Raw genomic sequence first — 288,358 nt, forward strand, 5'->3', positions numbered from 1 at the left:
GCCAATAGTTAGCTAATTCACTTGAGCCATAGGAGATACAGGTTCAAGTTCCTGGTGTAATGAAAAGGTACTGCACTAAACGCACAGAGAGACTGCCTTGTACCTCCAGAGATCCTCAAGATGGCTGTACTGACCTGCCTTCAGCCCTCTTGACCCAAAGAGTCATGCCTGAGGCGTGCTGGAGATGATACATTTATCATCAGGCCCCAGCAGGGAGATGTGTTTCCACATCCTCTCATGTCTACTTTGAGAATTCAGATTTCAGGGCATCCAGCTGCTGCTGTAACAAGGATTCCTACTGACTCACCAGTGTCTTATATTAATTAAATGGTAATTTTAATTAAATGTGTACCAACCAACATAATATTTTGGAGTTGAGGGAAAACAGTCATCTCTAGGGGCTGAGATAAAAGCAGCTATGAGAAAGAACAGCAGGGAGTCCAAAGTAGTGTGTTTACACATAGTGTGGCAAACAAGTGACCTCCAGGCGTCAGATACTGTGAAGCTGAAGATTGTAAACACACACTTTGGAGGTGATGGTAGCAACTCTGTCCTTGTCTCCTTGTCTGATTGATGTTGTGACCAGAGCTAGTCTCACTCTATTTCACGATGTGGTTGCTGGACTTAGATCACCACGCATAGGAGTCATCTGGCCAAGTGTAGACATCTGCAGTGTAAATGTCAACATTTGAATTAGTCACCCTTGATTGTCTTCAACAACAAAACCCAGAAAAGATTGGTAGGGCATGACTATCATCTCACCCAAACCCAGTCATCTAAAATCATTCAGATTATGCTGCATCCTACAAGTTCTTAGATAGTTACATGGAAATGTTTACAGTTAGTGAGTGTCACCCCAAGTATCATCAGACGTTCTCAGAATGCCATTGAATTTTTTATAGACTTTCCAGCATTTATTTCTTAATCTTTGTGATGGACCTTTGTCCTGGTTTTGGCTGGGATAGTGTTAATTTTCTTCCTAGTAGCTGGTATAGTGCTGTGTTTTGGATTTAATATGAAAATAATGTTGATAACACACTGATGTTTCAGTTGGTGCTAAGCAATGTTTACAATTAAGTGAAGGACCCTTCAGCTTCCCAGGCCCTGCCAGTGAGGAGACATGAGCCTTCCACAGGAGGTGCACAAGGAGAAGGGAGGAGACACAGCCAGGACAGCTGACCCAAACTGGCCAAAGGGATATTTTATACCATATGACATCATGCTCAGTATATAAGCTGGGGGGAGTTGGCTGCAGAGTGCCGTGGCTTGGGAACTAGCTGGGCATCAGTCAGCAGGTGGTGAGCAATTGTGCTGTGCATAATTTGTTTTGTATATTCTATTATTGTTATCATCATTATCATCATCATTTTATCTTCCTTTTCTGTCTCATTAAACTGTTTTTATCTCAACCCACAAGTTTTACTTTTTTCCAATCGTCTCCCCCATCCCAATTGTGTGTGTGTGGGAGTGAGGGAATGAACGGCTGTGTGGTTGTTTTAGCTGCCTGCCAGCTTAAACCACAACAGATGAATGTTTTAAAGAATATTGATTCTGCCCTTTAGCAAAGAAAGCATTTTTTTTTTCCTTATGGCTGTTTTAGAATCAAGTGTTTGGGAAATTCTAGCAATTGACAGTACTACAGGTAATCAGAATATAACGGTGTTCCTTTTACAATACAGGGAAAAACTAATTTGTGCAGTCTTGCAGCCTGCTCACCAAAGCATGGAAAGTCTCTCACATACCTTGGCATGGCAGAAGAAGGGGAGACACCACCTCTCTTACATTGTTATGGACTTGATGACTACTGTAATGTGTAAAAAGACTCTTTTAATTGAGTTACTGGATTTAAACTGCTACGGTCTTGTGCCTTCCAAATCCTATGAAACTTCCACACAATTAGACCAAAATAGGTTTAAAAATCTCACCAGATCAGATCTTCTTGTCTACACTAGTGATTGCATTTTTACATCAATTTTGCATCAGTTTAAACAATTAGTATCAGGTATAAGGCTGGGTAGAATCAGAGCCTTTGTACTGGAAACCTTACAGGAATAGCTAAAATATATAATTACTTGCAAAGTCATATAATTTTTTCAAAGTCTTAGGAAAATATATAATTCATCGTAAAGCACTTTAAAGTCCACTTCAACAGTTTAGCATTGTTAAAGGTTTTTAGACCTATTAGAGATATATCACTTTAAAAAGACGTTCAGGGTATGGCCTTTATAACTTTTTAATGTTTGGTGCTAATGGAAGATGATGGATTGGTGAGCTAGGTGGGTGAAACCTCTTTTTAGCCATGAGAAAAGGCTGACAGCAGTGCACACTCCTCTGAAGTGTGATGACAGTATGCCTTAGTCCAATCTAACAGATCCGTCCAGATTCTCAGTTACATAAATAATAATACAAATTTGCATTTAAGTAAGCAGCTTGGACTCTGTATTGCTACATTTGAATCCACTTTCAATGCAGAGCAAAAAAAATTTATGAAAATTTTGAACTTAAGAAGATATTGAGAGTGGTCAGAACTTGGAAGGGGTTGCCCAGAGGGATTATGCAATCTCAACATTGAAGATACTAAAATTTTGATAGGACTAAGCCTGAGAAGCCTCTCAAACTTTGAAGTTGGATCTAACTTCAAAGCTGAACCTGCTTTAAATAGAGGTTTGAAGCAGATGACCTCCAGAGGTCTCTTCCAATCTAAGTTTTTCTATGAATCTTATTTGTTAGTTTCAGCATACCTGACCTTACATTCAATGCAATTGTTATGAAATCAGTAAGTTATTTGGAATCTGTGACACTCCTCTCATTTAGAAAAGGAAGTGACTGTAAATTTCTATTTGTAATTCCACTAGTGACTTCTTACCCTTAGACTTTCCAGCTGAAGTTTAAGTGGCTGTCGCATCCCAATTACATGTTTTGTTGTAACAGTGTTAATTAATCCATGTCTACCACAAATGTCTGCAGCTCCTTGCAGGCTGCCCTTCTTCTTCCTGCTTTTACCATTAGTGTAGTAGGCACATTCTGCCAGCTGAGAGCTTTAGGAGCTCCCTTCTGCTACAATTGCCTAGTCATGAAGGCATGAAGTATGAAGGTCTGTTTATAGTTTGAAATGGCAGAAAAACACTGGAGTTTCTACACCAAGTTAAAGAATATTTGCTCCTCATTCTTACATCTTATCAGGGCAGAAGCCACTACAGAATTACTAAGGAACAGAGGTAAACAGGTACCACTCTCCTCCTTCACCACACACAATGATTATGAGCAGTTGTGTAAAGCTGTACTCCTTTCCCCAGGCTCTGTTCTCAATTGCACTGAGGCAAATTTAACTCAGAACACGTGTATTCAGCTCCCAGGATAGTCTCTAGGTGAAATTCAGCAATAACAAGCGGTTGTGTAAGACTAATTTAGCATGTGAGGTCCTCAGACAACCCAACAAGTCTGCACTGATTTTGAATTTAATAGGTGTTTAATAGAATACACCACCAGTGTGGGAGGTTTGAATGTGTAGAATGCAAACCCACTAATATACATTGAACATCAAAGCAGGCTTGTCCTACAGTATGATTCACACCAGCTCAGAGGACACTTATTTTGCAGACAGGTCTTACATTGTTGTAAGTATTAATTTTAATAGTTGCATTTGATGACATCAAAATTGAAATTATTTTAGAGGCAGGTAAACATATATAGCATTCAGTTCAAGATTAAGATAGCTAAATGTAGATATCTATAGGAGAACTAAGTGTCTAAGGTCTTTGCATACTCCATGGCGATCTAGTCAATGGAGACTTGAAAACAACTCAGCTGAACGGACTACAGGACACAATTCAGTTACTCTCCCACAGGTACCTGGTACCATTTGACATACCTTAGGCCATCTAAGACATGCAGATGTCTCTTAGATCTGACCCAGGATGTACAGGAGACTCATGCTTTCCTGGACTTGCACTAGGAGGCCAGGTTGGATACTTAAAGGCATCTCGAGTTACCCTAAATGCCTAGGTTTACGCAGCAGAAATGAGCCTTCAGTTGACAGAATAATTCTTTTGATTAGAGTCAACCCATCTGCTCACATTTGGCTATCCATCCTGCCTGCTTTCTGATTGTCCGTGGTGACTGAGATACCTTTGGAACTGGCAGATAGGACCTCAGGTTGATAGGACACTTTCTGAACCTGTAGCTGGAGGCCAGGCAGCATGGCCTAGGGCATCCCAAGTGGCACCAGATCCTATGTGAAGGAAAATGGGTCAGGTTCTGTTATCTGTATTCTTTTTGAGGGCAAAATCTTGGAAAAATGTGGATGATATTTAATGCCTCAATATTAATAGTCCCCTTTAATCAGTAGCCTCCTTTGTTTATTTTTTCTCCCTTTGAGCCAGTGATTGCCATGAAGCTGCCGATGGAGGAGGATGAAGAAAGAGCAAGGCAGGGGGATGGAGGAGAGCTGAGACTGCTGTGCCGGGAGGGCGGGATGCAGCCCAGCAGCTCTCCGGGGCTGCACTGCTGTTCTCAGCACCGTGGAGCAGCCCTGATCTAACAACAGAGCCTCAGACCCTCTGGAGGACCGGAGACCGTGGCCTTCCTGAACCTGACCTGAGGAAGGTTTCTCCTCCTTCGGGTCATATTTCCTGCACAAGGATGGGGGGTGACTTCTGGCACTGATCTTCAAAAGGATGGGGGGAAGATACAGAGAGGAGTGAGAAATGAGTGTTTCAGGGGAAAGGGGAAAAGCAAAGGAAAAAGTGTCTGAGGGACAGCTAAGAGACATATGTGGAGATGGTCATAGCAGTCATGCAGCGGTTACCCCCTTGGAATAAACAACAGAGCAAGCTACTGCAGAGAGAAGACCGATACCCTGAGATTGCTTTCTCAACCGTCTGAATTCTAGTACTGAATGTTTGTTTGTTTTTTTTTTATTTTATATCTGTGGTATTTTATGACAGGCATCGGGCAAAGTCACAGTCTCGTCTTCACCTCATCTGACCAAGATATCTCTGAGCAAAGTGTTCACTTGCCAAGGACAAGGCTTGGAAGTGGTGAGAGGATGAGACGATTCCCGCCATGGGTGCTGGCTGCGTGCCCTCGGTGGGTCGTGCCACTCCATGGCCGTGCTGCTCAGCGACTGCATTGCTCATGCTGCTCGATTGTGACTCCTCTCCGTGGGGATCCTCGGGAGCTGCTGACACTGGACAAGACATCTCAAAGGACTTGGGGGTCTTGTTGCCAAGTGGAAACCCAGCTTAGGCACCTAAGAATGGGCTCCATGGAGTGACATTCCTAACTGCAGCGATGGGCTGTTTACTGAAGGCGAAAAAGAAATGTAATACATTAAAGAGATGGGGGAGCATGTAAGGGAAGTAACACTGAAAGATGGTAAAATATCCTGGGGCAGCACTGGCACTGCTCACAGTCCTGAATGAAGGAAGGATGAAGACGAGCTCCTGGGAAAACAGACATACACAGTAGAACAAAATAGATGCCATCCTTCACACTCAGTGTCCCAATCTGTTCAGCCTCTAATACATTACTTTACAAAAAACAACAGGCTTTTTGTTTTGTTTTGTTTTCTTCTTTTAAAAAAAACCACAAAACCAACATCCAACAACAAAACAGAAGTTTCTTTTTAAATTCAGCTGTAAAAAGAAGTTTGAGAGGGAGCTCACAGCTTCACTCAAAGAGGAGAAAAACCAGACAGCTCACCATTCCAGCCACAGAAACACAGACAGTTCACAGTAACTCATGAATGAGCTAAACATGCCAGCAAAACAAGGATATAAAGTAAATTTGGTCACAGTGACCCCAGCACACTTGGTAGTCATTGTGCCTTAGGGGTCAGTGTCATCTTATTTTTGCCATTGCCTGCGCTGCCAGGCTCTGTATAAGAACTGGTCTCCCTCAGCCTAGATTATAGTCGGGTGGAAAGATACAGGCTCTTGCTGCTGTGATTCAGTGGTTTGATGTTTTAATGTCTACTTTAAGATGAAGTCTCATTATTTCCCTCCAGTAACTATAAAGAGTGTCTAGAGTATTTGAGGTAAGAAATTAATACCTATATTGTCAATACCTCAACTGAAGCTAACACCTGCTTTGCTACATCGTAGATGTCTATATGATATAGGATGAGTATTACCTCGGTAGTGCTTTTTGTTTGTCCTTTGCTGCAGTTTTTGAGGGTTGGTCATTGCTTGGCAGCGTTAGGCTCCACTCTGTGCCCACACTCCTCTTTGTGATGGCCTGGACCCCTTGGGGCTGAGAGAAGCACCAGCCACGGAGTCCTTGATGAAATTTAAGCCATCTGAACATGACTGCTCATGGGCATGGCAAAATCACGAGGGCATCAGAAGCTATGATTAATCCAAGTTTGATATGATTTGCAGTCTAGGCTCTGGCATGGAGCTGTTACACTGGTGGCCATGCTTTGGACTTGGAGACCACTGTAGTGTCCAGCGTGGCCAAGGAGAATGACCGTTGCAGAAGAAAAGACTTGCTACAACTTCACACCCACAGACATGCCTTCTCCTGCAGACATTTGGTTTTTATTCAAACCGTGCCTGCTGCCTTTCCCTGGCGTGCCACTGAAAGGCTGTCTGAGCAAAACCTAGGTACCAACACACCGTATCTATCATGTTGGTCCGAAAGATGGTCATTCGTAGTTTCCTGCTCCCTAGTATCTCATCCCTTGAACTACCTGGAGAACAAACCCTATCACTAAATGGTTCCCTAACCTCTCAGAAAGGGTTTTGCTGACTAGCTCTATAATACCCAGTGAATAATGATGACAATACTTTGACAGCTTCGAGCCCTTCCTATCGAAGGACTTAAAAGCACTTCACGAACGTGCAGGGACTCCGTCTGTCTCTGATAAAGTCCTGCATCCTGCGGTAAGAAATGAACCACCTTATTCTATTTTGTAGGTGACGTCCCTAATGATCAGAAAACAACTCAAGCTCTGTCAATATTATAAGAACGTTTGTTGTTTTATTCTTTTTGGTGGGTACAAAAACCACAGTTTCTTACACAGAACAAGATTATAAATAATATCTGCAACATGAGTGACCCGTAGTCTCTTTTGATTCTACACTGCAGACTGATGACATACTCTAAACATTTTATCATTTTGTTTCTTGTATTAGACAGATGCAAATCTGTGGAACACGGAATGATGGAACAGAATGAAGGTAACAGCAAACAAGAGGATGACCAACAACTTTTATAAAAAAAAGTCTCTGAATTTTATTACAGTGATGGCATTTTATATCAATTATTGCAATGAATTGTTCCCTAAGATGGTTAGAAAAAAGAATTGTGTTGTCCTCTACCGAATTTACATCAGTTAAAAAGCAAGCATGTTTCAATATTCCTCTTTTTTCAAAGAAAATGTAAATAATTTCTTTATTTTTCACAGGATTTACATATTTATTATTTTCTTATCACAGTTTAGTGATTCATTTCTACAGCTGAACAGCTGAGTATTCTTCCATTGTATATATTGATGTTCTGGAGACACAGGTTAGCATGTTCATTGACTTCTATAGCTATTTTTCTCTCTTTGTCAAGACAAAGACCAAAATGTTGTCCTTTCTGAGCATGTTCTTCACAGTTTAATGCGCTAAATTGGCAAGTCTTATTAGTTTTAAGTCCACTCAAGTGAAATTTGTTGCTGTTAATACACCCTTCCCAGCCCCCTCCCCCCCAACAAAACTAAATTATGAATTTTCCTGATATAAAATCTGAGTTTGGGTTTCCGAGCTGAGCTCATGCACACATTGTTGCTGATGATGTCTGGCGCATTTGGACGTACTTCCCTTTCTCAGCCAAATTATTAGTTCATCAATGACACTCCCATGTCGTTACAGTCTGTGCTGTGTTCCCATCAGTCACCAACACAGTTTTATTAAGGCACTCAATTATTTTTTTGGTTTTTATGGTAGGTCCGATGCAATTACAGCCAATCCTGAACTTTGTCTAATTGCAGTTCCAGTATGCATGGCCTTCGGGCAATCGGGAGTCAATACGCGTCCGTTTTCTCCCACGCTCCCTGTGATGGATAATCTGGCTTTGTTTCTTATGGCTTCAGAAAAGGTAAGCTAGGTTGGGGGAAAAAAAAAAAAGAGAAAACAGGAAAGTGTTACAATGTTTCTGTCCTTCAACAAAGCAGGACACAGCAAACACCAAAATATTAATTTTAGACATCTGCATTTTTTCATGTTAACATTAAATATAATAATAGTAATCATCATGAATAAAATACATAGCATTTAAGTCTAATAGGGGAAAAAATACTAGTAATTCTGAGGGTAAATTTAATTACAATAAATTATTATTATTGATTTAAATGTAAAATCCAAATTTGATCAAGAAATTAACAGAATAGGCAATACCTTCATCTAAACTGCTTCAAACTACATTTATATACAGTGAAATGAGAATCAAGACCTTTTATGAACCTGAAATTATTAGCATCTGTGAATAAAGTCATGCACAGGTGGTTATAGGCTTAGACTTTCAACTAGGAACATAAAGATAAAATATAACTACTGAAAATTGTTTCTAAATTGCAATAGCTGTATCTTTGTGATAATTCCATGGATCACATCTAAAGAAATTATTACTCCTTTTCACAATGAACATATGTTGTATCAGTAAATCTGAGAACTGTCCTCAAATCTCTTTTCATATATATATTTTTCTACAATTAGAGAAGGTGGGAACTTTCAAAGGAAATGTAGTTTAGTGAGAGAAAATACAATTTTCTATAGTTTTCTACATTAGGAGTAAATTTTCCACCAGAAGGTTTAAATTTTTGTTACCTCAAAATCTTTGCTTTCAGGTAAATCAGAACAAAATGTCTTGTTTAGAGACTAATTGACTCAAGCAAAAAATTGGATTTGTTAAAAACCCTCCACATTTGTAGTTATGCCATCTAACTTTAGCCATCCAAAAATCAGTAACCTAGTCCAAAAGAGCTCTCTCATGTGATGATAGAAAAAGCCAAGATGTCTAGTTTAGACTAAATGATTTCCAGATGACTAAAATTAGGGGAGGTGTCTAAGGTCAACCAATGAAGCAGGGACAACTGGAACAACAGGCACCCAAACTACGCTACGTTGAAACAAATTTCAAAGATACCGTATTAAGATATTAATTAGTGGGGAAATCTGATTTCTAGTCGGCAGAAGCTATAGTCTGTGCAACTAACTCATGTAATTGGTGTGCAGGGATGCAATCTGAAATACCAATTGGAAAGACAGGAGCGTGCATTCACATAGGAGCAAAGGGATGACAAACGTCATAAAATCATTTTATTTGCCTTATTACTGATCTCTGTATTTAAAACTTTGTCCCTCTGAGCCCGGTTTCTCCTTCTGAGGTAGCAGTGAAATCCTGAGCTGCTGTTTAATACGCTGAAGTTGATTTTACATATATGAGTGTGTGTGTATAGGGATGAGGGAGATTCCTTAAAACTCCCAAACGTTTCCACTGCTTCTGGGTGCACTTCTATGAAAACGCACCAGCCTAACATTGCATTCCTATCAGTAGCTCCTTCAAAAAAGAGTTCTCCAAAGTACACCTGCTGCTGTGAGGCAGCTGGAGCTCGGATATAAAAGCAACTTTCCAAATCAATTACCCTAAACCCCTCAGCCCTCTCATGAAGCCAAATTCAGGAAAAGGTCTCAGCTTACAGAGGGCATTACGGCATTCCCCTTATGCTGAAAAACCTTGGCTTTGACAATCATCAATTGCAATGTCTGAAGTCACCCTCTGAAAAGTTTCCCAGCTGCCACTGTAGTCTGTGACAGGGATTGTTACCAAACATATCTTGGACTAATTCAACAGCTAGATATAAAAAGAGAGACACAGGTAATGATGGAGTGGGGACCTGGGCCTGTACAGTACCAAAAACCTCAACTACTCCCCAGCAGCAAATAAAAATCTATGCATTCACAAAGCGCAGACACAATGCAATGTGGTGGAGCTCGACGCAGTGCGTGTTCAGAGTCCCATTGCAAATGGATGTCGAGGACTGACAACTGCCTGCAGAAATGCACAGAACATGTTTTGGTCAATGGCAAGAAAAAACAAAGGTGCTTTAGCCAGGAGTTTTGGGGAGGGATGAGCGTCCAAACCAGATTCAAATGCAAACTTGGGTGGAAAAGGGTCAGCTTACTCCAGATATGCTAAATTTCCCAGAAAGTTGTCATGATGCACCAGCATCTCTCCATCACTTTGATCAGCTCTCTGTTCATGGCCATTCAGGGTTTGCCACTGGGAAATCTGAGAGAGAACTCAGATTTATACAGGATATATGAGTTACGCATAACTGGTTTTGCAGCTCAGTCTATATAACTTTCTGGCCATTGACAACACACTCAGGACAGAAAGACAGTAAAAAGGGATCCATCAAAAATAAAATCAAATGAGAATAACGAACAATTTCTCAGCAGCCTTCCACAGAATAACAGAAAAAGCTGCAATAAAACGACTCCTCTCTTCTCATGGCAGAGATTAACAACAACTCAGCAACACAGCACGGAAACAACCCAGACAGTTAACAAAGCCACGAGGAGCAGGTCAAGCTCGGGAAGGTGCCATAAAGCCCAGTAACCAGGTAAGCTTCTGTGTTGTATTTTAAACTGCGCTATAGGTAATCAGCCAGGCTAATACTCTGCTTAACTGCGCTGTTACAATTTCAGATTTATGGCCTGGCTGCAAAAAGTTTCTGGAGAGGCTGGGATGAGAGGGAAAAGTCTTAGTATTTACTGTGAATAATACCCAAATTGTTGAAGTCTCTGTGTGTTAAATATATGCAGTTAATAGCAAAAATGAATTTTCAAATTTGTCATTAGTTTTGATTAAATTAGTTGTGGGATTAATCATGTGAAAACACTGATTGCCCTGTTCCTATTGGGAAATGGGAATTGAAGAAACTGATGTCTTCAGTCTGTATCACACAAATACCCTAGCCTGTGTGGGTTCTTTTGTTGTTCAGGCTCCTCTAGTACCTGGGTCACACGAAGGTGTCCTTGGCAAAAATACTGAAGATGAACTTTCAATGAATTTTCCTATCTTGAATATGAAATTGGAACTATACGAGTCAAAATAAATGCATTACACATTTACTGAGCCATCCCGTAGCACTTCACCTTTTTCGTAATTATTTTCATATTTTTTTCATTACTTTTTGTAATTTTTTAATTAATTTCATAAACAACAGCATAGGATGGGAGAGCAAGAGAAGGCAGCTGAACTGGGAGCTGGCTCATGAGCTCCATGGCCCACTGAGAGTGGCCGTGGAGAGGCGGCGGTGGTGGCTGGCTGGATATGGGGACCGTCCCTTCAAAAGCCTCTGGGCTCGGGGTGAGGAACTCAGCTGGGCTTTTCCCTAGAGCAGCTGGAGAGGAGGCTGCTAGGCTCCGCACTGTGCTCAGGGCATCAGCTCAACTACTGTACTAAAGGGTTACTACTGATACACAAAAATGGGAAACTGTCACCCAGGGGAAGAGGAAGGGACTGTCCCCTCCTTACAGCACACTTCCTTCCCTGCCTTCGGCAGATGCAATAGCCTGTCATCCCTTCCCAATGTCTTTATCCCACACATACAGACCAGTCCTTTATCATACAGACTAGTCCACGCATACAGACTAGTCCTACATTTTCATCTGCTGCTGCCTCACAGGCAGGTGAATTTCCCTGAGGCAACTCATTTTTGACTGGATTAAACTAAAAGAAAAAACATGGTAATGAATATTATTGTCAAGTGGGTTATTTAAGCTATTTTATATTAGTTTAAAACATATAGTATTAAAACTATTGGATGTTAGCTTAAAAAGTCAGCGTGTTGGTTACTGATGTGGGTTAGAACTGCCAAGCATCTTTCCATATTAGCAAGTTTTAGTCCCAACACGATCCCTTTACTCCCTGGATAACGAAACCTGTCAAAGGTTTCCAAATGCGTAAGACAGACATATTTCTGCAGAAATACGTGTAACCAGCGTTGTGGGCTGCGTACTGCTGCCAGCTAGCAGGGGTTTATGACCAGCACGTGTGGGTCACCCTGTACAGAGCACGGCCCAGAGGTAACCCCTTGCTGCCTGCGGGGCCAGGGGTGCCCAAGTGTTGCCAGGAGAGCATGACTCGACCTTGGCAGTCTTCCACATATAAGCATAAGTGTTTTTATAAGAAGTTCACATGCTGAAATTTCTCAGAGAAGCATTATGACAAATAAGTAGAATGAAGAATTTCAGACAGCTACAAATATTTGCTCAAAATCCTAGGTATTTCTTTTTTTTGTTTTTGTTAATTTTTAACTGTCTGCACCCTAAAATGTTTTTAAGAGATTATCAGAAGTTTTGCCTGACCCAAACATGAATTTTCAATAAAATAAAATGCAATGTGGGCATTTTTAATACATTTTTTACTCTAAGAATTCATCTCTGTGTTGCAACAAGTCCTACAAGAATCCGAACTTTAGACAAAGGTACTTACCATCTTTCCTTAAAAATAAAAAATCAGTTAGCACTGATTTTTATTTCAAGAAAACAGTAAGGCTAAAATCAATTCTGCAAGTACCATGATAGTGTTTGTTGCACTGGAATCACAGAGCTGGGTGGGAACTCAGGGGATGGTCAAGTCATGCCATGGTTAGCATGCTAAGCCAGTTTGGGTCAGGTCAGATTTTGAATTAAAGCTCTGGGGTTTTGTTTGCTTTCTTTAAGACTATGTTTTGGGTGCATTGCACCCTGCAAATTTGGTAAGGAATATGTTTTCTGGGACTCTTACTTTTATACCGGCTTGGGGACACCCTCAGTTGTGGGCACGTCACTGAAGAATTGAAAGGAAAAAGATCTTTTCATCTGCATTTTGCACAATTACTTGCACAGGATTATTTCTTTATAAGAACCTTATTACTGACCGTAGGCAGTGAACTTGGGAGATTAATATTAGTACCTGGAAGTCCTGATTCCTGGTTCACAGTAATGAACACTGGCCTAAACTTTTGGAGTCCCCCTGACACCTACTGTGCCTCACATTTTCACTAGTGAACAAAGTGCACAGCTAAGACTTTTTTTTTTTTTTTTTTCCACATGGGGAAATTGGGCAGCTCTGTTACAATTCAAATATACCCAGGGTCATGACTTCTTCTACAACAGGGAACAAAAGAAAAGCACACAGTGACAATACGTTTGGGATAGTTTCCCAGCCAGCGTACGCCAAGCCCCCTCCCTCGCCCCCCGAGAACCCACCTATTCCTCGCAGCGCTCCAGCTATCATGCTCAAACACCATTCTCTGCTCACTCTGTGTTTGCTCTGTACTGTATGGTTCGGTATTGTACCGGCTGTGCCTTTAGACTGTAAGCTCCTCGGGACAGGGACCTGTTATGTGTTTGGCACACTTCACCTATTGTACAGCGCCGTGTACTCCAGCGCTATATAAATAATAAATAAAAAATAATAATTGTATCTCCAGTTGTTTCCTCCAAAATTTTTTCTAGGTGGCAACATAAAAATTATATTCTTCATCTACTTTCCCTAAATTTTTGTTTCTTACTTCCACTAAAGGGATGGCTCAGTGATTTCAGGAAAGCTCAAGCTTTTAGTTAACAGAGGAGATGTGTGGCTTGCTATTTGCAAGGGCAAGGGAGCTCTAGGTAGCACAAAAGGGCAGGGTCCTAGCTGCACCTTCACTTACAAAGCAGCTAGTAGAGCTTGGGAGCTATGTAAAAGTTATATTTAGAAGCACAATTTGCTGCTACGTGCCATTTCCAAAGGTCACAGTATTGATTTGACTAATGATTAGTTGGCAAGATACTGCACGGATGAGAACAAGTGCATTACTAAACCATCCCCGCACGCCTACTCAGGGGAGCTACGCAGGATGCAGCTCAGCAACATCAGCGGTTCAGGCTCCGACATCACTGCATGAACATCTAGAAGACACTACTCCCGAGCTACATAAGGGGGTGCGTTACTGAAAGCTGAGGACAATAATCAAGGTCTGTTCACTGGTTAGTGACTTTTTGTGGTTATTATAGTGGGCAAAGGTTGACCTGATGTGGGATATTGTGAAAAAAATGCCACACAATTAGCATAAAACACGTATCAAAGGGAGGGTGAAGGAATAGGTGAGGAGGAAGGACAGAAGGGAAAACAACATTTAGACTTCTTGTAACAGTGCCTTGTCTTCCGTCAGGTTAACTATGGTTCAGTGATGTTGCCTATCCTAAATCTTGATTATAACAAAGTCCCAGTTAGGGCCAACATCAAATAATAAAGGCTTACAGCAATTTATCACTAGTAGAGTGCAAACCTTTAGGAAAGTAGACTGGCCAATCAAGTAATTAAACACTGGCCCTCTGAATATATATTTTACGATTTCAAATAGTTTTCATCTCCCAAATGATTCAACAACATTGAGTTGTTAAAAATGTATTTTTTATGTTAAAAATTCCTTGCAATGCAGATGTCTATTAGCAACATAGAATAGTATACTGTACATCTGCAGCCAAAAAAACTGAACCACTTTGCACTGAAGTTTTTCAAAATATAAAGCTCTGTTCAGAAGCAAGCACCACTAGACAGACATGTCACAACACTGCGTTACAAGATGCATCACCCACTCACTGTAGTAGGCCCTAAGTCCTACCCCTAAATTTTAATACTTTCGGTTCCATATACGTTGTAACCTTCTCTATAAGTTGCTAAATTCTGGGTATTCTGCGAGGAAGTTGGGTTAAAAGTCTGTGCACTCTTTGCCACCTTCATTCGTTTCGCCTCTGCCCTGGACTTGTAACAGAACTCTATCAAAGCCACCAGCATTGCCAAGCCCAAGCCTCCAACCAGAATGTAGAAGACTCCAGCAACGTTGCTGAGACTCAAGGCACTCGTCTTGTCCTGGGGAAACAGAAGCAACACAGTTAACCCCGGAAACCAGACCCCAGGAGCACAAGCTACATGTTAAAACATTGGAAATATAGAAATAAATAACGTTTAGCTGAAACTAAATGACAGTCACTTACATACTTCTCACAACATTTGACCTATCTGGATCTATACAATATATTTTAAGTGCCTAATTTTCCTGGTTGGCATAAAAAATATAAGCATATTGCCAACATATCAGGATATCATTGCTTGCTTATGGCAAACCATTATTTCCACTAAGTGGAGAATTAAACAGTGACGTGTCTAGCTCTCTTTAGGGGCCAGTTTAGCGCTGATACAAAACTGCATGTATGTAAAGCTCTTTTTAAAAGCTTTGAAATCCAGAAATCCATTTACATCAGACAAGACTCTGCTTGATCTTTACAAAAACAGGAATTGTACTTGTGGTAGGCATTGCCATTAATTTAAAAGATCCAGACTGAGTTTCTGATACTTAAATGACAGGTGAAAATAACATGTGAGGCTTAAGTTATTTCTTTGAACAAACACTTCCTTTGAAAGTGCACACTATACCATACATATTGTGATAGATTGCCTCTTACCAATTATTGTATTTTGTTTCTATTTTATTATAGATACAGCTCTGGAACATGCCCATGGACTACTAAGGCTCAGTGATAGTATAATTTTAAATAGCAGTTTATGAAATCTTACACATTATTCATAATTTACACAACAGTGAGAACTTTAGCAAATTATTAAATATACATCATTTTATAAACAATCACCTTCTTGGACGTACTGTAGTAAATAACTATTCTACAATTCTCTATACTTCACTGCTTAGTTACGTATCATATTTTTTCATTTGAAATCCACGTGCATTTCTGCACAGTTCTCAAGGAACTCTCTCAGGATTGACTTCCATATACTACACCATGCGCCTTAAGATACTTAATAAAGCTTTATTCTTATGCAGACTATACAATTTTTACCTAAAGTAAGGAGAGTACTTAACTTCCGATTGTAATCTCTATGAAATTTTAACTTACGAAGAATGCAAAACATTTAGATGTTTAATTTAAAGAGGCACTATTTGTTGTGTAATCGGTAGATTAGCACAGTAACAATTCCCATGGAGGTACTGAGATGTTTGGGGCTTACAGCTGGGATCTGTCTCTTTTTAGCTGGCTAAGAGGACCGAGTACCTTGGGGGTGGCTGTGTTCCCTGGGTGGCAACGGCTAACACGGTGCTGGCAAACGAGGAGGAGGCAGGGCTGAGCAAGACCTGACCAAACGTACGTGGCGGGTTGAGGCTTCCTCAGCTGTCATTTACAGGTCCTTTGCCATCCTCTTAACTGCTTTTCACTCCTTTCTCCAAAGCACTTGCCAGAAAAAGCGAACGTGTTGGAAGTCTGTTTGGCAGGTTAACTTTACCAGCAGTAAAGCAGGGCAGCTCTGGGGGCACGCAGGCAGCGAGCGGTCGCTGCGCGTCACGCGTTCCCTCCGGCCCCGACAGCGCAGGTTGGCGCAGAGACACCGTGAAGAAGCTTCAGGGTCCCCGGACAGAGGGCTGGCGCTGGCTGCGGTGCTTCCCAGCCATGAGGAAACACCCGCTCTGTGGTCCCCAAACAGAGGGAAGTAGAGAAGGCTCCACTCCCTGGGGCTGTCAGGATTACTGTTTGGGAATGGACTACGGGAAACACTGGAAGCTGTAAAAAGCTATTAATCATCGAAGATTTCCACTTCAAAGCTCAAGTTAAGTCTTGGCTCCTCAGGGAGTCAGGGACCTTCCCAGAGGGAGCCAGGCACAGCCACGCTGGGCAGTGATGAAAGGCAACCCTTCCCACTAGCATTGTCCCTTTTCAGAAAACCGCCGAGGGAGGCCGGCTCCGAAAGGAGAAGGCACGAATGGACATTTCCTAAGTAGTTGGCAAGGAAAGCCCACCCCTCCTAGGCAGGAAGGAAACATCTAACCCAACCTGCAGCCCCCAAACCCCAAAAAACTGCCTTGTAACTTTTCAACAGATGCCCTGAATAGGTAGGACAATGTTTGGTGATTTGTATCACTGAAGACATCAAAAAAGCAATAGTGCTTCCTTAAATTAAAGTGGGAGCCCCGTCAAGATGGGGGAAAGCTGATTCGTTCTGTGTCTACAGCTGCTTATTTTACTTCTAAGTCATTTTGCTTATTACTTCCTTTACTGCTTTGTGAACACGATAGTAGGTCCCGAACTGCAGCGACTGACCTTACTTCCAGAGTCCTTGGGTCCACATTCACCTTTATCGTACCACCATTTGTTTTTCAGCTTGTCTAAGACGCCTGCCTCACTGAGTTTCAAAACGGCAAGGTTTACAGGAGTTCTTCACGTGGAAAATAACATAAATAACATTATATATGTTATTTTATGTTATTCAAGTAAAACTACATAGAATCGCATTGCAAAGTGACAGAGCAGAGGCCACAGTGGGTGCTATGTCATGTACTGTTGGCCCAGGTTTAGAGACAGACATACGACCGGGACCTGCTCCATCGCTTTAGGTAACAGGCACATACTGCTGGGGAAGATTTGTAAATAAATAGTATGCAATTACTGTGAACCCAAAACTATTGGCTTAGACATATTAACAGCATACTCTTCAGAGACATATATAATACAACTGGATATACGACTTACGAAACATACTCATTTGTGTTCCTTGCTTTCAATCTATTTTTAGTTTGTAAGCATACAAACCAAAATATAACTTGGCTATAGCTATTTCATTTACTGCCCTCAAAATTGTCGTGGCAAGAGAAAGGAGCTGCTTCGTGCAGTTTGCTGCCCACAACCCCCTGGCACAGACCCGTGCACCCGGTGCAGAGCGCCGCGGGCGTCAGGAGATCTGTGTGCAGAGAGCTTGGGGGGAGAGCTGCGATGCCTTTGTCCTCAGCTACGAAGAACAGGACAGTCAATCTTTTCATTTTCCTTTCCTGTTTCAGCATTATTCTCAAATTCAAAGTTTTTCCTTAAATCTCACTTATTTGAATAAGTCTTTCAGGGGTCCCAGGCTGATGATAAATTACCGCTCGGAATATCTTACTTGTGGGATTTGCTGTGGGTGATGCAATGGAGTTTAATATTGAGATGAAACCTAATCTGACGTCTCAAAGTCATGAACCACTACGGTTTTACACTGAAGTGACTTAAACTCAGTGAATAATCTCAGAGTATTATGGTAATGCCCCACTTCATGCAGTTGTACCAGTTTATTTTCTGAAAACCAATGAAATTATTAACAGACTTACTTTATGTCCGCTTTGAGTCATTGACTGTCCAATTCTTAATGTGGCAGGCATATAGATATCTATTTATGTGCAGGTGTGGATGAAAATACAATATATTTCAGAGAAGGAGGTAGATAAACAGAAATGGCATGTGACAGATTGCATTCTGGTGATGTTCTACAACATAGGAACTGATCCTGTGTGTGCCAGTGGATTTCTATGGGAATTAATCTCTCATAATACACCATAATCCATACATTGCTAAAATGTTAACTCATTAATTAAAGGCTTAAAAAATAAGTAAATAAGCCAGTGCAAACATCAGTTAGTATAGTGTTAACTGAACCTGTTAAAATAGCTTCTATGAAAGAGAAAAGGGGTTTGTAGTTACACTCTGTAACTGGTTTAAGTGGAAGTCCCAAAATGCTTATGTATGAATATATTTGTACATGTCTGTGTATATATATTTAATACACAAATAACAGCTCCTGAGCCTCGTATGCTACTCTTTGCTTTAGGGATCCTGTCTTTTCATACATCCTGATTAGTCTCCATACATATATACATAAAGGGGGATATTCACCTCAATTTTTCCACCCGTAAGTTATGCCCCAAGCTTTGGCTGCCTGTCTAGGCGTCCCTGCAGTTAAGGGAAAAAGATCGGTACCACCACAAGGTGGGCTTAGACACCAGTTTTAACTAAGGATGGAGCATGCTGTCAAGATGCCCGTCGCCCGTCTCTCCTCCTTTACTACTGAGGAAGCCTTGGTGCCTCTGTGAAATGACAGTTTCTGACAGCCACAGCTGGGTGAGAGGATTCCCAGGTACTCTCAATTGATCCCTTTCAGCAGAGGAAACGCTTCATCCACTTTCCAAATCCCACACATTTAATTCATATGCTTCTAAACCAGAAAGTGCCCATTTCTTGATCTTTTTCAGTATTCAAACTTACATTTTGTCTTCGGGCTTCCTGGCAGCAGGTTGTGCAGGTTGATAGTGAAATATGAGAGTCCCACAGCTGTGAAATGAGTGGGTAGCAGTTTGGGATGCTGGCAAGTTGCCTGTCAATATGATCCTCTGTTTGCTTCTAGTACAAGTGCAAAATAATTAATATTATTTGGATAGCCATCATCTGTAACATGTCATGCATTGGCATTGAGCCACATTTCGGTGCTCCCAAATCCCAGCAGTGTAACAAGGCTGGCTATAACACAGACAAGGGACATCCAGGTACGGTTCTCACATGGAAAATCAGAAGCCTGTGGAGTTGATGCAGATTACACTGATTAAAGTGATAATTAGGACTCTATATGAACTATGAAGACCAGCAGCAAGCTGGGACAAGTCAGAAAACAGATGTGTCCCAGTTCTTTTCTTGTTTTTCAGCACTAACAGTTTAGATATATCAAGGCTGATACAGGCAGGGGTTTTTTTCTTACTTGCAGCTGTACTTCTTTTAATGTTTTCCTTCCTGCATTGTCTCTGTGAGGAAGCTCTCCGGTTTTCCTATGGGAAAAGCCATCAATTTCACGTTTAAAATTGCCATGCTGTCCTCAACGTATAACTGAACGCAATGGCAACGGCCAGCAGAGATGAAACAATTCTCCCTTTTCACTGAAATACAGCCAGGGATGTGTCCGAGGCCAGGCCCCTGTTTCTCCTCCCCGCTATTGTCCGTTACATCTCCTCCCCTCAGACGGTCCTAGCACCCTGAACGAAATTTAAACATATTTGACGCTTTCAGACCAGGGCTTTTGTCCCGCTTTAAATCGGCCAGCTGTGATGGGAAATGTACACAGTCCCACAGGAGAAGCCCAGAGTGAGGGGCTGCAGAGTGGAAAAGGAACACTTTTGCTTATGCTTATCAGAATAGCAACATATATACCTGTTTGCAGTCACAGGAAGTGGTTGCAAGTGTAGTGACTTTTTGTGTATTTTAGACTTTGTTTTGTTTGTTGTTTCACTTCAGCAGGAGATTTTCAACACCTCCCATGGGAGATGAATGCCCAAATCCCCTTGGCTTTCAGGGCAAGTTGCATATCTAGGGCTCTTTCCTTTTTTTGAAAATATCCTCTCCAAATAAGCATTGTTTTGACTGTGCCAGTCACAGAGACTACAACTTGTTACTACACTGCCTACACAATCGGTCCGTGAATAGTCCCACTGACATTAAAGGGGGCATGAATTAGAAGTCAGTATTATCTGCTGTACACGAGCAAGAGCAATGTAGTTAAGTCATATATAGAGGATAAATCCAGCATTTAGAATTAATTATCCCATCAAGTTCAGTCTTGTATACTCAATATTACAATGGAAAATTACTACAGATTTTTTTTTTCAAGTTGTTTAGTGATTCCTGAATTACTAACTTTAGACTAAATCTTCAACTAGAGTAAACTGGCAGAGTTTGTGAAAATCAGTGTAGTTTTTCCAATGTACAGCTGCTGAGAATCTCCCTTGTTATATACAAACAGGATCCATCTGCCTTTAATACATGAAAAATAATAACTACAATTTACCTTTATATATGGATGTGTCCCATGTAGCCACAGTGCAAAACTACTGTGTGTCAGCACAGCAGACCCTGCTCTTCACCATGTGCTGAAGTCAGCGGTGGTGCAGCCCGACCTGGGCACAGGGACTCTGGTTTCCCACCTTTTCATCACGTTCTCGTCCCTTCTACCTCCCTTCTCAGCTTCTCACTCATTTCCTCCTCTCCTGTTATCAATCACTTGCTGTTGGAAGGGCTGGTTTTTAAGAGTCTCAGGCTGGATCTTGTGCCAGCAACATCAGCAAAATCACAGTGCCTTAAAACAGCATTAATGAAGTTCTGAGTTGGTTGTGTTCAGGACAACAAATGCGCAATTATAGCACTTAAATTACAATACCGAGCAATTCTGAAAACAATACAGAATTTTGGTAGACAGGGATTTTAAAAATGCAATCACGAGTACATTTTAGGAACATTTTCATTACCCACTCATAGCTGGCCATTAATTAAGTGTAAGGTCAGTCTCATCTGCTGAATGAAAACCAAGGGCCACTGTGTTCTCCTGAGGGCTGCCAGCAGAGACCAGAGGAGAGCTCCATCAGCACAGCTTCCTTCCACTCACACTTTTGTAAAAACAACGGAGCAGAGTGGCAGAAACTGTGTTTTAGTACCTTCCCATGCACCACATGAACTGATGATGGCATACAATTAAGATCTGAGGTAATACCTTCAAAAGCACTCAAATGACTTGGGAACCTCACTTTTATCTTAAAACACGACTTGGTTACTGAGGCCACCAAACCACTGGTGGTTCACACAGGGCAACTCTCTGAACCATCTTTCTGAATTTTGTAAGATTATTCCTTAAAGGGAACAATAAATGGGGAGGCCAGAGATGACCTTTTATGAGCACAGAATGGAGGTAGGAGAAATCTTGTTTTATAGAGCAACACAAACCTATGGAGAACTGCTGAGCTCTCATGAAACTCCTCAATGTCTATGGTCCTCTGTACTATCATGAAGGGTTATTCTGGGTCTAGGCTCTCATATTCTGACTAGTGAATCTCAAGTAGTAACAGCATTGTTATCAGTTAAGTCTCACGTGCTATATTTCTTTCAGGAGAAGAGAGATGTTCTTATTCTCATGACAGTAGGAAGTCCTGTAATTTGGACTGGAGCTGCTAACAAATCTCAGGGTTTGTTGTTTTTAAATTCATACAATGGAAAGGAGTATTAGCTAGAGAAGCTTAAGAGCTTAGTTCAGGACTTGTTGGTAGCTGTCAGGTTTACAACAACAGTGCATGGTGTCCTGGTTATTCCACTAATGATCATTTGCTAGCATATAAAATTTAAATATTTAGAGCTCCATTAATTCAATAGAAAGGGTCTTATAGAGTTTAATTGATCAGATCCTACAAGACATTTCCTGAACAAGGAAATGGATTTTGTAGATGATAAATGGCTAACTAACACCTTGGGGACTCAGAGTAGCTGTAGTTTAAAAAACAAGACCAGATGTTGCTGCAATGCAGAATTTGAGAAATATGGTAATGCCCGCTCATCTCCACAATGCGCCTGGTCCTACTGAACGTGGGCAGTGTGGGCGTATGATAGACCTGGGGCTTCCCAGGAGCACTGGGCTTGCTCTCTCCATGTACGGTGCTTATGCACAGGTACTGCCTACTCACTCCGCTGTGCCCGGGAAAGCGTGTGGCATGAAACAGGCCTGAGGTAAGATGAATGCTCCTGGCAGGCTGTATATACACATAGGACCACAGGTTGAGCTCCATCATGCTCCCCATCCTTTGCTAACGCTGCCTGACCCATCATATTTTCTACTGCATCCTGAACTGCCTGCGTCTCCTATTTTTCATTTCCATTGGCAATGTGTTCCTACCTCCCTCCTGCATTCACAGATCCTCCCTGTTCCTCCACGGACTGCACTCCTTGCCTTTCTTTTCTATTTTCATCCCCTCCTCCTTTTTCTGTCACTTGCCATCACACCGAGCTTCCTCCTTCAGCACTTCCAGACATCTCCCTGGGGAAGCCCTTCCTCTACCATGACCTGCTCCCCTCTCCCTGCTTTGCGACTCAAAGCACCAGTGGCTGGTAACTGGGGACGTAAGTTAAAAGCATCCTTAGTCTGCTATCTAGCTTTTATCTCACCTTTCAACCACAGCAGGTTTCTGAGGAGTGTATTTTAAGAAAATGGAGGTATTTTAATAATGTGACTCCCTGCCTGTGACATTTTAAAACATTAAATAAACACCCCTCCCCCAATAATGGAGAAGTTCAGGCTTGGGTGGAGCGTATAATAGTAGCGACATGGAGATTTACGGTTCACTTTCTTACAAGAAAGTTGGTGTCTGCTCCACTTGCAGGTAAGTTCTGTTAGGTCAAATATGCCTGAGTGCTTGGGAAGAGAAAATAGAGACCATTTCTGAAACTGTGACTGCTGGCGAGCAGAGCGGTGGGGGAAAAACAGGTAGAGCAGCAGGATCGAAGGCAAAGTGAAGAGGATTAGGACATCCGTTCTGGGTGAGTGCAGAACAGGATGGTCCCTGAGGCCAGGACACAGCATGAAAGAGCAGGAAGACTAAAGAAGGAGAGAAAATAGTAAGAAAATATATATGTAGGCAACTGTAAAGAAAGCTACTGTGTATGACAAATCAATCAAATTTAATCATCTATATGTGACTAGCTCTGTGCCTGCACAGTTACCTGTGCAGCATTCTCTTATATATTGTTCACACACAAGCACATAAATAAATATTATTACATACTGCCTGGCAGTGAAGGGGTATTTTTAATATCTTCAATTGTCCTCCACTTCTACATTTTTCACTTCCACATTTTCACTTCTTTTCAGTACAAGGCAGTTTCCCAAAAGAAAACTGTGAGGAGGCAAGGAAGTGGTGGCACAGGCCATGTGCAGGATATGGAAATGCAGGAACAGTAAGAAGCTGTCAACACAGCCTAAAATTCAGCCTAAAATTCCTGCCTAATAAATTCTGATAAATTCTGCCTAGGGAACCACCATGGATTTCAGTTTACTGGTAAGATATCGTAAAATGTCAGCATAAAGACATTTTACCTGAAATTTGCCCTCCTGTTTTGGATACTCATGTGAAAATTGTAATTTGTACCAATATTGTTCGTGTCAATAGTGGGTTCCTGAGCCTGGACCATGCATTAGATTACTGCTAGGAGGCAGTCACACTGATTTGCGCCCTCTTCCTTTACTGTCACTGAAAAATTATTTTGGGTAGTACACTATAGCAGAAAATAAATCTGAAGGTTTCAAACTGCTTGTTCATGAGAACGAGCTTGGAAAAGGCTCATCATGATTTCAGAAGATGCAAGCTTCTGAAAACCGGTTGTAGATCTCCCACCAGAGACTGTTTAAGAGTTCCCCTTGGGATGCTTAAACAAATGCAAATATTTTTGCTTTGACAGTAATTGCATACACCTAGATTTCAGCTGCAGGTACCAGCAGTGCTGTGCTACTGGCAAAGCTGTTTCGTCGCAGGTAAAACCCCAGCAGATGCACCAATTACTTTACATACTGTTTACCCGCTTTTGGTGACATTGAGGCTAACCTTGGAGTCACCTCCCCCGCTGCCACATTCTCCTTTGTCGTACCACCATTTGTTTTTCAATTTGTCCAAGAGGCCTTGTTCATTCAGTTTTAAAACTGCGAGGTTAACAGCATTTCTTGAAACGATAAAACATATTTTGTAAGAAACTGCACAGCTGTTAAGATGTTAGAAGGAATGAGGACTTAAGCTGTTTATAAGCTCGATCCACACACTAAATAAACCTCTCATTTCCATATTTCAAAGCCCTTGGCAGCACAAATAATTATAGTTACTTTCAAATGTGAAAAATATGTTTCCAGTGTAGAAATGATTTTCAGAATGGCTTGGATTTTAACAAGAAAATTCTATCAACCAACCAAAACAATTTTTGCAAAATGATGATAAAACTCTGCCTGGAATTATAAATGATTTACACAGATTTATTTGAATGTCTATTTAGAATATCTGTTTAGTGTGGGCCCAGGCTGATTTTTCAAGTAGATGGGAAAATGTATTCCCATATTCTAAAGAGATAAGATCCAGACAGCGTATGCTAGACGCTGCCAGTCACTGTGTCATACAGTTTTGACGTATAGCACATCAGAGTGATCCCTCACAAGCTGTGGACTCGGGCTCCAGGAAGAGGCAGTGTGAGGCACAGCTGAAGAGGAGCACTAACAGCTTGCACGCTGGCTATGATGCTGTCTAGAGCCAGTCCATAGGAAATGATGCACCAAGAGGTGCCAGGAGTCCTGCCTGTCTGAAGCTCCATCACCTGCTGTAGGCACATCCGTACATTTGGGATGCAGGCTCTAAAAGAGTCCACCTCCCTCTGCACAGTAAAGGCTTAGCTGAAATGCAAGACCCAGGGTTTAGCTTAGTCCCGTGGCTCCAGGGACTGCCCTGCTATGCTGGGAGAGCACCCTGTCTCCCAGTCCGGAGGGCCCCACCAGTGTCGGGGAGGAAGGTGGTGGTGAGGGCGTCCTCTCTGGGGAAACCTGGGGATAGTGCAGCCAAGCAGAAGCTCAAGTGCTGGGAAGACCAAACCCAGCCCATTTGCTGGGTGCTGAGACACCAGCAGGTAGTTGGGACGTCCTGAGGACTTCTCCCTGAAGGGTTTATACATGTTATGCTACCACTGGATGAAAGACGAATCCTGCATCACTAGCAGCACAGTGGCATAGACACAACAGACTGAAAGGGACTCCACGACACCCAGTGTCCTCTAGCTCATGTTCAGTGCTCTTTTTTCAGGTGAGAGAAGTACCTGAGAGACACTTTGGATCTGTGCAGGCAGAGGTGGGTTGCCAACATGAAGGCTAAAGCAGAGAATCGCCGCTCCTGTATGAACTCAAGGCTGCCGGGACTGCACTGAACCTCAGGTAAGAAAGGGACGCAGCTGGTCCTAGGATGGGGTTGCTTCTGTGCATGCTCAGAGGTCTTCCTTTAGGTGTTCAGTGAGCGTTAAGACTGGATGGCAGAGGGTAGATGGTATAGATTACCATACAAACCCAAATGTAAGGCACCTGGATTTATGATAAGAACTACAGTCACTATATGACATTTTAAAAATCAGTTGATATCTAATCTGCCAATGCATTTATGCAGCCTTCATCACCTCCTGAGGAACCTCTGCACTTGTTTAAGTGTATGACTTCCTATCTTTGTTACTAAGAGCCTGAACAGTCACATATCCTAATGGTACACAACTACATCAATATTTATTCATAATTCATAATAATAAACTTTTCTCCTCCTCTTTTCACATTCAGAGGTCCCTAGTGTGTCCATGCCTATCAGACATCCACGCTCTTTCTGGCGGGTGTCTGCCCAGGCTTGCTTGCTGATCTGCAGAGGTATGTGGAGCAGTGCCATCACATCCTTGAAGCACTATTCATCCCCGAAGGGAGAGAAGTATCTGTGAACAGCCAGTGGCCTAACTACTGCTCTTCAGGGACAATATGTGGTTGAGAAAGATGGAGTTTCTCTCTCTCTGAATTTGTATAACGCTGTCAAGATCTGTCTGTCAGGGCTGAGTGGGATTTGGGAAGAGCTATGTCTGTCAATGGCATCTTCCCCTCATCAATTATGAGAGGACACAACACCTCCAAAGCACTTGGAGAAGGGTTGGGAAAGTGAGATCCTCTTGTGGCAGGGCTCCATCAGGTCTTATGGCACCAGAAGCCACTGGGGCTTGTGATTCACCCTCTCTAGAGATGGCTGGTCTCTGGGGGTCCCTTCTGGTCTTAGAAGAAATTTTTCTCTCACTCATTAGGAGTGAAATGTTCCTGGCAGACAGGTACAGACAGGTATGGAGCGTTTACAGTTTACAGGTATTTCACAGTTTATAGAGTGTTCCTTACAACATTGGTCCATTCGTGGGACAAATGTCAGCTTCAGGACATACCTTCATTGTCTTCTGGTACCAGCTTTTCATATAGCTCCTGCAGGAACCGAGACAGGTCTTTGCTGGCTGGTCATGAAGTTTGGGAACTGCCTGTGGGTAGATCTGACTTTACCTAGCTTCACTGTAGTTACATTTATACAAGATTTTCAATACAGATAAAGTAATTGCTTATCTGTCTCTGAAAGTGAAAATGAGAACTGTAGGCTGCAGTGGGAGGGATAACAGACTGTTCTTTGTGGAAAAAGCTTTAAGGGGAACTTAGCAGCCAGGCTGACAAATGGGATTTTGTATAAGTGCTCTAATTATGGTTCGCACTCCAGAGGGAGAGGAGCGATTGCAAAATTGGAATGAAATTGTTCATTTGTCCCTTTTGTTCTTGGAAGCAATTGCTTTTGAACCAGTCACATTTACTACAGATTTCTCCTACTCAGCTTTTAGTTACAAAGCCTACACTTTTGGCCTGTTTGCCCCATTCAGAACGGTAACTGTGTGGCCAGCCTTGCCACCTTACGGACAAATTTCCAGTACACTAAATGTACATTTTACCTTTGTAAGGACATTGGGACTGAGCCATAGATGAAAGACGATCCTAGAAACACTATTTCTTTGATGTTGAGTAGCATTACTTATTCTGAAAATGGCTTAGATATATAGCTTGAGACTGCTGTCTACAAAGTCAAAGTCAAAACTCCTTCTCCCTTCAACAGGAACCAAACCAAGGTCTAATTTAATGCTGCTATGTCTAATTGTCATACTGGGTAGCAACAACATAAACAGCTGCTTTGACAGTGCCACAGATGCAGGCAGGAGTGATTGCTCCCATGAAAAATGAAATGTATCTCAAGGAGTATCACTAACTTTCAATTCAATGAGCCACTTAAGTAGTGTCTTATTTTAAAGCAGATGGGAAGCTCTATCAATCAGTCTATCTGTAAAAGTGTCTTCATGCTATTTCCTCTAAGCTGTAGTCTCTCAAGTATGAACACTAAAGCTCATTGAATTAGACAAAGTCCTTATGCTAAAATCCTTAGAAAGTCTGGGGTTTTTTTCAATCTCTATCTTATCTTGGGTGAAGATGTTACCTGATAAATTACAACTTTGTTTTCAAGCTCGTCAAGTTCATGTCTACTTAGACCTTTTATCTGGATATTCTAAGATGAATAAAAAACAACTAGGAGATTTTTTTTTGACAACTAATATAAGTTTTCATGTTTGATTTCCATGTTGACAGGAAAGAGCTTTCTCACTTGCCAACTGTTTGAATTTATCTTTCAAAGCATTAAAGATTATCAAGGAGAATTTTCCCACAGTCATTTAGAGAAGCTGCAGCTGGTTGATAGTAATCCTAGAGTAATAAATAAATAAATGAAACCCATTCATGAGAGGGTTATTTAGCTGGGTTATTAGCCATATCCATACACAGTTTCACAGCACAAAAGAGAAATGGAAATAAAAAGGATGAAGAAGTAAATGTGGATTTAAGCTGCAATCATTGCTCTGAAATTAAACTGTATTGTTTATAAATGTAACACATTATTGTCCTCATCATGTCTAGTAGGCCATGTAAAACCAGGTTAGTTTCACACTGCTTTCTCTGTTGCTTTGTTATCCAGGTCCACCTCAACATATGGAAATAAGTAATTTCCTTCTGGACAGCAAAACACAGAGAACCTTTGCTCAGCACTGCTGTATCTCCCACAGAAATGTTGTCACTGAGATCTCGATAGGTACAACGGTGACTACATTGAAAATTATATACCAGAGACCTCAGAGCCAGGCTAGATCACTCATACTCATTCTAGACAGTGCTTCATTCTGCCACAGAGGAAGGCATTTTGAAACTTGAGCATCTGTGGCAGAAACTGTTCTTTCATCATTAAAAAACAGGACTGTATCCTCAATGCCACACTTAGTCAAAACTCCCACCGAAGAACAATGTGTTCCTCAAGAAAGGAATTGAAATCTTTGCAAGAGTAAGGGTTTAATTGTAGAAACCAGGCAAATGCTTTAATATTTGACTATTGATCCTTGCTGTCACTGCACCGTCCTGCCTTTTCCATTACTCAGAAGAAAATGGAGTCCTTGTATGCAAGAGTCAAGCCAGTTCAGCCAAAACTGCAGCCCTTGTGTTACAGTGATTCCTCACTTCATGATTACTTGAGTGCATGGACAGTGATTTCAATGTATGGATCACAGCTTTTTTTAAGCTGCCTATAGAATTACAGTATGAAAAACTTGATAATTAAATCGTTCTCACTCATTTGAAATCACTTTCAATCTCCCCATAAATAAATAGTAATAAGCAGAGTAAAATGTTAATTGATGTCACTTCTTTTTTTAAAGAGGCTACTTGTGCCAACTGCAGATATGCCTTTCACAGTTAGCAAAAGATAAAACTGCGCAGACAGATGACGGTGCAACTACCCAGTCCTTTGCAAAATGACATCTATGACTCCAGACAGGGATACCTCAGCTGCTACCCAAAAGAACTGCAGTAGACTACTTGCCCAAAGCCCAGAGAAGCTGGCAGAGAGGTCTGCTTTGACTTCCAGTGAGCTTGGGTCCCAGCAATAGTTAACAGACAACTCATGTGTTACACTGTGTGGTACCTAGCAATTACATGCTCAACCACAGGAGGGGCATTTCCAAGGGTGACAGAGACACACAAAGGTCCCTGCACCACGAGGGAATGAGACAGAGGCCCAGGCTAGGGACCACAGCAGCCAACATCACGAGCACTGCTGGAAATCTGAGACAGCCATGGGGGAACAGCACAGGTGGGGGCATCGAATTCTGCCTAATGCAACACTTTAAGCATCTATTTCAGCACAGCAACTCAGCCTCTCTAAGAAACCAGAAACTAAACCATGAAACGCATCCTGCACAGTAAGATCAAGCCTTTTCTCAACAGCCTAGTGCCCAGAGCTTGAATACATGCAACATGTAGAAAAGGCTCTCTCCAGCCTGATTAGACTTGAATAAGTATCCACAGTCCCAGCCACAGCTGCTTTTTGTCTAAAAGTCTTTCAGCTCCCCAAAATCTCTGGATACACAGTGGTCCACGGTCAGCACTGCTCAGCACCATGCGATTCAGAGGACTCAGCCTTGTCCTGAGCACACGTAGCAAAGGAGACCTCCTCCATGAGGTCAGGTCTCAGAATACCTGGTTTTGAATACTAAATAGCATAAAGGCACAGACAGGCCCCTAAGTACTCATTACAACAAAGGCAGGATCTCTGCCGAAAGCATTAAATAAGAATCTTTCAGGCAATCGGTAGAGTTTTGCCAGGAAAACTTAAATCATAGAATTGTAGAATGGTTTGGGTTGGAAGGGACCTCAAAGATCATCTAGTTCCAACCCCCCTGCCATGGGCAGGGACACCCTCCACTAGACCAGGTTGCTCAAAGCCCCATCCAACCTGGCCTAATGCCTCAGCTACTGAAAGAGCTTTGACATCTTCCTGAATCCCTTTCCCGAACTTAGTCTCATAAATTCTGTGTAACTGGAACGTTAGATAGCAGAATACTTCCCTGAATCCTGGGCCGATTCTTGCTGAAATTCTGCCGTTATCTTTACAGACGGCGGCACTGTTGTTTCACTGCTTAGCTCTGGGGACATTGTTCACTTGAAATAATGAACAGGCAGGATGTGCAGAAATAACATGATTCACTAATGAGACTCTATGTACACAGAGACAGCTTTGTTTAAACTGCAGCTGTATTGCACAGTGTATCGTCCTAGAACCGCTGGTGCCACCTCCACAGTTACCGAGGCAGAAGCAGAGACCCCGAACCTCTAAAAGGCTTTTCACAAATCCTTCCCACAAGGATTTGAAAGCCTCCGAAATTGCTTGGTAACTTGGAAGTCACATCATGCAGAGGGATACCACCTCTGTTTATCCTTAGGTTCTCTGAATGTACAGCAAACTTCAGACAAGGCATACCTGAATGTTAAATAATCAAAGCACCATAGGTGGGCCATACGCGAGGTATGGACCTACTGGCAAAACACAGGGATTTGCTTTTTATTCCAGTGAAATCCATGACTACTGTGTCATTTAAGTTTGTCGTATATATAGTCATATATAAAGTAGTCCCTGGAAAGAAGCGGGGATCAGTAAACTACCGCACAATGGGAAGCGAAGCCACGGATGTGGTGGTGCACCCGCAGGAGGAGTTCACTGAAGGAACCAAGACCACGATGTCACAGCCAGCGACGTGTCACCAACTGATGACACGTCTCAAGCAACTCAAAACTCATTTTCTTCCTTGCACTTTGGACATCTCTCCCTGCAGCTATCTGCCTATGCAGCCATCTCCCAGACATGGCCCTTGGCCCTCCTGGCACAGGCTGGAGGGGCTCCTCCCTCGGGACAAGGCAGAGAGAGACCCTGGTGAAGCTGAGTCCAGTGACCTTTTTTCAGTGGTGTGAATCGGTTATTCTCTCATGATCTAATCTGTATCCAGCCCAGGTGGCTTGGGAAGAGGAGGCCACAGCTGCCCGAGAGCCTCCCCTTGCCGCACAACCTAGTGCTTCCCGGATGCAGCTGAGGATCCGCCTCAGGCATATTCAGTAAAACACAAGCGGGTGCATTCTTACAGCTTGTTCATATCATCTGTTCAAATGATTTTAAATGGGAAAAATTAAAATGCAGCCTTACCACGCAAAAAATTAAAACCTGTCCAGCTTCTGAGCTGTTTATTTTAACCATTTTTTGAAAAGTGCTGACGGCAGATTGTAACAGGACACAAATGCAGCGCAGTTTAAGGGTGTTTGACAATTCATCAAGAGAAATTAAGTGTAAAGCTGCATGCACTGGATGAATATGTTTAATAAATTAGGAATGACACAAGCACTCCCTTAACGAGGAAGATGCAGCCAAAGCTTACATCATTGTATACTCAGAAGGCTTGAAGGATCAATAATGAAAATATTAAAAAAGAGAGCTAATGCAAGAGCATTTTTACAAGAAAAACAACCTAAATTTTAACGACAAAGTGTCCACTTTGAAATCATGGTTTTTTAAACACATTCAAAAATTTATAGGAATAATTTTTGTACTGGGATTTAGAAAGGTTTGCATACTGTAATGCTATTTGTATGAAAAAGTTGTATTCAAATATTGAAACACAGCATATACCAAGACATTTTCACATGTAGCTGATAGTTCAAACAAAACAGAGTCCTCGGCACTTGCTCTGATAGCTTGCCCAGCATGTATATTAAATAAAGAACTACTAGTATTCAAGTTGTGAGCCCTCACAAAAATACTACCTCTTCTGCAGTGGGTCTGTCAGGTTTTCCTGCTAAACTCTTCCATTGCTATAGACATGCTTATCGGAGAAAGGACGTGATCGGCCATCTCAGTTGAGTGCCCAGACCTAGCTGAGGATCCACCAGGACAGTGAGTGCCTCTTGAGCTCCATCTTGCAAAATCCACACACCCCTGAGGAACTGGCTGGCCTGTAGAAAGCCAGAAGTCTTGCAAAAAAGCTATGGGCAGGTTGTATGCTGTGTTAGAAACTAATACCATTTATAAATGTTATTTAAAAGTCCCCTCTCCAATGTTCCATGCATTTAAAACACCTCTTCCAGAACAATATATCAAAATGTTCTAGAAACACGAAGAATAAAGTATCTTTACAGAGTGTATATGTGTTGTTATTCTTTGTTTAGATATGGGAAATTTAAAGCAGTGCTCAAGTACTTTTCAATTGTGGCTAATTAAAATAAGCATAACGCTCTTCATTTAGCCATCCGAATAAGATGGTTAATTTCCAGGGGCACTGAGTACTTACAGCTTCTATGGATTTCCCATGTATGCAGCTCAGTTACTTGAACTGAGCTTTGTAAACAAATATGAGCCAAACTGACACCTTGAGGATCAGCAGGAGTTCCAATTAATGGGAGACCCACTGCTGCTAAAAATTGCCACAGCTAGTCTGAATTCAAAGAAGTTCTGACAATTTACACCAGCTAGAGGTCTGATGACTGTAGTTTAAAATATTTATAGAAATTGAAAGCTGTTTTGCAGCAAGATATTCCAATTTCAGTATGCAAACACTTCTTGGCACCAGCAATTAAATATATATTTGGTTATGTAAAAACAACAGCAGTTGACCTGGGAAGACAACGCAGCTTGTTTCTCCGCTTTACAGAAAGCTTTGCTGTAAGTAAAAAACACATAAAATTGTCCCTAGAGTAACTGTTCATATGGGTTCAGTGTACAGTCTTTAGTAGAAACAGAAACACCAGTTTCTCTCAACTCTGAGATGTTTTAATTTTCAGTAATGACTACCTAATCCTGTTCTCACTGAGCAGTACCATTTTTCAAAGTACATTTTTTCTTGCTGGGTGCAGCATAAGCAGGATTATGTGAACAGGCTGCTGCAGTCCGACACCTGCAACTCAGAATACCTTGTTTTAAAGGCTTGGGCGGGATTTTTGCACAAGTGCCTGAGCACTGGTGTAACCCTGTCTCCACACTGCAGGAGCTGCTCTGAGGGTAGGCTTAGCCCACTGCCGACTGCCTCGAAACTCTCGCTCACCTCAGAAACATCAGGAATCCTGAGCCCTTTACTTTGTTTATGCATTTTATATTGCTGAAAGCATTTACAATGTGTAAAATGAGCATTTTTAAATACATGCCTCCAGAACACTTAATGCTTTCAGACGGGGTAACATTCACCTCCGGCATGGCTGGCAGGAAGCCTTCTGCCTTTTTACACCTTAGGCAAAGCAGATCTTGGCGCATGGTTTTGTCCCAGCAGGGTGTCTGGATGCTGTTTCACCTGCCTCTCTAGTAACTCCTGAATTTAGGGGCCCCCAACTGAGAGAAAAATGGTAGTCTTGGCATGACAGGTAGGGGTGCCATGGTGGGGCGCAGGACGTGGTTCAGTGCCAGGCAGAGGTCCCATCAGCGTTGGATTAGCTCTGCTGAAAGACAGGGAGGAATGGCTAGTGGTGGGGGCCACAGCAGTGAAGCTCCACCAGGTCACATGCTGTCCCTCTCCTCTCCTCCCCAGACTGACTTAGTGCAGGTCTCTTTAAGTGACATCATATTATGTTATCCAGACCTATGCTGTCCAGTCTCCTTATGCCACTCCATCCACAAGAAAAAGCCAAACACTGCAGTTTACTGTCTGGAAAAATGATCTTTTTTGGTTTTTTGTTTTTTGTTTTTTTTTTGAATGGATAACTTGGTTTTAACAGGATTGAAAACATTATTCATTGTTACTGATGTTGGCCAGTATATTTAAATTTTCTTTTAAACAATATCTTAGCTGTATTTGTAAGGTGTTTTAGGTTTGTGCTTCTGTATGCCACAGAGCGACTGTTTTCATCCAGAATTAGACTAGGAAAAACTTATTTCTTTCAGATAAAATTTGGTGCTTATCTGAATAGAAATAGGGTATGGTTCCTTATAACTTAGAAAGTTTTTCCTTATTTATATCCATCCCAATCCATCTCATATCACTGAGGGATTACTAGACAGCCTATTAAGATCAGAGACTCTGTCCACCCTAGACAGAGCAAGTATTTTACTACATCAAAATCTTCCAGCACAAAGCAGGTGGCAGCTATCTCAGCAACTTCTAATTTTTCACTCCATTCAACATGTCTCAAGTGGCAGAAATACTGTGCCTCAGACTGAGCACTTCACAGCTTTCACCCACAGGAAGACCCAGCCGTAGGCTGAATCACCTGTTTCCAGAAGAAATGTTACTTTGACCTCCAAAACCAGTCAGGATTCATTGCTGTCTCTCACTACAAATCCTGGAAAGTAAAATGTCTTGTTGGACTCACTGCAAAAATTAGGTATTCTGATTCCTAACCAGTCCCATGTCTCAATGTGCTATATAAATATATGTTCTACTCAGTGGGCAGCAGGGCAGCTAATATAAGAACCCCAAGATCTTTCTTAATGAACATGTCTGGCATTTTTGGAGACTGGTTGAAGTTTGGCAAAGCTTGAAGAGATTGCGCTATATCAGACTTCTCCAATTTTTCATTTATGCCAGGCAGAATCTTACCCTTTATGAACATAGAATGGTAAGATGGATAAAAGGAACTATATTTGACATGGTATTCTCCTGTTATTCTACTCCTTATGATATGTTGCTACATTTTCTTCCTTGCAAGCAGCAAGACCTCAAAACAGCAACAGATTAATTTAAGATGTCAGTTTAAGATTAAGAAATGGTAAAAAACCCCTCAGGAATGAGTGACTTCTACAAGTAAAGATGCTCAACTGAGCATCTGTACATGCCTTTTTCACAAACTACCTCAATGTCAGCTTAAGATGTTCCATAAAAGGCGGTAGAAGTCCTCTGACCTAGCTAATGTTTCTGAGATGAAAGAGAAGATTTGTACAAAATGAGTTGCATTTAACTACTCTCAGGGTGACAGAGACATAGGGATCTGTGGCAAGAGCCACACTGAGAGAAAAAACTCCTGCCATCTTCTCAGAAGCTGTAACTGGGGGAAAAAAACCCACAACTTACTGCTATTACTGTTCTCAGGAATTTGCGGAGTTGCTAGATTGAACTGAATTTCTGTATTTTTATTTTAGAAACCGAACCCACTATGTTAGGTGCTCTTTCCAATAAGCACCAATCCTTTGCCTGTCTGGTTGGAGTTTCAGCCAGCAGGTCCCACCAAGTCCCAGTCTCACCTTCATGAGAACAAAGCATGAAATGATTGCAAAGGCAAATACCATCAATATACTGTAGGGTACTGAAACTGCTTTAATACAAGCAGTCCACTCATCCATTATTTTTTCCTAGTGAGGAAGGTAACCCCATATGGGAAAGCTATAGGGCAAAAATGCAGTTTGCTTCTGAGGGGATTCATTCACAGACATCCATGTTCACAAAGGTGTAACGTAACATGGCCACTATGTCAAAAGCCACCGGTAACACTGAGAAATCAGGCTGGATGCTTGATTTTTACTGTTGCCAGAAACAGATCACTAATTCACGAGATCTGCGTAGCTGATACACCATTATCAAATTTAAAATTAGAGAAGAGGTATGGGAGATTTCTGTAACTCTACATCCTTCTTTGTGACTCCATACTGATGTTTTTCAGAAAGAAGGATTAGAAGGAAGGCAATAAATGCAAAAATCCCTGCTACAAGACAGTTTCTTAAGCTTTGGTCAAATTATAATGCAAGCACATTGAAGTTCACTATTTTAATTAGAAGCAGAGTCTGAGAGAAAAAACGGGGTTCATTCCCCAGGTGGGAACTCTAGCTGCAACTGCAATGCAAACAATAAATAATACTGCATAACTCGAGCCTTAGTGAAATGCTGGCTTGTGTTTTGCCTAATGGCAGATCAATACCATACAAATGAAGCAATTACAGTTGTGTCATATAAAGCCTTATTTGGTCAGCAGCCAAAATGGGGATTAGCTGGAAGAGTTCCTAGGACTTTCTGTCTGAATATTCGCAGAAGTTAATGAGGAAGATCTGATAGGCTGAGACAAACATAAACGATGCCAGCAATCAGATGAGATGGTTGGTCCAATAGCCAGTGTGCTGATAATTAAAATACCCTGAAGCCAGCAGAACATCAGACCAAGATCAGGTGAAATTATCAGACAAGGGCAATTCAACCCCTCTGGCAAGCAGCTATATAATGTTGCCACCATCAGTAGAGCCATGTACGCAGCAGCAAATGCAAATACACCGGCACTCAGACCAGTTAGACCAAGCACAGTCATGTTAATTCAGTAATACTCATGGTTATAATGTTTCAAACACAAGCAACCAGGCTACAGAGAAAACAAAGTGTGGAAATTACTAATAGATCTCTGCAGTGGACATGGAGATCCAACAGATGTAATTGCTGTTGTCCTGAACACATGCCCACATGCCACTTGTAATAAAAAAAGTTGGAAGGAGCAGGGTCCGCTGGTGATGGAGATTTCTGCTATTGCTTTCTAAAGGGAAGACAGAACAACATGTGGTCATAGACCACAGACTATTTAAGAAACTATTAGTTGAAGTTACATTTTCCCTACTGTTTTGTCTCCAAAACAATTTCTTTGATCAAAGACACTGAGAAATCTACTGTGGTGTTTGTTCCTCCATAGATTTGAAAAAAGTCATACAAACATCTGAAATAGGAATGGACTTTACATGTTCACAGCACAATAAACACTACACTATTAATCTTCACTATCCCTCTGAGGTTGATGGGCAATTGTCATTACCCTCAATTTGCATAGGGGAAACTGAGGCCAGGAGGTGAACTGATCTCCTCCAAGACTCCCAGGAGATCAGGGCAGGATCATATTTAAGCTCATCAGTACGACAGGACTTCCAGTCTCATGCTCAACCACACTTCATTGCTGCTCAGAAATCTTTGGACCTTTTCAGGTAAGTGTTCATAGAGAATTTATCCTTCTGGCCTCTCGGTGGAAATCACTTGCGCTCAATTCAGTCTTTAACCATGAGATACTCCCTAGTTTTTCTGCATACCCTGCCAGAAGTGAGAGACAGACAACCTGAGTGGTCTGATTCCTGTAACAAAAAAACTCTTCCACCTTTTGATCCTACTCTTAGGGGTTCCACAAAGGTCCATGCTGTCAGTCACTCATCAGCTATATAAGGCTGCTTGGAAAGTTAAAAGGGCTCCCTTTGCCCTGGCAAAGCAGAGATATGAAACATTGCCACTTATTTCACTGAATTAAGATACTCTCACTCTCTTTTGTTTTGCCAGCTTGAATATGGAATTTAGATGAGAACAATCTGAATGACTTCTGATTCACAGAAATCATAACTAAAGCCTAGTGGTCAGGAGCAGCTTTTGTGGAAGCTGGGGAGAAGATCTTCTACTACACAGAAAACTTAAACATTCCTCTCTGCAAGCTCCTACAACTTTTGAAATATTCCTGTAGTTCCAGGAGATTGAATGTGATGGCTGAAGACATCCTTTTCATATCCATAATTGTCAGAAAAGGATCATAGCGTAGCGCGGTCTGGAAGGCACCTCAGGAGGTGACTGCTGCAGCCTCCTGCTCACACAAGGGCCAGCTCTGAGGTCACACCAAGCTGCTCAGGGCTTCATCCAGTCATGGTTTGAAAACCTCTAAGGATGGAGACTGCACAACTTCTCTGGACCACCAGTGTCACTCTCAGACTGCCCTCAGGCAGTCAGGAAAAAGTTCCTCCTTACATCCAGTCTGAATTTCTCCTGTTTCAGTTTATGCCCGTTGTCTCTTACCATTCCACCCTGTACCGCTGTGAAGAGCCCAGCTCCATCTCCTTGAAGACCTTCCACAGGCACTGGGGGCTGCTGTTAGGTCCCCCCCCAAAGCCATGCCTGCTCCAGGTTCAACAAGCCCAGCTCCCCCAGCCTCTGCGCACAGGGCAGGTGCTACCGATCCAGCTCCAGCTTGATCACCTTCCACTGAAATTGCTTCAATTTATTCATGTTTTTCTTGAATTAGGAGGCCAAAAAAGGATGCAGTATTCTAGATGTGATCTGAATGTTTGCAATTATTTTATTTGATGCCTCAACATCTTCTCTTGTGGCCTACAAATTGAATGAACTAAAAGCACTCTAATTGGAAACTGCCTTGGATAACTGCCCACTGTCTAAAAGAGATGCCAAAAGTAGCAGCCTGCTTAGTTAAGTGTGATAGGAACAATTCCTAAATCTTCAAGAAACTGTGATGACTTTCTGTTCACTTTCAACCACACTTTCATGGCCTGAGTTTGCATTATTGAAACTCTGCACAATCAGAACTAATTGTCAAGCGTTCATGTGGATTTAAAAGAAAATAATCATTAGCAGATAAGGTTAGAATATAATTAAAATAATAACATATACTGATTAAAATCTGCGGCGATACATCTGAAAAAGTGCAAAGCATCTGAATGTAGGCTGGTCCCACAGCTTTGCACACAGGAGGACATAATCTTTTTAATTAAAACCAATAAAGAAATAAGCATCAGTCTAAATCCTGGCTCTTACTGTTTTGTGTTGCAACTAGTAAAAAGCTTTTGTGGGAACTTACTTTCACATTCAAAATTTTTGTTGAAAATGTAAAAATCTAAAAAATTGCTTAGTAATGTTTGCATTTAGGCACCTGAAATTTGGGTGATTTATCTAGAAAAACTGAAGATACTCTGTAGGAAATAACTCATGATTTCCAACCAGGTTCAATGAGTTTTTCTGTAGACTCAGAGTTTCACTATCCAAAATAAATCTGAACCACACAAATGACACAGCGTAAAATGCTATAAAAAGAATTTCCACACTGCTGTGTGCAAACCCAGGTGCCTACAGCCATACCAAGGAAGCCAAAGGTCTCATTCTAAACATAAAATCCTCTCTTAAGACACAGTTGCCATTTTTGGCTGCACTAAATGGAATCATATAAGCAATAGATTGGAATGAGTCTAATGTGTAATTACGTACAGAGGAAGCCTATTCTGGAGGTAACAGATGGGCTGCCAGATGTTGAGGCTGCTCTCACCTGCAGGCCGTGGAAGATGCAAGGGATCTGCATCGTCTTGTGCACAGATGCTATTCCTCCCATGTGGAGGGGTTGGGGAGAAGAAAAAGAATTAAAAAAAGCTCTGTCTTGTCTGAGTCCTGGAGGCATATTATTCTTTTTATGTGTTCTTTTAGAGTAGAAAGAACGAAATGAAGTGTAACAATAAAATAGGTCTCCATATCAGGTCAGGCTTGGACCACTTTCATCCAGTTGACTTTTGGCTTTAAAAAAATGCAGGGAAAATTGTAGTCAAACTTTGACTACAGAAAACTGCCAATCCTGCCAAAAGCTGTTAAAAGAGAGTCTCACTCAACAAAAGAGCACACAGTATTGTTCAGCATCATGTGATTTGCTAAAACATATGGCTAAATGGGAGCTAAATCCTTTTTCAGGTTTGATTTAGCTCTTACTCAGTGGCTTGATTGGAACGAGAAGCAAAGGAAGGAAAGCAGAAAATAGGAGTAAGCCTTCTAGCTATAAATATACAGAAAGACTTGAGCAAAGGATATCTACAGATAGTTGAGAAAAAGAGCAGAGTTTTAACTCTACTTCCTACCACACACAAGGTAGACCAGTTCAGAGAAATACTTACTGATTGACCATGAGTCAATTTTTAGTCATACAATCTTTTAAACGTGTATCGTTCAGTGAGATGCACGTACGGCCATTTTATCTGGAACCTGAGCACATTGGGAACATCTTGCTGATGTTGGGAAACAGCCATATTTTAGAGATGTTGTGCCAAGACACAGAGCAGCTTAAATTATCTATTAAAACTCCTGAATCTTGTTTTGTGCTTTTTTCATTGGCAACATCTTTTCACCTTTTGTTCTGGCATATTCGCTACCTCCATAATGCCTACTCTGTCACATGGTGTGCCAGTCTAAGATACTGTTCTCAGCTCAAAGAAACGACAAGAAAGAAAATAAACCTTTTTTTCTACTTTTAGTTTGGGATTTCTCACAAGAGTCAAGGCTGCATGAAGACTAAATGGTCATTTTGTGTCTCTTGGGAGCCCATCTAGTACTTACAGTCAATTGGAAGCGGGCAGTTTTGCAACTACCACACAGATTAATTGCAAACTGTTTTTCAGATGCTATTTGTTCCCCAAATGTCAGTTCCCCAGAGAGGTATTGTTACGAGCTGCTGAGATGCCTTTCAGTGGCCTGCTCCCTTGCTTTAGTCTACCTACAATTTACCTGGACAATTATCTTAGTGGGATAGGCCTTTTACTTGGTGGGAACTGTACCATCAACTTCAAAGGGTAGCTGGCTTGTGCCCTTAATGAACACATATTCTGAAGCCTGGCAGTTTCCTGGTAATTGACACCTAAACAGCCAGAGAGTTGTAATGAAAAGAAAAGAGAGAAATAATAATGAGCTGCATTGTTAAAATATAATGGGCTGCATCTTGCCCTCTGCTGAGCTGCTTTATGAGGGATTGGGAAAATGGCACAGAAAAGGGCAGGAGAAATTTATTTCTGAAGTGTCAAGAAGCAGAGTTTGTTCCTCAGAGGATCTATAGACTGGAAACAATGATAGCCCTTTTGTATTCTACTGGCACACTCTGAGGATTAATACTTATCAAACCTTGGTAAACGTCCAGAAAGTCAGTAAGACGTGTGCACAGCAATGGTGAGAGATTCTCTTCTTCACTGACGGTTTTAGGGAAGTTCATTGCTTATACTTAAATATATGCACCTTTCTACCTAGCAGAGAAGTGAACAGCCTAACAAATTTCATTTGGACAGATTTGATATCATGAAGCTCCTATTCTGTTTACATTCAACTATTTCTGAAACAAACAAACAAACAAAAAAGAACTGTGATTTTTTTTTTTTTGATGCCTTGATTTTTTTCTGATTGTAGAAAATGAGCCTGTTGTTACAAAACTTGTCCCAGTGCTGACTACCACGGACTGGCTCAAGCAATGCTTCTATATGACAGCACAGAAATTTCACCTTTAGTAATCACTAAATATCAGAAGGACAAAGCTCTTGTATAAATATCTTATAAAAAGGAAAACAAAGGGAAAAAAAAGCCTCATTGTGCTTTTAAGCCATTGCTAGAGCTGAAGAGACAGAATGGTAGTTTCACCTTTTATACTGATTATACTGCTAATTTAAAAATACCTATTGCCATGCAATGTTTAGATAAAAAAACTACCTTTCTAGGCAATAGCTTTACTCCTGTTTCCATGTTCTGTCCTTTCACTCCTGCTCAGAAGCAAGATGTTTTACAACTATTCTCTCTAAAATCCTGGGACCTTCCCTGCAGTAGGAAGCAGGATGATATTAGCAGAGAGGTACCAGAATGTGACTGTGTAACCAAAATGGGAGCTGGGCTTCTTGGAAGAGCTTTTCCTTCCATCAGTTCCTTTTAATGTCATTTGTAGTATAGAAAAAAAGAAATGTCAACAGAACAAATTCCTGTGACTTTCGCTCTATCCTCCAGACCACAAAGAGCTTTGTTCAATTATGAATCCCCCCCTGAAGTCTGAGGGTGAAAACTTCCTGCAAGTGGCAATGAAGAAATAGGCTCTGTGGGGCAAGGCAGATCAGAGATGGCTCACTGAAGTACTTGAAAGATATACCGATGTTTGGTTTTGGTTTTTTTTTGCCAGGACAGAGGAAAATCAGTGAGTGCAGCAGCATGGACACTAATGAGTTGTTTTCCTCTGAAGTTACAAACATCAGAAAGTCTCTCAATTACAATGCTCTTCACTGCAATTTGGTGTCTTAAATCAGGATTATTACAATTTTGTGCCTCTACATGTAAAAATTGCAAGAAAGGGCAAAACTCCTCCAAGTAGAAGATTTTGCTTAAATACATTTTCTCGTACATCATGCAATGGAGCTCATTAGCCATCATCAAATTTTCTTTTTTTTTTTAATTGTACTCTTTTTGTATGGGCAAGACCCTTATCTTGATTAAAAATGATAAAATTAATCCAACAGGCATCACTGGGGAACACAGCAAACTGGGATTCTAATCGCTGTTCTCAAGGATTTATTTTTACTTCTAAAACAGATATTCTGGTTTTAGACAGAAATAATCCAGGTAACCAAAACTAAGTATGCCTCCCAGGCTCAGGTGAAAGAACAACTTGCTAACATTCATTGCCAGGCTCTCTCTTCACTGATCTTCTTTTGACCCATGACCTTTACATTCCTTGTTCAGCAGTGGCCCACTCTCTGCCTTTTTACCTAGTAAATGTTATTTCTAGTTGACAGAAAACCCAACAAGCTCTGAAGGATCTGACCTGCTTGAGAAATATCCAGGCTACAAGCTCTGACACTGAATGGGTAATGGGGTGGTAATTCAAGCCTTGTTATGCCTACAGTGAAGGGAAGAATACTATGCAAAGTCATACAGTATGATTATATCATCAGTCAAACAGGATAATGTTTACAATATGCATAAAATGTTATAGATCACATTCTAGTTTTCAAATCATTTTGTATCACAGAAAGAAATGACCTTGTGAAATGTTGGTAAGTGAAACTCCTGACTAAGACCCTGTTCTTGTAGATATCAACAGACCACCCCATAACTATGCAGGGATTCTTGTTTTCTCTGCTGCACCTTGCTTTAAAAGAATAGAGGTCAAACTGAGTAATTTCACGTCACTCATTTTTATCCTCAAACATCCATTATTCACCAGTTGTCTCTATATCTTCTCTACGTTGAACATAAATAACACCAGTTTCTAGCTCCTACAGTGCTTTGCTGAAATGATTGCCTCAGTGGATAACACACAGATTATGAGCAAGATCAGCTATTCTGGCAGGAAAAGAGAAACATGAAAAAAAAATTGAACCTGCTTCCTCGGCATCTCTCCTCACTGTGAAGATTGCTCGTCTTCAGAATGATCTGGGGAGGTCTTTGGAGGCCAGTGTTGCCAGCTGGAGGACAGCTAGCCAGCAGACGAAACACCCATTCTTCTCTCTGAATTGCCAGAACAAGGCTCAAAAGCACATAGGGCACAGACCTCACCATGGTGACCCAAGCGCACGTTACCTTTGCCTATTTCTGCACCTTTCTAGAAACAGGAACACCCCATTGAGTAAGCAATGCACCTAGATACATAGAAATACTGCAAGCTAGAATAGCTACATCAAAGATGTCGGTAAAAAATAAATACATCTATGAAGTCCCTTGAAAACTGAACAATACAGAGTACAGAAGAGTGGTCCAGGGAAATGCTGTATGATACAACATAAATTGCACAAGGAAGCTTCACTCATCGTAAAAGTATATTTTTGCAAAGATTCATGGATTTCCACAGTACAAAATCTTTGAAAAACACTAGTGGAAGAAGTCCTCTGTAGTAAACAGATTTTGAGTCTGTAAGTAATTTTTTCCCTAGTTTTCCTCTTATTCAGAGAGAAACTGTGAATATTGTACCCACTTTTTGTGCACACAAATCCAATTTTATAGAAATCATAAGACACCAGAGAATGCAAGAAGTTTTGGTGGAAATATTTTGTTTGTCCTTATAGGTGAACTACTGTGCAATGACTTTGATTCTTTTCCTTTGGTATGAATTATCAGTTCACTGACCTACAAAACCAGGGTGAAAAGAGAACGGGGTATATATCAGAATAATATATTAAGTTCACAATAAACAGCTTTGACAGTGAATGATGATCTGGGAATTCCTTCCACAATAAGCTCCATATACTCTGGTCTCCGAAAACATCATGGACAGAACTTGATATAAAGCTTAATGGTCCCATCAGAAGAAATTATACTATCATCAGATTTACCCTTATTTTCCCAAGCTTGTTTCAGGTCAATGAAAAACATGTTAAAAAAAAAAAAGAATATCCCATCCTACGTTAAGGTTTGCCAAAATTTTGTATGAACAAGTATGCATTACTAAAAGAAGTTTTCCTTTAATACTGCATTTCTAACTAAGGGACCATACTGGATATATCTTTAAGAAGCAAAGGTAACATTGTCAGCTGTAGTACCACACTGAAATGAAGCAATGAAAGAACGGCAATTTTACAGATTTACCAAGTCCAAATAAGGACTAGTTAAGTCACTGAGATCAATATGGTAGTTTATAAAGTCCATGCACACAAAGACTCGCTTCACAACAGATCTTTACCTTATTCACATAAACTCACGTGTTTTGTCAAGAAGTTCCCTCCACCACAGATCCCTCACTTTTATTGTAAATCTCTTTCCAGTATTGCACAACTATATGAAACAGGAGAATCCATACAATGTTGACAGTGCATCGTTGGGATGCCTTTTGCACCCCAAGTGCTCTCCAGGGCACTCCTCCCTTGCAAGGAATGGAATCTAAAATCCATAGCTTCACTCACATTGTACTTTGCACTTCACACAAGTTGCTAGAATGAGCAGAAAACTACATCTGCATCACCTGCTTCACTGATGCACTTCCCACATTTCCCACCTCGTGTTAATGCAAACACAGTAAAGAACGGATATAGAACTGGCACCTTAGTTTATGTAAAGAGCCAGTTCATGTCACCAGCTGTCACACTGCAAAGAACCAGCAGGTATCACCACGTGGACCTTTTTGCCTCCCTCTCCAGAACATAAAGAATTCCTCCTAAAGTCAAACTGGAGTTATTTATTTACTACATAAAAAGAATAGAGACTTTAATAATGAAATATAGAATCCCAGATTCATATCTATAAACACTAACTGCAATTGAAATCACAGGAACTTAACATAGCTCTGGATTTCATCAGGATGGTGAACAACCATCACCAATCTCTAAAATACATCTAATCCTGCCATTCTCATCTGGCTGGACTCAAAGTATCTCACCAGATGCTCAGGACCTGAGCAGGTTTCACTCATCCACACTGCATACTGTCAGCTGCAGGACAGAACAGCCAAATGTCCTTAGTTAAAATAGTCACAGAAACAATGGCAACAACTCCTCATTTTTTAGCCCAACCTGTCATTCACGTTTGCATCAAACAGCTTCAAGGTACAAAAAGTAGAAAAAGCTTTTAGTGTACCTTTAAGACAATATTGCCTCTACTTCCTTTTTCATTACCTTTTAGAGTGGAGGACTCTCTCATGTTCACCACTATTCAAACTTGTTTATGATGCCTACATATCTAAAATAGAAAAGCAGAGGCATGCAAGGCATAGGATTTGCATAGTACAGGATCTCCAGGTGTTGCCCTCTAGAAACACAGATCACTGCAAGTGGCAAGGCAGACGAGCCAGGGGTGATCCACAATGGCCAGAAGTCTGGCCACGAGAATGCCTTCTAATGACAACACATTTACAAAGGCAGGTCTTGCTAAGCAGACAAGCAGCACTCTCTTAACCACCTTTGAAGAAAAAAACTCATTAATTCACACTGAATACTATGCAGTATTTTTGGAAGGATACCTACCGTGGTGGGAGGAGGAAACAATAAGGACAGCCGGGTAGTGCCATGAAAGAAACTCAATCTTTGTCGTGATAAGAGCCTTTGCCCTCAATCCCATGTTCCTTCTCAAATATGTCAGTCTTTTACAACATTATATAGAAATGAATATCACTGAAAAGGAAGGAAGGAAGGAGACACACATGATGTGTAACGTGGTACTGCGCAGTGGGCATAAAAGAAACACACATCAGGCGTTTCTCATTCTCCTCCATCCAGTGATATGCATGAATCCTAATACTGTACCAGCACTGAGAATAAATCATTCCAATTAGCCAATAGGTACTGGTTGAACACTGCAGGAGTGTAGCATGGAACCCAGTAAGGAAGAGTTTCAAATTAAAATCCACTACGCTGCTCATGTGTAGGGTCATGAGCAACAGAGAGACCAGTCCCTGGACGCTCTGACAGGTGGATTTCATCTGCATGAGCGAAGTGATGGGTATGTGCTCTGTAATGAACATGAGCCCGGTGATGTGATGGCAGGGAACCATCACTAGTCCTGTGCTACAGGAAGAAGTCTGCTTTAGATTACCTCGCTTTCTGCCTGTGACAGATGTCTGAAAATATATGGTCTGACTCCATACACTCACATCAATTTTATGCAGCTGTTACTACATTTTTAGTGAAAAACCTCCTGATTTATAATCATTGTAAGTAGGAGGAGGATTAATACTAAAATATCTCTAGTGAAATAGGTGTTCAAAGAGTTTAGTGAATAATTCATTTGAAAAAAATTGATATTTTTCCCTAGTCCTGAACAGCCCAAGAATAGAGTGTGAATGTTTAACATTTATATGCTACTTGTAATTATTTGTGAACTACATCAAGTAATTTGTGGTCTACACATAACTCAAATGGGAAATTATGATTATTAAATAAAATATAGAATTTACAACTCCCATAGAAAATTATGTCTTTTGACTAATTTATGTAATAAGCTTAACTAGTCTGCCCTTCATGGATTTCAAACTGCATGTTCAATATTTGCAATTATCTGTGCAGGCAGCAGTTACATAAGTCATCTGATCAGTAACAGAAACACTATCATGTGGGATGCAGTCAAAATAGCAAAACCAGAGTATTCTACAATTTCGAACAATTCAGAAAATACTGAAGCATGCAGTTAAAATTTACAGCTGAGTCTTTTCTGTTCAAAAGCAGAGAGGTAAGAAGCTTTTCCCCTCTTCAGTAAGCACTACTGTCTATAGACATACATGGAAGAGGTGGTACGAATGTGAGGTATTGCTTGTTCTTTATTTTTGTCCAGAACATTAAGTGTGTTGCTTAATGTTTTTAATAGGTAAGCAGCACCAGTGTGTTGCCTGAGGTTTGTCACTGGGGCTGGAGAGGGAATGGGGTGCAGCAGGAGAACAAGCAGCTTAGCACATGTGAAAGAAAGGCTCGGGAAAGGCATGGACACGGACAGCCAGTCGAGACAGCTTGAAAGAAGATTTGGTCCAATTTTCAGGTTGAATAGCATTTCTCCTATTCCCCTTTTTGAAACACGTTTGAAGGCAGGATGTGAAAAACTAAATGCATTTGATTACATCACCCTAATGACAGTTGCCGACCTCCAGTTAGACCAAACTGTGCCCTCACTAAAACATACGGGAGCTTGGTCTTAGCTGGGATGGAACCAGGATTTCACACTTGATCCTTACAATCATGGTTGTGCTCTTCCTTTCTGTTCTTATTAAACTGTCTTACTAGGCTGTCCTCCTTCTAAAACTGCTTTATGTCTCGTCCCCACTACTCCTAGGTATTTTTATCTAGCCAACTGAACAAACCTGAAATAAGCCCAAATTTGACAAAAACCAACTTTCACTGGTTACTAGCGCTCATTATAACAGGCTGCCTCTTGTTGTTGATGTTGGATACTCTGCAGAAAAAAGTGAGAGGGACTAAAGAGCATCATAAAGCATACTTACAGCAAACAGCCTCCTGCTAGGGTATATATGACAGCAGCTAAATTGATTCCTAAAAAGTTTGCCCTAGCTTTGGCACAGTAGAGCATAACTGTGTCAGCAATGGGCATTTCTTTACTGTGGAAAAGCAGCTCCACTAAACTGCAGTGCTGCCTGCCACTTCTAGGTTCTCTGAAACATTGAGAATAAGATAGCAATACATTAGAAATATAAAATAAATAATAAGTGCTTTGAAAATATACCCAGATAATAGATCAGCTTCTCCTATTATCTGCTGCCTTCTACCTTTAACAACCCCATGAGTTCTGGACATGTTCTTCTTTACAATTAGTATTTTTATTGTTGTCATTTTTCTCTCATCTCCTTATGTTCTCTTACTACTTTATTTACTGGTGAAGGTGGTAGTTTTTAAATCTGAGAGGTACTGAATGTTAGGGACCAAAAATTCATATTCAGTGAGTGAAATAACTGGCCTGATTTGCCCCTGCACATACAAATCTTCTTTTGCTGTGGATGGAAATGATGCTGATGATACCCCTATTCCCATCCACGTCATACAGTTAAGGCATTGAGATTTATGGTATTATGTGCAGGTTCAACTAGTGAGTTAAGAGTGAGTCTAGTTATCTGCATAGTGGTAATGATGTCTCCTCTGCGGTCATGGATGTAGACAGGTATCTCCTCAGTTATTTCCTGCACAGATCTATGGCTCTACCTGCATTTGCAACTCCTCCCTTCAACTCACTTTGTCCCCTTTGTGAATCCATTTCATCAGAGCCTGTTGTAGTCCCTTATCATGAGCACATGGGTGAAATTTGGGATGTGGGGTGCTGGTTGCTCCACGGGCCATTCCCTCTCCCCCATCCACATGCGCCCTATTGCTGTAAGACTCCACAGGCCACACTCCCTCAATCTGCCAGTTCCTCTTTTGCTTTGAAGAAAATTGGCAAGTCTACCAGAGGGAAAAGGCAAGTTTTGTTAACCTTAAACATTAAATAGAATGGTAAATACTGCCAATTTTAACACAGAATTAGCACCTTCACTTTTGCTTCCCTGACAATTTGAATGAAAAGCAAATGATGTTCTGCCTGTGAATCAAAAACTCTCCTACTTGACTGAATGCGTCTGATACCATGATAAAGAAAATACTGGTGAGTTTGAAGGCAGTACTGAAATGCATAATGCTAGAAACACAAACTTCTTTTTTTTTTTTTTTTCTAAATAAGAAGGTGCTTTAATAAAAAGTACTTTAGTTAAGTTGCTTTAATGAAGGACTAATTGCCTCCAAGTGATGACGTTTGAAAAAAGATGTTACAAGCAGCTTCTTAATCAGAAATTAGCAGCCAAGATCAGTAAACAAAACATAAAATGTAGGCATATTATTGATGCAGATACTGATGCAGATAATGTAGGCATAATACTACTATAAAGGGTTGAATTTGGTGAAAAAAGCTGATGAAATAGAATAGCTGATGTTAATTCTATTGAGGCTGACTTCAAGTAGCTAGTGTTCAACCAGTTTGGTTTTTATATGGCCTTGAAAGATATGCCAACTATAGCTGCTAAATCCATATTGAAATTAGAAATTATTACCTTTGTTGATCAAAAAAATATGAAATGGAAGAAAAGAAAAATAACATACCATGTTCACACACAAAACAAAAAGAGCTATATCAGGGACATCAGGGAAGGTGGAATACTATAACAACACATGTTATATTGTTATACTATTCCACCCACCTTAATGGAGAACCCTTCGGTGTGGCTACGCCATAGCCTTTCGAATCCAGATTTCCTCCCACTTTCATGGTGTCACATGGCTTTCGTTGCTCAATGTATTCATTCATGGTGGACTCCAGCAGGAAGGCAAACTTGCCCTTGGATTTGCGGACACGAGCTACTCCCTCTGCAGTAGTCCTAGTGAACACTGATGGCTCAGCTGATTTCATGTAGGTCCACATCTTTTCATACACTGCTATTTTTGATCTCTGGAGAAAATTAAAAAGAAGTTAGAAAAAAAAAATTGCAACATTTCAGAATGGCACTGTTCAAAATAAACTCAATCATACTTAATTTTTCAAGCAACTGGGGTTGGGAAAATCATACTTGGATAAGGATTTTCTTTTAATTCCATAATTATTTGAAAAGAAACATGAACTAGCAATATAAATACTATAAAATCAGATATTATTTCTATGTCCAGTTAGCCTCTAGCAGTCACAATAAAATAACTGCAAAGCTAAGACCTGAATTTACTGTTAGATAAAGGCAGTTCACACAGTCAAAGTCTTGTAAAGTGTGTTTTAGGGAATTACATATGAAATAGATATCCACAATAAACCTGTATGGGAAATAGAAATGATAAAATAATCTCCCCATAAAAACTGAGATGAATCTTGAAGCATTTCTCAGCTCTAACAGCTACATCTTAAACCACATCAAAACCACAATAGCTTAAGTAAGATTTCTGCTTTCATAATTCATATTCCAGAATTCATTCAAGTTACATTCAGAAAGGCCACAGAACATTTCAAGATATAGTTCACAATAAAAGACAGAAACAGTAAATTGGACCAAATATGGTATTAAAGGAAACAAAATGCCCTAAGCGTTTGTCTTAAAGAAGTATTAGGTATCCACAGTATCAGTGGATTTATTTTAAAGACGCTGATCCTGTCAGTAATTAAGAAATGTGCTTGCTCAAAGTATGTGCAAGAGTTTGTGGTTTATAGTGCATTATTTGGAATTTTTCCCATCTGGGAATGCATGGTGTAACCACAAGTAAAGACACAAGCGAAAATAACACAATAAAAAATAAAAGCAAATAAAAATTTCCATTGAAAGGAAGGAGAGAAATACTGCCAGGCTGAGAAGCTTCCCATGCTCGTTAGATTCACTCAACAACTCCTTTGCTTCCTCCAGCAACAGGGATAAGTACATGCAAACCAGCAGTGCATCAGCTGAACACTATACAGTGTTTTTACTTATTAACAGATGGCACTTGTTTTCTCCTGTGCATGCTGCAAAAAGGACTTTTTAACCCAATGTTCAAGTCAGCTTTTATTTGAGTCAACAGGAGTTTCTAGCTAAGCAAGATATGGTCTATGAGCCCATTCCTACCCTGTGCTGAGCACTCCAGGGGAAACAGGCATTATTATAAAGTCTCCAAACAAAAGATTTTAGAATTTTTAAACAACTATCAAATCCTATAATCTAGGTATTATTGAAGTTGACAATGGCTTTAAAAAGCCTGCAACTGAGCCTTTGTATAGGTAAGAGTAATTTCCCTGAAGCGTATCTTTTTACCAATTACAGAATGATTGCATTATTACTTAGAAAATAATTTGTTAGGGAGGTAGGTCTAATTTGAAAGTAAGCAGCACTTAACCAGAAATGTTCCATAAAAATACTATACAGCAGAATGTCATAAATTATCCTTGCTTTTTTAGCTTGTCTATATGCATAATTTTATCTTGCTGTCAAATGTAATTAACAACAGCTGTGTATGTCCATAATCACATCCTGCCTTGTCATCCTCTCTTTCCACTGTAGTCACAGCTACTTTTCATTTACATAATAGTGGCTGAGAGCAGACTGTAAACTAAGCCACCCATGTATTCTTTTTGCTTTACACTGATGTAATTTCATGGATTTAAATTTACAGAAAGAAAAATATGGAAAGGAATAGTAATGAATCATCATTTCAAGAATATTTACTTGCCTTTGTCTGCCTTCACTTCCAATCATTTCTTACATCTTAACAATCATATCATCAGATTTTTTATAAAGTAAACATATAATAGGTCACTTCCTTCAAACTAAAACCACATGACACATAAAATAGTTCTATTAGTAAGAGGAAACAATGCCCTAAATCAGCTGAAAAAGGTTGCAGTTAAATCTATTTTTTTAGGATCTAGTTTCTTTCGTCCAGCAAGAGATGAAAAAATATAAGAAGTCTAACAAGGCATCTGCTCTGTAAGAACATTTTCTTCTCCTAAACTTTCATTTGTTAACATTCCATTTCTACATGTCACATCAGAGTGAAAATTGAAGAGCGAACCAACAGGTATTCCTTATTGTCACATGAGGAAACATTGCAGCTTTCCCCTGCAGTCAGTCAGGCTAGGATAATTTTCATTTAGGGCTTTTATGAGTAGGACTGCTACAATGAAATTCTTTCCCTCTTGAGCAAGCTGCTTGGAAAATGCAACTCTCATTGTGTCCAGAACAGAAAATAAGAGTCAACAGCTAGTAGTACCAAAGTCTTCTTTTTTCTTTATGTTGGCTTTTAAATGACTTTTTCCTTTTCTGTTTTCAGTCCCCAGTCAAAGCAGACTGAATAGCTATCCAGAGTTTCTGCCATTTTGGTAGGAAATGATCAAATGATGAGAAAATGTCCTGAAGGCTCATCTTCAGCCAGATAGTAATCACTGACAGAAAAGTTACACATGACTCTAATCCCCACACTGATGATGTTTGCTTCCAACCACACAAAGTGTTAGACTTAGCAAACAAGTCTTCTCATCCTATTGTTTCAGGCTAGGTCTTAATTTATGTATTATACAAACAGTGTTTGAACACTTATGGTCTGTTAATGATATTTTATATTTGTTCATGTTTTGTGAAAAATATTTTTAGAAATAGCGCATACAATACTATTAACAATCACTATACTGTTGCAGAGATTAGAAATCATTTGATAATGGGCCCTCAATTGCACCATTTAAAAAAAAAAGTGATCAACAGTCTAAATCTTGATAAAGCTTCAAATTTTGCATATGCAACTATATTTAGTATTTGTAGTTACTTCTATTGCTTCCCTTTGTATTTTGAAATAAAGAAAAAAACATAAAGAAAACATTGGTTTTCCTTCTTTTTTCTCTTAATCCTTTAAGATTAAAGTGAAAGAATGGCAGCCATTATAGACAGACAAAGAATCTTCTCTTTAAGGACAGATCTCGCATGAAATATTGATTCAAACAAAAAAAGTATCTGTGTTTACAGGATGATTTAAAAGAATCATGAAATTTTTGTGACCAAGACTGTCTTTATGTCAAAAGACCTGACCTCATTACTTCGAAACAATGGCTTGTACAAGTGTTTTGAAATGCTTTAGAAAACACCACCATTCCTTCATTCTTTACTATTTCCTTGGGAATTGATTTTTCCATCATCACCTAAAAATATTGCAAGCACTAGATACCCTTGAAAATGCAACAAGTTAATAAATCCAAAATAAATAAATAAATAAATCTGCCTGATCCTCAGCATTATGCTTTTAACTATCATTACAGCTTCATTCTAGTTGAAAGAATTATTTGTTCACATATATTGTGGTTACCACCTCAGCCTGTGATGAACTGAAACTGGAATTCTCAGAATTAAATACCTAACTTTCCACAAATTGAGCTAAAGAAGAATCTACGGGTTAAACATAGATGAATACAAATAATGAGTACTGAGGAATTATACTCTTTTCAAGAAAATAGGAAATCTGGCCATCTCAGGATCAAAATATTTCAATTCTCAGACAAGCCTCCTATATCTTAATGTCACCATTTTTGTAGATATCTGACGTGAAATCAGGGCTTCTAGAGATCACAAGCTCAGTTTCTACCACTTGAGGTGAAAAATAAGGCTCCCAGAAAGCATCTGTAGCGTCATATTCAGGTATATGCCAACACCTTGGCTATAGAAGAAGATAGATGTAATTAGAAACCTGTCACTGAACTGTATCCATTAAAAAATGAGATACCAAGAACCCTAGCCATTTCAGATGGATCCCTCTAGAGTTGATGCAAAGAGGAAGACACTTTAGAGGATGGTTTATTTCAACATAACACACTTGTCCCGTACAGGATGCACAGGGGTGTTTTTCTTTCTCCAGTGTCTACAGAAGAAATCTAGAAAACTAGCTTAGACTAAACTCCTTGGACAGCTTTATTATGTGAAGGCTCAACCACTGTGTGTTGGTTGAGTGCCATTTATATCTTATAAGGCATCACATTTTTACAGCTAATACAAAATATTTGCAAGTTCTTCTGTGGGGATATCTCTTGCAATAAAAAGGTTATTTCACTACAGATCTTTTAGGGAACACTCAGCAGCTGCCCTTGAATTGATACTGCCTATAGTTCACAAATTCCATCCGTAATTTTTTTAATGATTTACTGAGTTCAGTTTGGCCAAACTGAAAACAGTCAAGGTGCGTGGGAGTACTTAACACAGAACAGTCCCCTTTCAATTAGACAATAAGAAGAAATTATCACTCTGTCTTCCTTTCTTCTAAAAATACCTTAAAATGCACCTTTCAGATAAATAATGCTCCTAAACTGCAGAATTTCCAAGGAAGGATTACTGGCTTACACCATTTATTCGGAGCCATGTTCACGCACTAAAACTCACACGTTCAGACAGCTAGGCTTAACTTTCATCTGCTAGAGACATGAAATAAAGCAGGAAGGACCGTTTATTATGTACTCCTTGTGATGTCCAGGCTCCCCGTTTTCCAGCTGGCAAATGATGAGGACTACATATCAACCACACTAACACAGGAAAGCAAATGAAAATGAAGTAATCAATACGGACAGCACAGACATATGAATGGCTATTTAGGCTATTTCCTAATGCTCCAACCACATACCCCCGAGACACATTTTCTCTTTATTATCCATCTGAAAGCCAGCAAATTAAAAAATGCATTTCCTGCCCACCACCCAAGACCCTAAAGCAAAATGTACGCAGCCAAATCCATAAGTAGAAACAAAACCTGCAAGACTCCATGTTATCATCATAGGCTTTCAATGCTGCACATCATTTCAGTACTGGAGCTTCAGACAAATCAATAGTGCAATGGTGCTTTAATTATCACCGGCTTCAGTATCCCTCGGGGTACCTCTTTTGCCCAGTGTGACAGGATCAATAAGCTTTCCACAAATTAAAGTAACTGAAAACTCCAACAAATGGTGTTGTGGGAGTAAAAATGTACCTAAAGTATTGCAGGAGTTACAAACTATATCACATATAATTGCAAAGTAACGTTATTTCGCCCTTTCAAGCATCTTACAAGAGCAGTCAGTAGGGAGAGCAGCTCTAACAGACATGCCAACTTACTCTGAAGAACTCTTTGGTTGACCCTGAGTCCAGTGTCCCATAAGCAATTTCGGTTTGTTTGGCAAGGTCTTCTGCACTTTCTATGGGTGAGACCATTCGCTCAACAGTCAAGAAAGCAGCGAGGTTAGCAGTGTAGGATGAAATAATGATGAGCGTGAAGAACCACCAGACACCTCCAACAATGCGACCTGAGAGGGATCTAAACATGAATAAGATAATGCACATTTTCCTGTCTCTTAAGCCACGAAGAGATAAAGAGAGAAGGCACCAATATTGCTGAACATGTAACAGTCAATGGGAGGGAGATCATTTGCATTTTAAATACTAATAAATGCTTTTTCTCTTGAATCTTAATGCCTATGGTACATTACTGTACTGTACCTACTGTATTAATACGTATCATGCACATACAGAAGTTTGAATTCTCTTGAACAGTAATCCCAGTGTTCTTATTATTTCAGGAAATGCCTAACATAGCAAAAATTTTGTCAAAAATACTGGAAAGGTAATCTCTTTTCAGAGACAAAAGTAAAGCATGGTAGTTGCAAATCAGTAGCTTTCTCTGTTTCCTCTTTAAAAAAAAAGACACAAAAGGCTTTGCACATGGATTATGTTGGCTCTAGGATTAAAATGTTCCTGTCATCCAAACTTATCAAACATTATACAAGTTACTGTAATAATTTGAACTTTCACATTTTTCTTATTTAAGAAGCAAGCATTTTGTGGTAACAGAGATATTTGTGTTAAGTAAAAACTTATATTTTCCATTTTTATACCTGCAATTTGATGAGCAGGCTGTTGAGGATTAATGTACAGTCTTAATCACTAGCAGTTTTATTGCTACTTTCAATAATGGCAGAGTTAGGCCAATAACGAACACTCTCAAAATCTTACTGTTAATGGCTAAAATGAAGCATTCAAGTTTGAATGATTGAGTCATAATGTTTAATTAAGAAGTTGTAGTTACTGCACACTAAAGTTCCAGAACATCTTAAAAGGTTGAGAAATTCAGGACTGGGATCATATATTACACCTGAGGCACCCACTCAGTAAGGCATAGCTTAGCCATACAGCGTGGCTTCTCAGAAACAGATGCTCATTCTCTCTCTCATAGACAGCGATATTCCGGAAGCAGCACTGTAGAACTTGACAGGGAACAGCAATGGGACATTCATTCATGCAAGGCAAATATTCAGCGCAATAGTGTGCATTTCATAATTCTAATACAATGGAACAAATTTAGCAACAATACATTTCCTCTGAAGTCAACTCGGTGGAATTGCCCCTGTGTATACCTGCTGCTTCTTAGACTGTTCGTGGCTTATGCACATTGACACACGTAAAATAATAGTAATGACTGAAATTCAAAGCAGATTCTCTGTTGCCCTTATCATAGCTATTAAAAAAGAAAAAAAAATAATGAAAAGGCTTCCTAAAGAATGAACTTCAAAACACTGCCAGGAAAATAAACGAAGGAAGATTTTATGCTTCAGTGTTGAAGATAAAATGCAAATGTAAAAAGATTTGACACAAACCTTGGGGAAATATCACATCCTTGTTGCATAAAGGCACCCAGGGAAAACCAGAGGCTGTTGAATATGCCAAACTCATTGGGAGGCTGGTCACTGGGTCCTTCTTTCCCATCCTCTGGTTCTTCTGTGTGCCACTCATATGGGCTAAACCTGCTAACTAGGAACAGGACCACACTGACACCAATGTAGGCAAAGACTATGCACATCCAGATCTCATACGCCAAAGGGTCCAAGAAGGAAAACACTCCTGGTTTAGATTTCTGGGGCTTTTTGATCATAATGGATATCCCCAAACTCATAAAAGGCTTAGAAAAATCAATGACCTCTTCTCGTACCAAAGTGATGGTCAGAGGCGCAACAGCAATCTCTGCTTTCTATAAAGAAAAAAGAAATATAGATGTATAGATTAATTGAAGTTGGCTTAAACACTCAGCTAAGCAGCTAATTCCAAAGGTATGTCATTAACATCAGGACGCTGTGGTTTACATGTTCTATACACCATTTTGCTGTTCCTTTCTATCACAGTCTGTATTTATTCAATATGCTTTTAGTAAAACATACATATTGCTGTTTTTTGGTTTTACAGAATTATAGAAATACTTAATTTTCCTGCTAAGAAGAAGACTCTTAAATCTTATAGGGGTGGGTAGCAGTGTAGGTAGATCATTTTAGGTATCAATTTAAAGTAAGGGAATTCAAGAAAGAATGAAAAATGAGAATGACTCTGTTGTCACTGAATGTATAGAGATTTTTTTATAAGATCACAGAAACAGTCATTTATTATCATATTTTCATAAGATACAATCATTCTCTGAGGGAAGTCATCTCATAGACTCAAGGAGGTTCGAAATAGCATGAAGCAGCAAAGGTGATTAACTAATGCTGTGATGCCACAAAACTGCACGCAGTTGTCTTGGGAGAAAGATAGTTCAACAGGAATGAATCAGATTTTGAACAGTGCAAAAAGGCAAGTTTACAGAAAACAGCTGTGCAAAATCACACAATAAAAGGATAAAAGCATGCTGAGTCCATTCCCATTAGAGACAGGAATAATTTTTAATATGTTTTTCTAATCTGTTTTTAGACTGAAGATGTGAGTCTTGAATGAATCGTTATTGATGATGATGATGGTGATTATGGCTGCTAACGATAATGTCTCCAAGAACTACAAGGTATTGCAGCTGTGCTAATGGGTCATTTCTGTCATTAGGCACTCAACATTACATTAAGGTTTGCTCCTTGCCTTGCCTTGTTTGCCTTGCCTTGCCTTGCCTTGCCTTGTTTGCCTTGCCTTGCCTTGCCCACCAAAGCTGTCATTACAGCAAGACTTAAGGTGGCAATGGTAAGAGGAACTGGGACAAAAGATGCACTGGTGGGAGGGGAACTGATGCAGAAGCTGCTGAAACCTTTCTCCTGTTCATCATCATAGTGCTCTATCTAGGTGGATTCACAGAGCATAGCCCATACTGTGTGACCAGCATGGACTTCTGTACAGCTTACAGGCTAAGGAGGGTAACGGAGCATATTTTGAGAACACCTGGCATTGGCTGCAAATAAGGTAGACTCTCAACCTGTCTTCTGCAGTGGCATTATTCTGCTTCAGGCCTCAATATATGAGATAATCTGCCTGTATTTACCCCACTCCAGGCCCAGCCATCTTCACAGGCACAGCTGAGAGCTTTTCATAAATCTCCATAATAGAACTGTTGTAGTTTTATCTTCTAAATACTTAGTTGGCCCAAATTCGTCTCATGGGGTAGCATCTTCAGATATAGCACATTGCCTGTAGTTTACCAAAGCATTTAAGCATGTTTGCTTTTCAGGATGTTCTTAAGGACATTCATGCTCAGTAAAATATACAAGGATATATTTAAATCCCATCAATTTCAATGAGATTAAAACATGCTGAAAATTAAGGATGTGCTTATATAGTTTAATCCAAGTGTTACGTAAATAGCTCGTGTGATAACAAAAAAAAGAAATTGAAATGTAGGCCTTTTTCCTCATCTCCTAACTTTGAAACAGATATATGCATTTAAAATAATATGCTTTTGTTATTTTATACACTATATATATTTTTTATGGAATTTAACACTCATTTAATGTGGTTAAATTTTAAACCTATTTTAGTAGCTCTATAATTTTGAATAATTCAAAAGAACTGACTCATTCCAGTGCAGTGGCCCAAAAATGCAAATTTGTATTAAATTTCTATATATTAATCATCAGATTATATCTGTCATTCTGAAATAGTTGTGATGCAAACATTTACCATCGTAATTTTATGTAAAGATATTATAGTTTAAGCAACAGAATTAAAATCATAATTTTGCAAGCATATCAGACATTATCTCTGGTGCTAATGTCTTGGGTAAACATTATGATCATATTGCTAATTCTCTGAATTTTAATGTAAATTTTGTAATACAAGGCATTTTAAAAAATTTGGCTTCTTGAAGTCTTGTGATTACATAAGTATGACTGAAATAAGATATTTTATGAAGGTAGGTACTATAGGAAGAAAAATAACATGTCTAAAATATATTTTTAAATATCCTGAAAATTGTAAAGAAAATTTGGTTTCTGTAGTCTAAGGATTGTAGGATGGTTTGGCCTACTGGCATTGCTGCTTATTTTTGTATTTCATCTCACTCATAAATTCCTTTTTTCTAGAAGGATGGTTTCCTTCCTGAGAATCAATATCTTTTAAATTCCTAAATTTCAGCTACTGTGATCGCCTAATGTCAAGTCCTTCAAACCAATTAACTGAAAGACTGGGGGAAACTGTGATCTATTATTGCTAATCTTCTCTGTATTTGTCACATAGTGGTATCTTCATTAACACAGTGTAAATTATAGACCTGGTCATTGATCCTCAAAAGTGTTGTCTAACACTTCATTTTTTGTGTCTTCAGATTGCCACTGGGATTAAAACAAGGATCCTTGAGGGTTGTTAGTTTTTACGATGTGAGGTGGAAAAGTGACAGCACCATTTTAGTGCCAACTGTGGAGAATTTAAAGACCTAATTAGCACACTGCATACTGTATGTGAAACACTGGGTAAGAGTCATCTTAGCAAATTTAAATGCTTACAGAGTACACGCAGAACTAGAACTACATCAGAACTAGCTGCCTACACTAAGGAGTTAAAGAGGAGAAACAGGAACTTATCCCATTCCATTGCGATAGTGATCTAATGTCAGTTTATTCATAAGGCAGATAAACCTGTTTCATGCCAATGACTGTAAAGGGACAGTGCACAGCTAGGTCACAATTAGATGCCAAATAATTGGAAAAAGTGCAGCCTCCCCAATCTGATCACATTATTTAGTATTTTTGTAATATGTGCCACATTAAGGCCTACATAAACTCTTCATTGTTGAAAGCTAAATAATGACAATAGCTGTGCATTATAATCATCAGCATTTGTGCTTTGCCCAGTTCATGTACACCATATAATTATGGATTTAAACGATTAACAGTATAACAATGGTGCGAACAATTCATGATTTTGTTGCCAGTGAAATCTGTTTTGACAAAGGATAATGATACTTCACACTCAAAGCAACTGCATCTGTAACAGCATTTCAATCAAGGCTGCATCACTACCAAGTACAGATGGATTCTAGGGCCTTTCAATATTAGACAATGGGGCAAGATTAAGTCTGATAGTAAGAGACTTTTACTTTTCCAGAATATATTATTATAACCTTGTGAATAAAATCTATCTTTGCTACAAGTTGTATGAAGGTGGTAAACCTATCTGAGAAAAATCAGGCAGGAAGTGATTTCAACTTCAGAAGCTTGTAGCTTCTCAGATTTTAAACAGAAATAAGTTGTGATCTTTTGTGTTAAGCAGTCAAAGAATACCATTCTGTGTCAGGAGAATGAATATTTAATTGGATCTGACTGCTAGTGCATTTGGAAACACCTGTTACACATGCTTAATGGCATTTCATCCCCAGCCAGCATTTCTTCTGTGAGGGCTATAGAGCCTCACATGGACTACCGCAGCAGGCATTCAGATAGATCAGGGACAAAGAACCAAGATTTCCTAGTAGGTTTTAATAGAACGTTAAAAACAAAACAGGAAAATAAACACACACCACCACGCTTCCCAACCTTCTCTACAGTCATAGCACAACTGTACACCACAGGACTTTATACACTGTTTCCCCTGGGACATGGTGGAAAAATCAGCTACAGAGTTTAGGTGACAACTGAGCTACTCTGTGCAGTATCTGAAGGTGTCCAGCTACCAGAACAACCAACGGTGCATATGGGTCTCAAGGGAACATGGGATAAAATCGGCACGTGTCCACTCTCAGGAACACGGATGGGGCTAAGTGGCATTGGGGTATGGTGTTAAAGAGCAGGAGAGGAGGGGAGCCTTTCTTGTGGCACAGTAAAGGATCAATCTCACTGGCCAGCACAAAACTGTCTGTTAATCCGTTAATGTGGTTGGGAATTAGAAGCTGTAAAATGTTTCCCAAATAGACTCTCGTTAACTTGCTAATTCAGTTGCAAACTCTGTCCCAATCCTGGCTGCATACAAAGGGCTCTGCTTGAAGTAGAGCCAACTACTCAGAGTACTTGTGTTTATGATTTGGGGATCTACCAGAGAAGATGAACATCCTCTTATAGCACAGCTTTGCAGGAAAGTCTCTGGCTGACTGATTTTTCTGTTTTCTCTATATGGAATAGGCCAGGGAACCTGATGTTCTGTAAATCATCTGGCAAGGACTCAAGGAAGCTGCAGGAAGGACGCTCTTCATGGATTTCCTGTGGAAATCTTAAGCACCAAACTTTTATAAGTTAACAGGAAGAGCGATTTCCTTTAAAGCTACACCTGTAAAGTACATTAAACATGCTTGCAGTAGCTCTTGGCCTTAAGGCCAAATGGCACAGGACAGTCTGTGTCATTACCATGAAAGTTATTTAACTTCTAAACCAGGATGGCTACATTCAAGCTGCTTATAGGGAATGGTCTCTCCCCCATGCTAGTGCCCATATGGGCTCTGAAATTGTTTTGGAGAATAATTATGGGCCAAAAATATAGCAGGGACTATTGCTGCAACTTAAGAGTTAGGCAAGTGCCAATGCCCAGGGACATTCCCTGGTGCCACTGATATACTGGAATAGGTAGAGCCTAAGGGACCATTCGGACAGTCCAGCAAATATACTGGGCAACAGCAGCCTTCTGTTAGTTCTTTCAAGAAAAAAGCTGCTCCAAGAGTCGTGCTGTGGCTTATTCCCAGAGCTCAATTCCAGAATCACAATCAGACTGCAGCCTTCCTAAATGGATAGTTATGCAGGAGCTTTTAAACTTGGCCATCAAACCTTGAAAAAGCCTTGACCTCATTCTTTCCCATTACAAAAAAGTGAAGTGTTGACCACGTCCCATTCTGGGACATCTTCTTCATGCAGGTGATTTGCAACAGGTTCCTTATGCCTGTGAGTTTTGTGGCTTTCAGCTATGTTAACAGTCGCAGGTCACATTCCTGTACTGGCACAAACCTCTGTGTGAGCTTCCTAATGGCAATTTGTATTTCAGTCTAGCACTAGGGTAGTTTGGGTTTGATGAGGTAAATTTTTCAAGATAAACAAAAAGAAAAAAACCCAGCAAACCCAAAATGAAAACTAAAGTCTAATTTCAAGTTTCCTCTATAATTTTCAACTAGATGATAGGCCACTGAAACTCTGTTATTAAAACTGTATCTAGGTAAAGGAATTTTCTTACAATATGTAAAATTTCTCAGATGTTTTAAAAAACCTATCGGTATAAAATAGTACCTAGCCATTGATATCCATGTGATGGCTGTTGCAATTAAAAGCCAGACAAGGATTGCCACCATTTTGATAAAGTAAGTCTGAAATAACCTTGACTTTTAAAATCCTGAGACTTGAGCTGCTTCCAAGCCACTAAACTGGATATATGTGCTTGGTGATCATTGAGCTTTTCCACTCTTTAAAGACACAAGTGAGGTCGGTTCCTCCAAGAACTTCTAAGAACACACAGGGTTTTGTCAGGCTGGTATAACCTCCCCATTCCCACGTGGGAGGGGAAATCAACCAGACTCCAGGGCACCTTTTCGCACACTCCTACAGCACGCAGTCCATTTCATGCTGAGGAATCCTTTGAACTGATGCTAACGGAGGAGACTTTGACAAAATTTATCAGCCATACTTAGCTGACAGAAGGGAACAGAAATGGATCTGCTAGAAAAGCCACCAGGCTTTTGCCACGCGTGGCCGTAACTGTCACTGAAATTGTGAAAACTGCAACTGTGGATGGACCAACCAGTATGCAGTAGTTTTTTTATAGGGAGGTTAAGGCATGTTATGATTTCACTGGTGGAAATGTTCTCATCTGAATAGTTTTAGAATTTTTTTTTTTATTCCCTCACTGAAATGAAGTTTCTCTAAGAATTCTGATCTGTTCTCAGTGCAGATACTAGCACCTGCAGTTGTCAGCAAGCACAGCTCTGAGTTTTGCTACTTTTGGTAACACCAGACACTGCAAATACTTTTTTGGGTTTGCTGGAACTATTTTCATTAAATATTACAACTTTATGTGTCAATAGAATTGTTGTTATGCTATTCTGAAGCATCATTCTCCAGATCATTGTATAACATAATGCTCTTAGTTGCTGAACTTACCAGGTTTGCTCTTAAATTTTATTACTGATGTTCATCTTACAAGTCTGTCTTATTTCTGAATCACCTAATTGTGTATTTGTCTGTAGTGGTTTGTTATATATGTTTAATATATGATGGTTGATTCTCCATTTCTCAAGACAGCCCTATCTTTTTTAAAAGATCTGTCCACCATTCCATGAAAATGAATAAATGAGTGATACTCTTCTCAACTAAGTTTTACAATGTATCAGGAATAGATGGTCTCTAACATTAGTTCTAACATTAATGAATTTTTAAGGGATGTGCAAACTACAGATGTTCTAATGTTACAAGGTACTAGTTGAATAAGTAGTAGAATTTGCATGAAACTATTTGATTTTCTCTTGAAAACAGATGAAAACACAGAGATCTGAAACAGAATTCTGTTTCTTTTCTGTGACCCCAAGGTTAAATAAAATGCACATATACTTCCTATTTTATGACTATGATAAATTAAATCCTGCTTCAAAAATTAGTATGCTTACCCCATAAACAAGTTCTCCCACCATCCCATTCCAGATTTTTGTCTCTGGATCCCTTGCTCCATATTTTCCATCAGGAACAATGGCAATTTTGTACTTGATACCAATATGTTTTGCAATTTCTGACGCCAGATCTACACAGTATCCTTCAAACTTGTCATTCCCTTCAAACGTATCATGGTTTTTCTTGAACATAACATATGGGGCTTCCTATAATGAAAGAAGCAGAACTGTAAAGGAGAAGTATACAGAAAATACTCTGAAAAGTAACATGTCATCTACTGACTGAAGAACACACCTTTTATCAAAAGTTTATGGATAGTATTAGCGCATTTAAATTGAAATGTATGAACAGAAATCCTTCTGGAAAGGTATACTATTTACATTGTAATTTGGCTTATACATTTCACAAGATTAATCAACCTTAAAAATTATAAACACAAAAGCTATCCAAGAACGCATACAAATTTTACTTCATTTTAAATGAAAGACCTTAGTGCAGTATATGCTAAATTTAAAGCGTGAATAGAGGTTGAATCTATACAATGCAAATGACTGTGGGATAATGCAAGATATGATTTACGCTTTTGACTTCACTAAGTAAGCATATCCATGTGGTTACTGTCTATGTAATTTCAGATGCATGGCCTGAATTATTTGCTCTCTTGGCGTTTAGAATGCGTAGTTACTAAGAGGTTACATACATTTTAGTAAGAACACAGAGATACATTCCCGAGGAAAAACATATCTTCCCCTTCGAATAACCGGTGCAGATTCTGCAAGGACTTTTAGGATTAATCTAAGCAATATGCAGGGACAAGAATGGTATTAAGCTGACAATGACGTTACATGCTGCATGAAAAAGAAGTATCAAAATATTTTTGGTTGGTGAGTGCCATTGGAAACAAGTAAACCTGTGGATCTTACATTTCCTGTGTACACCACACTACCACAACAGTGAACATTATGTGATTGGGAAATCAAGGTCACATTGGGAAAACAAGGTCACATTCTTTTTTGCTCTGTGTGGATTCAGACTTCAGCAATCATTATGTAAAATTATACTTTCTGGTGGTATTTTAAATTACTTCACATAATTCATATTCATAGCTAGTTCCACATAAAATACTTGTCACTAATGTCACCCTGTGTTTGAATTTACATCACAAAATACTGGCAACTTATGGTGAATGTTGTTTTCTTGACACCAGCCTTAGTAGTACTCTGCCCTATTCACATCTTTCCTACATAAATAATTAGTACAAAAATAAAAATAAAGGTAGATGTGCAGTTTGAGAATGTCTGCTTCATCGAAACTACATCAATATTACCTGTGATCAACAGCACTTTTGTAACCTCTATTAGGTGTTTAACACTGGAGGATACGTGGTATTACATGAGCAATAGGGGGACTGAATAAACCAATTCCAAAATTTTTCAGTGTGTCAGGTAAATTTTTCCTTTTGGATACCAATACGTAGCTCCTATTAGCAGGGTGTGAATCCACCCAAGAGAAGAACTTGATAGGCAAGCCTAAACAGCATCTCTAATTTACTATTATAAGGTGAAAAGGCAGAGAAATAGAAAAGGGAGAGATTATATGTGGGAGGCACTATTCCCTTTACCTATGTAAGTTTACTCCCTGTGGTAACTCAGCCCAGGACCTACCTCCATATAAGGATGGCAGAACAGAGCTTTGTGTAATGTGCGTGGATAAAGTTCAGTAAGAGAAAGGTCCCACATGATATTCAACACAGCTTGAGAATCGGGAAGTGCTAGTGTTTCCTTACAGAGAGAGTCAGGTTCCTAAGCATTGCAGTTTCACTCTCAGATGTATTCCCAGAACATGTCTCCTCCCATCATCTCCTTCTTACATTATTCTCTGCTATGGACATGCCTCTATGGGCCACAATCCTTCAGCAGTAATTCAGTGTTGGAGGCCACTGATGCATTATGGCCATTACACCAGCTAAGGAACCACACAGCAGAGACAGTGTCCACAATGATCACTTACAGAGTCAAACTCTGTCTGACTACCTCATTCCTTGACTTATATATAAATATAAATGCCCAGAGAAATCTGAGGGTGACAACAGCAGGTTGTTGCATTTCTTGAGCACAGTTATGACCACTGCATGGCTAAGGATCGCCAAGGACTTCTAAAACTGGAGCAATCACAAAACAAGCTGTTATCATCCTGATGCACGTGGCCTGGGCACTGAGAAGACCACTGAGCTACAGCATTAACTACGCACTGTAGTCACCGCAGTGATGCAGTGCAATGCCTCTGCCTATACAGAATTTGTATCTTCCAAGGAAAACTGCTGAGTATTACCAGCAGCCTGCACCATTTTTGGTATTCCCATCTCCAGTTAAATCAGCTTTATCTCAACCACCCGTCTTCCAGAGGGAGCAAGGAGAAGAGCAGGGAGAAGGTGTCCTGCCCTCTCTTTGAAGTAGATCTTGATTTCAGGAAGTATTTTGGGCACATGAATCAAATGTTCCTCCCTCATGCAGGCTTTTTTTGTTCCCATGAGAGGAAAAGCCAAAACTGGGTCTTTCTACGTATGTTATTTCACAAAAATGGTTGAAACTAAACCAAGGCAAAGAAGACTATGTCTCCTGACTGTGATTTAGCCAACTGCTAGCTAGAAATACAACCAAGTCTTATCCATTATCCTGCATTTGTGGTCTCTCCTTACAAGCTTCAGCTACATTTGCTTGCTGCGTCTCAAAAGCAATTTTGTTTTTCAAAGACCAGAGTTAGTGACTGCTAGTTCTTCTGATTCAGCCTTTCTTATAAATCCAAAGCCAAAAGCATACAATTAAAGTCACACCAGGAAATACTAATTCTGGAGAAGGACACAAGCCAGACAGGCACAGAGGAGGCCAGGTCAGCCTGCTCCTTCTCCCAAAACCCAGACACTGTGCTTCTGCCTGGGCTGCTACAAAAAATCATTTCCACTGTCTCTGCACAGCAAAGCAAAGTGACAGATGCCTTATTTTTTTCTGTTAAAGACTAAATAAACTTCAGCCTTCCTCCCCATGAGTTCTGCGAGGGAACACTGGGAAGGGAAGCAGTAGGGTCCAACACCATCCTTAGTAGGTGCAAGCAGCGGCAGTCCCATCCAGTGGAGGGACCACCAAGTGAGGACTCAGAAGACCTGGGTTCTAGCAGGGATCTGTTGGGAGACTTGGAGGAACCACATTGGCTCTCTTCTCTTTCTACACACTCTGATCTTACTGATTTAGAGCAAAATACAGCAAGGAACATCTCTTATAATGCAATTCTTTTATAGAGTAAGGTAGTACCCCTTGCTGTGCTGCTTTAAAAGAAGCAGCAATTGAGTGAGGTCTGCCATTGTGAAACAAATCAATTAAAAATAATGGGAACATCTACTACCTTTTGCTTACTATGTTGTCTTTTCCCTCCTACCTATTTTACAGGGAATAAATAACAGTTTCTTTAATCGTTGTGCCTACTTTTCCTGCCAAATGACGAGAGATGTATTTTCAAGTTAGAATTTGATGGGGGGATGTGGGTGAGACTGAATGTGGCTTTCTGATAAAGCTTGTTTGCCAAAAAAATCAAATAGTAGCACTAGTTTTAAATTCTGTCCATTTCAGACTTTGGGGGTGTTTCAAACTAATGAGGTGTGCAGATGTTATTATAATAACATCAGGGCACTGAAAGGCAAGTTTTACTGGTTTGCTAACAAGCAACTTACACAGAAGAACTTGCAAGGTCACACGGCAAAGTCATGAAATATCTGAATTGATCAACAGCATGTACTCAGCCATATCTTGATGCTCTTTTCTATCTGTGGCACTGAAAAAGATGATTTTTTTCTGTATAATCTATTAGCATTTTCTGAATTAGTAGTAATGTTAGTGGAACCATGCTAGTCTAAAGATATGAGAGATGCAAGATACCTATGAAGAGGCAGTATCTTCTATTAGATCAGCTGAAATAGCTGAAAACAGTAGGCGTACTTTTTCATCGTTTCCAGTTATAGCATCTTGTCTAATAAAAATATTACTTCTCCCCACCATCTTTGTATTTACTACATTTTTGAACTATAAACTCTTAACCTACTGATGTAAAAGACAGGTTTGACTTACTGATAAATGAGGTTTAACACTGCAATATTTACAAGATTTCAGCTGCTTAATAGTATTCTATGGGGCAGTGAATCAAGGAAAAGGCCACATTGAAATGATCAATGACTAGCACAGAACAGATATTTGAAATGGTGCAAGCTTTACTTATATAATTCACAATTTTATAACAATACTTAACATTTGTAAATACAAGTTGATGTCTGCAACAATTACCTTTATAGATGTAAACAAATCATTCCACCACATTGCCACAAATCCATGTGTACAGTAAAATGCTCACAACTGATAATTCATACTATAGGGAAGCTGGAGAAAGTAACTAACTCAAATACCAAACAGATCTATGTTTGGCTTTCCTATTCTAGAGTTCATTTCAAAATCTCTAAACATTGTAAAAATGATTTGTAAAAATGACAAATATTTGTGCAAGGAAATGTCTCATTGTTAGAACAGGAGTGGCACACATTATCACACTTTATTCTGAAAGAAACTTCTGTAGATGTCAATGGAAGGTTTTTTGGGTTCTGTGAGGTTTTTTTGGTTTGGGGTTTTTTTGTTTTGGTTTGTTTTTTTTTTTTTTTTTCTGAATAAAGTGTCCAGGATTCGGTTTGAAGTCTTTATTATTGTCATGCAACAAACTTCAATTTTTTTCTCCAGTCCACTAAAGAATTTAATTAATAAAATTTCCAATGAAAAAATATTTTTCTATTATAAGAAAGAAGGTCATAGTTGGAATTTTTGAGGTAAGACTCCATCAAGAGTTTATCAGTCAAAACAATGAGGGTGGTTCTCAGTCACCTAATGAAGGCCATCTGTCATCTGAGATGCCCTGAGGTAACCTGCTTGACCTCCAACTGCCCTGCCGTGGGTCCTTTGTGCAGCCCCTTTATGGATAGGTCTGATATGCTCAACTGATGTTGAATCAATTTCTAAATCTTTATGGACTTTGATGAAAACTTACATACTTGGGGCACAATTTATCCCACATGCCTGAAGCAACATACACTAGCTGAGACATCCAGATGGAGTGGTCATATATGATGTGAGACAGGCAAGTGTCATCATGCCAGTGTAAGAAATGGGGGGTAGGCAGTATATCCTAGAGCATCTTAAATGTCACTGAGTGCTTATAAGTGGGCAACTGAATCACTATCCTTTGTAAAGTCATCTACATTTAGGTGACTGAGTCATGAACTGGATCCTGCCCTTGAAGGTTAATCTGCCAACACCAGGACTATCTCATTAAAATATTGAGCTGGAAGCCATAACGCAGATGTAGCTCATGTACATCGAGATTCGGTTCTAAAGGATTTTTGTGATTTTTGAGTTTTGCAATCTCAGAGTAGGTACGGAGTTGGCTGTATCATAGGATGGATTAGAGAGTTTGGGGTAGTCTTCCCAGCCTACTCCCCTATATTCTACCTCAACAACTTGTCACCATATTTCTCAACTTGGTAAGTTAGAGATGATCATTCTTCCTAGCTGGGTAAGTCACTCACTTTACCTTAGTGTTAGAGGGGGGCTGCACATGGCATCCCTTCTCCAGTCATACAATGAGCCTGCTGTGCACTTGGAGGTCCCAAGCCCCCCCTGGAGGGAATGCTCCTGCACACAGGTAGAAAATCTGTCCTTTCCAGAAGGCCAGATGTGCAGGAGGCTGCACACCACATGAGGTGCAGGACACAGGTCTCTCCCACAGACTATAAAAAGCAGGGCTGCAAGGCAGCTGATAGAGTAAAGCACATCAGCTGCCCCTGCTGCCAGCTCTGTCTGGGCTGCTCTTTCACCACGACTCATCGGCGACAGGTTGAGTGCTTATGCACTGAACCAAAACTGTAAAATAAATTCTACGTGCTCTCACTATGTTACAAATGAACGTAACATTTTGCTAAGTAGAAAACACTGTACTAAGCTATTTGAGTGCAGAGCTAATTCACTATAATGCACCTTCTATGCAATAGCCATACAGTCACAGCAAAGTAAGCATAGACGCAAAAACTGAAGAAACAGCAGGCAAATCAACTGGTGCTATTTGGCTTCAGGCAAAAATTAAAGCAAGCCATGCTGAAAACTTGTAAACTTTTCTTACGCTGCCACATCACCTGCCTTTGAAGACTGAAAAGCATGACGGCACTGGTTGCAGAAGCTTTTCAGTTTAATGTTGGAAAATATGCATGCAACCAAAATTTTATCTGTCATCTACAACGGTTCAACTTCCCTTCAATGTGAAGAGGGCAATGAAGAGGTGAAAGGGTCTCTGTCTGGCATTTGCAACATGACTATAATACAGAGAAGAGCAAAATAACAGGACTCTGAAAGTTATTCTAGTTAAATATATCTTTTCTGTGTGCATGATCATATGCTCGTGGATACTAAATACATTGCCCTGGCAGGCCAATATTAAGAATCATGGGTCTAATCTGCTTTCGGCATCATGTGTGCAGCTCCCAGTGGAGTCAATGGGAGATGGGCATGATAAGGCAGAATTCACCATGTATTCTTATTCAAACCAAATTCTGATATATTTCTCTTGCACTGTGATTTTGAAACATTGAAAGGGGACACTTTTGGTAAAGAAGCAGTGCTGCTTTCAAATAATTGCATTTATCCCAAAATGACATGCTGCATAAACATAGGGCATGCTTTGGAATATTAATTCAGCTTTTTGGTTTTGAAAATGATCCCACCAGTCCTTTCAATACAGGGACTGGAAAAGTTCTTTTGAAGATAACATTTATTATGCACATCAAAATGCTTCAACGCAAACAGGACAGGCAAGATAACACATTTTAAAAGCTTTCTTGTTTTCCTTTTTTTTCCTTTCTGGCAAACAGAAACCTTTTATATTACTTTTCATTATTACTTTTTACTCGCTTCTCCTAAGCTTGGAGCTATTTATGGAAATTACAGTATTCATGTATGGTAGCTTCAGTCAAAGATATCAGGATTGTTATGAGAGGAAAATTTCGACTGAAAGCTTGTTATTCACATCATTCTCTTCTCAGCTTGGCAAAGTTGAAGGTTAACGTCATCTGTTCTAGAGATTTCAGATTAGTCACAGAACTTTTCTTGGTGGTTCAGTGCCTGGTCATCCAGTCAGAGGAACAGTAATCCATATGGAAAAATTAACTCAATGCTACTAGACTGGTGGTTAATACTTGAGCCTTAGTTAGGAATGTTCGCAGCATCTTGGGACTCTTTTCTTCCTTGATCAATTTCTTAAAATAGGATTCTTCATCAGAGGCTGAAAAGAGGAGGACTGTACTGAAGTATATTTTTTTTTCCATCACCAAGTCTTTTTTTTTTTTTTTAAGGAAAAAGATACATATATTTTAAATGTCCCATGCAAAAAATAAAATAAAAAGTTACACAATTTGGTTAGGAGCTACATTCTGAATTCCTGTATAGTAGTTTGGTTGGTTTGCATCCTGGAATGATAATCTTCAACAGGAGATTTGTTAAGACATACTTAATGTATAAGTGTTGATACACACTGCTGGAAATCTGGTAACTAACTGCATTTTTGAGTAAGAAAATGTCTTGACACTTTCCTTCGTATTATTTTCAAGTCTGTATTAAATTAGAAAAATTATTGCTTAACAACGCATACACAATATTTCTTCCCATTTGAGACACAGCTTATTCTAAAGAGTTAAAATGTCTTGTCTAAATGAAGCAGGTGAAAAGGGCAGTGAACCGAGATGTAAAATCTTAAAAGCGGTCAGGTAAAGGTCACCCTTTGCTAGTTGGCTTTGACAAACATCAGCTTAAAAGGGCATGTCTGACTTCAGAGGGAAAATTGTTAAATATTTTGTTTAAAATACAGATTTGTAAGAAACAACAGTTTTGAAAAACTATGTATTAAAAATATAAATGAATGAAGCAACTGCATTCTCCTTTGCAACCACTCATTAAAACCACCAATAACACTGGAAAAATCAACCCTCAAATCTATTTAGATTTTATTAAAATGGAAATTTTATTGAAATGCTGAATAAATATATTAAAAAATATGCTCAAATGCATCTACAAAATTCATGTTTTCATTCACAATTAAAAGTAGATAATCCAGTTCTGATTGGCTGACTGAACTATACTACTTAGAATTTAGGTCTTGCTAATGTCAATTTTGAATTTATAATGTATCAACAAAAAGGGACACTGGCATTACAGACATCTCATTTTATACCCTCTGTTCAATTCTGTCATTTAGAGGTTTTGGGTTTTTCTTCCAGTTTCTTGTGAGTCAAGATTTATCAATTAGAGGTTGAAAAAAATTCACTTATATTTCTGAGACTTACTTTAGTAAAAAATGGAAAAGACTGAATAAAGGAAAAAAATTACTGCAACTCAATTTTAAAAACCTCATTTCAAGTGAATCATTATATTAAATGCATATCAAAAAAACCTCTGTACAGACATGACAGTCAAGATAATTAAGATATACGGCTCTCACCCTCCCACTAACCTAGGAACTGGCAGACTAAATTAGACCATAACTAGAAATGAGATTGTGTCACACACCAGTATAAGCATTAAAAAAAGAAACACCTTACCAAAATTGTAGTGACAACTACTGTTCTATTCTCAATGGCTGAAGTGTCATTTCCAAGTGTGGGTTCATGCTGAATTAAAACTAATTTATCCATGTCATTCCAGTAACCAACCTGCAAAACAAAATGTATATAATAATTTACAGTAGAAAAGTCTACATTTTTGTATAATTACAAATATAAATGATTGTAAGAAGAACAGAGTGATCTGAAGATAATTTTGTAGCAAAGGAAGTGCTGTCACGCTCATAGACAGGTGCCCAGTGGTACATGTCGAACACTTGGGTATACAATCTTGCACCGCTGCTGCACAGAGTCAGACCCGATATTGCTGCCACTCAGCTGTTCCTGAATGATCCGAGCTACTTACTTTGACCAGAGGCACAAGTTAAATCCCATTTTCAATAGTTTGAAGCCTTCTTGGGGCATAAACGAGATATATGAATTTTTGCTCTCCACAAGAAAATTTTCATTCACTAACCCTCCAGATCTTCTGGTCTTATATGGAGGAGTGAAAGACATCTGGACAACAGCTTTGCAAGTCAATAGCTGGTCTCAATTCCCTGCTCCATCCTGGGCCTCCCAGGAAACCCCCACCCAGGGACTTACACCAGACTCGTTCCACTTAAGACTGGCACTGACCTTTATAAAGTACGTACATTAGAAGCCCTATAATTAAACATTTCTTTACACTCACTGGACAGACAGGCACCACCAGACAGTGACTCAGCTCTTGCAGGATAAGAACCCCTCCTAGAAAAGTCCTTGTTTTCCCCACTGACTCCAAAGCATGGTGAGAGTAACTTCATTCTAAAAGCATCGCTGGTAAGTGCCTACAGGGAGGTGGAAGAAATCAGGTTTTCCTCTCCCTGGCTGCATTTAGGCTGACACAACCCTTCCCAGAGCAGCCTTAACGTGAAACAGCTGCTTTTGTTCATTGCTGGCGATGAACTACTCTAGAGCTAGATTTGAATCACTTGTTCTTGTATTCCCATGGAGAAAAAAAAATAAATAGCGGTATGCCTGCAGTCAGAAACCTTCCCTTACGTACAGACATCGCTCTTTGCAATGCACACCTCTGGTATCCAGTACAGCCTGCAGCTGTGCCCTGCGCGTTGGTAGTGATGCTGCTGGGCACACGACATGAGTCAACATCCTCTCCTGTGAGGGCCCAAGGATGCAGTGCTTGCTGTAAGACCAGATGTGATGAAGGCAGCCTGAGGAAAGGAGATTCCCCTTCAAATTTTTAGTGATGTTTTTGGCAGCTGTTCAATGAACACTTAAAACTCCCCACATACCCCCTAAAAATCCCCACAGGCTACGCACTATGTCTTTGGATGGCCAAAAGAAGATACGAGACCTACAATACTTCACTGTTTTTGTAAATCCTGGCCAGTCAGAATCTTACAGCACACTCATCTCACTCCATGTGGTGACATCATGTTTAGTATCTGTATCAGCAAGTGGTACTTCTGCATTTAGAGTTCCTCCCAATCATTTAATGTTGCCCCAGGTGACGTTAGGTAGGAAAGGTCTTCCTGGGAATGCTGTATGCATGATGTTCCCAGACAAGGCAAATGTCTATGAAATGGCAAACGGTTCATGACAATGGTCCCTTGTCTCACTTGGAGATGTCTAATTCCACCTTCCCATCAATCCTTTCTGCACCCCAGACACAGGTCCCTTAGCTGAAGCTGCGCTCTCACATCTAACCTGCAGCTCAGTAGTAAACATCCTCCCTTTTCCCCTTCTTGCCATTCTCTTTTCTGCAACTAGACCACGGCTGCCTGTGGACCTGCTGACAAGGTTGCTGGGGAACCTGTGCCTGTTGCCCTGACCCAGCGCTGATAGCACTCAGCTCCACGTCATATGGACAACACAAACACAAATACATCAGGAGAACAGTGCTCTAATCCCACCTAAAGGGGGTCTCCAGGTTCTCCAGTGAATTAAGAGACTAATCTTTTTTTTTTTTTTCCCCAGGAAAGGTGCAGACAGCAGCAGTGATTTTAAAAGGTTCCATCAAAGAGATGCAATTCAAGCTGGCACAGCTCACTTTTCAGAAGCACCTGGGGACCAGTCAGCAGCAGCTCCCCCTTCCCTCCTTCCTTGATTATTAGGAGTCTATGAAACCAAGAGCTGGGAGAGAGGAACGCCTTGCCCATCTTAACAGCAGAGGAAAGGGAATTTTAGTGGAAAGTGGGCTTCAGACAGAGCTCCAGTGTAACTGTCAGTGCCAAAGGACAGTCTGTGCCTTGGATGAAAAGAGTTCAGTATGATGGAAACTGGCAAAGTGATCAGATCAGTTATGCAGCCAATATTATTTCTAATACCATTGTAGAACCCAGGCTAAAATTCACCATCACATAGAATTCTGCCTCCAGGACGTGGAGAAGCATCATGTTCAGATCAGCAGTGATGTGATATGAGAGTCTAGAAGTGCAGGGGAGTGCTTTTGGTTCCTGGTCTCATATGCATTAAAGAATCCTGTATATTCTTAAAACAACCAACCTTCCTCTTGATTTTTGCATTTATGTCATGGTTTAACCCCAGCTGGCAGCTGAGCACCATGTGGCTGCTCGCTCACTGCTCCCCCTCCCCCCACCCCCTGGTGGGATGGGGAGTAGAATCAGAAGAAAAAGGTAAAACTCGTGGGTAGGGATAAGGACAGTTTACTGGGACAGCAGAGGAAGAGGAAGACAACAACAACAGTACTTATAACAGAGTATACAAAGCGGGTGGTACATAATGCAATTTGCTCACCCGATGACTACACACTCAGCCTGAGCCCTGCTCCTGCCCAGCCAGCCCCCTTTATAAGCTGAGCATGACATCATATGGTATGGAATAGACCTTTGGTTAGTTTGGGTGACCTGCCCTGGCTGTGTCCCCTCCCAGCTTCTTGTGAAAATTAACTCTATCCCAGCTGAAACCCAAGAAAATTTACTATTTCATTAATTTCCCTTTTGAAAAAAAATATGGAAAGGTAAGTAATTATGGCAGTCCCTAGAAGAGTGTTCAGACACACTCATTACAGAGAATTATAAATACATGAAGTAATTCGAGTAAGTGCATACAATTGAATATGAGTGAATATTTTTTTTTTATTAGTGAAACAAACAAGCACAAACTCTTCCCATTCACAACTTCTGGTGTATTTAGTTGAAATGTTCCTTTTCTCTTTGCAATTGCTATTACAGCACAGGAAGCTTGATTTAGGTGCCTGCAGCTAACAGGAAGCTTCAGTGCTGCTGATATAGTGGAAAAGGAGGATTTCTTCCTAGTAGGGTCCACTGTTAACAAATATCCTTTTTCCTCCAGACAACTATAGAGTCACAGATAAAATTGGTAAGTGAAAACATCAAGTTCTTCTCAAAAACTGTGACCAGTTAAAGGCAGAATATGTATACCCAAACCTGGCAGTTTGGGAAGCTCATTATAACAGTGAATGATTGTTTTACATTGTGTAATTTGTCACTGCTGGAAAGTTCAGAAAGAAAGCAGAAAATGAATGACGTACTGTGTTATAAAAGTAAGTACCATATGAAAATGCAGACAGAGATAAAGGAGGCTTTTGAGGAACGGTAGGCATTTTTTTAAGGAATTTTTGCTTGTGTGCATGGCTGTGAGCTTGCATGAGTGCACCTCAAACCTGTGCTAAAGTAACTCTGGAACTGGATTATTGAATATATATCATGACACTTGTATAACTATATAGATTCACAGTTGCTGAGAGCACTAAAGCCAATATGCTTTCCTGTAAATGCCTGAAATCCCCCAGGAAAAAAAATCCTCAAAGGATAGGATTGAATTCAGCTATTAAAATACATCCAATTCTATTTGGATTGCAATTGGACTTTATAAAACTTGCATCCACTTATACAGAGACTGAATTTGTCTTTTAGGAAACAATATTGCAAAAATATCTGCCTCAAAGTGAATTTGTCACAGCAGTTTGGCATTTGAATGCTGACATTTCTGAAGGCCTGTGTGCTTTGTAGCAACCACTGAAGTGCCCAAGCCCACAAGTCACTAAGAATATTTAAAATTTTTGCATACTTAAAATTTTTTATAACCAATTTTCATGTTAGTTGACCAAGTTGGAATTTAGGACCCAAATCTTAGACTGTCTTATGCATGTACATGTATCCGTATATGCTTTGTTTACTTTATTTTCCCTTTTTTTTTTTTTAATCTTGTTGACATGATGAATGATGAATGACAGAATCACAGAATGATTGAGGTGGGAAGGACCTCTGAAGGTCATCTGGTCCAACCCAGCTGCTCAACCTAGAGCCAGTTACCCAGGACTGTGTCTGGATGGCTTTTGAATATCTCCAGGGATGGAGACTCCACAACCTCCCCAGCAACTTGTGCCAGTGCTCGGTCAACCTCACAGTAAAAATGTGTTTCCTGATATTCAGAGGGAACTTCCTGCACGTCAGTTTGTGCCCATTGCCTCTTGTCCTGTCACTGGGTGCCACTGAAAAGAGCCTGGCTCCGTCCTCTTTGTACCCTCACTTCAGGTATTTGTACACATTGATAAGATCCTCCCTGAGCCTTCTCTTCTCCAGGCTGAACAGTCCCAGCTCTCTCAGGCTTTCCTCATAGCAGAGGGGCTCGGTCCCTTAATCATATTTGTGAGCCTTCGTTGGACTTTCTCCAGTATGTCCATGTTTCTCTTGTACTGAGGAGCCCAGAACTGGACACAATTCTCCAGGTGTAGCCTCACCAGTGCTGAGTAGAGGGGAAGGATCACCTGCCTTGACTTGCTGCCAATACTTTGTCTAATACAGCCCAGGATACTGCTACCCTTCTTTGCTGCAAGGGCCCGTTGCTGTTTCATGTTCAATCTGACTGTCCACCAGGACCTTCACTGCCTTTTCTGCCAAGCTGCTTTCTAGCTGGGTGGCCATCTGCATATATTGCTTCCTGGGATTATTCCTTCCCTGGTGCAGGACTTTGCATTTCTCCTTGTTGAACTTCATGAGGTTCCTGTTGGCCCATTTCTCCAGCCTGTCAACATCCCTCTGGATGGCAGCATGACATCCTGGCCTATCAACCACTCCTCCCAGTTTGGTATCATCAGCAAACTTACTGGTGGTACATTCTGCCCAGATCCAGATCATTAATGAAGATATTAAATGGGATTGGACCCAGTTTTGACCCCTGGGGTTCACTGCTAGTTACTGGTCTCCAATTAGACTTCAGACCACTGATCACCACCCCCTAGGCCTGGCCCTTCAGCCAAGTTTCAATCCACCTCATTGTCTGCTTATCCAGCCCATACACCAATAGCTTCTCTATGAGGATCTTATGGGACACAGTGTCAAAGGCCTTAGTGAAGTCTAGGTAGACAATATCCACTGCTCTCCCCTCATCTACCAGGCCAGTCACTTCATTGTAGAAGTTTATCAAGTTGATCAAGCACGACTTCCCCTTGGTGAAGTCAGCCATGCTGACTACTTATGATAACTTTCATGTCCTTAATGTGCCTGGAAATGGTTTCCAAGAATAGAATCACAGAATGGTTAGGGTTGGAAGGAACCTTAAAGATCATCTAGTTACAACCACCCTGCGATGGGCAGGGACACCCTCCACTTTGAGGAGGCCAAAGTTTGCTCTCCTCATGTGTGAGCTTACTTTTCAGCCTCCTCCCTGCCCTTAGGCTCCTGAATTCCACCACCTCATGCTCACTGCATTCCAAGGCTGCCTTTCACCTTCACATCTCCAACAAGCCCCTCCTTGTTGGTGAGTAGGAGGTCCAGCAGAGGACCTTTCCTCATTGGCTCCTCTATCATTTGGAGGAGGAAGTTGTCATCAATAGACTCCAGGAACCTCCTGGATTTCTTATGTCCTGCTGAGTTATCCCTCCAGCAGGTACTAGGGTGCTTGAAGTCCCCCATAATGACCAGGGCCTGTGAATATGAAGCTTCTTCAATCTGTCTGTAGAGGGCCTCATCTACTTGTTCTTCCTGGTCAGGTGCCTAAAGCAGACACCCACTATAATGTCACCTTGACCTGTCCTCTCTTTAATCCTGACCTATAAACTCTCAGCTGGCTGCTCATCCATTCCCAGGCAGAGCTCCATGCACTCCAGCTGCTCTTACATAAAGGGCAACTCCCTCTATCATCTTCCCTGCCTGTCCTTCCTAAAGAGTCTGTATCCCTCCACTGCAACACTCCAGTCACAGAGGACATCCCACTACAGCTCCGTGATCCTTCTCCTCACACCCTTTCCCCTCACCAGCAGGCTTTGTTATTGTTCTGCAGACAAGAACCAAGTAAGAAGTGCTGCATACCTGAAACTAATATAAGCATTGGCTGTTGTTTCCCATTTTGCTAAACTATATGGAAGTCTGCCTCTGGCTAGCTGTGCCATTTTGTAATGCTCTGGTCACATCCTTAAAGCTGTGGGCAACAAAAATCACTTATCTAAAGATTAGAGGCATGCGTTACTCTGACTGGAAAGGCTAGTCCTGAAAAGATATTGCTGAGTGACTCATAAGTCATGTTATGTAGGACATGAGAAGAAGACATTAAAAGTGAAGGCCTCTTAGTTCAATTAAGTATAGCTATTTCTCACGTATTATATAGGATTTGTCAGGCTGGAGCACAGAATTGGTCCACTGATCACATATAAAATACCATGTAATACCTGAGAAATAAATTCTTGTGAGTAGCCAGATCAGTCAAAGCTGTTACGGCTTGTTATATCAAAGACAGGTAATGGCTTAAGAGTGGCAGAGGCATGCCTGAAAGGGTAAGAAAAACACCTTGGGACTCTAGCACAGCACAGACATAGCTCCTCTTTTTGCAGCCACTCTCCCCTCTCAAACTGCAGGCAAGAAGAGAGGGTGGGGACATCCCTGCAGTGGTGCCAGCCAGATGCCTCTCCCAAAACAGGTGACAAATGTTGAAACAGGAATGATAGGCCACTTTCTACAGTTTGCTGCCAAGCAAATTCCCTAATTAGTTACTGAAGTTGTGACCTAATTAACCACATCTTTTCCACCTTGCCTTCTCTCCTGTACAACTGGGAGTTAGGGATGGAAAGGTCATATTTCACCACTTGCCTTTGATGCACCCCAGCCACCCATACATCCTCCTGGCTGCTGATAGCACAGCGTGCAGCCAGGAAGGGAGCAGGAGCAGCAGCAAGGTCAGATGCCTTGCCTGGCAGGAGACACTGGGCTTCCCAAGAGAGATGGAAGACAGATTCACCTTTCCCAATTTATTCTTCAGCCATCTGTCACACTTTTAAAAGGCAACTGCACCAGTACTGCTCATACACAGGCACATGCTTTTCTTTCGTCTACAGCTTTATACTGTGATATACTGGCAGTTTGTTCATCACAATGTGTAATTCTGCTCTGGGTCTGTAGTTTAGAACTCAGGCTTCTCATCATTGTGGCATGTAACTGTCTTTGGGGAGACACAGTTCACCTGGGGTAGTATTTACTGGGCTTGTCACCTCTGGCCCAACAGCAGAGGACTATTTAATTCAATTCTGATTGCCTTGGCCCTACTCAAGCGGCCATGATTCTCCTATTCACCATCACTTTTCTTGTTCTGATGATCTCGCAAACAAAACAGGCCACAGTGCCTCCAAAGGAAATAAAATCCTTCAGCCTGAGTGCATTCTCTGCTCTTTATTTGTTTTATACTATGAAAAATGGACAAATTTTAGCACAGAAGAGAAAAGGTTAACAAAGTACCCAGGCTTATCCTTTCCAAGTGATTGGGCTGACTGATAAGCTATATGCATTCAGACACTGCTTAAACATATATTAATGTACATTTGCCTAAGTTGCTTAAAAGCAACCATCAAGCACACAGGATTAGATAGTGCAATTAATTCCAGAAAATGTAAGTATTAAGGGAACTCTCTCTTCCTCCTCTCTCCTCTCCTTTCCTCCTTAAAAGCCGTGTGTTAGTTGCAGCCTATGATTCATGTTTACATCAAACGTACAAAAATCACCCCGCCTAAAAATGCCAGTAATTTGCAAGATGGAAATCTTTGGATAAGATACAAGAAATATCTACTCTTCAGAGTTCTGACCATTCTTTCTCCATCATCCAGAAGCCTAGCAACATGCCATCCTGCTGGTTTTCATTAGTATGCTTGACTGACTGACATCCCACCTCTCCAAGATGCACACTTGTTTTTGTGTTCCCTAATTTGTTGCACTGAGTAATAGTACCTAGTAGAAAATTCAGTTTAAATCTGCTTCCACCAGAAATATTATCCATGTATTCACTATATTATCTTTTTTTAAACAACACAGCAGTCCAGTTTAATGTAAGTTTGCATAATCATTTCATCCTACATAACTCATTTATATGATATCAGGATAGTAAACATTGTCAGCATGTACCTTCCGAGGGCCTGTGTTCTTCAGCTCAAAGACATCCATGGTGTAGTTGACTCGGCGACCATAGTGGTCAAACTGAACATTTCCTGTCAATCCTTGTATTCGAACCTACAAATGGAAGAGAAAGCATCATGAAGATCCAGCCTTATATTCTTTATTCCATATGTTACAGAGCAGTGAAAATTATCCTGGCTATGTCTTTAGATTACCATAACAACATTACTCTAGAATAGACAGGCATTATAAAGCAAAAAAGTTGGCTACTTTTCCTTCCTATTCCTTTTACCTGTCAAACCTTGCTCAAAACAGGCTTAGATAGGCATTACAGGAGGTTCCTCGAATGCGTTGATAACTTTTTCTTCTCCAAGTGACAGAGAAGCAAACAAGGAGAGGTGCCATACTGGACCCTGTTCTCACCAACAAGGAGAGGATGGTGGGGAATGTGAAACTCAAGGGCAGCCTTGGCTGCAGTGATCATAAAATGGTGGAGTTCAAGATCCTCAGGGCAGTGAGGAGGCAACACAGCAAGCTCACTACCCTGGACTTCAGGAGAGCAGAATTTGGCCTCTTCAGGGACCTGCTAGGTAGAGTACCATGGGACAAAGCCCTGGAGGGAAGAGGGGCTGAAGAAAGCTGGTGAGTATTCAAGGGTCACCTCCTCCAAGCTGAGGAGCAATGCATCCCAGCAAAGACGAAGTCAGGCAAAAAAACCTGGAGGTGTGCATGGATGAACAAGGGGCTTCTGGACAAACTCAAACACAAAAAGGAAGCCTACAGAGGGTGGCAGCAAGGGCAGGTAGCCTGGGAAGAATACAGAGAAACTGTCCGAACAGCCAGGGATCAGGTTAGGAAAGCTAAAGCCCTGATTGATAGAATATAATCTGGCCAGGGATGTTAAAGGCACCAAGAAAATCTTCTACAGGTATGTCAGTGACAAAAGGAAGATGAGGGAAAATGTGGGCCCTCTCTGGAAGGAAACAGGAGATCTGGTTACCCAGGATACAGAGAAGGCTGAGGTATTCAACAATCTTTTTGCCTCTTCACTGGCAAGTGTTCTAGCCACACTACCCAAGTTGCAGAAGACAAAGGCAGGGACTGGGAGAATGTAGAACTGCCCACTGCAGGAGAAGATCAGGTTCGAGAATATTTAAGGAACCTGAAGGTGCACAAGTCCATGGGACCTGAGGATATGCGTCCGCACGTCCTGAGGGAACTGGAGGATGAGGTTGCTAAGCCACTATCCATCGTATTTGAGAAGTCCTGGCAGTTCAGTGAAGTTCCCACTGACTGGAAAAGGGGAGACATAACCCCCATTTTTAAGAAGAGAAAAAAGGAAGACCCAGGGAACTACAGGCCAGTCAGTCTCGCCTCTATGCCCAGCAAGATCATGTAGCAGATCCTTCTGGAAACTATGCTCAGGTACATGGAGAATAAGGAGGTGACTGGTGACAGCCAACATGGCTTCACTAAGGGCAAATCATGCCTAACAAATTTAGTGGCATAAGGGAAGAACAACTGATGTCATCTACCTGGACTTGTGCAAAGCACTTGACACTGTCCTGCACGACATCCTTGTCTCTAAATTGGAGAGACATGGATTCGATGGATGGACCACTCGGTGGATAAGGAATTGGCTGGACGGTCACACTCAAAGAGTTGCAGTCAATGGCTCAATGTCCATGTAGAGATCCGTGACCAGTGGCATTCCTCAGGGGTTGGTATTGGGACTGGAGCTGCTTAACATCTTTGTTGGAGACACGGACAGTGGATTGAATATACCTTCAGCAAGTCTGACAGCAACACAAGCTGTGTGGTGTGGTCAACATGCTGGAGAAGGGATGCCATCCAAAGGGACCTTGACAGGCTTGAGAAGTGGGCCCATGTGAACCTCATAAAATTCAACAAGGCCAAGTGCAAGGTCCTGCATATGGGTCAGTGCAATCCCAAGCACAACTACAGGCTGGGCAGAGAATGGATTGAGAGAAGCTCTGAGGAGAAGGACTTGGGGGTATTGGCGGACGAGAAGCTCAACCTGAGCCAGCAATGTGCACTTGCAGCACAGAAAGCCAACCGTGTCCTGGGCTGCATCAAAAACAGTGTGACCAGCAGGTCAAAGGAGGTGATCCTGCCCCTCTACTCCACTCTCATGAGACCCCACCTGGAGTACTGTGTCCAGCTCTGGGGGCCCCACTACAAGAAAGACATGGAGCTGTTAGACTGTGTCCAGAGGAGGGACACAAAGATAATCAGAGGGCTGGAGCACCTCTCCTGTGAGGACAGGCTGAGAGAGTTGGGATTCTTCAGCCTGGAGAAGAGAAGACGCTGGGGACACCTTATAGCAGCCTTCCAGTACCTGAAGGGGGCCAACAGGAAAGCTGGAGAGGGACTGTTTACAAGGGCATGGAGTGATAAGACAAGGGGTAATGGCCTTAAGATGAAGGAAGGTAGATTTAGATTAGATATTAGGAAGAAATTCTTCAGTGTGAAGGTGGTGAGGCACTGGAACAGGTTGCCCAGAGAAGTTGTGGATGCCCCCTCCCTGGAAGTGTTCAAGGCCACATTCGGGCAACCTGGGCTAGTGGAGGGTGTCCCTGCCCATGGCAGGGGGGTTGGAACTAGGTGATCTTTAAGGTCCCTTCCAACTCAAACCATTCTATCATTCTATATGCCAGTATCTAAGTGCTAACAAAGACATGCAATGGACTTTCTCTTCTTTTATGCTGTGCAGCTCAACACTTTCCAGCTGCAGGTCCTAAAGAGAAGTACATTTTCTACCATTCTCATCATTGCTACAGAATATTTTGGATCACATGAAATAAACTTAAAGGATATTTGGCCTGGGCTTATATATCTTTAGCTTACACTCTGGTGGATTAAATGTATAAATTGAGTATACATTGTTCATCAAGGTAAATTTGACAACAACCTTTGCCCCAGAAAAGCAATTTACTACCACAGAAGATGGGTGACATGCATAGGGCCTGAAAAGAGTGTTTTCAAAGCCTCACAGTGGAGGACAGATGTAAAGACATAAGATTGGCTGTGGTAGTTTTCCACCACCTGTGTCTCAGCTGAAACCAGAACTCTTTTTTTTTTTCTTTTTTTTTTCTTTTTCTTTTCTTTCAGTGCTTTACTGCCTCACCAAAGGATACCCAGACTGTGGTCCTCATCTCAGAGAAGCCATATAGCTGCTGGCTTTGATTGTATCAGGGTCCGGCTATGCAACCCTCTTTGGCCAATTTCAAAGGCTCATGCTGTCCACTCTAACACAGGAGCCTGACTTCATGCTTCTGTTAGAGATCTGTGCATCTGCAGAGAGTATGGGAAGCATACAAAGTGCTTTATTTTGATCCCTAAGAGTAAGGATGTGGATTTAAACCACTTACTCCTTCCCTCTGTCCATTTCTATGTCTGCCAATTTTTCTCCAGGATTGAAACCTTGGCTTCCAGGCACAGAGCTGCCAGCTCTATCAGCAGTCACTTCTCTTCAGTAGTTTCTCCTGAGTAGAGCCTGCTTATTTGCAATGATTTAAATTCTACTGCAGAATTTTTATTTTCTTACTGTCCCATTCAAAGGAAAGGCTAAATCATCTTGACACAGATCTGGAACTTTCTAGGCATCCATATTCATGAGGAATTCAAAATCCTGACATCAGAGAACAAGAGCGCTGGGTTACTTCTTTTTAAAGAAAAAAATACTACCTATGTGATTTCCCTGGGAGAATTCTACTTTTATTCAAGATGACAGAAACATATTTGAAAGGTTATATTATGTAGTTCTTCCTTTTTCCTTAAACAACAGTATCTATACACGCAGATTATATGCAAAAGCAACAGATGAGCTTAGCAGTTCAGTGGGGAAATCCCAACTATCTAAAGAAAACTAATAGTAGTTTCAAATAGTAGCAGTTCACATCCGTCTTCATTCCAAGTTATAAAGAACAGCCCCAGCTGTTTCCAGATGACAACTGAAAAATAAATTTCTACTCTCCCATTAGTACCCTTGTCTATAATATATTAAAAATCATATAGTGTACAACTACTATCCAATATTCACAAAGATCACTAGAATAAAGCCTACCCTTACCTGTTTTAATGTCCTCTCCATATCAATTCCTTGACCCCATGGGGCTGCAGGGTTAGCAAGACAATCACCAGCATTTCCTCTCCTTGAAATATCAATTTTCTGTCTTCTAAGATTACGGAAAGTTTCAGCCATCACAAGTACTCCATCATATGTTAATGCAGATGTATACTAAACAGATGGACAAAGAGACTGCTTTAGAGTTGATATCTCTTTACAAAAATCTGCTGTCTCAGGTATTTCTAGTTTGATTCATTATGCAGCAATTTCTACACTTTCATTTAGAAAAAAGCTCTCCTCAAAATCAAAAGCAATTTTGTCTAAGGAACAAATGCAGGACTGAGAAGAGTACATTTCAGTAGCTCCAGCTATAAAACTGTATTTCTTAAGGGTAGAGAAATCAGCCTCTGAAGAATTATTAAAAGAAACAAATTAAACTGGAGACATTCAAGTCTTAATTTTTTTTTTCATTTGCCTTATATGTTAGGGAACCCAACTTACTCAAAAGAAAAGAAACAGTAATTCATTGAGAAAATATAACTGAAAATATGCATGGCTAATGAGCAGACATCCAGGCTATTGGAATTGTTAAGAATGATCCAGGGTATATTCTTCCTATTGGAAATCCTATGTTGGCTCTCTGGATGACGCAGGGCACTGAACGGTCTGTGTTTCTACACTAAGTACAGTAACGGCTTTAGGTTGAGAACATGTCAAATGAAATGTGCAGAGCAAGTCTTCAACAGATGTTAGCCTGGAGCCATGTAAAGAAAGGGGTATTTTCTCAGTATGGTCCTCGGATGAACATACTGCACCAGGAGAAGTTGTTCACATGCCCAGGGCTGCTATTGATATGCCCTGTAACTTCCAAAATTTAAATTCACTTATTCAAGTCTAATTTCCTTCCTTTCCTTTGTTTTGTATATGATAAGCTCTTTGGGACATGGCTTATCTTTATCATCTCAAATTTTCATTATCTATAGGTGAATTGTGTGCAATTCAGATTAATCATGCTGACTTCTCAGAAGGAGGCAGCACAACTATGTTCCTGTGACAAGGACTCCTATAGGCTAAACTGTTCCTGTCACCAGTACTTGGGGATGTCTGCACTCCATAGCTCACGGCATCCTTGGTTGTTTTTTTCCTCCAGAACATAAATTTCTGAAATATTCACTGAATTATGTAGCTATGCTTTGTATTATCCATGTCGATATTTTCTCTAGACTTTGCCAACCTACCAATCTCCCAGCCAAGGGAGGGCTGATTGCTTATCTTTGCATAGTGCCCAGCACAAAGGAGCTCAGTCTCAACTAGGTCTGATATGCATTAGTACATATAATAAAAGAACTATTTTGATGAAGTCATATTTATAGCTATGCTGTGATTTGCCTGCAAAGAAAATTATAGGTGAGAGAAATATTTTGTTATCCATCTGTGAGGGATTAGAATAGAGGAACACTGGGATGGAATTTCACTGTAAGATGATGCCTGAAAATGATTACTACACCAGGTTTTGAGGTGGATAGAATTTTCAGAGGAAAGTCCAAATAAAAATTTCAGGGTAGTAAATTTACAATTGTGGTTACATCTCGTATACAGAAGAATTCAGCTGTCAGGAAAACTCTGCACTCTAAGTGAATCTAGATAATTAGACTAATTCATGTAGAATTGGTTGAAATTAAGTTGTCAGTTAAGCATTTGACCTTTAATTCCTGTCGCTAAAGGGGTGAAGTTGGAGAATAAGTGACAAAGGACATGAAAGTACATCAGTGAAATGTGTTGCAGTTTGTGTTTCTATCATATAATCATAAGGATAGGCATAATTAGTTGCTAGTAATACTAAGATCAACTGCCTCCTCCTCTGCCTAAATATTCATATATTTAACAATGTTAATCAGAAATTAGAACACTTGAGTGACATCTTTGGTAGTACTTCAGATCAGCCAGTACCTTTGGTGGGGTCTCAGATCCTGGGTATTCTCTCTGGTCCAGCTTCTTCCAGCGCTGCATGAGCTTAGTTACCATCGGAGTACTGAAATCTACTAGCTGAAATCCAGTCACGTTAGCTCCTCCATGCATAAATCTCTCCAGAGAAATATCTTTGAATCCCTAGAAAATCAATTTAAGATTTTGTTTGCCCTTGTACCCTGTGGGTCCAATCTGTTCTAGGTCAGCAAAGCAGCATAAAGAATGTACAGCAGCAGGTTTCCATTAGAAGCCAAAACTTAAAATCAGAGAATAATGTTGAACCTTTGTTGATAATTTCCATTTGTGTAATAAAGAATGAAACAAAACAAAAAAAAATATTTCTCACATAATTGCTACGGTGCTCTTGACAGCTAAGCAACACATTGCTGGGAATGGCAGACAGTTTTTACAGAAATGCTTTTGGCGAATCAAATGAAAAGTGCCTGCAGAATATTAAAGCCTTAATCCAATTTCCATCAAAGTTGGCAGATTTGAATGAGCACTGTACTAGTGCTTTAACCAATATATCCCTGTTTCTTTGCATGTTTGCAAAATGAAGAACATTATTGTGTAAATACATTTATTCCAGGATTCATTGTTTAGGCTGAAGGTGTCTGAGATAATGAGATAATATAATAGACATTAGAAGGCAGAGACAGTGCTTGAGGATCTCACTGTTAAGGCAAGGAAAACATAACATCAGAATCCTGCTTTTGTGAAATATGATGGTGGTAATTCTCAGATCTGCTATATATTGAAAGTCTAGAGTGACCCTCAACATCGACAGACAAAATTAAGTACACATACTTCCTGATTTATTAGTTTCTCAGACTAATCTGTTCAGCATGTATAAAGACAAATTCTTTAGTAAAATTTGCTTTTAGAGACATAACTGAACTTTAAGAAACTGCATAATGAAAACTGCTAAAGCAGGCTAAGAAGCAAGCTTGAATCTTTCTGCTCCTTTCCTAGCTGCTATGTTTAATGCTATCTCAGAGGTGCTTATTTTTATTTTATTAAATTCCTCTGATCATTTATCAGTGCAAACAGAAGTGCATTATCACACTCAACTTAAAAAAGAAAGATTTAGGAAAAAAAAAAGTGGGGTACTGACCCAATACCCCAGGGAAAAAAACCTGTTAAGGACAGAGATTCGATTCATGTCCTGAAGGATACTGACAGTCAATATAAAAGGTGAGGCATCAGGAAGTCATATTACCCACATTATTGAACAGCCAGTAGATAGAAACGTGTGTCCCTGCTGAAGTAGATGAGTAGATGTGCCTGTCTCCACTGTATATCCCACCAGCAGTTCACTGCCACATCTGATTCCTTGTTTACAGCAAGGATTTTGCATGGGAAAAGTTAGTTGGGGAACTATAAATTTGTAATGCTGAAAATCTAACTTGTAAGACCTAAGACAATAGCCATGCCTCATTTAAAATGCCTGAGGTCTTAAAAATAATCTAAAGTGATCTTAAGGTAGAAGTACAGCAAAGCACAATAAAACATTTCATGTTAACTAAAATTCCTTGAGGTAGAGTAAAAAAAACCTACTTAAAGTATACATTAGACTCTGTCCTATATTCACTGTGCTTGGCCAGGCAGCTATTTCAGCTTAAAGAATGGGTTATTTTAATAATAAAATATTGTATTTACTCTTTCTCTGCCCTCTTCTGAACATTATCTTTGTGAATGTGCAGTTTAGACTTAGAGTGAAAATAATGAACTAGTAATTTGACTGGAAATGGCTGTTCTTAAAGCAAAACAAATATTCCCTGGAGAATGTAGAAAAGTTACCTTGAGAACTGTTGTGCTAGTAATATTAAAAAGATGAGTCAAAAATCATAGTGTAGCTCTGTAAATTCTAATTCAGCCACAAGATACACTTAGCAGTCCTTTATGCTACATTGATTTTGATAAAATTTAAGAGGGTAACATTGTGCCCTTCTTGTCTAGATGGCTGTAACAACAGAACCAGTTCTTTTACGCACCATAAAGAATATATTATGCACAACCACATATCAGTGACAAATGGCAAATGTTGTGTGAAATGCTGTAACTTCAAAGCAAAACTGAGTGTTTCACTTACAGAGCGGGGGTATAATTCTAGAAAAGTATCTTACCAGGTTGGCAACAATATAATGGTATCCTTTAACATGCTTTCCCACGCTCACAATCTGTGGGAGAGAAAGAAGAAAAAAACCCCAATGTCATACTGTTTTCTCTAGGAAGATGTTTTCACAGATAGATATAAAATCTAAATTATATACCATCAGTAATATAATGTTGAGAGTCTTTCTCTAATAAGATAGCTATAACTTTCCAGGTGCTTAATCATGGGAAGAAGTTAAAATGAAAGTGAGTAAAGTAATGAACTGGTAATCTGAGTATCTTCCATATGATTGAAAATGCTACTGTTGTATACTATTTTATCAAATAGAGCAATTATCTGTGGGATACAAATTCAGAAAGAGGTCACATATTAGCTGGAAAGCCTACCCATTGATGTACCTTTTCATTTTAAATAAGTGTAGAATTTATGAATCAAACTGGGTTTTCATGTCTTGGGATCAAAGCTATTTTCCCTCGAGGTGGTCAAGTACTACAAGTGTTATTCAGCTTTTAGTAATACGTTAAAGATTTCGGGGATGGGCATGAGCAAGGACAGCACAAGAATGGACAGTGAGGCTGCCCTTGATTGTTTAACCAAAATATAACATCAAGTGATGTAAAAAGGGAACAATCATGATGCACAGCTGCTACAGTCCTTAAATGGCAAGATCAACAACAGGGTTTAGACAAAAACTATGTCAACCCATGTCTTGTATCAAAATTATTGCCATTCCTATGATGCAATGTCTCTTATTTAATGTGCTATAAAAATTGAGGAGGGAATATTTTGTCAGTAGAAAATGCTGTTCATAGTTTCATCACAGATTAAAGCTGGTTTTACTAAAGAGACTAACAGTAATACCTGCAACATGCAGCTTGCATTTAATACTAGTAAAAGAGTCCTTTTAACTCTTATTTTGGATACTTCACCACTCAGAAAAAGTCTGCTTGCAGCCCAAATATGTGATTTTTTCTCCTCATGTACGCATCTCCACAAAGCATTTCAGCTTCCTTCTAAACGAATAAATAAGATAGAGGCAAGTTTTGCATGTGGTCCAGTCTACTCAATAACTAATGGGAAACTTATAGAACTGTCTCCTTTCCTGCTTTGAAATCTTAACTCTAGGCCCTGTCCTGAAAAGGCTGCAACTTCTTCCCTTCATTGATCACACCTCATGTGCAAAAGACAGAACAAACATTCACTTAGTCTTACAGCCCCTTTTCCCAGTGTAGCAAAAAATAATTAGACCACATTTTGGAGATGACAGACAAGTTGCTGAAGGACTAAATAATTTGGCCAAAGACACCCAAGGATCCAGGATCTAAATCTGGATTAAGACTCGGAAATGCGTGATTCCTGGCTCTGTTGTTCCAGTAAGTCAATTTGTTTCTACAGCAGAGTGGAAGGGAAAATCAAAATGATGTGGCATAAGCATCTTGTCAGAACTGTTTTAATTTCAGTATTTTCATAGAATCATAGAATGGTTTGGGTTGGAAAGGACCTCAAAGATCATCTAGTTCCAACCCCCCTGCTGCGGGCAGGGACACCCTCCGCTAGACCACATTGCCCAAAGCCCCATCCAACCTGGCCTTGAACACTTCCAGGGAGGGGGCATCCACAACCTCTCTGGCCAACCTGTTCCTGTGCCTCACCACCCTCACAGTCAAGAATTTCTTTCTAACATCTAATCTAAATCAACCCTCCTTCAGCTTGAACCCATTACCCCTTGTCCTATCACTACACTCCCTCATAAACAGTCCCTCACCAGCTTTCCTGTAGACCCCCTTCAGAAACTGGTAATCTGCAATTAGATCTCCCCGGAGCTGCCTTTTCTCCAGGCTGAACAATCCCAACTCTCTCAGCCTGTCCTCATAGGAGAGCTGCTCCAGCCCTCTGATCAGCTTTGTGGCCTCCTCTGGACTCACTCCAACAGCTCCATGTCTTTCTTGCAGTGGGGCCCCCAGAGCTGGACACAGTACTCCAGGTGGGGTCTCACAAGAGCGGAGTAGAGGGGCAGGATCACCTCCTTTGACCTGCTGGTCACACTGTTTTTGATGCAGCCCAGGACACGGTTGGCTTTCTCGGCTGCAAGCGCACACTGCCAGCTCATGTTGAGCTTCTCATCAATCAATACCCCCAAGTCCTTCTCCTCGGGGCTGCTTCCAATCCATTCCTCGCCCAGCCTGTAGTTGTGCTTGGGATTGCGTCGACCCATGTGCAGGACCTTGCACTTGGCCTTGTTGAACTTCATGCGATTCACACAGGCCCACCTCTCCAGCCTGTCCAGGTCCCTCTGGATGGCATCCCTTCCCTCCAGCTTGGTGTCAACCACACCACACAGCTTGGTGTTGTCGGCAAACTTGCTGAGGGTGCACTCGGTCCCATTGTTCATGTTGCTGTCAAAGATGATCAACAGTGTCGGTCCCAGTACCAACCCCTGAGGAATACCACTTGTCACCGTTCTCCACTTGGACATTGAGCCGTTGATCACAACTCTTTGAGTGCGGCCATCCAGCCAATTCCTTATCCATCGAGTGGTCCATCCATCAAATCCATGTCTCTCCAATTTAGACACAAGGATGTCATGTGGGACAGTGTCAAATGCTTTGTACAAGTCCAGGTGGATGACGCCAGTTGCCCTTCCCTTCTCCACCAACGCTGTAACCCCATCGTAGAAGGCCACCAAGTTTGTCAGGCACGATTTGCCCCTAGTGAAGCCGTGTTGGCTGTCACCAATCACCTCCTTGTTTTCCATGTGCCTGAGCATAGTCTCCAGGAGGGTCTGCTCCATAATCTTGCCAGGCACGGAGGTGAGACTGACCAGCCTGTAGTTCCCTGGGTCTTCCTTTTTTCCCTTCTTAAAAATGGGCGTTATGTTCTCCCTTTTCCAGTCGGCGGGAACTTTGCCATGCTGCCAGGACTGCTCAAATATGATGGCGAGTGGCCTGGAGAATTCCCTCAAGACCCGTGGATGCAACTCATCAGGTCCCATGGACTTGTGCACCTTCAGGTTCCTTAGATATTCTCGAACCTGATCTTCTCCTACAGTGGGCGGTTCTGCATTCTCCCATTCCCTGCCTTCTGCGACCTGGGCAGTGTGGCTCAAGCATTTGCCAGTGAAGACTGAGGCAAAGAAGTCGCTGAGTACCTCAGCCTTCTCCATATCCTGGGTAACCAGTTCACCTGTTTCATTCCAGAGGGGACCCACATTTTCCCTCATCCTCCTCTTATCACTAACATACCTATAGAAGCTCTTCTTGTTGTCCTTGACATCCCTGGCCAGACTAATTTCTATCAGGGCTTTGGCTTTCCTAACCTGCTCCCTGGCTGCTTGGACAGTTTCTCTGTATTCTTCCCAGGCTACCTGCCCTTGCTGCCACCCTCTGTAGGCTTCCTTTTTTTTGTTTGACTTTGCCCAGGAGCTCCTTGTTCATCCACAGGGATTACTTGTAAAGTAATAAAGTGAATAAGCAATTTGTCTGTTATCATTTTGTTCTTATTTCTCAACCTCAATTTCATATTTATAGTCTGTAGCTGAAATGATCATATTTAAAAAGCAAAACATAAGCTGAAAAAATACTGAAAAGACACTGCCCCACCCCCACACTGTGACCAGATTGTCACCCTTCACATAAATGAATTGCTTATTCTGGACTCAGTCAAACTGCCATGAAGATCAGTGATTAAATACCATTGCTACCATTTTATTGAGGGGCAGTGACAGGAGAAATCGCACTTTTCCCTATCACCAACTCAACACATGTGAGGAGGGTGCTGTCAAGCCATTTTTTGGCACTGAATACGAAGGGTTCAAATCCCTGCTGGCATGAGAGAGTTCAATGGTTTCAATGGGGATGTGATCCCTGACACCAGTAATGCTTTTACATCTGTACTCCTTCACCAATGCATGGTAATGACAATACGTTTGCCTCCCCATTATCAGGAAACTGATACAGATTAAAACCTCACATTTTTAAATAACTACCATATCACAGTTTGAATGTAAGTAAGTGGACTGACATGATTTAAGATGTACATGACACGATAATCAGACCCTCAGCTTGTGCAAATCACTGCAGCTGCCTTTGAGCTCTTGGAAGCTGACATAGCTTGGGCAATTAACACCCTTACTGATCTGTTCTCTGGTTTGGTTTCATAACACAAAATTGTGATGATCATTACAACATATCAGTCAAATAAAACAACCGTGTGATCAACCTGCAGCCATTGAGGTACGTTAGATACATGTCCATAGTCACAGTCAAAATGAGGAAATACTGCAAATCATTAACTAGATTTGCTTCTGCGCTTGCTCCTAGCAAATGCATGTAGAAATGACTGCAGAATTCCTGGATTTAATATAAACAATACTGAATATTTTTGAAAAATACATTTGAATTTTTCAGTGTATTCTTTTAAAAGTTGTCTCTTAGGGTGAGTGATAAAGGTACGCATTTATGTATCATCTAGTTGTCTTAATTTCCTTTATAGTCAGTGGAAAGATCAGGCACTTTGAGGAAATTATTCATCTTATCCTAAAGCACATGTCCAAAATTAATTAGACAACTTGTGCCCTGAAAGTGCATATTTTTCTGCACTGGCTAGAAAAAGAGTTGATGATGATTAGCTCTGATGTAGACACCTACATTTTATATCCCTAATGTTAACTGAGACAAATTTCACCCTAGGAATGTTGGCCATGCGGACAGAGAAGAGAAATGACGCTATATGGCTTGTATTTCCAACCAAAATTGGGTAAAATTCTGATTTTGAATTTGAAAATGTTTGTGGTTATTGATCACACAGTTTGCAAACCAGGAATTGCTTACGATTTAGGAAAACAGTGTCTGTTTAGTGAAACGGCTTTCTGTGAGCATCTCATACTTTTGAATATCCAAAATATATATAGAGTCACCTTTCTTTCTCAAATACTGAAAGCTGCAGATTATGATCTATAAAATAGTATATGAATTCTTGCTACCTGAAGATACCACCTTTCTCTATACTGTACTTCTGCACTGAGATAAACTGAGGCAATGAACTTAAGTCTCATAACAAGAGAAGGAGTTTCTGACAGCTACTCAGTCTAGAACGCAAATTCTCACACTTTTCTTCTCTATTCTTTAGCTGGTTAGCAGTGACTAGAGCTTTAACAGAGATGAGATCTCAACCACTCCAATTCATGTATTTTGGATCTGCCCTTGACGTGAAACACAGCACGGTAAAGGGCCACAATCAGGAGATTCACTTTGAAAGCACGTTCCTGCCACCAACTAAGATGCTCTGTGTGCCTGTGGCTCCCACTCTCTTAGGCCCTAAGCATCCGTGGGCCAGGTGGCAGGTCCATGTACAGCACAAGGTTAAGCAGTGGAACCGTCTTCATTTCAAAAGGGAGCTCCTGAGGAGAGGGCAATGCTGCCTCAGGCACCCATGGTGGCTCTGCCCGGGGAACAGGAGGTCTAGTTTGGCTCTCACCCTGGCCAGCTGCAAAATCTGAGACAGGGCTAGGCATCCAAGATGGGCTTTGCCAGTCACAAAAGGGGTGACACACCCTGAAACCACTGATATGGTAGGTCAGGGTCATGACAGGTCAGGGAAGACCCTTTGTATGTGTAACTGTCCTTTTCATTGCTTCAGGTTGCTTTGCTTCAAAACTGTCCTAGTGTCGGCAACCCAAGTGAGTGGGATCAGAACCATTCCTCTCCCTCACATAGCACTTCTTCATTTACACCTTCTAAACATGTATTTTTGTTCTGTACTCCCACTCTGTCTTCTCCTCAAACACCACACACAGATATTGCACCTGGTTTTTGTTGCATGAGTTTAAGGTGACCTCAGCTTGCTCAGGGAGATTTTGGGCAGAGGTGTTGGGAAGAGTGAACTGATTTGTGACTTCTTTGGGGAAGGATGAGAGCAGAGGAAAGCAGGATGCTGCACTGGCTTTTGCATATTGATTTGCATGTTTTAATTCAATGACTGAAGAAGTTGTTAAAAAATCAACACTGTTCTGAAGAAGAATGAATAAGAAAATACAATCATCTGCTTCCCAAATTACCATTAACAGGAAAGACAACAAGAGCCATTCCATGTATTATCCAGCAGTCACACTATTAGTGAATATTTCATTTCAGTAAATGCAACAGGATAGAATCAAAGTAAATGAAATATTAAGGCCATTAATATTAAGGCTATCAAGGTTGTTTAGGAATCTAATGCAACTTTTTTTTCCCAAATATCATTCTGTATGTGAGTGTCCTCAGAAAGGTGAACTTTGGGAAAAAAAAAAAATTCAGCCTTAGGATCTATTCACATTACCAAATGCATTTATGTATAAGAAACTAAAAAGAACAGCTCATTGTGAGAATTTTTAGTTGCTGATCTACCATACTGCAATTAACAAAATGCCTTACTCTGATTTCAGTGATTCCAGTGGTAATCAAAAGTAACTAGAAGTATACCACTGACTTTAAAGTGTGGTAAAAGCAGGGCCAGTAAGATCTGAGTCCAACTTAGGCTTTAGAAAAAAATTTGAACTTTCTGACTTTATCATACAATACCGTTCTTTCCATTTAGGTGAACAATAGCCTGGCCTAGGAAATTCAGAAACTATTCCACTATCGAAAAGAAGAGCTAACAGTGTCTGCTTTGATTCTTTTTTTTTTTTTTTCCCCGGGAATGGCAAGTTCACCGTCTTTGATAAAACCATTTCCAGACTTACATCAGCATCTGAACAGAGAACCAGGCCCCAAGTCATCCTCTGTTCTCTACTACTGTGAAATGGATATTGCATATAACTCATTTTAAAAGAATGTTTAACATTTGTAGCAGGAAATGTCCCTTGTTATGATTTCCAGAAGATGGAGGTCAGTACAGCTGGAGTGAAAAGGACTTATTTTCAGTTAAATCTCTTCAAAGGGTGATAGCTGTGCATTACCGATGGGACTTTAACAAAGGTTTTCCTCTTTGCTATTGTGTCACAATCCGCTGCCTTAAGAAAAAGAACACCTGCAATAAAATGAAGTCTCTCTAACACAATATAAAAAGTGTGGAGACTTGTTAAAGATGGAAGATTGAGACCTGACCTGAAATACTGTGGCAGAAATGGTGATGATATAAACCACAACTGAAATGGGATTTTATACAATATCTGAAGCAACGATAAATCTTCTACAAAGCCATAAAAGAGCAATTGAGAAACAAGCTTAATTTTAACAGCCAGTGCTCGTGAAAGGGCACTGTTGTTGTGGAAAGGGTGGACTGTTAACAGCCTACAGCCAGCAGAGAGGATGTTAAAGAAGGCAACAAACAAAGCAGAAGTGGCTCTTTACAAATTGGCCTTTCTTTCTCTGTCCTGAAGGCATGCACTGAGCCGGCACAGCGGTGCACACACCTGCCCCACGCATGGCCGAGCAGAGGGGAAGGATGCTTCCCACACAGCCCTCGCACCCATGACCAGCTGGCAGGGCAGAGCCCTGCGTGGTATGGGCAGCTGAGGGGAAAGAAAATCTGGAGAGGTGGCTCAAAGGCCATTAACCAGTGCCCTGAGTGTGGCTGGCTGCTTTCTTCTGCTGCTAAGGTTGCTTGCATTCAAAGCCTACTCCTGTGAAAGGCTCACTCAGAGCTAAACGGGATATGCAGACTTGTAGGGAAAAAAGGAGGTGAGGAAAGAGAGGAAGGATGTAAGAAGAAGGTCACTTACAAATCCCCGAAACATTGTATTCGTCCTTGTCTTCTACCACCCTATCGTTCTTTCAGTAACTGAAACAACCTATTTCCCTGGTCCAAACCTCATCAGTTGTGTGGTGCAGTGACAAAATGTGTTTTTAATGCTGTGCAGTGCAGGACTACTATTGTGTGCAAAATTCGAGTGCTTCACAGAAAGTGAGCCTTATGCAGAGGGATCCTCCCAGCTCTGCAGATGAGGACGATGCTGGTGGTGGTGCCAGCAGCTAGCTCCCCAAGGAGAAGAGCTATCAGTTGCATTGACATTACAGTGTTGCTTAGAAGCAACTCCGTAGACCTCTAGGGAAAAAAAGCACGGAGAGAAAGGAATGATGGGGAAAAGGCACTTTATGAATCTCCCCAGCCCCCTGGGACACTAGAAGAGATACACAGAGAGCTGCTACTATGTCCCTGAGGTAGTGTGAGTCCAACAATGCTGCTACCAGCCCAAATTACTGTGTGCTGGGCACATACCAAATTCTTTGGCTAATGATTTGCTCCTGTGGTTTTCCGTGCGCAGAACTAAACCTGCATTTTGTTCATGCAAATCAAAAAGATATAGAGGAAAACTGGAGACAGTGAGAGACGAGGCAAGTCCATGCCATTTCTGACTCACAGGATAAAGAAATCCTTATTACGCAACTAAACTACGTGTAAAAGCAATGCAATCTCTTGATAAATACTTACCTGTGTTGTGCTGGTGATCCTTTGTGCCAATGTGCTGCTGCATTCACGAAAAACAGGAAAGCAGAAGAAATTGTGGGGGAATGATTGAGCTAATACTCTGTTTAATTCATGTGTCTGGTTAATTTCTGCCTTCCTGTAAGTATTATGTTATAATTTATTAATTACGTTTTAATTTATTATTATTATATTAAATTAATTATGCCAGTGATCTAAATACCATTTCCAAAAATGCCAGTTGCTAGCTTCAGTTAGTAGACACACTGGAAATTAAGATGAGAAAAAACACGTTTCTAAAACCAGCAAAATTTACAACTTGATTAATTCAAGAGAAATTCAGCAGTCAAACATACTTTTTCAGGTTTAGCACTCCTGTGGCAAAATATTAAGAGCAGACCAAGAAGGAGTGGAATATGTCAACTTCTGTACTTTTCTCCACTCACACATGTATTTGCTTTCATTTTGATGGTAAAAATAGTAATCAATCTTGCTGTGACAGCCTGCTCCATTTTACCCATCAGAGAGATTTGGTTTTCAGTGCTAACACATACATGGTACTTCTCAGCTTCGCATCTCAAGGCTCTTTAAGGCTGGGGAAGCTGAGGATCAGCAATGTCAAACAGCACACTGAAAAACTGAGTTCTTCAGACAGCTATGAACAGCGTTGAAGACACTGTGCAGCCACTTCCCTATCATGGTTGTTAGTAAGGATTGTTAGCTTTTATTAAATTATCTTGTAATTTTTACAAGATTAATGACACTAATACTTTGCTATGTGGCAACTTTACATCCATGTTTAATATTACAAAGTACAATGTACGTTCTTTTTATTATTATGTATCAATTCAGCTGTGTACATCGAAGCATTAAATATGTGCCAGATGCTGCCTAGCAGTTTTCACCTCTGTATTTAAAGGCAAATACAGCCCTGGGTGAGCAGCGAGGCTTGATCTTGCTGATACAGAGCACTGACAGAGCTGAGAAAAGTGGTGCCTGTCTACTGGGAAACATCCCGTTTACTTCTTACGGGCAGTGGAGGGCAGGGAGTGGGAAAAAAAGACTGGAATCAGCCTGTCTGGTAGACCAGGAGCCAGACTGATGATCTCTGACAGCAAAACTGTTTCACTATGCAAAATTCAGAAGAAAATGCTGCTCACAGCGGACATCTTGGAAGATGTCTAACACAGAGTGCTGAGGTTTGAACTTTTTTGGGTGGAGACGGGCGGGAGAGGATGGAGCTGATACAGATGGAAAAAGAAAGGCATTGCCATTCTTGCACGATGGAGAAACATTTGTTTGCTGAATAGTCCTGTATAAGTCCATGTGCATGTGTTTATGTATGTATCTGTGTGTACAAATACAGAAACAAACACTGCAAATGTTACTGCATATGAAAAAGCCTGAGAAAACAGAAATTAGGAGTAGTAATGTGGTCTTTCAGAAAGAAGTAAACATAAAGGTCCTAGGCAAAATCAAATATAGTATTTTTCAATTTGTTTTGCCAAGCTTTGCATGAAGGTTATTATGGAGATACAGTCAAACTCAATTCCTAGTAAATATCTGCCCAAAAGGACTACTTGAATTTAGGAAGAAGTAGGAGAGTATTCAGCAGCAGAGAACGAGGAATCAAAATGCTAGAGAAGCATGTTGCCTGGCTTAGTGAAGGATTTTCTTAGACGTAAAGTAGCCCAGAGGTTGATCTGATCACCCTGGTATTCCTTCTAGCTGTTTCAATGCAAGATGATATACAGTTCACCCATTCATAAGGTATTTTTATCTCAAGAGCTGCCTATAGGTGTGCAAACAGAGCAATGAGAAACAAATGAGCCCATCTGTGTAGATCTGTGCTGTATTTTTCGGCTTGACTCTCAGCGTGACTCAACAAACATAGCCGGACAGGCTGGGTACCCTCTGGATAGGAACAAGCTTTGCAGGAAAGCTCCTGGGGGTTCTGGCAGACAAGTTTATCATGAGGCAGTCGTGCACCCTCATGGCAAAGAAAGCCAACAGCCTCTTGGTTTGCATTGCCAGCAGGTTGAAGGAGGTGATCCTTCCCCTCTGCTCAGCACTGGTGAGACTCATCTGGAGTGCTGTGTTCAGTGCTGGGCTCCCCAGTACAAAAGAGACAAGGGCATACTGCAGCAGGTCCAGACAAGGGCCATGAAGGTGACTGAGGACTTGAGGCGTCTGTCATATGAGGAGAAGTTGAGAGATCTGGGACCGTTCAGCCTGGAGAAGAGAAGGCTCAGGCAGATACATAGTAATATGTATAAATACCCATACGATGGATGACATAGGGAAGAGGGTATCTGACTATTCCTGGAGCTGCAGAACAATAGGACAAAAGGCAAAGGACACAGGTTGCAACACAAGAAATTCCAGCTAGATATGAGGATTTTTTTTTTTTTACCATGAGGTAGTCAAGTACTCAAACAGGTCATAAAAGGGTTGTGGCATCTCCATCCTTGGAAGAGTTCAGAATTTGACTGGATGAGTAACCTGATCTAAGCTTGCGCCCTTGAGCAGCTGGAGTGTCCAGATGACCTTCAGAAGTCACTTCCAACCCTGTTTGTTGGGGTTACTCTGTTTGTAGAATAGAGCTGTTCATGTCAGTACTTCACAGTCTGAATTTCAAAACTGGGTCCAAAATCTGCCTAAAACCAAATCTCAGAGCTCTAAGACTCCAGTCTTTTTTCTGGTACCTTATTTCCTCTGCAGTGTTTAATGTGTGCTGACAATGAGAATTCTGGCAGAGAAAGAAATGGAGGACCATAAGTGTTAGCTTCCAACTTCAGCATTTCATCCTTTTGAAAGTTTCATTACATAATTTTAAATAACCTTTTGATAGAGATTAACAGCAAAAAGGAAAAAAAAAAAAAAGCCAAAAGAAAAGAGCTAAAGTATTTACAGTTAACAAAACTATCCATCACAATCTAAATGATTCTTATATTACACTTTTCAGCTTAATTGTAAAATCTATTTGGAGCATTGACTTCATTGTATATCTGAACACATTTCTGAGCACTGAACAAACTATAAGTAATAGCTGTGAGATCAGCTATGACTGAGCAAATGACAGTCTCCTCTAGTAATAAGTGTTATTAGTGTCTGAAGAAGTAAAAAGAACAAATGTGATAGTTGAACAAATAACATATGTTTTCACTGAAATCTTCAAAATGATTTTCTGTGTTATTCTTCAAATCTGGCCACAATTTCATTGCTTTATTACACTTCACTCTTGCTTGCAAGTTAGCAAACAAAGAAATAACAAAAGAAATCTATGACATGTATTTACTGAAGGTAAATTATTCCAACTAACTAAATGCAAGCAAAACTTAAAAGAGAGTGCTGTGACATTTCCTTAAATGTGTGTGTTTTGCTATATATTTTTAGTCCTCTTTCTTAAGGAAATCATATTTGTGCTACGGAGTTGACTGTGGGTCTGTCTATCAATTTTCCAGTAAAATATTTTTTAACACATTTGGCAATTTCAGCCATATTTGAAAGGAAGACAGTGCCTCTAAGACATAGTTTAAGACATCTAGGACATCTAAGACATTGTGGTGGGTTGACCTTAGCTAGATGCCAGGTGCCCACCAAGCCGCTCTATCACTGCCCTCAGCAGAAAAGAGAAGTGAGAAAAATGGGATAGAACAAAAACTTGTGGGTCAAGATAAAGGCAGTTTAATAAAGCAAAAGGCCATGCATGGAAGCAAAGGAAAAAACAAAAGATTTATCCTCTACTTCCCATCAGCAGGCGATGTCCAGCCACGTCCCAGGAAGCAGGGCTTCAGCACGCATAGCAGTTGCTCGAGAAGACAAAAGTTGTAAATAATGATTGCCCCCACTTTCTCTTTGTTTCTCTCAGCTTTTATTGCTGAGCATACACCATATGGTATGGAATATCCCTTCGGTCAGTTGGGGTCAGCTGTCCTAGCTGTGTCCCCTCCCAAGATCTTGCCCACCCCCAGCCCGCTGCTGAGGCGGGGAGAAACATTGGAGAGACAGCCTTGGTGTGTGCCAGCACTGCTCGGCAGCAGCGAAAACACCGGTGTGTTACCAACACCTTGCTCGCTACCAACGCACAGCACAGCACTGTGAGGGCTGCTGTGGGGAAAATTAACTCCATCTCAGCCAGATCCAATACAGACATTAAGTCTGTACAGTCCTTATTAATACTGGCCGCAGGGTGGAGGACAGAGACCCATATATTTTTGAAACCACAGGGCTAAGAAGCACCCAGACACTACACCTCCTGTCTGACAGCTACTAGCCAGCACATGGTTACTGTCAACTTGCACATATTTCTGGATTAGCCACAGTAAGTGCTATTTCTTGCTTTCTCAGTACACTTTTGGGAAGAAGATTTTTATGGTGCTGGTTGTAGCAGTGGTCTAAGAGAAAAAGCCCACAAAATCCATGGGGTATTAGTCCTCACTTCTTAATGTTTTAGTAATTTTAAACACTGCTTCATTCTGCTGTATGTAGCTTCTGGATTGCTTCAGATTGTACTGATATAAATTAAGCACTGAATAAATATTAATGAGAATAAAATAATATGAGAACAAAAATGGAAATAAAAAAATAGTAAGTTTATTAAACTGGGAAGCCTGACTTGGGATTTCCTAAGTTCAGCTTAAACAGGTATTTGGTAGTAACTTTGTTTGGGGTTTCTCAGTAATAAATAAAAACATATTTCTTTTGTAGGCATACTTATTTTGAAACATGAGTTCTGTATTTCAAATAGAAACTCAGTAAATATATAATATTAAAGTAATGATTTTCTAATTTTGGTATATACACTCTTTATCTGTAGGTTGACTTAACTTCTCATTTTTGGTGAATAAGCCAGAAATGCAAATAGATACACTATTTTAGAATGCAGGAAGCAAAATAAAATTAAAAGAAGGAGTAAGAAAAGAAGGAAAACTCAGTGAAAAGTGAGAGAAACACATGGGCCTTATTCTCTTTACCGTCATATGCAGTAAATGACTACTTTGGCCCGGACTGTTCAGATGCTGTATTGCTTGCTGTCAGTATTAGCGGATTAGTTGGCAGGAAATAGAAATCACAACATTACAATGTGTCTTGAGTATTAATTTCATCTTAAGCAGGAAGTTCTTTGTATTAAATTCAGGAGAGCACTTTAGAAACACATCGTGGAAAGAAGAGACACACAAGCAGAGAATTTTCTGCCTCTCTCACTGACTTTCATCCTTTGATTCAAACAGAATATTTTTGTGCTTTTAAAAGACCACCCGCTGAAAGTGTTGTGAAAAAAGGGATGTTGATAAACAAGGACATAACAGTCCTTGACAGAAGAATATGAATCACTAGAAATGCATTCTGCTATATCAGCTATATCTGTTATATAAATCTGTGAAGATGTCATTTTATCTTTCTGTGTCTTTGTTTTAGCTCCTTCTTTCTGTCTTGTCCGGTAAGCTGGAAAGGTAATGGTAAAAACAATCTCTAATTTCATGCATGTAGGAAAATGGAGCTTTGTCTCTGTTTCTAGTCACTTATGCAATACAAATAAAGGACTATCATAGTTTATTTTTTTAATTAAAACATGTGGCATGTTTTTTCTTATGGCTGTGTATAAACAGATGAAATAAAGAGCCAGGAAAGTAAACTGGAAAGACACTTCATCAGATTTAGTGAGATCACTTACAAGGTTCTAGAAAACATTCTGTTATGCACAAAAAGTCCTCCATAACTGTTAAGAGTAGATGTGCTTTCTCCAAAAAAGAAACACACTTTCTGGAAGTTCTGGGGAAAGCTGACATGAAATAGATCTTCATAAAGTTATAGGATCACAGAATGATTTGAGTCTGAAGGGATGTTAAAGATCATCTAGTTCCAAGCCCTCTGCCATGGGCAGGGACACCTTCCATCTTCATTTTACTGCTTTTGCTGCTCCTGTGCAGCACTGAAACACACAGGTTTGTGGTTATACCTGGGGGTGAGCACCAGTGATCATGTCAAGCATTGCATCCCCTTGCATCAAGGACTGTGGAGCTGCCCAAAGCACCAGCACTACCAAGACTGCCCTGAGAGGCCACGGCGAGGGAGCAGTCCATGCCCAGAGCCACACCACCACTAGCCATACACCAGGTCTACATCGGTAAATTAAAATGGGTCAGGACCTGCTTGCCCTCCCCAAAGGCAAATCATGTCTACCTTTTAAAGTGGGCAAGTGAAGAAAACACTTATGGCAAAAGTCTTGATGGTTTTGGTCTGTCTTTCAGAGCCTGGGAATGCAGGATGACAAGGTCTGCCAGAGGAAGGCAAAAGAGGAATTTTGCTCACAGGTAACAAAAAGGTTTTCATGGTTATGGCTGTTGTAAGATATTAAGGAGGTAGGGTGTTTTTTCACCATCCTGAGAATAAAGTCTAAAAAAGAGCTAAAATTATCTTGGTATGCTTAAGTTACAGCAGATTCTCGAGAGTAGGTGGAGACCTACTGACTGAGACAGGCTGAAGATGCTGTCTGTCTTACTGATGAATCGAAGCAACAACTCTGTGATCCTGCAGAAATGGATGCCTTGCTCCAATGTTGTGTTTAAACAGGGCTTTGAGCTGAGCCATGCCAATTGGCATGAATAAAGAAAGCGAGCAAAAAATTTCCAATATCACCTCCAAATATCTCCAGTTGCTACTGGAGCCTGTATGGTTCTGTGTGGGTGAGAATGACCAAAGAGGAGCATAGCTTCATTAAGAAAACCATCAGTGTCTTGTAAGTCTTGGCATAGCCTTGAGAGGCAAGATCTGAAACCTTTTCTGAGGCTAAGACAGTAGGGGGCAATCCAAGCAAATCGGATATAAACACTTGTGGCAGGTTGAATGCATCTCCTGCATTTAATACTGGCCCTACTCTCCCTGTCTAGAACAGAAATCCAAAAATGAAACTCCATCTCTCTATACTTCACCCTTAAAAGGAATACAGGTTTGGCCCTTGCCCAAAATGTCAACCTCACCACAGAAACATAAAAACCTGAAAGGAAGATCATACAATAAAAAGTGCACACCCTGGGTTGTGCACAGGGGGACCCTGGATTTCAGATACAGCATTGGCTTCCAGGAGAGAAATTCTCCCTGAAGACGAGCCTCAGGTACGGAGTGTGGCGGCAGCTTTCACACGCTCCAAGGCACGTGGAGAGGACAAAATAAATAAATAAAACTAATGAACTAAGAAAAATATATGAGACAAAAAAAAATAAAAATGGTAAGAATAAAGTTGCACAAGAAGCGAGGAAACAGCAAGGTGCTGATTTTCTCAGTTGGGCAGCTGGGAGAGGACAGTGAGCAGAAGACACAGTAGATGAAGGTCAGATAAGCGGGCACCAGGTATGGGCAGGGGAGCAGTGCATGAGCTCACTTTCTGAACACAGACAGGAAAAATTCTCCAGCCTTCACCGCTTGAGGTCCACAGTCATGAGAAGTGTGAATGTGTATGTATATATGGGCAGTCACTTGAGAAGAAACCCACAAGCCCACAAGCCAGTTTCTCTCCCTTCATTAGCATAGATTTAAGGGCAAAGCACTTTGAGTTACGGTCTCATTACTGAGATTTAATTACTTTTCCTAAATGTTCTGCAGAACATTTACTTGTACATTGCAAAGTATTACAGTATAGTCACAACTTAGGCTCTCAATTACAGGAGAACTAGGCAGGAAAGAAGTTGAGTTAATTAGAGTCACTGAAGCTTAATCAATTCCTCTGTGTATGCAGGGAAAGGCATGCCAACTTTTAGCCCATTTGTGAAGCCACCTTACCTGTCTGCTACAAGTTATTAAAGCCTTCATGCACAGGGAAAAACTCACCAGTTGATATTTTAAAATGGCTGTTATTTTGCATTTTCTACATTGGGCTAGACTCTTTTTGCTTCAATCCCATTTTTGGCAAACCAAATGTTTTTGTGTCCAAGACTGTTTCTGTCTGCCCATCCTTAAGCAGCACTTGATCGCTGAAGGCAAAGTGCTTTCATTTTGGAGCCCCAAACCAGCACCCCAGGTCTACTCACAGATCAGCCTGTCTAAGAAGACCAGGACCTTCACAATGGACAGTAAAGCTGCATACTTTGTCTAGCCTGGCTATAATCCCATTCCTGTTTGTACACCGACCTTCCTTTGGAAGGATGGAGAGGATCTGCAGGCATGTTGGGGAGGAAGAGAACTCACATGATCTGGGAAAATCACAGAAATGTTCTGAAATATATGAATTCAAATTTAATTAGGTCAAGTGTAAATATATATATTTTTATATATATGTAAATATATATATATTTATATATATATGGGCAGTCACTACCAAGAAAAGAAAAAACGCACATGCCCAAAAAACAGCTGCTCTCATTTGATTAGCATAGATTTAAGGGCAAAGGCTTTACACTTAGGTGTGAATAAACACGACCACAAGTACAGAAGAGCTCATTTCCTGGGTAAAACTCATCCCACACAAAATTAGACAGTAGCCAGATGAATCACTTCCTAGAAGTGCTTGTATGACTTGCTAACATACAGGTATGTTGCAAATTAGGTGTTAACTTGTCCCCTCTCCCTGTGCAGTTAATGGAAAGAGGACTCAATTAGCTTTTGGGCTTGCCCTGTAGAGGTGTTAGCTAAACTCACCACATCTGATTCAGCCCATGTAGGCCAGGCACTTCATTTTTATGAGTTACCATGCCTGCATTAAGTACTTATTTTAGGCACGTAAAATCCAGACGTGTATGAAGTCAGAGGAGGTCAAAACCTAATCACATTAAAATCAATATCCAATTCAGTTCTGCATGATCTGAACAAAGAGCACAGGTTATGTTCCTAAAAAAGAACTGACTATGCAGGTGCCAATCTGGAAGGAAAATGAGTAGCAGCTCCTGGAAGCAAATAAAATGTACACATGAGATCAGTGAGATCCAAATGCGTACTGGATGACTTCATTTTGCTTTGATACTGAGTGGTACTCAGTAGATACACCTACACAGGATGGTGGGTGTACTTCGAGACTTCTGGTAATATAGCATACTTTCTCTAAGTCACATTTTCATGCCATGTAAAATAAATCAGGTATGTACGCACATGCACACACACACAGCTGAGAGAGAAATTATTTTTCTGAATGTATTTTAAAAGACCCTCAAATGGGTGTTCTGTTTTACTACAACATAGGCTGATCTGGGGGAGGATTTCATTATAAGCTATAGAAAGCATCTGTTAAAACATAATGGCATTCAGAATCAAAAAAGAGGCCAAATGAATATCTATAGCAATATGGCATCATCTATTCTTCTCTTGGCAACAGCCATCGAAAAAGTCCTTGTTAAATCAGCCATACTATTAATTCTTAGTTTCCCTATTTATCTTCTGCCAGTGAAAGCAAAATTGACGTTTATATTTCTATGAGTACTATTTTATGCACTTCTGCATCACAATTGACATTACATATTCTGTGACTTCAGTAGCAGATGCATCATGAACGTTTTTGGAAAAAAATCTTCAAAATTCTCTAATGCGCTAGCAGATAAGCAGCGTGACAGCAGAGGATCTACCACCAGCAGATGGCATTCACTCCTTGCAATTCCTGCAGCAGTGGCAGGTACGGAACCGTGCACCGCATCGGCATTGTATGTGGGATCATGTGAGAAGCTGATAGTTAACCCTAAGTAATTTTCCCGTCATTTGAGAAAATGCTCCTTTCAAAGCATTATTTTATTTTTCCCATCATTTAAGAAAGAGCTCGTACATAAGCACTATATGGAGACAGATTTGCCACATCAAGCAGCAGGATTTTATATTCACTTTACACACTGGTATAGGTACTACCCAGTGCAAGCCAGTCTATCTGCCCAATATTTTCTTTATGTAATAGCAGCTTCCCATGAATACCTGATGGAAGAACCTGACCTTCCTTCCCAGTTCAATACACCTTCATTCTAACGTTCTTCATGTTCATAAATACTATGCTAAGGTAATAAAACCATCAGTTTAAATATGTGTAATAATAATTTTAAAGCATTTTATGGCTAGAAATACGTATAATAGAAATACATATAATACGTGAATAGAAAGTTAATACTGGATTAAAATAAGCTTTGTTTTCCTCAAACAAAACTGAGCTTTATCACCATGAAGGTACAGACTGAGGTCATCTTGCTAATTAAGCTACAGCATATTGTTCCACCAGCCCTAAGACCCTGAGGTATCAGGCATGGCGGTGCTGGGATGCGGGGCCAAATGTGCAGCTGCCCTGACTGGTGGCACCCTTCCTTCACCCACAAACCTGCTGAGTGGGAAAGGGGAGGCTCACTGCTCTGTTATGATAAGAATTTTATAGGAAAAGAAAATGGAGCAGGCAAGTGGACATACAAATATAGGCCCGTGAAGAAAAAAAAAAAAAAAAAAAAGAAAGAGCAAGGAATTTCATTTCCATTGAGAAAACAAACAAAATGCAAGGCACAATGGTATCTCATCCGGAGTTTCAGTAATGTGGTTACAGTGACATTAAAAGCAGGTATTACCTGTTCTAAGAGATTCTGAAGCCTCTCTATTTCACAGTCTATTACAAATTTCTTTTCTTGCCTTCGGTCCAGGTCTTCTAAAAGCCGCCTGTAGCTAGCATCGTTAAAATTCTCCACGCAGATGGCACTGACTTGCCAGCTATTTTGTCCTGCTTTTTCCATAATAGCTTGAAGTATTGAATAACCTAAAAGGAAAAGGATACAATACGCTAGTAACGCAATCATTTCATTCTCTGAATAAGAATTGTCCTTAATCAATATTATGTCTCTTAATATTTGCTCCTGCAGGAAAAGGAATAATAGTCTGCATCCCTACTTGCGCTGCTAGCCGTGATCAGCGCACAGTATGCAATTAATGAAAACTACAATTGGTGTGATCAGAATCCTTGGAATGATTCTCAGCATTATGGATAATATTCATACGATTTATACATACAAACTCTTCCAGTAGAGTATTCAGCTTCTCAGATTGGTTTTTTACAGGTTTCTATATCCAGGCATTTCATGACACAGCAAAGAAAAAATCATTTATCCGAAGTATTTGTATACTACACAAGCAGTATGTTAGACATTCAAATGCTTTGCTTTTTTTGTTGTTGGGTTTTTTTTGGACAACATTTAATCCAAGCAGTTTTTAATGCTTCTTAACAAGAATTCATTTTTTCATTTTTTTATGTATGTATATATACATGCCAGTATAGAAATGAGAATAAAAATTATATTGATCTATTTCAGAATTCCTACATAGCTTTAATCAAAGTATGCAAAGTGATTAGAGGTCAATGAATGAAGGGCACTATAGAAGCATTAATTATTACTACTGGCAGGATTATTGCTCTTTATCGTGATCAGTATTTGATGCCCCCTTTGTCATCTCTGAACCCATTCAGAGAAGGGAAAGGCAGCATCCTCTCTGAGGTCTCCACCTGAAGGTGCAGGCCAGGGTCCCTGCCCCCAGTCTCAGCGTGCCTTGGCCCGCCAGCCCTTCACCTTCTTCTCTCTCCTAACTTCTTCTAACTGGGCATGTGTAGTTCAGAGGTGGGAAAGAAGCTTGTGACATATCTTAGGAGAGCTTGCAAGTCTGGCATTGACTTGTCCAACCAGTTCCTGAAGCAGGAAACACGTATTATTCCATCCTTCCTCCAGAGTAAATGGTGAACCTGTGCAATGAAGCAATGAAGACTGCACACCTCAGATCCAGAGTTGTTAAAGACCAAAAGGACAGATATGTTTGTCAATAACCCACTGACACGTATGATACAATTCAGAGATGGTGCCCGTCTGGAGTGACAACACAAAATGTCATGGCTTTTTACTTGTTATCTTGCTGAACTTTCCCCACTAGCTTTAAATGAAAGATTTCACCTCTGGAAAACTATCCTTAGTGATGCGGCAACACAGTGGTGGCTCCTTTCTCTCTTCAACAAGAGGGTCCCATGCCTGAGTGCAGTGACCTCCAGCTGTCATTTTAATGCACTTGAAGATGCCACTCACTGCATGACAGATTCCCCATAAAAAGCACTTTCAGACATTCCCACAGATTGCAAGAGGAATCTTTCTAAGTTACGTTTCAGAAAGAGTACTTTTGAGTGTGCTGTTGCTGGCTAACTAATTATCAGATCTAAAAAACCACCAAAACCCGAGTTTGCCTCCAGTACAATAAAAGCAGACAATAGTTTCATCAGAATATGAAGATTTTAGGACATGTGAGAAACTAATTCTCTTGCAAATCTAGGAGTAGCCATTCTATCAGCTCCTATGACATCTGCAGTCCTTGAAATATGAACTTAAAAACTGTACCTTCTTATCATTATGAAACTATGCACCCGCACTTCAAAATGGACATTTATTAGGGTTTTTTCCTCCAATTCAGATGACATATTTAACATAAAAATACAAACATTTATAATGAATACATAAAATGCATAACATATTTTAGTGTATAAATGAGACATTTATTTTATGAAACAGTATTTTATCTTAGGAAATGAATTCAAATACTTGATGTATTGAGTATTAAAACATTTCTGTACTCAGCATATATTTTTAACCTGATGACTGGTATTTTTTTTTCAAAGAACCATACAGCTTTCCTGTTAATTGCTGCATAATTATTCTGCTTTTCCTGTTGCTATATTCAATCTCCTTTTTGCCTGTAATTATCTCTGCAAATCATGACGAGATTCTTTCCCAAACATTGTATTTTTTGCTTCATTTCCTATTCATTTCCACATATAGACATACATTAAAACTACTCCAGTGTTACAGGGGTTCCTGCTTCATTTACACTGTAACTTTGACTTGATCTTTGCTACAAAGGCAGTCAACATTTACTTAATTCAGCTTCCTGACACAAATTAACATTTTCTTTGATTCTGAATCAATGGTGTTTGAAACAGCAATTGACATCCACTCATTCCTTTTGTATTTCACTTGGACAACTTTACTAAGATGTGTTTTGATCAAACTGGGAATTTATCCCAGCATAAAGCATGACAAATATCAGACAAACACATAGAAAAGCTTTTCTTCTACCTTGGATCATGGGTTGACTTGCCACATTTCATTAGCAACTGCCTTCATTTAGGCATTTGAAGCTTCTGTAGTAGCTTCTTGTCAGTAGCTGGCACTCAGATGTGGGGTTTCATGTTAGCATGTCTTTCACATAGAGCATAATACAGCTAAATGGTAGTAACTGGAGATGGTGCAACATCTCCATCAGAAGAGTTCAGAATCCTTGTGCAAGTAATCAGTGGCGTAGTCATCTATTCAGTGTGCAGGAACAATTTTTAATATAACAGACCAACAAGGGTGGAGTTTACACAGAATGAATGAAGGCATTCACAGGCTCAGTTGGCACAGGAATTAGACATGCTGAGGAGAATGCTTATTTGTCCAAAATCATTGGCTACAGCTAACAGGGAAAATAATTAGTTGTATGTATTGCTGCAAACATTTTATAAGGCAAAAAACCTGAAGCTAACCTGGGATAGCTCTGAAAACTGAGTGTAGCATCTCTATTTAGACAAAATTCTTGCACTTCTGAAAGATGTTTACCCAAGTAAAGACAGCAGACATGAATCTTACAGCTGTCATCTAAAAGGTATTTATTTTCTGGTTATATGCTGTTTATCCTCAGTTATGCTACAGACAGATGAATGATTCATCTTCTGGAATATATTCCATCCTATGTATTGTGGAATATTATTTGTCACATAAAAGCAAACTAAAAAAACCTAGGCTAACTGATATCAGCTGAGCTACAATCAAAACAACATTATTTAAAAAAAAGTTTAGGACTATGCCAATGAATAAAAGGATAGTTTTCACAAGCATATACAGTAACCTTCCCTCACCAACTAATTCAATTGTGAAATGCAGATAACTTCTTTATCAGAAAATACAAAATTATTTTGCCCAAACATAACTGGTTGAAGCCTGAAGGTTTGTATCAACACGCTCTTGGTCCTTCCTGGAGGTTGGTGTGGGTTTTTCATTTTTGTTTGTTTGGTTTTTTTGTTTTGTTTTTAAATTAGCAAATCTATGAACAAGAGAAAACACCAATACAAGTGCCTGGAAACACAGTGAAGTCCTTCTAAAATGCAAGGATGCTATATGCAAAAATGGTTTCTTTCTCCTCTTTATGGGACTACGATTTTGGGGAATGTTCCTCAAATAACCTGGGCTGAGAAGTCTGCCAGCTGCTTTTTGTAGGTCTATGATCAAATGTAGAAACTATTGACAACTGCATACGGACCAGTAATACCAGTTCCACCTCAATATACTGGAACCAAACCAGAGACAGGGAAAGTCTGCAAAGATTTTTTTTTTCTTGATCCCTTCTCTCCTTGCTTTTCTGTTTTCTGGTCAGGTGGAATTATGCTGATCTAACATACTGCTATTTTTCTTCCCCAAAAGATACCACACAGTCATCACATTGGGGAAAAAAAAAACCCACCTAAACATGAGAGTTACTCTGTTCTTTTCCAGTAAAATCAGAGCTGGAGATGCTTACTGCAGAAAATCTACATATTAGGGTTGATACTAGAGCTAAGTACCTTACAAACAAAATCTCAGATTTATTTTAACCATGCATCCCTCATTCCACACTCCATAGGCATTTTCCATTGCAAAATGTATCAGCCACACAAAAACAATGCCAGATGTGCACCTGGTGTTATATCTGTTTAGAGAGAGATTAGTACTTATTCGGAGAGACTCAAATACCTTTTGGTGGCCAAAGTGTGTAAAACACTTGAGCAATTTTGGTATTTAAGAACACATTGTTAGCGCAGGACTTTGGGAATCCAGGATTCCTCCTAGCACTGCAACATTGCTGTGATTGGAGCCTAGACACAACCACCAAAGTAGCTGAAATAATGAGCGATCTTTTTGATATTAAAATCTCAGTGGCCTTTCGGGGTTTTTTATTTGTCTTTTGCTGTACCAGCTAGGCTTTCCCCTGTCCAACTTTGTTTCAGCAGTCAATGACTTAATTTCATTTGTTTCCATTTAAATGAAAAGTAAAATCTGATATCTAAATCTCTTCAGTGTGTTCAGAATAAACTGAAGAGATCAGAGGAGCATTTTCTTGACTTACTTTTCTGCTGGAATGCACTTGGTTGGCTTGTTTCCTTTCTTTCCTTTCCCCCCCCTGCCCTTTTTCTTCTTGCTTGCTTGCTTGCTTTCACCAGAAGTATTTCAGTGATCAATTACAGTGTTATAATTAAATTTCAACAACTTCCATCTTCCAGCAGCCTTTTCATTCTGGGAAACCGTTTCCCCCACCCGTCTAAGCACATGCAATCATTCCTGATGGTCTTGCCAGGAGACAGATAGCAAAGTGGCTGCTTGCTCCAAAGAGTAGCACCCCCAGTAATAATTCTTATTTTGAAACTATTGTGAAGGAAGTAACTTATGATTAGTTTTCTATGATGAAGAGGATGTAATGTTTACATATTATTACTGTATATTATTCTGGCTAGCAGACTGACAATACCGAATGACACAAGTTAATGGGTTAATATACTTGGAAACTGCATATGTAATATATTTTTGTTACGGCCCCAGGAGTAGAAAACATCTCTGACAAACATGGGTTTTTTCCAAAGATGGGCATCATATACTGCACGTCACTGAAATGCAAATTAATTTTATTCTGTTTCAGGTCCAATTAACTCTCTGTGGTGGGTTGACCCTGGCTGAGGGCCAGGTGCCCACCAGAGCCGCTCTATCACTCCCCTCTTTCATTAGACAGGGGAGAAAAGGTACAATGAAAGAAAACTTACGGGTCGAGATAAGGACAGGGAGAGATCATTCTCTATCATCACGAGCAAAACAGACCGAACTTAGAGAGGGAATTCATCTAATTTATTACTAAGCAAAACAGAGTAGAGGAATGAGAAATAAAACCAAATCTTAAAACACCTCCCCCCACCCCTCCCATCTTCCCGGGCTCAACTTCAGTCCCGGCTTCAACGTCCGCCCCCCTCAGCGGCACAGGGGGACAGGGAATGGGGGTTACGGTCAGTTCATCACGCGGTGTTTCTGCCGCTTCTTCATCCTCAGGGGGAGGACTCATTGTTCCCCCGCTCCAGCGTAGGGTCCCTCTCACGGGAGACAGTCCTTCACGGCCTTCTCCAACATGAGTCTCCTCCACGGGGTGCAGACCTTCAGGAGCAAACTGCTCCAGCGTGGGTCCCCCATGGGGTCACAAGTCCTGCCAGCAAACCTGCTCTGGCGTGGGCTCCTCTCTCCACGGATCCACAGGTCCTGCCAGGAGCTTGCTCCAGCGTGGGCTTCCCACGGGGTCACAGCCTCCTTCACGTGCCTCCACCTGCTCCGGCGTGGGGTCCTCCATGGGCTGCAGGTGGAATCTCTACACCCCCTCATCCTTCCTCCATGGGCTGCAGGGGGACAGCCTGCTTCACCATGGTCTTCACCATGGGCTGCAGGGGGATCTCTGCTCCAGCACCTGGAGCACCTCCTGCCCCTCCTTCTGCACTGACCTTGGTGTCTGCAGATGTTCTTACATCTTCTCACTCCTCTCTCTGGCTGCAAAAGCGCTCTCTAACTGTTTTTCTCTTTCTTAAATATGTTGTCACAGAGGTGCTGATTGGCTTGGCCTTGGCCAGCAGTTAGTCTGTCTTGGAGCCAGCTGGCATTGGCTCTGTCAGACACAGGGGAAGCTTCTAGCAGCTTCTCACAGAAGCCACCCCTGTAGCCCCCCCCGCTACCAAAACCTTGCCATGCAAAACCAACACACTCTCAAACAGGAACTGATCCCATTCCCAAGATTAGCCATGATCCCAACAGCCAGAAACACCAAAATGCCGGAGCTATTTTATGAAAGCTACTTCCATCTATTGGAATTCATATTAGGATCAGTAGAAGAAATAAATTTGTTATCAATCCAACACACAGCAGAAGTGAAGAATAAAAGATCAAATCATTTGGTATGGATAAGCCAATATATTTGACATTCAGGATTGGATTCGTGTCACTTAACTCCAGCTGTCTATAAAGTAGTTGTCTAAGTTAATCATCCAAGCTTTCAAAGGAGAGACATATATCCCATAAAAAAGCACTTTTTTTGTCTTAGATAGATATCTATCTCAGAGGTGCTTTTCTCTTTCTCCAATGAATACCGAAGGTGTCTAGACATGAGGCTTAGTGAAAATACCTACCATTTATCTAGGCAAATCTTGGTGAGATGAATCCAGACGCTACAGTGATGAAAACCATACAAGAAATTTACAGTGTGAGTGATGTATGACTGTACATTCCACTAATAACTACAAACACTCAAACTTAAGCATATATTAATTTTCCTCATTATGATTAATGCCTTTTTATTAACATATGGTTTTGTCTTAAATTTTGGTCAGTATACAGCTTCCAGAACTCAAACATAACCAGTGAGATTTATAAGCTCTATCATATAACCTTTGACATATGATAACTCATTCGCATGCCTGATTTTTTCTACATTTGGAGTTGGAGACAGAACATTCAACAAGAAATACATACAAACCGGTAAATTTAGACAACAAGTGTGCTCTGAGTCCTTCTTGGGTCTAATTCACAGAAAAGACACATAGATTGGAAAATAAGATAGGGAGCTCAAGAAATAATCCCATCTGTTCCTCTCTATCCCTCCATTCCCCAAGACAGATAAATTATATTTAAGTCATTCTAGACAGATATCTTTCTTTGTCCTTAAAAATCTCTACAGAGGATTCTGTAACTTCCTAGGTAATATATTCATTGCTTAATTATCCTTATCATTAGGAGATGTTTCCTAAAGTCTAACCTAAGTCTCCCCTGGCACAATTTAAAGCCACTTATTCCTGTCCTGTATCTAGTAGACCTGGAGAACAGTTTGTTCCCTTCTTCTTTAAAACAATCCTTTACATAAAAGACTGCTGTTTCATTTCTTTTCTGTCTGCACTTCTCTTGCTGAAACATGATTCTTTCAGGTTTTTCTTGTGGAACATGTTTTAGTCTAGATTCTGAAAATTTTCCTTGCTTTCCTCTGGATATATTGCAATTGATCCAAGTCTTTCCTGAAGTGCATTGGTGAAAATGTGATGTATTTTTAAAATGTATTCCAAAGTACACAGAGTCCTTTCAATTTTTTATCATCCATAAGTTTAACAAATGTATTCTGTATTTCTTCATCTAAGTCATTAACAAAGATTCTGGGAAAAACTGCAACCAGAATGGATCACTACTTAATACCTCCTTATTTGACAGTGAACCTCACATACTTCTTTCTGAGTTCAAGTGTGTGACCAGTGTTTTAAATATTTTCTAGAAATTTCATCAAGACAAAATTTCTTTAGCTCATTTAGCAAAATTTCATGCAAACTATGTAAAAAATCCTACTAGAATGAGACACCTATTATTTTCCCAATGTCTACAAAACCCATTACTTTGTAATAGAAGGGAATTTGCTTTACTTCACATGATTTCTTCCTGAAAAATCCAGGTTTGGGTTGTTGGGTTTTTTTGGTTTTTTTTTAGCTTTCCAAATTCTATGTATTTTCAAATATATCTGTTGTGATGTAGGTTGTGAATTAAGTCACTTATACTACCAATGACTGGGATAATTTTCATAGAATCACAGAATAGTTTGGGTTGGAAGGGACCTTTAAAGTTAAGCCCAGGAAGAAGGGAGGGGTGGCGAGAAGGTGTTTTAAGATTTGATTTTATTTCTCATTACTCAGCTCTGATTTGATTGGTAATAAATTAAATTGATTTTCCCAAGTTGGCCGCGACAGTAACTGATGAGTGATCTCTCCCTGTCCTTATCTCAACCCAGGAGCCTTTTGTTATATTTTCTCTCCCCTGCCCAGCTGAGGAGGGCAGTGACAGAGCAGCTTTGGGAGGTACCTGGCCTCCAGCCTGGGTCAGCCCACCACAAACGGCCTGTGCTTTCAGTGAGCGTATGGGAGGAGGTTTGGCTTACTCCACAACGGGAATTCATGATCAAAGATTCAGGCTATGTCAGGTCCCATTTATGCTACACCCACTCTGAAGCAAGAATTTTCTCCTTTGCATTTCAGAATCTGCAACATTCATATGAAATAATACACTGTAAAGGTGTCTCATGAAAATGCCAAGTGATAAAGATGAGTGGAAACTTCAAAGGGACTGAAGAAAAACCCTGGTTTTGAAGGCAATCTGATAGTTTTGTTCATGCTTTCACAGTTCTCAGAACCATTACCATTCACACTTCACTAAATGACTTCAAACTAATGTCAAAGTCCAGTAACCTTTCTTACGACAAGCATGCATAGAGATGAATACAGCCAAGCATACTTACAGATATGCACCAAAAGTACATTTATGTACTCTGTTCATGTTTTATATTTTCTTTGCTTTCACTTGTCTATTATTTAGCTATGCCAAAGGGTCCAGCTAGAACTGGCTCAGGTGAGAAGTCTTTGGCTCCTCTGAAGTTTACAAGCAGCACTGAACCACATTCCTAGCAAATTTTAAAATTCTTCCTACAGAACTTTGAATGCTAAATCAGAAACTGTATGTAATTAGTGTTATCAGAATCTCATAAACTATTACATTAAAAAATCAGCAATTAAGCCAGTGAGTGGAAAAGAGAAAAAAAAAAAAAAAAAAAAGCTGGAGCTAGACTTACTCTCTGTCAGACCTGCCTTTAAAAGTAACTATAGAGGCTACAAAGTCTCTCTGCATATCCAGTTGTCTGATATGTCATCTTGGGTCTATCATTAGGGATAATGTGTACCAGTATTTTAAAAAAGGAGAGAAAACAGGAAAAAGTGAACTTATTTTGGAAGAAAATACAGTATGTTCAAATATTTAATTTATTACCTTTTTTCTTTGTTCTTATTACTACTATTAATTTGACAAAATCCAGCTTAGTTGTAAATATTTGTTGCTTTTATACATTATAGCTTATACGTCTATTTTTTAGCGCAATGCCTTAAAGTCGAATTTCTTCACTAAAACCTACAGTTTGTAACATTGATACTAATAAATTATCTTTCTTACACAGTATCTTAACTGATCCAAAGTTACTTTCCAGAAATTGCTGGCTTCCCAACAAATTACCTCTCTAGTCTCAATTTAATAGGATTTTGTTTGCCCCGTGATGGTATACAATTGTACATAGACCTTTATGTAAACAACATCCAAAAAGAACCATGTCAAAGACCATTAAGACTGCAAGCTAAAGCACTCAAGAGCTGGTATATCTAAAAATTAGCAGTACCCTAATGTATTCTAATTAATGTATTATGGTGCTGTCTTTAATTATATTGTCACATATTATTTTTCCCCACAAGGCATCTGCCTCAGTCGGTGCATAAGATACCTGTACCCTAGGACAGAACTGATGGTGGGTACTAAATGAGGATCTTGATGTCAGAACTTCTGCCTCCTTTCTATAGGGATTTGTTACAAAAGTAGTCTTTTACTATAAAATATCTGGCAATCTCTGCCTATCAGCATTAATGCAGTGTCATGTCCAATACACACATGAGACAGAAATGCAAGAACAATCTTCAGACTGAAACAACATTCACACTAAGAAATATTCATTTTAAGAGAGTCACAATCTTAATTCTATCTCTATGCATAGGTGGCCATGTCCATATTTATTGGTGGCTACACAGCAGATAATGTACAGGACTTTACTCCTCCTATAAGTTCCACTTGTAGATCCCAGGCACTTCATTTCTTATTTTAAATTTCAGTTGTGTTAAGATCGTTTTGAAATCTCTATTCTCAAGTACTTAGCTTTTTCAGGAAAATGTAACATGTCCCAGGAAGAGAGGCTTTAAAATTTGGATGCTACGATTATAATATGGTTATTTTTTGATTGAAACGAGTCTGAAAAAAGTCTTACTATCTCTTTTAAACTGACACACAGACCACGAATTTATTAAAAGTTGATTACCTCCCACTCAACAAACAGCTAACAATTTGGAGATAAGCTTAAAGATCTATGATTTTCTTCCAGCTCCTAAAACTAACTCATTGCTCTTCTGATGCAGACCAGAATTAAGATGTGATTCTTTCTTTTTGGACAGGAGCAACAATTTGGAAAACATGTGAAGATTTCATATAGTGGCTTTTTTGAAGTGTAATGACACTGAATAATCTTGCACCTCCCAGGCACTTCATTTGAGGCACTGCAAGTATCACTCTCAACTAAATCTTGAAAATGGCTTAGAATCTGAGGGGTTTTTTTAAAGAACAAAATCCTACAAGAAAAAAAAAAAGGTGAAAAAGCATTTAAACAAGTTCTTCTAAATGCTCCAAGACATTACAAGCATACATATATATGTACATACAAGTAAACAGATACATATTTATAAGAATATATGCAAAACAGCATGCAAAGAAGTGACAGAATTTTTAAAGAAGGCAAATTAAGAAAAAGAGATTGTTTCATAGAATCATAGAATCACAGAGTGGTTTGGGTTGGAAGGGACCTCGAAGATCATAAAGTTCCAACCCCCCTGCCATGGGCAGGGACACCCTCCACTAGACCACGCTGCCCAAAGCCCCATCCAACCTGGCCTTGAACACTTCCAGGGAGGGGGCATCCACAACCTCTCTGGCCAACCTGTTCCAGTACCTCAACACCCTTATCATAAAGAATTTCTTTCTAACACCTAATCTAAATTGACCCTTCTTCAGCTTAAATCCATTACCCCTTGTCCTGTCACTACACTCCCTCATAAACAGTCCCTCACCAGCTTTCCTGTAGGCCCCCTTCAGATACTGGTAAGCCACAATTAGATCTCCCCAGAGCCTTCTCTTCTCCAGGCTGAACAATCCCAACTCCCTCAGCCTGTCCTCATAGGAGAGCTGCTCCAGCCCTCTGATCAGCTTCGTGGCCCTCCTCTGGACTCGCTCCAACAGCTCCATGTCTTTCTTGCAGTGGGGCCCCCAGAGCTGGACACAGTACTCCAGGTGGGGTCTCACAAGAGCGGAGTAGAGGGGCAGGATCACCTCCCTCGACCTGCTGGTCACGCCTCTTTTGATGCAGCCCAGGACACGGTTGGCTTTCAGGGCTGCAAGCACACACTGCCAGCTCATGTTGAGCTTCTCATCCACCAACACTCCCAATTCCTTCTCCTCAGGGCTGCTCTCAATCCATTCCTCGCCCAGCCTATACTCGTGCTTGGGATTGCGTCGACCCATGTGCAGGACCTTGCACTTGGCCTTGTTGAACTTCATGTGGTTCACACGGGCCCACTTCTCCAGCCTGTCAAGGTCCCCCTGGATGGCATCCCTTCCCTCCAGTGTGTCAATGGCACCACACAGCTTGGTGGTGTTGGCAAACTTGCTGAGGGTGCACTCGATCCCGCTGTCCATGTTGCTGACAAAGATGTTAAACAGTGCCGGTCCCAGTACCAACCCCTGAGGAATGCCACTCGTCACTGATGTCCACTCGGACATCGAGCCATTGACCACAACTCTTTGAGTGCGGCCATCCAGACAATTCCTTATCCACCGCGTGGTCCATCCATCGAATCCATGTCTCTCTAATTTAGAGACAAGGATGTCATGCAGGAGAAGGTTTCAGCTCCTTGTACCCTCTTCTCCCTCTCCTCTGAAAAGAACTGGTGGGGCAAAAGACCTTGCCTCGTTTGAGTGAGGCAACATTGTTATCAGAGTCATAAATACTTGAATAGAGAAACAGGAAGAGGAAGGCTAGAATGATACGATCTTCATACAGGATATTGGACAACTCCTACAAGACTAAATCTCTTTTTGGTGTCCACATTTAAAAAAATAATGCTAAAATATTTGACAGAGTTCAAAGAAGCAAATCAGAATGATTTGAGGCCAATATATAAAACATGCCTTTGACTAAGAGACTTACTGGAGAATTTATCTCAAAGTTTGATGGCTAATTCTGAGCTAATTACTCCAGTCTCCTTCTGCAGGCAGTCGAGAGAAACAGGCACCCTCTGAAGACAATTAATAAAACTTCTTATCATCTATCTCATGTTTTTTCAGGGGAGAAGAAATTCCCCCATATTTAAAATGAAAAATCCCAATATTACTATTTTCAGGTTCAATGTCATGAACACTTTTAACATAGTATGGTGCATATGTAAAAAAAGCAGGACTAAAAGCAACCTGCAATATTAGCAAAGTATCTGTTTGCTACTCACATGCCTTTTAATTTTTCTTCTATTTTGTATCTACATTTAACATATGAAGATACAACTTTTCATTGAAGTAGAATTAAAAGTTAGTGTACTTTTGTGCTTCTCTTGTGGAGGATGGGCAGCTACACATACGTTTCCTTTGATTATTCTGGTGAAGGGATTTGCATACAATTACAGAGACAATTTCAGTTCCTAGCAGGAACAAACACAGGATGAGGTAAGCGCTCACCATATGATTAGACTAATTTATTATGTCCCACTGAGGCAAGCTATATTCCAAGAAGTAATCATAAACTCATGTTCAAAGCTCTGGTAGAATGAATATATTTAACATTTCAAATTAAATTTCAGCTGTAGGAACTGACATTTAGTGGGAAACATGGAAATGGGAAAGGTATAATGAAAAGATAACAGGTAAAAGAATACAGACATTAAAAGCTGTGATTGGCCTGTCTGAAAACAGGCCAGGATGGAAAATTGTGGTAAAATCCTGGCAAGTTTCTCATATTAAATGTATGTTGATCTGGACTTTGGTTAGTTTTAACTGACCTTGGCATTAATGTCTGAAAATGAACACAGCGACCAGTCAATAACTGCTTCATAAAAGTTAAGCGCCTGTGACGTTTCATTATACAATGGCACTTGCATTGACCATTTTGAAAGCAAATGGTCTTAAGAACTTTGTTCATTTCAGAGCTGGGTATTTTTCTTCCCCTGAACAGCTGTTTATTCACAGAAAAGTGCACTCCTGTGACATCCCAAGTCTTAATGAACATGAGTGAATTTTTCTGCATAGGACTGGCCAGAAGAAAAAATGACAAAGGTTTCAAAAAAGTGGAAACAGCATCTAATAAAAATGGACATTTCTTACATATTTCCCTTTAGGGCATCTCCATGAATAGAAACAAAAGGCAAGATTTTGTATTTGCATAACTATTACCCAGGAGAGCAGCAGTAGCAAGATACTCTCTCCCTCCCCCAAGAAAGCAGAGAACGCAGCAGGTGTCGCTGGATGCCCCCGAGTCCACTGTGTTGTGATCGTTAGGACTGAGAGTGTCCTGGGTGGTTTAGCCTTCATCACTCCATCTGGGGCAGCTCCACAGCATAAAAACAATGCTAAGATATTCACTAAGGCAGAGAAAGACAGAGAAAATAACTCTGCAGTGTGGTACAAAGAATATTTATCAGAGAGGTGGGAAACTTGTATTGCAATCTTTGCTTCAGTGGCTAAGTAGTTTATAAAAGAATATCCAAAAAAGCTGCAGAGGATGTGGGAACTGGCTGCAAATGCTTAAGGAGGTGACAAATAAAAATACAACAGAAGGACTTTCTGTATCTGAGAGGAATGAGAAGTGAGAACTCAGTAACTCAGTAACTGCTTAATATCTATAAAATACTTTAGAAGTCCTAGAACATGTTTGGCATTTTAGATGGCAACTGAAATTGAAAATAAAACAGTAAAGAGGGTCTGACCACTTTTACCAAATTTTTTGAGGTTCCCACTGCTGTACTTGGAAATCAAAATCTATTTCTGAAAAAGCTATGGGACATGATAATCCATCTTAGTATTCAATATTATTTAATGTATCTTGAATTTTCTTACAAACTGCTGCCTGGAAGAACTTTCTCTTGCTTATTGCTCAAAAACTACTGTGAAAAAAACTACTGTCCACTAATACTTTTTTATATGTTTTGGCTTCTGCTTCCACTGCCCTTTTCAATGTGACTGACCAGATATTATTTCATAATAGAACATCTTAAATGTTGTAAATGACCTCAAATGTCTTATTTTCCTCAAGAGATACAATGTAGTTTTGCATTTTCCAGTCTGCTTAACGCAGCAATGTCCAGCCTTTTCAACCTGAGGGCTGAAACATTATTCCAAAAAGGTCAGTGGGCCACAATTAATACTTGAGGGCATTTTCTCTGGAAGCAGAGTGGAAGGGAGCAGACACCACACCCAGCTCCTTTGCTGGGGATCCTTAAGCGTCTCCAGGAGACCAGGCTATAGCTGTAAAACTGCAGATAATTCCTTAAGCACATCATGTTTTGTTTGTGTTATTGAAGTTATGCTTGAAGGAACTCTCACATGGCAGCTTTGGGCTGTGACTCCAGCCTGGGATGTAGGCAGTACTATCTCCCAAGGTACGAGAGACAGGGTGACCTCATTCCTCTTGCTAAAGTTGCCTGCTAAATCAGGTTCAAAATTATTGAGCCAGATCTCGGGCTAATTAATTACAAATAAACAAATATCACTATTACAGAAACTGGACATTTGCCTATGTCTCTTATGAGATGGTTTTATGAGAGACAATTTGCAGAGATATAGGCAGCAGGAGGAGTTTCCCTGCTGAGCTGTTAACACTGGAGATGATACAAGGACAACAACCTCAGTATTTACACACTGCAGGATATTTACACCAAAAAACCTTGTGAGAAGTTGTATGTAGACCTTGCTGCAGCTGGAAGGAGGGTGCGAATTTGCAAAGCACTCATGTGTGGTGTTTTCCCCCACAAAGACCTCTGTCCTGGGGCCAGGGTTACTCCGTGGGCTGGAGCTGCCTCGAAGCACCATGTTGTAAGTGTCTCCCGAGGTTGGTCGTGACAGAGACAAAGAAGAGATTTTTCCTTAATATAACAAAGCAGACATAAAATACCTATCATGGAAGAATACAATATACCAGTTTTACTTACATTTAGCATTCTATTGATGATGTCATCTTGACTCATGTATCACCGAATGAACACTTAAAAAAACCTTAGTAGTTTAATTTAGGAATGTATTTGTGCAAGAAGAAGAGTTGTAATTACTTGATAGATATTTCTTTAAGGTTTTATCTCTGTCTGAAAATGTTAATATTCACTATTTAGCTTTCATCTTCATGGTAGTTTAAATGAACAAGTTCATTTTCAGCAAGTCTGGTGTTAATTCAGTTTTATGATTAAAAAGGTTATTCTGATCCTGAGACAACTATCACAAAATATGAGATGGGCCTGTACAATACACCCTATGAAAGAGAATGTGGATAAAATTTTAGGCACCCTGCTAGGAATAATTGTTTGTATTTACATAAATAATATTGTGCTCAAAGGCCTCATTGTCCTACGTACTGTACAAAGTATGTATCCAGAAAAAGTCTCAAAAGACGACTTTGGAAACCAAATAGGCTCGGAGGTAGGGCAAGTTGTTTATTCCTACTTTTGTTTTTAATTAGGTCAACAAGACATTTCAAAAGCAGTTTTCATATCTATCAATCTGAAGAATAAAACAACTTGCTTTCACATGCATATTCAGTAACTCATTTAAAAATATGATCAAAAATATCCAATATAATACAAATTAGACATATATTTGAATATGTATTTTTAGTATTTTTATTTATATTAATATGTTTCTTTTAAAATATACTTAGAAGTAAATGATTTAGCTAATTTACTTCCTTTCTGTCACTCTTTTGCAACATTACAGATGATTCAGTACACGGTTCATAACCTGAGTTACATTTTCACAGAATAAGAACTAGACAAATACTATAAATACTGCTTTTTTAGGATTATTTATAAAAGATAGGACAAATCCTGTCGCATAACTCATAAAATATTCGTATTGACTTTAGTTGGAACTACTCACGGGAAAAGAAATTGGTCCAATATTTGAAATCTGATGTAATTCAAATTTGAGAGCACTTAATTCCAAAATCTGTTTAATACATTCACTGGATTTTAAGTATACAACAACTAATTCTGTGCCAGGTGAAAATGTAATTGACAAAAGGAAGTTAAAAGCTAACAAAGAACAAGATAGGAAAACGAGACCCCAGTATGCAGGGCAAAACTTTACAGCTTGAAGGAAGGCAGGCAGCAAGGGGACCCTTCTTCGTAGGACCAGTGCTATACACTAAAGCTGCAGTCCTGTCACAAAGCATATTGAATGTTATAGGTGAATTTGGGTAATGAACATCACAAATCACAGTCTGGACTGGAACTGATGTTTTGTCCTCATGTTAAATCTTGTCTTGATATACTTTTTTCCAGAAACAGATTTTTTTCACTTTATAGACTGAATGTTGCTCTTCTGTGCAACTTTCTCTTGTACATCGTTCATATACACTCAGTTTCACAACTTCAGGATGGTCACAACATGTGTGGCACAGTTCTGGCACATCAATAGTTTGGTTTAAAAAGCTACTGCATATGTTTTATGATCATTTCCAAAATATACGAAGCAACAGATTTTGATTTTTAAATGACATGCCTTATTTGCAAACTGAACACTTAAAACATGACCAAACATGTCTAGCATAGATTAAGCATAGGTTTTTCTCTTTAGAATTCATGATATTTTTGACAGTTGGATGTGAGTATGCCAGCATGTCAATATTAGCTATTTCCTGGCAGAGCAGAACTGTGCAGGTGAAGTGTATCACATATTCAATGGGCTGCAATAGCAAAAGCCTTTTTTCACCCTGGAATGATCTCAGTCACTTAATATCCAAAATAGTCACTATTTGGGTAGAAAAAAAAAAATTTAAAAGCCCTACCATGGTGACAAACACTACAAAACATTTACCAGGGAGATGTTAGAATTTATTAAGGATAACTTGCAGCGAACTGACATTTCACCATTCAGTTTGAATAGCAACTTTCTTTGTTGGTACAGTAACTTGCTCCAGGCACGCTCCAGGCTTGCATGTCTACTGAAACCCGTACGGAATTGAACCTGTGGTCTCATGCCACTCAAAACTGGTACCAGAAAAGGTCTTTATGCTGCAAGACAGTAATACTCAAATCTGGAAGCTACACTGTTCTTGAAATAACTCTTCATATCTTATTGCACATTCTTACCTAAAAGCCACACTTCTCCATTACACGATATCTTTGGCACTCTAAAGGTTTCCTGTGCTGTAGATTTATTACAATAAAAGTTTTACAAAGTCAGCTACAGATATCCTGCCTGATGCATTTGAGATGTATAATTAAAATGTGGTAAAATACTCAATGTTCATATGTTAAGAAGGCCTGCGCCAATGCCTACATCATCCTTGGGAACTTCCATCTTCCTGGAAAGGCTCTTGAGAATCTGCTTTTGTACAGGAACCCTAATAATACCAGACATGTCCAAATGCTAATTCCCGTAAATGTCACAGGCCAAATTCCACAACATAACTTGCAGTACAAGCTACATGTATGGGATAAACTTATAAAGTACGACTTACAAAGAATGAACTTACAAAGTACTGTCAGTCACTTGGGATACACGAATACACTTAAAAAATAAATTTTATACTAGATTGGCACTCTGTGGGTTTGCAAAATGTCTGGATTTGCCAACAAAGTGGAAAAGAAAATCTGACAGGAAACAAGGCATTTGAAAGAGCAGGTGATGAAGTAGGCACATCCTATAAATAAGCATCATGGGATTTTCTTTTCCTGATATCTCTCTTTTTGTCTTTTCAAAAGGATTTGCAAGCTATCTTCATGTTGGACTCTCCCTGAATACCAAATCCATGCAGCATTAGAGTACTTCATTTTATTTACAGGAATTTCTAGGCACCTCTGTGACATTACAGGATTCCAGATCCACAGACTTATCGTTACATCTGATTATCTGCTTTATGGTGATTTTTTATTTTATTTAAATGATTCTTTTCAACAAAAACAAATATTTAAATCACAAACTTAATATACACACATCGAAAGACAAAAATTGTGTGGAAAGTGCCCAATAAATTGAGAAATAACCCTACACCTTATTTCTGTACAATACGGTTGAAGACACTCAAAATCACATTCAGCAATTTCTACCTCATTTTTCAGTGGAGTGCCGAGCTACACCAAGTGTCTAGCCGCTCCAAGGTTGAGATTAAGAATTAGCTAAAGACTGAAGTAATCAAGTTCAAAGACACTGATGATAATCATATAAAAACTGTGACTGTTCCTCATTATGTGGCACAGGTATACTACATTGAGTTAAAACCTCCTCCAATTGTCTAGAGAGTTATTATTGTTGTTCTTTCCCACACTCAAATATGTTGAATTATGAAAAGGGAATTAAACCTTTTTATGCTATTTAGTCCCACCTCACATGTAATGATTCAATTAGGAATTTCATCTGGTGCTTTTGCTTGCAATCTGATAAACACAGAGGGCTTGTTTCTGGCATCAGTAAGCAGCTGGGCCCGATCCTGTGACCCAGCCCTCCCTGGATGCCTGCTGCATCCTCTCCGTAATTTCCCTGCAAGCAGGCCTTTGTACCCCACTCACCGTCCCACTAGGATATGTGGATCCTGTGCACACTATGGATGAAAAAATGTGAACCTAAAAGCAGATTTATTTACTTTTTCCGTATGCATACTCCAAATGAAACCCAAAGTATTTATAGTAATATATCAGGGGAATTCAGTCAATTATATGGCAATCCAGGTAAAATACACAGTCAGCGAGGTAGAAAATGCTTTTCAAAGGGGCTCTTACCGATTAACAGTTTATTTTTTTATTCAAGCAGCTGGCACATTTTGCTGGTTAGAACCTCAGGTTTTTTTAATCCGACAAGTAAAACATAACACCCCAGAGGAACAGCAAGAGAAGAAAAGGTCTTCCTGAAAATATTGGCTAGGTATCGGGGATGGGATGAAATCCAAAGGGAAATTAATTCATTTCCTAAAAGCCCTGTCAAAGACTGGTGTATCTAATAAAGGAGCAGAGTTACTTGACCGCAGCAGGCAGAAGATGTCCCCTCCAGACAGTGAGATATAATAAGAAACAGAGGGGCGAACTGTATGAAAGGGTCAGGTGACTCATTTTCAGAAACTTACTTTTTCTTGACAAGTACATAAACTCCTGACAGTTCTTGGTTTTTTATCTTCTCAGCAGCCTGCTGTTTCTTTACCTTAGTGGTCTTCTAGACAGACAATATTCCTGACCCTCAGTTTACAAAATCAAATCCTAGATGTTCACAGAGAATTTGAACAGGATCACTTTGTATTTATCTTGGACTCCTCTTGGACTATTCAGAAAAAGTTGATTTTTCCTTAATGGCAGTGACATTTGCAAAAGTAAGACAATACAAAGCCTGGGACCAGGGAAAAATGTTTGGTAACTGTAAAACAGCAAAAGTTCCTATTTTGTACTATCAGTACTATCAAGTTTATTGATAATGTTTGATTTATCCTCTCTAGTCTTTTCAAAGCTTTTTATAGTATTTATCATTACTATAGGGTTGAAGTTAAAAAAGTGGGTTTGCTCCCCCCCCCCCCCAAACTACCATTATTAATTTACAAATTACCAAACATCTCTGTCCCCTATCTATATACTGCTGGATATGCTATTTTCCCCCAAAGGGTATATATGCCATTTTAAAAAGTTGATACAGAAACATTATATTAGGAAGCACATGATATTAGAACAACACATATTTCCTTTTTCAAACACTAAAAGTAAAATTAATTCCCTAACAAAACACCTGCACAAAATCTAACCATAAGACAAGAATCATCAACTTCCCTAGTCCTTCACAGTCTTTTCTCCATAAACCTCACTTGGTGGCTGTTCAACAACCTTCTTCTGCTTTTGTCTAATAATCTTCTGATTTCCAATATACATTCACTAACACTTTTTTGCCATTTCAACACTGCTTTGCAGTTGAGTCAAAACTGTCCTTTAGCTTAAAAAGTTCCACTTCCTCCATTACTTTTACTCTGCTAAGGTAGTTATGAAAAACAATCACTTTTCATTTACAGAAGAGCCTTTATACTCTCCTCTCATGACACAGGCTGTGCATAGCGATGACCATCCAGGCTGATCTTCTCAGAATCCCTCTTTCTTGAAGATAAGCCACAAGAATTGCTGTGGTTAGAAGTCTTGTGCACCTCTATGTCGCTTCAAGTTTTTCATATAACCCATGTTACAAATCAAAAGAGCTTTATTTATCATAAGCACCAACATTATTTACATGAACATCAACAATCTTCTTCTGAAAGCACAAACTATTTCTTTGTTGCAAGTTTGAGAAGAAATACCAAACTGTTAAAAAGTGTTAGGAAATGTATAAGCTATTTAACATAACTAAGCATGAGATAATCCTATCCTACAGCACCAAGTAAATTCAGTTCTCCAGAGGTATAATTATCTCACGAGGACTGCATTCCCGTGAGACTTGTCTTAGTGCTGTTTCAAAAATCTCTCCCAGAGAAACCCTGATAGTTAAGAAGAAGAAGGATGAAATATGGAGCTCAGAAAGCAGAACAGTAGTTTCCAATGAAACAATGAACATCATAAGTTACGCACAGAAATCTGCCACTCTTTAAAATGTTTAGTAATAATGACAAATGGATAAAAAACCCCCATTTAGACAGTATTTTTGGTGGGGGTAGGAAAAGGCATGACTAATGCATACGAAACATTTCCACATGCCTGTCAGGTCTTTAATATTGCTTTTTAAGAAACTATTACGATACCTACTGGAAATATTAAAGATGAGGAAATACCATTTTTCCCCCTCATTAAAATATACAGACTTCAATACTTCTGCCCCTTGTCCACGCCACAGAACTCCATCTTATTTAGGGACTGAAACTGGTAAGATTTCAAGCAGGCTCAAAATAAACCTTCTATTGCCAAATAGTTTATTCCTCCATTCATATTTAGAGAAAAAACAACAAAGGCATGGAGAGTAAAACATAAACCCAATTATTTAAAAGAGACTTAAAAAGGAAATGTGCATATTTGTAAATTAAGAGGTTAATTAAAACATAGGAAAATATTTTAATGGGTTTAATACAAACTATTCCAATCTTTTTAACACAGTTCTCTGGGGAAGGAGGAATGTAAACAGTACTGCTTATAATACACAATCTAATTACCAGTAATTAATGTATCTTTTCTCTGTCTACCTAATTTAAAATGCTCAAAAAGGTAAAAATTACATGGACTTCTGTAAGGCCTTTGATAAGAGTTCCCCACAACATTCTTATCTCTAAATTGGAGAGATATGGATTTAATGGATGAACTGTTAGATGGATAAGGAATTGGCTGGATGGCTGCATCAAAAAATATACGGTCAACAGCTCAATGTCCAAATGGAAACTGGTAATGAGTGCTGACCCTCCACAGATGTACTGGGACCAATACTATTTAATATCTATCTTCACTGATGACATACGCAGTGGAATTGAGCACATCCTCAGAAAGTTTGCAGATGACACCAAGCCGAGTGGTGCTGTTGATTTGCTAGAGGGAAGGGATGCCATCCAGAGGGACCTTGACAGGCTTGAGAAGTTGTTGCCCATGTAAACCTCATAAAGTTTAACACAGCCAAGTGCAAGGTCCTGCACACGGGTTGAAGCAATCCCAATATCAATACACACTGGAGGGATGAAGAGATTGAGAGCAGCTCTGCAGAGAAGGACTTGGGGACACTGATGAAGGAAAAACTGGACACGACCCAGCAATGTGCGTTTGCAGCCCAGAAAGCCAATTACATCCCAGGTTCCATCAAAAGAAGTGTTGTCAGCAGGTCAAGGGAGGTGATTCTCTCCCTTTACTGTCTGCTCTCTTGAGACCCCACCTGGAGTACTGTGTCCAGCTTGGGGGTCCCCAGTACAAGACAGACATGGGTGTGTTAGAGTGGGTCCAGAGGAGGGCCACAAAGATGATCAGAGGGCTGGAGCACCTCTCCTATGAAGACAGGCTGAGAGAGATGGGGTTGTTCAGCCTGGACAAGAGAAGACTCTAGGAAAGCCTTATTGCTGTCTTTAAATATATAAAATGAGCTTATTAGAAAGATAGTGACTTTTACAAAGGCTTGTAGTGGCAGGACAAAGGACAATGGGTTTAAACTGAAAAACGGTAAACTCAGATTACATACAAGGAAGAAATTCTTTATGATAAGGGTGGTGAGATACTGGAACAGGTTGCCCAGAGAAGCTGTGGATGCCTCCTCCCTGGAAGCGTTCAAGGACAGGCTGGATGGGGCTTTGGGCAACCTGGTCTAGTGGAGGGTTAACTGAAAACAGTGTTGAAGATACAGAGATGTTTTTGTTATTGCTGAGCAGTGCTTACACAGAGCCAAGGCCTTTTCTGCTTCTCACACCACTCCACCAGCAAAGAGGCTGGGGGTGCACAACGATTTGGGAGGAGACACAGTGGGGACAGCTGACCCCAACTGACCAAAGGGATATTCCATACCATATGATGTCATGCTCAGCATATAAGGCTGGGGGAAGAAGTAAGAGCTGGGGGAAGGACGTTCAGAGTGATGGTCTTTGTCTTCCAGAGTAAACGTTATGCATGATGGAGCCCTGTTTTCCTGGAGATGGCTGAACATCTACCTGCTGATGGGAAGTGGTGAATGAATTCCTTGTTTTGCTTTGCTTGTGTGCGTGGCTTTTGCTTTACTTAGATTAATCTGTCTTTATTTCGACCAACGAGTTTTGTCACCTTCACTCTTCTAATTCTCTCCCCCATCGCTGTGGGGGGGGAAGTGAGTGAGCAGCTGCATGGAGCTTAGCTACCAGGTGGGGCAACACTATGACAATTTCTCAAAAGGACCTCCTAGAATGTAAAGACCAGAACCACGAAGTATCAGAAGATCCTATGGAAAACAAAGGGAATTATATTTAAGTGCTTTTGCAGACCTCGTCTTTCATGTTGACCAAGATCAGCCATACATTTTTCCTACTGGGAAGCTGTTTTTGTGAAAAGACCCTTTGGGGGAAATACATAGAAAATGTCTTCAACATCCATCTCCTAGGGCATCCCAGATCATTGTCTGTTTGCTCCATGCCTCCATTCATCACCATTCAGAAGTACTGATGAAGTTAAAGCTAGATTTTGCTTACAAATAGAGTTCACATGGGATCTTGGCCTTTAGCTCTTTCATGGTACTGTTATGAAGAATTTTGTGCATATTTTTTGTTAAAGTCACAGAATCATAGAATAGTTTTGGCTGGAAAGGACCTCTGGAGGCCATCTAATTTCATTTCCTGCTCAAAGCAGGGTCAATTACAGCACGTTGCTCAAGGAATGTGTATTTGAACTCTGAATCTCTCAATTTTGATGGAAAATCTAGAAACTCTCTAGGCAACCTACTTTAGTGCTTCATCACTTTCACCATGAAGCATTTTTCCTAATATCAAACCATAAACTCCAATGCTGCAACTTTTGAACACTGCCTACTCTCCTTTTGCTGAGCACCACGAGGAAGCTCCTTCCACACCGTCTCATCAGGCAGTGGAAGACTGCAATAAGATCCCTCTAGAGCCTAAACAACATCTAGTGTTTTTTCCCTTGTCCGCAGAGCCAATATTTTGATTGTAGAAAGCCATCAAATTGGTCAGACACAGGCTTACCCTGGTAAATCCATGCTGGCTATTCCAAATTACCTCCATGTCTTTCATGTATGTAGACATGGATTTGCTCCATAATCATCTTGTAGACTGAACTGAAGCTGACCAGCCTGTACTTCTCCAAATCCTTTCTTCCTCTGTTTGAAGATGGGCATGAAGTTTTCCTTTTCCCAGTCATGAATCTCCCCTTGAACAACAAGATCTTTTGAAGACCATAGAGAACAGCCTTAAATGATGTCAGCTGGTTCCCTCAGCACCCTTGGATGGATCCCATCTGGTCCCATGGGTCTGTATAAATCCAATTCACTTAAAAGGTCTCTGACTTAGTCCTTCACTCCAATTCTGCCACTAAGCTCAGTGTTTTGGAAGGTCTGAGGGCAGATCTTGCCAGTAAAAATCAAGATAAAAAGGCATTAAGACTTCTCTGTCCTTGGTCACTACTTCCACTGCCCAGTGAGCAGTGGACTCAAAGGGTTTTACTCCTCATTTTGCTGCCAATACACTTTTAGAAGACCTTCACACCCCTTGTTGGTTTTCATTCTATTCCATAGCTGCATGCTTGAGTCATGTTTCTGTAATCCTCCAGGTAGCCTGACCCTGCTTCCATCTTCAGTGGAACTCCTTTTCGCATTTGAGCTCAGTCAGGAGTTCCCATTCATCCACACTGACTTTTTGACATGCTTGCTTGACTTGCTGTACATCAGAATGGACCATCTTGACGTTTTGAGGAAACTGTCCTGGAAGATCAACTGGCTTCCTGGACCCCTTCCTCTGCAGGGTAGAGAAGTCTGTTGGATCATGCCAAGAAGATGCCTAAATGAGCTGCTCTCCTTAAGACTAGGGCTGTGACTCTGCTAAATAGCAGAGTCTTGCTTACTTCTCTGTCTTTAACTTCAGAATCTCATAGTTGCTGCTGACAAGGTTGCCATCTCCCTGCACATTTCCAGCCTTTTCTTCCTTGCTTGCAACTACAGCTCCAATAGGTCTATCCCGGTTATCTCCATCACCTGTTTCAAGAAATCATCTGGATGCTCTCCAGAAATCTCCTGCATTACTTGCACTCTGTCCCATTGCCTTCTGGCCGGATACCAGGGCAGCTGAAGTCCCCTATGAATACCAGAGCCTGCAGTTTTGAGGCTTCCTCCACCTGTTTAAAGGTTTCCTCTGCTTCCACTTCTTGACTAGCCAGCACGTAGCAGGTGTACCACCACACCACTCCTGCTCATCTGTCCTCTGCTCCTGAACCCCATGGTCCTCTGGACCAGCTTGCCCTGTAGGCAACTTCTTGCACACTGCAGCTGTCTCTTTGCACAGAGCGCAGCTCCTGCTCCTCATCTTCCCAGCCTATATTTCCTGAGGAGCCTGTGTCCATCTCCTGCATCCCCTGAAGCACTCCTGTCCTGTGAGTCATCCCACTCCTCTCTGTAACCCCATACAAGGTCCTGGTTTGGTGGCTGTGCAAGGACATCTAATCCTGTTTGTTCCCCATGCTGCCTGCATTCAGGCACGGACACTTGGGATGGGACTACAGTCACAACGTTTTCACCACGTGAGAGCCTGAGAGCCTCTTCCATCACTCTGTTCCCCAGGCACTTCCTCACAGCCTCCCATTTCCCACTGGGTCAAATCCTCTGACGTCTAATCCTAAATAAACAGATATCCAGGCAACTTTGATTTTTAGGCCTAAAAACAACAGTTCAGACTAGGAATCAAATTAAGTTTTATGTTATCAGAACACAAATGTGCCTGAAATCACTTCCATTGCTCCTTATTATCTTTCTCCTCCTTCCATTACTTAAAATAAGCTGAGATGATTAAGCTTACATTTTAGAAGTCAATTCTTAGACTAAAGCAAGGCCTCATAAGTAAATTTCAGACTTCTAATAACAGTATCATGAAAGAAATGCTGACAAAATATTAACTACTGTAGTATAAACAACAAATAATAATGATATTATGAAGCACCATAGCTAGGAAAATCATATTTGTGTTAGTTCCCATTCATTGTTTGCTTTAGATCCTTATCAAAAATGTATTATTTTGCAACACTTCTTTGAGTATCCTCTATAATCCCTGTATATAGGATAAAGCAGAAAATCTGAATATTCGTCTGATTTGATTGGATTTTTTTCCCATATAAAAAGACTAATAATAGGGTAAGATTCAAAATGTCAAAAAATACATTATTTATGTTCCATTCTATTTCCCCATTAATTTCTCTCTTTTCATTTCAAGGCATTAAAAGTGGTATAAAACGATCAGCAGTCAATGCAGTATGTCTCTAGTCTTGCATTAGCTCACATAGTAGGTCTGATAAATTGGCTATGATTTCAGGACTTTATATAGCTCTCATCTTTTTCTGCAGCGAAGGAGGTTTAGAAAAGCAACATCCGTCCTCTTGCATATTATACTCTAAATGTAGTATAAACTAGTTATATTAGCACTTACCTATGTAATTAGTGGAACAAAGCTCTTAATGGAACAATTTAATACAGACCCTTCATAAATTAAGCCAGTATTATGCCCTTTTTACTCTCAAGGAATTGCTAAATTCTAAAAACAACCTACATACTTGCTATAAAGTGCCAATGCGGCTACAGTGGAAAAAAAAAAAAAAAAAAGGTGCTTCTCTTTATTTTCTAAGCTTACAAATATGCATATACAGGCATATACTCTAACACACATTAGTTATGATCCTTTTCTCTCAATCACAGCTTGAATTTATACCAATCCTCGTTCCATTTGCTTTTACAATTACTACTCAACTCTCTCTCTAAGCTCTCTGAATCCATTCCTTATAAACCCTTTAAGCATACTTCTCTGCCAGGTCCCTCTCAGATCATCTTGTCTGCTTTCCTACCTACCTGTCTGTATCTGGTAAAGTTTCTACTCAAAACATTACAAATGTATGCTGTCTGTACTTTCCTAGATATCTTGCCTAACTTTCCAAAATACTGTAATAACACAAACACCACATCTTACTTAGAAGGCAGGCTCCTAACCTACACATCAGAACTCTCTAACAAGTTATCACATTAAACATGCTAATGTACAATCTTACTTATCTTTGCAGTTTAAATTCCTTAATATTTAGCATATTGTATCCTGCAGTATAAACTCACCATTATGTTACTCATTTCTGACAGACGTAATTTTTCCTCGCTCATACCCATCCATAATGTTACTCAACGAATGTCTTTTAGCTCGCTGTTTTGGTGATAATGTCCCTTCCTTTGTATTGCTTTACTCTGCTCTTCTTTCCTCATTGCATCAAATGTAAATATTTCTACCAACTTTCTAGGCCCTTTCAGACCTACCTCCACCATATTATCATTTATTTTAGAGATGTTGATGATCAATGATGCTAATCTCATGCCCACTTACTAGATTATCCAGCATTCAACTCTGCTTTCTCCTTTGTGGTTCTGCAGGCTGAGCAGAGGCTCCCTGTGAGCATTTGCTTAGTCACCTCATTATCCTCCCTCAAATACTGCTTTTCCGTAACACCTGCAAGAAGGCTTGACAATGATTAGACTGCCACGATGTTAAGAATACTTTTCATGTCTCCCTGTATGACTGAAATCTCATAGCTTTTGCTCTCTTTTTGCTGTCCTGCTTGATATGTAAATGGCATAGCTTTAGGTAATGATGGTCTCTTTCTTTGGTATTTATATGTGTAAGTAATTTTCTCTTACTACAGTTCTCAAGTGCTACAATGATACCAACAAATAATACTCAAATGAACATACTACTTCCATTTTGGTGGTACAGTTTGTCCTTGGGTAGCTCACCTGTTAATTCTGTTCTAAAATTGCCATGCTATTAAGTTATTAAGGTTGTTGAGGAAAATCTATTTGTGCAATGTTTCTTGAGCAGTCAGGAAACTTGCATGCAATATCTCAAAAATGGTAATTTGGTCCTGGAAACAGTGGTTCAAGAAGCCCAAAAAGCAAGGCTCCCAATCTAAGCATAACGTGAGGTGTAGGCATAGCCCACATTGTCTTGACTCATTTCTAATTATGTTCAATGAATCACTTTTCAGCTAGCTATGCAAACCAAGAATTCTGCATCTGAAAAGTTGGAAGCTTGAAACCAAAGGTTTTGAATAACGCTAGCTGAAATGATCACCTGGATATTTTGTAAGTAAGTAGCTCTTCCATCCTACTGGAGGCAAAAAATAGTCATGACTATGTCACACTCCCACATGAATTCCTTTCAGAAATTCCGCCATTTGTAAGTAAGTGAATTCCATTTTGGGGATTGAATGCTTTTCTACAGAGTAGAAAAATCAGAGCACTGTGCAATGGTCCTCAGCCATTTTGTATCTTGGCCTTGTTGCCACCTTCTCAAAATTTCGCCAGGACTCCACTGGACATCTCTGCAGTGATATGAAGCTAAAAGAGATCAAGCTGTATGCTAGAGTACAGTGAGAATCAGAAGAAAAGGGTTGAAAAAGAAAGGAAATGGGCAATAAACCCATTGCTGTTCATGTGCTAATGCACAGCACTAGTGAAAAGGTTTACCATGTAACAATGACATTTTAATATTCTCAGTAGTTGTACTTTTTGTAAGTGCAAGAGAAGCCAGAAAGCCGAATACTGACTGCAAGGAAAACCAAGGTAGGATGTCCCTGTATTCTCATCTCTCTGTATTTTTACATGTTATTTATGAAACATATCTCCAAAGAGGAGGTAGAGGGTTATTGAGCATGTTGCCTTTTCCATGCTTTGGAAAATTATACTTGACAGATATTGAAGTGGAATCATCAGCAGTTGGTGGTTTTGACCTTTTACTTGTAGTTGCTATCACTTTATTAATTTTTTTTTGTTTTTTTTTAATAAAAATGTGAACTCTTACAGAATAATGAATAGTTCAAAAAGCAAAAAAGAGGTGTCAGTTTATGACATAAACTGGCCGCTGTCTACTCCACTGGTTGCTGCCTGCTCCACAAATGTGACTAATGACATATTGATTTTATTCTCTCCTTAACAAAAAGCCCTTGGTCATGCGATTTGACAAATAAATAAAAAAGAAGTATATTTGCTATTAATTATAATTTCTTTTATAAACTTCAGATTCCTTTTTCTTAGCATTCAAGCACCTTCTAGTATCCCTGTATCATCACAGTACCTCAAAAATGTACTTTATTGTGCTTGTTTTTGCAACAGACACCAGATATTATGCCCATTTTACAGACAAAGAAATTGGCCAGCCCTTATTCACTTCATGTAATATAAAACTAAGGCCTGGTCTATAATAAGCACCTAGAGATAATGCATTTCAGTGATTCAAGGATAGGTAGAATGTAACATCATTCTGTTTTTTCTAAACAGTAGAAAATTATTAATAAATAGAATTAATGAGTAGAAAATGATAAATAAACTCTACTGTGTCATTACTAAGCCCTACTGGATAGATTATGTTACTCTGATTCTGTGAAGACTATGCAGGCTTCCAATGACTGCTCACAAATATATCCTTCTGTACGAGGCAGTGATAATTTGACCACTGCTAAAAATACTGAACCAAAGTTCTGTATAAACCACATTAATAGCATAATTATTTTTTATTTTCCTATTTTGTTGTTTCTTTTTTCCAAACCCATGCAAAACTTACTGCTTTCTGATATTTTTTCATTTTCTTCATTAAGATATTCATTAATTTTTGTTATTTTAAACAATTTAATAATGTTTATCCCTTTCTGATTCTGCAACACTGTTGTTTGCATTTCCACAGCCTGTGGGAGTCTGTGATAGACCAGACTGACATACTTCAGTATGCACTTTAGTTAGCCTACTTCCAAAAAAGGAGGCAGGATGATACTATTACTTCTCAACCTCCCTCACTTCCAGTTTTTAACTTTGCCCTGGCAAAATGACTCTAAATCAGATCCAGAACAAAAATACCATTTAAAAATGGTTGCCTGGCTGTTGTTGACAATGTATTATTGAATAAACACGGTTGTTTTCCCTTTTCCTCTACTGCTTTCATCTTGAGTTCACAGAATTGTCAGTCTTTACATACAACAGCTGCACACAACCAGTGGCGTGGAGAGACTTCAGTGGCTACGAGTGCTTCTGCTTCTCAGTACACTATCTCCTCATCATGTGCATTTTTTGCGAAGTCACAATACAAATACATCCAAATCAGATTTTGACCCAGTTACAGTACAAGGCCTGAAAGAAGCATCAGTTCAAAGGCAGAGCTCTGATACAATTACATAGTATCTTTCAGGAATGTACACTGATATCTATCTAATTATCTTCCCTCCTTTACTTACGTTGCTCTGATTCTCCCTTCCCCCCCAAATAAGGACCCACGACACCTTTCTGTACACATCATATTGGAAAAAATTACAGTGCAGACATATAAAACCTGGAAAATCTGAATTAACAACTCTTGCAGTAATCATAAATCAAGCATAAGGTGGCTATGAAATAAAAATTAAGTACAGTAAAGCATTACTGAGAAATACTAAGTACTGCATATACCCAGCAAAAAGAAATTACAACCTGTGTGGGAACAATAACTTCAAATTTTCTGACATCTGTACATTTATAATCATCTGATGTTGGATGTTTTGTATTAATATATTTATGGCTCGGAGAAACCATACTAAGATCAAAAATGTTCATCCTGGAATAATAATTCCATCAGGAACAAAGACAATAAAAGATATTTCTATTAGAGTTTATAAAAACATTAAATTCAGTTGTGAAGTCTTATGCTGTGTAAGAGAGACTCAACTTTTCAAACAAAAGTAGTAAAGAGCTGTCTCTGTTGGAGGAAAGATAAAATGATACAAGCAACCTGCCAGGAACAATTATGCTGATTCATGTTGTAAACACCATTACAATGTATGCCCACCAGAAAATTTAGATGTATGACATTTAATGCATCAAATTTAGCTTTGTCATTGCCTTATCTATGGGGTAAAGAGCCTTGCACACATCTCCCAGGAGAGAAAGATATCCAGTTAAAACCCTTTCAAAAATACCTCTCATTTATAACTTGAAAACCAAATTTCAGTTGAAGAAAGTATTATTTCAGAAGTTTCCTTTCAGCATTTCACTAGATCCTGCATACACAGAGTGTACTGCAATTGTATAAAAATCGCCATTGTGCCACCTTATCTAATCACAGTTACATGAATAGAAGCTTTGAAATTTATTTTGATCACAGTCAGCATGAGCCCTGAATAAGGAAAATGTGTAATTGCATAGCTCAGGGGCAGATTCGGGTGTGCACCGTGACCCAGAAAGTCACATTTCAGTCCCCTGCTTCCTCCTTGCAGTGGGAGCAGCCGGAGCCAGGCCTGTACCAGGTGTACTGACGTGCCCTCCTGACAGCCCAGCTGCTCCGAGGAGAGTGTTGGGGGTCAGAGCCACGATGGCCTCTTATTTCTGCCCCCTTTAGCCTTCCTCCATTAGCTCACATAGGTGCAGCAGACTAGAGAAATAGTGCCTGAAAGGTGGCTGCTCCTTTTTTCCCATGGCTAGCGCCAACAACGCAATCAGCCTTACATTGTGCCCCCATCTTCAGAGGCACTGAGGCAAAAAATTCAGCCCTTGGCATTGTGTGTTTGCATACCTAAGAAGGGGGATATTTCCATGCAATTAGATTATTCCTACTCCTTGTGTGACCAATTCCTCATGTGCTACCCACTGAAGTCAGAAACAATTTCAATCCTGACACTCATTGGTTTTCAAGAACTGTTTCTGCATTGAGTGTCCCAGAAAAGGATGGGGTGAGGTAGAGGGGAGATGATAATCTACAGAATACATAATGGAGCAATGTCACAGCTTATTTTTCCCCCTGCTGAGAGGGCATATAACCAGCAGAGTCTAACCTACAATGCACATTTTCTGTCTCTGCAGTTAGTTTTACCTTAAGGCAGAGGAAAGAAATCTTCTTATTATAATATTATACTACTGACACCATAACTAAGATTGAAAAAGGCTATAACTGGCGTAAATGACTCCAAATAAGGTTCCTTACTCTTTCTGAATTGCTATTCAAAATGTAGTACCAGAAGGATATTAACTCTTTGAGGAATAATTGCTTCGTCTACCTGAGGCTAAATACATTGGGCCAAAGCCTTTCCTGGTTCACAAAGTTCAATTTAAAGTGAGAACTATATCCTTCACAGCCCTTACACGAGACAGAAGGCAGCAACAGAAGAGAAGGTTAAGGGTGATCTTACTGCTCTCTTCAACCACATAATGGGAGGGTATAAAGAAGATGGAGCCGGACTCTTCTGGTGGTGCACAGTAAAAGGAAAAGAGGCCCCAAACCAGAATTTCCAATTCTCACAATGAAAGTGATCAGAAGAAGAGATTTCCCAGAGAAGATCTGGGATCTTCATACAGGAAATACTAAAAATCTGATTAGACAAGGGTTTGAGCAACCTTCTCTAAGGCTGAAGTTGGCCCTTACATTCAGGTGGGGGTGTGGTCAGATGACATCCAGAGGTACCTTCCAACACAAATTATTCTGTGATTCTGTGATTTTAGCAGGGCTATTGGTCTGTTTTCCTATTGACTCAGATGTGTGTTTCAGCCTGGTGCTGCCCTTGGTTGAAAACTCCTCCCCAGCCTTACCCCTCAGATCATGCCAGCAAAGCCTCTGTGACTCCAGACTACAACCTCCCCATGGGGTTTGGGTAAATTACCTTTGCAAAAGCCACCTAAGCATGGGTAGTCTTTTACTTATCATTGTTGAGATGATATCCCGTATATGCAGACTAAAGTCTGGCTTTAGCAGAAGTTTTTGATCAAGCAGAAATCTGCTGGAGAAAACTTCTGCTGCACTTATTTCTTTGATATAAATTTGTGTTCTGTGCTTGGTAAACCATGCATTTGTTCAGTACACATGACTGACGAGATGCTTAACTACAAGTACCCTCGGTTACATGCAAAAATCAGAAAATCTACGCCCCATGTATAGCAGAATGCCCAGGCAGATGAACACAATCAACCCATCTGGCTTTATAACCCCTCAGTACTCATTGAGTCAGACTGACAGGAATGGTAGGAGGTGCTGCATTTCTTCACCATTTATGTGCTATCAGTCAGAAACATGCTGTTTTACAATGCTAACTGAAAGGGAAGAGGGAACTAGAGAGAGAAAGAATGTCACGTCAGACATTCTGTCCATGTCTAACAACACAATCTCTCCCCTTCTTTTCATCTATGGTCCCATTTTCAAATCTACATCAAGTCTGATGAAGTAAAGAAACTCATATAAATAAAGACAGAATACCTAAATGTAATCCAAGACGAACAAACAATCCAAGACTCAGCAGGGGTGTTGATCAAAAGTACAGGAGCTACAGTATTTTCTCAATGAAGATAAAAGTTTCTCTTGTCTACTAACTGAAGGCTTCAAAGGAATTTACCTCTATTAGCAACTAAACAGGGCTTTTTGTTCATTCATTTGTTGTTTTGTTTGTTTTTTAGTTTAGCAGACAGATTTATCCTTTAAAAGATATCCCAGTTTCTTAGTTTAAAACTACAACTAGGCCACTCCCTTCTCAAATTAAGACTCAGCTGAAAGGAGAATTATATGTCCTTTAACTTAGATACAAGTTCTTTGATTAACTCTCACAATGTAATTTGTGCATGAACAGTTTCTCAAATTAATGTCTATTTCTAGCCAAGGAGTTAAAAAGTGACTAGGAACATATCCTAGCACCAGCTTTCTAGTTAATATTCTTCCACTCATTAACAATAAATTGCAATTTTTTTCAGACTCTTGATGTGAACAACTGCTTTGGCTGTTCTGATTATTTATAATTGCATTATTCATTACTAGGTTGATGCTGCAAAGCAGTTTGTTGTGACATTGAAAGTCTGCAAATATATATATATTACATGAAAATAAATTTCTGGAGGGCAGACTTTGGTCAGTTTAGGAGCCTGGTTGACATTGTCCCTTGGGAGGCAGTCCTGAAGGGCAAAGGAGTCCAGGAAGGCTGGACATTCTTCAAGAAGGAAATCTTAAAGGTGCGAGGGGAGGCTGTCCCTGTGTGCTGAAAGACAAGGGAAGAAGACTGGCCTGGCTGAACAGAGAGCTTTGGAAGTCAGGAAAAAAGAAGAATTTACGGCCTTTGGAAGAAGGGGCAGAAGAAGGGGAAGAGCTCAAGAGGACTACAAAGATGTCGTGAGGGAGATGCAGGGAGAAAATTAGAAGGTCCAAAGCCCAACTAGAACTTAATCTGGCTACTGTGTAATAAAAATGTTTCTATAGATATATTAGCAACAAAAGGAGGGCTAAAGAGAATCTCCATTCTTTATTGGATGCAGGGTGAAACATAGTGACAAAGGATGAGGAAAAGGCTGAGGTACCTAATGCCTTATTTGCCTCAGTCTTTAGTAGTAAGACTAACGGATTGAGAGCAGCCCGGAGGAGAAGGACTTGGGGGTATTGATTGATAAAAAGCTCAACATGAGCCGGCAGTGTGCGCTTGCAGCCCTGAAAGCCAACCGTGTCCTGGGCTGCATCAGAAGAGGCGTGACCAGCAGGTCGAGGGAGGTGATCCTGCCCCTCTACTCCACTCCGGTGAGACCCCACCTGGAGTACTGCGTCCAGCTCTGGGGGCCCCAGTACAGGAGAGACATGGAGCTGTTGGAGCGAGTCCAGAGGAGGCCACAGAGCTGATCAGAGGGCTGGAGCACCTCTCCTATGAGGACAGGCTGAGAGAGTTGGGGCTGTTCAGTCTGGAGAAAAGAAGACCCTCAAGAGGACCATGGATGAAGATACCCTCACCAACATGATACTTGTCCTAGTATATCCCTCACATCTCTGACGGTCCAGCTCCCCTTGCCCCTATCTTATGTGGAAGGATGAGCACTGTAAGTCCAAGCATTAGCATGACTCTAATAAGACTAATCATAACTTGTATTTTGATTAGACTGTTAAGACTTAAATTAGACTAACATTAAAGTCTTGTCTCTGCATATCAGCTATGTTCACTTTTTGCCCTTACAAGATTTTTAGTGTAACTACTTAATGGAAATTATGTACCAAAATCCAAGATGGCACAATCTCTTCCAGCAATATTTTAAAGGAAAAAAGAGACCTGTCTTGGCAGAGTTGTCAGAAGGAAAAACTTAGATGACTAATTCCGAAGGGAAATTTGTGAACTTTGAACAGATGCCTATGATCTAATTATGTAAAGTTAGAAATTCAGGAGGTGCAAAACATTGTTCCCATTTGTATTTCCTAGCATCCGGCTTTGATGATTCCTGTCTTAGGATGCCTGCTCGTGAGAATCTCCTATTTCCACATGTATTGGTTATGTAGGTACCTTAGGCTGGGGCTTGGACACACCAATGCCAGATCTCTGTGAAATAGCCTGAAGTCCAACATCTACAGCAAAGCCTTCCCTGTCCTCTATTAGAGAGGGCCATATTGGAAATGTTTCTGGAGTTTGAAAATAGAACAAAACAGTATCATAAAGAAATCCTAAGAAAAATGCTATTAAAATCTCAGAATAAGTCAGATCAGTATCTCAAGATAAAAAGGAGGAAAAAGAACTCTTCACTTTTCTTATTTGGAGGCTTTGTGTGCTGGTCCCATCAAATGAAATCAGGAAGGTAAACACTAAACTTTGTTAAATTCACTAAGATTTTGATGTTCAAACACTGCTACCTATAGTAGATTGGATTTTGCCTGATTTATTAATTTCTTAGTAATTAATTACTAAGGCCTCCACTGAAGTCCAAAAAATATATTTCCAATCTCATACTTGGGTTTGGACTCCTTAATGTTTTTGCCAATCAAAATTATTGAATTTAATTGGCTCGTTGATGATGTGCAATATTATTAGACTTTGAAAAATATTTATTAAGTGAATAAATTAATGGGTCACCACCAGACAAAGAAGTCCAGCCTCTGAGCCTGCAGCCTGTGTCAGATCACTTAGTCAACCTTCCTCATAGTCAGGTAGCTACTGTGGAATAATGAATCTGTTATAAATCCACATACTAGTCAACCGGCAGTAATTTATTTCTCTAGTCACATTTGTAGGAAACATTTGGTTTCCTGAGATTGTAATTTCTTTCTGAAAGACAAAGATTTTTGTTCACTTGCTATGATGTCTTTATTCTATACACCATTATTCCTAAAACTATCAGCAAATTGTTATTATTGTGAATTACCTATTAGCAACAGACAAGTCAGAAAAGCTTTTTTTTTTTTTCCCAGGGGAAGTCCTTTTTACCTTCCCCATTGTCCTAAAATATTTTGTAAACAATCAATATGCTTTGAACGCTACATATTTTATAGCTTGTAATGTTATTAAACTCCCCCCCCACACACACATCAGGACATGTTTTCATTGTCTAAATATTGTAAAGCATAACATAGTTTTCAATGCTCAGTCTGAAACACGAGTGGATTCTTCTTTGCATAAAGGCTACATTAAGCTCTACATAAATTAAGGTCCTTCGGTAACAAATATCCAGTCTACCATGTGCGAATATACCACATGGCAATAGTTCTGGAACTTCTTAAAAATTATTTATTCAAATACTTTTAAGTAGGTTTCTTCCAAATCTGCCTCAAAGTAGTTTGATAATTGCCAGTTTATCACAAATATTGGCCTTTTAGATAACTGCTAAGAATATAGCACAAATACTCTTTGCTAAGCAATGCAGATACATAAAGACATCAAACATCTACGAAAAATCTTGTTTTAAAACTTCACTGAAAATGATTTTAGATTTTTAGGCTCATTTCCCTCTTTATATATATATACCTATGTCTTGTTACATTTGAGGTATAGCATTTGTGAGCTACCACAAAGCAGAGGAATTTGCCTGATTTGTTTTTTCATTAGACACTTTAACTATTTCCTACAGTATTCACAGAACATTTATTGCTGCAGTTCAGAAAATAAGATCCTATTTCTTTGTGGTTTTGGTGGGTTGTGGCCATCCTGACTGATCATGGAAGAAACCCTAACAATGATTTCTATGATATGCATACTAAGGGGTTTTTTTGGTTTTTTTTTTTTCTTTCTATTTATTTGAATAACTTTTTCACGCTATTGTAAAAGAGTTTGCAGTAACTTAGACTGTCACAGCACCAGATATATAGGTCTCTCTCACTGTTACTGCTTAGGCAACATAATAACAAATGATACAGAAATGCCCACATCTTTCTTTCCTTCTACCATTTCATCATTTATATTTATAATTTTATTGCTCCCAAACTCAATATTTTTTGCTGTTCAAAAAGTTGCTTAATATTTAGCTTGAAGCAGTTGAGTTTTTCAACTTTCCACAGAAACATTAGCCAGCTGCACTAGCTCAATGGCATCACCTGAAGGTGAGTTTTACAAGCTAACAGAAGGAAACCCCGGAGCTGCTCCCTGCGAGGAAACTTCACAACCTCAAGTTGAATCTCAAGTGATTCAACTTGAGAATCAGAATGAAATGTGGGTTCCCCTCAAAAACTAGATTTTCACTTTATGTTGTCATTAATTTTAAAAACAATTTATTAGCTTTATGGTAGTTTTTCATTCAGAAGTTAAAGACTGATTACTTCTCAGTAATCTTATTTGTTTTGCTGAAATACCTTTTTTACAGCTTATCTTAAAGCTCTAAAGCCTACTGTCACCTGGGATAAATTACTACAGTCCTACCACACTGCATACAATTGGACAAATTATCCAAGAGAAATTTTGGCCAGAGAATTTTGAGAGACAGACTTTGTATCATTCTATTTGAGAGTCATTTCCATTATTTTTACTTTACAGCATATAATTTTTGACACTGAACAAAACACTGATACATCCAGTATCCTACCTCTTACCATATGCAACACCAGCTGCTTCACAAAAAGGCCAAAAAGCAGTTGCTATGTATTGCACTCTGTTAGTTTTATCATACTCGCTAACATTCAGATACTGGCTTATAATCTGACATGAGCTGTTGTCTTCCTTGTGATAGTTCTACTTTGGCTTTACTAGTATAACTCAAGATATTGTTACTCATAGCAATTGCCAACTGATAACTGAAGAATGCTGTATTTTTGCCTTCAGCAATATCCTGCCTTCAGCAGTTAACTGTCATTTTCATGGTATAATTTAAAATTTGTATACAAAATTCTTCATGAGTTTTGAAATGGCAACCTTTCTATGGCCATTTCAATCTGTAGTATCTGTAATTCTACTATATCTTTGTCCATAAGCACTCACGGAGAAAGAGAACAGCTGGCCTCTTGTAACAATAGGTTTATTCATTCTCTTTCTTAGATAGCTTCTGTATTTCCTCTGAATCATTTCAAAGGCATTGAACAAAATCTAAAGCCATCTATCCCTGGGGATTCCCTTGGTAGCTTCCTTTCCCTCTAGTGAAAACTTGATAGTCCCATAGTTATAATGGTTTACATTTGCCAGTGTCTGGATTCATCCCACTAGGCATTTTCTGAGCCTAGGACTCTGCTCCTTGAACTTTTTTTTTTTTTTTGATACTTCAAAACCGTGTTCTAAGTAATTTTCTTCAGGAGTTTTTGATTCTTAAATTCCCCATGTTGTCAGTAGGTCTTTTTTTAATCTTCTTACCAAACAAAAGTAATAGTTCGACATCCTCTTGCTTTCTTTTCACTAAATTTATTGAAGTTCTGTTGGCTATTAAAATTCTCTCCTTGAGTGAAATTTCTGCCCTCTGCATTTTAAGCAGTTAGAATTGTCAGTTTGTACTCTGTACTATCTGATCCTCTAGAAGAGAAATATAGTGGAATTTTTTTTTTGCTAAGTATCAAACCCAAGTGTTAGATAATTTGCAGAGGACAAGGAACAGCAAGGAAAAGAGAAATTAAATGGATTATTAAATTACTAGCACCAGATAGTAACTTGCAAGGTTCACTATGAATTATATATAACCACTGTACTAACCTGTATGAATGTAAAGCTGAGGGGAGTTAACAGCAGTTTGAAAAAAACATCAGAAATTAAAGTCTAGATTGATCTGTTTAACCCAAAGTCAGCCATCCTTTATTAACCAAGAAATGAAGTATGTTACTAGTCATTGAAAGATGCAATAGTTCAAACTGATATACAATAAAATATCTTAATCTATATGAGTCTGAATTTACTCAAAGATTACTAGCTGCAAATAAAGAATATTTCACGAAGTCTCTGGCATACATTTCTTCAATTTGTTTTCTATCATCCAGACTTTGTCAGCAGTTTCAGAGACATATACTTTCCTTTATAAAAAGGCAAACTACTGCTTTCCAAGCATTAAACTGAAAATATCTTTGTAAAGGATCTTCACATCCAGTACAATTTCTTTGTACTTTTTCAGTTGTTTCTCTGCATAAAAGTAGTGGCAAACAACGGCTCTACCAAAATTCAGCACTGAAAAAAAAAAAATCAATTGCTTATAGGCCACTACTATTTTTTCTTTGTTCAACCTGTGTCATAGTCCATAAAGAAATAATCCATCACTGCTATATACTTGCTCCACAGCTGTGACAATAAATTCCTCATTTTGTTCTCATCTTACCCCAGGTAGCTCCACTGACTTTGCTGGGGTTACTCCTGATTTTCATCACTAGCAGTGAAAGCAGAATCAGGCTGAAGGAACTGCTGTGTGCACTCTATGAAGTGTATCTATGAAGCACAAAGTGTTTTAAAAGCTTTGTTCCCCTTATTTTATTAATTGAAAACCAATTCAGCTAGGATTTAATTTTCAGCCTCAAATGGTCCTTTTAATTCAGAAGGACAAGACACGCACATACATTAGTCATGCATTAAAAAACTTTCACATTTGTAGTGCTGACATTAACTCATTGCATACTGTATTTTATGTTGATTGATATGAGCTGCTCTAAATTTCCTGTCACATAAACCAGAGATAGACCAAGACTAATCCTGTGACAGAAAGATTATGCTACATAAAATATAAACAGGGATAAGAAAATTCACCATAAATATTTACGTGTTTGTACTTGCAGTTTTCTATTTTTATAAATCCATTTGGTCTCACCAGAGATCTTTTTAATACATTATTTTCATTTCAAATACCCTATTTGAAAATTCAAGTATATGTATGATTCAAAGTAAAGCCAAGCTAAATTAATATATTGTCATTTATAATATAATAATCCAAGTGGAAAAAGGAGAGATATTAAGAAGATACTCACTTCTGTTTAGATGAGATTAAGATTTTAGTGTTTTGAGAGATAGCATTGACCAACACCATATGAAGGTCAATACCCACTTGTTAAAGGTACTGTAAACCTCAATGGGCTGAAGAATGAGAAATCAATATATAAGGCTTTGTATTTTCATGATCATTTATGACAACTAAATGCAAAACTGGTGTAATGTGTTTTAATTCAAACCAATATTTCACCTTCCATTTGCACTCATTCTAATAGATATAGTTACTGTTCAAGTCTAGGAAGACTAAAACATACAGGAAGTATCATATGGAAAAGAGGTGTGTTCTCAGCCTGAGTTAGCCAAGTCAAACTAAGCTGAGGTGAAATTCTGAGTATTTCTGTTTGCAGATACAGGGCAAAATAGTCTAAAGCACACACATGCATGTGCACACACGTGTATGCACACACCTACTCATGCACACACATATACACGCATACTTTTTCAATATTAAGTGAAAGAGTCCCTGGGCTGTATCCTAAATCTGTGAAACCAGCCTTCCCTCAATGGGGATTCCCTAGCTTGAGGTTAGAAAAAGCTGCAAGCTCCTGGCACAGCAGTCATGTCAGAAGGGAGCCTTGGGAACCAGCCTTCAGAGGATAAATGCATAAATGCCTCTTTTGTAGCTTTTGATGACAGCTGGGAATCTAGTCCTCCTATAGAGTTATTCACAACCATTTTTAAAAGCTAAAGGATGGAGACAGTTTATTGCTATGGCCAGTACATATTTATTACTATAGATTTTTTAAAAATATATATATCTTCTCTGTCAAAGACTCCCCATAAGCTCTCATATAAAGTACATAGGAAATGACAATGCTGAATTGAAACCCTTACTTTATTACTTAGAAAGTAAGCTATTCTGCTTTGCAATACACACTGTACCGATACTGCTCATAACCAGTAAGAGCTCAATACGCCCAAGATGGTAATGTCCTCTCCTTGTGCTTAGGTTATAGGATGCTGGAGAAAAAGGTGTTTGCTCAGGGCCCAGTAATACCATCCCCAATACTTTATGGAGAAAACATCTTGCCAAGCTTTGCCAAGGGTGAGTCTCTGAGTATCTCTTGCTGGGTGCCGCAAGCAAATTTGCTAGTTATGCCAGGCTGGCATGGGCATTTGCTTCTCCTGCCCAGGTTATGGAAATTGTGACAGCTATGGTAAAGGAGGTACCAGGATTCTGGCAAACCCACCTCCCATTTACAGTAACATTACTATCTAAAAGGCAAGGAGTCGAAGAGAACAAGGGAGCAGGGGATGATCCCAATGAATCACACTATTAGCAATTGTAGATTTCATAGGATCTTTTGCAGTGTTTTGGGTTTTTGGGTTGGTTTGTTGGTTTTTTTGGTATGACTTTGTTAACGAAAGTTTGGCTGAGCAAACAAACTTTCAAAATCATTGCTTGAAACTAAAAAAAATAAAATTACAAGACTAATACAAAAAAGGATTTAAAGATAACAATATATACTTGGATTTTTGTTTTGTCCCCTAGTTTCTCAGCCACTGAAGGGTTTGGGGTCACAAGGGGGGACGGAAATTTCCTTTTTTGTATTTTCTTTTTGGACAGAAAGGAGTACTGAGAACTGACCTGACTCTTTGAGCAAGAGACTCAAGAAAAAAACTCACTCAATACCGTTAGCTTTGCAATAAAGTCACATGGCTTTGCAGCATGGGGTGAGATGAAGCGGCATGAAGTCAAGAAAAAACAGTTTTGACTACAGCAAGCTAAAATGAGAACTGACTATTTCAGAGCTCTAAGGAGACCCATCTTGCCATGCCATGTAACTAGTTGTGGCAAAAAGAGATAAAAGGGGTTTTTTCTTGTTTACAGCAATGCTGTTTATCAAATTGTAATGTAACAGATTTAGTGGTTGGGCATGATGATATTCCTGTGAGAACTGTAAGTTCTATATGGATCACATTATATTTTGCATTGTTTTTAGCACCAAAATCTGAAAGAAGCAAGGAAAAGTAACCTGGAAAAAATACCTGACAGCATTAAACAGCTTAAAAGGCTTCAGGTCCTATTCTTCATATTGGACAGTCTGATCTCAGGGAGCCATGCGTAAATCCATCTAATAGGATTTTTTGTTAAGTAGGTCAAATTTTATAACTCCAGTCTCTGCCAGAGGTTGGATTTTTCTTTACAAGGCAGATAACTTTTAGGCCTTCAGAAACTGCCTCTTTACTACAAATGGAGCAGAGAACCAAAAGGAATTTAGTAGCTTGTATCAGGTAGCTCTTTCAGACATTAACTCATCATATTAAGGTATTAACAGTGAAACAGATGGAAGATAGTCCTGGAAAAAAAGAAGAAGATTCTTTCAATGGGTGTTTCAAACCAGGTGACCCTTTTTGGCCAGGACAAAGGCGGCATGTGGTACATCATCTAAAAAGATGTCTTCTTTGTCTCACACCCCCCATCAGGGCTTTATGCAGCACTTGAGGTCAGATCACTACCACCAGCCCCTCTGTTATGATCACAGCCACTGTGGAATAACCCCTTATCAATAAAAGCAGTGGGTATGTGATGTGGTAAAAGGGAATATGATGTGGTATATACATGCAACTCACATGATCAGGGCAGGACAAGGCCAATGCATGGCCACTGAGAGGTGGATGGCAAGGTATTAGAGCATGTTTACATTTCTATAAAGAAATTTGCCTTTTACCACACTAACAGCACAAGCCGTCTCAGAATTTCCGCACTGGTATTTAGGGATGCCCTTGCAGGCAGCTAGTGTTGTCCTTCTTTCCAAACAGTGGACAGAAGATGTAGGCTGCAGAATTAGAAACAAAGAGCTGCAGAACTGCTGCCTCAAAGGCTTCATGCCCAGGGGAAAACCAAAGGCACCGCAGAGAGCTGGATAAGAAAGGATGCCATCCAAATATGAAGTAAAGTTTACGATTGACTTGTGCGGTAGAAGAGAGACAGGACAGAAAGGACGGGAGAAGCTGTGTTCCAGATTATGCTTGTGGCTGTGCAGACATTTCCCAGAGCACCAGGGAAGGAAAGCATGACACCCAGCCAAAGCAGGCCACCAGTAGCTGCAACAGGAAAGGTGCTAGCAGCAGAAATGGGCACCACAGCTGACTGGAGCAAGATCCACTCCTTTGCCTCTGGTCTGCACAGCATTATGCAGCTTGCAGAGGTCCCTGGAGACTAAAGGGCAATTTTTCCTATTTAAACAAAAGTTTCTTTTTAAACCTAATAGGAATACTTGGCAGCACTTCTTAAAGGTACGGTACTAACTGAGCGTGGCCATCCCAAAGTATCTTCCACTATTCACTTTTGAAGGTTCATCTCGATGCTTTAAGATCTTTGAGCAAAAAGGATGGAACAAAATGAAAGAAAGAGAATCAAACAAGTTAAGCCCACATCACAGTGGGAAGCTGCTGCTGAAGTTACAGTAGGCATGTATATTCCAGACATTATTCAGGTTTAGTAGCTTCTCCCTAATGGTTTAACCTCCACTCAAACCCTTCAATTGTTTTAACTCTTCCGTTTTCCAGTCTAAAAATCAAAAGCTCCACTCTAAACGTGGATGTCCGCAGAGGAGGCAACATCAGCCACGTCCCTGCGTGCCGCCCGGCACATGCAGCCACAGGGCTTAGCCCAGGCCGGGGCTCCCCTCTGAGGGCAGCGAGGGCCTGGGGCTGGGGCTGGGCTGCCTCATGTGTGACACCGCAGAGGGCAAGGACGTGAACCGTGCTGCCCTTTCCCGGCTGCCTTCACGGGCACGAGGGGAAGGCTGTGGCCACTCGCCAGCTTTGGCTGGAGTCCATTCGCTTTGCACGAGCTGAGCAGCACGACATGGACTGTAAAATCTGGCTTAAAGGTTTTTAAATGTTTAAAGCCACAAAGGCAAAAGGGTAGCCTGAATAAATAGTGTGGCCAGCCCTGACACACTTCTCAGCTGTGGGGGTATAAGATATCCTTTTTATTATCCTGGACAGGAGCTGAAAAATGACATAATACTGGAGGAATAGGACACAGGGGCATTTGGGTTACTTTAGAGATGATTCAGATCTTGTTATTAATTCTCTCTACTTGGCAGAATGCTTAAAAACTGGCAAGGGAGCATTAGCATTGCTGGCAGAGCATCGCTACAGCTGCACAGGTGGAGAGAAATCAGCAAGTAGCTTTTTCCAGCCTGGTGAGGGGGAATAAGGAGCAGCAGAGAGTACCGGCCCCACATCCCAACGACAAAACTGTGCAACAGAACTCAAAAGCAGGTCAGTTAAAAAACAAACATGCATCCTGTCCTAGCAGGTTGGCACACGGTAACCGAAGCATGTCATACGTTGATATCTGGCCTCTCTACATAGCATATGTCTTTTTCACAGGTCGGGCAGAGAGGATGAACAATTGATTCAATGGCTAGAAAAATGCTGAGAGAAAGAGAAAAAACCTGGAGATGGTCCAATGTGTAGTACGTATTTCATAAGTGTATGTGTAAGAAAGAGAGATAATCCTCTCCACAGTTCTTTTAGCAGGTGTTTATCCTTTTTGGCACTGACAGCAATATTTTGTAGCTACACAGCAGACGTACAGAATAAAATTCCTTTCTACACTTGCAAAAAATAATTACCCCTTATGTGACTTACAGCTGCTCTAGTCATTCATCAATGCTGTTGTCCTCTTTCTCCAAACCAACATTATGAAAGTATTACTTCTTCTGGAATTTACTGAGAAAACTGCATAATCTCCAAGTTGACTCTTTAAGAGAGTGACAAGGGTGCTACACTGGCTTCCTTTAAAAGCACTCATTGATAAGGAAGATGCTTTGCTAGGAACACAAACAGAAGAGCCTCAGAGGAAATACTATGTGTTGTTTTGATGCTAAGATGATACACACCGTTTAAAAAGCCTGAAAAAAGAATCAGTGGGCAAGTAAAATGAAAACACTCCCTTCTCTCCCAACAAATTTTACTCCTGCAAAAGGAGACTTTGTTTCCCTTCTCATATGCAGAAAGAAGTGTGAGGACATCTGCAAGGACAAGGTCACCACCGAAGCCAACATTTCCTTGGTGTAGCTGAGGTGAACCTCTCCCTGAAACAACTGAAATAGCTCAAGTAACAAAAGATCCACCTTTGAGCTAAGCACTTCCCTGTGTAATAGCTTGAATGTAGCTCTACAAAAATACCAACTGCTGGAAAAAAAGGGTAAGTATCTGAGCTCTTCCTCTGTCTGGACAAAGCTGAAATTAGACTTGCCCCAGTAATAAGACTTCTTACAAAGACATGAGGAGTCATAAATCCTGCATGAGGACAGAGTATGGGATCTGTCCTGCGGATCAGAAAAACTAAACAATGCTTGACATTTAAACACAGTGGCCTGATTCCCTGGCAGTGCAGAATGCAGTCAGTAGGTTATGCTGAGCTGCTTTACCTGAGGATCTGAGCCCACATTTCCTTATACATGGAAGTGATTGATCCTCACTCCTCCCCGGAATCCACCTACATTGACTGCACTTTCTATTATCCTGGTTTTCACATTTGCTAACAGTATTTTATCTTCAAAAGAAATTACAATATTGATTAAAATATTGTACCTTTTTTGGCCAGCTTGGATTTGATGTGAACTGCTGATTCAATAAAACTGCATCACTTTATGCTAAAATAAATAACAAAATTGCAGAGGCTGTGAATATGATACATTACATTTCACATATGTTGGGTAGATTAGGGCAGTAATCTAGAAAGTTAACTGGACACTTGATACCAGCAATATTTTCCAATGATCTCTAACCTCATTAGGCATTCTCAGTACATCCAGAAGAGTAGTGTAAATAAAATACACTGTTTTCTGATGAGCTTTGATGAGCAGATGTTCAGGGTTTTTGTTGATTCATGTCTGGGATGTTTTTAAAACTTTTCTGCTTGTGTTCCATTTCCTGTTGAGGGAATTCAGAATGACCCAGATGGAAAGGGACAATTGTGACTGTGTCTGCCTGGATGTCGCCCAGGCCAGCAGCTGTGCGGTGGCCACCGCAACGCGCCTGACTTGCGGGAGGAGAAATTATGTAATTTGGCGTTTAGGCTACTTGTGAATTCAGCTCTTGGTGCAGACGAAATACTGCACCTCTATGCATCTCCTATTATCACTCTTGTCTGGTAGCCTGGAAGTGCATTTGAGGATACAAATAACGTACTTGGTGAACCTCTCTTTTTGCTGTTTGGTGATACTTTCACATGAAGTCCACACACATTTTTAGCGGCAATAAAGTAAGTAAGTAAAACAAAACTTGAATTCTTTCCCTTTCTAAACTGATTTAGAATAAGAATAAATCAATATATGTGTTGTTTTTTTTTTCTTATGTCTTTTGTTTCATTCAAAATGGAGTGTTTATGCAATGAAATATATTGATAATTATTTGCTCATCCTGGAAACAAAACTGCACTTTTTCCCCCATGGGAGCCACAGACAGACTAATTTTAAGTCATATAACATGTTTTTGGATTTTTTCAAGCTAAAAACCTTAATCCGTTACAACTATGAATGGCAGAGACAAAAATAGAAGGCAATGGGATGTTCCCAGGTTCTCAAATAATGTGTGAGGGCTGAAAATGAATCAGGTTTACTGGAATGTACTGATAGAACAGGAAAGTGTGGGAAAAGGAGTAGAAGATGTAGGGAAAAAACCAATGCTAAGTGATCAAAGAGGAAAAGAAATGTAGAAATAGGCAAATAAATCTAGGCAAATATGTGAAAGCAGGAATGCAGCAGCAGATCCTGAGGTGATTCATGAGATAATGCAGTTGAAGATAATTAAACCTCCCTGCAGCAGTGGAAATGTGAGCAGTAAAGTAGATAAGCTGAGTTTTGGGAGGCCCTATCAAACAGTTTCTGAAGCGACGGAAGATAAAGTTGCTGCAGTTCTATACTCAGTCTAGGAGGCAGACATGGGATTAGGAACCGGATACTCTGATACAGAGGAGAAAGAAACTTCTTCTTCTCACAAGGGGAAAAGAACAGTTTTAAATGAGATGGGTGCATCAAGTGGGGCTGTTTTGAGGATATTTCACAGAATAATAGAAGTCCTGTGCAGAAAGGCACACTCACCCTTGGCTTCCCACAGAACCTGGGCAGGGATTTTTATTCTGGTTCAGGTAGTGGTATTAGGAAATACCTGGCAGAATGCTTTGCTTATTTAAGGAGAAATTTGATGTGAAATCAATCCAGCACAAGGCACAAATTAAAAGATGAATACAATGATATACTGATCTTTTAAAACATTTTTTAAAGAAACACTTCAGAGGAAGGATTTTCTTTTCTCAGTAAAATAATTATTTGATAAAATTACTTCAGAAATTTTTCCCCAAACTCTATTTCTTTGAAAAATAAAAATAAAAATCCTTTTCACGGGAAAAAGGCTAGTTTAGATGAATTTCCTGTTTTGAATAGTTTTGAAACAAAATGTTGAGACATACTAGCTGAACATTGTAAAAGAAGTTTGGTTTTGAAGTAATGCTTAATGAGAATACAAATACAAATTAAAAGACAAAAGAAAAGAAAATATAAACTAAAATTCATGCTAGAAGATTTTCCAGTGGTATGATCTAAGCTTCTAAGACAAGACGATTTTTGGTATTTACATGATTTCAACTGTTCTGCATCCAGACAAAGCTAGGAGATGTAATTTTTATTACACACATACACACACATATATACATATACAAAATGATAAAAACCATCTACACCATCAATACAAACAAAATGAGATCCCACCCAAAAATAATTGTTAGGTCTGTGCTGGTGATAGTCGCTCATGTTTAAGGTTGAGGTTCATGACCTGCTTTGTACTAGTAAATGTAAACTCTGTTTACAATGTTTGGCAAAGCAGCCCTATTTCAGTATATTAATTAAAGTTTCTTAAGAGTATTCTGAATAATTTAGACCTACTTGAAACTACACTTATCCCACTGAATACAGTACTTTGTTTTTTACCAGAAGGATCTATTTGACTACAGAGCTATCTTAATGCCTTTATTTTTACCAAGTTTACTAAAAAGTAAACTGCTTCTTTTCCACTCGATTTCATTCACAGAAATCAAACCATTTCATAACAAGCATCTGCAAACATATTTCTCTGTTACGAGGAACTTCTTTGAATAGCCCACTTAAAATATGTTGCTTATTATCTTTACGTGTCCAAGACTTGTTTACTACTGTCCATTTTTTGTAATGCGTACCTACACTTGTCATTTGTTATTTAGGTTTTTTACACTGAATTCTCTACATAGGAAAATTAGCTCCAACAGCTTTTATGAAATGAAAGTGTCTATATGAGATCTTCCAGAGTAACAACTGTCCCATGCTGATTTGGCTCTCCGTTAGGAGAGGGAAGATCTAGGATACAAGTCCTCACTCCCTGGACAGTTTCTTTCTTTTTTCCCAGCAATGTGTTAACATAAAATGCGTATTTGTTCCAGGGATCTAGACTAGCAACCACAGTTTTGCATTTACAGCTCCTCTCTTTGGTAGACACTTTCATCACTTATTATGCCTGGATCTTCAAAACTACATTAAATGTTCTGTTCACCATTTGCAGTCCAGGTCAAACTGGAACAAAATGTATGTATGTCCCTTGCCCACAGGAAAACTTCCTGCAGCATCCAGGTGTGCATTAATATTTAAGCCCACCAAGGTAGTAGTACAAAAGAAGGATTTTGAGTCCTTAGGATTGAAGGACCCTTTGGTAACTCTCTTTCCAATTGCAAAATGCTAAATACCTCAAACATTCACTGCAATTTTGGTAACAGAAGCAGCTGTTAATGCTATTATCTGTAAATACTAGTGCAGGAAATTCCCTGTGCAGAGGCAGAATAGCATCTGTAGTACTGTGATAAGTAGTCAATCATTTTAAAAGGATCTCTACACTTCCACCTCTCCTTTTGGAATCGACCAAAGACAAATTATTTGTATAAATATGTATGCAAATAGGATTCAGCTGTAATTAATGAGGTAAATGCAAAAATATACTCCATTTACAGGCAAAATGAATCTCAAAATAGTGAAAATCTGAATATATTGGAACAAGATTCTTGACAGAAGCAGAAAATGTAGTCCTAAAATTATAGATTGCAGAGATGATACAATGACAGTTCAATCAGCTGAATTAAGAATGTGCAACACCAGCAATGCCCTTGAATACAAACACAGATTTACTTCATGACATACTCTAATGCTGAATTACCTTTACTTCCTGCTGCAACTCCAGAGAAGTAATTTTTACTACATAAGGGATAAATCTGTCCCACAAAATATGCCAAGGAGTGATCATGAAGAATTGGTCTAATACAGTTTGATTCTTTTTTAAACAATAAGAGCATAAACAATAGAATAGTAGGTTTTGATATTTGTAAGTCTATATTTTGTCTATTTATTTTGATTTTTAAAAAGCCTGCTTTATACTGTATAAAAACTTGGAACATTGAACTACACATAGATAATGCTCTCAAAAGACAAGCTAATTTTTCTAACTAAAAATGCATTTAGGAACAAATTGGCACAAGTATTTGTTTTACATTCAGTATTAAACTGGCACTATGTCTGGTCTCTGGCAGCATCGACTATACTCCCCTTTGTTTGCTACTACTCCGTGCTCCAGCACTGAAGCCAACACCTGTGGCCATATAAAAGGCTATGTACAGCAGCTGTGGGACTCAGATGTCCACACTGAAATAAATTTCTAAAGCATAAGCATTTGGATGTGTGGCTGGCTTTCTTGTCTGAGTCTTTTCAAGGCCGCCTTTGGAGGTCCACGCTGCTGGATGTTGTATCGATCAACTGTCTGCAGTGTTATTACTGACCAACGTGTAGCAGTAACATAGGACAGCCTCATACTTAGAAAAGATGCTCTTGGTTATTCTAATGTACGGCTGACACAATCCTTTCACTGAAGAGGTTTTGTCCATCGTGATACCACTGATATAAATATATGTAAGGAAGGGAAGAGTCTACCCTAAAGACTAATATGAAAGCTAAGTATCAGCAAACTACAACACGAATTCTGCTTAAAACTTTGTTCTCTGGAAGTAACTTATTTAATCCATGGAAAAGATGAATGTAAGTCCCATTAGCATGTATATAAATCACCTGCTCCTATGTGGGATAAAATAATCATAAAATTCATTTCTACAGCATATAGTTCCTAGCATACAGTATGTAGACCTTTTATTAGGGCTATCTGTATGGGGCGAGTGACTAAAATTGCTACTCAGAGCAATATGTACTCACATACTCAGGTACAGTACAAAGAAACATGCTCAGAGTTACTACTCATAACTCATAAAAGCAAATGAACTTAACTTTGCTATGCAGATAATCTAGAGTAAAAATGCCAATACAGGAGGGTTTGTTTGGGGTTGGGTTGTTTTTTTTTTTTTTTCCAGAAAAGCTGCTATACTGTAAAGTCACTTCCTTTCTTAACTGCAGTATGGCTTCCTTGTGTGGAAAAGCTCTTAAATAAACGGAAAAAAATATTCAGAATTACAGACCCCACTGTCCTGCTCTCAAGTAAATACAGAATGTGTGTAATAAACAGCTAAAGATGACATGTTTCTATTTAAAGGAATGTGTTACATATGCGGGTAACAACAAATTAACTGTTTGTGCCAGGTTCTGTAAATGCAATTGCTCTGATATTATTAGAACAAGCCATTGGAAGTAGCAATGTTATTTGCAGTAGGATGGTGGAAGATAGAAGCGCATAGAAGCTACAGGCGTACTCTTGAGTTACACATGTGCAAACCTGAGATAAATGCTACTGAGAAAAGAACTTAGCTCTAAGGATTCTGCAACACTGTCACAAACACATCATTAAAAAGGGCAAAGCTGATTCACTGGCACGGCAACTTGAAAAGCAGTATTTAAAATTATCAAAAGTCTCTTGTCTTCTCCATGGTATCCACTAACCCAGAATAAAGGAGAGCAAATTCTTCAGATCAGATGAGCAGCTTTCTGATTTATATATTTCTATGGCATTTGCATATTAGGCTACGCTGCATATTCTCGGTGTTTAGCTAGATGACCAAAACACCCAGAAAAGTTCTGATGCAGCTTAGTTTGATCCACATCTTACATGGAATAGCAAAGTCAGGGGACTCATCTGTACACTTGATGATTAGCTTTTGATTTCCATATCTGTATTTTCTGGTAATTTCAACCTTGATCTACTGTTCAATCATTTCAATCAACAAGAGGAGTACTTTTATTTAATGAAGCAGTCTGAAAGCTCTTGGAAGATTTTCAGTGTAGTGAATTCTGAGCTCATTATACAATGACCATGCTAGTTTACGATTATCACTTCTGTTTGGTGGTAAGACAAGGGAAAAGTGGAAAGTCACAGTATCATTACTGATGCTGATGTTAGGATCTAGCTGCATCTTAGTTTCACATGTGCATTTACTACCTATACTTCCAAGCTGTTATCACCTGCTGAGAAGATGAGGACCAGCTGGCACATTGCTGGTATAATTATTACTGAGCTAACACTGGCAAACCAAAATTTGCTGCAAACCTGTTATCGATGGGTAAAGGAGAATGGTCTATTCCATTAAAAACATGGAATTTACTGTTACTGAGTATAGACAGAAGCAGATCATATGAAGGAGGTTGACGCTCACTAATATTTGATAAAACAACTTTTTCTCTATGTTTTGTGTATCAGTTCAGATGATTGGCCTGCATGAAATCACAACACGACTTTGGTATAGAACAAGCACAGTGGTACTTGGATCCCAATATGTATGACATGATTCACTGCCCATGTAGCATGTTTGCTGAAGACAAACAGCTTTTTTATCAAATCTAGTGAGGATTTTCTTCAGTTCACCTACAGCATAAGTGCCATCCTATTCCTGGGATGTATTTGGGCTACTGAAACTCCAAACCAGTTTGACCATTGGACTTGATGGAACTACTCTGAAATAAGTAGCAGCTGACATGGTGAAAACACTGATGATTTTGATCTCAGCAATTGTAAAGACACAAAATATGGAAAAGTTCAAACTTACAGATCAAATGCTACAGTAGTCTAATAGACACCACAAGACCAGGTACTGGATGCTGTTTGTTTTCTGGAATACATCATATCAATATTTCTGCAATGTCATGACAGCACTGATCTTTGTTTCACAAAAGTTTGGTACTAAACTGCATGATGCAGGTAAGAACCTTTCATTTTTAGTGGACACAGTCATAAACTCCTGTTTCTCTTCATTCTTGGACATTTTGCCACAGGTCAATAGGATGAAACATGCTTATCGTGGGAACTTTTCCCAATTCTTCCTGGTAATCATAATGAAAAAAGGGCCCAAGACCAAGTGGGTCACTTCAGTTGAACAAAGTCAAATTCCCAACATAATCTTCTGTACAATCCAGCACAGAACTGTTGTTTCGCAGGCTTACCTGAAACACCCTGCGACATTCTAGCAGTTTAAGGTAAAAGCAATATAGGTCTGGGCTTAAAAGAGTAATGCAGAAAATAATAACTAAACAGCACTTGGTGGCAAATGGGTTTTTTTGGCAGTACTGTGTTGTAAGTTCATCTTCAATTTGCTGTTTATTAGCAACCCTTGGTCTTTTTAACTTATTTCAAGAATAAGAGCCTTGACTCAGTATTTTTATGCAGATAAACATGTAGGCTATATTTCTATATTACTACTGGCTTTAGTATGCCTAGCTCTTTCAGTTGAGCTAACTATTGAAATAACTTTCCAACTTGCTATTATATTATTACTCTTTTCATTATTAAGACATTGCCAAATTTGTTCAGAAGTGCAGTAAAAATATCAAGTAAAGCTTGATGTAGGGCCAATTCTTGCAGTTCCTAAATGCCCTGCTAATGATAACTTAACTTATTGAGTGCCATATTATAATTATAGTCCTTCAACCTGATTTTACAATGTTTTTATTTAAGTCACTTAGAATGTTTTTATCTGATTTTTGAACAATAGAACATACTAAATGTTTTTACAAAGGCTATATATATAATTGAATAGCAGTAATGTATTATTAAAAGTTGCTCCATAGCAGAAAATTATCTTTTCAGTATCCCAAGTACTGTGAAGAAGCCATTCCCAGTTTCCTAGAGAAATCATGAAAATTAATTACATAAATATAAATCCTGAAGGGAAGTAAGAGATCATCTGAGGCAGGATGTAGCAAAGCAGACCACCATTGCAGGTATTTTCTAACCTCTTCTTTAAAACCTCTAGTGGTAAGAATTCCCACAATCCCCTCAGAGTATTCTAACCTCATTGAAACATTTTTCCTAGCAACACCTTAAATCTGCCTTCCTGCTAACAAATTCCAATTCTTGCCTTCACCTCGGTGGGTACAAAGAATAATTGGTCTTTGCCCCTTAACAGACCTAGATTAAAAAAATCTCAATTCCTAAAGCTTTTTCTCACAGGTCATGATTTTTTTTTTTACATATTGTTCCTCTCCCCTAGACTCTTAAAACTTGTATATGTGATACCTGTATGTGGTGGTCAGTGACCAGAGTGCCATTCCAGCAACAGATGCCTGATCCTTGTGCCATGCTCATCCTGAAGGCATTCACACAGCTGTGAACAGTACCCACCGCTTTCAAAGAGCAAGGAAAAAATGGTGGAGCACAGTGCTGCCACCATCATGTCCTCTAAGTGCCTTATCCACTCAATCCCATTCCACTTCCTCAGCTTACTGGAAATTTTTGATCTTTTCTGTTGCAGTGGAAATCCCAACAGGTGACACAGCAGCACAACCAGCTGGGAGAAAGCAATATCCAGCTTCCATTTCTCACATGCAACATTCTTTTTCCTAAATTTCAAAATAATATTTACTTTATTGGAAACAGTATGGCTTTCTGAACTTAAATTATTCTTATGGCTCACCACAACTCCTGAAATGTTTCCCATGACACTAGTGCTGAGCCAGTTACTCCGCACTTTGTGTTTGTACCTTTGATTCTTCCCTACCAAGTTTACTCTTTATACCACCTCTATCATATTTCACCTTCTTGATCTATCTATTTAGCAAGATCATTTTGAACTCTGAACCTGTCTTGTATCACTTTCACCTCGGCCAGTCTGGGTACCCACCAAAGCCGTTCTCTGTGCTATCATGAAAATTCATACTGGATGTTCACTAGACCAGGGCAAAGATGAATCCCTTGTACCTCACCTGAGACCTCCTCTTTTAAAATATGTCATTAATAACAATTTCGGGGCTATGGTTTCTCATTTTCAAGATGCCATGCTATAGTTGAATCTCTATTTTCTATTTTTTCTGGGAGAACATCAGGCATGAGGCAATATCACTAGAGTTACTAAGTATGGATACACCAAACCTACTGCCTACTGCTGAGCCAGCTAGTTTGCCAAAGGAGAAAATCAGATTCACCTGATAAACTGATTGTAAATAACCAACTCCATAATCTCCCTCAAAATAAGAGGGAGAGCTATATATTTCCTGTAGGAAAGAGATGTTTCTCCAGACATCTGGGACTCACCTATCCTATCCTCCACAAGTCCTCAAGACAAAAGCTTGGAGATTGCTACTCTATGTACTGTAGGATTAATTCGAACAGGCTATCAGGACTTGTGTAACCCTTCTGCCAGGTTTAGATTGTCATAAACCAGAACGGTTTCAACTTTAAAGGGGTTGCTATAAAAACACTATCCAGAAATGTGGTAAAATGAAATTTATCTTGTGCACAGCAAGCTGATTTTCCTCACCTGCAACCATGACTGAGTTGGTTTAATGAACAATATGCAATTACAAGGAGCAAAGGGAAAAAAAAAAAAGCATCAACAAGGTACATAAACAGGCTCACATACGATGTCTAATTTCTAGAGAACTATAACTATTTTACAGTCCTCGCCTCTGGTGAGCCAACTGCTAGGCCAGCTGGTAGCTCTACCCCTCCTGCTACTGCTCTTTAGTCACAGTCAGGGACTGAAAACTCTTGCTGGGAAACACGGTTGAATTCAAATGGCTGCTGAATTTTTGTGAATGCAGTTTCCAGCCTGATGACTGCCATCCTCCCTGGTGTCTCACGCTGCTCTGCAGCCCCTCTACCGCTCTCCACCCTGGGACCCCTTAGCTCTGGGTAATCCCTGCAGTTTTACTAGCAACTTCAGCCATTTCAGCTCTCAGTAAGGCTGCACACAATGTGCAAGACTAACACTGACCTCTTGTATGCTCAATTCTTGCACCTCTTGATTCTATATTGGATATTGTGAAAAATTTCTCCACCACAAGGGTTGTCAAGCACTAGAACAGGCTGCCCAGGGAAGTGGTAGAGTCACCATCCCTGGAGGTATTTAAAAGATGGGTAGATCTGGTGCTTGGTTTAGTGGGGACTTAGCAGTGTTAGGTTAACAATTGGACTCAATGATCTTAAAGGTCCTTCCCAACTTAAATGATTCTATGATTCTATTCTTAAACAGCTTCTCACACCTCACACAAACTTCTCCAGCCTTCTGTGGTTTCAAGGTCCAACTTTTGCTTTCTGGTGATAGAAAATATCATTGTGAACTAACAAAATCATACTGTCGGCATACCTATGCTAGGTCAAAAATCCCATGGATTTGCAGATGCATAGCTCCACTTGATTCTCTGCCTCTTTTTAGAAGAAATACCTCTCAATCACAACAACACATAGAAACTAAATGTTCTTCTGCTCTACCCATTTGATTCTTTGACTTAAGTCCCTTTAGAGGTGGCATCAAATATCAACTGAGCACTTCACCCCTGCTGGGCTTCCCTTTCCTCTGGATATCTGAAGGAGGCATGGTTTTCATTTCAGCCCTTTGCCACTACGCTTTGCATAACTCAGGTAAGTGTTCTTCAGCCTGCTTTTTCCCTGTCCTGTCTGTGTTCCTGGTGCTTTGCTGTTAATATTAATTGTATGAAGCACTGGGTCACAATTAAACCTTTTTATGGAAGGAGGGTAAGAGAAAGGAGAATGTATTGAAACAAAAGGACCCTTGAGGCTTTAGCCTTCTGTGTCACTCTTTACTTGCTCACTTTCCCTGTTAAATAATGAGCTGAATTTTCCTTCAACTTTCTCTTACCATCTAATGTCTTTTGCAAACCCTGTTCTCCTTTCCTGTAATGTCCCCTGCTAGATCCAATTCATTTTGTATCTTTGCCATTCTTCCTAGTATCTTCATCCTGTCACAGGACAGTGATTTTCCAGACTGCAAGTTTGGCAGAACATCAGAAAAGAAAATTTAACATAATAGCTGAAGCCATCACTTGAGCAGAGTTTGTGAGCTCCAAGACTATTCCATGGTGTAAACCCAAGTGCAGTATGTGGGAATGACTTGGAGAGATGCAGCAAGAGTGCATTCCTGACCAGAACTGAAATGCTAACATAGATGCCCTCAGTAGCAAAGACAGAGGGGTTCTGCAGGGAACTGAGGGGCTATCAAAGAGATCAATGGAGTGATACAGCAGAGAAACTTACCTAAATAATAGGATTTAATTGTTCACCCCCTAAGAGCGAGTAGCAATTGAGCCACATGCAACAGAACCAAGAAGCAAGCAGGATGGAAAGGCCAAGAAAGCAGGTCTGAAAACAGCGCACATTTACCCACCACAGCACCTCACCACTGCTGCTGAGGGTTTACGTAAGTTTATTGTCATACCGCCTTCTGCCAAGGACTTCTGCCTATAATACCGATAGCTGCTAAATGCTGCTTTCTTCACAAATGTCTACTGTGTCTGGCTTGAATTTATGCTTATTGCTTACCTTCCCCCATAAGAGTTTATTTATAGCTTCCTGGTTAAGCTGCAAAGCTCAACTCGCAGGCCCAGTATCAAACCCAAAAGGCTAAGGGGGTTCCCCTTCCTTCAGTTTGGTTGGGTGGGGCTGCTCAGAGAGACAGGGAAACATCTAGCATGTAAAGGAAGGTTCTTTGACAAAAATCTGGACAAGGTTAAGTTCTGGCCTCACTGACAGAGACCCTATGACTCAACATCAATGATTATTTTTTTTCCAGTTACACTGATAGTAAGAGATGATACTTTTTTCTTACGATTAAACATTCCACATTAAAAATTTCTGTTGTGGAATGGTAGTGAAAATTATTCAGCAATGATATATCTTTACAGTCATCTTAATACCTAAAGATACATTGAATCTTATCGTCTCTTGCATTAAACTGAGTCACAAGATGTATTCAGAATTTGAGACACTATCCAACACAGCACCCCCTGCATCCAAGCTGGCAAATGTCATCTCTTTATCAAAGACACACCGATGAGTTCAGAGTTGCTGAGTTCAGTATCATAAGAATCGTTTATTAACCACACTGTAATAGATGATGTTCTGAAACTGCCCTTGATGTGATATTGCATGCTTAAAAATGATGTCTCAATCTAATTAAGCATGTGAATTTAGATGAGAAAGATGACTGCAGGTTGTGCACTTCTTCTCTTAACAATATGTTGAACTTGTAGGATCACATCTGCAATTATATGCTTGTTTTCTTGTTACCCATTACTATGTTTTGAGTAGGAATACTTTTAAATTCGCTAATGTTTTCTTTTTCCAGTTATCTAACACATTCTATAATGCTTCCCAGAACTTCCCTTGTGGGTCCAAGAAACATAGAAAAAATTCTTTATTTAAAAAACCCTCAACAATTATGGAACAATACAAACCCTTTCATTTTGTTCCATTACTCATTTTGATTTAAATTCAGGTATTTAGGCATCACATCAAGCTAAAACTCACTAAAATTTAGTGCTTGTATATATGAGAAAATTGACTTCTATAGCCATAATCAAATAATTAAACAGATTTAGTTAGGTCAGTATAATTCCCTATTTCTACTGCAGAGTAATTATACTGGAATAAAGCCACTTTAATTCCAGAATAGACTGTCCACATGGGGAGCTATATTGAAACAGCTGTAGTAAAATAATTATTTGACTACAGCTATGCCGCTTACTTCCCCCCGAAAGCAAGCCATCAACATAAAAATCTTGCCTCTTTCACAGAAGCTCAGCCATGTTGGCTCAGTCCTATTCCATAAACAAAGGCAAAGGGCTTTGCCAGCAGAATGAGCACACGATGTGGAGAACGGGAGATTTTACTTCTCGATTCAGGACTGAGTGGTGAGGTGTAGTGATGCACTTGGAGTTTTTTACGACTTAAAAGGTTCTGAGATGCTCTGGGATGTGGAATGGAGAACGTGGATAAAAAGTGTAGGCTTTTATGCGATGCACTATGTATTTTATAGAAGTGGACTATATTATAGTCCATCACAGAGGTAACTCCAAATGAAAGGAGTGGAAGATGGGCAACTGCAGCACTCTCTCCCTCTGCTGCCCGTAGATACCTCTCGCCTGGCAGGTATTGCCTCTTACCTCCACTTCTCTGCCGCAGTCTGAGGGCTTCACACTGAGAGAGCCTCTCTCTGCCTTGACCTTCCCGAGCATGGAAGCCTCAAGGGGCTCGCTCACAACTCACCTGCCACCAGGGCAAGTGCAGAGAAGTGGCTGGTCCTCTCTACTTCTTTGTACTGCTCTCAGTTATGAAGTGAGTTGAAGAGTGAACAGAGCTGTAAAATTCTGCTTATCAAACTGTGTCTTTGTTTCACTAACATTAGTTAAAATGTTTTAGTATTCTAGACTTAAAGCACAGGCTTTGACTAGTCAATTGCATACTATGTGCAGCCAATATCCAATATTTGCAGATGAAGGAATTCTTCCTTCAGCCACACAGCCACTCAGTCAGAGGTATTTCACCTCAAAGGCCCTTTAAAATTTGACTCCCCAAGCTCTCAATATGATATAAAAACGCACAGTTCTTGCAAAAGTCATTTGAACTAAAAAGATAAGAAAGCTGGGTCACAACTCACCTCGATCTGTGTCATACAGGAAGACAAAGCGGTTCCATTCATAATGATCCAGCAAGCTCAGGAGGGCTCCCCGCAGAGATGGCCGCAGCTGCAGCACAAACTGACTCTCACCCTCCGTGGGGAAACTCGGTGTAATGAGGGAGATGTGCAAGGCGCTGCAGAATGAGGTCAAGGTATGTACTGATCTCTTATCATATAGTCCAAAAATGGCAAAAACTCCTCTAGAATACTGGGAGCAAACTGGAAGAAAAAAAAAAAACAATACAGAGTTCAGCTAGTGACAAAATCTGTAAACATGTACTTACACATTCCAACATCCTCAAATTTTTAATTTGAAGATATACATTTCTGCCTGTATTTATACACAATTGTCACATGTGTTTCGTTCTGGAAACCAATAAATAAATCTTAAATAAGATTTTGTCACTTTTGGATCCTATTCATAGAACATTATATTATCTGTAGTGTTTTTACTCTAAAATAAAATATAAAATAAATAACGTATTTTTGCAAACCAGTGAAAAGTCAACATACGTTGTTTTAACCATAGCTCTGCATATTATCAGGCATTGATCATTTCCATTACCTTAAACAGAAAAGCGTTCACATTTTAAAATGTGAAAATTATCACAAAAATGTTACCAACCTCGTAAGTGAAATTTGGACATTTTGCATCGTAACAATGTAGAAGCTTCACTCCCTTTTAAGCAGGGAGCCCTTGTGCTATATTAAAACTCTACTACAGACACCGAGTAAAAACCTGCTTCATGAATAATCTCCTTGACTTTAAGAAAGCAGTTGAAGGAAAACATAGTAAGTCAATGTGAGCAGACTTTTGCCCCAAACCTTTTATTTCTACTCTGTGTCAACCTCAAAATCAGAAAACAAATGACCTGAACATATATTCTAAGTTTTGATTTGCTCTTGGACTCATTTAAGACATAGAGAAAGACTTTTATTGATTTCAGCAGACTGGGTAAGGGCTTTACTGATCTATGCACATAAAAGCAGGCATAACGGTATTTTCTTGAGGAAATACTGCCTTTCTAGCAACTCATAAAGGGCCCAATGAAAAAATCCCACCTTTTCTGAAGTACAAACCAACTTACTAGAACTGTGAGATCATTAATAGTGTTACCTATTCCAGAATCACATAAAATGGAGAAAGGAACAGTCAGTTATGGGATCATATTATCCATTTTCTCCTAAGTATATATTTCCTATGCTCTCCTGTTCCAGATCCTCCCTCCTCACAACCCATTCTTACATATAGCCTAAACATGGGAAAACCAAAGTCACACCGTTGTAACTAGATGGTGGCCTCCTTTCTTCTAGCCTGGAGGTCACAGTCATCCTGTGAGAGCAGCAGTCAGGGTACAGTGTACACACTTAGAAAATGGGCTGATTCAAACCACTTCACTTTTATTCTTTCATAATACATTTACTACATAAAGAGCAAAAAATACAAATCGCGCATTTTTCTCCTTAGACTTGAGTGGTTTATCCAGTTCTGATGCCAGAACTGGAAAAGTGGCTTGAGGGCAGTTCTGTGATTTTATGTGCTGCCCCACTGTTACAGCCCTAACCTAAGGATTTTCATAGCCAGATTATATATAAATTAATATTTTCAAAAAGGTTTCTTCCTTCCCCTAAGTACCCCTTCAATATGTTGATACGTAGCTCTTACAAACCCTCTTAGTGTTTTCTTTGCTGGACCACACTACATACGTTCTCCTAGACCCATCAAATGACTGGCTTGCCATTCCACTAATCATCCTAAAAAGTGTTGTTCTGTGCTTTCCCAGTTTCATGTTTAGAATTTCAGTTGAAGGCTTTCTGCTTCTTTTTATATTACCACCCCATCTCTACTGTAAAATACTTCTGCTGACATATCCTAAGATCACATTGCATTTTTCTAAATCTGCTGATTTATCATCTCAGGATAAAAATTCTGCTCCTTCTTCCTTATGAGCCATTTCCAAATGATGAGTTTCTGCTTATAGCATAATATTTTTATTAGTCACTGTTATTCATTTTTCATTATGTCACATCTATTACTGTACTCCTCAAAATTATTTACTTCCACAGTTACATTCTTAGCCTGCTCTGAAGTTCTATTGATGTCTGTATGTGTCCCACCAGCAAGTTCCATCAAGGTACTCTGACTTTTATCCCTGTGTCTACCGTAAAATCAGTCTCTTTCTTAGTATCTTCCACCTAGAGCTATGCTTCTCCAGCCTGATACCTCCCCTCCTACCAGCATTTGTGGCCATCTTCCCCTTAGTTTCATGCCTATCTTCTAACTCTCCTATTTTACTTCATTCTCTTGGCAACTGGAAGATATGGATTAATCCCATACCTTCTACCTTAATAACTTCTTGTTGTATTTTATGCCATTTTCTGTCTATAGACATATTTTAAAGCTTTCTTTCTATCAAAATCTGTTCTATACCTTTACTGTCTATTGATGTTAAGCTGCTACGTCCATGGGTGCCAGATTCTATGCCCCCTTTAAAAAGAGATATTATGTTTCCTATTCACTGATGATATGTATCACAACTCATTTAAGAGCTCAACTAAGAAGCATTTGTTTTTGCATGTGTCCTTCAGCAAACCAATTATTTAAGAATCATGGAAGAAAGAGGTGATTTCCCTATTCCCATTAGCCATCATGCCTCTTTTAAGGTCAACGTCTTTCCTGAGTGAAAATCAGTGCGAAGTATCTATTAGTTTTACGTCTCTAACCAGATTTTCCTGGTTTTCTGTCCCATCATCAATATATAACAGCTTCAATAAATTTCCTATTTCCTGTCTTTGTATTTAAAGATGTAAATGACCTACTATTATTTTACTGTTCTTTGCAAGTTTCAGTTTTCACTGGCAGCCCTAACTTAGGCTCTCATTTATGCAACAAATGTCCTCTATACCTCCTGATTTCTTCAACGCAATCTTTCTTACTAATAACCCTTTCTAAAAACTTGTTTCTTACATCTTTCTTGCATAATCATTCATTCAGTTCTGGAGTCATATCCTGCACGTTACTTTCCCCTGCAAAGGGATTTCTCAGTGTTTTAGAAGTGTGGCTGTGAGGAAATGGCGGGCCTTCTCTATTTTTAAACACAGTCCAGTTAACTTTGCCAACTGAAATAGTTGAATGTAAACCTTGTGTACATAAGCGGTAGTTACTTAATGTGTTTTCTGTTTAGAGGAAATCCTTGTTAAGGCCCTGCATTGCCTCACTTTGCAGTTTTACATGAGCAAAGGGTACTTTTTGTAACACAGTCCATACAGTAGGATTCTACATGATGAAAAATTCAAGAAATCAATGTCAAGTTGTGAAATTGTACACTTAGTGGAGTTAAAGCCCAAATTCATTCTCAGGATGGAGAAAAAAAAAAGAGAGAAAAAAAACCAACTTAAAATTTCATTAAATAACATGATGTGACCCTAAAATACTTTTAACTAAAAATAACATAATAATAATTCTTTGTGGTTTCAAAGCAAACTATCCTTGCCACAGCCTAGATCCAAATGCAATAAAACATCTGACTATCATTAAAGTCTTGAAATAACCAATCCAAGAAAACTACTTGAGATCAAGACTGGGAAGTTACTGAATAGTGTCCTTCTTTGCTCCTTCATAAGAAAACATGCTAAGATGAAGGTTTCGAGAATTTTTTCTTACTCACTTCCATACCCATAGAGAGGAAAAATGCCTGTGACACTATGGAGATTAGGCTTAAACATATGCAGAGATGCTGCAACGTTCCTGAATCAATTTTAGAGTAATCAGCAGCGACCACAAAAAATCAGCAAAGCCATGAGGATTTGCATTCTGACTCACTACTGTTCTCAGAAAATGCCTCCAGGCAAACATGACTACCTGGATTTCCCAATTCTTTATCTGTTTCTTTTACATTTCTACAGACATTTTACTTATTATAAATGGACTAAATTATGCTTGGTAAAACACAGTCTTACATTAGCATTCTAAGAAACTTTTGTTCCAGATTTTTTCCCCCCATAAATATAAAGCAGTGACAAAAACACTTTTATAAGCATACTTTGAAATATATTGAATAATAATTTGTCTTTAAACCAGACACCTCTTCGTAGCTGACAACTTAATTCCAGTATTACACATATGATTTTCTCCTGCAAATTTTGCAATGCCATTGGTCTCACCAAACATAAGATGAATGTGGAGGTCAGACTCCAGAGAAGACATTGCAATGCACCTTAAATAGCCACAATAATGTCATTGTAGTAGCTGCAATATGAATTATATATGTTCTGTTCTAGCAGATTGAACTATGTGATAGTACTATCACTTTAAAAGACTATATGACTCTTGGGACCTTCAGTTAAAAAATCATAATGCCAAAATAGCAAAAATCGTATGCTGCAGGATTTACTGAGACACACAATCAAGCCACATGCGATCTTAGTTCTCTGTGAAAGAAAGACTTCTCAAATTCCCTGTTGTTATTCTAAAGACAAGTCCCACACTTTAAACACAAATCTTTTCTTAAAAAACAAAAAGCAAAAAATCCTAACTTCTTGTTGTTCACTGATTTCCAGATGTTATGCCCATATAGTTTAAATCCTCTAAACAGGCACAGGGGAAGTCAGAATTCAAAATACAGCTGTAAGCATAACCATGAAAATGACACAGAAGAGGTCAAGCAAAAGTTTGTGAGAAATGTGTATGTACAAATACACATATCTGCACACACATTTACATGATATCAGTCTTGTGTTATTATTTAGTTTCACCCAAAAGTTTTATAATTTCTTAAAGAGAAAAATAAAACACTACCCTAACAATATATTTACAAAATGAAATCTGGTAAGTAGAGCACAGCTGGTCTGCCAACAGCACTAGTTTTGCTCAGCAGCCTATATGGTACTTACACCATATAGGTAGAAATCTGGAAGGCCCACAGTCTAACACCAAAGTAACATGGTAGATCATGACTCACAGACCTTGAGTCTTCCAGGACACAAGCTCTGGAACAAGCATTTTTAAAATGCTTCTCCAGGTTTTAGGCTCCTGCGTGGGAAGCCCTGGCACAGCTGGCTGTTACAGATATATTGACAGGCCCACTGATCTGCCATAAACTCACAAACTGTAGAAGCTCCAAAACTGAAAGATTCAAAGCAGTTTGCGTTACGGAAGTTTTCCAGATATGAGCACAGTCTTTCATTGTTGTCTCTTCATTTCGTCCTATGCTTTGGAGAGCCAAATAGGGATTGGGGATTGTGGTCAGTCCATAACAACTTGTCTCTGCAGCTTCTTTCTCCTCACGCTGTTCCCCTAATCCAGCGTGGGGTCCCCCACCAGAAACAGTCCTTCACAAACTACTCCAACGTGAGTCCTTCCCATGGGCTGCAATTCTTCATGAACTGCTCCAGCATGGGTCCCTTCCACAGGGTGCAGTCCTTCAGAAACAGACTGCTCCAGCGTGGGTCCCCCGCGGGATCACAAGTCCTGCCACTAAGCCTGCTCCCGCGTGGGCTCCACTGCACGGGCCACAGCTCCTGCCAGAGGCCTGCAGGCTGTCTACAGGCTGCAGCTTTCTTAAGGGCACATCTACCTGCTGCAGCATGGTGTCCTCCATGGGCTGTAGGGTGGCTATCTGTTCCACCATGGTCCTCCATGGGATTCAGGGGGACAGCCTGTGTCACCACAGGCTGTAGGAAATCTCTGCTCCAGCACCTGCAGCGCCTCCTCCCCCTCCTTCTTCACCAACCTTGGTGTTTGCAAGGTTTTTTCTCTTACATTTTCTCACTCCTCTCTCTCACTGCTCCTATACAGTGTTTTTTACCCTTTCTTAAATATGTTATCACAGAGACACCACAGCATCACTGATGGGCTCAGCTCCAGGTAGCGGTGGGCCTGTTTTGGAGCTGGCTGAAAATTGACTCTGTCCAACATGGGGGTGGCCCCTGGTGTCTTCTCACAGAAGCCACCCCTGCAGCCTCCCCACAACCAAAACCCGTCAACAGAAAGCCAATACACCTGGTAAGCTCCAGACAGCAATAACTTTAAAAAATATATATAAGGAGTTACATTTCCTTGTCACCACAATAGTACATGAAGGCTTTCATTTGAGGTGTGCCTGCAATGCTGTCAGTGATCCATGTCCTCACGGATCAGTGTCATATACTCCCTATTTTGTTCAGCTGCTGTGCACCTGCATTTGCCAGCACTGATGTAAAAGTACTAGGCAAATTTTCCCAACCTAAAGAACACCTTCGAAGAGGAACAGCCTAGCCATATGGAGATGCAAGCTCTACAAGTGAGATGAAGCACAGAAGGGAGAATCATTTAATCTAAATAAGGACCTGCCTCCCAAGGTCAAATGATTTATCAGGTTATATGCGTGAAAGCTCCAACACTTGAGATGAGATTAAGTATTTCTAAATAGTATTAGTATTAGATTAGTATTTCTAAAACAGCTTTGAGATTAGAGTTTCCTGTTAAAATGTCAAAACATGTTTCTGTTAATTTTGTACAGAACGTCCCAACACTCACTTTGTGCTCCTCCTCCTGATCACTCCATTGACCTTCACCTCCTGGGAGAGGACGCAAGGCCAGTCAGGGCTCTAGGATTACAAGATAAGTGTTCTAAATTCATTCCGTGTAGTTTTCAATCATCTTGCACCCAAATCCAGTACAAATTTGATACAAATATGCTCTTCCTCTGCATTCTGTTTGAGACTGCTGACTTTATACTAAATTATGCTGTTGCATTAAGAAAAATTCCCAGCACTGAGACCAACTTAATGATGTACCTTCATGAATTAAATCACTGATATAAGATGACAGATAGGATTATAAAAGAGAAAACAATGTTACATAAAGTGAGTAGATGAAAAACATTATAGATGTATTAGGATCAGTTTACTACTATCTTAAGAATTGTCTCAAGTAGAACAGGAAATTTCTAAATACTGCTATCCAAAAAAGGGGAAAACGGAAACAAGGAGTTTCTTACAAATTGCATGGTTAGATTTTTTGTGTCTAATGAAACAAGCACCCATCACAACTTTAATAATTTTCTATTTATAGACTTTGTATCCTCTAAATCATCATCTACCTTTGCCTTTTGAGCAAAAACTTTTTCAAGCAAAAGAATTATCTTCTCCTGTGTCCAGAAGGCATGCATCACACTTTGGGTAGCGTCATGCCTCCAGCATTGTAACTGGAAATAATATCACAGCACTACTTTACCTAAATCAGTTTATTGCTATGCAATTCAATACAGTATTAATGATGGAGGTGAACAAAAAGAGACTAAATTAACATTTTTTTCAGTAAAAATAAAATTGAATCACGAATACTACCGTCTCAAATATTTATTCCACTCAAACATTTATCTTCCTGTAATGTAACTGCATAATGAAAAGTCTGGTATGTTGAGCACTGAGCCTCTGAAACTAAATTCATAGTATGGAGCAAATCACTTCACATTCCCATGTCTCAGTTCTCAATGTTTCAACTGTCTGGTCTATTTTGGAGTATAAGCACTTGACAGGAAGGCCAGTCTTCTATTAGATGTTTGTGAAAAGTTTAGTACAATGGTGCAACTGTCTCAGCTGTGGCTTCTGAGTGCTACCCCAATGTGTATAAACGTTACACCTAATGGACCTTTATCTTGCAATTCTATAGTAAATTCTGGAACCCTAAAAACATGTAACCACTTGTCCTAAAGGTCAGTGTGTTTAGTTGCATGCATAGAACTAAGTATGTGCTAAAGAGTATGCAGGAGTATTTTTCTGGAGATCAACGGAGGCACAGAAAATTCACGAGGCAAAGAAAATTCATGAGTGTCCTTTACATTTAACCCACAGCAAAGGGTTACTTCTAGTACTCTGTAAGTGACTTGCCAGCTCATTTAAAAATACTCTCCTAGGAACAATGAAAACCTTGGTTTAATGTGCTAGATCAAATGGTAATTTGGGAAATGCAGTTTTGTTTGTGCAACTGCAGATGTGAGAACATATTGCAAAGCAAGATACAAACTTGTTACATTTTTTAATTAATAATTAAATTTCCAGAAACAATTTTTGTGAATTGTCTCTAAAAGACTATTTCTGCTCAAAGTCAATTCCTGAAACAACAGCAGAAAGTGATAGAGCATTTCTTGCCTACTGAATGGAAAATGGAATTGAATTAGCTTAATTAACATGCACAGTATTTTCTTCCTTTAAAATCAATTTGAACATTGTAATATAGTATTTTGTGCGCAATGTCTTATACCAGATCACTAAGTTACAGAACATTAACTTTAGAAGATTACCCTGAGAGGTGCCCAAAATAACAGAAAAGTGAGGGCCACAGAGACAAGACAAGATTGACTTGCAGATCCAACTGCTGAACTCTTCTCCATGCTTCATATGGAGCAAGCTTTACTCTTCAGAAAATAATACATCGATTAAAGCTTCCTCCAAGTCAATCCCAAAAGAATTTGTGAGAGGAGCGTGAGTGTCTTTGTATGTGTATGTGCACGCAGGGAGAGTGGACTGTCTCATCTAATTCTTATCACCTGAAAGTTAGGTTTTTAAATTCTTTTATTTTTTCCCCTGTCTCAAAACCAGAAAAAGGTATATTCAGAAGACATATTCAGAAGACAGATCATCTCACCTTAAGATGGATGATAAATTTACTGATTCATCCACTACAGGTACATATCTCTTTTGGCTGTAAAAGGAGACTATGCAGCTATGAAAGACTTGGCACCTACATTTAGATAGCTACATTTAAAAATTGTTTTAAAAAAATCTCACTTTAGGAAATGGACCTCTGCATTTTTCTCCCCTGTCCATCTCTAGATTCAATGCAATTTGGAGCTGCCCTTCTCTGAGACTCTTCTCATACAATGGGCACAGATCCCTTCAAGCCAGGGGCTGCAGGTACTTCTCAGATACAGACCATGTATATCTATTTTCCTGAAAAGAGCTGACAACTCTCATTTCTTGATGGAGGACACAAAATAACTTGGCCTTTCATAAATTTCGATGAGAAAAACTACTTTAATCTTTAAGTACTTTCTGTCTGAAAAACTTCTGCACCACTAAAGTATTTTACTTTCATTAATATATAATTCCAAATAATTTAAATCCAATGGAACATTTTTACACAACAAGAAAACATTTTCCACTGGGTTTATTTATAAAAATTTCTCTTTCCGCTGTGCCTTGGCTAATCTCTTTGATAGAACTCCCCTCATGAATTTCACATTTGCTGAATGCTAACAAATCTTTTCTCATTTTTAAAAGTACTTTACAGCTCTCTCTGCAATAAATTATCCAGTCTTTGTGCCTTTGTCCTCCAGTCCTGTGCACTCCATGGATCTGGTATTTATAGCCGTCTGGCAATGCACATACACGTGCATTTCCCTAACTCTGCCAAAACGTTCTCTTTGAATGCTCTCCCATAGAGAATCCACATGCAGCATCTACCTTTCATAGTCATATGAATGAGAACCCACATTGGTACAGAAGTTCTTTTTTGGCTGGTTTTAAAAAAAACTGATAAAAATATCAGCACCACGTGAGACTGCCAGACTTTTCAAATCCATAGAAGTTTTGAAAATGTTAAACACAAAGGATTTGGTAGAAAGTTCCCATGAAGCTGGCAAGTCTTCCAAGGACAAAATGTCTATGGTTATTCCTGTTTTTTTTTTTCTTTCCTCCTTCAAGATAGTAGCTCTTAGAAAGGCATAACAGATTGCGTGGAAATTGGACTGGATTACAGTAAAAAACTGGTTTATGGAATCAATGGTAAAACTCTGAATTGCTTAATTGAGGTTAACATTTCAACTCAGGTACTGAGGTGCTGGCTAGAGATCTTGCAAAACCCTATCACCTCTTCAGTTTGCGAGCTGAGGGAAAGCTTATCCTCATTAGATTAATATCTAGAGAAATCATGGTTTATAACTTATCTAGATCGCCTGTGTGATTAAACATTTTTTGCTTCCGTGATTAAACACTTACTGCTTTACTTGGACTGATTCATTGCCTTATGAGACATATTATTTCTTTCAGTTCAAATTTGAACATCATCCAAACATTCCCTCTTAGAGAAAACAAATTTCTTTGCAGCTTGTTCTTTCCCCCTAAATATAAGATTTTATAAAACCTGCCCCCATAACGCACTTTAATGAAACAGAACAAAAAGAAGTCTGAATTTTGTTTTAAGAAGTAATCCTTTGATGGCCCAATTCTCCGCAACATTAGCTTTCTTTTTTTTTTTTTTTTTAATCTTAAAAAGGGAGAAAATAGGCACATTTAAACAGACATTTTCTTTCCAGAAGAAAAAGAACTGAAAAAAAAAATCAGTACAATTTTAAATGGGAGGGTAAGTTATAAAATGTGCTGTTCATTACATAAAAATAGCTTTTTATACATAGCTATGTAATCACAGATTTTTCTTATGCAAAAGAAGAACTATTTGTAGTTTTCAGAAAAAAATAGCAACAATAATGTTTTTCTTCATTTTGGAGAAATACATGTTAATTTTGCAGTACTCCTGTCAGCAAAACTGTCATTGATGGGAATTAACTGAATTTCGTAAGACCTATGAGAGGTGGAGCCATACAGTATGGTTTCTCACATTTGAGGACCTTGGTGTTATTCATAGTGGATAAGAAATTTCCATGCTTCCATGATTTTTCTTCTGTGTTAGTGCAAGTATGTTCTGATAAGTAACTAAATTTCAAAAAATAATGTGAAATTTACTTTTTCATGTACATCCAAAATGTACTTCTGGGTTGTTTGGATTGTTTCTTCTTACACAACACCATTGGTAATGATGGCTTTCCCAGAACACTTAGACGCTTCTGACAGCCTAGAATTACCCCACAGATTGTGTTATCTCATTGTTTTTACTGTTTTTCCTAGCCTTGATCTAATGAACTGGCAAATGGCACCTGGAGAGATAGACAGTCTAAGTGAAAGGCAAGGAGTTGGTAAATTTTCCCTCTTAACTCTCACTTTAATTTCCACTAGCTATAGACATGTCACTTAGATTTTTGAGTTTTCCAATCTGAAAACCAAAGATCTAACACTTAAGTTCTTCACATAGTTGGAATAATGAATAAAATCTTTTCAAAGAATCACTAAGATTAATGTAGATACCCTCATTATCCATCACTGGTCTGTTCACCAAGAACTCTCTGAGATTCGTTTCATTGTTCTGTATTTCACACTTCAGCCCTCCCTCAAACATCCTAGGCATTATTACTCTTAACTTCACAAAAACAAAACCATACCAAGAGATTTTCTCTCCTGCTCTTCCCAGAAATTTGGGTCTTAGCCTGTTTGGGTGTCTATATATACGTGGGAATTATGGTTACTTAAGACATCTCACCCTGACATCTCAAACAGATTGTGTTTTCATTACTTGTACTTGTTCCTTTATGTTGCCTTGTTGTTTTGATCATCTCACTGCACTGAAGTTTTTTCAGCATCTTGTAGCTTGCCTGTTTTCCCCAGATAATGCAGTGATCATAGCCAAGGGATTTTTCAGATGTAGATCCTACTTACTATGGACATGTCATGTCAAAATGACAGTAGGGAATTACTGTCTGTGGAGGGCAAAAAGTCCAAAGCTTAAGAAACCCTGAGCTATCTCTTTTCTTCCCCCTCCCGCTCTCCCCTCTTTTTTTCCCCTGTGTGCCTTGCAGTTTCTTCTCTATTCATTTTAAGAGAGAGCTGCTGCTTAGCCTCCCACAATTATGCCAGTGGGAATCAACCACAATACAGTTGGGTGGTTTTAAAATCAAATGCTTGGCATGGATTACTGGAAAAGCATCTTCCACTGTCCTCCCTTTTTTTGTCACCAAGCTCTTTCTTCTTTCTCTGAAAAACTAATCTTTCCACTTTTTTATGTATAAAAAGCATTTCTAAATAGCTGTAGGTCTCACATAATAATTACAATAATGAGAAAAGGAACTATCTTTCAAAAAAAAAAAAAAAAGAACTATTTGACCAAGGTTATTTAAAGTGAAAGCCATTCACCTTCTAAACGAAAGACCAGCCTCATCAGATCTGAGTGCAAGGTGGATTCTGGCCATGCCCCAGTGTTTAATGACTTCAAGCTCTAACTGCTTCATATGAAAGGCAGGTTTCAGTGTCCAATACCGTGGATGGAGTATGCTTTCTAAATAATTCTTTTCAGGTAAAAGAAGACTTAAGAAGTTTAATACATGCATAAATACATCTGTGTATACATCATAAGAATATGTATGAATGTTTTCTATTTCTGTGGATCACAAATTGTTTTATTTTAGTGCAAACTGTGCAGCTGTTTATTTATTTTAAACACATGTAAATCTCTACTGTAAAATAGGATAGATGTTAGCTTAGGTGTCTTTAAAAGAAATAGGCAGATAAGCCAAATAAAAGTATATAACTTAGTAACTGTAGCTAACATATCTGTCTTACTTATATACTTCTCCACGTTTAGTTTAACAAGAAAAGTTTATTTCATTTCAATTCTGGGGCAGTAGATACTTACGGAAATTAATGTGCTATTTTCTGAGAGCCTAACAGTTGATGAGTGGAGAACATTTATGTTGTCTCGTAAAGCAGAGTTATCACCCACAAAACATTGCTTCACATGAAATAATTACATTGTAAGTTCTGTTATGAATTTACATCTCTTTTGTAACTCTGTATTTGTGAAACATCTAAGAAAATGTTGTCTTTATCCAAAACTGGAGCTTCTAATGGCTACCAGGCTAAAAGCAGCCTGCAGAATGTAGGTAAAGGTTCTGATTGCTTGGCGTAACCTATGTGCCCTTGATTCAAGTAGCCATTTTGAAACACAACACAACTTTTCAATAGACAGAAATTGCTTGGCATATGTCATATTCTCCTCTAAGAGCAAAATTGCTAACTTGCATTAAAATCAACTGATGTCACTAAATTGCATTATTACGTTGTTGACTATAGTAATGCCATAATCTTTCTTGCAATCACAGTTCTCTTTCACGATATTTCAGATACACAAAAAGATGGTTGTACCACCTACTGGCTTAAAATCATAAACCCAAAGAAATCAAATTGCATTTCAAAAACTATCTGCCCATTGTCCCCTTTAGGTGCACTGTGAGGCAGATATTTGGGTTCCTATCCTGCTCTTGGCACAACAATCAAAAATGCTGTTTCCATCTCTCTTCCTATAACATTGTCAGACTGTGAGCTTATCAATGAGAACAATAATCTGTAAAGCATAATAAAAAGATGGCAAAATGTATTCAGAACCACTTAAGTGAGAGGGGATTGCTGGTCAAAGCCTAAAACAGCTGTTAATATTCAGTTTTATGCATCGTTCCACATCTTACTACATGCAATGAGTTTTCTTCCATTTCTCAAAAAATTTACCTTCTGAAGGTAGAGATCATGATTTCTGTACTTGCAAACTGTCCAACAAAAAGAGAGCAGCAACAGAAATATGTTTTTCAGTTATCTTACTTTCCTCCTGAGTTTTCAGCTAATCCCGTTTTCTCTATGCCAGGTTTACAGGCACGTTTTAAGTATTTCCACAACTTCACTAATTTACAACAGGAGCACAAGCCCTCTCATTTTGTTCTCTCCTATCTTTGGCAGGAATGGGGCTTCATCCATAAGGCATTTTGAAATGGACTATCTATAATTGGGATTTCTACAGAGCTGGGAAATGTGCTGGTGATGGTTTTAGTAAAGAAGACAGATAAGAAGGGAGCTGTGATTGGTTGGCTGGCACCCTGTTATCTCTGTGAACGGACCAGAGGCAGGTGTACTGTGGTGTCTGGGGGAAAAGGAGGCAGATTGTCAAACAGGATTTCCCATTAAAAAATATTTTTCTTTATCATGGTTATCACAGGAGATTTAAAGTAGCTGCCACCTTATGTAAACTTCTTTTGCTCTTCATATAGTAGCCTTCTCTAATGAAACCCTTGTTTTTCATTTTATTTTCGGACTTTAGGGCTGACCTAAGCAAAGTCCTTCACTTCACTGAACTGTTTGATCAAGAGAGTGAGCAATATACTACATCTTCTTTTATATATCAATCTTAGTCTACATAAAAGACCACTGAGAATTAATACAATGTAAATGATGTAAATAGTGCAAGAACATGTCTTTGTTTTTATACTTAATTTGCTGTAAAGATTGCTTTACAAATAACAAAATATTGTATATATATCACCCCAGGCATTATGTAAGGCTAGTAGTTTCTATGCTGGCATTTGCAGGAATAAGCAAAATTAGTTCAGCATGGTTCACAGCTGCAATCACTGGAGTAAAGCTCAAGGTCTAGGGGCTGCTAGCTCTGATACTGTACTAAAAAGGCAGCTGTACTTTACTACTGGTCCACTGGGCCTGATGCTAATAATTTTTAAATGGCCTGTTAGTTACAGCAGTGGCCTCAAGCTACCTCTTATTTCAAATCCTATTAACATTCGTGTATCTTTAAACTACTTTATTGTCTTAATTAGCATATATTCATTCATAATTCCCAGATAGTCTGTTGCTATATACAAAAAAGAAAAATGACAAAAAATCATTAACAGTGGCTGAAGAGTTGGTGGATGAAATGTGACTGTGGTAACGTGCACCCAAACCAAATCAATCATGCGAAACACTGAAGTGCAGAAATGCTTCTGCATGTGTTGCTTTTCTCTGCAGTGCTCTGCAGGATCAAACTGACTGTCTTAGGATAATGGATTGCTATTGCTTATAGGCATACTGGAGAAAGGCAGACAGCTGTAGGTAGAGTTTTTAAGAAAACTATGTTCAATCTTTTCTTTTTAATTATAAAATTAGATTAAAAAATATTAAAACCAGTTTCCCACAGTTTTAATGATTCCAGCAAGATTTACTCCAAACTGTTGTAAAGCAAGTTCTTCCTTTCTCTCTGAGACTATCGTGTTTACTGTATGTTCTGTTTCAGGAAAGATTTCATTAACAGAAATGGAATTTTTTCCTGAATAAGGATTGCAACACGTGTTTTTAATGCATATATACTAGCATATTTGTTAAAAGTACCTCTGCCATTAAAACCTATTAATTTCTGGTAGCCCAAAGCTACCACAACTTGTATTTTTTTAAAAAAGTCACATTATGTTTGTCTTGAAAATGTTTTATGATCTTTTCATTTCTAACATACAGAAAACTCATTAGTAAATAGGTACCACCATGACTTTATTATACAACTATGCAATTACTGGCCAAAATCAACCATAAAAAATCATTCCTCACCTTTAGAAAATGGTGATCATGCTGATCATGCCTTTTCAACCAACCAAAGGTTTAAATGAAATGTTGACATCATATACCTAAATTCAATCAGTCAGGAACAACGTACAGAATAAAGCATTTTTCTCTCCTACACAGCTATGTGGAATCAAACTGACCACCCTTAGCCTGATTAATTTGTTTTGTTTATGGGTACACAAAGGAACACAGAGCTACTAAAGCTACAGAACCAAATATTTTTCACAGCTTGATTTGAAGTGGAAGAGTTGCTGTGAAAAAGAAATAATATTTAGAAGCACAGAAAATTTGTCTTTTTAAAACCTGACTTTCTCTACAGTCTCTTTCTTAGCATATTTAGCATACTTACGCTGCTATACCTACACAGCTCAGAAAAGACAGAGATACATCAACTACTTGCTCCTTTGCCAGAAATCAAATATAATCTAGGTAGGGTTATTTTACTTCCTTCCAGGTTTTACTAGGTTTAATCTGTGTCTCACTGAAATCACACTGAGGAGCTACAAAAAATCCAGTCCTATTAATGTACTTGTATTATCTTGATTTTCAATGTCTGGATCATCTACTTCACATCCATGCTTTGCTGGATAATTCTTCCCCTATGTACAAGCACAATACTACCAAGAGATAGTTTAAACAAACTAGCTGCTTAATTTGCTTGTCTCTTTTTCTCTAGACTGAAGAAAAGAGGGATGGCCTGCCAGCTGGTGGCCCGTGAGAATAGGGCACACTGGACTGGAGGCTTAAAGGACTCTACTCCAGCATCACGTTCCTTGTCATAATGCTCTGACCTGACTGCTCACAAACTCAGCACAACCCCACAGGATTTCCTTACCATGCTACATTTTATCCCTGTGTTTCATTAAGATCAAAATTCAGAAAAAGCAAACAGAGATTTCAAGTGACCTGGCTGGAAGGTAGGAACAGTGTCACAGGATGGCTCAGGCTAGAAGGGACCTCAGAAGGTCTCTGGTCCAAACTCCTGCTCACAGCAGGGTCAGCTCTGAGGTCAGACCAGGCTGCCCAGGGCCTTGCCTGGTCAAGGCGGTTGAAAACCTCCAAGTACAGAGACTGCACATCATCTCTGGGCATCCTGTGTCACTACCTGACTGTCCTCATGGGGGAAATATTTTTTTAATATCCAGTCTGAACCTTTCTTGTTTCAGTTTATTTTCACTGTCTCTCATCACTGTTCCACTTCAGTGAGCCCAGCTCCATCTCCTAGATGACCTCCCTATAGGTACTGGGGGCTGCCGTTAGGTCCCCCTGAAGCTGTCTCTGCTCCAGGCTGAACAAGCCCAGCTCCCCCAGAGACCCCTCACAGGGACGGTGCTTAAGGCGGGCAGTAACTTCCCGTGACCTACTGGCTCCACTTCTGCTCATACAGCTCAGGACACTGTTGGCAAATAATCAAATATTGGTTAATAAGCCCTCCTCTAGATATTACCTGCAAGATATCAAAATTTTCATTGCCCATTGCAAGCAGCAATTAACTACTATGAACAAAGTCAGCATAGCTGTTAGGAAAAAAAAAAGTACCTAAAACCTTAAAAACCTAAGCTATCAATGGTAATGTCAATGAACACAAATGTACATATACTTCTGAAAATACAGGCTTGAAAGTACATCGTATGTGCACTTGATAATCATATTCTTCTATATATGCCAAATTTTGACCAGGAGTAAAGCAATTGTAGAAACAAAATGAAAGTCACGCCTGCTTATGCATGGATGAGCCTATGACATAATGTTATTAACACAATGAGGAACATGTTTTATTCCCAATCACTTACCAAAAACAGAAATAGAGACTGATCATTTATTATTGATTTGGTGCACTACGAAGTGTCACACAAACACAACTCCAATTGATTAAATAATGGCAATGCCATAAAGGCTGAGGGACAATATCCCGCTCCTGTGTGGAGTCACCTTGCTTCAAAGTCAGAGGGAATTGCTCGTGCACACACAAGGGAAAAAATCTAGCCTGAAGTCATCCCTCAGCATCAGAAAATAAAACAACATATATCAATGAGTATTTTAAACAACACAATTTCACGGTTAACGGTCGGACTCGATGATCTTAAAGGTCTTTTCCAACCTAAATGATTCTATGATTATTTGACAGTGTACGCAGCCTAAGGCGTAAGTCTAGACACGGTAGAATAGGGCTAAGGGCTTGCTCTAGAGGTTGTATTTCATCCTGTCATACTATTGTCTATTTAGTGTCACACCTTCATATTACCTCATGAAAGTTAATGGCGAAACAGAGCTGTAACAAAATACTTGTGGCAATCAGTTCCTGCACAGCTATAGCAGATCCCTTCAGTAACAAAGTTAGGAGGCTATGTAGACATTACTGCTATAAGCAATCTATGCACTGAAGTTTTGTGAAAAAAATAGATGCAGGTCTTTGAAATATACTTCAATTTAGTACTTAAGGAATATCACACAGATGTAGGTCAGATTTAAGAGAAGTTTAGATTCACCAACAGAAGAAATGGAGTCGTGTCATTTTTTAACTCTGAAATGAATATTTCCATGAAGGATACGACTCCATCAGCATAGACTGCTTCATCATGGGGTGTATGATGGGTAGGAATGCTTCTCCTTAGAAATAAAGAAATGAACTAACTGTTACTGAGGAAAACACCAGCACTTTAGACTCCTCCTGATGCTTCAGCTTTGTCTGACACTGGGTGTTTAGCACTGAGCAGAGTGTTTCGATTTACACTCCTCTGGTTGGGTGAAGCAAGGTTATCACTGCCTTTGATTATAAAAGCTCTTCCACAAAAAACTAGAAAAGTGCAAGTAGTTTCTTGCAATAGCCGTGCAGAAGAAATAGTGAATAGTTTGTACAAAACACGTAACTTTGCTTTTAGTGTAATTCCAATCTTCTGCAAAATGCTGAGCAATCAGGAAATCAAGCAGCCAGTGAGATAAGCCTTAAGCAGTCTCTGATACTGAGGGCCCTCTCTTATCCAGAATGCTGCCATTTTTTCTCCTTGTGCTACTGTATTTACTGCACCACACAGAAAATGACAACATATCTTCTCTCTTTTTTCTGAGACTACCATCTTTAAATTACATTTACAACATTATGTACATTTTTTAGACATCTAATAGGGACAAAACATGAAATGATACAGCGAGGTTAAAAGGTAGTTACATATGTGTATATATATACACACATTCAAGTTATTATCTGCTATAGTTATTTTTGTTCTGTATATTTAACATGAGATAAAAGTTAGTAGAAATTGTGACATTTGTCTGGGTTGGATTTTGTAAACAACATGAAGGGTTTTTTGATTGCACAGATGATTACTTACTGACCTTATTTTTTGTAATTTTGGTCTGTTCATCTCTTGAGCTTCCACATGCCAAAACCCAAGGACTACTAAATAATATCAAAACAATAAAAATATCTAATGAGGACTAATGGTTCTAATTTCAGTAAAAGAGGCACAAGGGTAACGTCACAGTGTACAGAGTGATGAAAAAAAGCTATCTCTTTTTCTGACAGCTCCTAAATAGGAATATTATCAGGAAAACGTAATTTCTATAAAATTAGAAGTCTCTGCCAACAGCTTCAACTACCAGAAAACGTCCATCTTTTCATCAATAAAATCAAAACATATTTTTACATTTCAAATAAAATAAAAATATTTCATTTTTTAAACTGACTCAAAAAAATTTGTTTCAGAATTGCCCATCCTTAGTGATTTCCTTCTTCAGTTAATTTTTCATTCTCACTTGGGACAGAGCTCTCTGGGTATGCTACATTTCCCATGATGGAACACAATGTTTCCCCTGGCCTCTTCACCAGGGTCATTACCAGAGCTGCAGTCAGGGTAGAGGAGAGGAGGAACAGTGGAATCAATCTTTTTTCATTTTCCAGCTCAAGCTATTCATAAGAGATTTAAGCATATGCCATCTAATACAATTATTTGATCTTCATCATATCTACAATGATTAGTGTATTCCCAGAACGCTGCATAGATATAAAAAAATCTCTATGAACAAAGCAGAAACAGGATTTTTGAACATGTGGTTTAGCCATAACTTACACTAGTGCTACTCAAAAAAACTGGCATGAATTCAGCAGTCTATCTTTGAAAGCTATGCAACTGAAAATACACCTGACATTCAGTGATCATAAATAATACATATACCTTCATCACTGTCAAGAGTTGAAATAAGCACATCAAAATACACAGTAGTTTTAAAAGGACGGCAATATGAAGTCATATTTTTTTAAGACAAGTACAGTTGACTTGGATTTCACAAAATACCAGTTGTTCTGCAATTAAGCTACAGTGACTCAGGTTTTGAACAACTTGTTAAATAGAGCCCTGAAGTGAGCATATTTTTAGACTTTGGAAGATAACATTTCATTAAACTGAAATCAGGTATTCACAGCTCGGTACATGTGTGGCTCACAAGCTGTCCAGAGATGGCCTCGACAAAGATACAGTAGCATCCTTTATATTGTTAAGCTTTCCTCAGATCAGAAAAGTCTACCTAGCTCCCCCCCAAAATTTCAGCTTCAGAGGCTAAATATTCCCATTTTCAGTATCAGTTATCCTATTGACAGAAGACTCCAGTAAGTAAATGATATGTGGCTGTGAAAGAGGTTGAAATCATCAGAATGTAGGATAGCTCATGTAGTTAAGGAGAAACATTTATAATTTTCGATCAAGAGTATAGTGCCACAGTCTGAGAAAGACATTTTATGCTGTTAAACCATTTATAACTGCAGTTAAAGTATAAAGAGAGGAAATGTTAATATATTATATACAGTAATATATAAACTATATTACAAATGTTATACATATATTTGGCAAAAAGTGCAAGATATAAATATTACTCTAAAGAAAAGCAAAATGTGAAGCAGGTGGTACAGCTATGCCAATGTACAACCAAATGTCTGAGGCTGAAGAAAGCGACTTTGCCCACGGAAAACAAAACCAAGAAGCCCAAGAAGAAAAGCAAGTTTACTCCCGAAGGCAATGGATAAGCGCGGGAAGAAGAAAGCTGGAACCGGCAATGCTGTCCAGAAGAGTAACAGAGGCTCCCACAGGGTTTGGGCAACGACTCGGGCATCACCCAGGTTTGTTAGCATGTGAGGAGAGAAGCGCGTGGGCCTAGTGACACTGGCCCATTTACACTTAACAACAGCTGTGGGGAATCTCTAACAGTTCACCAAAAGGCAGAGTAATTCTGGTGAATGCAGAGCAGTAAATCTTACTTAAGAATTGATTGTGGGGGAAAAAAATATGGAGGCAAGAGCCAAGGGGAAAAGAGAAACCTGGGCAAGAAGCAGCAGCAGTTTAGGAATCAAATAAGATAATTTGAAAAATATCACCTTTATTTATATAAAGAGAGAGTGAGCTTTTATACACACACCCACATATCCAGAGGAAACAGCTTTAGTCCAGAACTGCTGGAAAACAGAATGGAGAAAATGTACCTGGGGCTGGGAAGAAAAATACTCCTTTGGATGTTTTCCCTAAATTGTGTCTCCTTGTACAGGGTGTCAGCACCCAGGTGCTGGTGGGGGGGTGCAGGGGCCACTGTGAGGAGCAGCCGGGGCTGCCCCATGCCGGGCACAGCCGGTTCCAGCCGGCTCCAACAACCCACCCACCCACAGGGCACGGCCAGGCCCAACAGCAAAGATGGCGGCTCTGCCGCTGTATTGGATCTGGCTTAGATGGAGTTAATTTTCCCCACAGCAGCCCTCACAGTGCTGTGCTGTGCGTTGGTAGTGAGCAAGGTGTGGATAACACACCGGTGTTTTGGCTGCTGCCGAGCAGTGCTGGCACACACCAAGGCTGTCTCTGCATCGTTTCTCCCCGCCTCAGCAGTAGGCTGGGGGTGGGCAAGATCTTGGGAGGGGACACAGCCAGGACAGCTGACCCCAACTGACCGAAGGGATATTCCATACCATATGAATTCTGCTCAGCAATAAGAAGCTGAGAGATAGGGGGATGAACTGGGAGCATTTGGTTTTTTACGTTTGTCTTACAGAGCAACCGCTATGCATACTGAAGCCCTGCTTCCCAGGAAGTGGCTGGACATTGCCTGCTGATGGGAAGTAGAGAATAATCTTCTGCTTTGCTTCCGTGCACGGCCTTTTGCTTTTGCTGTATTAAAATGCCTTTATCTTGACTCACGAGTTTGGAGTTGTTTTTCCATCTTATTTTTCTCCCCTCCCTGTCCTGCTGAGGAGGGTAGCGATAGAGTGGCTTGGGGCAGGGGGAGAGGACTTGGGAGGGGAGGAGACGTTGAGCCTGGGAAAAGATGCTTCATTAATTTTTCCCCAAGTCAAGTATGTTTTGCCCATCACAGTAACTGGTAAGGGATCTCCCTCTCCTTATCCCCACCCAGAACTTTCAAATTCTCTTTTCTCCTGTTGCGCTGTTGGGGAGGGTGTGAAAGCGGGTGGTGGGCATTTGGCCCTTAGCTAAGGGCAACTCACCACATTCTTTATGAGATTCTTTTTCATGAATTTTTAAGAAAAAAACACAATACAAATATACAAAGCGGAGAAGGGAAGGGAGAGGAGAAAGAAAACTCTAAAAGAAAATGAATTTTAAATTTGCTTCCTCAAAGCGTATCCGTCAGAAAAACATTTACAAAGGATGGAAAAGTAATAGCTGTTAGTCTGTGTATACTTAAATAATAGAAAGGTAGAAAAGATACCTAGGCTTGCACAAATTGCACAGTTGAGTGGGGCAGAATGGAAGGCATTATTTAAGAGGCATATGAAGGACCTATCCTGCCATTGCTATGTGTAGACCAACCGCCTCACAAGCAGAGGCAGAAGCTCCGCTGCCTCAGACACACTGAACTGCAAACTAAATGCTGGGAAAATTCTTTGAGGTGGGGGAAAAAAAAAACCCACGTGAAAATACACTGAAGATCCAATCTGTGTGAATGCATCCCACAACACCGAGGTTGAAAAGCTCCTCATATACCATGAGTTATTCTCTGCACTGTAAAAAACTCTGATTTGTAAGGGCAGTTAAACTGAGTTATTTCAGTAGAATTCATGAATGCAAAAAAAATGCTTAATGTTTGAGAGAAAAAAGGCACACCTTTAAGCCACTTGTAAAAAACCCCACAATTCTGAGACGAAATCCAGCTAATCCCCAATATACACAATTTTCTGCAATAGTGAAGCTTACAGTAAGAGCCATTAATGCTCTGCCACCCTCAAGAAGGCCAAATACTGTCTATGGCTGAACACTGCCTTCTTCCACCAGGAGAAATTTGCATCAGCCCATCTAAGAGATGAGCTACTGTTAATCCAGCCAATGCCACAAAAGGAAGTAACAGCCCTTGCTATCAACTGATCTACCATGACAGACAGATTTTTAGGTCAGAAGAAATCACATCAGGATCTTTTCTAAGCATCCCCATGATGTACGCTACAGTATTTTATTTTCCCCTATCTAAATTGATTTATTCTGAGTTTGATTAACTTTTTAAAGATTTTTTTTAGTAACATTTTTTGGCTTGCTTGCTTGTTTTTTAATTGTAAAAAAAGAGGTTAGTGTAATCACATCTGAGAAAGGTAAGCAGGTATATCTGCAACAAAAGGGTTCTGCTTTCAGAAAAAGAATGGGCTATAAAACTATGAAGGTCTTTCTCGTTTCTAAAACTACATTTAAAATAACACATGCTAGAGTCATAGCTTCTGGTAGCAGACACTTTTATTGATCCAGAGCACAGTCTGCAGCACTCAGTCCACAGGCTTTGGGGAACCTGTGCATAAATGAACCAGTGCAGCATCCTGCAAATCCTGACTGTGACTGTAAACCCTTTTCCTGTGAGGAATTACACAACTGCTACAGCTTCCATTTGCTGTTGCTCTTTGGTATGAATGTGGCACCTTATATAAAAAATTGCTTGACCTGCTATACGTTTCCTAGATGGTCCTATCTCAGTTAATACCCTTGCACAAACCATAACTTCAGATTCATCTGCCTTACAGTTGGGGTTTTTTTGTGGGTTTTTTTTTAGTATTACATACAAAGTCTTAAACATAAACCATATTTAAATTAATCTGCCACCAGTTCCATACAGGCACAGTTACTTTTTGCATTGATTTATTTAAAATCTTCTCTTGGGTATCACTACAAAGCTTGTTCATGTTAATAAGGCGACCGAACACACCCTATCCTACTGACTGGGGTAAATCCTCAGATTGGCCTAGCTTTCTTCCTTGCTAGACTGAAGCAATGCTTTTATGAGTAGCTCCTGCAGGCTAGTTATTGAAAATGGAAGGTGCTTAACACTTTGCATTCATAGCCCTTTATAAATAATATATAAAGGTCAAATAAGTTATTTATTGGGTCTCTGTCCATTTCACATATTCCACCCTGTTTCGCTATTGAAGGTCTGATTTCCAGCTGTTGTAAATTCAAAGCAATTGACATATGTTAATTTACCACCAGCTGAGAAACTGGAAAACAGCAAGAATGGTCATTCTATTTTTTTGGCTCAGTCAAATGCAGTTGTCTACCCATATTCACTGATTCCCTCTCTTCAGCAATACCCAAGCCTCACATGATTTTTTCTTAAATTCCTCTTCTTAAAGCTGCCTCTTTTTTTGCAACTTTGCTTGTTCAAACACTGTTAGGTGATAGTCTTGTATAGGTGACTCAAAGCAAGGCTGTTTCTTCAGTGATGGCCTGCCTCCATTTATTCAATTCCATAAATCAACCTAACTCATAACTTCCCAGCCTCTGCTCAAACTCACCATGGCAAAACAGAGCTCTTCTGTTTCCTCCAGACCACTTACGCTTTTCTGTGCTGTTCTGACAGAGCCCAACGTAATTTTGACCCCTTTTCCTCACCTACCTCACCCACGCAAGTCATGTCTGATATTTAGTACTTTTTTTCTCACATTGCATCTAAGATGTTTTCTTTTCTTTGTCCTCCTATTGCACCTTCATCAACCCAATTCACAGAGATGCCTGCACACTGGCCTGACAAAGATCACAATCATTCCTTTCTGCTCCATATAAGAGCCATCTCTGACAGGATCTCCCTTGCTTTATCTCATCACAGCCTCACCTCTGAGCTCTCATCAGCCTTACTCCTGCGATCTCCAGCTGCAGCAAATTGAAAGCAAATAGTCATGAAGGCATTATTCACACCTCATTTGTTACATTTGTCACTGATACACCTTCCCTTCCCTCCATGCTTGGACTCCAATGGTATCACCTGCTCTCAAATGTGTGGAAATGCTCTCCACTCCCTGGCAGGTCTCTCCTGGAAGCACTCTTCTTCCCTATAGCAGCTCCCAATATGCATGGTAGGGAGCACAGGTACAAACCCCACATTCATCCAGCCAGAACTGTTGGAGGAAAAAGGCTAGAAGCAGCCCAACATCCTAACCCTACACGTAACATATCCGGAGCTTCACGAGGGTGAAAGTAGAAGACAGGACGTCCCCACATGGAGCTAGGAGGCAGTGGAGCAGGGAAGCAGGTGCAAAGCTCCCAAGCAGTTTGTACCCAAAGGACGACACGGGAGCATTTCACATCCCCGACTAGCCAGGGCTGGGTGTGAGCATGGCCCTGGGGTGCCTGGCTGGCCTCGGCATCATCCACTAGCTCCCGCAGCTGTGGGGTTTATTCATCCAGCAATGCCTGTGATGGGCAGCCTCACCATGGTCCTGCATACAACCCTGGCAGGGGGCTGTGTGTAGGCTACTCAAGAGCCACAGGTTGGTCACTCCTGACTTAGATGAATTAGTGCAGACAGCAATGGCTTAAATACTGCAAATGTGTTAAATTTAGACTCAGACAGGAGCAAACCTGTAAATAATGAGACATTTGCCTAGCATGAATCTGACTCCCTGCATATTACATCTGTTCTCTCTGCTTTATGCATTTTTTAAGATGCAGGCTGTGCTGTCCTTTGCATTTCTAAAGGGTTCAGTAAATTTTGGATAATACTGGAATACTAGCAGTAACAATAATTATTGCCCTACTCTTGTCCAAAATACTTACTGCATTAATAATTTTCCACAGTATCAACATTCTGTAATAATGAAATTAATAACTTTTGTATAAATCATTAGCAATTAAAATTTATTTGTACACTATAATTTGAAAATCTCAGAAATAACATAGTACTAATTAGTGTGTGCAGAACATCTGAATAATGAGTAAAGGATATTCATTTGTCTTTTCTTAATAAAGCCATATTTCTCTGCAACCACACACTCCAGTAAGAAACTAAGTTCTATAGAAACCATAATCTTCAGCACTATCCTTTTTCTTCTACAGTGCACCCGAACTCAAAAAGCAAGACATTACCCTCTGCCTTATGAATACTAAACCAGCATTCTGCATCTAAAGGTTAGACCAGAAAAATCAGTCCGTGTGCCTGAATTTTTATGAGAATTGCAGAATATTTTATGTGTATTGCTCAAGTGTAGCCCAAATCTGTATTGCATGTCAGCAAACTTTAATTTAGCATATTGTTTTTCCATAAAAATATAACATTATGAATAACCTTCAAAACACAATAGCAAATTTTCAAATTGTTAAAACAGACAAATCAAAATATACCTCTCCCTTACTTTATCTCCTTCGGCTAATCCACAAATGCATTACATGTCTTCAAGGAGACTGCCTATACATAAACATTTTGGGAGTCTTACACATTTTTAAAAGGGCCCCTTTCACAAGAGTGATAGCAACCATAAAGTCTGAATATGGCCACTGAGTTTAATTCACTCTGATCAGGGTTCAAATGCCACAAATAGACAACTGTGAAGCTGAAACAGATTTCCTAACAATGTGCATTACACAACACCTAAATTAGGGAAGAGCAAAGCCTGGCTAGAGTAAAAAGTGGCCCAGCTCTGAGATGGAGTACCAGCTCTGATTTTCTGGCAAATATATTTTAGGGTTTCTACCAAAAGCAGTACACATGTGAACCTATTTATACTAGGGTTTTCCTGTCATATGCTCTATTCTCAGAGCTGAACATAGGAAGGTTCCCCATGCCTTTTACTCAATGTGGGCAAACCACTGTAAGCCAGCTAAGTGTTCCTGCTTTCAAATACGACCAGCCTTCACGACCAACATGGTAAACCAGCTTGGTATCAGATATTAGCACATTACCAAATATCTTGATGAAAATATGTGGGGAGAGGATGATGACAGAGGAAACATAACAATTTCCACATTGTAATTCAGGGCTCTCCAAACACAAATAACCCAGCAGTAAGAACTGATGCATCACCAGCCAATACATATTGCAATACTCTTTCTAGTACTACAGCACTAGCTGTAGTGCTATGGGGAGTATCTACAGCATGGTATGACCATACCAAACTTTTTTAAAGCAAAGAAAGACAAATTCATGGCAGTCACAGGCCTAGAGTTATCCTTGGAGAATGCACCTGAAGAAAGATAACCAAAAATATTTTTCATTTACTAGGGGTAAACTACAAATTCTGGGTGATGATTAATGCATTGATTCATGAGAATAAAGTTCTCTGGGGAGCATCACCAGTCCAGACTGATTTTCCAGGAATGCTGAATTTTGTATCTGGATCTCCACATCATTATTAAAAATAGAGAGAAAAAATACAAAGCAAAAGTACAAGTGATCAAGTCTCTTTGTGGCAGAGTATATGTGAAGCTTCAAAACCATATTTACTCCAGTAAATCAAATGTATTCATATGTTAGCTATACAATAATGTATATGGAGAGCACTAGGACAAAAGACTAAAATCCTGCAGACTCACTCCAGTTCCTGCCATTTTCTCATTCTAAACAAAATACAAATACATCTTTCCAACCTAATACATTTAAGGAGACAGGAGGAGAGCAGAGTAACTATTTTGGACAGAGGCTGCTATTAGCATCTCCGATACAGAGTTTATTCCAAATTTGGTGCTATGCCTCTCCAGATCTCAGATCAGAATCAAGCCTTTAGGCATTAACTGAGATAAACAAAGTACGATACGTCAAATCTAATTATGCTATAAATATCCAAATAAGATCTAGATCTCTAAGGTAATTCTAAAAAGCCTTAGTGATGGAGAGGCAAATATGATTAAGTTTAAACTGCAAACAGCTTGTGAAATATGGGAAATAGCATTACATGTGAAAATATCTGTAGGGAAGTATTTTCCTTTAACTAATAAGGCAGGAAATTTTGTGACATAATAAATAATTTTTCCAGTAGCTTAAGGCATCTTAAAGAAAAAGGAAGATATGCTAAATAAACTACTATACATTCCTGTTTTAAAGCCATCATCAATAATACTTGTTTTATAATTACCAAGTCACAAAAAATAGCGGAAAGCAAAGCAGTTACAAAATATAGTGGAAAACAAACTTCTCATATGTCTGACTCTGCACTCTAGTCCTCCTGTGTGAGTTCAAGTCATAGAAGTCCACAGATGCTGTTATAGCTTTCTCAATCAAATGAGAGAAATTCCAAAACTCTGTTCAGTGCTGTTTTTTCAGGAACAAACTTAAATGCTTGTAAGGCATCTAAAGCTATATGCCTTCATTACATTTATTTCCCTTTGTATTATTCTAAAGTACTTCCATTAACTTTTTACCTCTTTGAGCTATGTATACCAACACTGGCTCATAGGATATCTGGCTAGCTCCACACTCACATGCACTACGGGAAACCTTTCAGGAGAACCTCAGGAACATCTCCTGCCATGAAATTCCACACATTGCACTCACCAAACACTATGCGTGCTGAGGGCCTCTGTCTTACATCCAAATCCAGTGACAGCAGCTATGTTGTATCTTCCCATATAACTTCTTCTTTCATTAAGTTGGCTCAGTTCATATAGCAAGTGATAAAATACCAGATCACTTACCTATATGCAGGAGTATAGCTAAAACCTACTTAATCTTGACTGTACACTAAGTTCTGTACATAAATCTTCTACTCAGTGATCACTAACCAGAACGTGTTTCAGCTTTGCCAGCTGTGTGAGCATTATAGATAGGAACCACACCTAGCCATGCAGGCTAAGACTTGGATACAGCTTATCCAAGATGAAAGCCTAGTCCAGAATCGTCCTAAGCTTTCAGGTCTAAAGTACAAAACTGTGATCGCAAACTCATGTAACTCTAAGACTCAGCTTCCAAGTTTGGAGATGTGAATAGAGAAATGTATAGAGAAATGAAACATCAGCTTTGACAGACACAGATTTAACTGCTGGGATGGTTCTGCAGCAACCAGCCTGCCGCCTTCCCACAGCCTGCATTGGGGCCAGTGGAAGATACATTTGCAGGTCTTCTTCCAGTGCAGAAGGAACATATTTCATAGTTTAAGAAGAGTGAAGTCACATAAGAAGGGCTAGATAAAGATAGCAACATCACCTCATTATTCTGAGCTGCAAGAGGAGATTGTTCTGAGCTGCAGAGAGATAAGGCAGTGCAATGTACACTGCCAGATATGACCCCGGATCCCAGCAGACATTGCCACAAATTGCCTTGGTGGCCATGCCCATTCTCGGGTCATTTCATGTGCCTAAGTAGCAACATAAGTGGGCACAAAGGAAATTTGGGGCCTGCTGGAAGAGTCCTCCATTATCTTGGTACCCAGGTACCAACATAATGTTCTTCAGAGAGCCTTTGAGCATGGCTCTCAAACAGAAGAGATCTTGGGAAATGGTCCATTTTCTTCACACTCCTTTAAGGCATTGCAAAAGAAACTGGAAGTCTTGGACACACTATGTGATTCCTTTAGCCTTCAGTTTCCTCACACAGTACCTCAGAAAATGCAATGACTGAAAAAAGCTCTCCAGCCTTTCCAGCAATGCACTTTTTTCTCCTCATTCCATTCACCTTGTAAGAAAGCCTCACCAATCCTTTTTGGACAAAAAATGTCTAGTAAGTTATGATTTAGGTCAACAATATGACATCTTTAAATAGCACCACATGTAAATGGACAGAGAAATTACATCCCTGATCTGAAGACTTAATCTAAATTAGACCCATTGAATAGTGAAACATTGTATTTGCAGGAGTAAGTGCTGAACAGAGTGATAGGAGGCTAATTGCATAGATTTATTTTTCAAGGACAGTTTTATGGAGGAAACTCTAATGTTTACAAGACTGCCTCTACTGCTGGACCTGGGAGGATTACAGGATCTTAGAGCCTGCTGTGGAAAGTTAAGAATGGAGATATACATTCTCAAAGCACATACATGCAGTTACATTTGAATACTATTAACCACACAGGAATTAAAATATGGTCCTATAGACTTAAATAAATATATATTTCAAACGGTTAATTTTTAAAATTTATCTTTATTTTAGGGACTGAAATTCACTACTTACTAAAAAACTACAGCCTAAAATCTAAGGTCACAGACACGTATTTACTTTGCAGGCAGCTGGAAAAGCTGCAAATGTTATTACCTCAGGCCATTTTTTACCACCTCCATGTTGGAGATCACCATGACAACAGCAAAGCGAACTAAATGGAGCCCACGAGTGCTTCCTAAACAAAACGCCCGGGTGCAAAATCATCTTTTTTAATCTTAAATCAACAGTGAAGGCATTTCAATCTAACATGGTTGACTCCACGCTCAAACAAGGAAAAGGTCAGGGGAATAGGGAAGGCAGCAGTCACCCATGCACTGAGTTGTACGACAGCAGTCTTAGGCTGTACATGGAGTTGGGTTACCAGCATTAAGCACATTGGCAGCTGGCTCCAGAAAAGGACAGCTGCCATTGCTGGGCAATTCACTTAACTCCACTCTGGGGCCAAAACTTTCCAATGTTACACACGAGCAATGTTCTAGTGGAGTTTCCTGACCCATGCCAGGACCTGCTTTGCAATTTCTAGTCCTTGAAGGACATCAACTGTAAGTTAAGACACAAAAAGTTTACAGACAATTTTTAAGAAAAGATGGTAAATTATCTTTTTTTTTTTCTGCTGTTTTGTTCACTTCTAATTACATACATGTATGTAACATAATGAATAGCAGCTGATTTAGGGTTCAGCTTTTGTTTCACTTCTGAGATGAAATACAGACTTGAAGTCATGAATATAAACTTCAGATTTACGTTTCTTCATTTTGTGTAATGTCATCTTCTTTGTAATTTAACTGCAGATATGAGTTCTTACAAAAGTATTTTCTCTATATAGAACAGTAATCAAAGTATGTCCCAGGTTCATAAAGATTTTTAAAGGCTTTTTTTTCCCCCCCTGTTCTTGTCTGGATTTATGCATACACTTAATTATTCTGATATTCTGCCTCATGCTATCAGCCTTCAGAATAAACTCATAAAGCTTTTTGTTGTAAAAGCTGTTATTCAGATCATGGATATGCTAAACTTCAGGAAGTTGAAGAAATTGAATGTGATTTCTTTCATTAGAAATACCAGGTGCATCTTGCTACGTTTCCATATTATGAATGAAAGGAGGCATTTAATGATCCAGGAAATTTCTCCATGAATATCTGCAAGTACAGAGGTTTTTTTATTTGCATTTTTTTTCATTGCATTTGCAATTTCAAAATGCCTCCATATCTACAACTACAGGCAATATTTGCTTTATGGAATTCTGTTCATAATGCTTGTTTCTTGCATTCTACATGGAGAAGCAAGCATTTAGTAGGTAGGTGTACATTTTACTCAAAAGCAACGTGTAATGGGTTATGAGAATAAAACCCAGAAATACTGGAATTTCTGCATCCTTAAAATACAACATTCAATGGTATTTATAATTTTAAAACAAAGAAGTTGGCTGTAATATTGTCATGCAAAATTGAATGTAGTTAATTTCTTCCAGGAAGTAATATTTGTTACTTTTCGAAAAAACCCTCACCTGACAACTAAGAACAAGCTTCTAAGAACAAGCTTAAAACCAGAATGGTTTTAGACAACTAGGAAGAAAAAATATTAAGTGACACAACTATATTATTTTCCAGAAATAATTAATTGACAGCAGAATATCAGAACCCCCATTGAACGCTTTCAGCTTTTCAAGACACCATTGCTCTTTTTTATTAACTGTATGAAATAATACTTATTTTCTATATATCAGCCCTCTTATTCCACTGTACTTTTTCCTGTTACTCATCATATCACTAGTACCTAAGGGAATAAACATAACTGTCTGAAAGTATGTTGATTTTAAATTATCGGCAAGAACAGCATCTCTGAGTTTGCTTTTTATTCCTAAGCTGTATGTTCGGAACTATTTTTCAACATATTTACAAACATTAAGCACACATTTGAGCTGTTTGGACGATTGGAAGGGCAACATAATTATTTGTGGGTTGAAGTGATCTTTCATTTAATTAAGGTTGGCCCTCAAACGTGGATTAAAAATGTGCTCATCCCAATATCATAAAACAAACTTGCATTTCTATTATCTATCATCTGACAATAGCATATTACATAAATCTGATGTTACACAATGATACTGTTATTCAACACATATTGGCAGTGAGCTATTTGGATAGCTGTTACTCAAATTAGGATGACTATTGAACCTTACTTGTCTCAAGTAATCAAAATATAAAAGTGATCAAGTGCTGATGCTCCTATCACTTTGGGATAGCAAAGGAAATCTAGCTGAACCGTCTCCATGTTAGTGAGCTCTACTGAATTTACTCAGTTTTGTTAGCTTTCAGATCTAAAGTAAATCTTAGTATTTTGAGTTTCTCCCTGCCAGCTGTGGGAGGATACCCTGAGGAGCTACCCTTTAAAGGGTCTCCACACTCTAGTGATCTCCTGTTATTTAGACACCCATATCTCCAATTCTTTACATTACACCGGTCTCCGAGGATTAGCAGGAAAAGTGTAATACTTTCAATCAGCTGATAGATGAGGAGGAAAGAGCACAGCTCAGTTTTACTCCCAAGCCTCTATTTAGGCTGAGTCAGCAATTCCTTTATTTTAAAGACTCTATTCACCTGCACTGCTGCAAATTGATAAGACCTATAAATTCCAGTTACCTCTTAGAGGGCTGCTTTAGAGATTAAAAGTATATACGTACTTTGGTATCACAGTGTAACTCCCAAAAGGATTAACAGGAGTTAAGTACGTGCATCCTAAGCAGGAGATACTCCACACCTCCCTCCTTACAGAAGGCAGGAGAGGAAATGGACCCCGCACACCCCGGCAGGCAAATGTAAAGGCGATGCTGGTGAACCGCTGACTAGACCAGCTTTTGCTCACTCAAGCAAGCTTGTAGCACATCTACTATTTCGTTCGGGGTAGGAGTCCAAATCAGAGCAAGAAATGGCACCATTTAATTAGATACTAAAATCCTCTTGTGAGAAAGTGCTTCACTGCACATTTACTCCAAACTGGTAATACAATTTCAGGCTTCCTGGTGTACACAAAAATGACATTTTTTTCTTTTACACTGTAATTGCTTCTGATTTCATTGCTGTATTGCATGAGGTCATAAATCAGCACAGTGTATTGAACCATTCTGCTGTTTACTTAGTGCTGTTTACTTCACACTGGATAATACGAAGTAGAAATAAGACAGATGACTGGTGCTATATAAATGTGGTGATCCATCTGGTGACAACTGGGAGAAAAAGTAACATCAGATCAATTCATATGCTCACTAATGCCACGTAGGATATAATGCAACTCAATGTATTTCTGTCTTCTACAGAACTATCGCTCCCTGATTCTGTATCATGTTCAGCTTACAAATGCAGGATGTCATTTTTACTTTTCGATTACACACACATTACACTAACACTAAAAATAAGCAGAAAAAAAGCTATGTACAAAAGAAAATACCTTCATGGGAGGCTATGGAATTGAGCTCATGAAGTGCAGTCTGTGTTCAGGATTTAGAGTTTATTGTTAATGCAGTCCAAAATGGACACTGGATTTTTTTAGCATCCTAATGATACCTGCTACTAGTTCTCTTCTGTGTCAGAAACTTGTGTAGGCAGCATTATGTAAAAGCTTTTGATTTAGCAGCTGCACAAAGAATAAGTAATGAAAAACTGAACTAACATTTTTAGTAACCTGTATCTATGACAGAAGGGATATTGTAACTGTTCAAGCAAATAATATGCACTTCTGCTTCAAATGAGTATAGGTTTCATGGCAAGCATCTTCTAAATTAACAATGGATAAAACAGTAACAATGCCACAACAAATGCAAACATTTTATTCTCTAAGGGCACTTTTCTAAGTAAGTTGTGAACTATCGGAGTACGGGGCACAGTCTTGCAGCTGCCTTCATAGAAATATCTTCTCCAGACATAAAAGAGACAGGATGCTAAACCTGCAAGGCTGAGGATTTGCCAGAATCTCTTTATGCCACAAGTGCTGTATAACACTATGCACGAAGGTGAAGATCTAGTGATGTATATGAAGAGGACAGGAGAGCTCAGAGGAGGACATGAAGACATAGTGGAGATATGAAATGAAAGACCTGTGCAAACAACTCAAAATTTCAAACTGCCAAGCAAGGGAATACAGAAGGAAGGACTGTCCTGTGGGGAAAATGACCCAAGGAAGCACATAATCCAGACTACAAGGTAGGAGGTTGAGATGACTTCAGGGCACTGGCATGGGAAAAAGTATGGTGCACAGAAGGCACTCTGGAAGAGTGTCTGTTCCTATTCTCTATTCAACTCCAAGTCTTCAAAGTCTTGTTCCACTGAGTTATAAACTAGCTGATTTACCTTGCAATACGCTGTTGTTAGCAAAGACTTGCTAAGGAATATGCAAAATTCTCAGCATGTTTACACCATTCAGTATCTCACTGTTAATCTAGAGTGAGTTTTACCTATCATCTGCCTTGTATCCCATCTGCAATTATGGTTAGAAATCAAATAAATTCAGGAACACACAAGTAAGCATACAATCTTACAAATAAGTTTGTGTTGGAGTATGGATTTGAGGCACAGGTGGGATATACAGCCAGACCTTAGAAGAAGGAAACACCTCTGGGTCCAACAACCCAAACACAGTCATTGCAGCTGGCACAAACTGCAGCCCCAGCATAAGAAACCATCTAAGGAGTTTCCAGAACAATGTTACCACACAATCAGCATCAAAACATGTAAGCCACAAAGCTCCTTTGTAAATGAGGTGTTTCCAGCTGTTTTTCAGCAAGTTCCAATGAAGACAACTTGCCAAAACCCTCTTTTCAGGAGGCTGATCACAAAAGCTAACGTAAAAACTACTGCGAATTGAAGCCCCTTGCCACTTTCTTCCCTTTCACAAATTCAGCATGGGCGTACAGCACCCTTCTCAGTCCCTCCAGGAATGCAGGAGGTGCACAAGGTGGCTAGATTAGATCTCCAAACATATATTTGACCTTGAAACATTATTTATATAACTTTATTCTGTTTACATTTATCTTTCAATTACTGAGATATTTTACACCCTCCAAAGGTGACTTACCTAAGTTAGAAGGCAGAAAGAACAAGTGCTTCCATTTTGTTATGACTCTATTGTTTATTATTGCATTTGTCCAAAAATGTCAATTTTCTAGAGCTTTTATGATGATGAGACAAATTCAGTACACACTTACACGGCAGAAGTGAATATAACTACACCACATCTGTACTAGTGTTTTAATGTCTTTCCTTACTGATTTTGCAAAGCTCAAAGCATAAAAACACAGGAAAGTTTCCTGTAATTTAATAGAGTACATTACCATCTAATTCATATTTAATAAACGCATGAAAGAAAGCTGTGTGGAGAGGCAGAAAGAAAGAGGACACAGAGAAAATGAGAAGGGTGCAGCTTTCCTAACAGTATTGAAAGCAATTTATATCCAAGAATATTTATGTCTGTCGTGATTTTCCTTCTCTGTAGGTGCTAAAAAGCAATTCCCAGTGCATCCTTCAGAAGAATGGACAGCCTCCAAGTTTTCATTCTTGTAAGCATCAAGTCCTGAACACAAGCACAGCAGAAATACCAGAAAGCTGCTCTTGAGCTCAGTTCCTAGAAGGCAGGGTTTTGCCCTTAAATAGGAAGACATTTACAGAGTATGTTGCAGATCTTTGTGTAGGGTTTACGTATTCATGCTCCTGGCAAAACTGAGCTGTTTAACTTTTACTTGCGGGTATATACAGGTCTGTCCTCCATGGTTTCACTCATCATGCTCTGCCTTCCTACTATACTCTTAGAAACATAAGAAATTGCTAGAATTATCATTACATAGTAAATAAACAACCTTTACAAGAAATTGCTGAATGTAAACTACTAAGCTAACACGCTTACATATGAGGAGGATATAAAGGCCAACACCTCCAAATGGGAATTCATAAAGTCAGGCCTGCTCGTGAGAGCTGCCCTCAGGCCTCTACACCAGTTAATTTCAGTGGGAATGGTAAGAGATTCTCACATCTCCTAAGCTATTAATTTAAATACTTGATGCTAGACACCTGCAGTTGAAAATTTAGGCTAAAATATCTTCTATTTTCTTCCTTTTTCATATCAGCATGACTGTTGCATCCATAAATATTGTAGAGTTTGGTACCACTACTACCTTACCAATACCTGCCCGTATGAGCATTGCTGATCTTTTCTTTCTTTTTTGAACGCCTAATCTCTCCATCCATCATCTCACGTCTCAGCTTACAACTCTCCTTGGGCAGGGACAGGCTTCCTTATGCTGCTATAGTGCCTAGCGTAGTGTGTCTTAGATTCTACCACCTTCAAATTATAAACACAGACAATAATAATATACAGTACACACAGCGACCACAATCTGTGACTTGTTGAAATGAAATGCTTCCATCAGACTGACTTTTTGGTAGTGAACAACTGAACTAGAAAATCAAGAGTGTGACACATTCACAATGTGACACCTCACAGTCTAAATCTTCTTTGATGACTCACATAAGCAGCTCTCAGCTATCTACTTTTCTGTAGACTTCATATTCTAAATGCAATATTTTATATACTAAATATTCAATATTTTTATACTAAATCAACACTTAATATTAACTTTACACTTCTATTTGACTGAAAAATTGAATGCATGATAAATTGTATACTTTGAAAACAGAATTTATGCATGAATAATATTCAGGGATTTATACACTGACTCAGGTATAAAAAGTATCTACCAAGTCCACTTAAAATAGGTGGCAAATGGGCACATTAAAAAACTTGTTGAGCTGCTCTAAGTCCTCCAACTAAGTCATAAATCTATGTGATGTTTTCAGTACCTTAGTGTCCAAAGAGAAAAATACACAAGGCAGCCAGATAATGCAGAAGTAAAACCTCCTTACATACATTACTGGTTTTTTAGGATAATGATTTACACAGTGTATCCATGCTATCAAAACTCCAAAGCACATACAGACCAAGAGCTACCAGGTACAGCCTCAGCAATACTCGGAAACATAGTATAAACAAAACAGAAATCTCAGTATAAAAAAGATCATTCTTCTAGCTCAATACCACACAGGTTTGATTTCTAAGAATTAATCCTTTAGCTCCCAAGAATCTATTTGGATCCAGCAAAAAAAAATCAAAGCATCAGTTCCCCCATCCCCCAAAAAACCCCCACAACAAAATCCTGCTTGCTGCATGCAAAGTGAGTGTTGATGGCATGTAGCTACTATTGCAGTAAAGATAACTAATCATCCTAGAAATTATTATCTAACAATTTGAACCATGTAAGCTTACTCAGATACCTCTACCAGCACCAGGTCAGGGTCTCCCTGCCAAAACAGTAAGAACCTGAGCTCCCATCGTACAGTCTCCAAACCAGAAACTGAAGCTGACACTCCCCTGCCTCGCACTTCCTACAGGCATTCATATTTGGCCAAAAAAACCCGCAAAATGATATTAGAAAGAGTTGCATACCACTGATGTGGCTCTGACAGTGCTTTATACCCACCTTGTACAAAGCAGTGCAGAAGCTTGCCCTTCATGTCTACGTATGGCAATGAAAAGCAGTACGGCCCGATGAGGATCTGAGGTGACATGCCAAGATGGCGCATGAGGATATTTTAGGACTTCAACCAGGAAAGTACATTTCTGGATCACACCGCAGCCAGACAACGCACCCCAGCAAGGTTCAGGGCTGGCACCTGCAACCACATTGTATGTGGCTCCTACCAGGAGACCAGGGAACACGTCAGGTATTAAAAAGATTTCATAACGCTCCTAACTGCTGAGCGAGCCATTGCTGACAAAGAACTGTGCAAGCCCAAACATTGAGTTCTTGCTCATCTGCATTTCATCAGAGACCATTTAATTTGGCTTTTAACTAGATTAAATCAAATTAATAGTGGACACAACGGTCATCTGGTTTGTATTATTCTTCCAAAACTACAGCCTAGTGTTACTTTTATAATATATTCTTCTGCAGAGGTCATATTCCATTTTTAATATTATCACTAGAGTTTCTGTAACAAAATAATGATGGTTTCCTAACACCAAATAATACAGCATCACATCGATTCACAATACAGAGAAGGACAAAAGAGACTGAAGAGCCTAGGCATTTCATTGAATAGTGTGCCCAGGTACGCGAAACCATCTCTCTACAGAGCATATATAATGGAAATTTCAAAAGGCAAAGTAACTTTAATAGTATCTTGGTTTTACCCAACTCATAAAGGCATTTTCTCTGATAATGTATTTGTTTCTCCAGACTGAACATGGATTTTTTTTATTGCAAAGATGATTACCTTTCCTTGCCACAAGAAAATATTCATCTTTATGAGACCGATACAGAGAAAGTTGTCGTTAAAGAGTCTAGCTGTGCTATCTTAATGTGCTGCTCCTACTAGGAAACATAAAGCATAAAGCAGGTTAGAAATGGCAGATATTTCTGAAAAATTTTGGAAGAAAGTTTTGCTTTGTTCAGTAGAGAAATATCCATTTCCTTTTCCTTCTTGATTTAAAATAGTATTTGAAAACAGGTTACAGTACGAATTTCAATTTTTAAGCTGCAAAGGATGAAAATTAAAAAAAAAATAAATTCTTAATCCAAAGTAAAAATCATCAATTTTAGTTGAAGATTTTAATTTTGCTCATTTTTCAAAACAATCCATAGAAATCCTTTGAAAAAACTACACATTTTGTTCTAAAAGTCTCTTGTCAAAAATAAAGTATCCGGAAAAGTACCTCCTTTTTCTAGAAACTCCCAGCACAAAAAAAACTTACTATGATTGGTGCATATGAAATTCATATGAATTATGCTACTTTAAAACCTCTGTAGCAAAGCTAATTATTTAAAAGTAAATTTTTTCATTTTGAAACACACATACACTTCTTATTCCAATTCAGCAGCAACACTAGAACTGTCACCATAACCCTAAATTCACCGATCACGTTCTGACTTCCATCTGGTTTAAACAGTACTTGTATTAATTAAAATAATCTTCAGGCAAGACAGAGCACATATTTTTTCATATACTATGCATGTTAAATACAAAGACTGAAAATTAAGCTCTCTTTTAGCTATATATGTAAAAAAAAAGTTTCCATCCATTATCCTAAGTAAAAAAACCCGATTGTTTCAGACTTGGAAACCTCAAGGTTGTTGAGAGTTTATTCTAGCTTCAAAAAGAAGTCACCTCCAGTTAAGGCAAATGCTAGGACATTTGAAATCATAAAACATTTTCTATTGATTATAATATTAATTTTAATGAATCTGTCTGTTAATTACTTTGAACATTGCCTGAATAAAAACATGACTGGCATTTCAGCATTATTACTTGGCTATAACAATATTTTATGAATCTGAATCTGGCAATGCAGCCTTAAGTACATGGTTATCACTCCAATATGACTTTAAGTTTAAACAGTGATTTATTTTGATTATCTTTTGTCAAGTCCACCATGTGTATTACTGAACTGAGGAAACAAGCTGTCAAGCAGTTCCACCTTGGAACTGAATAAAAAAGTTTTGTTATACTTTATGTTAGTGAGATTTTGTCCTTGTTCCAGTATATTGATAGGAACAAGTGATTTTTTTTTAAAATACTGTCACTTAAGTTATTATTTTATTCACTGCAGCTAATTTTATGCTTTTAAAATCCATCATTAATTTTAATTTTGAGGTATGACTTTTCTTCAACAGTGAATTCCTGGCATTATTCAGTGGCAACACCACGCTTACTGCCACCTACACAGGTTAATATTTCCATATGTGGTCTTCACCCTATATTGCAAATGTAACCCAGCATCTTGAAGTAACAGATTCCTTTCAAAAGTCCACAAGGTCTGAGCCCTTGCAATTGTATCACTGCATGCAAGACACATTTGTATGCATATTCAGCTCTTTATTCTTAAATACTACACTGACCTCCCTTATGCTGCCTAGTCTTAGCTGCCTCCAACAGGATCCTTCATCTGCAATTAACACTACAAAAAGCAAGATGCTTCCACCTGAGGTAGCAGCACTGAGATAACCCATACCCTGAATTTCCAGATCCAGCATGCCGTCCCAAGCTGCTCTCACTATTCGTGGTACTAGAGCGCTATTGTTAGTCATGGTCCTCTTGTAAAACTGACACAATCGGACAGTCTGAATTATTGCCCAGAGCTACTTATGCTGCCCTCATTCAAGAACTGTATGTAAGCTTTTCTAATTTCTATGGCAAGCACAAGTACTAATAGCGTTTGGCAGTATATTTATTTGATAGCTGTTTGCAGCTACAGTAGTCATCACTGTAGAGAAATGACATGTACCATGGCCCTGTATTTGACTTTTTAAAAAAAGAAAAGACTGCATATTTACAGTGCAGTAAATATTGACTTCCTATTAATGATCACTTTATGTAAATGGTATTTTCTGGCTGTGAGCTTCCTCGCTGATTGTCGTATCTCTTCATTAATTTGTGGTACAAAGAAGACTGAGTAATGTTTAATTGCCGCTTGAATTCCAGGGAAATCTGGTGGGGCTCCACTGTCACTTTTTATTTAAATATATATTATCTTGTCAGTCAACCTGGCATAGTACAAGCTTGTTAATGTTATAGTCTACAGACACCGTGATGTATATTTTAAAGGTTTAAATTATAATTTTTAGTCAATAGAGCACAAAGAGATGCAATCTTTAATAGTGTATGACAACCACCTTCTAAAAAGGCCCCATATGAGCTACAAAATAATTCTCCTAATTTGAAGAAGTTCAACAAGGCCAAGTGCAAGGTCCTGCACATGGGTCAGCGCAATCCCAAGCACAACTATTGGCTGGGCGGAGAATGGATTGAGAGCAGCCCTGAGGAGAAGGACTTGGGAGTGTTGGTGGACGAGAAGTTCAGCATGAGCTGGCAGTGTGCACTTGCAGCCCAGAAAGCCAACCGTGTCCTGGGCTGCATCAAAAGAGGCATGATCAGCAGGTCGAGGGAAGTGATCCTGCCCCTCTGCTCTTGTGAGACCCCACCCGTAGTATTGTGTCCAGCTCTGGGGTGCCTGGTACAGCACGGACATGGAACCATTGGAGCAAGTCCAGAGGAGGGCCATGAAGATGATGAGAGGGCTGGAGCACCTGTCCTGTGAGGACAGGCTGAGAGAGTTGGGATTGTTCAGCCTGGAGAAGAGAAGGCTCCAGGGAGACCCTACAGCAGCCTTCCAGTACCTGAAGGGGGCCTACAGGAAAGCTGGAGAGGGACTGTTTACAAGGGCATGGAGTGACAGGACAAGGGGGAATGGGTTTAAACTGAAGGAAGGTAGATTTAGATTAGATATAAGGAAGAAATTCTTCATTATGAGAGTGGTGACACACTGGAACAGGTTGCCCAGAGAAGCTGTGGATGCCCCATCCCTGGAAGTGTTCAAGGCCAGGTTGGATGGGGCTTTGGGCAACGTGGTCTAGTGGAGGGTGTCCCTGCCCATGGCAGGGTGTTGGAACTAGATGATCTTTGAGGTCCCTTCCAACCCAAACCATTCTATGATTCTATGATTTCTAGTGATGCTTAGCACTGACTCTAGTGCAGTGGTAGGAGCCCACAGCAGACACAGTCACTGCACCCGCAGGGTCCATCGGCATGGAGCTGGGCCATGCTGGTAGGGACACAGGCAGACACGTGGCTCCACCATATGCCCTTACCCTGCCTATTCCACAAGCATGGGGATCCGAGCTTGGCAGAGGCATTTACCAGGTATGATGACTGCAGTTCAGCACTGCCCTTCTTCGGTTAGTTGTTTTCCTGTGAGTTTTGCTCAACTTGAATTTCTTCCTCATCTCTAATGATACTCATCTAATCACTATGATTAAGTATGCCCCTCATGGCTTAATTTGGAGTGTACTGGTGGGCACTGGTCCCAGTACATGAGAACCTATTATTTGATTTGTCAGGCATGACAAATCCTCAGTATACAACCACTGTGACTCTAACAAAACATAAGATAAAGTTTCAGTGCTCATTCTACAAAACTCATGATACATAATGGTAAATTACATGCAACTCAGCATGCAGGATAGTAGAGCACTCTGATGGTTGAAAATGCTTGTGGACAGTCAGCAAACACAGTCAGTTCATAATGGTCTAAAAAAAACATTGTTGATGTCTATCAGTCAGTAAAATGAAAATATAAGATATTACAATTTTAGTTAATATTTTACTTGTGCTTTTAAAGCAACGCTTACTAATTAAAGACATCACTTGTTCAGATTATTGTCAAAATATTTATATAGTTAAATCACATATCACAATCACACAAGAAAAACTATTCATATTGTCTGTTATACTAGAACACAAGGAATTGTTTAGAAAACAGAATATATTTGCATTATTTTCCTACTGTGAAAACATAGTTTTTACATACATATTTCATGACCCTGAATTACTTTAAGCGCATGAATAGTTCTATTAAAGATAGCAGGACTGCCAACTCACTCAGCTGCTACAGGTGGAAGTGGGTACTTGGGCAGGGTCACAGTGACAACACGCTACATTTCCCATCAGAGAAGACTTAAGGTTATCCCATCAGTTTTCCTTGGTCAAAAACTGACTTTTCCAGAGAGAGAAACTTCCACTGCTTTTAGTAGCTGTGTTACGGGGTCCAAGCAGAGACCATCCAGGAGCCCTGAGGGACTTGCAAAGCAGCAGCAAACCTGTTTCTCCAGGGGACGTGGCCTGCAGTATGTTAGATGTATGTGTGTTAATCATAATGAATCAAAATACGGAAAAGTATGTATGAAACAGGAGGTGGGATTGCCCCACTCTGGCCCCATTTTGCTGTGAGGGGGATGTTTCTTGAATGAAACTCCAGGATTAAAGGTCCAGAAATTACAGAAGTGTGGCTTCATCCTGTGATGCCACAGGTAGATTCTGAGTGTTGCACATAAAGCCAGTCCAGGAGTGCCAGCCATTGGCCATAACATGACCCATCCTAGCATGAACATCTCCTATCACGAACAGCCAAGGGCATTCACTGCCCACAGGCTCCTTAGTCCTGGCTCTGCTATGAGATGGGGAGAGCTGGGAGAGTCCTTTAATTTCCATCCACACTTCTGCTGTGAATATGGCGTGAGGTTGTGTATCTCAAAGGGAGCCACCATCCAGACCAACAGGGCTACTTCTTTCTTTCTTCTATTTTATCTTTGCCATCTGGATCAGACCATGGATTACTTCCTCCAGTGCCCAGAACGGGTGAGGGCAAAGGGACCTACAGTCTGATAGCTCTCCATGCCAGTCCTAGCACATCTACTTGGTGGCCAGTAAATGGTTTAAGGCCAGAGAAAATTCATGCCTGGCTAGTTTGGTCTGCGTAAATGTTCCCATAAACATGTTGATGGAGCGCACCTTGCGCACAGACTCTATTAACCTTAGGAGTCCTTATTTTCCCAAAGTATTTACAGTGACTTCACTAAAAGCATCAAACTTGCATAAGAACCGACACCTGGGGAACTAAAGCGTAACACATACACACATTCATTCCTGCATCTGTACACATAAACATGTATATGTACTTGTTGCTGTAATTTATAAGGAATTTTTTTCTAGAGGAACCTGCAAAATAAATAAACAGAGACAAAAGACTCATATTCTAAAATATGCAGTGTAGAAACAGAAAAAGAAACATAAGTAAGTTTCTTGCATGTCTCTGCTATAAAATTTACATATTCACTTTGCAAAATCCTGCAACACAGAAGTACTAAAATGACATTATTTTTGCAAATAAAGGTGCACCATTCAGGACACTAATTCAGCTGACCTCCAATACAGAGACAGGGACGTTACCCAGAAGAGCCATTGCCAACTGGTCAGAAAAGGTATCCAGTTTGTCTGAGCTAGATGGCTTTTCCACACTGTTCTCTTCATGGCAGTAGTTTAAATAATAAATTCCTCTAAAAATCTGAGGAAAACACAGAAATATCTGTCTGCAAGTTAACTCTTGACCATCAAATCAAACCCCATAAAAATACAGGCAACCACATGAGAGAAGCCCTACCATAAATTGGAAGGGACCTCAACACACCCAGAATTTATCCCTTCCTTAGCACTAGTCTCACTGGAATATAATAGCAAATACTCAAGCAAATTCTTATCAAAATCCAACTACACAAATTGAACAGAACAGCAAGAAAAAGAATAACTTGCCTTGACCATTATTTACACAACTTTACAGGATTCAGAATTCAGATCAGGGGGTAACTTTTATTCTTAATGAAAGCAACGATATTTTGATAGAATACTTTTGATGGGAGGATTAGAATTGCATGTGCTGTGCGTCCAAATACAAGCAAGCTTTGAGCTTCCTCACATACCTGTGTAACCTGAACACAACCACTTCGAAGGCAATCTGATAGACCAAGCTGCTACCATTCTTGATGGAACAAAACAAATCACTTTGGACTGTACTGGACTTGGAAGACTGCTTGTCTTCCAAGCACTTTTTCTTGGCTTCCTCAGTCATCTGAGGGACACGCAGGCCACGGACCAGATGTTTCCTCGAATTAGCTGGTCAACTGAAACTGATTGATGATTTCACGCTCTGTTAATAACTAGGTGTTCCTTATCCTAAACATGTATCACCCAATAACAATGAAAAAGCATTTCATTTTATGAAGTGATTTTTAATAGCATTTGTTTGAAGAGACTTAATGAAACATTGTAACTTATGTGGAAAATGATTAAACCAATAAAACAGTAACATGGAAAGCCTAATGTTGGTGATTAAAGGAATTACAAAGCCAGCATTTACAGAAAGCAATTCATGTTTGCTCTTAGAAAGAATCTTTGGGCAGTGAAACAATAAGCACTGGAAATTTAAGCCAGAAAGGTTTATTGAACTGCCCCAAAGCTTCCAGTTTTTCTGGGCTGATGAAGGGTTTAGAATAAAGATGAAAGTCCAAAAGAGCAGTGAGCACCATCTTTAAACTATCATTCTCATCCATCTCTAATTTAAAAGTGGAGAGGGATAAACTTTTGTCCACAGTAGCATGGCTTAGGAAATATTTTGCAATCTCTTTAGATGTCTTTGGAGCTCTGTCTTTGAATAGCTTTGCGCCAAGGGCCAAAGACTCCTTGAGCGAACGCAGCACCGGCTATTCCCCCGTCACACACCACGTCCATCAAGTGGCTCATCACACCTCTCCTTTCTCACCTATCTCCTGGTGACCATCTAGTGAAAAACTGTGCGCACGCAGCTGGGAGTCTGCAGGAGTGGAACATTCATCTCACCAGCCACTATACCGCAGGAAATATGGGTTTAAGCTGAAGGGTCAATTTAGATTAGATGTTAGAAAGAAATTCTTTACTGTTAGAGTAGTGAGGTACTGGAACAGGTTGCCCAGAGAGGTTGTGGATGCCCCATCCCTGGAAGTGTTTAAGACCAGGTTGGATGAGACTTTGGGCAACCTGGTCTAGTGGAGGGTGTCCCTGCCCATGGCAGGGGGGTTGGAACTAGATGATCTTTAAGGTCCCTTCCAACTCAAACCATTCTATGATTCTATGATTCTATGATTAAAAGATTGTGTCCAAGTTGAGTGGTGAGTATCTGCCCCAGCTCATGGCTGTGTTGTGGATGTTAGCAATGCAGACTTAAACACCCATGTCAGTACTGCCAAACTGGAGCGATACGCCATTATGATTTGAATCCATGGACCTGTGACAACTTCCTATGACTATCATCTTATTGGAATCACCACCTATGGATCGCAGTTTTTTCCCATAATATCTTTTTTTCTCTCTTGCTATAGAACTGATTACAATTTCAAAACATAAGAAGGGTTAATTTGCAGTCTAAAATACATAACAATTAATTTCATCATGTAAGCATTGTTGCCCATTATCACCAAATCACCAAAAAGGAAGCAAAATACAAGGTCTCCTAGCATATGTTAGAAAAGAAGATAAAAATAAGTTTGTTTGTTTGACTATTAATACTGAAATAGCAGTGGATGAGAGAACCTAAAGGAAAAATGTATTTGCATTTTTAGGTAGAATGATCATTACCTTAACTGAACATGACTGTCCATTTTTTAAGCATTTATCTGTTCTTCCATACTGTAAATTAAATAGAAATGTTTTTACAGGTCATATAGTCTGCTTTTTGACTGTAAAGCTAGGAACAATAATTTCTTGAAGCTTTCTACATTTTTCTTGAAAAAGCATTAATTTCTTGAAAAACAAGGAAAACATTAGCTACACAGGTTCAGCACGGAAGTCTCATTTCTTTACTGTTCCCTAAGGTAAAGTAGCTAGAACATTACATATGTAAGCAGCACCTCAAATTGCATTCCTTTGTTCTAATTCTGGTATGTACTATCAACTAATAATGCACATCCGTGTTCATTAGTGCTCTACAGCAGGGTCACATTGGAAAGACCTCTTCATTACTCATGCACTGCTTGTCAGCACACAGACTGGAGCAAGATTACTAATACATCTGTCTAATTTTACTGAGAATATTGATGTGAAATCAGGCTCATCCACTGTCTGCACAACCAGAAGCCAGTCCGATTGGGAAAACAAATCTTGTTTTTACTTCTGAAACATCCTAGGTGGTAATGAGGAAAGGATGTGAGTGGTCTGCTGTGCCGTATTTGTAATCCAATACCTTTATTGCACAGATTACCACATGTAATTCTGAAAACTAAAATTCCACTAAAGGACATGGGCTAGCTTTGTAGAGGAAAAAAGAGGGGAAAAAAGGAGAAAAAACTACACTTCCTAGTAGATTTTCTTATACAACATATCACTTTTAAAATTTAAGACAGAGCAGCCCTGCCTTTGTACCAATTTACATTAGCAGTTCTTTCCCTGTCTTATCATTTGGTATGGCATAAAAAAGTGGTTGTTATTAAAAATGGCTTTTACAAAATAAATTACTGTTAAACATTAATTAGGTTGATATTTAGCATTGACTATGAACATTCATGGTCATTCTAGTTGTTTTCTGCTGCTTCAAATAAACCAACAAAAGGCCCCCAGTATCCAAGCAATTTTCTCACCTATCACGGGTATCTTCCTAATTAAGAAGACAGTGATAAAAGGCGGAGTGGAATAAAATATAGGGAAAATAAAATCTAAATGATCTAATTACACTATCATCAGGATTATTTCTTGTTCTCTATTAAGTATCTTATAAGGTTGAGATTAAAGCAAGCAAAGGGATTTCTGCTCTTTCTCAAGGAAAGTAGAGTCCTAATAACTCTGGTATGGAACAGCTACCTGTAACATTACAGGGTTAGACTGACACATCTCTGCCCTGACCTGCTCGCGCTGTCTTGCTTCACTGACATAACATAAAATACTGTGCCCACTTATTAAATCATTTGCATTTTTTGATCGTTCATGCAGACATTGTAATATCCTTTAAAATTGTTCCGGGTTTACTTATCATAAAAGTATAGTTTCCAAAAGGAGGTCTTCCAACACTTCTATGTTTCAAAATTTTACTGTGGTGGTTTCAGGAAAAGAAGTCACAGATATTACAGACGATTTTACTTTGTCATTTTGATCTTCTTTTTAATCAAATCCCACCTCTTCAAAGGGCTCTGCCAAATCCAGAGTGTCCTCAAGAGCAGGCTGTTCATTTGGATTTTGATTGACCGAGCAGTCAGAAAAATTATGAGACAGAGGGTACTGCAGCAACTTCATAGCTGGGGAAACATTATAATTTTTAACAGTAAACTGTATATTTTTTTTTTTAATTTAGTATGACCTGGTCTTGTAGTGCTACTGCTTGGATTATTCCATTCCATGTACTGACAGCATACATATTTTGATTATTTGCAGGACTGGAATATACCAATGAGTACTACAATATAAATGTTGTCATCTGAGACTTCTGAAATAAAATTAAACTTTATGTGACTTTTCTAAAGATGCAGGAGGAAAACTGTCTGAATGTTTTGGGTTTGCATGGCAAGGTTTCGGTAGCGGGGAGGGGCTACAGGGCTGGCTTCTGTGAGAAGCTGCTAGAAGCTTCCCCTGTGTCTGATAGAGCCAATGCCAGCCGGCTCCAAGACGGACCCGCCACTGGCCCAGGCTGAGCCCATCAGTGATGGTGGTAGTGCCTCTGGGGTAACAGAGTTAAGGAGGGAAAAAAAAAAACCTTAGTGGTGATTTTTGCAGCCAGCAAGAGGAGTGAGAAGATGTGAGAAGAACAACTCTGCAGACACCCAGGTCAGTGCAGAAGGAGGAACAGGAGGTGCTCCAGGTGCCGAAGCAGAGATTCCCCTGCAGCCCGTGGAGAAGACCATGGTGAGGCAGGCTGTCCCCCTGCAGCCCATGGAGGATCATGGTGGAGCAGATATCCCCCTGCAGCCCGTGGAGGATGATGGTGGAGGTATCCACTTGCAGCCCATGGAGGACCCCACAATGGAGCCGGTGGAGACACCTGAAGGAGGATGTGACCCCAAGGGAAGCCCACACTGGAGCAGGCTCCTGGCAGGACCTGTGGCCCCATGCAAAAGGAACCCAGGCTGGAGCAGGTTTACTGGCAGGACTTGTGACCCTGTGGAAGGGACCCACGCTGGAGCAGTTGGTGAAGAACTGCAGCCTGTGGGAAGGACTCACACTGGAGAAGTTCATGAAGGACTGTCTCCCATGGGAGGGACTCCAAGGTGGAGCAGGGGCAGAGTGGAGGATGAAGGAGCGGCAGAGACAGTGTGTGATGAACTGACCACAACCCCCATTCCCCATCCCCCTGTGCCGCTGGAGGGGAGGAGGGAGAGAAATGAGGAGTGAAGTTGGGCCTGGGAAGAACGGAGGGGTGGGGGGACGTGCTTTAAGATTTGGTTTTATTTCTCATTACTCAGCTCTGATTTGATTGCTAATAAATTAAATTAATTTTCCTGAGTCGAGTCTGTTTTGCCCATGACAGTAACAGGTGAGTGATCTCTCCCTGTCCTTATCTCAACCCAGGAGCCTTTCGTTATATTTTCTCTCCCCTGCCCAGCTGAGGAGGGCAGTGACAGAGCGGCTTTGGGGGGCACCTGGCCTCCAGCCTGGGTCAACCCACCACATTGAATAACTTATTTTTCAGTTTGCTTGCAATTCTGAAAATAAAATCAACATCTGCTGTGGATGGAGATAAAATCCAGGGTTTTTTTGGACAATGAAAGAGTCAGAAACGTATGTGAAGGTAAGAAAATCTCTTTTGGGTTTGAGTAATTTTGGAAGTTCAGAGTGTTACACAATGTAAAGTAGATTTAAAAACAAAAATAGTAAATACTAAAACTGGAAATTGGTATTTAAGTATATCTAAGTTGAATATAACAATTCCCAAGGAGATGGGGAAAGAGAGACAGGGAGAGAGCAAGCTGCCAAACATACGCGCAAAATCTAAATGGATTAATGAAATGTCTCAATATCAACAAATCTGTATGTTTGGCTAAATGATATTTTGGAGAAAACATTTTGTCTAGTTTAATCAGTTAGCTTGACACAGCTTTCTGCATAAATTCTGGCAAAGCAACTGCCAGTACCTTAAGATTTGTCTCCTTGCCACTCATTCAGTAACTCGAAGAAGGAATCACGCTGTAGGTCATGAATATGCCATCTTTCTGACCCACTTCCCACCGCAGGATGCTGTGGATTTTGGGAGGATACACAAATTCAGAAAGGGATTAGGCAAAGTCATGAGGGACAGATAAACTGGCAGAATACGTTACCATGGCATGGATACACACATTGGCTCCAGAAATCTCTACACTGCCAGAAATTGCACAGGTCACAGAGCAATGACCGCCTGTACAGGCCTTTTTTTCCTATAAATATCCTCCAGTAGCAATTGGTAGAGGCAGGATGGCGCGTGGAGTTTGGTCCAGGTTGCACAACTATTCTCACGTTGCAGTGCTCTGAAATTGCTTTTATTTTCCTATTTGACTCATGGCAGCAAATAATTTCCATCTGCTTTTTGCTTTGTTTTCTTGCTTGGAAGAGACTACATTAGCAACATGTTTTTCACCCATGCCATCATCTGCTGGCCCTTTCCTTTTAACCATTTTTCATCTCCCTGTTTCACTTGCCTCTCCTCAAAATAAATTAACTTTTTCTTTTTTTTTTTTTTTTTAACTAGAGCAAAACACATGGCTTCCTGATTGAGAAACATGCTTTCATTTTCATTTTGACATATTTTTCTCTAAATGAAACTAAAATGTTACTGGATTCTAGGTCCTGCTCCATAAGCCTCCAACTTTAGGTGTGGAGACTACTTTTCAAAATGAAACCCAAACTACTGAAAACAAAAGCTTGCTGAAAGAAAAGAGAGAAGAGTCAATGTAAATTCAGATGAATGCCAATGAACTCAGTCTAATTACATCCGTGTAAAGCCATTTTAATTTAAACAAAACCCTAGTCTAAGAAAGAGCAGTCTAACATCAAAGGCCAGCAGTGTTGTGTCTTGCTATTTTTGCTGTTATTGGGGCTTTTAAAAAAAAATTAAAAATTAAAAATTAGCTAGTGCCTCCACCCTGCAGTGCAAGCAGAATTTTAATGTCCTAGACTGTGAATGCAGTTCCGGTGGCAAATAATTTGAATTATGTTTAGGGCAGCTGCAAGGCACCAGAGACTCCTAAGAATGTTGTGTTACTGAAAAGTAATAAAATAGAGAGGAAATTGGGCTGACAGAATTCCGGAACTACAGAAATGCAGATTCTTTCAATAAGGGCAGCTGACAGACTTACACTCTTATCAGTCTTTGACAGGTGCGTTTGGGTTTACTTGGGTTATTGCTCTCAGACCTATTCACCTCGACTGAGCCCAGATTTTGCCTCTTACAGTCAAGATCACACAGGGATGCTTGGGGCAAGTAAATAGAAATCTCCAGAAAGTGCTTTATTTCTCACATCCCTAATCTTCCTGCCACCCCCAAAAATCTTCTCACAGAATAAAATAAAAATTTGGTGTTATCTCCTAAGGAACCACACCACGCCTGCCAGGATGGCAACAGAACTGTAGTATAATGTATTTCCCCTATTAGTTGTTTCCTCTGCAGGTTGCTTCTTTTTCAGGGCTCCCAGACAACCACAGTAGGTAACCGTAGACTTGGAAAGATCTGCATTAAGGGCAATTTTACTGCAAAAAGTAACAATGGATAGCACCATGGGTTTTATTATTTTTTGACCTCCTATCTTTCTGACCTCAGAAGGTGCAGTTTTCAGCTGCCAGCTGTGCAAACATCTTTTTCTGCATTGCCACTATTATCAAAAAGCTCAGAAGATGAAAAATATCTTTGTCGTATCTATGCACCATTGTACTTCGGATGATATTCTTGAGTTGTACCTCGGCATTGCCCATTGCCTTCAACAGGACAATTAGAGTAACGTACGGCAAGGTGGCAAAGAACTTCACAGGTGCCACACTCACATTCAGAAATGAGATGCCAGGGCTTTTTCTCTTGGTTTTGACCAAGATTCAAAGTAGGGAAGTTTGTAAAAGAATTGAAAAGAGCTTCTGGTATGCAGCCGACGTCTCTAGTTACTACTAGTTTTGAAGCTGACTTCTGCATTTTAATATTGAATGCACCTTCTTCATTTTTTGCATGGTACCCCAGAGTAAAATGCAGTTGCTTTGGCTTCTACGGAGAAAAGTACCTTGCCTAAAAGAAATTGAGGAAAACCACATGTAGGTAACTATCTCATTGCCACCTTGAGAGGGTGACAGTGCACGTCCTAGTGCGTCAGTTCTTTTCACTAGTTCCTTGAAGAGATGGACTACTGTCACTGCACCATCCTGCCACGTGATATTCTCCTAACAATCCACCAATGTTAACAGACAATGCAAAACCATGGACTTGCTTCACGACAGTGGTCTGTGGGACTCAGTATTATCAGCTCAAGTTTACAGTGAAAACAAGACCCCACAACACAGCAAAATTAGAACTGTACCCTAAGATCTATTGTGGACTTAATGGCGTACCCTGTCCAACCCTGCTTGCTATGGCATCTTGCATAGGTACTTCATTACCTATTGAAGGTAATGGGCTGTTAGCTAAGTAGAACAGTGCTATTAATGGGTTCTGTTACAATATAATGCTTCGTTAACAGAGCTCTCAAAGAAATCAACAACTTCAAAACTCCCATAATCAATCCAATTTAATCTGATATATGCTCTGTCAAATTGCATTTCAAAAGGCTTTTATAATACCAAATTCAGTTATCTAGTAACAGCATTAGTAATGTTAATTTTCTAATCAGAACGCAAAATCATTAATTATCCATGCCTTCCTTAAGTAAAAGAAGCTGCCGCTCCTAATCAGTAACCCTACAGATCCTTTGATGTTTATGAGTAGAAAGGGTACATTCTCCTTTGGAAATACCTGTGAGGCTTTTGTTAGCACTAGCATGTGCTTTGAACACGTAATTGCTTCACCGGGTCCGAGCGTCTCCCGCCTTTTGCATCTCCTGCCGCCAGGTACCTCTGCACGAGGCTGATGCTGAAGAGCGTGAGCAGCACCCTGTGGTGGTCCCTGCCTCCAGGGGACCACACTCGCGGGCAGTCTCGCCAGTCCGAAGATGTTGGTTTGCCATCACCTCCAGCCTGTTCTTACGATAGCACAGTGTTACATAAAGACTTTAGAATCGTAAGGGGATTGGAAATATCCTCCAAAAGAAGAATGGTAATTTTGCTTCAGGCAAAGGGTCCACCTATCTCCAGTAGTGGCTGGAAGTGAGTATTTCCCTAGAATATTCTCCCAGCATTCAACTATTTACAGCTCCCAGGTGCTTCCGAGTGGTTTGGCCTCAGGGATCTCTTCCCCCAGTGCACAGCTAATCTGTACTTGAATCCACGCAAACTTTTTTTGCCAGTTTTCTTCAGAAAAGAGTCCCATAGGTCTACCACTCCACATGGAAAAAAACATATCCATTTGTTTGTTTTGAATCTGTTGCATACAAACGTTGTTGGGGAAATGCAGTAAATATATTTGAAATAAATTAATGTACACCACTATTTCTAAAACTCTGAAAGGTCATCCCCCTCTCTGGAAACAATTGTTTCCATTCTTCAATTGTTATTAAAAAGTCAGCATGTATATGAATTTTCCTTATATAACAGCCCAACAATAAACAGAGGAATTATTTTCAGAATTTTTTTTCAAGCAAAGATTAATGTGTGAGAAGCTTAGAGTACATATTTAATAAATTATTAAAAACAAATATTAAAAACAGAATAGTAAAACAATAGCTCAGTGACTGGTCTTGCTCTTTACAATCAGGGAATTAATTTTGCTGGGAAGAAGTGTACTCCACGCTCCAGGAACATACCATCTTAAACTTGATGATAAACCAACAAGCAATTGTACACCACACACTAAAATTAAATGACAGCTTTAATGGTACTGGGGAAAATGAAACATATTGCTAAGGCTATAAACGTGTTCATGACAACACCATAAGACAAAAACAACAAAATATGCATAAATTTCTATTTATTTTTATACTAGCAATAGATTGTCATGTAATAGTTTATTTGCTTTTTAAAAAAATTTCCTATTTTTCAGACAAAGCATTGCCAGAGAATAAAGATAACCATAAAACACAACCATCATGAAGTTTCTTACACCTATATCTACATATGCAAATAGCTCTCACATTGTGCTCCGGCTGTCAAGAAACTAGTCAGGGAATTTAGTTCCTTCCAATCCTGCTGGTAACTGGTTCCTTGGCCTCAAGCAGAAATTTCACTTTTCCTTCCGCATTTGTAAAATACTTGTGCTTTGGCCTGAAGAACACTGAAATGCTTTGGCGGCCTTGTTCAGCTAAGCATGTAGAAATATGCTTAACTTTATGCACACACGTAATTGCACTGACTTTGACTTAAATATGTTTTTTTGAAAAGCATGAAAACACATTTTCTCTGAGATAGGCCTTGCAGAACAATACTATCTGTACCTGTTTTTAAAGCAGAGTCACTAAATGCGCATTGGATGGATCATATAGCAATGACTACTTTCACTTGTAGCTGGGCTGTCCAGTGCATTTACTTTTCATTGATAGCAGATAATTTATTGCTGAAGTATAAAAGTGCCCCCTCAAACTCTCGGAAATGGGGAGTAGAAACACCCCCTGAAATAATTATTGGCACTGAATAGTTTACACCATTGATTTCCTTTTCTTCAACTTTCTGTGTATTTTCAGTTATTAAAACAACAGATTGTTGCTGATAAGAACATCTAGAAAATGAAATTTCTGTCTCTGGCACATAGACAACCAAACTATCGGAAGCTGGGCCTAGAGTTATTTTGCCATACATATGTACCTAGGAGATGCTATTGCACATACAGCATATATAGCTGGACACTGAATCTTTCTGAAATTTCCAGCTGTCCTAGAAACTAAAAAAGAAGGGGATTTTGGTTGATTCTATTCATTTTACAAACTGAAATTGAAACAGAAGTTGATGGTTAAAGTCACTTCACGTAATTACTGATTCTGTAATTGGGTGAAGCCAAGTATGTGCTCCAGCAGAAACCCTTCCGACTTTTTTCTCCAGACATAATAAACTGCCTTTGACATACAGTGACTCAATCGGGAGGAAAATTGAGCACTATTTTTTAGAAAAGTGAGCAACAACATCTCCCATTAGCTTTCCGGCTGCTGCAGCAGCGGGTATCCTCAGCACTCCACTGCTGGAAATCAGGTCCCAAGTGCCTGATCAGTTGAAAATAGCCCGGATCACTTCTGTTCTCTGCGGCAGCAGCGATGGGGAGCTCTCCTCACAGCCTCTAGCTGCTGAACTTTGCCTGGTGTTAAGAACTAGAGACCTTCCCTTTCACCCGCCTGCACGGAGCGCCCGCGATGGAGGACGCCAGCCTTGCTCTGGATCTCTGCTCTGCTCAGCCCTCCTGACCATTAACAACACACAGAAAGCAAATGCATCTGAGCAGCAACTGAAATAATCTTTTCATGTTCCGCAAAAATCGTGAAACATTGAAGAACTTAGTTAATGGATAACACAAACACATCTGAAATCCCCAGGTGAAAGACACTGATGAAGAAAAAAGCTGCTGCTTTTTTTTTTTTTCTTTTCCCCATTTGGGGAAAAATATCAGTGGTGAGGAGAAGACTAAACAGTGCTTCTGAACGTCATTCCATAAGCAGCTGCTTTCACAGTAGGCAATGGGGTGTCCAGCTTCCACTAGGAACCAGGTATCTCATGCCCTTGGCATTTTTTGACTTTTTAAAATGACAAGAACCTTTTTCATTCAAAAATGCCCCATCCCACCATAAAATATGTTCCCAACTACAGTGCATGACACAGAGTGAGTAAAATAAGTCAGTGGACCTGGGGGATTGTTAAGTTCCCCCAAGGTGGTTCGTGCTCCCTCAGGTCCTCCCAACGCCCAGGCACAGGGGCTGGTGGGACCCAGGAGCCTCCTGGCCAAGTCCCGGTCCAGGCGGTCGAAGAACCACCATGTTTAGGAGCACCCTAACATGTATCTGCCACTAAGCCTACACAACACAACTAGTACATTGTCTGAAATGCCATTTTCATAATAAGTGTCCAAAGACACCTCCACAAGAAAAAAAAAGGATGTCAGGAACAAACTGAGAATTTCTACCTTCTGTCTCCCACTACATCTTTCATTTAAACTGATATTTCAAACTATGGACATATATATTGTACAGGTGCCATTTATTCACCTTTATGTTAAAAGCATTCCCAGTTACAATAATAATCTCCAATGACATAGAATTAGGTACTCATCATTTTCTTACAGCTGATTGATTACTCCTCTGAAGCCAGCCTGATGGTTAGGCAATAGTATACTCTGCTCAAGTTACAGCTGAGTATGTGATATATTGCATATACATTACGTTTCTCACATGCTACTTTTAATTTATCCTGAAAAAGAATTGTTGAAGTAGATGATCATATGTTTACAAGAGCAAGACTCTGAAAAGTTCATTACCTAAACATGGGTTTATGTCATTTAATCAATGATATATCATCTATCATACCACCAAAATTCATAAGCAGTTCAGTTCCTGGAATATTTATCATGAAGTCAATTAAACTTATATATTCAAGAACAACTGGAAAGGACATGATTAAGAAATATTTTATTCAATACATCCGAAATTTAAATGGGAGCTGTTAAATAACTAGAGAAATATTTGCTACAGAATATAACAAAACATTACGGCTGTTCCTCTAGGTTTTGTGTTCAGCAGTTCACATTGTACTTAAAGCTCAGTTTCAGAATTCTGAACATTTGTGATGGATGTACATTTGTCCTATTTCCAGCCCCTCTTCCCGGAAGAACTTTGAGAGCTCAAGCACAATAGCTGCAGCCAGGCAAAATGGAGAAAAGAAAAATTTCACACATTCTACTTCAGCATCTAGGCACCATCTTCCATTTATCTTTCTCGCACTGCAAAGCCAGCCCGGTCTATTTGTCTGCCTCCTATTAATGAATTATAAATATACTTGATAATTAAAATTTGGTATTTTCAATCCTGGCTATGCGGCGGCACAATGTGTGATGCAAAGCTGTCGCTCTGTGTTAAAAGCAAGGTATGCAGCTCTCCAGGTCTTCTGGCAGCATTTCAAGAAGTCTTGCTAGAAACACTTAGCAGACATGCTCTTACGACATGATCACAGTGTATTAACCCTACGGAGCAAAAATAACTCCCCACATAATTTCCAGGCATACAAACAAGCACTAGCTGTTTTGCTTATTAAAAGGTCTACAAGTTTCCCTCAGAAATCAACTATTTTTGGAGTCACTTATATTCACCTTAGGGGTTGCAATTGAGCTTTTAATGACAGTGCTCACTGCAGTACGCCTGAGGGTGATAATCAGTGTTTATAGGCTCCTGCCTCTGTGGAAGAACAGCCGATGTTCCAGCCCCGCTGCCCAGCTCCCTGCCCTGCACGGGGCGGGTGGGCAGGCACCAGGCAGCTCCTTGTCCGCACCCCAGACCCTGCAGCCAGCCCCGGAGGTGGGCACCGCTCAGCACGGGCAGCACCCGCATGTGCTGAGCTTAATGCAGGTTTGCTCCGATATTCTCAAACAGCTGCAGCCCGCCATGGCATTGGTACGATCCTACCAGCTCAACCCTATCCCCAACCTAAAACCAGCCCTATCTGTTATCCAGCTGCGTGCAAGTCCCTTCCTGAGGCCAAGCTGGGCTGGGATGGCCACGGCAGGGACACCGGCACCCCGCAGCGAGGGGTGCCACCAGCCCTGCATGGGAGCCCTGCCACATCTCGGGGTGACAGTGAGGCAGCAGCAGCTCCGCAGGTCATTAATGACCCGTGAAACAGCATTAACGCAACACAACACCCGCCCCGGTGTGCCTCGCTGAGATGGAAAGCACCAGCTTTGCCCATGGTCACCCACTCTGGAGTTTTAATTTATATTTTTTAAGATTTGTAAGATTTATATGGGAGACTCTTGGTTCTTGGTTTTGAATGTGAGATAAATCAAACCAAACCAAACAACAACAAAAAAACCCAACCGCAAAGCCATCATCCCAAGCATATCTGAAAACCGCTCATCTTGTTCACAGCCGATCACATCACTAACCCTCTTCTTACAAAGCCATGAATGTTGGAAGAACACTAATTTAAAGACATTTTCTGCCCCCACTAGAGAAGGGCTTTCCTTCAGGTCACAGTTTGTCTATTTGAACAAAGGTTGCCCTAGTCACAAATTAAAACAAAAACCATTGACTACAGCAGCCTTTCCCCTTATGAGAAAGCCCTTTGGTGTCATAGATTTACACCAAAGTTAGTTTCTTAGTCCTTAAGATAAAAAAATTTAACTTTCACACTGTTTCAGTGAAAACATGACCTTAGCCTCAGGAAAGGCTCTTCTTTCTGTTCTCCCTAAGGACGAGTGCCGATGAGACCTGGTTTGCATTTCCCACTTCCTCCCAGGAATTACTGTTTGCCCACTTGTGCTCCACATCCTTCTTCCCATTCCTGGGTACTGGAAGACATCACACTTCCAATAGATAGTCAGAGGAACATCGAAAACACAGATTGCAGTATGACAAAAAAAAAATAAAAATAAAACCTAAATCATCCCTGATATCAATTATTCTGATTAAACAGTGCTGTTGGCAGGTTCCCTTCACAAAGCTTGGTGGGTGTGACGACTGGAGAGGGAAGGGAGAAGGCAGGGCAACACCACATCAGGTGGTTCACTGAGACAACTCCGCTCGTCTCCAGCTACCCAGTTTCATTTTTCCAGGGTGCCCCCATTACTGCCTAGACCCCTGAGATCTGCTGGAACCTCTCGAGATGCAGAGCGTGCTCTGGGCAATACCGCAGATAACGACAGAGCAGCGAGAGGGGCAAAGCAAACTGCTGAAGATCACTGTGATCCTCTGAGGATGTGCAGTGGGACAGAGGTGACTCACTGAACGCTTCTACGCTGCACGTGCATATCCCTAACAGTGGAAAACAACAATCAAGTGGAAAGAGTTAAGTAGAGAATCTAAAACACAGTTAAATATACCAGTTGCTGCTCTGGGCCAAATTTCACTTTGGTTTTACATCTCTGCAAATTCTGAAAATTGTCTAAAGTCTCTGAACTATCTCTGACTTCCATACCCTGTGAGGGACAGCCGAGCACTGAGCCAAAGCTTCGCCCCGGGAATTTCCTGCGGCTCGTTGTTTCGTTTTCACACTCAGTGCTCTAAATAAGCAATAGGACGAATATTATCACAGTTATTATTTCTGTCATAAATTTTAAAAACTACCTATATGAATAACTGTAAGTCAAAGTCCTTCAGGGACTGTCATAAATCCAAAAGCTGTCCGAGTGCTAGATTTAGTATTTCGATCATTGAATTAGGTGAACGAAGTATAAAAATGTGTGTACAGAAGGACAGGTCTCTGTTAGCTATCCACATCTACACAGACTTCTGGGTAACAGTTTCAACCAGAAATGAACAAATTGTTTCAAGTAAATTAACTCCCACCCATGCTTCCAATGGAGTATTGGTATTTGCCATGCCAGGATATGCGATGCATCAAGTCTTTTAAAGTCTCTTCCTGGAATGCATCCCCTAAATATTTACAGTTGTCTAACATAAAGCCAGAATAAATAGTTTTAAAGGTATTTAAGTGTTTTGTAAAGCTTTCTCTACATAGAAATGGAAGAAACCAAATAAGATGTTTTCACATGCGTCTGCCTCTGCAGCTCAATCTAAGACACCACCTCAAAATGCTGTAGCGTAGCCTCAGTGACCTGTCCCTATCATCCCAAATCTCCTTTCTGTCAAACACTGTCAACCAACTGCATAATTTGAGATGCAAGTAACAATCCTAAGGAAAAAAAAAAAAAAAAAGTTCGAGCTCTGGAAATTAAACTGTTGCTCAAATTCTCTTGTAGATATGTCTGAGAAAGCCAGAGTGCAGACATAAGTCATAAATATGTACAGCAGGCCCAGGAGGAGAAGAATGCAAGTCCCTCCCCAGGTAGTTTTGCTCATTTGGCAAAAGGGAGCTGAGATCAGTGCCCTTTCTGGGCGGGGGCTCTCCTGGTTGGGGGGTAGGTGTGGGAGAAAAAGGTCCCAGGAAGGCGAAGGTTGCCAGCCATCACCTCTTCTCGCCTCGTGTTGTCAGCACAGCCAGAGTTGGAATTACCAAGGTAGATGGTGGAGTGGCCGAAATGTAAGATAACTCCATCAAACCTGTGCTGCAATCCTTTGGGACCACTGTCAGGTGTTACCACTCCCAGGGGACTGGATCTAAACAGACATCAGGGACCAAAGCGCCTTCTACTTGGTCAAGATGACCACAGAAGAGAGTGAGAAGTATTACGGCATAACCTCTGACGTTTGTATTCTTGTACAACGAGGAATGGCTGGCGGCCGATAAAGGCATTTCACCCAGTGCAATACCGGGAATGGCCACAGCCAGGCTGCCCTCCATGGAGGTCTACTGTGGGTTACAACCGGCTGTACAGGGAGCCAGAACTGTGGCACGCCCTGGGTTTTAGGAAGTCTAAGCCATTATTTACTCTCTTGAAGTCAAGCATCAGGACAGCCACATTAATTGAGGTGACAAAACCAGCTATTTCAGTCACCCGTGCCACAGATGCAGGGAGATAGTCTGCTGTATTACTGTCTTCTGACAGGTTCTGGACGCTTCTATCTCTGTTTGGACCTACTGAGAGAGGTGAGAAAAAGGGGCAGACTCCCACTAAAAGCTGGAATTGTTCTGTATTCTTAACATGGAAAGTTACAGGCTGCACCACCAAAAAAAAAAAAAAAAGTCTAGGATTTTAAATCACTTTGCTATTTTTGTCTCAGTGAAAAAACTATGGCACCAGCTTATTATGGTCACACACATCCTTAAGGAACTTATCATCATCACAGCACTAACAATAGGTACAACATTTTGAAAGACTGACGTTGAACTTCATAATTTTAATTAAGTGACGAGCGCTTTTTTGGGGCCAGGAAAAGGCCTCAAAGGATTTTATTTCAGTAGATAGAAACTGCTAACTTACTGTACCAATAACCCACCAGTTTGCAGACAGTACTTTCACAGACAGGATCAGATAGGAAGGTAGTGCATTATCTCAATGCACATCTTAAGAAACCAACAGGCTCGAAACTACACCTGTGTGTTACATCTTTGCTTGCACACATTTAACTCTCCCTAATGCTCCTATGATCTACATGATGTGCAGTCAAGAAAGGAAAATGCCTCATGTAAGCATGCTCCCTCTGAACTGGAGAGCCTTTACCCTTTAACATTCTCCTGTCTTTTATAGCACAGGAAAAAACCTTCTTCATGCTGCTGATTCCCTTCATTCATGTTCTCTTTAATGACTTTGTGCAGTCAGTTGCTCACAGACGTGAATAGGAAGGTGGCAGTGCAGCCCTGCTTGACCGTACCAAAGCTAAGGCAGCAAGAAGCTGAGGCCATGGAGAGCAGTTTCTCAAGGCGATGCTGCTGGCCGGGGATATCCACACCTTTTCAAAGGGGTAATTTTATGCTGGATCTCATTTTAATCTCACAGACACTATATAAGAGCAGAAAGCTGCAATAATTATTATTATCCTATTATTGTAATTGCTCAAAGGATTTTCTGCTAGTCTCCCATTTAGCATAGTATGTGAAAGGCCGACAAAGAAAATGTGATTAAGGTGTGAAGCTCTGGTGCCTGCCAGCTGTACTGAAGTGCAAAAGATTCCCATCGTAAACAGTAACTGAAAGAGTGATGGGCTTTCTGGGGCTTTCATCAGGAAATAAAAATACAGGAGTCCTTCAACATCTGTCAGAGACCCAGGGAAGAATGGAGGAAAACAATCCAATTCATCTGTATAAACTGTCTTTTGCGGTATACCACCACCACTCCCTCTTTCCATTCACTCCCTTAAAATATTAAAGTATTGACCATGATGGAGTCGAAGCCAGGCTGGGGGGAGTAATACAGAGATGGAAACAGGCACAGGTTTTCTGAGGTTGGATAAGGATATAATTTCTTTTCTGTTCGTAACCAAGAAACAAATGTTTTATGCTGTATCCCTTCCCTTCCTTTCCCTGCAGCAGTTAAGCTGATGGCTATTTGTAATCAATACATTACAGGAGCTAATAACACGTGCCGAACCCAGAAGCCGCAGCGGCTCGTCCCTAGGAGGTGGGTGACAGCCCCTGGGATGCTGGCTGCTGCCGCCCGTCAGCGGCACTGCTCCGGCGCTGCACAGCCCGGGGAGCACCGTGTCCACTGGGTCCACTGGTGGTGCTTCCTGCAGACTGTTCCCATTTCGTCACGAAAGGCTGGGGCACGGAACAATAAAAAGCAGGGAGGGAGAGAAGGATGGCTGAAGAGAAGAGAATTTTCCCTCTGTCTCTTTGAACAGTATTTTTTTAGTCTTACGTTCTTCCATGTCTACTAACTCCTACTGTACTCCACTGGACACATGCACTAGTTGTCACTTCCCCCTCCGTACTGTTTTCAGCTTAGCACCACCTTAAAGTTTTTCAAAGTCACATCAGCTCCCACCAGCTAATTCACCAGCCCCAGCCACACCTTCCTGCTGTCCCCCCGTGCCGCGAGCAGTGCTGCATGTCAGTCTGGTGTCCACTCTCAGAAACCTTCCCCAACATCGAATAATGCTGTTTCATAAAAGAATGGCTCCTGCTCCACCTTGAACTCCTTCTCTCACCCAAATGAGGTCTCAAACTCATTTGACTCCTTACTCCAGGCAATCTGTCGCTTCTGAAGCTGCAAGGGTCCCCGAAGAACGGGGGCAGACCTACCTCCTGCCTGGGCTCCAAATCATCGCACACGATGCCTGGCCGAACCTCGCCAATTATACACTGCTCACATGTATTTGCATTAACTGTGCCCGTTCTTTTTCTGACTTAGTTATCTAAAAACACCTTGTCATTTTCCAGCTGATTTTAATAATAACTCTGTAATAAATCATTTAAGCAAACCATTTAACGGATGAAGTGGTAGTAAACAGGACGCTGCAAGTACAGCTATTAGTATACCATAATTAATTGCTGAGGTCTCGTGTTACTATTTCTCCCTGTTTTAAGGACTTATGGTATAAGGAAATAAAAGGTTTGTCTTTTTTTTCCTCTTTCTGTATATGTTTGCCATTCAGAATAGCACAACAGATCACCAAAGACAGCTATGGGACCACTTCTTGTATTTCTTTATTCAGGCTTTTGCTTTCTGCAAATATTCTTGTGCATTAAATCTCATTCATCATCATGTTTGTGTTCAGGCTGCCATCTCCTCTGACAGACAAAGCAGTTGAAAACAGGGACTTCCAAAGCTAAATTCATAACTCTTGGTATCTTAAGCTAACAGCCCAAATCCTCCAGGTGAAAGCAGTAATAGATTCACATCCTCTGTGGCTTACAGAAAGTGAAATATGTGGAACATACATGCCCATTAGGTTGTATTTGTAGGTAGATGAGTATGTGAATACAAATTAACAGGGATTACCGTACGTTTGTTAGCAAAAACATACTTAATGGTCTTTAAACATATCTACCAAGCTTATATTGCTATTGCTTCAAGCCATACTCCCTGCTATGGGGTTAGGAGATGTTCTTTCTTCAGAGAGAAAAAAAACCGCACCATTTGTGTCCACTGGAAGTATTTTTCAAGGGCAGTTGAAAAAGGCCCCAGTAAGTCCCTAATGTCTTGCCGTGGCATAAGCCTTGCTGCTAAGGGTGTCCCACACTGTCCTTCTGCACAGGCAAGACGCGGTACCAACCAGCCAGAACAAACCTCAGGGGGCTCTGGGAGCTGCACAACTGTGATGACTGGATGCAAATCATGCTGATTATGATATCTCTAAATTAGAGACCAACAACAAAACCAGTAGGCAATTTTTTTTCTGCTTGCCTACTCTGTATGACTCTTACATTCAACGCAAACAAAGACAGTGAGTGGTATGTCCACATGATGTGTTGATGACATCATTTACCTGTGATTTTTTTCAGTCTTTAATTCAACACTTACTTGGATTTATTTGGAAAAAATGGGTACTCGACCAGAAAAGAATTATGGGTTTGATAAAGAAAATAATTGAGGCTGGCTGACTAGCAGCTCATTGGTCAGGCTGGGTGATCAAAAAGGTCCCATCTACCCTTGAAACACAGTAATCGGTGAACACTATTACATGCTATCCACACTCCATTTATTTTGGTGACCTTCTTTACTTTTTCTTCTTTGAAACACTGATGCTCATAGCCATGAGACAACATTTCATCCCCCAGACTACTTTCACATCTTTTCTGTATCATCTGTAAGGACTTGTAACTTGGATCACTTCCACATGGCACTACTCCTGACCTGTCAGCCACACGCTTTCATGGGGCATATGTAATCCTGCAACAGATGCAGGTGTCCTCCCAATACACCAGTGTCCTCTTATGCTCTTTTGCTTGGACATTTGCTTGTGCCTCCAGACAGCAAGTCCAATTCTTATCTATATAATCATGTAGCACTTAAAGTTACCCCATTGCTTCTACCACTCCAGAGAAGCACTGAACAAGGATACTGATTTTTTAAAAAAGGACCTAAGAAAGAAAAAAACCCTCTCAAGTAGAGGCCACACAAACAGCTAGAGCCCCAAGAGCCAGCTTCTTACCTGGCTTGTGGTTTCTACTCAGAGCAGAAGTGAAAAAACCTCTTCAGTCAGTCAAGAGCAAGTGACTATTGATTTTCAAAGGAAATTATCCTTCTAGCTGCAGTGTTTTTGAAAAGTCCATTCTTAAACACTCTCCTCACCTTAAACAGATGGAAATGACCAAGGCTGGAGGCCGTTATTAACAACCCTCTCCAGGACAGATCCGCATAGAAAACCTGGAGCAAATCACTAATACAAGGTCCTACGTGACTCTGCTGAGACTGTGGCTCTGTAAAGTCTTGCTCCTTTTTCCCCCATCAGCTTAGGTGAGGAAACAAAAGACTAAGTGTATTGCTGTGCATGCCCTTTTTTAAAATATTATAGCTTTTTACTCCTGAATTTTACATGAATGTATCTGTGCTTTATAAAGTGTTTTTCACTTATACTCAATAATGTTTTCCAGACCTGAACACAGCACCATCCAGGCCCGTACCTCACATATTACCTGGTAGCATGAAATACTGCTACTGTACATCAGGAATATTAAAGCAGAACAGGAAGCTTTTGCAGACAAATAATACGTTACATTTTGTACTCTCTTTGCTCTACAGGATTTTCCTCTTTTTCCCTTGCCTCTACCTTGAATATGTATTACACGAATCATTTTACCCACTGAGGAAACAGACCTGACCCTGACATTGAAAAAAAAAGAAGCCATGTGATAGCAGTGAAATCTTTAACAAAAGGAAATGAAGCATAACACGTAACTCTGAAAGAAATTAACAAACCCAGAATATTTTGTACAATAATTCCTAATCATTTTGTATAATAATTTCAGCTACTAACATATGCATTGCCTTTTGCACCACAATGTGCAAATATGAATTCTATATCCATTCAGAAATGGATTTGAAAACTGAGGCAAACAAAGCATAAAAGTCTCAATTCTTTTCAGCAATTAACTCTCACTACCTGTGAACTTTCCTAAAACACCTATCATCTGATGGATATTCACTGGGCATACCTAAATTGTACGAAAAGGTGATGTGCAAATAAAAACGAAGTTCAAATTTTATGGGTTTAAGAGAGTACTATGCAAATACATCATAAAAGCAACTGGAAGAGCGTGCATGCAGAAATGGCAGAGAAACTACCCTACGGAGGATCTGCAAGTGAGAAACAGAGGAATTGTTACGAATAATTAAAAGCTGATGTAATTTAATATCAGTCTTCAAAATGTGTTTAAAGCCCGCAAAGAATCTAATAAACAAACTGATGAAAAGTCTAAGTGCTTTTTGTTTCTCTTGTGCTCTATTTGTATTTACAAAAAAACCCTGTAGTAACACTCATGTTGTCCAGGACTTTAGAATATAGAAAGGTACTACGCAAGACTGAGTTTTTCAGGAGCAATGGTTGCATATAAAACCACCACCAAAATAGCCTGTGGAACACAAGAAAACAGTAGCCCAAGTGACATTCTTTTAAAATAGGCAATTATGTACTAGGGGTCCAATTTCTAAACATGTTGGTTTTGTGGGGGCTTTTTAAGTAACAGGAGTTAAGCAATTTAATACTTTTTAAAAAATCAAGCTATGAGATGAAAGAATGAGAACCTGTTCACCTTGCAAAAAAGCTGATTTCTACTATTCCTTCATTATAATGGGCTTCAGTCTGCAATTGCTGCTCAGGTAGAGCCCCTGTTTAAATCACAGACAGCTCTGCCCGAGGAAAGAACTGCAGGACAAGGGCTCATATTTGAACTGGAATTTGTTAATGTTAGCTAGCTGGCCCAAACCCAGCAAGAATAGTAGCTTGTTAGTAAGTATCCAGATATTCCCCTTTGAGTCCAACATAAAGTTCATCTATAACCAGCTTCTGAGGAACCTGGTGAAGAGGGAGGATGGGCTGGGTCTTTACAGAGCATTGCCAAGACAAAGGTGATGTGTGTATGATCCTCTGGTTCCATCTTCTTTCCATAAGGAACCAGGAACCCAAGAAACAGATGGAATTATTTGAACGAGTCAGGCAGATGCTTCATCAGGACTACGGGAAAAAGAACAGGGAATAAACAAAGTCCTCACAAGGAAGAACAAGAGACAAGACAGCTGACCCGTGTGTTATCACACAGACAGGGACAGATTTTCCAAAGTGCTCAGCAGTAAGCAGTTCCCATTGGGAAGGCAGGTGCTGCTGAGTACTCTGGAAAATACTAGAACACCTCTGAGTGCCAAAATGTAAGAGAGCCTCTCCATTTGAACTTGGGTGCCTGAAAACAGATATTGCTGATACAGAATTTTTGAGTACTCAACCCATAATTGCATTGACAAACAACTGAATCCATACTGGCATTGCTAAAAGCCAATAAGATCTTTAAAATAAAATAATAATAATAATTTTTAAAAAGTTCTTTAAGAACCTAAACTAGATAGAGGAAGATAATAAAACTTCCGAGAAATGGTTAAAAGTAAAGCAACATCAGAATTTCCAAACAAGACGCTGTGATCAGGTACTCTTGAGCAAATTTATTTTCCCAAATTCATAAGAACAATTCTTGGTTTACACAGGAATAAATTATCTAGTTTGGCTTTGTGTCCCAACACATAACTTCAGTATAGGTATGCCCACCTAAGTTGCAGAAGCAGGTTTGGTGCTGTACTAGTCGAAAATCTTTGTCTCAAGCCAACTACCCAGAGGAATGGAAATCCAGAGAAAAGCCCAATTTTTCCTTTTAATTTCACTGGTGCAATCATACAGAGTTCTTCACTTTTGCACTAAAACAAATTTCATCCCCTTTAAATTAGTCATATATTAAGGAATAAGAACTATGAGAAAAGATTACTTGGTCCAACACATTTAAATCCAAAGAACTTCACCTGCTCACAATCTGAATTTGCACCATTCATAGTAGATCTAAAACCGTTAAGAAATCAAAGCAGACGGCTTCCTCTCTCATGCCCAAGCAAGTCTCAAAACAATAAAGACCTAAAAATGAAATGCATGAGCTATTTTGACTAGCATACAAACTTAGCTTACAATGATAAAGCTGAAGTTAATCAATTTAATTCACTTGTTAAAGAACCTTGTCCTACACAAGAAGTGCCGCACTGTGTTGGCTTCTGCAGAAGGAATGAAGGAACACAATCCTTGTTATTAATCCTCTGAAATGAAGATTAAGTTATTTCTGTAGCCTATAATAAAGCTCTTGAGTTTTCAGTTTTAGCTAGTCCAGTAACACGCTAGGACAAAAGTCTTATTTCATGCCAAGGAAATGCATGTTCTGAATTTTCACTGAAGAAATCTGACTATGTTTCAGCAAAGGCCCGTCATTTATTTTCCCAACAATAACCTTGAAAATTAAATCCAGACTCTGATGGACTGGAGCTATTGATGGTTGATTTTCTCTCTGCTGCACGGCTATTTACAAGTATCACATTTAGAGCTATGAAACTCTTTGAATATGGATATCTTAAAAATATACAGAATCCTTAGGGTAAATGACAATCAAGTACCCATAGATTCTTTGATTCCATCAGCAAGTGCTAATAATAGAAAGGTTAAGAGAAATTGTTTTCTATAATTGGAGTCCAGCTTGAGATGAACTCCATGTATTAAACCAAAACACTCACTTCAAAAGGGTTTTTTGTAATCGATCCTATTTTAGAAGGATACAATTTAATCCAGTTCCATTTTTCTAGCCAACTGGCACACTAGTTGCTTTTGCAGTTCAGACCTGACCGTACGGTACACCTTTATGGTAACTCTCAATATACTCCAAACTGCATCCTTGGAAATACTGTACTGCTCTTGATAGCAAAATACCATTCAGCTGCACGAAACCTCACTTTCTAAATAAAGAACACCATGGTTTTAAATGACACTGATTATTAAACTAAGGTTACACTCCTAATGCTAAATTGAGTTGTAATTATAAAGTAGAATTAATAACCAAATTTAATGAAAATCCCATTATGATGCAGCTTAGCAAATCAAGGCTGAAACTGCTGTAAGTAAAATGACAGATAGTCACAATATAAAGGCAATACTACATTTGAGCCTATTTCCTCACCTTTAGGGATGTCTCAGCAGACAAATTAACTCCAAAATGATATTGCCTCTCCCCTCACTAGTAAGCACAAGCCCAGGGACAGACCCAGAGAGAGGGCAGGGTGACGAGGGAGGTTCCTGTCCGGCCTCAGGGCTGCCTCTGACCTCGGTGGATCTCACCCCAAAACGGCATTCGTGTGGTGAGGCGGAGTCAGGCCCTCCCGTTGCAGGTCAGCAACCCCGTCTTAGTTTGGAGCGCATAAAAGTCAAAGAAACTAACTCTTGGAAAAAGAGGAAAGTTATTCCAAGATACAAATTTTTTAAGTCCAGTGGGCTTTTCTTCTTCTGATCCATGTGGCGCATAACAAACAAAGTTGTATTTCTGGGGGGTTGTATCTGCTGGGATTAGAATCTGGTAAGAACTGAATTGTGCAAAAGACGAAACAAAAGGAGTGCCTGATTTACCCCAACTTACACTTATCAGGAATGTATTAATCTCAGAATACACACGAAGTCAAATAGACTCTGAGGGAAAAGCTTTACTTCTAGTATGAAACACTGATGAAAGGCTTGAATCGATCTCTTTTCTCCCCCATTTAGCCTAATCCTGTACAAGAGCTGCAAGACTGGTTATACGTTAAGGATTTTTGAAACTTCAACAGAAAAATTCACAATCACAAGACAAGAGCTGGAAGGCAAATGGTTCTTTGTAAAATTCTAGAGCTACCTTTCAAAAGTATGCAAGCAGGTTGAATGCTGTGTTGCTGAGATCTACTAATGTAATACAGACGGTGCATAGAGTGGAGAAAATTATTTTGCATTCAGCTAAAGAATAAATGTATACAATCCTCTATAAAAATCAATGCATTGCTCCGACATCTGAAATCAAGTTGAAGGTAGATTTCCAATCACGAGCAAAATTTCCTGCTTATAATATGCAAACCAATGTTTGCCAATACTCGAATGTTTCAGCTCTGGTGTATTGTGTTCTGATGAGTAAGAATCTTGTACTATTCATGTTTTGCAATAATTTCACCTTTCTCTGTCAGTAAGAGAGATTCTCTGAATAATGTATGTAGTGCAAAAGAAATGAACGGAGTTTAAATCAAACACACAAATGAGAAGGGGAAAGAATGAGGACTATCTCCAAACTGATATACATCAGATCAATTTTGCAAACTTACAACAGAGTCTGTCTGCTTAGGCAGCCTGTTCCATACGCACTCCCCATTTAGAACTAAAAACCTAATGTTCTGGGCCTGTTTAAAGAAAACAAAAATGCCTAAGATAACCATTAGAAGATAGATATTACACTGAATAAACAGAATTATTCCAGTTCCAAAAGTACTCCTGGGTGAACATTTGTCTGTATGTTTTTATATAGTGAAAAGAAAAAAAAAAATTCAAGTTTTTCCAATGTTGCAGTGAGTCACCTGCTCATATGCCATCCATAATCCTTTGAAATAGTCTGTTTACCGTCCCTAACACATGCAAGGGGCCAGGCCCTGAATCTTCACAGTAACCTCTGCAGCAAATGGAAACAGAAATAGAGGTAACTGGTCATGTCTCAGAGCTTTATGCTTGAACTCACATGAATATTCATTTCAGTCCAGCAGCTCTACGGCTTTTGTACTGTATATTTGAGGACATGTGTGCTGAGTAATTTCGACACAAATAGCAAGATCCAAAGCCACTGTTTCACAGCGGTTCAGCAAAGAGTTATCATTTCATATTGCCACGAAATCACTTAATTCAGAGCTGATGGTGGGGGTTCTTTAATTAGGTTAGAAAATCTCACACATCTGCGCTTTAGCAGCCTCTGTCAAGGCAGCAAATTCAATCACATGGAAGCCGGTGTCCTCCAGCTATCAGACAATTGATTTTTGCAGGATTCTGCTCATATTTAGCTTAAGGGACATGCGATATGTTCATTCAGTTGTCAGTCAGTTTGCCTACGTTTCATTAGGAGAAGATTTGTTGTTTAAAAATATTCTTCAGTATTAAAATGATTTTAAAAATGATTAAAAAAAGAAGCAGCAGTTGGATTATTGGCACGAGACTGCAAAATGTGAAATAAATACAAACCTGGACTAATGCAAAAATACAGGTTGGTTGAAGTGGGATGTACAGACCTAAATAAGGCCTGTAGGATTATGCCTATTTAATACAGACATGTACAGAATTATATCAGCGTACACACACATGAACATATACATTTACTTTCCCCCTCTTTCTCTGCCTCCCCCCATGCTGTAAAGATTCATCATCTCTAAGTCATTAAACTCTTATTGGGTTCAGTTTAAAAAAAAAAAAAAAAGGATCAGGTTATGAATCGCTCTTTCTATAAATGACAGCAAATACAAAGGGACAGGTTTTCCTCACTTGAAACAATGAAAGGTAAACATAATGTAAGGTGGCTGGAATGAGAGGGAAGAATCTGATGCGAATAGTCTAAACGAGGAAAGTTTTGGGCAAACCCTTTTTGAATCTATGGTGTTAGTCTTACACAGAGAAGTGGTTCAGTTTTAGACAATTTTAAATTTATGGAAGTCAGAATTAATTCATTTGTGTTTGAATGGCAATACTGTGCCATACCCTCAATCCAAAAAGTAACAATAGCCTTGGAAATTATTTGGTAGAACTGGATGCGTAGGCAGAATCTAAAATAATTGACTTCACCTAAAATTACTGATTTCAATATACAAAAATTTTAGTCCCGTCCTCTTTCACAAAAAATGAAAGTTTAAAAAAATCTACTGTGTCATTTGTCTTCATGGAATATATAATCAGTGCCTGCAAAAGTTGACATGCATTGTAATATCTTCTCAATGAACTACACCTGCATAGATCTGATTCCTTCCAGTTTCAAAGCACCATTTGAAATGTTTTCTCCTTATGGAATATGATATTGATTTTCACACTAAACACAACTAATACATTGCTTAATATAGAATTCACACTTAATGGGACATCAATCTTTCCTCCACAAAATGAATGGAGCCATTTTGGCAGCTCAGCAGCTTTTCCTGGTAAATAAGGTGGCAAGGTCATCTGAAACTTGGAGTACCAAAGACTTGTATAAGTAAATTTAGCAATCAATAAATTATACATGAGAACTGCAGAGTACATTTTATGTTTACACATTAAAAATTGCCACAGAGATAGCTGTGAGAGAGTGGAGAGAAACGTAGTACTTATTCCAAAGGCACGATGAAGAGTAAGACCTTCTCCAGTACGTTTCTATTTTAAACTCGCTCAGCAATGTTGCTTTGGGCATCTACTTCCAGAGGCAATTCACTCTTGAATGAAGAGGAGGGATTTGAAAACTTAAAAGGCCACAGAGGAAAACCTATAGAATCCTGAAATACGGACATCAAAGTAGTAATTCTACTACAGTCTTCAGCTTTGTCACACTATATCCCACTGTCTTACATAATAACGTGAATTCCTTTTTATAAGCCTGACACACATGAAGATAAACAGAAATAATGCCTTGCCACTTGCAGAGATTAAGGAGTATCCAGCATGTGTTTTAACCAAGGCTAAAAACCTTGACACGATCTAAATGTAGGAAGTTCAGCTAATTATACTCTGCTTTAAGAATTAAAAAAAAAAAAAAAGAAGTAAATTTTACCTCATTTGGTAAGGGCATTTCTTTCTCTGTTTTCCTCTCATGGTGTATGTGCATCTCATGCGTGTGCGGGTGTGTGTGTGTATAAAATATATAGTAGGATGAGAATATTTGTTCCAGTTGAGGTGGTCTGTGAAATCAAGTAGATCAGATACTAACTTGATTTGGCACCAATGTATGGATGCATAGAAACATATCCACAGGATGTATGCATTGCGAGATGATAAGAGACATTTACAACCTAGAATATAAGAGCAGGGCTGCCTCAAGTGACATCACCAGATCAACTGCAGCGTCAACCAACTCAGATATATTATCCTGCACACCACTGCTTCCCTATCTCCTTTCCAGCCATTAGAAAAGCATTTGTGAGCACAAATATCATCATCTATTTTCAAATACATGCAAGGCACACCATACCCAAAAGCGAAAAAGAGTAACTGTGGGGTTTACGGACTGATCGAGACATTCATAATTTTTCTTTACAACAACAAAATTCATCTCCATAGAAACCAGGAAGCAAGAAACTACAATAATAACGCTAAAGTAAATGTCATATCAGGTTAGTCAGCAGAAGGCAGAAGAGGGGGTTTTGCTCCAGTTAGAAACTAATAAGGATTGCTGCCCCTTTTGCTCTTCTGCAAAGGGTACCTATACTGAAGACAGACTTACTGGTGTATTTCCAATGCAAGATAATGATGTGGTTTCCTGTTATTTCCACTGCAATTTACTGGTAAGGTGGTCAGATCAATGGCATGTTTACTTACAGGCATTTGTTACAGCGAAGCTGTTAGCTGTTTCAATGTTGTCTACATGAGGAACCAAATTAAAAGGTGCTTCGGATGCATTGGGGCTGGTGTTATGAAGAAAAATTGCTAATCGAAAAGCAGTATATTCCTGATCTGTGTTCCTGATGAAGAGACCACCTACAAAAAAAAAAGAAAAAAAGGCAAAAAAGCAAAGGAAGGAGGGTGAATTATTTGCAAGCTACTTACTATCTTGCAACGCTAAGCAACTGTCTCTCCCAAAGCTGCACAGTAAGGCAAGTCCTAAGACTTTAATGGATAAGGAACTAATCATATTCGTAATCACAACCGCTGCCTTTAAATCACTGTGCTCAATCGATTTTAACCTTCCTGATGCATTCATGCTTCTTTTCTGACTTCTCAGTTTCCAGCCTTTCATACATAAATACCCAGATTTGTCATGATTACAGTGACCTTTGAAAGTGTTTAGCCTCCATCTCCCTGATACTGAACACACTGGTAAATCAGCTACTCAACAGCCTCTTACATTAAGTGGCGGGCTGATTAAGGGGAACGATGCTTTCTGGATTAAAAAAAAAAAAAAAAGAAAAAATAAAATACCGACTCAGTGTAGGATAATCTGCACTGAACAGGAATATAATGAACTTTGCTCCTCCGCAGCCATGTGCAGGCAGGGAGCTGCTCAGCCTTATTAGCAGCATCTTTACAAGTCCACGAGAAATGATGCAGTGATGGAGCTGAGCTGGAAAGAATTCAGATAGCTGCGTCCCACCCGAAACACGTCCGAAAGAAGGGAAGCTGGAGGCGATGGGAAAGGGGTGAGGAGGGGGCACAGGACTCCGCGGAGAGACCGACAAAATCCCAAACTTTCCAACTACGAGAAGGGAATTAAGGGCAGCGTTACCCTTTACCCCCCACCCCTGCCGGCTACCGCAACCTCCGATGCACGTAACTCGCCATCCCTCCGGGAGCCAGGCAAAAGCGGGGGGTGCCGCAGGGGGCTGAAGGCAGCCGAGGGGCATCAGCCCCGAGCCCCTTCATCCCCTACTCATCCCACACAGCCCGGGGCTGGGACGAGTTCTGCAAAAGACAAGCATCCTCCCTACCACACACGGATATGTATGTACACACACACGCGCACAGAGAGGCATACATACACAAATACACGCGGATTTTTCTTGAAGGCAGGGAAATGGGATGAGTGGCGGAGGAGAAATCTGCAAACTGCCTTCAGAGCCTCCTTTCCAACTCACTTTGCAAAGGATTGAACCCCTGGCCACACGCACACAGCCCAATGCAGCGCTTACCTATTTGCACGCTGCTAGGAAAAGCTCCCATTGCTAGTCCCCAAAAGCCAGAAAACAACAAGACAAGCTGTCTGCAAATTATCCTCATCTTCTCTTTTGCCTCTCTGGCTCGCCTTCTTCCGCTCGCTCGCTCGATGCTGCTCAGAGAGGCATTGGGGACGAGGTGGCTACAAACAAAATCAAGAATTTAAAAAAAAAAAAAAAACCAAAAAGAGGGAAAGGGGAGAAAAAGAGAGGTTTCCTCCTTTCTTTTCCTTTTTTTTTTTTTTTTTTTTTGTTTGGTTGTGTTTTAGTATGTGTTTGCTATTCTCTCCCGCTCGCGCTCTGCCTCTCTCCCGGTTGCCGCTGCCGTTTCAGCAAGCCATCCCGCCGCGCCGGATTTTTCCCGCAGTCTCCATCGCCGGGGAGCGGTGTCTGTCCGGCTGCGAATGTTGCACATGCAGAAGATGGTGGTGAGTTTGGCGGCGGGGGGGAACGTCTAGTGGCGGCGCGGCGCGGCGCGGCGCGGGCGGACATGCGCCGTGTGCCCCCCACCCCCCCCCCCGCCACCGCCGCCCGCACCGCCACGGGTGGGGAGCGGCCGCGCGCGTTCGTTCCGTTCCGTTCCGCGCCGCTCCGCGCCGCCCCGCGGAGCCGCCCGCGGCCTCGGGCGAGCACTGCAGCGCCGGCGGTCGCAGCCACTGCGAAAGCGATGGTTTGGGGTTTGGGGTTGGTTTGTGGGGTTTTGGTTTTTTTTTTTCCCCCCTTTCTGCCGCTCGCACATCCGCGGGCGCGCAGCGGCGCGGAAGTTTGTGCCGCGGGCGTAGGGCGAGAAGGCCGGGCAAGGTCACTGCCCCGGGCTTTGCGGGGGGCGGAGGAGTCACGGCCGCTGCAGCCGATCGCACGGCTGGGGCTGCTGCTATTAAGTACCAATTATTATTAATGAAGGTGGCAGGGCGTATCTGCGTGTGCTGAGCAGCCGCGGAGCGGGGGCACGCGGCTGGGCAGGCCTGCCAGCCCCCGGGGGGGCGCTCCCGCGCACTGCGCGCGCCGCTCCGCACGGGCGGAGCGGGACCCCCTCCCCGCTGCCGGGGTTTGCGGCAGAGGGACCGGAGCAGGGAAGCGCTCAGCGCTTGTGGGCACTCATGCCAAAAGGAATGAGAGCAAATGAAAGGAAAACTTCGCTGCTCCTGTACAGCCGTCTTTTCTCCTTTTTTTTTTTTTTTTTTTTTTTTTTTTTTAGGTGGGAAAAATAATGGCGCTTTTATCTGTCTAGACCCTTCTTTTTGGTGCCTTCGGATTTTTCTTTCCAATCCTTGGAAGTTCCCCAGAGCAGCTGCCAGAGGTCTGGGGATATTGCAGTTAATATTTAAAAGAGATATATATATAATAAATGATAGGTAATGAAATCATCCAACAATAGCTGTATGTCGGAGAAGGGAGCTTCTAGTTTTACATGTGCCTTTGCAGAGAGATTTCTGTCAGTCACAGGGAATGATTGGATCTCCAATAAATTAATTTTAAAATATTAATTGGTAATATGAAAGAATATTGATTTTTAAGGTAAACTTTGTGGCTCTGTGTTCAAACACACACATTTACGCCAAGACAGAGTTTTGCCTACTTTCAGGTTTGCTTTCTTAATTTATTACTATATCCCATGTCCCCAGGCGCTCCTGTTTTGGGGTGAAAGACACTCCCTTTAATTGCTGCAGAGGGTGACAGTGATTTCTGAAATGTGAGTTCCGTAGCATCAACCACATACCCCAAAGAGCAAGCAAAGAGCATTGAAAACAGTTATATATATATAAACTTATCTGCATGGCCATGTGTGACTGTGTGTGACTGTGTCTGTGTGTGTGTTTGAGAGAGTGTGGAGTTCCTGTAAATAAATAAATTACTCTTTGAGAGATTTCTTTGCAAACAGACTTCACCTGCATTTCAGAGTACTCATTCCTTTTTTTTTTTCCAATGTCTTTTACTTCCCTTCACTTTCTCTCCACGTATTCCTATCCTTCCTCTGAATCTGCAGGCTTGTGCTTCACCTTATTTACTCATGGCTTTTTGTGACCTCTGGTTTTGCTCTCGCTTGTCTTTTTTCTTCTTCTTCCTTCCCTTGCCTCCTTTCTCTCTCTAAATACTCCCCAAAATTTTGTTCCTCCTTTCTTCCATCATTTAGCATTTAAATTTCTGACTTTGTAAATCAAGGAATCAAAAAAAGGAATTAAATGGAATAATATTTCCATTCCTTAGTGGCTGGATGGTACTTCATGACTAGGAGCAAGTGAACTTGGAAATGGGTAAAACATTTAGTTAATTTGGTGACACATACTCATGTGAATTCATGCCAAATATGTATAAATGATTAGGAGTTTAGACATATGTCCATTATAGTGCCACAGCAAGTTACTGCCTGCCAACTGAGCTAAAGAAACTGCTTTAGTCTTTTTCAAATATAATGGTAGCATGTTAACTTAAATTTAATTTTAGAGTCCACAAGGAACCATGCAGTGGTCTAGTCTGATCTGACCAAGAGTCTCACCCAGCAGTTCCTACATCAAGTCTGTAATTTCTGTTGGAGTTGGAACATATATTTTAGTGAAACATCCAATCTTGATTTAAATACTTCAAGAGACAGGAAATCCATCACTTTCCTGGGTAAGTTGTTCCAGTTGTTACCTACTCTCATTTGTTAAAACCTGCATTTGTCCGGCTGTGGTTTCTTATGTTAACTATGAGAGATGAACCCAGTATTCCTGCAACAGTATCACTCAGTGCTATTCCTGAAAATAATCCCATCCTCTGCTTGACACTCCCCTGCTTAGACATCTCAGGATCATTTTTTGCAGCTATGGAAGGCAAAGGAAAGAAAAGAGAAGAGGCCACCATAGCAATTTTGTTTAAAAGACACAAGGGGAAAATAAGAAAGTTGCAGCATCAAAATCCCATTTCAGTAAGCTGTGAGAAGTGATTGGCAGATGATTAAGTAATTGATCACAAGGCTCATCTTACAGTAAAACTGGAACAGGAGAGGTAACGGGTGTAATCGAGATTAACGCTGAAAGGGAAGACAGATAAGTTTTGAGACTCGGTGCTGCTCAGGTGGGTTACCTTGGCTGACGGCTGAGTGCCCACCGAGCTGCTCTCACTCCCAACAGGGCAGGATGAGAAAAGAAGATGAAAAAGCTCGTGGGCTGTGATAAAGACAGGGAGATCGCTCACCAATTACTATCACAGGCAAAACAGACTCAACTTGGGGAAAATTAATTCAGTTTATTGGCACGTAAGAATAGAGTAGGATGGTCAGAAACAAAGACATAACCATAAAACACCCTCCATACACACCTCTCACCGGGCTCGACTTCACTGAGCAGTGCGGGGAGATGAGGAATGGGGGTTCTGGTCAGCCCATAACACTTTGTCTCTGCTGTTCCTTTGTCCTCACACTTTTCCTCTGCTCCATTGTGTGTCTTTCCCACGGGCTGCAGTCCTTCAGGAACAGACTAACTCCGCAGCTCCAGCACAGGCTCTCCATAGGCTGCAGTTCCTGACAGAAAACCTGCTCCTGTGTGGGCTCCTCTCCACAGGCCACAGCTCTTGCCCGGAGCCTGCTCCCGCATGGGCTCTCCACGGGCTGCAGCTTCCTTCAGGCATCTCCGTTTGCTGCAGCATGGGGTCGTCAACAGGCTGCAGTGTTGATAGGAGCTCCATCGTGGTCTTCTCCACGGGCTGTAGGGGAATCTCTGCTCCGGCACCTGGAGCACCTGCTCCCCCTTCTCCTTTACTGACCTTGGTGTCTGCAGAGTTGTTTCTTTCCCATTTTTTCACTCCTCTCTCATGCAGCTGCTGTGCAGTGCTTTTTTACCCTTTCTTAAATACGTTATCACAGAGGTGCTGCCAGCATCACTGATGGGCTCAGCTTTGGGCAGCAGTGGGTCTGTTTTGGAGAGGGATGAAACTGGCTCTCACTAACATGGTGGCAGCTCCTAGTGTCTTCTCACAGAGGCCAACCCTGCATCCTCCCTCCCTCCAAAACTTTGCTACATAAACCCAACACAGCTGTACACTGCCAAGCAAGAGGACACCAGAAGGGAGAGTTTGTGTGTTTTCCTGGTCACTGCTGGAGAGGTGCTGCATGAAGACACTTCTGAACTGGGGTCCCTGCCTCCCCATAGTTCCTATCAAGCAGACTGTGAAGGTTGTGGTAGGTGATGAAGGGAAAGATGGACAGATCTCTGAGTTCCACAATGAAATATCAGAGAAAGTAAGAAATAATTGAAAAATGTTTTATTGAATGTATGGAGGGTATAGACTAGGGGGGGTCTGGAGAGGTTGTTGTTGGTGAATGCTTGCTTTGCCTTGGGGCATGTAGCAGCTCATGGCCTTGCCTGGAGGCCACCACATGAGTAAACTCACTCTTTAGAGCATCAGCTGAGAGGCTGACGGTCTGCTGCAGCACCTGAATGAATCCTGCTGCAGAAGATGCATGAATATGATGTTTTTTCCCTCTGGCAAGGATTGGAAACCTTTGACTATTTTCTTGATCAGGTGGTCTTGTGCTTGGACTAAATACATTTATGAAAAGACCCTGCAGGAACAGAAAGACTATGAGAAGATGTGTGCTAGAGAAGAAATGAAGGCTGTGTGTTAGCCAGGAGGAATAAAACTGCAGGGAAGATACCAGAGGCATTCACCTTATGGGAATCCCGGAGGACGAGAAGGATATGAAGGAGGCAGACACTTTGCAGTATGGACAAGGTTTGTGGTGCATATGTGCTGATAAATACCCACATGCTGAAGTAGCAACTTTGATTCATATTTGTATGTTCTTGCATCCAAAACGCAAATCCCAGCTATACAATCTATCAAAAAGGCATGTGATTATGTGTCTGGAGACGTAACTTTTTGAGGGAGAAGTGGACTTAACTGAGAAAAGGGGAAAGTAAAGCTGTGCTGATCGTTGAGCATAGGCTGAAGCAATTAGGAGTACAGAGGGGAGGAAAGGAGAAGAGAAAGGCAATTTCACTAGCAAGACACGGAACTAACGATCCACCACCACCCCTCCCCACCAGGTTCCAGGTGCACCAAGGCAGCGGCAGTACAAAAACAGACAGCACCCTGACCCTGGCCTGTGTGCCAGTGCTGCGAAATGAGCTCTTTCAGAGTAAGCAAATGTCTGCTCCACAAAGGTTCCTCATGGCACAACCATCTGGGCACAGACTTCCATCCCGAAACTGGACCCAGTCCTTGAGATTAGTCTTGCTTCAAATGCAATTCTCATTGCAGCTTTCACCGTGTGGTCACTGGAAATGCTTCAGCAATAAATGAATGATGGAGGAAACGATTGACTCAATACCCTGTCCTTTCTTAGTCTTTTCTTGCCTTATGAAATGTTGTAGCTCACATATCTGTCAAATAGATCCATTAGACTGTAAACTCTGGGACAAGGCTATGTCTTTTGTGAAGTGCTTAGCACTTCTCAGCAATAAAAAGTAAATAAAATACAAATCGTCTATGTAGAATTTTTTACACTCCACCCTTTGGCATGGTCTCACATCACCTTTTGAAGTGATACTAGCGGTACTGAATAGATTAGCAGGGCACCAGAACAAGATACAGTTTTCCTTTCAGTAGCAGAACTCATTTTCAGAAAATTGCTTTACAGTGTTTTCTTGCATTTTTGTTCTTATTGACTTATTTTTCAGTCATCTAAATTCTAGGGTAGACAGAACAGGTAATTATTTTTAATAGTGCTTCTCATTAAAAGTGTTATGTTGATACTGGAACAAGTGTAGTACAGTGCATTTGACTTTGAATAAGTTCATGCGCTGGTCCTACTCCTTTCCAGCACGCTGTATGCTAACATCATTCTTTGTAAACTTATTGTCCTTCAGAAATGAAAGTGATATGGTAAGACACCTTGGCCATGAAAGGAGAGGTTATTGTGGGCATACTGCAGAAAGCAAAAAAATCCTGATTATACTTTAAATCACGCTGATATCAGATATCAGTCAAGATTATTTCAGTTTGAGAAAAATGTGGTTGCACTGATATGATTAAGAACTGCCCTATTAAGTTAGACTTAATGTCCGTTTAGAACAGTATCATATGTCTAACATTAACTGATAGTGGTTTATTAAGGAAGCATATGAGAAGCTGAGCAGGCCTTCATTTAAATTTGAAGGGACTTTGGAGAGGTTTTTCCTTGCTGAGTGCTTTCACTTCCTGACAGCCAGGGCTTTAAGGTTTCTAAACTGGAGATTTCATAGAGATCCCTGTGTTGAAGAGTTGCCTATAGCTGTTATTTCCATACATTTACTTGCAGTGTCCACAGCATCCTATGCAAATGACCTCTACAAATCCCATTCTAAGAAAATAGTTTATTTAGTGTGGTTTAAACCTTATTTTATATTGAATAATCCGTGGTACTTCTCTAAGAAAAAAGAGGTAAAAATAATTTACCATGCCCTATCATTCATAGTTTTGTATACCTTTATAATATCACCCTTCAGTCACCTCTTCAAATGTGAAGAATTCGACTCCATCTGTTCTGTCCTCCTTATCCTATAGTCTATACTGTACATCAGTCTCCTTTGCCACTCTGCTGCTTCTTATGGCTTTCTGAAAAATAGAACATACAGAATAGGACACATTTTTTCAGGTGTAAAACTTGGTTCTGTTTTACTCATTTCCTCTCCTAATCATTCCTAAAATGCCATTTCCCTCTGAGCATGCAGACAATGTTTTCAGGAACCTATCCACAAAGCCTTCAAGATCTCTTTCCTGAGTGGTAATAGCTAATTTAGAGCCTATCATTGTGTATGTATAGTTAAGGTTATTTTTCCCATGTGCACTGCTTAGCATTTTTTTGATACGAAATTTCATCTGCCATTTTATTGCTCAATCAATTAGTATTGTGAGATTCTTCTGCAATACTTCCCAGACAGCTTAAGTCCCTGAGAATTTGATACAAGAGTGAAATTGGAATCTATGCCCTTTAAATTTGATCTCATCTTCGTTACATTTTTAATGGTGTAATAGGTTTCTTCTGGCCCAGATTTATAACCTGGGCTTGCATCATGGGATGTACCTAAGAAAGTATGAAAGTTTGAAGCAATGTTTCTTTACTAAGTACAGCTTATGGCAGTAGTAAATGCCAGGCAGTTCTGAAGGATGAGGCAATTTCCTCATCAATTAGAGGTGTGCGTGGGGGGGAAATGCACCAACTTAAATGCATTCCACCTGAGCCCATCTGGCCTTGGTTATGCAGTGAAAAAAAGATCAACTTTTGTTAATGCTGGCTTCTGCCCATCACTTACAATAATTCTGAATTCGAAGCGAGTTATTGCTAGTCTTCTAGGTACTGTATGAGTTAGACCAACTGTCAGTAAGTTTACATGAAATAAATAGTATTTAAAATAAATATATTTCATTCCTGTTTTTATACTTACTTGTTTGAATACTTTTCTAAAGTAGCCAAGGAAGGGTTCCCCTGAGTATATGTGAGGGCTCTGGCTGATAATCGCCCACACTGCAAAGTCTGGCCAACATGGCCATTCCCTGAAAGGAAGGGTACAGGTTAAGAAAGGCTATTCACCATATGTCCCTCCACTATGCACTGGAGGCGTGCTTATGGCCCTTCTGAATCGTGCAGTACTTAAATATTGACTTTTTAAACTGGGAGTAGGATGTTGATTCTACATCTTCTAAGCAAACAACAGCCACAGTACAACGAACCCCCCCTGCAGCTGAAAAGTTTGCAGTGAAACTGAATTCGGATGACAAGAAACCAGAAAGAAACCAGAAGAAAATCATCAGGAGACAAAAACTCGACTGAGATAATTACAGATATTTGGAATGCAAATTATTATGAATAAAAATTGTTTTTCCCTAAATGAAAAAAAGTTTCTTTGGGTTCTATTGAGGAAAAAAACTAAACCATGTCAGAACAACAGGCTGTTTCAATGAAAAAAGTTTTAAGATTTCCCCCCCCTTTTTTTTCATTTTTTCCCAACAGTGGATGGAAAATAATTTTCATCTTCTTACCAGTTCTCATTAAAATGTTTTACCATAACCTCTGTGACATAATCTAAACAGCAGAGTGAGGAAGATGTCAGAACAGTATGAAGAATGGCATCTGTTCACTACCCAGAGCAGCTTGCTGTATTGACCTAATTGTCATTTCCTGTAAAACCCCCCACAGTTCACCTTTTTTTGAAGGTGGAAGTTTTCTAGCTCATTTCTGTTGCTCACCACCCTAGTGCTGCCACCCGCGTGGAGGGGGGGAGCTGGGTTCTCTGCGGCTTGTCACAGAATCACCACATCAGCTCCAGCTGCAAAGCCTCAGTATCGGTGATGCTGGATGAGCAAAAGGGACAAGTCTGAATTGTAGACCCAGGGGGAGGAAGGGGATGGTGAAATTGCTGAGAGGAAACCTCCGCCCTGTCTTTTTAACTCATGAAGTGAAGCAAATTCGATAAAAAATCTTTCAGGCATAATAACCAGGAAACCTTCAATGCTGTTTCTACAAAATCATACTTATAGAATATAACTGCAGTTTGATACACTAAATTGCTTGTAAAAATTAGTTTTAGTGAGGTTTATTGCCAATAATGATGATACTTTTGACCTATGTCCTGTGATCTAGTCTTACTTTTCCCAGTTCCTAGCAGACCCATATCTGCATGTTTGAGCGATAAATACGCTGCCATCATACCATCTACACTTTTATATCAAAGCATTAGTTACTTACATGAAACTCTTTCTCAGCTCCAGGGAAAAAAAGTAATCAAGCAATCTAATGCTTTTCTTAACACACACATACAGACAGACTCTATTTTCTGCTTAATTTTCACATTAATTAGAGCTTATACAATATTGCCTGCATTAGAAGATGCATTTTCAGCCCACGGGTTTGGCCTTTTTGTATTCAAACTTGTATTATTCTCTCTATGGTGGGGTTAAAGTTTCTCTCAAATACATCTGTCTGTTTGCCTCAGCTCTAGCTGGCTTCCAGCACCCGTCCCCCACACCGCACAAGCTGCAAATTGGGTAATTGCTGTCATTCAGCTATAGCCACGTGCTGTGGGTTTGTAGAACTAGAATCTGTTTTCCTAGAAAATCAGATCAGTCTTTGATGCCTTAAGTGCTGTGAGCATACCTGGTATTTATCCAAAAATGTATGTTCCTACCAGTATTCTGATAGCCAAGACACGTCTGTTGTTATCCAGTTGTTTCTTCTTTTAAAATGTATAATGAAGATGAGTTATCCTAGCAAACATCAAGGTAGATATGTCTGTTACATTACTAGGTGAAGTTATGAAGCAAATCAGTGCCGTAATGATGTCATCTAGCACTAAAATCCCTCAAAAGCAATTAATTTTAAGGCTGTTGATTTATTTAATATTTAATACACAGTGTTTCATACTCTGTGAAGCTAGGGATTATTCATAGAAAGTTTATTCATGGAGCACCTTTTAAAAGAGGTCAGATTTTGTCCTAATCATTCATGTAGACATATTTATAAAAATTATCCAAAATACATTTTATGGCAACTTCCTCTGTCTTTAGCCATGTTGAATAGCAGTGTAATCTGTAAGTAACTGCAAGGGAAGCACGGGTGCCTTTTGGAGAAGAAAAAACTACTCTGCAGAAGGGTGAAATTATCTAACCTTATGTCACTTAGAGCGCTCTTTTAAAAAATCCATAAATGGTCCTTGCTAAAGCACATCATGTGGTCAGTGAATTAGGAATGCAGGGATGGAATAGATTTCCAAAGGTTACATAGTCCAGTCCTCTGGCGCTGGGGAAGGATCAAATATGCTAGAGCTTCCCACAGAGATTTTTATCTGGTACTTTTTTTTTTAGAATTTCTGCCAAAAGACTTTCCGAGGGTGTCCTGTTCAAGTTTTGTTTCCTCTCGATTTTTTTCTTAATATATGACCTATATATTCTTTACTGAAATTTAAACTGGCTTCTTTTTGTCTTTCTTTCCCATGAACAATTGGTAACAATCAATCATTGTCTTTCCTATTAACAATCTTCCATATCCTGGAAGATTTATTAAGTCTTTACCTGCCTAGACTCAAAGAACCCCTTTTTCTGCAGTCTTCTCTGATGGATAATGTGTTCTCAGCCCTCTTCTCTTTCTTGCTGTTTTCTGCTGTATTCTTTCCAGGGTGACTGCATGTGTTTTGGACTATGGCACTGAAGACTGCTTGCGCTGCTTCAGCTGCACTCTCCTGTGAACAAGTAGAAGAAAATGATCCTCACCCATATCTTACCTGCAAAGTGCTTCACAACACGAGATTTTCCCTTTCCTTCCTTTACAGTAATACTGCACTCTTAATTTCTGCACAAGTAATTTCTAATACATTTAAACTTGCAGATCCTTTTTTCCTCATTTGGAATTTTAGGCGTTCATTTCTCCTTACTAGTTATTGTGCTTTGACCTTACTTTATTTTTTTTACTTTCTGGATTATGTCTTTATTATGGCAGTTTTGAATCCTGAAGTTCCTCTCCAGACTTCTGTAACCCTAACACATCCTGGTTTCATCTACAAATTTTATCCATTTACTTTGTAATGCATATTTTTAATGAAAATATTGAACAAAGTTGGGCCTGGAATCTCTGAGGGAACCAGCTTGAAAGAAAATCCTGATTTGGTACTGATACTAATAACTATTCGTTGAGAAGAGCTTTTCAGGCAGTCACACAGTCTCTTTGTGTTTTGGGTTTTTTTCATGTGAGCAATATTTCCCTCATTTTCCTGTGAGAATTTAATATGGAAAAATAATAGAAGTCTTACTGTACTCAAGATACAGCAAATTTATTCTTCTTAACCAGTATTACAGTTATCCTGTCCAAGGAGGAGATTAACTTGGCTTGACATAGTTTGTTCTTGAAAAATCCATATTGGCTGTTTTTATTATTCTTCAGGTGCTTGTAAGTTCACCATTTACACCTCTATTCCATTTTTCTGTGGTCCGTAGTTAGGTGAACTATTCTATTTTCTTTGGATTCCCCATTATCCCTCTTCTAAAGATAGAAGATAGTTTCTTGTTTTCTGAGACTATCCCCATCTAATATGATTTCTCACATGTAATCACTGATGCTTCAAATACAGTGTAATTTATTTCTTTATGCACTCGGAGGAAAGTTTAATCAGGTTGTGGACATTTTAATATATAAAACTCATTTAGAAGTATTACATACTGTGTCTTAACTACTAAAATTCAGATGTTGTCCTTCAAATAGTTTAGAAGGTTTAAAAACAGCTTTGAAGAATCACCACCATAAAACTATTTTTCAAACTATGCTAGTAAGGTGAGGAGCTAAAGCAATGGTTTAATAATGCAGTACTTCAGGAAGAGTCTTGAGTGGCAGGAAGAAAACAGTGTAGTGCCCCAGGTGAACAGATTCTTTCTTTTGAGGTATTTCGAACATATTCATGTTGTACATGCACCTGACGCACCCAGCATGTGTAGACTTTGCTGAGAGTTTTCACATTCAGATCAGGTAAACTTCCAGCCAAATACACTTATGAATACAGAAGTAATTACTGAGCTCTAAGGACACGTTGCAATGACATTATCATTTGTCAGCAGGATACCAGTGACTGCTGTCATGGAAAATTTACATTAACATCATTGTTAAATAGTCTGTTTACTAGTTTCTTAATGACCTACAGCAAACAATGATTTGAACTACTTTATGAAGTTCAGCATGGCAGGCTGCAGTTATGTTGAATGTATTTTCATAGGTTAATGATATTAAAATAGAATCAACAGCAGCTGTCATGTTGTATGCAACCAAATCATCTGTAAGTAGGTCTAGGTGGCAGTTATTTCTGTGACGCTGGTGTAGGTTAGATATACCAAGTTAGTTTTAAAATACAGTGTAAATAGCCTGATACCTGTGCTACCACGAAGTGCAGGGAGAGCTCTGAAAATCAATCATCTCATGGGTTATGAAAAGCAGGACTTACTAAGTCAAAGCTGCCAAGAGAAGTTTGCTATAGCATCCAGCCAGATCAGAAGTTTCTAGGATAACAATGGAGACAAATCGAGACTTACGTGGTTTTCTTTGTAATTGCGTCTTAAGACATACTCAGGAAACACTGGAAAGTGCCAAGAAGTTTAAAAAACTTATTTTCTTTTTATCTAAGTCTTAAAATATCACTTTTGTAGAGTAATGGGGGATGGCGGTTGTGTTCATTACTGCTCCTCACTGCTGTTCCTTCCTCCTCACGCTTTTCCAGCATGGTGGCAGCTTTCTTCAGGAAATGTCCACCTGCTCTGGCATGGGGTCTTCCATGGCTGCACCATGGGTATCTTCTCCACGGGCTGCAGGGGAATCTCTGCTCTCGTGTCTGGAGCACCTCCTGCCCCTCCTTCTGCACTGACCTGGGTGTCTGCAGAGTTGTTTCTTCACTTTTCCTCACCCGTCAGAACAATTACTACTATTCCGTGCACACAAGATGAAATGTTTCCTTCATTTCCATCCGTTACAGACTGCCTTGCAGTACCAAGGGCTACCAGGAGCACCAAGCAGTGCTGATTTCCACACTCAACATTTTTTGACATTTTTGCAATTTAGGCTACAATACAGTCCCCAAAGGAGAAACAGCAGCCCTAGAGAACGAATGCTTGATTGTTCATATAAATAAATGTTATATATATATTCAGGAGCATTTAATGCAGGAGAATATTTAAAATTCAGTCTTTCCTAATGTTATTAGCTATTGCGTCTTTGTAATATATTCATCAGATCTCTTCCATAAAGGTTCTTGTAGGTAAAGATGGGTTAAAATTGGCCACTAGATACTTACTCGCTTGAGTAATGACTACACACTAAGTCAGAATTATGTGGAAAATGTTGAAAGTAATTGTGTAATGACAGTTTATGATAAGTAATATATGTCTAAAAAAGGAACAAATTTAAAATCAGAAATGCAGTTCCAATTCCTTGATTTTCACAGTTCTAAGCACTTGATTTTACTATTTTAGCTGCATATATCACAGGGCTTTTCTACTTGTGTAGCATAACACTTAGAAGGAAGTAAAAAAGGTACTCCAGCAGGATAACTACAGACTATCAAACTGTGAAAAAGATATTTCTCAAACCTCATTATTGTTTACTTCAAAATTATATTAGAAACTGTACTTGTATTTTCTTAAATTTTCCTCATAATGGTCCATGCCTTTTGAACACATTTATATCTACCTCTATGAAAAACAGGATCTCTCAATATTAACCAAAACCAGTAATGATTAAAGTTTAACTGAAAAAAGAAATAGAAAAAAAATATTTCTTGGGCCCTAAAGGAGCCAGGAAACTTCTGAACTTATAGGCAGGTTTATCTTTAAGAATGAGAGCTGACATAGGATACGCATGTTTCTTTTTTTGGCATGAACAAGCATGTTTCTACAGAAAGTTGCTTGAAAACTCACACTGTCTAGTAAGAGCAGACTCACAAGTTAATAGGTTCTCACACAAAAACTTTGGAAGCTTTTTACTGAAGACGAAATTTGCTCTTCTAACGGGAACTTATGCAAAGGCTCAGAAACCCTGTTTTTATAGGACAGGGTGAGTCCTGACTAAAGAATGAGATTTTTCAGGATGAAGTCTGAGTAAGGAAACAGTGTCACTTACTGGAAGAAATGAGGGGATTTGCTATAGAGCAGAGGAGGAAATAATCAGAACACCTGAAAACTTATTATACCTAGTTAGTTTACCCAGTTTAAAAAAAAAAAAAATCATATTCCAACAAAATATAGAATATTTTTATAAAGAACACTTTATTAAACACAGTTAAGATTTAGGAAATAATAGGGAAACATTAGATATATTTAGCTGTGTTGGTTTTGCGTGGCAAGGTTTTGGTAGCGGGGGGGCTACAGGGGTGGCTTCTGTGAGAAGCTGCTAGAAGCTTCCCCTGTGTCTGACAGAGCCAATGCCAGCTGGCTCCAAGACGGACCCGCCGCTGGCCAAGGCCAAGCCAATCGGCGCCTCTGTGATAACATATTTAAGAAAGACAAAAACAGTTAGAGAGGGCTTTTGCAGCCAGAGAGAAGAGTGAGAAGATGTAAGAACATCTGCAGACACCAAGGTCAGTGAAGAAGGAGGGGGAGGAGGTGCTCCAGGCGCCGGAGCAAGATTCCCCTGCAGCCCGTGGTGAAGACCATGGTGAAGCAGGCTGTCCCCCTGCAGCCCATGGAGGGAGGATGAGGGGGTGTAGAGATTCCACCTGCAGCCCATGGAGGACCCCACGCTGGAGCAGGTGGAGGCACCTGAAGGAGGCTGCGACCCCGTGGGAAGCCCGCGCTGGAGCAAGCTCCTGGCAGGACTTGTGGCCTCGTGGAGAGAGGAGCCCAGGCCAGAGCAGGTTTGCTGGCAGGACTTGTGACCCCGTGGGGGACCCACGCTGGAGCAGTTTGCTCCTGAAGGTCTGCACCCCGTGGAGAAGACTCACGTTGGAGAAGGTCGTGAAGGACTGTCTCCCGTGAGAGGGACCCCACGCTGGAGCAGGGGAACAATGAGTCCTCCCCCTGAGGATGAAGAAGTGGCAGAAACACCGCGTGAGGAACTGACCGTAACCCCCACTCCCCATCCCCCTGTGCCGCTGAGGGGGGCGGAGTTTGAAGCCGGGAGTGAAGTTGAGCTGGGGAAGATGGGAGGGGTGGGGGGAGGTGTTTTTAAGATTTGGGTTTATTTCTCATTCCTCTACTCTGTTTTGCTTAGTAATAAATCAGATGAATTCCCTCTCTATGTTCAGTCTGTTTTGCTCGTGATGATAATTAGAGAATGATCTCTCCCTGTCCTTATCTCGACCCGTAAGTTTTTTTTTTCATTGTACCTTTTCTCCCCTGTCTAATGAAAGAGGGGAGTGATAGAGCGGCTCTGGTGGGCACCTGGCCCTCAGCCAGGGTCAACCCACCACATTAGCTTTTTTAAGTAAAATGTTTGGTATCTGTAGTTCAAGACCTGCCATTGGCACTAGCTGAAGATGTCATTGACATTGGAATTGAGAGCTGGGGATCTTGACCTAAGGGAACAAATAAGTCATTAATTTTAAAGAGCTTAAGATCAGATTGATCACTAGATATTGTATAATAAGGGACAATTCATTTTAGCAGGCAGACTGATGCATTATTTTAATCCTTTCTCTTCTTAATCTTTTATTTCATCCATATTGTCTGATCTGCCACTGTGAGGAAGTAATTCTAATTAGGCAATTTATTTTCAAGCTTTCGTTCTTAATATGACTTGTGACGCCATATCTGGCTACCTGCATACCTGGCTTGAGTGTCCAGTTTAAAATATGTGATTTCAAAGTTGAAGAGAATCTAGCTTTTCCAGAAATCCTCCACCGAGTAACTTTCTCCCTAATTATTCCCCACCCACCCTCAAGAGATAGCCAACACATACCTTTGGAAAGTTGATTTAATGGCTTATTGATAAAAATGCCATTAAATTTGAAAAAAAAAATCGAAAACTTGCAAAATAAAAATAACATAGTATGTTTCCTCTGCTGAGGTAAACAAACATGGAATTAACAGTGGATTAACTTCTTTCTAATAGTCCTCTAGAAATAGCACAGTGTTGTGATAGTTTACAACGTCTGGATGTACCTACCTGCTGTTGTTTCTTACTTTGCCAGCTTGCTGCTTCTTGGAAATCAGCAAAACCCAGAACCACTTATTATATTCATCATAAATTAGAAAATCCTAGGTTTGTTGTATTCCAAATGGAGAAAAATAAGACAAAATGAATGCTGGTTTTGGTGTTTTCCCTGGTCTTTGTACAAGATGTACAGTTTGAGAGAACTTGATCCGTGCAAGTCAACGTATTGACATAGATTGTGGCTGCAATGAGGGAACAAATATATTGAGCTCATTCTGAACCTAAAGACACAGTCAAATTGCAAAATAAAAAGTCTTGCAATGTGCCAAACTTACCAGAAAAATAACAGAAAATGGTATGGAAGAGTATCAATCTTTAACTATTTTGCCTGAAACCAAAGTTGCTGTATTTCTCCCTTGGTAGCTCTAGAAATGTTCAGTAATGACAGAGAGGGAGAAAATGTTAATATGTGGCCATCTTCACACATGCAAAATTACTGAAGACTATAGCAATTGAAAAACAGACTGCTATTCAGATAAAATTTCAAAGAAATCAGTGGTGGCTTTTTCTCTTAAACAGTGTCAGTTTTCATAGTTATTCTTTGGCTCTTAAACTTGTAGAGTTGGTTGAACTTTTTAGCAAAAAACAAACAAAAAAAAGTTTCCCAAGAGTTTAGACCTATTTCCTCAGGCAGAGGAAGAAAGAAATCTTGTAGAAATTCAATGGTCTGAATTCCAAGATATTTGAAGTTGCTCTTGTTACTAATGTTGAAGAGTTCTGAAATTCCTTCAGGTACTGCACACATGAAGTTTACTGCTTTGGATGGTCCATCAAAAAAGTTTATAACAGGAAACAAAACCCAGGCAAATAGCGAAGTGGGAGCTGGCTGAGAAGGATGGCAGGTAATAGCAAAGACAGTGAAAGCTGAGGTAGATTTAGACATGCTTGAATGTGTTCCAAATGGTCAAGGCTTACTGCAGTTGCTTTGGGACTTCCTTCTTGACACAAAATGAATCCCAAAGTGTCAGCACATCGAAGCAATCTATCAATTAGTCTTAATAGGAGTTTAAGAAATTATAATATGTAAACTTGAAAAGTTTGACTGTTTGTGTATTGTGTTCTCAAATATAGGACCAAGTTCAACCACACAATTTAAATATACCTTATGCATAGTGCATGTCTGAAATACTTAGACAATAAGGTCTTTAACCTGTAAAGTTGTTCACATATATAACTGCACATACAAATAATTCTACAGTCTCTGAAGAGCTACTCAAAGTTAATATCATGAAGAATGGTTTGTTGTGTTTCAAGAATGAGATACTCAGATGACATGTGAAGTACAAAGCTGAAGTATGGGGAAGGACCATTGCGACGCTTCATAACTTACAGCAGTAAATGGTTCAAATCCTACATCTGTGCATCCGAAGAGCAATATGTGAAAATCAATGGAAACAGTTGCTTGACTGATTTATTGAGTGATATTATATACTTTGACCTTTAAGTCTCAGTGAACATTTACACACATTCATCATGAGGTTCACGGTTCATGCTTTTTGAGCACAGCTGTAGAACTAGGCTTTAAAGGAGGACTATGTTTCTATTTATTGCGTATTATTTAAATGCCTCTTTTCATGGAGCCCAGCAAGGTCTCTCATCTCTAACTACTGCCTTGTGGACTGGGATCTCATCTCAGTTCAGGATCATAACTTACATTTGTAGCAATGGAATACCAGCTTCTTGCTCAAAAGCGGTTGCTTGCAGGAAGTTAGTGAGTTTGAAATGAAAAGAAGTTGTCCACTGAACATCTGCTGCCATGTCACCAGTTTTTCAGAAGCTTCAGCATTTAGATTCTTGGACAGTAGGGAAGATCCTCAAAAAGTGAACAGACTTTGTAAGAAAGAGACATATTTGCAAAATCACTGTCTTTTTTTCTTCTTGTACTGCTATGTAAAATATGCAGGGGTAACTTGAGGTGTTTCAGCTACAAATGTCTGCTTTACTTACAAAAGTCCTGTTAAAAATACTATTAATTTTATGAGCTGTATAGACAGAAGATGCCACATAGAGGAGTTATGGATACAAAATTTAACATTCAGATTTATGGTTTACATGTAGATATTCCCAGGAAAATATGGATATGTAACAATAATTTATAACCGTAGGCTTGTCATGTGTAGTAGATTTAGTGTTGATGGTATTGTTCCTCTGAAACAGTGTTACGCTTGATAACACAACAAAATTGAAATTGGAGCAGAAGGAAGCTAATATTTGGGTCTCCAACTGAAATGAAAGTGTCATGTAATCTGGCATGTCCTTTTCAATGCTCTTTTCTTTTTTCTCCTGTGCTACTGGACTTTTCTTCTAGCCTAAGAACAAACTAATCTACTCATATAAATGGTTTCAAAGTCAAAGGATTTTAGGCAGCAACCGTGATACTTAATAGGGTTACTAAAATTTCAGAAGGGTTGTCAGTTAGCCGGTTTTTTTAGTCATTAACACGTATTTTGTTGTTGGGTCAGAAGAAGACTGTGAGGCACAGAGCTGCTGTTTCTTGGAAAGTCTCTAAGGAAGTGAGGCGTGTGAAATTAAGTGATGGAAAGTCACCTTTTCCGTGAGAAAAAAGATAAACTAGTTTCTAGAGTGGTACTCAAAAATGACTGCTGAATGGTACTTTTTTAAAAGTTCATTGTTGCCCGTATGTTAGTCTGCCTTTCAGCCTGAAAATAATGCTGTCTGATTGTTTGTTTATATGTGATAAGACTTAGAGGTGTCGTTGATTCAAGAACATAGTGAAGATGAGCAGTAATTCTGGGCGGAAGTTTAGATTAGTAGATTTTTTTTTCTTAAACAACATGTATCAATTACGGAAGTTTTTCTCTATAGTGCCTGTTGCCTTAACACTGAACAAGCTTTTTTTTTCCCTCTTGTGAACACTACCCAGGAATGCTGAAGCAACTTTATGAAGTTAATGTCAAATGCTACTATAAATTAGCTGTTAGAATAGAAAGTTAGTGTATCGATTTTTTCCATCTAGTACATATTCTTTTTATAAACAAACTTGATCATGTGCCTATTGATATATTGCAGATTTAAATTTTATTAGAAAATATAGGAAGAAAGTAATAAAAGCTGTGAACAGGCAATCACTATCAGCAAATTCCATTAGTAAACAGATAAAATTTCAAGCACGCTTATTGTTTTTTAAAGAGGTTTTGATTATTTCAGGAGACTAAAATTGACTGATGTAAGAAAGAAAAACCTTTTCACTGACTGGCAGAGAATGGAAAGTTTTTCATTTGTGTTGATTTTATATATATATATCTCTATCTCCTGATTCACAAGCAGAACAACCAACACAAGACATGATAAGCTATAAGTAACCCAGGCAGATCTTGGTGGCAAGTGTCAGTCTTCTCCTAGAGCTGGATCATGCATTCACCCTGAACAACACTGTTGTAAAATGTCACACTGCAGTGATGTCTTCAAATGCCAGTAGAATGCAAGGACTTCTTAGTCTTTTTAGGAAAATTAATTTATTGAGCGTTACTGTAGAAAAATGAGATAATTGGGTACTGAAAGCAGACAAAATCAGTGAGACAGGCAGGAAAGGAGGTGGATGCTGATGTAAATTCCCAGTACAGACTGGGTGGGTGAGAATTATAAATCAGAGACAGTGTCACTGTCTCACCTGTGCTACCACTGCAGCTAGCAGTAGTTAATGAGGTAATTTCATGTCGTCTAGAAATGCAAAACAGGATAGAAGCATTATTGTTGAATTTTCCTTAAGGTTCAGGCACCTGCTCCTGCTCTACGTTTTCGGCATGGTGCTACCAAGAGCTTGCATTATAGAAGCACCGTTGTTTTGATGGATTGCTTATTGTCCTAATAAGGCTTCATGCAACCTCTGTTTTGTGAGAGTACTAGAAATGAGCAGTTTTTTAAATCCAACACATTTCCGTTTTAAAAGGTTTTGTAAATCAATTTAGGTATGTCACAGAGTTTCATTGGGAAATATGAAAACAACTCTTTTACTGTGAGCTAAGCTTGCAAAGGGCAACATGCTATTATTTTACAGCCCAGTACTTTCCATTTTCCATTTCTGAGATTTGCACTTTGGTTTGAATGACACATATTTTTGCACATGATTGTTAGGTGCAGAAGAGTTCACCTTACTTACAGATGTCGGGCTCCTGAGGGCATGGATAGTCCTTGATGGCCCTGACCACCCAGGACCTCCCCACACCTCCTGACTGAGGGCTCCGTTTAAGCCCAGTCCTGGGCTACCTCCCCGTAGCCTGAGCCCTGTGGCAGGGGTGTCTGCCTCTGCTCTTGTTCCTGGATTATTGCTTGGATTTCCTGGCTGGACCTTGGTGCTGACATGCTGCCTTGCCGTTGCCTGATGATCACTAGGCTGTTGACAGGACCCCATCCTGTCACCACCCGGCCCTGCTTGCCTGCCTCTGCACCCCGTAGGCGTAGGTGCTGCCCAGCGGGGCCGTGGCACCGGCTTCTCTCACCCAGGGTGTATCCCTACTCTCGGTGCACCCTCGCAACAAGCTGTCTTCACACCATCCTGTTAAATAAATGTATGGTGTTGCCAGAGTACCACCAAATGTGAGCTTTTGGAGCAGCTCTGCTTCTGTACTGGAAGGCTATGCAGAGCTTCATCTGCCTGCTTCAAACGGACACTGCTATTGCTCGCACCCTTACTCCAGGCATTAGCAATGTGTGGCTTACGACGAGCAGCCAAGAAGTTCTTGCTCTATGCAGTATTTTGAAAACCTAAGAGAGCTTCCTGCATAAGATTCTCTGCAAGCGCATGGATTTTGCATGTTTTCAAATCCCACTGCTTATAGTAGCACAGAAAATGTATTGCTAGCCAGGCGTTTGTGGTTATCCTAGCCTCCCTGTAATAGACACCTGGTAATCTGCAGTAGTCATGTTGCTAAATCACAGAGAGATTTGGAGGAGGAGGAAAGAACCTGAAGCTTCAGAAGCACTATTGAACTCACTAGTTTCTTTTTGGAAGAAAAGAGCAGGGTATTTGAGATGCTTAAAGCCCATGTTGATGATTACCAAATCCTGCCTCTTCCTGCACAGTGTGGGCAATGGGCAGAATTCCCTTCTGCAAGCTGATGTGATTTATTTCTGTATCTTTCACAACATAGGAGAATGCCCTAATACATGCTGGGTCCTTTGGTGTGGGAGACTCTGACGCCTCCTGATGGCAGTGCTTCATTATATAAATAATTGATTATTTAGGGAGTCAAAGGCAGAAATCCACATATCGTAGTATGACAATTCAAATAATAAATAATCTGGAAGATGGAATCATGGTAATCAAGAGTTGTTTGGGGCCTGTTAGAAGAAAAACCCCAGAAGTAATGATAAAAACCCACTGTCCTTTGTGCTCCACACTTCCATCCTGTTCTCCATTCCGTTTATATTCATCTATAGAAGAGAGGACTTACAGGAGAAGGGGAGCTTGCTAGGTCATTTTTATTTTCATGACCTGAGGAAATGGCCTTTGTTACTTTCTGTAGTCCCCGTGGAAGTCCAGATACACTCCAGCACATTCCCTATACAATGCATTTTTTATTATTTATGAGTGATAGTATCAAGCCAACCTGTGAAAGACCTCTCCAGTTAGTTTTCTCTCTGGTACTACAGACAGTGTCCTCCTATTTCAGAGCAGCCTGGGATGGGACTAGGTGTTTTGCTTGTTTTTATTCTATTTCAAACTCTAAATCTCATATTTTATGCTCTAAATTCAGGAAAATCTTTCTTTCTTTCTTTCTTTCTTTCTTTCTTTCTTTCTTTCTTTCTTTCTTTCTTTCTTTCTTTCTTTCTTTCTTTCTTTCTTTCTTTCTTTCTTTCTTTCTTTCTTTCTTTCTTTCTTTCTTTCTTTCTTTCTTTCTTTCTTTCTTTCTTTCTTTCTTTCTTTCTTTCTTTCTTTCTTTCTCAGTCAATGACAATTCAGATGGTGGCTTTCCTGATGCATTATCTAGTATTTTCACTAATTTGATTCTCGTTTTCTTTTCCTTCCATGCTTCTGCTTAGGTCTGTATTACTGATTAGGAGTTTTCAGGTGTTGACAGAACCATCGCATCACTGAGTGGCTAAGGTTGGAAGGGACCTCTGGAGGTCATCTGGCCCAACTTCCCTGCCCAAGCAGGACGACCTAGAGCCCAAGACGAGACTACGCCCAGATGGCTTTTGAATGTCTCCAAGGATGGTGACTCTGCAACCTACCTGAGCAGCCTGTTCCAGTTTGATGTCCTCTAATTTACAGGCAAATTAAAACTGCACAAACTTTCACGTTTCTTCCTGTAAAACAGCAGGGAAAATAAGACATGTCCAGGTACCGGTTCTCTCAGTGGCTCAGGTTTGCCGTGCTGTTCCTCGTGAGATAGTCTTCCAGTCCATTTTCAGACCGCATCAGGCTGTGTGCATTGAACATGTACATTAAACTATCATTGCAGGTAATCTAAGACAAAGAATTGTATTTGTTCCTACTGGACAAATACATTTCACATTCAGGCGGTGCTGCATGTATGGACAGACTACTTCTGCATTTGTTATTTATATTTTCTTGTTAATACATTGATACTTTTAGCAAACACACTTTTTTCTTTTTTTTTTTTTTTTTTAATATACCTAAACTAATTCATTTTACTTCTAAATTGGACAAGTTGCTGGAGCAGCACTCTGAGGAATGGTAAACATGTATTTTTTCTTTCAAGTAGGTATTGTTACAAACACTTGTTCTTAAAAACTTTTGCCTTTGTGAACTAGCCAGTCTTATTGTTACATCTGCAATAGATAAGATTACTGTTGAGTGTGCAGTATTTCCTAATTTTCAGGTTTTTAAAAGAGGACTGGGTTGTTGCTGCTTTGACACACGTATCTGTCAAGATCTCCATAATATCCTTCTCATTTCTCTTTGCATAATTAATCAGATATGCTGAAAAGTTCTAATATCCCTGGAATTCTTAAGTTGAAATGCAGGTTACTAACATTTCTGAGGTAAAAAGACAGCTGAAATCTTTAAGGGAACCCTGCCTTGGAAGCTCAAGAACAGCCCACTTTTTTTTTTTTTTTTTTTTTTTTTTGGTGTGTGTGTGTGGCTTCCTGGTATATTAGAAGCTACTGTGGAATTCTAAGTTATTTGGCAGTGTTTACTGAAGTCTGAAATTACTACTGGCTTCACAATTAAATTCTTCTGTTCTTAGGAATGCTATTCACTTTGCTGTTTCCTGAGTAGCCTGTAAGAGCAGGAGAATTCCCTTCAGCTGGGGCAAGCAACTAATCAATCTGATGACATTGTAATAGCTATGTCGTAATTAATACTATAAAGTTTAGCTGAAGACATGCACTAAAATTTTATTTTGCAAAATATCCATTAAAGAGAAAACCAAAACATATAACGGTGCTGTTTCTCATGGTATGTGGACATAAGATTACATCATGGAGATAACAACATTGAAACCAACCTATTCTGCTGACTCCCTTTCATCCTTAGCCATTCTGTGACTCTGTGAATAAACACTTTCTAATTTTAAGAGATCAGTCTTATTTTTTTTTAAGAAAATAAAGTATTTGAAGAAGTCTCTTTCTCTCACACAGTTATGTAGCCTCCAGCAGAAGCAAAAGGCTGACATATTTGTGTCAAGTTATGTTTATATCATTACAGGGATGCACGTGTTTTGGTCAGTGTGCCATAATGGTTTAAAAATGACATATTCTATGGGCATATCCTATGTATTTCTGATATGTTAGAAAGCACACAGAGAGGAACACTGTGGCCAAAGACTCAATATGTTTTACGAAGCAGTATCAAAAAGACTGAGAAATTCTGCTGGAAGAAGGTAAGAATGAGCCAATGCAGTGATAGACTTGCTGTTAATCTGATGAACGTAATCACACCTGAATGTGTTTCCTGCATGTCCGGGGCATTGCAGTTGTAACAGTGCATTTGAAATTAACCTCCATATTGGCCTTCTTTGCTACAAGGGTGCATTGCTGACTCCTGGTCAACTTGGTGTCCACCAGGAACCTCAGGTCCTTTTCTGCAAAGCTGCTTTCCAGCCTGTTAGCTTCCAGCATGTCCTGGTGGCTGGGGTTATTCCTCAGCAGGGGCAGGACTTTGCACTTCTCATTGTTGAACTTTATGGGGTTTCTGTCAGCCCATTTCTCCAGCCTGTCCAGGTCCCTCTGCATGGCAGCACAACCCTCTGGCCTATCAGCCACTCCTCCCAGCTTTGTGTCACCAGAAAACTTGCTGAGACTACACTCTGCCCCACTGTCCAGATTATTAATGAAGATGTTAAGCTGGATTGGACCCAGTATTGACCCCTGGGGTACATTGCTAGTTACTGGCCTCCAACTAGACTTCGTGCCCCTGATCAGCACCCCCTGGGCCTGGCCATTCAGGCAGTTTTCAATCCAGCCCATGCTTCATCAGCTTTTTTTTTTTTTTTTTTTTTTTTTGGTGAGCATGTTATGGGAGACAATGTCAAAAGCCCTACTAAAGTCAAGGCAGAGAACATCCACAGCTCTTCCCTCATCTGCCAAGTTTAACCTCACTCAGTGTGGCTACTCTTACTAACTAGAGGCTAGCCGTTACTCTTGTAGTTCACTGAGTTGGGATATAAGATTAGGAGTGGAAGACCATGTGGTTCGTGCTGATAAAATGCAAATCTGTCTGTTAGAAGAACTACTGAATATGTTTCGTACAGCATAAGGTCTCCGGCTTACACTGATAACCAGCCATATGTAGTACCTAGCAACAGAAATACACACAATGAGTATGTCTAACCTATCTGGAGCCCTCTCTGTATTTTAAGCTTTCATGGTATCCTGCAGTAATGAATTCCACAGTCACATTTAATTTTATTTCATTTCAGTCATTTTGTGTTTGATCTGCACTTATTGCCTGATAATTTCCTAGTATGTTCTCCCGTTATTTCGCTATGGCATAAAAAGAATAATCTTTCTCATTCCTCCTTTTCTATGTCACCAGTGATTTTACAGGTCTTTTCCTGTAAAAACATCATATTCCTTTTCCCAGCTGAAGTCTATGTAGTTTCCTGTCATGTGTAAAATATTCTATAATTCTGTTCATCTTCTAATATAGGGGTTTTTTTGCGATGGTTTGACCAGACCCTTACGAAATAAGGCAACATGGACAGTGGGATCGAGTGCACCCTCAGCAAGTTTGCTGACAACACCAAGCTGTGTGGTGTGGTGAACACACTGGAGGGAAGGGATGCCATCCAGAGGGACCTGGACAGGCTGGAGAGGTGGGCCCGTGTGAACCGCATGAAGTTCAACAAGGCCAAGTGCAAGGTCCTGCACATGGGTCGACGCAATCCCAAGCACAACTATAGGCTGGAATGGACTGAAAGCAGCCCTGAGGAGAAGGACTTGGGAGTGTTGATTGATGAGAAGCTCAACATGAGGCGGCAGTGTGCGCTTGCAGCCCAGAAGGCCAACCGTGTCCTGGGCTGCATCAAAAGAAGCATGACCAGCAGGTCAAGGGAGGTGATCCTGCCCCTCTGCTCTTGTGAGACCCCACCTGGAGTGCTGCGTCCATCTCTGGGGGCCCCAGTACAGGAGAGACATGGAGCTGTTGGAGTGAGTCCAGAGGAGGGCCACAAAGCTGATCAGAGGGCTGGAGCACCTCTCCTATGAGGACAGGCTGAGAGAGTTGGGATTGTTCAGCCTGGAGAAAAGGCAGCTCTGGGGAGGTCTAATTGCAGCTTACCAGTACCTGAAGGGGCCTACAGGAAAGCTGGTGAGGGACTGTTTATGAGGGAGTGTAGTGATAGGACAAGGGGTAATGGGTTCAAGCTGAAGGAGGGTCAATTTAGATTAGATGTTAGAAAGAAATTCTTGACTGTGAGGGTGGTGAGGCACTGGAACAGGTTGGCCAGAGAGGTTGTGGATGCCCCATCCCTGGAAGTGTTTAAGACCAGGTTGGATGGGGCTTTGGGCAATGTGGTCTAGTGGAGGTGTCCCTGCCCATGGCAGGGCGGGTTGGAACTAGGTGATCTTTAAGGTCCCTTCCAACCCAAACCATTCTATGATTCTATGATTCTATGATTTCAATATGGTAAATGTGTGGGTTCAAAAGGTGACATGCTGATTTCTTGTAGGTTGGTCTCAGTTCCTTCTAGAATGACCCCCAACATCCAGTTGCTACCTGAACTCCTGGTTGAATATTTTCTTGACATTTTCAGAGGACTTTCCACAGTAGTTCTCATAGTTTTTTTCTTAATGATAATGGCTGACTTGGAGTCTTTAGCATCCATCAATAATGATATTTTTTTCCTGCTTGCATTACTTCTCACTTTGCTATTGAATTTCAGCTGCCATTTTATCAGTTGGTCACTGGGTTCTGCTAAACAGAAGATAGCAACAACAAAAAATGACTTACTGTAGCTGGAAAAAAATAGCCAACAAACGATGACTTTTCAAATGATTCCTACCTTGCAGTGACACTTTTGTGCCTAAGCTGTTGTTAGTAACTGTCACTAGGTCAGCAGCTGTCACAGAATTGAGCAAGCTTTGGAAAAGAAGTGTTTTGAGGTGTCCTTGTCAGGAATAATTACACTGGTACAAAAATATCCAGACCTCCACAGGATCCCTGATTTGGAAAAGAAGATACAAAGAGTTTTTCACAGCAGTTTTCACAGGCAGACCCTTGAATTCCCGTGTAATCTTGTCTCTTTGCACAAATCTATGGGTCCTGACTTACCAGTGCTGTAAGGGACCATTACAAAGTCTGATTGTTTGCTTTAAATAGTAAGAAAACAGGGTTTATATTCGAATCTGACCACTGCATTTGTCTACAGACAGATTAACTAACTGAAACAATGAGGAAGGAATAAAGGAGAAGGTTTAATTCATCCTCTTGTTCTGTTAGATTTTCTTCCCTTCATTATTAACCCCCTCAAAAAACCCCACAACTGAACCCTGTAAAAATGTTTTCACAAAGGATTAACCTTGATAGAATTACCTTCTGTACTGAAAGCTGTTTCTATTTAACTTTTTCTCAACATTTAAAGCATTCAGGATGAGGTACAACTGAATGAGCTCCCCCGTTTAAAAAAGTAGGTCTGTAGCAAGAGGTTACAAATAGTTGACATTTTCAGAGTTTCCAGTGAAGAATATTAAAATATCTAAATTACTTGTTTAAAACTTAAAAAAAAAAAAAAAAAAAAAAAAAATCAGGTCAAATGGAGTATTCCATAATAAAATAGATATTTTTGTTATTGCAGAGCAGTGCTTACACAGAGCCAAGGCCTTTTCTGCTTCTCATACCACCCCACCAGCGAGTAGGCTGGGGGTGCACAAGGCGTTGGGAGGGGACACAGCCACAACAGCTGACCCCAACTGACCAAAGGCACATTCCATACCGTATGACGTCATGCTCAGCATATAGAGCTGGGGAAAGAAGGAGGAAGAGGGGGGTGTTCAGAGTTACATTTTTTTGTCTTCCCGAGTCACCGTTAGACGTGACGGAGCCCTGCTTTCCTGGAGATGGCTGAACACCTGCCTGCCCATGGGAAGTGGAGAATTAATTCCTTGGTTTGCTCTGCTTGTGCGCACGGCTTTTGCTTTACCTATTAAACTGTCCTTATCTCAAGCCACAAATTTTCTCACTTTTACCCTTCTGATTCTTTTCCCTGTGCCACTGTGGGGTAGTGAGCAAGTGGCTGTGTGGGGCTTGGCTGCCTACCGGGGTTAAACCACAACAGACCTTTTCCCTGTGTGAGTCAGAAACCAAGGATATTTATACTATATGATCAGGATGACCCTACACTTGTTTTAAAGACACTTTCTCCTATTTGCCCAGAACTTAGTCTCTTCTGTCAATGCAAATAGTTGAACAGGAAGCTTATCTGTTCTTTGAGAGAAAATACAAGATTAATTTTACAGCACTCTGAACAGGTTGCTTGCATGGTAAGAGGGAGATCTTTGCCATACTTGGTCTTCCTGCCTGGAAGAAAGGTCTCCTGCCATTTATTTGGTCAGGACCTTATGCATGAGATTAGAAAGATGCTTCCCTTTTGTCTATATTTGTATGCTGTCCACAGGATGGCTTAAAATGCCTTTTTTATTTTTATTTTTATTTTAAAAATTTCTTGAAGGTTATCGCTTCTGATCAGATCAGCAAAGTGCCCACACTTCATTTTGCTTTCCGTGATTACATTCATCTTGTCTTTGCGTACTGAAAAGCTTGGAAAAAGGATAAGGAAATACACACCATTCTCTTGGGCTGGGGGGACATTTCATATCCTACTCTTAATTATGTTTCCCTTTTCATCTCTCACTGATGCCCTGTAGCACACTGCTGAGATTTATTTTATGACAAATTATAAGATTACATTATAAATTGCATCTCTGAAAATTCTGACATATCTGTAAATAGCCAATTGCACAGTTTCTTTTTCTCTAAAAACATTTACTGTACGTATCAGTGAAGTGCTGAAGTAGAAGTTTTAAGTAGATTCTTCTGTTCTTACAGCAATTAAAGATTTTTTTTCCACTTTCAATTCCTAAATTTACTTTTGTAACCATTTTATTTTTTAAAATGTGTATAACTTTTTGTGACCCGTCAATGCAACAGTCATCTTCCCAATGTTTCAGTTATATCTTTATATAATATCCAGACCTCTTTAACTTCTGTAATCTTGGGTTATTATTACTTTGGGAGTGGAAGAGTTAATAGTTTTTCTCCAGTTTTAGCCAGCACATAAGGCCAGACTTCGCAACTCCTATGCAAACCATGCAGTTGTCTCTGGATTTAAAAAAGTATGTCTTGGAGATGAAACACAGTTTACCTTCACAAAAAATGCAAATGTCATGCAGAGATAGGCTATTTATGGAATAAAGTACTACTCTGCTGGAGCAAGGATGGAAGAAAGTGATCTAAGAATATGGCTTATACTTTCATAGAAACATCATGTTGTGTGAAATAGAGGTTTTCAAAACACTCTTGTAGCTGACCTTTCAATAAAATATTTTTTGAATGAGGCCAGACATTTAGTGAAACAAAGACTTGCATGAATAGTTCTGCAGCAGAGATGCTAATTAATCCCTTTCCTGGGGAAATATGTGAAAAATAATTAAGAGATTGGCAGGTTTGTATCCTGAATTTTTTCCCTGACCTAAACTTACGGAGATTCCTTAGAAACTTCCAGGAAAACAACACTTGGCATATGTTTTGTAAAGAAAGATTGACCCATTTAGGAAAGTCTGTACATCTGAATAATAGGATATGGTCTTCTGAGGTGTCGTGGTATATATTTCAAATTATTTCTGCCTGTCGCTCACTGTCTGCAAAGCCTTGGCATCATCAAGACCTTCAAGGGAAGGAAATAAATCATGTCACAAGATTTCCCTTCTCTTAGCACAGAAGACAGTGCATGCACAGGTGGTTACTGGTCCCTGGTCTTATATTCAGCCATATTGCTCCAGAGTTACCTGATGTCTGTTCACGTCTGCAGTGCCATTAGGTGTTGCAGCACTCAAGTGGTTGCACCATATATATTTGTGTTTTGCAGTGAAAGTCTCTCCCTATGAACAGATCTATACGCATAGCTCTCAGACCTACTACACGTGCTGCTTTAGCTTTTTTCCAGTTTATTCTGAGTCATCCTGCAGCCATTAACAGAACAAAATCTAGCTGATGACCTTTTCTTCAACATTAAGGAGCACAACTAACATATTGAACATAGTTGATGAGATTATTTTCTTGAGTTTAGATTTATCTTCCACAGCTTTTGCTTTGTACTAGGAACAATTTTTGACCTTAGACTATTTTCATTCAGCCATAGCCAGAAGAAAAAGACAAGTGGAAGCTGCTGACTGTATTTTATTCTGAGCTTGTATTTAACACTTTGGTAGGTGTTCTGGAATATAGAGTTGAGGGTCTTGTCTGACTCAATTCTTTCAATTCCAGCAACAGAGTGTGGAAGATATGTGTCACTTGAACATTACCAACTACATTATTGTATTTATTTTTTTTCCCTAGCTGAGAATTTGTGTATCCATTTTTACACAGTAAAAATCAGCATAAAAGTATTGACACTCTTCTGGAAATCCATTACAAGAGTGTTTCTGATCAAGCCAACTGCTGAAGTGTCCCAATATAGAAAGTGTTGGGATACCATGGTGATTGTCTCTATAAAAATCTATACCCTGACAAATTTCAGGGATTAAGAGCAAACACACTGCAATGTATTTTATGAAAACCAATTAGTAGAAAAAAGGACTACAGCACATGAGTACTGTGATTTTTTTCATGTGTCTGAACTTACTCTACCATGCCAACTGTTTTGAATGTCACTGGAATTTGAATGTAGAGATCAAGAGCTGAACAGAAACTCCAACAAGCCTATAGTAATTTCTGAAAGGTTTATAATGTAGTGCTGGCGATTAAGGACAACTTTTTTCCATGTGGCTGATCTGTCCTTTCATCAGGGTTCATTGATATGAAACTCAATGAACTCCTTGAACTGCAGCTGTTCACACTCCAATGGAGCTGCAAGAAAGCCCTGGACTTCAACTGAAGCTCCCTGCTATCAGGGTGCCATCCTGATCAGGGACATATAAAAATTAGACATGGGTTCCTCTGTCTCCACCACACCAGCCAGAAGCTTGTTCCAGAACCTCACTACTCTCGTATCAGAATCCTTCTTCTAATTTTCAGCCTGAATTTATTTCTGTCCAGTTTACATTTTCTCTTGTCTTAGTCTGTCTTGCAGTTTATATAGTTCTTTTACTTCCCCGCTGATTCTCTTTTATTCTGACACCATCCTACCTCATCTTCCTACACCATCCCTTCGTTATGTAAAGAATCAGTCATAATTCCTCTCCACATCCCAGCCTTCATTTTGGTAAAATGAGCAAGTCATGCTCTTTCAGTACTGTTTATAAAGCCAACCTTTCTCATTTCCCTGTTCATGCTATGAAACTTTCTCTGCTGCTTTTGCAATTTTAACTCCTCTTTTCTGAGTGAGGATAGCTAGAACTTTATGGAGTTTCCAGATGAAATCTCATGAGTACATTATACAATGGCATTAATATTTTCTGAGCCTCTGCAAATACTTTTTCTGATACACTCTACTGCTTTACAATTTTTTTTATTTAATGTTCTATCTCTTGGGTGAGAGAGATTGTAACATCTGTCTTTTACCTCCATTTGTGTTATGTCCAGTTCAGTAGGTGCTAGGAACTTAGGCCCTATGGTAAAGTTTAATAATGTTTTATTAGTAGTATTGATGAAATGCATCTCTCATTATTTGAAGATGTTGGCGATATATTTTATTAATCCTTCGTTACCTTATTTCTCCCTGTATTTTCCCGTTCATTTGCTTCTCATTCGTACTGAATTTGCATGTGTTCATTTTAGCAGTTGTACTTCTGTACTGTGGCTACCTTTTAGGAAATGCAAAAAAGTTTACTAATCTTACTGTTGCATATTCAGATCTTGGTGCAATATAATTGTAAGGTTCAGTCTGCACATAATAAACTGCACAGATTTTTTTACTGGAACTAAATAAACAGTAGTCAGCTTTACAGTAAATTCTAAATAATAAAAGTAATGTTTATAATGAACTCTAATGAAGCTGCTATTTAGATGACAACATATTTATTAGACCCAATGTAATTTCATTTACTCAGTGACTCAAAATGAAAAATGTGTCTGCATATATATTGTTACAGACTGTATAGACTGCAGCATTATACAAAGAGGAAAACAGCAAGAGAGAGGGAAGCAGGTCAAAAATCTTACTAGACTTTCTGATACAATAAAATAGACTTTTACTGCATATAAAATGTGGTCTTATGACTTTAAATTCAAGATGTTGCAAGACTGAGACATATAACTACATATATTTCATTTTATACAGCCATAGCACTATCATTTAATGGTTATAAAATGTATACTGTATTTCTTAGTTTACTTAATGTGTGTTATGTACAAAGATTACATTTACCTAACATGAAAAGAAATGTCTGAAAATCTAATGCTAAATTTAACATTTGAATCACCGTCATTTCTACAGCCCTGCACTACCCTAACCCTAGTACACCGTGGACCTCATTTTAAGGGAACCGAATGCAAGAAAGATCAAGACTGGATGGTCCATCTGATATTAATGCTATTCTTGCCATTGCAAGGCTGTAGGATCGAGCATTACAGGCTGCACAGTGTTCCTCAAAGATCACGGCATGTGCTTTTTTGATGCCTTCTGTTAATGAAACCCTTATGCAGTGACCCTGAACTCTGGGAGAACTAATTTAAAATTATCAACTTATTAAAAGAATGGCTAGTGAGGCTTTTAGGTGGACCAGTGCAAATATTGGTCAGTTAAATTTTCCACTTATAGATTTCTTTTTGGAAAATATGTGACTCTGTGTATTGACATTGTTAAAACACTTAAACATGAAAAAAGAAATCTTATGGGCACAGATAAATGATTACTGTAGTAACAATTTTGAATGAAACTGCTGATTCATTTATTATTCATGTGTTGTTTTTTCATCTTAGAAGTAGATTAAAAGCAGTCTTGGGGGAACTACCTTTTTATTGGGTTTTGTATCATGCATAGCAGAGAACTATGTAGTTCTAAAGAACTACGTAAATAGCTTAGATTAGATTGTTGTCTGGACTAGGGATAAGTTGGCAGAAAAGAATATTTACTGTTCATCTTTTGCCCTTTCTCAACCAGCATAGTGTTGCCTTTAAAAACATATGTCTTTGAAGAATATGTCGTATGTCTTTAAAGAATTGTTGGAGGGGAAAGAGGAAGAAAAAATAACAATTTAATTGCTGAATAACTGAAAAAGAAGATCCACATTCAACAAAGAGGTATATAAACCAGTACTTTAGCATAAATGTGATAGTTGCATTCATTGCTGCAATGATCTGGGGTCATCATTCTGTTGTTTTATTCAGGTGACCGCTGTAATTAGAGCTATAATTAATTAACATTCTGCTTCATATCAGACTTACCTTGAAAGAGAAATATACACAAATAAATAATTCCACAGATTAACTGAACAAGAACTACCAAAGCACAAACCAAATAAAAAATCTTATTCTGGAATATGTCACGTGAATGCATCCTATTATTTAGAGAAATAGTGGCCTTGGCTGCTATATATCCAAAATAGAGTCTGAATGGAAAAATATTTGGCCAGGTTTCTTTGAGTGTTCAGAATGTAAAGAGATTTTGGGCAGATCATTCCCATTGGGGGAATTTCTGCTTGAGTCTGCCTGGGTTCACGCCAGGCTCCACTGTACTGTGCGGTAGCTCCTGAAATTGATGTCAGAACCCACCTCAGAGTAAGTGAACACTGGGGGCACACTGTTCTGGATCTGTGCTATTATAGCATTTCATTTAACACATGAATTCTTGAATTTGTACCTAGCAAGAACAAAATCAAACAAAAAAAAATCTCAGTAAGCACGGAAGTGGGATTCTTTTCATGTTCTGATCTTTGCAAATTCTCTGGTAAAACAATGCAATGGTGCATATTCATGTAGGGAGCGTGAAGGCAAAGTTTCCTAGCACTCTGAAAAAGATTTGAATTTAGTTGGCTGTCAGGTCAATTAGATATGGGATGAAGTAACATCATCAACTCATCATATGTGAAGGAATCTTCAATTTCTTCTCAAACACAATACCATCAGGACACATATAGCCTTGCATGAGCTCAGGCACTTTACTTATTCTAGGTCTAGCTATAATATTGCATATATAGTTAGGTGTTAAATATGTGTTCAATTTTTACATGCCCTGTTAGAAGAAGAACAAAAAGATTCTGTGGCAGGAGATGTTATTCTATTTTCTGGCACTACAGCAAATTTATCTGCAAGCTATTTCTTCATCATTGTACCTCATTTTATTTATAGAAAATAAGTGTAACATTTTCCAATGTTGCTAAATTACTCTGGTAAGGCCTGTCAGTCTGACCTCCGTGCTGGGGAAGATTATGGAGCAGATCATCTTGAGTGACATCACATGGTACATACAGGACAACCAGGTGATCAGGCCCAGTCAGCACGGGTTTATGAAAGGCAGGTCCTGCTTGACTAACCTGATGTCCTTCTCCGACAAGGTGAGCCCCTTAGTGGATGAGGGAAAGGCTGTGGATGTTGTCTACCTGGACTTTAGTAAAGCCTTTGACACCATTTCCCACAGCATTCTCCTGGAGAAACAGGCTGCTCATAGCTTGGACAGGCATATGCTTCGCTGGGTAAAAACCTGGCTGGATGTCTGGGCCCAAAGAGTTGTGGTGAATGGGGTTACATCCAGTTAGTGGCCAGTCACAAGTGGTGCTCCCCAGGGCTCAGTACTGGGGCCAGTTCTCTTTATTATCTTTATCAATGATCAGGGCGAGGGGATCAAGTGCACCCTCAGTAAGTTTGCAGATGACACCAAGGTGGGTGGGAGTGTTGATCTGCTTGAGAGTAGGAAGGCTCTACAGAGGGGTCTGGACAGGCTGGATGGATGGGCAGAGGACAACTGTATGAGGTTCAACAAGGCTCAGTGCCGGGTCCTGCACTTGGGTCACAACAACCCCAGACAATGCTACAGGCTTGGGGAAGAGTGGTTGGAAAGCTGCCTGGCAGAAAAGGACCTGGGGGTGTTGGTTGACAGCCGGCTGAACATGAACCAGCAGTGTGCCCAGGTGGCCAAGAAGGCCAACAGCATCCTGGCTTGTATCAGAAATAGTGTGGACAGCAGGAGTAGGGGACTGATTGTCCCCCTGCACTCGGCACTGGTGAGGCCAACTCCTTGAGTACTGTGTTCAGTTTTGGGCCCCTCACTACAAGAAGGACATTGAGGGGCTGGAGCGTGTCCAAAGAAGGGCAACGAAGCTGGTGAAGGGTCTGGAGCACAAGTCATATGAGAAGTGGCTGAGGGAACTGGGGTTGTTTAGCCTGGAGAAGAGGAGGCTGAGGGGAGACCTTATCGCTCTCTACAACTACCTGAAAGGAGGTTGTAGCCAGGTGGGTGTTGGTCTCTCCTCCCAAGTCACAAGTGATAGGACAAGAGGAAATGGCCTTAAGTTGCACTAGGGGATGTTTAGATTGGATATTAGGAAAAATTTCTTCACTGAAAGGGTTGTCAATCATTGGAACAGGCTGCCCAGGAAGTGGTGGAATCACCATCCCTGGAGGTATTTAAATGTTGTGTAGATGTGGTGCTTAGGAATACAGTTTAGCGGGGGACTTAGCAGTGCTAGGTTAATCTGATGATCTTAAAGGTCTTTTCCAACCTAAACGATTCTATGATTTATGATGATAACAAATTCATAAGCATCTCAACAAGTTGTTTTACAAGTAAAATGTTTTTAAGACTTCTGAATGCTAGTATTCTGTATAAAATTTCAGCATGCGATCTATCTCAAGTGGCTTCAAAAGCTGACCACCATAATATGGATTCCTGAAGTCAATTACTGAATACTGGTATATCTGATTATGCATTAAATCAGGCAACAATTCAGAGAATGACAATTACATGACCTGCTGCCAAGAAAGCCTCTAACATATGTGCTGACAGACACCACTAACTGATGTAATATTTTGTAATAAGGATTTTGACTGAAAATATTAAAAAACAGGGAATGTATTTCTGAGAGGAGGTGAAATATTTAACTTTTCAAGTCAAGTGAGTGATACAGGAAAAACTAATGCTAATAGCAGAAGAGAACCTTTTTTTTCACGGTGCACATTAACTGAATGTAACAGAATTCAGCTCAGCCAGCCAAGAAAAAGATCTGGACAGAAACAGAGGTTAGATAACAGCTCACCAAAATGTTTGGAGGTAGCAAACACAAGCTTTTGTACAAGGCAGGCTTTGTAAAAAGTCCTGTACAGTATGAACATACTGGAAAGATGAAAAGCAATGAGAAAGTTGAATGTGTAATGTCTATGAATACAGCTTTCAAAACTCTGAAGGTCCAATAGAGATGAAGAGTACACTTTGCTAATGCAATTCATGCAATGTGTTAGGGAAAAAATTTAACTATCAATGAAAGACGGTTAAAACTGATTGCTAACATTTGCATTGTATTTAAGGACTTCCATATGTAAGAATTAATGGCCGCAGAGATATTAAACTACGCAGCCAAAGATATAGTCTTGAAAACACAACTGTCTTAAGTTTTTCCTGATGTTGACACTGGAACTTTGGTGTTATTGAAATGACAGAAAATTATCTGTGAAGCTTCATCCAAGCAAGCACTCTGTAAAGGACTGGTTTTATCTTCAACGTGAAGTTATTTGGCTTTTTTAACAACAACAACAAAAAAAAAAAAACAAAAAACAATGGAAGGAATAAACATTTAATGGGTCTATCACCAAAGAATGAAAGAAATGTCAGAAACCCAAGTCCACAATACTGGCATCTGAAGTAACAATTACTATGCATGGTAGTATGTAAACTCTGAGCAGTCCGCTCAGTAAATAATCCCCGGACAGGCTGGATGTCAGGGAGAGGATCTGGTACTGGCTGCTTCCTTCAGTGGGATTAATACAGAGCGAAGTGTAGGTTATCAATGACCATAAAATATGTGATTCAGAAGATTTCTAAATGAATAGCAATGACATGACAGCATAACACTTTAAACAATGAAGTTATAAACTAAAATTATTTCATATATTAAGGAAAATATTACAAATATAATGTTAAAGTCAAGGATGAATGCTACTTAACAGTGATCAATCATCTTAGTTTCATTTCACGACCACTTCAATATCAGTAAGGAATTCACAACACAGGATCTCAGATTTTGCCATGTGATCATCAAAGAGTAGGAAAATGAAACTGAAGGTAGACAGAGCATACAAAAAAGCAGATGGGCTAAGGCAAACCAATAGCTTAAATGAATAGAGAAAAAAAAAAAAATCTATTCTTTTAGTGAAAAAATGTAAGTACATTACAGGAAAAAGCATCACCACTGTCTGTGATTAGACATATATTTAGCTAGGTTACCAGACACTTCCCATTATCTTTTGTCATTTGTGTTGAAACTTTAATAATTTGAGCTGGAATTTTCTACACCACGACAGTAGCTTTAGGCCATACAGATTTATATCTTCATTAAATCTCAGGTAACACCACTAGGCAGTTTCTTTAAATAAAAACCAGTGGGAGAAAATAAAAAGTATTTTTTATTATATTTAAAAAATCACAACTACTATTTTTAAGAATTGCCGGAGTTTTTAGAGCTAAGACTTGAAATCCGTTTCATTACATAGGACCTTATTTTGTTTATGGTTATTCCTGGTTGTTTACCACCATAAGAAAAATTTAAGCCTAAAAAAAGCTGAAGTTCTCTCAGAAGTTCCTTCGCAGATGAATGGGAACAGAGGTTTCTCTGACTATTGCAAGACCTCCCAAAACACTAGTTCATGCTCAGTATGAATTTCTTCTTTCTTCTGTGCATTGTATACCTGCAGGGATTTCTGCAGAAGTGAAAAACCCTTGGAGCCATGGAGAATGAAGCATGAAAGAGAACATGACCATGTTTCATATGGCATTCCCAACTATGCCACAAAATGTAGAACTAAACATACCAACTCTCTCAGTTCTTTGGTAAAGGTGTTTTATCATCAGGAGGGGACAGAGATTCCATTTAGCGTGTCCAAAAATATGTGTCTGAAAAAGTGAGGGGAAGGAGTCAGAGAGAAGAAAGTCTTCAGAGGCTTGTATGGATAAAGTTTTGTTTCTATGTCTGAAACCATTTTTTATAAGAATCAGGGGATGTATTTGAGGTTTCAGATTTAAATGAGCTGATGTTCAAGTTTTTTCAGGTACTTTTCATGATGTATGACATCTTAAAAGATTTTAAAGTTGTGTATTGATCATAACACAGAAGAGGAAACTGAAACTGAAATAGCACTATTTCCTTTCTGAAGAGGGACAGTAGGTGAAATTTGGAAAGAATTCTGAATAGCAGAGTTATTAATCTCACAGAAAAGTCATCCAAGTTGCCTTTAGAATGAATTAAAGCAGGAGCTCCATCTGTACCTGGGTTGGGAGGAAGCAGAATAAAGGAAGAATTCCAGCACTGATGCAGTGTCCAAGGTGAGGATGCCATGTGAATATGTGGCCAAAGGCTTTCTGGCTGAACAGTACTCTAAGTACATTTTGCAGAAATATTTCCTCAAATATATTTGAATTACATGTTTCAATTTTACTTGTAACCTCTTTATTTCCAAAACTCACAATCATTCCTGTCCAAATCTGAAGCCTTCATAAATACACCAGGACTTGGTTGTGCTGAATAACCAAATACCATAGGACAAGATTAATGAGGATGAAACCAGAGAACTGAAGATAAAGTGCTGCAAGGAAACAGCAGATGAAGATATAGAAAGAAATACTGTCATTCTGGAGATAACACCGCTTCAAAGATGTGCTTGTAGAGCTCAGAGTCTGGGGAAGTAGATGTTTGACTGAAATATACTGAGCCATAGTCTGCAGAGCTGAGTTTGGAGGCTTGTGTCACTAGCAGATGGAGTTCAGGAAGAAAAAGACTACGCATTGTGTGATCTCTTTTGAAGATGCTTAGAGACATCTTGGTCTGAATTCTGTAGGTGCAGTACACTTGTTCTTCTATTAAACTAAGTGAATTGGTCACAGAGCTGAAAAAGAGGATCTCCAAGATCTGCTTTCAAAAGCAAAGCATTCAAAATATGTGAAAACACAATCATTTTAGCATAGGCTTTCGGCAGTTTTGTTCTCCAGCTATAAAATGAAGTTGACCCTACAACCTAAGCTCACACGTATTCTGTGAAGCTGAATTTGTTAATGCCTTTGAAATACTTACATGGTGAATGGAACAGGAAGAAAATAATAGTTTTTAATACAAAATCTGAAAAGTACTTGGTTAAACAGGCATATGAACACACATTGGATTGGAAGATCAAAGCAGCTATTGAGAATATATCAATGAAGAAGGGACTGTGAGAAAAACTACTGAAAAAAATCTATGTCAGGACTGTAGCAAAAGTAAGCACAAAGAGGTGAATTAAGACTATATATGTTGTATATATAGTTATAGTTACATTGTCCATTCTGTAGAATATAAATATACATAAACACATCCTTTTTTTTTTTTTTGAAAGATATTATTTGTGAAATCAATTGCTTATACTGTAGCAAATGTCAGTCATGAAAATCGAATGACAGAGAATCTGCTCCCCAAGATACAGTGTGGGATAACAGAAAAGACTTAAATTCAGCCTGAATATAAATCATACACATTTCCTGTAAGCTTTCTCACAATATTAGGCAACAGATGTTGAGAGAAGCACATCCTTATTGATGTGCTGGCAATAGCTGCAGCCTAAAAGTTGGAAGTTGGATGGTGCTCAAGGACATTCCTGTAGCATCCTTACCAGCTGAAGATGATTTTGCAAGCCTGCCCAGTCTAGCAGTTAAGGGGCTCTAGCCCCTTCAGTACAGAGTTAGCTGCACTGATTGAATACACTTCTAACCCTTCCTATTTCTCTTGTCATCATCTGTGAGGTTTTGTCATTGTTGTTGTTATTTTTCTCATGTGGATATTGTCTATTTTTCTATATTTTAGTCCTGGATCCACTTCACAAACAGAGGCAGAAACCAGACAAGTCGATGACATGAATTTATGAAAAGGAGGGCTGGCTCCAGCAACCTGATTAATTTCTTGGAGTAAATGACAATAAGAGATGACAAGAATCAGGGCAGAGATATCTATGTGGACATCAAGAAGTCCTTTCATACTGTGCTGTGTGAAAGGATCGTATATGGGGTTACTAAGTAGATTATCAATGGTGAAATTTTTCATAAATATTTAACTTAGCTACCAAGATTATAGCAGTAAGTGAATAAAGACTGAAAAGGAGGAGAGGTGGATTGTATAGTTCTGAGGGGCAATGCTTTTTATTATAAATTTTTTTTTTAATTATTTTTTCTTAATCTTTCAGTCACTCATTATTTGCCACAGAGCTTTGTTATTTGGCAGGAGAACCCCCCCTTGGATTTCAGAAGCAGATTTTATCTATATCTTGTGACTTTCTGTTCTGATGTAGATAGTGACATTTTAGTAGTCTATCCAAATTAATGGAGATTGTGAGGACAAATTCATACCACATATACATCATTGCCATGTAGCAAAGAACAGCTGAAGTGAAAGATGACAGGTTGTAGGGAAAGGGTGTGAGCTTTCTCCAAGATCACAAGTTTTGACCAAATGATGCATTTCTCTCTCCTCCAGAAGGGATTCACAAAATCCTGCCTAGGAAAGGATAGATCCAGCAGGTACATTACTGCGTCGCTGTAATTTCCCCAAGCTCAGAGCTGTACACAAATAGCTAACAGTTTCTCTGAAAGTGAACACAGAAATTGAGGTTGGATAGAAAGAACTATAGTGGAAAGCAGGACTTCTCCTACCAGTCCTTCCACTGGTAGCATTACATGGGTCATATGCCTGGTATTTCCTCATTCTCTGGTGTTGCCTAAGTTCACAACTTTAATGGAAGCCATGTCAGCATTTGTGATATATACGAGCATGTTTCAAAACGAAAGCAGATGAAGGATGTTGTATTCAGTGCTGGTCACTATATTTGTCGTGTAAAATGGAATGAGTCTGATGTGTGGCTGAAGGAGGCCCTCCTGTTGAGTCATGAGGTTCAGAAAGGACCCCCTTGCTTTCTAAACTCCGTCTCAGAGAGGAGCCTAGGTGTGGCTAGGTCCAGTCTTAATCCCAGACTTGATCAACGGTTTATGTCTAAAGGATTATGTGTGCAGCCACTTACTTATCAGAGTCAACATTTGCCTGTCAGAGCCCCACTAATGACTTTCACTAAAACAGTTTCGCAAAGTTGAAACGAAAAATAGGTAATTTATTGAGGGGACAGATATAAAAAGTTCGGAATTGCCATTGATAAATGCACTTACTGCAACAATTTTGAGCTCAAGTTAATAGTTCAGCGCTTTTGTTAATGATAGTTTTCCCGGGGTAACATCTGACATAATCAGAGACGTAAGTCTTACCAAAGAGGCGTCCCTGCTTGGGGAGGAGAGAGGTCCAGGCCCGTCGACCCGTCCAGATAGTTGGAGTTCTCATCCTCAAAAAAGAGGATTCTAAATGCCAGATTTATACTTTTGGCGAGGTGGGACTAAGTCAGGTATCGTGTGCCGACTGGCCCTTAACAAGACTTGTTGTGCAGTTGATCGGGGCTGGGGGAGGGAAGTGGCGGAGAACAAAGGCGTTCAGTACAGAGGAGCGGTGGTCTGTTTAGTTTTACCAAAGTAACATCGAGCTGTGAAGGCTCCCCCTCACCCCAGGTGTCAGTTGATTGAGGAATAGACCCATCAGGCGCCGCATCTTGTTAAGATGAACAAATTGCTCATCTCCTGCCCCTGTTCAGGTCCAGTGCTTATCAGTGCAAGATAAGCAAGTTGCTCAATCCCTGCTCTCGCCCAAGTCGGACTCCCCCAGGGCCCCTTCTGCTGGCTCACAGTGGCCCTGTATTCGGCACCAACAAGCCTGGAAAGTCCAGCATCCCACAATATTGCAGGAAATAATGAAGAATCGGAAGTGACACAGAAGATGTCAGGTAGAATAACAGAGAGTTTATGGGCTATACTACTATGGGAAACTATTAAAACCTAATACTAATTTGAAAAGAAACAATTAATAAAGGATATGTTGTAGACGCATATAATTCTAAGAGGGTTAGAAGAAGTAGATACATAAAGTGCTCTGAAAGGTGAAAACTTTGGGAAGAAGAAAGCATGAATCATGGTAAAAGAGGACCAGATATTTCATTATAGGTAATTATTATGTAAAAGAGGTAAAAACTGAGTCCATTTGAGTTGTTTTGGATTTACAGTACTTCAGGTAGAAATCTGGATCCAGCTCAGAGAGCTGTATTGGGTTTTCCTGGCAAGGTTTTAGTGATGGAGGGCTGCAGAGTTGGCTTCTGTGAGAAGATACCAGGAGCTGGCCCCATGTCAGATGCAGACAGTTCCAGCCAACTCCAGTGGACCCACCGCTCTCCAAAGCTGAGTCCATCAGCGACGCTGGTGGTGCCTCTGTGATGACACATTTAAGAAAGGGCAAAAAACTTGCTGTGTAAGAGCTGCCAGAGAGGAATGAGAAAAATGGGAAAGAAACAACTCTGCAGACACCAAGGTCAGTGCAGAAGGAGGAGCAGGAGGTGCCCCAGGTGCTGCGGCAGAGATTCTCCTGCAGCCCATGGAGAAGACCATGGTGAGGCAGGCTGTCCCCCTGCAGCCCATGGAGGATGATGTCAGAGCAGATACCAACACTGCAGCCCCTCAAGGATCCCACACCAGAGCAGGTGGAGATGCCTGAAGTTGCAGCCTGTGGAGACCCCATGCTGGAACAGGCTTCTGGCAGGAGCTGTGCCCCATGGAGAGACTACGCTGGAGCAGTCTGTTCCTGAAAGACTGTACTGCATGGAAAGGACCCATGCTGGAGAAGTTTGTGAAGGACTGTATCCCATGGGAGGGACCCTATGTTAGATCAGGGAAACAGTATGAAGAGGAAGGAATGGCAGAGATGAAGCATTATGAGCTGACCACAAACCTCATTCCCCATCCGCTGCACCGCTGGGGTGGGGAGGAGGTAGAAGTGTCAGAAATGAAAGAGTGAAAAGAGTGAAGTTAAGCCTGGGTAGAAGAAGGGGGGGGGGGGGGGGGGGGGGGGGGGGGGGGGGGGGGGGGGGGGGGGGGGGGGGGGGGGGGCGGGGAACGTGCTTTTAGTTTTGGTGGTTTTTTTGTTTCTCACTGTCATACTCTATTTTTAATTGCCAATTTTGCCTGTGATGGTAATTGGTGAGTGATCTCCCTGTCCTTAGCTCAGCCCACAAGCCTTTTTCATCTTATTTTCTCCCCTGGTCCTGTTGAGAAGGGGGGAAAGAGAGTGGCTTGGTGGGAACCTGGCCAGGGTTAACCCACCACAAGAGCTTTGAGCCTCTCCTCTGAAAGAAGAGGATGATTTTGACTACTACAACTTTGGAAAAATATGGTATGCATTACAGAAACCAAATATTTTCACTTGAAATGTCAAAAATGCTGAAACATGTGCTGTGTAATTATATCTATTTAGATCAGAAGAGTAGGTCTATAGTGGATCTGGAAAATTTTAGAAAGTGAATGTATGCAGATATTCTGTCTCTTGAAAGCAGGCAAGTTCCAAATGAATGCATATAGTACTGACTGAAAATAACCATGGCTTAAGGAAGAGGCAGGTTAGGAGGAAGACATATTACCTTTCCACACTATTCCACAACAGCTGGAATTTGTTTTTCTGTTGTTTGGTAGAGAACAGTGAGTAGCTCTGCCCATTTGCCCAGGAATGAAAAATCCTTGGTGAAAATTTAGAACTGTGAGAAATGTTTACAATAAATGAAATAATTTAGCTGTCACATTTATGAAAGGATACCAGGCTATGTGGATGCATCACCACAAAAACTACTTCAGCATTTGATTCAGACGTACTGTATGTTCAAAGTTTGCAGAAACAGGAATAGAGCAAAGCATTGTCAAAAGTTTCCTATAACCTCTAGAGGGATGGACTGGTGCTATTAGCATATTAGGGAAAACATTTCATAATCAAGTAGTATCTCTGGTATGGTGGATGAAATGTTAAAAAGAAAGGTGGAAAAAACCATCTCTCTAAGATTACCACCACCAATAATATGCATTGTTAGTAATAATGGAGAAAGATAGAGTTTTTAAAGGTGAATGCATTTTTTTTTTTTCTGATAGAAGCTTTTAGATGGAACACTTTATAGCTTTCTGATCAAGGGAAGAGTCCTTACAGGTGTATAGGTGCACATCCAGTCCATGTTTGCTAAATTGCAGCCACAATGTTAAAAATCACTCCAAGAGGGAGAGAAAATGTATTTCAATGCATTGTGAGAGATACATTTAGTCCTACAATTTGAAATGAATTTACTGGCTTTTGAGTGTTGATCGTGGAAAATGACTTTTGAGAGTGCAGAGCAGTCAGTCAGTCAGGAATAAAGATTAGAGATGTCTGAGGAGAAAAATTCTCTATTGATGGCAAATTCTGTCACTGTTAGCTCTCTCACACTTCTAAATAATCTTTTCAGGAGGAAGAACTAGTCTTTGAAAATATTATTTCCTACCATGTTTTGCACTTATGTCCTCTGAGTGATAGTGATGTTTACCATAAAAAAAAGATGCAGGGTATGACTCTGTCCTAGGGTTTGTTGTTGTTGCTGTATTTCACTTAAAGGATATGGAAAGCCTGCAGAAAAGTACTAATGAACATTGAAATATGCATTTCCTTTTGCAGGTACAGTGGACCAGAAGATATGTCTATTCTGTCCTCTGAACTGTCTATTACAAGGAGAGTCTGTTTCTATATATAATCATATTCTTTGATGATGAAAAACTTAACAAATGGTTGCATATGTTCTTATAAAACTATAGGTTCCGTTTGTTTTGGAAGCAACATTTTTCTTGCTAGTTTATCTTCAGCCTTTTCAATTTCATTTTGCCTCCAGCTTGGACAGAAAGGTGCTGACAAAGAATGAAGAATCCATTGGTAGTAACAATCTGTCCTGGTTTCAGCTGAGAGGGTTAATTTTCCTCGTAGTAGCTAGCCTGGGGCTGTGTTTTGGATTTGTGCTGGAAGCAGTGTTGATAATATAGAGATGTTTTTGTTCTACAGACCTATTGTTGAGTAGTGCTTATACAGAGCCAAGGCCTTTGCTGCTTCTCACACTGCCCTGCCAGCGGGATGGCTGGTGGTGCACAAGAAGTTGGGAGGAGACACAGACAGGACAGGTGACCCAAACTGACCAAAGGGATATTCCGTACTATATGACGTCATGCTCAGTTTATAAGGAGCTTTGGGAAAGAGGAAGGTGGCAGGGGGTGCTGTCATTCGGAGTGATGACGTTCGTCTTCCCAAGTAACTGTTACACATGATGGAGCCCTGCTTTCCTGGAGATGGCTGAACACCTGCCTGCCCATGGGAAGTGGGGAGTGAATTCCTTGTTTTGCTTTTGCTTTACTTATTAAACTGTCTTTATCTCAACCCATGAGTTTTCTCACTTTCACTCTTCTGATTCTCTTCCCCATTGTACCTGGGGGGGAGTGACCGAGCGGCTACGTGGTGCTGAGCTGCTGGCTGGGATAAAACCATGACACAATCCCAGATGTGGAGGCTCTCCTGCTCAGTACAGGCATTGGACAAGTGAGTTCACAGTCTTTCATTCCATTTGAGCAACACAATGTGACTGAAAGACAGTACCTTGCCTAAGAAAGGAAACAGAAACTTTACATAGAGAGGCTTTTCCAGCACCCATCCTGAAGCCAGGAGACACAAAGTTGAGCAGGTGGAAGAAGACACAGTAGAATGGAGACTATAAAGGGTGGGATTTTCCTGCAAGTAGTTCCTTTTATAGAGATTCCTATTTATCTTACAATTTCCCCTTGCAACATGCTTACCTTTGTGATAGGGTAAGCAATAAATTTGAGGCCTTTAGATTTTGATGGCACACAGAGTAAAAACTTACAAGGAGGGCTGGGAAAGCTGACAATTTTTTAGGCTCCAGAAAACTTGATTGTGGCATCCCAAAGATGGAGGAAGCATCAGCAACAGAGTATAAACTTGGAAGTTTTCATGGATGTCCAGAGTGAATGACACTGCATAGTTGTGCTAGTCTTTTGATACACAGAGGACAGCAAAATTTCCTGTTACTAGGTGTGTTACTGTTATGCTGAGCTAACAATGAAGTCTTTGTGCCTAGATTGACCTTGACAGTCATTTATGAATTTAAGTCTCCATAACGGTTTTTAATTTACTGTATTTTTGTTTGGTTGTTTTTTGTTGTTTGGGGTTTTTTAAACAATGAGTTAGGAATATGAGCCATCAAGATTAAAAAAATCTAGATAATATGAAAATGCAGTTAAAGTTTAGCATATAATTTTAAAACTCTTGCTGTCCTTTGAAGCCCATATCTGCACTACCTGCTAGACAAGCAGTAATATCAGAGTACTTTATTTTTAAAGTACTAAATTTTTAAAGTACTAAATTTTTAAAGTGAACTTCCCCCCCCCTCCCCCCCCAAGTATTTGACTCCTCAAATTACAGCTGACTTCTGGAGTGCTGAATGAACTCAGTCCCCATTAAATAAAATAGTCCAGCATTGCTTGGGCAGTTCCTCTTTCTCTAATCCTCACCCAGGTCCGCACATCTACAGCACCACTGGCCTAGGACGAGGAGGTTTCTACCCGTTTCCCACAAGCCCGCTGTTGAACCGGCCTCCAGACTGGGTGTTGCTGGCCGTGGTGCTGAAATGTTGATTAGTTCAAATATGCAATTTTGCGGTTTAAAATATCTATTGCTATAGCAGACAAGATTTTGGGACTATTTGAGGAGCTTTAAATTTGAATCAATGAACTTCCTTCCTTAGGTATCTTTGTCTCTTGCTGACTGTTTCTATTTGTTACTCCATGGGCCTCATTCACTCAAATGATTTGTTGTCTTCTCCACTAAAACATTTTGAGGTGAAAGGAACATTCTCTGAACCTTCATTCTGAATTGGGAAGATCCAAAATACATTTTTTGGTAATAAAAGTAGTGTTATGTAGTAGTTTGTGCTCAGCTACAAGGTTTTTGCTTGCTCCTATCTAACTTTTCATGTGACTTTCACATATATCCTTCAGTAATAATCATAAAGAACATTTAGATTTAGACAGCAGAGTATTTGCAGGCAAGGATTACATTCCAAGTTCTTAAACCAACACTTCCTCTCAAAAATCTGTAAAGACAGGGTGTCTAGCATTTAGTGCTGGAAAAAACTTTTAACTCTAATGATTGAGGCCTATACTTTTTTTTTTTTATTTTGGTGCTTTGTCTGATAGTGTTATGATTACCTTAAGGTACTTCTTGTGCATGCAGAATAGGCATGACCGTGACTAACTAAACGAATAAAGTATAGGGGTTTTTTAAAAATTTTTTTTAAGAATGGAAGGAAAAGGAATTTCTGGCTAGTGGAGCATGCTAGATTAAAGGAAAGTGTATGTCATCAGAAAAAGGACTCAGAAGGCTGTTCCTCAGGGAATTGTCCTTGTATTTAGTCCAGATAGTGGTAGCTGCCATATTTTAGACGACTCAACATGAAAGATCACAGAGCAAATACCTATTCCATAGTGTAAACAATTTTTATTTCTTAATTGTATGTGCCTCAGGCATTGATACCAAAAGGTGAATGCTATTTTTTTTTAATGCGGCTAACTTTCACGTTAAAAAGGACTGTTTTGCACCAGGTGGTCCTGGTTCATCTTGATCCCAATAAGAAAGGTTCATCTACTTGTCAGGTAGATAACTATTTACTAAAAGCCTAGAAAAGATAACAGCAAGTTATAAAATCTCACATCCCTTTCTGATGCTGGGAACCATGAGATGATACATCATTGGATGGACTTCTGATGACGGCATGGCATGCTCCACAGATCCCATCCATGGTGAGGTTCACCATGCTTAAGTTCGCTAGTGTCATAATAGAGTTTTGCTCACAGTACAGATTCACTGGGAACAATCAAACCTGGAATGGTGATTTAGCTTTAGAGAGTCTCTTGGACGGTATGGTGTAATATTAGTATCTCATTAATGAAGCTGCAATTCTTGAAGAGGTATATCTAATATTTCAAGTGGGCAAGAAAATATTATATGCATACTTTTGATTAAGTACACATTGACTATGTATACATTGAATAATTTTGCATTGGCTGTGTGATCATTGATTAATTATACTGTTGATTAGCTACACCTTGATTAAGTAACAGTCATGTGGTATCCGTGATACAGAGGTATACACCTGGATTAGTCATTATGTGGATCACTAACCCCTCATACAGTGTCTTCCAGGCTGACCACTGCAGTGTCTGTATACCAGCACAGTGTATTTTATAATAGAAATGTTACAGAAATGTATATGCTTCTTCTCAGGCCCCAGATAAAATATCATGTTATACTATCATGTTGCTAAGCTTCTTTCTAGAAGGAATTGTCAGACGAGCCCAGTAATGGAAAACTTTAGCTCAAAGAAACTAAGAAACTACAAAGTGATCAAAACAGTCCTAGGAAAATCCTGCAGTTGTCTTCCCAATAATTTCTTGTTTACTTAGTTCATCATAAAAGTGGTTGTCTGCCATGTACAACATCTCATAGGTGAAGGTACTGATGTCAGTGCTCCAGGCTAAATAAACAGAAGGATAGAGCAGAATGTCACCAGCAGAATAGATGGAATTCAGCTCTTTTTCAAGTCTCAGGACACTGCAGATGAAGGAATAATTGAAAAATGAAAGGGACATATTCTGGGGCACAACTGGCAGGAAATATTTTTACTTTTCCTCTACCAAAAAAAAAATAATTCAGAAATATCCCAGTGGAGCAAGATCTCTTATGAATAATAACAATAGCAACATAGGACAGACACACTAGAAGAATTTGGAGGGTATATTTGCCTTTAGAATTTGGAGGATTTATTTGCCTTTAGCATCAGAAATACAAAGAGATCCTGCGATTCTTCTACCTTCTTAGTCAAAAACCTTCATCATGGCACTGGTGGCCACTTTGGGGTGATGCTCTCAGGCTCTCTTTAAGCTGCACAACTGTTCACTGCAACAGAGGTTTGTTCAGTTACTGCATATTCACAGTTTGGACCAATCTTGCTGCTAACCCTATTCCCCAAGAGGGAGATTTAAATAACTGTGA

General features: G+C 39.8%; 1 protein-coding gene across 6 annotated transcripts; it reads right to left on the minus strand.

Moving 5' to 3' along the window:
- Positions 1 to 6,961: 6,961 nt before the first annotated feature.
- On the minus strand, positions 6,962 to 240,437 carry GRIA4 (glutamate ionotropic receptor AMPA type subunit 4). 6 transcript variants are annotated; one of them, XM_075742296.1, is made up of 17 exons: positions 239,953 to 240,391; positions 238,646 to 238,804; positions 166,501 to 166,740; positions 107,446 to 107,630; positions 88,530 to 88,583; positions 86,386 to 86,544; positions 84,439 to 84,606; positions 80,355 to 80,459; positions 71,980 to 72,090; positions 63,305 to 63,511; positions 56,145 to 56,515; positions 54,610 to 54,808; positions 49,234 to 49,481; positions 17,136 to 17,250; positions 14,761 to 14,895; positions 13,248 to 13,430; positions 7,967 to 8,090 (listed from the first exon to the last, which is right to left on the minus strand). In XM_075742296.1, the coding sequence occupies exons 1-16, from the start codon at positions 240,038 to 240,040 to the stop codon at positions 13,296 to 13,298; spliced, it is 2,679 nt and encodes an 892-aa protein (XP_075598411.1). In that variant the 5' UTR covers positions 240,041 to 240,391; the 3' UTR covers positions 7,967 to 8,090; positions 13,248 to 13,295. The 6 variants fall into 6 exon arrangements, with proteins under 6 accessions (XP_075598413.1, XP_075598410.1, XP_075598409.1 ...); XM_075742298.1 differs by lacking the exon at positions 13,248 to 13,430 and having other exon boundaries at positions 6,962 to 8,090; positions 14,648 to 14,895; positions 239,953 to 240,392; XM_075742295.1 differs by lacking the exons at positions 13,248 to 13,430; positions 17,136 to 17,250 and adding an exon at positions 24,245 to 24,359 and having other exon boundaries at positions 6,962 to 8,090.
- Positions 240,438 to 288,358: the final 47,921 nt, after the last annotated feature.

Source organism: Balearica regulorum, chromosome 1 (genome assembly GCF_011004875.1).
Source record: "Balearica regulorum gibbericeps isolate bBalReg1 chromosome 1, bBalReg1.pri, whole genome shotgun sequence".
NCBI lineage: Eukaryota > Metazoa > Chordata > Aves > Gruiformes > Gruidae > Balearica > Balearica regulorum.

Bases quoted from the DNA above. Each gene is read 5' to 3' on its own strand.
- GRIA4 (XM_075742295.1), bottom strand. From the start codon at position 240,040: ATGAGGATAATTTGCAGACAGCTTGTCTTGTTGTTTTCTGGCTTTTGG. The intron at 166,741-238,645 runs GTAAGTAAACAT...TTTTTCTTCCAG, and splicing joins CTTCGCTGTAACAAATGCCT to TTTGCTCCCAGTATTCTAGA. The intron at 63,512-71,979 runs GTAAGGTGTTTC...CTTTCATTATAG, and splicing joins TAGTTGTCACTACAATTTTG to GAAGCCCCATATGTTATGTT.